This window comes from Prionailurus bengalensis, chromosome A2 (assembly GCF_016509475.1).
Source record: "Prionailurus bengalensis isolate Pbe53 chromosome A2, Fcat_Pben_1.1_paternal_pri, whole genome shotgun sequence".
NCBI classification, from domain to species: Eukaryota; Metazoa; Chordata; class Mammalia; order Carnivora; family Felidae; genus Prionailurus; species Prionailurus bengalensis.
Genome location: NC_057348.1, coordinates 37,093,753 through 37,382,110, shown reverse-complemented (window position 1 = coordinate 37,382,110; position 288,358 = coordinate 37,093,753). Strand labels below are relative to the sequence as shown.

General features: G+C 40.8%; 1 protein-coding gene and 1 long non-coding RNA gene across 7 annotated transcripts; both read right to left on the bottom strand.

Moving 5' to 3' along the window:
- Positions 1-179: 179 nt before the first annotated feature.
- On the bottom strand, positions 180-2,441 carry LOC122486406. Its single transcript, XR_006298145.1, has 3 exons — positions 2,015-2,441; positions 1,462-1,554; positions 180-682 (listed from the first exon to the last, which is right to left on the bottom strand). It is a non-coding gene; the product is annotated as an uncharacterized LOC122486406 (long non-coding RNA).
- A 52,809-nt stretch (positions 2,442-55,250) lies between these two features.
- On the bottom strand, positions 55,251-280,493 carry MITF (melanocyte inducing transcription factor). 6 transcript variants are annotated; one of them, XM_043587920.1, is made up of 10 exons: positions 280,195-280,493; positions 148,420-148,672; positions 89,681-89,908; positions 88,530-88,613; positions 86,225-86,320; positions 77,599-77,716; positions 74,574-74,630; positions 68,037-68,112; positions 64,540-64,687; positions 55,251-58,841 (listed from the first exon to the last, which is right to left on the bottom strand). In XM_043587920.1, the coding sequence occupies exons 1-10, from the start codon at positions 280,296-280,298 to the stop codon at positions 58,440-58,442; spliced, it is 1,566 nt and encodes a 521-aa protein (XP_043443855.1). In that variant the 5' UTR covers positions 280,299-280,493; the 3' UTR covers positions 55,251-58,439. The 6 variants fall into 6 exon arrangements, with proteins under 6 accessions (XP_043443855.1, XP_043443854.1, XP_043443857.1 ...); XM_043587919.1 differs by having other exon boundaries at positions 74,574-74,648; positions 280,195-280,468; XM_043587922.1 differs by lacking the exon at positions 280,195-280,493 and adding an exon at positions 160,601-161,187.
- Positions 280,494-288,358: the final 7,865 nt, after the last annotated feature.

Sequence of the window (288,358 nt, the reverse complement as noted above, 5' to 3'; positions counted from 1 at the left end):
AGATGGAACCATGGAAGAAGGGTCACAGGGACGTAACAAGGCTGGCTTTGACGACATGAGCCACGGGCTGTGGATAGTCTCTAGAAGCTGGAAAAGACGAGGAAACAATCTCCTAGGGCCTCCAGAATGGACACAGTCCTGCCAACATCTTGATTTTAACTCAGTGAGAATTCGAATGGTAAGATAATCAATTTACATGGTTTATTTGCTGTAATTTGTTACAACAGCAATAGGAAACCAATGCACACTGCAACCAAAAGAGAAAGCGTTCTCCTAGACTTCCAAAGGGTAGGAAAATTGATTTTTTTTTCAGTACTTCAAGGGTAAATATCAAATTTTATGCCTAAAAATTGGAAAGTACAAGAATGTAATGAATAATAAAATAAATATTAGTACTGGATACACTTGGTACCAGCTGCAAAAATATCTATCGCACGTATCACATTGCAAATCTTCCAAGATCAATATGCAACATTAGTGGATTAAAACATGCTCCCTCACTAGTTGGGGTAGATGGCCATTCCTTTTAACCAGTCAGCAGAACTCCAAACTGTTCACCAAAAAAGAGCTGCATCAATCACTTGATTTTCATTGTTTAACTTCAAATATTTTCATTGGTCACATTCACCTGTAAATTTGTTCTTTCATAAAAATGTGTTTTCCACTCTGATCATTTCATCCACTGGGAAGAGAAAGAAAAAAAGAAAGATTGGAGCTGTGCCAAAGGGAAAAAAAAATTAATTTTCTTGCAGCGGAGGATCTTGTTAAAATGAAACATCTTTCCCATGAAATGGATGCTAACACAACACAATGGAATACTAATAAAGTCCTTTCATAATATTTTTCCTAAAGATTACTTGCATTTTAAGAATTGCCTTTTATATCGCCCCCAAGTGATGCTTAAAAAGATAAATCGCTTCTGAACAAGAGTTACTTTTTCCTTGCATTTCTGGTTAACTTACACATGCTTTTGTGAAGTTATCTTGAGTCAAGGAAACTTCACAACAGAAAAGATCATTTATAGTTAAAAGGGATAATTTGTATGATTTAAAGAAAAGCTAATAAAGCCCCAGACTGTCCCAACATAGATAGCACAGGCGCACGGCAGGACCATATTTGTGCTTCACAACCTCGGGTGGGGGGGGGGGGAGTACTCATGTTTAATATTTCACAAACAAAATATTCATTTTATGTGCATTTAATACATGAAATCTTAAACCCAAGCTTTGAAAAATTCACTTCACGAGGAACAGTGAATGCATCATGCTTTTGGAACTTGTGCAGGGGTTCTATAAATTTTTAAGGAAATATGTATCTACTTTCCTCTCCCTCAAGAAAGAGGATGGTGGATAAAGAAAATGTTGATGGTGTCAGGGTACTTGGATTGTTGGTGAGCAGGTGTGAGCTGGTGAATGAGCCTCTGGTGAATTGAAAGCTTTTAAAAGAGATTGATTCTCTTACCTAATTATTTCAAACATGCTTTTAAAGGTATTAATTACTTGTGGAAAAGATTCTCCATTTGCCTCTAAATTGTTTCTTTGGGTGATTCTTTGCCTGAAAAAAAATGACTGGGGTAAAAGCGAGCATTCTGTCACCGTCATTTTAAATCATGTATTTAAACAATACATTGACATGTTACTTTACAATTATACAAACTATATTTACACGCAATTAGAACTATTCAAACATATTTAAAATTATATTAAATATTTACAATTACTTTCTATGTAAAATACATTCATATGTAAAATCATTACCTGCATTACATGTGATATATACGTAAAAACATTTGTATGCAGATAAAGGTGTGCAAATATACCTATATCCATATATAAATATATATAAATGCTAGATTGAGCACCTCTTAAAAGATCTTTTTTTTTTTTTTTTTAGTTTGTGTACGTGTGCGTGTATGTCACATAATTCTATGGAAACTTCTATTTAGTTCACCTTGCAGAATTGTGTAAAATATAATTACACACCAATCAGCACCTTTGCTACCTTCAATACCTACCCTCCATGTTACAAAGTTGTTTCTTCAATGACTTTTCAGTTTGATCTGCTGGAGGCATTTGAAACTGCATCAAAAAGGCATCTTTGGTTGGCCTGAAACATTTTAAATACATCAAATCTAGAATCGCAGGAGCAGACACCCCTGTAATCAAGTCATCGGAATATTACACACAATTCCATACTGCCTTGTGACTTAATTGTGGACTTTTAGCAGCCTGGGGCATTCAGGTTCACACGAGAAAAAATGTTTGCAACCCCTCAGGCACAGAATATTCTCACTGTGCAGAAGGAACAATTTCCAGTGACAAGAGCCCATTTTGCCAATTTGCTGTCCAGAACTCAGACTAATGAGTCACAGACAGCAGAATAAAGAAACTTAACACTCTTGGCATTAATGAGTAGGGTAAGGATTGGTCATTTTAAATGCTCCTCAGTAATGCCATAAAGTAACAAAATAACATTAAAAAAAAAAAAACCCACAGGCACCTTGGCGTTTGAGCAACGACTTTATTTTAACCCAGCATCTGCCAAAATTTGTAGGAATACCTTCCCTATGCCAAGAGTTCTCTATCTTTTTCCACATAAACATTTGAAATAAAGAAGAATACCTTTAAAAAGTAACCATATCAATTTTGTTCACTCCCATTAGACTTTTAAAAATACTACCACTATTCCCCGTCACCCGTCTAGTGTTTTAAAAGCTTTATCACTAATGTGAAATATATAGATAAGAGAAACACAGAAAGTAAAAAAATCATCAAAAATGCATCTTTGGTTCCCCCAAAATACATTTTAAGACACTGAATGAATATGTAATTGTTAAAACCAACACAGAGGACCGAAGCCTTTCTTTCGATGTTCCCAACAGGATAATAGAGTGTAACAGTTTATAAACACAAGCCAGGAATTAAAATTAAAAACTACCCCAGGTCAGAAATGAGACCACTTTATAATTAGAGGAAAAAACTACCAGTCCCCAGTGGAGATTAAGAAGGGGATGATTTCTGAAAATGTACATGAGAGGGACAAAAATAAACAACTTCCACAGTCTGGTGGCACAATTCTGTTCCCTTGTGATGGAAACACAAAAAGGAGTCTCTAACAAGCTCCAAAAATATGTGTGTGTGTATTTTAAGTAAAATGTAGCTTTCCAGACAACTACGTTTTTCTGCTGGAAATAATGAACTAACATAAAAATGATATAAGGATGTGTGTAAAAAGGACATTTAAGAGAAACAGGTTGAAGAGCTTCATAAATTTACCAAAGATTGAATTAAAGCTGGATGTGTAAGATGTAGTGATAAAACAATTGGGGGCTGTTCCTTCTTTAAGCAAGGATGGTTTGGGCTTTATCAGGAACCGGGCTTGCATAACTAATCAGTGGCATGACCAGCCCCGACTCTGAAACGGGAGTCCCAGGCAGTCCCTTGCATAGAGGCGCAAAACTCATTACGTTTGATATGCCTTGTTCTTGACCTAAATGCAATAGAAATTCTTCCTTGGGGTGCATGATATACATGAAAAAGTACAACTTCTTTTTAAAACGCCATTAGAATATTTTATTGTGTGTGGACATACACTCTTGTTACTCCTAAATGCTATTCTATTGAGTACAGTTTATATTCACTGGCAAAGCGAAATCTCCGGGGAAGCCAGAGAGGGAATGCAATTTCTAGTAATAACAGCTCACAACAGTGAATACTATCCACTTATCCCCACAATTTCCAGCTATTTTGGACTCCTTTCTGAATTAACCTTTCATATCAAAAGGAGCAATTCTGCACACTAGAGACTCTGGCACAATTTCATGCATAATTTATTCACTCAGTTCAACATTAAACGCACAGTCCTTGACTTTGTCAAGGTGGATTCTGTTGGCAGACTTCACAAGCAGCAAAACAGGAGAAAGGAGATCTACAGTTCAACCTCTTCACCTATTCTGTCTGGCGAGAGATGGTGGTGGGGGTGGAGGGAAGAGAAAAATAAGGCAGAGAGCTCTGTCATCTGTAGAATCCCTGGCAAGAACACAGTATTTTCACATCAGTAGCCTCTGAAAGGTTTTGTTTTGTTTTGTTTTGTTTTGTTTTTTTCTTTTTTTAAAGCCCAGAACAACTGAAATAAGCTTGAATTCTGTTTCACCAACCAAAGTCTGGGGCAATTTGTTACCTGACCAGCCCACCGCTCACAGGAAAACAATACTTGTGTCTCGCGTTGCTTAGTAGAGGCGGGTGGAAGAAATGAACTTGAAGCTGTTATTCAAACAAACCCGCACATTAGCTTGAGGTCATATTAGAAGGGCTCGTTTTAGAGACTTAAATAATGCAGACTTCCCAATGAGATCCCAAATCCCAGATATGCACTCCCAAATTGGCCTTCAAGAACAGAGACATGGGTTTTTTTCTCCTAAACTACCCATTTGAACCCTCCGAGGAGGGCTGTGTGTGTAACCAGTTGTAAAAACGGAACCCTGATGCACCAAGAAACTGTTCCTCTGCCTTCTCAGAGTCGGCTGAAGCTCGGAGTAGACAGGAAATCCATTTTCTCTCCTTTAAAGGCCACCTTCCTCAGAGCTATTCAGTCAGATACCTGAGTCCAACTACTGTTTAGGTTGAAACCCACAGATGGCTCTTCTTCAGTCTCATGGATTATAAACGATTCGGTTCCTCCTGTAACAGATGGGGTTTTTTTTCCCTGTTAATGATGACTATATAAATACTTAATATGTGCCAAAAACTTTAAGTTTTCACAATGATTACTGAATTAATTCCACTGATTCCATGAAACGTCACCATGAGATGGTTAGTCACATCACACGCCGCCGATGAAGAAACTGAGGCTCTGAGGTCTCAATGATTACGCAGACCCTTGCAGGCCTCGCTCTCCGTTGAAAGGCAAACCACGAAACGAACGCAATAATGAAATTTTAACGCTGAAACAGATTCAACGTGATTTCCCTAAACGCGCTAGACAATGGTCTCTAACTTATCACTTGCTCATTAAAATATTACCTGCCAGAAGGCAAGGCCCGCTTTCCAAACCTGTGAATAATATGAGGCCCAAGAGTGCACAATGAGACGCCTTTGGAAATACCACAAAATGCTAGAACTTTTCACACAGGACACCTTGGCAAAAGCCTTTAAATCTAAACTTTCTTAGCCGGCTTCCCCCACAGTCTAGTTAGAAGAAGCCCAAAGCGCATAAATTGGAGCCTTACCAAAACCGAGCCTCACTTTTATAATTTGCCTTTAAATTTACTGCAAGACCATGAAAATTAAATGCCTCAGATACCGTCGAAGTAGCTCACTGAGAGTTCAGCCGTTCTCCTCAGTAACCATTCAGCAGCCTTTTTATTGTCTCGAGGCTCTGGATTTGGACCAAATCCTTGAAATCTGTGAAAACTCAGAGATGAAGCAGGTTTTCAGTTTATGACTTTTTCAAGCCAAAGATTCCCATCTTAATGATAACATAACAAAATGACCTACCAAAATCGAGTTTACAAGTATCGCTTTCCTCTCGATTCCATTTCCTCGCCTCCCCAAGCCACTGTGCTCAGGAGGCAGTGGGAATACACAAGGCCCACTGGATGGGTCGGACTCAAGATGGCTGGAGTCCTTGACATGCCCACCCCTCACCTCCCTTGCTGCAATGTTCCCAATGGCCATGAGCATCACAACAGTGGCCTATAGCCTCAGGTCCCTTGGAGTAAGATCTCCTGCTTCCAGAGTGACGATCACGTCACAACACTTCTAGAATCCTATGTCTCGGAAGCTAAACACTATGTCAGGGCTCTACTTCCCGATACATGCTGGGAACCATGTCAGTTCCTTCACTTCCTGGCCCGGTGACCTTGGGCACACGTCTTCATTTTTCTGCACCTCAGTTTCCACGTTAGGAAATACGATGAATACTATCTCGGTTATGGAACTCTCGTGGCAATTTAAGGTGGTAACCTTTTTTAGTTGCTTAACTCACAGCCTGGCACAGAGGAGTGCAGTAGTCATAGGTAACATTCATTTGCTTTTCACCACAGCTTTCGGTTTAATCTTCATAACACAGAGGTTATCCGCCATATTTGTCAGACAGACGCAGGAGCCAAGCTCAGAAAGTCAGTCACATGGCTCAGAAGATAAGCCAAGAGTTGGCCTCGGGACATCTATCTCTCTTTGACATCAGATCGCAAGAAGCTTACAGGGCCATCCTGTGCTGCCCCGCTAATAAATGTTACTCAAAGGAGGTCCACAAGAGCAGACAGAGTATGGAGGAGAGATTTGGGAAGGGCCATAAACTTACCTCACAGCTAAATAAATTTGATTTGCTACTTATTCCTACATCATCGTCCAAGCACTCCATAAAAGGGCTGTCCAAACAGGTGCTCCAGCAGGGCCCCCTCGCCGGGGGGGGGGGGGCATCCAGCCACCAGCTGCTGCTTACACCTGTGACCTTTGCAGAAAACTTGCCTTTGGCAGACAGGAGCCGCTTCCTCTGAGACAGAGACCTGCAGGGGGTGGGTTAAGCAATATTCTCCAGGGAAGGAGAACACAGAGAACGTGTATGTAGAAATTTCGCGTAAGGAATTGGTCCACACGATCATGGAGGCCAGCAAGTCTAACTCTGCAGTGTGTCAGCAGCCTGTAAGCTAGGAAAGCTGGTGGCACAGTTTCAGTACGAAGGCCGGCAGGCGGAGACCCAAGAGAGACGATGGTGCAGATGAAGTCCACGGGCAATGTGCTGGAGGATTCCCTCTTGTTTGGGAGGCTGGATTTCTTTGTTGTATTCAAGCCTTCGACTGATTGTGCAAGGCCCACCCACATTATGAAGAGCCATCTGCTTTACTCAAAACTCACGCATTTAGATGTTAACCTCACCCAAAAACATTCACCAAGTGGACACAGAAAATTTACTCTCACTGGAGCTTGCCCCCAGCCTTCCCCATCCAGATGGCCAATGACTGATTAATATAGGATTCAAAGGGCTCAGGCAGAATGACTTTCTAGATCGGACTGAAGCTAGACTTCATATAAAATCGTATCCTCGCTTGAGACTTTCTCCTTCCCTATTCAGCTTCCGTCTCTCTCCCTCTCTTTCATCCTCTCTCTCTCTCTCCCCCACCCCCTCTCCTTCACTTTCTTTCTCTTTCTCCCTTTCTCTCTCTCCCTCTCTCTTTCTACCTTTCTTTCACTCTCTCTCTCTCTCTCCATAGCAAATAGATTAGTGTTTTAAATTTCTAAGTCATATTCTCTGACCTTCTTTCTCTTCTGTAAGAACCCCCGCATGGAATGGTAGGTTTACAGAGCCAAACGCCTTCATACAGCATTCAACTCCCTCCATGCCCTGCGCTCAACAACTTTGCTAAATTTACCTGACAGCCCATCCCTCCCCATCAAGGAGGTGTCTGAGTCCATTTGGGCTGCTATAACAAAAATAACAAAGATGGTGTGAGTTGAACGACACCGATTTCTCACATTTTGGGAGGTGGGGAAGACCGAGATCAAGGCACCAGCAGATTCAGGGTCGGTGAGAGCCCAATTTCTGGTTCATAGAGGCCATCCACTGGCTGCATTTCCCACAGATGAATGGGGCAAGGGAGCCATCCGGGGGCTCTTCTGGAAGGCTACTAGTCCCATTCATGAGGGATCTACCCTCGTGACCTATTCACCTCCCAAAGGCGCTGCTTCTTGATATAATCACACTGGGGACTAGGTTTCTACGCATGGAGGCATCGTCATCCACCTGGCCTGCCAAGCTGAAACACGGGGTGACAACTTTGGCTTCGGTCTCCTTCAGTCCTCCAGGTCACCACTGAGTCCACTGGGCCTGCCGCTTCCACATTTCTCCACATTCTCACGTCTTCCCCCTTCACACCGGAAGCCCCCTCATTCATCCTCTCTCAACTGGACTGTTAAAATCCTCCTAATTCCCTGTCTCCTGTCTCTCACCTCTGAACATAGCATCCAGGCCGAGCATGTTACCTGACCTCACTGACGAGAGAGTCCTTAATCCTTCTCATGCTAATAAGGCTTTTCTTGATTGACCCCAACAGACATCTATGACCTCTCTACCTTCCCAGATCCCTCAGCCCAGCATACTCCGACGTTCCCACTGCTCCCCACACATCCTATCATCTTACAGGCCTCCAAGGACCACTCCTGGTCCTGGGTAACTTTACAGCTGTAGTGCTGTCCACGTGGAAGGCACCTTGCCCCCTGCACCCACACACAACCTCAACTGACTCCTCCCCTCAACCGACTCCTCCCAGCTCAACTGCCACCTTCTGTCCTCCTTTGGGTTCTTCTAAAACAGAGCCTGAATCCAGCACTTGAGCACAGATGATTGGTTTGTGAAGAGATTGCCGGAAGCTGGATGTTCCCCCAGAAACAGAATGTTTCTCAGAATTGTTAGTTTAGTTTATTTATTTTTGAGAAAGAGAGAGAGCAAGGCAGGGACAGAGAGAGAGAAAGAGAGAAAGAGACAGAGGGAATCCCAAGCAGGCTCTGCACAGTCAGCGTGGAGCCTGATGCGAGGCTCGAACTCACCAACTATGAGATCATGAGCTGGGCCAAAGTCAGATGTCTAACCAACTGAGCCACCCAGGCGCCCCTTAGAATTGTTACTGTAAAAGTGGAGAGACAGAGCATTTACCTATTCGCTTTCATTCCCCCACCAGTGGGAGGTCGCCCTTGGGGGCATTAACTACCTGGGCAGTTCCCACCATACTTTCAAGCCCTGATGGATGAGTGAAAGCTCTCTGACAGAAAAGCTGAGAGGCCCCATTCACACCGCCAGTGGACCAGAACCAGTGCCTGTCTGGCAAGGAGTCAGAGGTAGGCAAAGAGGAGGTGATGAATGCCCCTCCCCCCAAAACACCTGCTACACATGCTTTGCAAAGCTTTCTCCTTCCCTTCCAAAGACAGTTCTTCCAAAGCCCTCTGCACTTAGACTTCCTACAGCACTTAGTCGACTGTGTTATGATTGTCTGCTTACTGCTCTCTCTCTTCCTCTCTCTCTCACTCTCTCTCTCTTTCTCTCTCCACCCTGAGCTCTGAAAGGACATGTGGGGCTAGTAAAGCAGTGGGTCTATACTTTTCCTCAAATGTCTATTAAAGGAATCAATCAACAAAGTTTTTCTGAAGCCACTCCGTGGTACTGAATGTCTAATTCCAAATATTTTGAACACAGGTAAAGAGGAAAACCAATTCCTTAATGTGAAGTTTCAGATCTGCAGCCCTTCCCTGTCAAATATACAACCACATACTTTAGACTCAGTCAAAAACGCTACAGTAAAGTCCTTTTCATCTTGTCCTTTGTAATTTTAAAAGTAATAAGTAACAAAGACAGAGGGAGCCAAACGCTCCAGGCTGAAGGAATGTAAAATGTATACATGTATATTTTTTAAAGTCAGTATTCAATACATCTTTATTGTATTTTCAAATTTTTTTTCTTACTGTAAACGTAATCAATAACAAGTTACCTTTAAAATAATTTAAGCAAGTGTCTATATATTTTTTTCTACTCCAACTTCATTCAGATTAATCTGAAGAATCTTTTTTCTGTACCCTTCTTTTCCTGTTTGCTTGATGGACCCTGACATAAATTCAATACGAATATGGGTGGTTGTTCAGAGGGGCAGCCTAGAAAAGTTAACTGGCTGATCACAATAACAGCCTCATCTTAATTGCAGGATTAGATGCACATCCTAATCCAAAACAATCGTGTTCCCAAATTTCTATCGATTTAAAATGGAATATTCCAGTGCCTTTGATTATTTTTCCATTTTATAAAACATACGGCTGGGAAGAAATGTGCAATACACAACTCCTCAACAATCCTGAAAGGTAAAGTAAACTATTGTGACTTTTGGTAGGGTTAGGCGTGCCATTCAACAGGTATTTATTGAGCACATAGCATGGGCTGGCATTGTGCTAATAGTTGTATTTATTATTAAGCACACAGAGCCAATGTGCCAGCTCAGACTCCAAAAGGTCACATTGTCTTGAGATGTTATCATCAGACTCTAGTGGAAAGCCAAGTTGACAGCATTTAACAAAGCTAACCAATATCCCACTAATTGTGCATACACCTAAAACAAGAATTTTTCTCCCTTCAAAGATGTTCACCGTCTGTTAAAGGTGGTAGTCCCGACAGTTTTAGCCAATGCCTATATTTAGATTTACATTTCAGCTGTTACCTACCCTTTTCTTTGTCCAGAAGTATTTTATCCCCTTCTGTGTATATATAATATGTTATATATTATGCATAAAATATATAAAATGTAATATATATAAAATACATATATGAATATATTTCATATATGAAATATATACTCTATATAAATATACATATGTGTATGCATAAAATATGCACAATAAATATAACCTATATAAAATATACATAAAATACAATTTATAACTTTAACAATTTTAAGTGTCCAATTCAGTGACATTAAGTGCATTTTCAATGTGTCTACTTTCTGTCTCTAAGAATTTGTCTATTCTAGGTAATTCATATAACAGGACTCCTATACTGTTTGTCCTTCAGTGTCTGGCTTATTTTACTTAGCATAATGTTTTCAAGATTTATCCACGTTCTAGCGTGCATCAGAATTCCATTCCCTTTTGAGGCTGAATAATATTCCTTTGTATCAGATGCTATATTTTGTTTATCTACTTCTCCATCGATGGACACTTGGGTTGATTCCACTTTTTGACTATAGGCACAAATAATGCTATGAACACTAGTGTGTAATTATCTGAGTTCCTGCCTTCCATTCCATTTGGAGCTAATTTCTTGTATGTGACTTAAGGTAAGTCCAACTTCATTCCTCTGTATGCAGATGCCAGAGTGTCCTCTCCTCTTGAATGGCCTTGCATCTTTGTTGAAAATCAGTTGGCAATATATGTCCTCTTACATATTTGAATTTAGTCCCAGTGGGTCATTTGTAAAAACTAAGCACTAGAGAGCAACAAAAATTCTATAAGTCTCACACTGTCTGCAAAGAGAAATGGTCTTTGACACTGCACAAAACATAAGATTTTTAGCATGGTATTTGCCAATGTCGCTTAGATCCCTTATTTTGAAAAATTCTGATATTAAAAATACTAAATTATTATTTAGCCCCACATCTAAATATGTCACACGACACACGAGATACAGAGGAGCATTGACTCCAGTTTTCACACCAAGGTGAGGGTCAGTTGCATTGCACCCACCTGCTTCAGTGTTCTCCAACCCATGAGGGCTCAGCAATAACTCCATTAGCAATGACTTTTAGGGCGACTGGGTGGCGCAATCAGTTAAGGGTCCGACTCTTGAGCTCAGTTCAGGTCATGATCTCATAGTTTGCGAGTTCAAGCTCCAAATTGGGCTCTGCGCTGATGGTGCAAAGCCTGCTTGGGATTCTCTCTCTCCCTCTCTCTGCCCCTCCCCCACTGTGCGTGCACGCTTTCTCTCTCTCTCTCTCTCTCTCTCTGTCACTCAAAATAAATAAATAAACTTAAAACAAAAATTAATGACTCTTAATGACATTGTCTTGAGATGTTCTCATCAGACTCTCTTGGAAAGCCAAGTTGACACCATTTACCATACTGGATAATTTCACTAATGAACAAAACATGTTCTACAATTCTCAGGCTACAAGATACAAATGGCGGTATCTTTCAAACTAATGGGTCCCCACTTCTGCGTTTAGCTGACTACTGCCCAGCTGAATTCAATCCATTATCAATTATTAGCTAAGGGACTCAGCAGACAGAACTAGCTTAAGATTAGGGCACACAATTCCCTGGATCCAGAAAAAGTAATGGAAACATCTCAGCTACCTCAAACTTCATCCTGAAGTTCCATCTTGTATTTCCCTTTGAAAACGTTACCAGGCAAAACAGAACAAAACGAAACAGAAAACCATAAAAATAGAAGTTTTTTTAAAACTCAAAGGAAATAATTGAGGTCATTCATGGACAGACCGTCTGTAAATGAAGAGATTATAAAGCCTATGGCTCAAACAGGTACACGAAAAGATGCTCAACATCACTAATCATCAGAGAAATGCAAATCAAAGCCAAAGATAACACCTTACACCTGTTAGAATGGCTATTGTCAAAAAGCCAAGAGATAACAAATGTTGGCAAGGATGTGGACAAAAGGGCTTGTGCACGGTTGGTGGGAATGTAAATTGGTACAGCTACTATGGAAAACAGTATAGAGGTTCCTCAAAAATTAAATATAGGACTACCGTATGATCCCACTTCTGAGTATGTATCTGAAAGAAATGAAATTACTTTCTCGAAGACAGATCCGTGTCCCCATGCTCCATGCAGCATGATTCACAACAGACAAGCCATGAAAACAACTTAAGTGATCACTGGCAGGTGAGTGGATAAAGAAAATGTGATGTCTATATGCACAGTGGAATAGTGTTCAGCCATAATAAAGAACATCCTGCTATTTGCGACAACGTGGATGGACCTTGAAAGCATTATGCTGAGTGAAATAAGTCAGCTAGAGAAAGACAAATACCATATGATCTCATTTATATGTAGTATCTGAAAAAGCTGAATCCATAGAAACAGAGAGTAGCAGGGTGGTTTCCTGGGGCTGGGGCAAATAGGAAGATGTTGGACAAAGAGTACAAACGTCCCGTTATAATATGACCAAGTGCTGGCAACATAATAACAACAGAATGACGAGAGCTAAAAACACTGTATTATATACATTAAACTTGCTACTAGAGTAGATTTAAGCTATCTTACCATACACACAAAAATAGTAATTATATCAGGTGGTGGAGACACTAACCCCATTGTGGTAATCATTTTGCCATATATACCTGTGTTAAATCGTCACACCGTACAGCTTAAATTTACACAAGATACCGTGTCAATTTTATCTCAGTAATGCTGGGGGCAGGGAGAGAAAGGGCTGGGGGAAGAAAGCAGCTGTTTAATAAAGAAAGCTCTTTAAGGGGCACCTGGGTGGCGCAGTCGGTTAAGCGTCCGACTTCAGCCAGGTCACGATCTCGCGGTCTGTGAGTTCGAGCCCCGTGTCGGGCTCTGGGCTGATGGCTCAGAGCCTGGAGCCTGTTTGCGATTCTGTGTCTCCCTCTCTCTCTGCCCCTCGCCCATTCATGCTCTGTCTCTCTCTGTCCCAAAAATAAAATAAAAACGTTGAAAAAAAAATTAAAAAAAAAAATGAAAGCTCTTTAAGAAAGCAGTGCTCTGTGATTTGCTTGGGGAAGAGACACCGGGAGGCCAAGTGTAAGTGGCAGGGGTAGAAGGCATGAAGAAAAAGACTTCATTGCTGCGTTACACAATTCTTTGCGTGACCCTTATAAGACAAACATCAAAGCACCTTATAATTTGTGACTTTAATGCATTAAGACTGAAATCATTTTTATTAAACATGTAAAGTGTGTAATTCATAAAATGTTTAAAAACGTAATAAGACATTTATGTTACATGTGCATTGCAAAACAAAACAAAAAGTGACCAGAGGTTGTGCCATTATCTTCCGCTGAAGTTTCTGAAACGTATCCCACAAGTCAGTGATATTGAACAATATCAACACCAACAAATACATGTTTACAAGCTGAGGAGCCTACTTAAAAGACTTGATCCTTAGTTTCCTTATTTGTAAAATGAGGTTATTAGTAATCACTTTAAGGGATCGCTGTAACAAACAAATGAGATAGTAATGCAGAATCAGTACAGTGGGCGGCAGATGGTCAGGACTCAACAAACGCAGTTCTATTCTGAATATATTAGTTATCTTTTCTTAGGAAAGTGGTGCGGTTCCCATATATCTATTTCTGGTTATCTTTGTAGAAAACGAAGCAAGATTATCACCCATCCGAACTAGTTGCTTGATATAATCTCTGAGGGTCACCTGGAGTATCATTCCTTCTTAGAGAAAGTTGATAAAGAACAAAGCTGAAGACATAGGAAGTTTCCAGTCTCTCAATCACTTAAGCTTCAGAGAGGAAAATCTCATTAAAACAATAAATAATTTGTTAAATTTTTTTAAAAAGTTCAAAAAACACTTGACTTGGTATGTACAGCCAAGCACGACACGTAGTAACTATTTTATCAGTAATTTTTTGCCTATATATTGGCAAAAACATCAAATAAAACTATAATGTCATCCCATTTCCCTCTTATTGGCACTCATACAAGATAAATATTCCATAGAGTGTGAACCAAAATTAAGCTCATTTAAAAAGATCATTACAATGGGATCCTTTCCTCACAATTAAGGGAGCTGGAGTAAATATGAATTCAAGGAAACAATTCAAGAAGTGAAAAACTATCAGGTAATTAACAGATTAAAAAAAGGGATTTTTTTCTTAAGTTTATCTATGTATTTTGAAAGAGAGTGTGTGTGCGCATGCCCGTGAGCCAGGGAGGGGCAGAGAGAGGGAGAGGGAGAGAATCCCAACCAGCCTCCACACTAAGAGCAGAGCCCAACCTGGGGCTGGATGTCACTGTGAGGTCAATCCATGACCTGAGCCGAAATCAGGAGTCAGATGCTTAACCAACTGAGCCACCCAGATGCCCCTCAAAAAATGATTTCTAATGTAATCCACAAGCAAACAGTAAACAGCAAGGATTTCAACCAAATGTTCTTATGAGGAGAAACTACCATCACTATTCCAATCACTACCTAGCTCAATACATAGCCGTTTTCATCAATAAATTAAGGTATAATTAGTAAAAATTTATTGCTGCCTTCTGGAAGCATGGGAAGTTTAGAGCCACTATTCTAGCCCTTAACTGAGAGGAGAGAATTTTGAAGGTACTTTAGACAAAGAAAAGATTCCACGTTGGTCTTCTCCATTGTTTACAGGCTAAGAATAAAGGCATTTTTTAAATCCCTGAAAATTGATATGACACCTAGCTAAAGAGAGTAGAGTTGACCCTTGGGTGTATGTTTAGATGGAAAAACAGATGGATTAAATGTATTATCTAATCTGGTAAATGTCAATAAATTGGGCAAAGAAGTAATTATTTTCAAATCCAGGCTATGACTTGATGCTTACACTCTCACCTTGTGATGTGGAAGGAGATGTAAGTTTCACTTGAAAGCCCATGAGCCTGCAATATAGTTTAATAGTTTAGATCACGGCATCAGGAGTCAGATGGTCCGAATGCCCGATCTCCTATGTCACCCTGAGCATATCACCTCGAGCCTAAATTGTTCATCTGTAAAATGGGCCTAAAACGTGTGCCTGCCTCAATTCAGTGGGACAGTGCACAGGAGCACTCAGAACAGGGGCCAGCAACGCCCCATCCATTTCCGTGATTATTGCTATTGTTATTATCAAGGGAGAAACTCTGTTGGGTGGATATTTGGACTTACACTTCTTTCCTTAGAAAAACATTAGACACATCTTATTTGGGATACACCCAAAGAACGGGAATGATACTATGTGGAGAGGCTTCTCCCCCAAGTATTAAGAAATAATTCAGTCACAGTTTCTGCTTTCTTTAGCACAACGAGAAAACACCACACTTACCAAAGGAATGGCTTCCACCCAAACATTCCATTGAATGTTTCATTTTGCTTCTCAATTTCTCGATTTTAGTGTTTGAGAACTAATGAATGACCACGCAATTTCGGAGTATGGATGTGACACAATTCTGTGGCACACACAGGAATTTGCCATCCACCCACAGACCTTTTGCCAAAACTAGAGTCTCCAGCCACAAATTCTGCCAGTGAGCCCATCCCTCTGGCTGCAATCATGAGAACAGTGTTCTTGGGAACATACCTCCTGCTCAAATAAAGAGCTCAGAGCACAAGGCAGAGGGCATCCGCAAAGAGAAATAATTTTGGATGAGAGATGTATAAAACTGAAAGAAAACCCCCCAAAACAAACAAAAAAACACCTTAACTCCCATGTGGGCCAGCATTAAACTGGTTTTCACGGAAAATGCCATTCCATTTACATTTTCCTTAATGCTGCCTAAGTGCTTATTGTGAAGGCACTGAAATACTGTCTATTTCACTATTGCCCCCAAGTGAAAATGGTTTTGAGATGTCTTCTGTATTCTTTGCTGGGGCCTGAAAAGAAATCACTACATTACCTTGCATTTGCTCTTAGAGTCATTAGCCTTAGACAGCACCATCATTTAAGAAATTTATCATCGCTGCTGTCCTTCACACAATGTATTAGTGCAATACATTATAAGAACACCTCACTCTGATGATGTATGACTCCAAAAATGGCAACATCTGGGGACAAATGAGTCTAAGAATAGATCTGGGGTAAGAGAATAAATGTATAGATCCACCTTGGTAATGTTACTCTGAAATAAACCAGTGTTTGCTATTTTCAACCAGTCCCTCTAACACTTATAACAATCTTTACAACTTCCCTGATTTAAAAAAAAGAGACAATTATTCATGACATTAAATTGATTTTTCGTGACAAAGAAGGAAGGTCTCTAAAATTAGTGGGTTGGTTCATTGAGGGATAACCTCGCAGGAGCTTGATGATAAATTTCAATCGTGGCTTTCAAGAAAACTCTAATTTAGTCCACCTCTCGCTCACTTAAATTTTTCACTAGATTCTCCAAAGGAGAGAGCAGATATTAACGTCTGGTGTCTTCAAGGGTATTAGAACCAAAATTGAGTCACAATTAATTAGTCTATACCAAATTCTAGTTTTCTACATGGCGGATGATACATTTTTTTCCAAAGCTTAGTTCCCCCATTTTCATTCTTCAAAGTCCAGAATACTGTCCTTTCCATTACTTTTGCTTAAATAGGACACGAATATTTTAACTAACTACTGAAATAAATCATTATGAACATTCAACCTCAAAGAAAATGATGGCAAATGAAAATGCCTCACTGGCCCAATTCATGCACACTACAGTAATCTGTAGAGCCACAAGGTCATTCTTAAAATGGGCAGGGAGTGCCTGCTTTTCAAACTCTCCAGCACAGTCCAAGAACCGGGCCTATTTTCCCATTTTAAGCACTTTGTCTCTAGGAGTCAGGGCCAAGTGATGCCACAGTCCAACCTGCGACCCTATCCCATCAGCCCATCATGTTTCCTCAGCTGGAGATGATCAATATTCCCCATGCTAAGAGAAGAAGAACAGATTCAGTGGATAAAATGCCAGGCATGAACCCTCCCACATGATGTCCAAATGGTGTATTTCCTATAACTGTGTTAACACGCCAATCAGCTTGGAATCTGAGTGTGGTGAACTCAGAAGACACCACCAGCTCCTTTTTTGCCATGCCCCACCAACATGAATCTCAAAAGAGACTTGGGGCTCTCGGGGCTCTCAGTCTGCTACAAGAGCATCATATTATCTGACCTTCACAAGCAAACTCTTTCCTCCCACAGGATGTTGTGGAGGAAGAAAAAACCCTAGTCTAGACCACTCATCGGTGGTGATCAGGGATGCTCCCACACTCTGTCATCGTGTCATCTCTGCCAGGGCATCTCTCTATGTGATTTGTGACAGATTTACTAAATCAGCAGGGAATCTTGATTTTGGTGGGGAAGAAACAGAGAGGTGGACAGAAATACAGATGGGTCAGAGAGACTGAGAAACAGAGAGGGAGACAGAAGGGAGGAAGGAATGAAAAAGAAGGGGATAAAAGAAATAAATTGCTGAGCTTCAAATTGTTTCATATTTAATGAGCTAACAACTATCTTAAATCAGAAATCCTATCCTCAGATGTTAAAAGAGAATATATTCAATGCCTGGAGAGCAGCACCGAATATCATCTTCCAGTGACATTATTTCCTTTCATGAAATAGAAAACCTTGGCAAAATAAAATATTTAATTAAGGAACATATCATTGTGTCATTGAATAATTTTCCAAAATTATTTCCTCCTTTTTCACTGTTAGGGAACTTTTGCTGCTTGCCGTTGCCATTATCCTAGCTTGCTCTCCTTCCTGCTTCTTGTTTTCTCTTCTAAGTTCTTTCTGAGAATAGGATTTCTGATTTACTGAGCAAATTAAATAAAAAAGCCACTGGAGGCTCAATATTAAGATACAACCATTGTGTTTATTCCAAGATACCTTTTCCCCCAGACTCTTTTAAGTAAGCGTGCCTCAAAACATTACCCCACTCAGCAATCCCCAAACATTATGGAGTTTGGCTGATTTCATTTAAAAATAACGTGTCCTCTGCACCTAAGTGGATTATTAGCCCATGGTGGTCTCTGTGGGAATCTCAAGTTGTCTTCTAGCCCCTCTACTCTTTTCACCAAGAATGGGACACGCTCAGGACCACAACAGAGTCAGGCTATCTCTCTCTCACCTCCTCTCACAACTGACTATACAGACCCAAGAAGTCAAATGTTCTGGAATTCTCTGCTTCTCTCGCTCCTTTTCCTCTGTATCCTTTTTTCTTTGACATCAATGTTAAGATACAAAATTTGTATAAGGTAGGAGGAAACAGATAATTTGATTTATGCTCTCATCTCTGGAAAACAAACCAGCCTTCGCTTGGCATCAACCTAAATGTCAGAAGTTTGGAGTAAAACGTGCAGCCAACAAAAGAGCATTCCAATGATTTCCTTCGCCTTTTCCCCAAGGGACCTTGTGGAGAATGACAGAACTCAGGACAAAGCAAAATTCAGCTGGGATGCAGTGGACCATATTGGTTGAGTGGTCCTCTGGCATCAGAAGCATTGCTGCTTTCTAGTTGTGCCTTTGTGCAAGCATCTGACTTTCTCCAAGTTCCATTTCATTTGATGGCATATGATAAGTTGTTGATAAATACCACTTAATTTTACTATGAGTCTTGGGATGCTTGTCTAACATCATCTCCTGGCTTCTATTTCAATTAGAAAGGATAGGTCTGCCTAATTCTTAATTTGAGGCAAATAGAAGGGGTGACTTACAAAAACAAACAGGCTAAGACATGAAAAATCACAGTAAACTATTGTTTTTTGCCATGGCATATCAAATGAAAACCAGGAAAACACGCAATGATTCCATTGATCATATACTCACATATACTCATTTAATATTAAACACAAGGATATATATGTATGTATGTATGTATGTCTGGCCTTGTGACAGTCACAGCAGGAACATAGAAGAGATATGGGACATTGTTCTTTGAGTCAAAGAGCTGCCAATCTAGCTGAGAAAACAAGATGGACATAGAATAGTGGGATTTGGACCCGTTAGTGATTGAGGCAGATCTGAGAGCAAGGGTTGGACCGCTATGGGTGATAATGGCTGGGAAGAGGCGAGGAAGGAGTGTGAACCAAAGGAAATTTAGATTGAGACAGGCAGATGGAAAAAGTGAGGATGCTCTGGGAGGAGGCCTCAATGTGAGTGGAGGGACAGAGACAGAGGAGAGCATGGCGAGAGATGGAAATGGAGAACCGACCTCGCTACAAAAGACAACAAAGAGATGGAGCTCAGTCTGTGAGGTGGACAACTGGGAGCCACTGACAGTTCCTGAGTCAAGAAGCATGAAGAGAGGGGGTGGCAAAGTCAGGGTGCAAATATTTACGTACTATGAAGACTGCCTCCCAGATGGAAATTGTCAACGGTAGTGCCTGTGAGGATGAAGAGCTAACCTACAAGACAGCCGTGACTGAGAGACATCCAGAAAAAGTCAGAAAAGATTATTGTAAGATTCCTAGCCTGGAGACTGGAAATTATCTGGCAGTTTTTGCTGTAATGAATAATGTTTTAGGGAGGCAACTTCAGGAGAGAGATTATGAAATTAGTTAAGGTTTTGCAATTCTGATGTCATAGCAAGATGTCCAAGAATCCAGGGTAATGTCATATTAAGAGGGGGTTTGGATTCAATCTCTCTAACCATTTTCATAATTCGGGGAGAGCCACCCACCTTTATCCTCACAAGAAACATCTCCCTTGCAATCTTTCCTCTGTCTCCAGAATAAAAATAAATGAAAATTATTTACAATGACAGAAGTGATTTCATTTGAAAATGATGGCAGCTACCATTTTATTGTGCACCAAACTGAGTCAGAATCACCAAGTTCTTCAATGATATTCTGGAGAAACAACCTGGGAAGACAAAGTGAAATGGTGTGATGTTTCAGTCCAAAGAGACCTCATCTGGTCAATTAGAATTGCCTTTGTAATTCATGACTCAAGCCAAACTACTACATAAATTTCGCAACGAGAAATGAAATTAGTCCCATAAGTGTTCCTAACTGAAAAACCAAAAGAACAATAACAACAACAACAACAACAACAAAACAACAGCAAAAAACCCCAAAGCAGTAACAAAACCAAAACAAACAAACAAACAAACAAAAAACACAACGACTATTAGAAATAATCACTCGTTGGGGCAACTGGGTGGTTCAGATGGTTAAGCATCCAACTTCAGCTCAGGTCATGATCTCATGGTTTGGGAGTTCGAGCCCCATGAGCTGCTGACAGCTCAGAGCCTAGAGCCTGCTTTGAATTCTGTGTCTCCCTCGCTCTCTGCTCCTCCCCCATTCACACCCTGCCTCTCTATCTCTCAAAAATAAACACTAAAAGAATTGAAAGAAAGAAAGAAGGAAAGAAAGAGGAAGGAAGGAAGGAAGGAAGGAGAAAGAAAGAAAGAAAGAAAGAGAAAGAAAGAAAGAAAGAGAAAAAAAAATCACTTGTCTCCCTTCTGTCCTGTCATATGATATAATTCCTTAATGAAATCAAATCATGTACCTTTGGGGTCCAGTGGGGAAGATAATGTCATTTGAATCCTCTGAGTCTCCGTACAGAATCAGTGTGTAGAAAAATCTCCACATATTCCAGCCTCGAATCAAGGACAAGAGATTACCGGAGAAACAAAATATTTAGGCTGGCAAAAACAAAAGGCCCTGCTTGTTAATATGTTGTCTTCCACAAGTCTACTTCTCAGCAGGTGACATGAGACTTTGTCACCTACCATGGTGGCTACACAGGTTTAGATCTCAAAGTCTTTCTTCTCCTTGATAAGGACTACTTCTTTAAAAGTGTTGACGAAGATTTCACAGGTCTCTTTGAAAATAATTATTGCAAAAGACATGGCTCCCAGGCTTTATCCACGCATAGCAATAAGCCTCAGCTGCGAGCAAGTTTTTTAAGTCAAGATTTTTGCTTCCAAAACACAGATTTGTATGAATGCATTTAAAAACCTTATTAATTGGAACAGGCTACAGGCCAATTACTCCAGTGGCTTGAAAACAATCCCGAAATAATAAAATATATAATAATGCTGACTTTTCCCCCTGTTAATATCACCACAATCTGAGAAATCCTTTGGGGCATTGCACTAAAATATGATTTGGATCCTTAATGACAATTAATTATGGAAAATCAAAGGGAGCTTTTGAAAAATAAAAAAATTATAATCAGGTATACTAGACATACATTTGGCATCATTTAGACAAGGTATGTTTTTCTTGACTGCTCTTTTAGCATGTTGCTATTTCTTTATTTTGCCACAGATGTTTTATTTTATAAATTGGTAAATCTCATAACTTCTATAGACTAAAATTTGTAAAGACAGGGTAAATGATTATAAAAACAGCAAAAAGCTAACCAGGCTGAAAGGCCAGATGCCAGCTGCTTTCTTGACAAGTAAACCCACCGAACAAAAAGAAAAGAAAAATCTAATACAAAAAATTAGGTACATTTTTAACTGAAAACAAAAACTCATTGTACTAATTATAATAGCAGGAAATGGGTTTTTGTAGCCTCTTACGTGTGTCAACTCTCCTCCTGTCCCCTCTTCCCTTCCTGGCCTTCCCACACAAACACAGCCCTACACACACACACACACACACAGACACACAGAGAAGTCTCTCCATGAACAGACAATGTGGTGAAAAAAGAAAGATTTCTCAAGCCATTTCCCATGCAACATAAAATTCTCACCTTTAGCTCCCTCCTGGAAGCTAGGGCATCGTGATCTCCAGACTACTCATCGTAATATACAAATATTACAATGAGGAGGGTAAAATTTTACTTGCTGTTACCACCTCTTTCAAAACGTGGTTCCTTCATTATCTCAACCTGTGGAACACAGAAATTGGCTTACACCTTCACAGTCTGAATCCTTCCTTTGGTAAGTAACACTGTATTTCTATAACAATACATGTTTCATAAAGTTGGGGAGATGATACGAAAATGTCTGTAAAGAGCGTAGTTTGCATCATGCCTCATGAACTGGAGAAGGTTCTCGATCAACAGTAACTGCTACTGCTATTATTATTATTATTTCTTATTATTACTACTCGGATTAGCCAATGAGGAAGGACTGAGAGAAATGTACAATGAAAGCAGTGAAAGACGGGCTGGCAGGTCCAGCCCTGCGGTAGTGGGGAAGTGAGATAAATACCAGTCTGTGACAATTTTGCCCATGCCCAGGCTTGGCTTGACTCATTTGCTCCTATGACACATGCCCCAGTTTGGGATTGCCATAACAAAATACTGTAGACAGGATGCCTTTTTTTAAATTATTTTTTTTAATGTTTATTTATTTTGGAGAGAGAGAGTGTGTGTGTGTGTGTGTGTAAGCTGGGGAGGGGCAGAGAGACAGGGAGACACAGAATCCGAAGCAGGCTCCAGGCTCTGAGCTGTCAGCACAGAGCCCGATGCGGGGCTCGAACCCATGAACTGTGAGATCATGGTCTAAGCTGAAGTCGGACGCTCAACTGACTGAGCCACCCAGGCGCCCTGACAGGATGGCTTGTAATAGAGATTTATTTCTCACAGTCCTGAGGCTGGGAAGTCCAAGATCAAGGTGCTGGAAGATCTGGTGAGACTGGTTCATAGACAGCCTTCTAACGGTGTCTTCAAATGGTAAAAGGGACAAGGGAGCTCTCTGGAGTATTTTGTGTAAGGGTACTACTCTCCTGAATGAGGGCTCTACCCTTATGACCAGAGTATGCCCCAAAGCATCCCCCTCCTAATATCATCACCTTAAGAGTTAAGTTTAAACTTGAATTTGGGGGGCGCCTGGGTGGCGTAGTCGGTTAAGCGTCCGACTTCAGCCAGGTCACGATCTCGCGGTCCGTGAGTTCGAGCCCCGCGTCGGGCTCTGGGCTGATGGCTCAGAGCCTGGAGCCTGTTTCCGATTCTGTGTCTCCCTCTCTCTCTGCCCCTCCCCCGTTCGTGCTCTGTCTCTCTCTGTCCCAAAAATAAATAAACGTTGAAAAAAAAATTTAAAAATAAATAAATAAATAAATAAACTTGAATTTGGGAGAAACATAAACATCATAGCAGTGGAGTTAGTACAAAGTCCAAATACAAGGCATTTGGATAATCTCAGCTCCATTGGCCAATTTACAGATGTTAAAGTTCTACTCTTTCATGTAGGATGCTATTGAATCATTCTGTTCCTACGGAATTTTTGCTTGTGTTTTAAATCTCTTAACTCTTGATTAGGAAAGAGAGTTGAGGGGACAGAAAAGAATTAAAAGAAAGGATTAAAATATAACTTTAGACCCAACCTTATTACGCCCAGCATTCGTTTCTCCAATATTCATCCAAGGATTTGCCTGATCGCACAATCAAATTCACGATCGGTACTCAGCTCAGTGCCCTGATGTAGTAAAAATGCCAGCTTTGGTCTGGTGGTAATGGACATGATGCACACGGTCCACCAAGTCTTTGGACACTTCTTGCCTATAACTGAGACACCAAGCAAGAATTTCCCGAGCTTCCAGTTCCTGGACTTCGGGGCAGCATTTCTTCACCAAGTGTTCCAAATTTGAAAAATTGGCATACAAGGTGTTAATCAGGGCGAGAAAGGTTAGTCAGAGGAATCCAGACAGGCTCCCTTATTACAAGACTTCTCAGAGCCTTAATGTGCTAATATGGAACATAAACTCTCCAGAGAGGCACTTCCTTAATCATCGCAACACTTTTTTTCACAGATCATTTCATGGGATTAGTGGTCTCCTAAACACTTGAGAAAATGCTCTGGCAAGTCCTAAGATGGTTTTCATCTTGATTTGCTTCTTTTGTCTTAACTTGGATAGATTCAGAAACTCAAGTCCATATTATCTGCTTAAGGGAAGAATTTAGAAACCCTGTAATCATTCCTAGTAATGTGGGTATGATGTTTAAGGACAGGGAGCTCTGGATCTTTAATGGAAGCATAAGTCCTTGAGAGATACGGAGATGGACAACTCACACAAAATCACACAGTTGACTTTTATGAAAATGTCTTTTCTTCAAATTTCCGTGTAAACCCTTGAGGATCAAGGCCAGAAGTTACACCGGGGATTAGAGGAAAGTCAGGGTGACTGATTCTGCTCCTGAACATACTTTCCATAAGTGGCACCTTTTCAGACTCACAGATGGGTACATCTTCCATGTGCTCACTCCATCTCTATCCCACAGAGCAGAGCCAGTGCATCTGGATTTGGCTGGAATGTGTGGACTCAGAGAAAGGGAGACTTTTTGCTTAGAGAGCAGACAAGCGTGTCAAAGCATAGAATACATTTTTGTCCCGAGGAATCAGGGAGCATGGTCTTCAGAAGCAAGCAAATTTCTCTGATGTCTCCTTATTGAAGATGAGGGTTGGTTATGCTTATAATCCCTTCTACCTTCTTCAGTTACCAGAATGTATTTATGTATTTTCTTTTTTCTTTCTTTCTTTCTTTCTTTCTTCCTTTCTTTCTTTCTTTTCTCTTTCTTTCTTTCTTTCCTTTTTTCTTTCTTTCTTTCTTCTTTCTAAAAATGTTTTTATTTTATTTTACTTATTTTGGGAGAGAGAAAGGGCACGTGTGCACAAGCCAGAGAGGGGCAGAGAAAGAGAGAGAGAGAGAGAGGGAGAATCCCAAGCAGGCTCTGTGCTATCAGTGAAGAGCCTGATGCAGGGCTTGATCCCACAAATTGTGAGATCATGACCTGAGCCGAAATCAAGAATTGGACGTTTAAACGATTAAGCCACCCAAGTGCTCCTATTTTCTCTTTAGACATGTCCATATCTTGGTGGAATATCAAGATAAGGGCCCAGACACTCTATCCTCATTGGAAACCAGGTTACTTTGGCCAATTAGATTTCCTCTGTCGTGTGGATAAAGTCCTGAAAAAAACAAACTTGGAAGATAGAAAAGTAAAGATTGCTGATGACAGGGGCACCTGGGGGGTGCAGTCGGTTAAGCGTCCAACTCTTAATCTTGGCTCAGGTCATGATCTCACAGTTTGTGAGTTTAAGCCCCGTATCTGGCTCTGTGCTGTTGGTGCAGAGCCTGCTTGGGATTCTGTGTCGCCTTCTCTCTCTGCGCCTCCCTTGTCTATACTCTCTCTCACACAATAAATAAATAAACTTAAAGAAAATTAAAAATAAAAAAGATTACTGATGACAGTTTAGAGCCCTTGAACCCAGCCGTACCTCTGAAATGTAGCCCTCCAAAGTTTCAAACTACAGTGGTAGTAGGCAGTAATGTTTTTTTCTGCTTAAGCTAGTTTGAGTCGGGGTTTCTAACACTTCGATAAGTGGTTAAATAATCCACTCCTATTCTTAAAAATTCATGCAAAATTTGCATTCTCCTTCATAATACATCCATGTTTGTTTTAAAAGAAAAATATGTTAAATTATTTACCTTTGAGTAAAGTTGACTTTCCAGGAAGATGTGCCATGTTTATATAGTGTCTTCTCACCCACCTAACGGTTCATTGCTGAGGACCCCAGTTTTGAGTTGCATGATTGTGGAATAAGAATGTAAGAGTGCCTTTCTTAGTCCTTTTAATCTTACTATCCTGAAAGTTGGGGAAGGGAAAGCTGAATAAAAGAAGATGAAGAAGAATTACAGCCTAGGGAGGCTTAAGGATAGACTCCTGGTCTGCTTTGTTTGGATTCCCACTGACCACAACATGTCTTGTTTACTGAGCACTTACTATGTGCCACATACTTTATATGTATGAACTTACTTCTTATAACAACATTTGAGGTGGTTACTATTATTATCTCTGGTTCATAGATGAAAAAAAAAATGGATCCACTTGGGTATAAAAACATGGTGCAAGATCACAAACCTAATGTGAGAGCCCGAATCAAAATCTAGACAAGTCACCATCACCATCATCACCTTTATCATCACATTTACCATGCTCCAGGCACTGCTCAAGGATTTTATATAAATAATTCATCAGGTGGATACTATTATCCTTTACTCAAAAATGGAGAGACCAAGTTTAACTTATTTGCCTACAGTATCACATTCTAGTTCAAAACCAGATGGTCTCGCACCAGAGTCCGCAAACTTGGCCAATCTACTGTCTTCTCTCCGTGGCCTTTTAAGGTAGATAAAAAAGAGCAGCCGTGCTTCCTTCCAAGGTAGAATAGGCCCCAGGACCTTTATGCTATCCCATCCACATAAGAAACCAGAGCTTCTAAAAACTAAAGAAATCCTAATTTTTCATCAAAAACTAAAGAAGCAGAAAGTCTGCCACACAAAACCCCACCTACATATATCACACTTAAAGCTTCACCTTCTAAACTGTAACCTGATACGGGTCTTCTGATTTGACTAAGGCACACCAACGTTCCTTCTTGTAGTTAGACAGGAAAGGGGCAAGTAGGTGTGTATTTCCTATCATTGCCGTGACACATTACCACAAGTTTAGGGGTGCAAAGAGGCACAAAGGTATCATCTTACGGTTCTGGAGATCCAACATTTAAAATGGGTGATGAGTAAGGCTGCATTCCTTCTGGAGACTCTAAGGGAGAATCTGTTTCCTTGCCTCTTCCACCTGCTACAGGCTGCTGCCTTCCTTGACTCACGGTCCCTTCATCCACCTGCAAAGCCAGCAGTGTCTATCTTCAAATCTCTCTCTGACTCTGACTCTCTGGCCTCTTTCCTTCACTTACAAGAATGCCTGAGATTACAATGGGCCCACCTGGATCATCCAGGGTACCATCCCAAGTGTCTTAATCGCATGTGCAACATCTCTTTCATCATCTATGCAAGGTGCAATATCCACAGGTTCCAAAGATTTGAGCATGGACATCTTTGAGAAGACATTATTTTGGCTCCCACAGAGGCAAAGGAGGTGTTAGCTTCCCCCAAGGTCAAGAGATGCTGCTTTCTGAAAATAATTTCAAGCTCCATGCTTTCAGTATGAAGTAGCCTCTCTCTGCTCCAGCTCATGATCTTGGGGTGAAACCACCAGGCCCTCCTATTGCCCAGAAGGGATGTCAGATGAAGGCATGGAGATAATTCACACAATTATCCCTGTCTCTTCTGGGCCAAAGGTCACATTGCCTTTTAACCCGGAGCACTGCCAATTGTGGTTACCAGGGGCGCAGTCCCCTACGGGAACTAATTTCATCTGCTACTTCCAGAATAAGTTTCCATAGATCCCTCTTAAATAATTGTGTTTTTAAATGTGATATGAATAATGATTATTTCCCTGTTTAGGTCTGAGATCAGTGTGCTGCTTTCCATGCTTCATAACGGCCAATGATTTATTTGTTTTATAGCTAGCTTTCTTGGATTCCCTCCCAGGTCATGTTTGAATGGGCGTTATCAGATTTGCCCAATCTTTGTTTTCTTTGCTATTAGAGAAATAGAACTGAAATACCCAGAGTTTTCTTTTCAGCCACTTCTTCACCAATGAACTTCACTTCTATAATAAATTAAAAAATTAAATCGATGGCCATTTCAGGCTCCATACAATTCTGAGATATCTTCACTCCCTTGAATTTCAGATTAAATGAAAGCAGGCATCAGCCAAAGTAGGCTTTCATTAAGATTACAAATTATATACATTTCGAATGAATAATAGAAAAAAAAACTCTTCCCAGGTACATATTGGGTTTAAATTTAACAATGTCAATGGCCAGATCTTAACTACAGGTACTTTCAAAGCTTTGGCCAAACCCTTAGGTATTCAGAGGAATAGCAAGGGAGAAGTGGATTGCACTGCATAAGGAAATGGGAAAGTTTTTGTTTTTTCTTTTTATCTCCTTAGAAAGCAGTCATAGACAGATGAAAGTAAAGGGGTTCCACAAAAACATTGCAAAAATAGGTAATGGGCCATATTTGGCCCATGGGCCACAGTGCGCTAACACCTACCCTATTGGTTCACACCGTTCAGCTCATTTTCATTCCTAGCATGTTTTCCATTTTTGCTTGAGCTAAGTTAAATTCTAGTTCCTAAATTAAGCCATATCTCAATAAAACAGGCTTCCTTTGTATTTTCTTGTATGCTTTTAGAAGCATTCATCTTAGGTATCTTCACCACACTGCCAAAGGATCTGAAGCACAAAAAAGGTTAAAAGCTCCCAAGTAACACCCCAAAGTGTAAGAGCCAGTGCTCTGTATTATCTAAGCCAGTTATTCCTGAGGGATTACGTATGATGAAATTGTAAGTAGGTTATTAAAAGGAAGTTGGGGAGGTTTGATAGAAACCATGAGATATGAGAATGACATCAACGTAAGTAGCCTTCATCCCTTGTTCTGTTGTCTGTTGAGAATACTGACAGACCATAGAACAGGCTGGGCCCCGGGATGATCCCAGCTGTATGTCCCAGGTACGGTTTTATTCCCTTTGAGAGACAGTATGGGAGCAGGAAACCGAATGGATTTTGTGAAGCACTGAGTCCAGGGTTTGAATCCCACTTCCGGCTCTCTGGAGGTGTAGGTCCTTGAGCTACGTGCTTCGTCTCTGCAGGTCTCAGTTTCCATCTTTGTCACTGTCAGAGGTCTCATAAGAGTAACAAAAGAGAGGACACAATGAAGAAAGGGCAGGCGCTCCATTGACATTCTCTTGCTGCTCCATTTGCTGTGGTTATTGGTTTCCTTTGGACGACTATTTGAAACAAGAGGCTGAAGCTTTCCACAAATGTGCGTGAGCGCAGCTGCTCCTTTAGCATTTCAGGTTTTTATTAAGCAAACTGATAAGACTTATATTCTGTAATTGGTACGTGTTCTTTTTTTGCCTAATGACACTAATCTGTTTTTATCTTTGTCATTTAACTGAGTTTTGTGATTAGCACAGGCAAGGTTTTAGGGATTTAAATCATTTGTTTGATGTTTTCGCTTTTAGGCATGTTTGATTATTTATTAAAATCGATAAAATCAGCTGTGTCAACTAGTTATTAAAACTATAATTCTTTTATTGGCTAATACCAGGAGGGCTGAAGCAAATGAAAAACTAAAACATTACATGAATTCTTGATTATAAAGCAAGCTTCTATAGGGGTGGCCTACATACTTTGCATTAACTGCAGCCTGTTTAGAACAAGTCTGTTCTATCTTTAGTCAATAAGGAAAGGACCAAGTGGGTAAGCATATGCGCGACTCATGTTCTAATTTATGCTTTAAAATAAATACAAGTTTGAAAGAAGCAATGTGTTCTGGTCTTCAGAAAAGAAATATGAAATACTTGCTAACAGAGAGTGGTGAATGGTATCCAAAGATGGCTTCCATTAATTCCTCCCTTCCCTGTACAAGCATGTGACTCCAATGATCAAGAGGTAGATTCAATTTCCCCTCCCCTGATTCTGGACCTGTACTATGATCTGCTTTGACCAATGATATATGGTAGAAATGATAGTCTGCCAGCTCGGTTCAAGGTCTTCAAGAGAGCTTTCAAGATCCTCACTTTCAATGTAGGAAACCAGATGTCAATCTCTAAAGAAGCTTAGGCCAGAATACGAAATGATGAGATGCACGGGGAGAGAGAAATGACATGTGGAACAACACAGAGCTGCAATGCTGGACAAGCAAGTAACATCTTCTTGCACATTCCAGCCGAGCCTACCCATATGGAACAGAATTGCTCAGATGAGCTCTACCAGAATTCCTGATGCAAATATTGTGAAAGATAATAAATCATAATTGTTTTAAGCCATTACGTTTGAGGGTACTCTGTTTTTCAAAAAAACACAACTTAAATAGAGGCAGGATAAATAAGGGACTGAACACAACTTTTCATGTAAGTCCTCAAAATAAAATACCTGGTTAAATGACTGAGCTTCTATTGACCTAGGATTATCTCTCTTCCCTTCAAAACGGTTTCTCAAGGATGAGTACCTCTTGTGAAACATTGCAGAGAAGAGAGAGATGCTCAAAGTGTCACACAGTTGTGGAAAAGTTGGTCCAGGACTTTACCATGTGAAATGACTGACTGTCAAAAATGGTTTAAAAGTCTTGGTGGCATTAATGATGTATTTATCTGTCTTAAGACTTAATTTATTAGCCAGAGGCAGCTTTTAGATTCCTGTGTCTTTGTGTGTGCAGGGACACACGAGCAAAATTAGCAGACAAGTTACCCAAAAATATATATTATACTACTTTAACCTCATTTATGTGAATAATTAGTTTCTCCTCATCTCCTGGAAAAAAAAAAGAGATGCTTTTAACTTTATAAAGAAATTAAATACCTAAGAGAAGAAAGAGAAAAGGTAGTAAATATATAAAATCTATGCAAATTAAAGCAGTATGATACCATTATCATTTGTCAAACTGGCAAATTAAAAAAATTAATTCCCAATGAAGGCAAAATAAAGACATTTTCATTCTAAAAGACTAAAAGAATTTGTCACCAGCAGATGCTCACTACAGAATATATTAAGCAGGGTCCTCTAAGTAGAAAAAAACATTATCCCAGATGAAAGAATAGAGATGCAGAAGAGTGAAAAGCAACAAAAATGGTAAATAGGTGAATATGCAAAAATGGATATTAAATATACAAAACAATAACTCTAATGTTTTATTTGCTTTTTTCATGTATAAAATTAAAGTGTACAATGTCATATTCATCAGCAGGGGATAAATTAGCATTAAAGTGACTAACGTTATATTCCTCAGATTATCCATAAACAAGTTAAAAATACTAATATTTGACTTTTGGTAAGTCAAGGATGGATGTAATAACCATATAAATAACAGACACATGTCAATAAAACTTTCAAACTCCTAGAGAAAAATATGAGACAATTAAGAACTCCTTAATTCAAGGGGGCACCTGGGTGACTTAGTCGGTTAAGTGTCTGCCTTTGGCTCAGGTCGTGATCTCATGGTTTGTGGGCTCAAGACCCATGTCAGGCTCTGTGCTGACAGCTCAGAGCCTGGAGCCTGCTTCTGATTCTGTGTCTCCTCTCTCTGTCTGACCCTCCACTACTCATGCCCTGTCTTTCTCTCTCTCTCTCAAAAATGAATAAATGTTAAAAAAAAGTTTTTTAAATAAAAAAAGAACTCTTTAATTCAAAATAATATTACCAGAAAATAAAGGAAAATAACAGGCTGAACAGATAGAATACATTCTGTAACATATCAATAATTATATTAAATATAAATGCACTAAATGCTGCATTGAAATGACAAAGACTATTTAACTAGGTTAAAAAACAAAACAAAACAAAACAAAATCCACTACAAGCTGTTTACAAGGAGTAAGTATAATGGATTAAAAGCAAAAGATTTTCAAGAGAAGAAAATTTTATGCTATATAAACTAACAAAAGGGAAGCTGTGAAATAACAAAAATAGATGTAAGCCAAAAATACTAGTAGAGTTGAAAAGGGAAAATATAAATAATCAATATGTAACTCACCAGGACAATACAACAATTCTAAATTTATATGCACTTAACAACTGAGCCTCAGACAATATGAAGCAAACAGTGATAGAATTATAAGAAGAAATAGACAAAACCATAATCATGGTAGGAAATTTTAATATACCTTTCTCTGTTACTAACAAATAAACAAAATCAGTAAGGGTGTAGATTTGAATAGCACAAATATCAAACCCCAATCCAAAGCAAGTACAAAGAACACTGCTCAAAAGTAGAGAAGATACTCTTCAACCACAAAAATGGAACCACAACTGAACATAAAGTGGTCCATGAAGCAAGACCTAGCAAACTGCAAAGCACTGAAACCATACAGAGTATGTTCACTTACCACTAGCAATTAAACTGGAAATCAAAAATATAAGTTAGGTAGAAATCCCATATACTTGGAATTCAAGAAATACAACGAATGGCCTCTACTTCTAGCAATGACGGCATTGATTGTTTATAATAATCCTTTTTAAAAAGACTTGCAAACGCTGGATAAAAAAATAATAACGATGAGCAGATGTAATTCTACCATTGTGGGTGAGAGAATTTTAAGTGATGTGGGGGGCATCTGGGTGGCTCAGTCAGTTAATCACCTGACTCTTGGTTTCAGCTCAGGTCATGATCTCAGGGTTCATGGATTCAAGCTCCACATCAAGCTCTGTGCTGACAGTGTGGACCCTGTCTGGGATTCTCTCTCTCTTTCCCCTGTCTCTGCCCTTTCTCAGCTCACATGCTCTCTCTTTCAAAATAAATAAATAAACTTAAAGGCAAATAAGTTGCCTTTTTTGTGCATTTATACTTATTTTCTCAGTTTTCTAAATTCAGAAGAATTAGTGACCATAAAGAGTTATTACAAATAAAGCATCATTAAAACTTTTTCATTATTTATATATTCAACCAATAGTTATAATAGGGCGATCATTCTCATGTGAAACCCTTCAATACTGTTTGATGGTACTAAAAATGTGTAAAAATATCCTTTGACCCAGCAGTTCCACTTCTAGAAGTTTATTCCCCAAAACATATTCATATAACTGTCCAAAGATGGATATTCAAGAATATATGGTGTGTGTAGAAGTATCTTCTGAAGTATTTGTTGACAGAATACTGGAAGCATCTTAAACATCCACTTGCAAGTGATGGTTCACGAAATTATGATACAGGAGTCCCCGCTTCTCAAAAGTTTGCTTGATGCCCCTTGGCTTTTACAGAAGACCTACATTAGTACTTGTTTTTGCAAACCACATGAAACCTGAAGAGGATTTGCACTTTTACTAGAAAACGCGAAAAGCGAAAATAGAGTTCGGTGTTGGTTTTGCAGGGAACTGTTACAGAGGCAGCAAACGATGAGCAGTGAGAGAGGTCCCGTCAAGCTCTTTTCCCAGGAACTACACTCAGCATCTCAGCCTCAAGCCGCCAGAGCTTTGAACTGTGTCAGCAACCATCTGTGCTTTATCTCCATTGATTTTGCTCATCTGTTGGCAAGATGTGTCCTAAGGTACCATAAAAGCCTAAGGAGTTATTTTGGGGGTCTGGGAACGCTCAACATTTTTCCATATAGATTAATGGTAATTGCCTCTTCACTTTACACCATTTCGGCCTACAAAAGGTTTCATGGAATGCGCTGCTGTCCAGATAGTGGGGGAAACCTGAACATCGACATAATGGAATGCCTTTCAGGAGCTAACGAAGAATGAGATAGGTCTAAGTATGCTGAAATACTGTATGTCTCCGATTAAATATCTTTGATTACAAGTAGCAGAAATCAATTCTGGAGTGGTCGAGCAAAAATGAAATGGATTGGAACAACATGAGTTAGCCCACAGAACGGCCAGGAGGCTGGAGGGCACAGGACGAATTAGTAGCTCCACACTACTCAACATCAAGTATCACTCCATCTTGTTGTCTGGATATTGCTGTTTCCATCCTGAGTCATTTGGGTTGAGATTCACTCTAAAGGGAGAGTGAGCCCAGGGCGCATATGTAACCCTTGGATACCAGAGGACAAGGGACGTGATTTTCATTTCCACAAGGAATAAGCAAAGTGAGAAAGAGGTGATTCTCCAAAATAAAATCAGGGTGCTATTTGGAAGGAAGAAGGAACGTTGTACAGAAAAAAGTTAAAAATGCCCTCCACACACTATTCCAGAAATAAAACAAAACCTAAAAGTGTATGTACAGTAAATCACCAGGTGTGTTTTTAAAAATGAGAGAAGACATATTACATATAGAGGGTATACAGAGAATACATATTATGTATATGTATTTGCACAGAAGTTATCTTAAAAAAAACATTAGAAAAAAACTTAACATCTGTATTTCCCATTAGGCCCTCCATTCCATGAGGGCAAGAACTGTGTGCATATTTCCAATGACAAACACACAGGAGGAGCGCCTGGGTGGCTCAGTCGGTTAAGTGTCCGACTTCGGCTCAGGTCATGATCTCACAGTTTGTGGGTTTGAGCTCCACGATGGGCTCTGTGCTGACAGCTCGGAGCCTGGAGCCTGCTTCAGGTTCTGTGTCTCCCTCTCTCTGCCCCTCCCCTGCTCACACCGTCTCTGTCTCATAAATAAACATAAAAAAAAATTTTTAATTAAAAAAAACACAGGACACTCATAATAAGTAGATGCAGAATGAATAAAAAAATGCAATTCTAAGGAATAAAGCAGGGAGAGAGGCTTACTGTTCATATATTATTATTATTATGGGGGGGAGGAGTTAAAAGCCTGTTTGCAACTAGGAAACGAGATAAAGGGACCTGCGAAATAAAACTATGTATGTATGTTTTTATTTGAAAATTCCTTACTCTAGGAAGTTTGGGAATTGGTGTTAGCAATGATCTGCCTGCCCTCCCCCGAACCACCTCATTGTGTACGTGCCCAGAGAGAGTCAAGCAGAAAGGTCTCATTGTCCAATGGAACGAACCAGCTTCGGCAGGGGAAGCTCCCCTCCCGCCCCCCCTCCCCCACCCTGCTCTGCACACACTGCAACTCAGCTACTCCAGGCCTCGGGAAATAATGACTGTGGAAAGATAAATAGTCAAGGGTGATTTGGTCATCACACTGGGGCTCCAGCTCTTTAGAAGTCTGCACTGATAGCAAAAACATTGCTGAGTGTCTAAATAATGTGAATGATATTAGTAGGGAGACCCTGGAAAGAGGAAAACAACAATAGCTTGATGACAGCAAGCTGACAATGGAACAGAATTTTGTGGGCTGAGATGATTGTAAAAGCAAACAATGGTGATATTGTCCTTCTGGTGTTATTGTGTAACGCTGTAATTTATGGATGAAGTGGAATTTCAAACAAAATAAACAGACTTGAATTTGTTAACTAATACAGTAAGCATAGAACATTCTGTTATGCGAGAAGAGAAATGGGAATGTTTTATATGCCCCTGCTATTTGCTAAACAGAAATATGTTTATATTTGGCATAAAGTCTTGCTTTCCATTGTTTTTGCTAGCTTTTTGAGAATATCCTTTCTCATTTAATGTTGAAAGCAGATATAAAATGTGGGTGAGAGAGGAATATTGTCAGTATATGACACTGCACAATTATGTTTATTTTCGGAAATTAAAAAGTAAAAGCGCATATATACCACCAGCCAGAGAAAAGTCTACTGGGCAAGTGGCAACTAATTTCCTCTTTTCTTTGAAAATGCAGTGCCTCTCTTACCACAGCTAGGGGACGGGATGGCAACAATAACAACAGCTGCTTTTCTGTCACAGGTAGTTTCTGGTGGCACGTAGAACAATTTGGTTTCCCCTTCCACTTCTAAAAGAGCATCCACTCCTCTCTCAAGTACAAAAATCAGCTTTATATCTCAGTAAGCATTGCTAATAAGCTATTTCTTACAATATCATTGATAATGATGTTATTATTTATGAAATTATTAGATTCTAAAATGATTATTCATGAAATTTAGCATACTGGACAGAGGGCAGATTATATATCTCTCAGTGCTGGGACTATCATCTGGCATATGGTAGGTAATCAGCAGATATTTGTTGAATGAGAAAATATTTGACTCTTCTCTGGGCGAGGTGTTGTTCTAAATTGGGGATACATCTGTCGAGGACAACACTAAGTCTGAGACAAAATTAACAAAGACTACTTATTCATAAACTTGCAAAAGAACCCATCGGCTGTCACTTCTCTTTCGGGCGAGATTCAAGGGTATTAGAATCTCTGCAGAGATTGAAAAAGGAAAAGCTAAGATAGCCTCTGATTGGTAAGGTGTCTGTGAAGGTGGGATTTTTGGAAGCCAGGATGACTCTCTACAGCTACGTGTGGCAGTCCTTGGTTGGCTGCAAAGAAGCAAGCTAGCCATTTGGGGACATTGTTGAACTGGATGCTAGGGACAGAGGGTTTTCTGTGGTCAGTCACTTACTGGAACATTGTGGTATTCAATGCGGTACATTTTTCATGGTCAAACTCTCCTGATGGTCCTTGATGAAAAAAAAGGTGCCTGCCACCTGGGTCCTGCCTACCCCCCAACCTCTCTTTTTTTCAAAAAACCCAAAAGACAAAAGACAGAAGAAAAAACAAACAAAAACAAACAAATTCTGTCTCTAAATTGGCAAAATCCTCCTAGAAAATGTAAAAGTAAAAAAAAAAAAAAAGAAGATTTTCTACTCAAAATAAAAATGCCACTATCGCCCCCAAATCCTAAATGCAATAAAAATAAAAGTGATATAGTTTCAACTGTTCATGAGAATCCATCAGATGTAAGTTGACTTGCGTTTTTATATTCAAACCCTATTTAATCATAGATGTGGTTTCAAGACAAAGTTCAATTATTTTATTGGAATTTAGGGACTATCAGTGAAAAATGAACTGACAAATCAAGAGCATGTTTTCTCTAGGTGTTATGTTTACTGAGCAAAAAAGCACCTTAAAAAAAAAAAGCTTCTAAACGTTGTTTGAAGTTAATTGCAAGGATTCACAACCTTTCTAATGGCTTTGTCTTTATTTATAAATTTATGAAACTGCCATCAGGGGGACAGTATTAGTGACCATGGGAAATTTTGAGAAATTAAATAGACCTTTGGCTTCATGCCCAGAAAAAAATGTCAGCCCTCTACAGAAAACCAGGCAAAAGATAAAAAAGATTCCATTATATCTATAACACAATCTTCTTATGGCTTTAGTACAAGTTTCTTCTCTGCTAACAGAAGTCCCTGCAGAAGGTTTAAACAATCTCAACAATTTCATTATGTGAGCGTAGCTAAATCCAATAATGTAAAAGGGTTTAGAGAGCCTTCCCATATGCTCAATTCCATACCCTTTCCTTCTAGGGGAAGTCAAAGAACTTGGCTCTCTGGAAACTGATTCTACTCCGATTGCCCGGAGCACAAATCTTGCTTTGTTGACATCAACGCAAGCTCTCCTGAGGACACACAAAGAAGAGAAGAAGCCATTAGAATTTCTCGTGACCCTGCTCGGAGCCAAATCCAGCTTCGCTTAAATGAAAGAAAATGCTTGTTACATGGCCCAAGAAGCTACTTTGTCCATTTGAAAATTAATTAGACCGTAGCTGGATGAACAACCGTAAGGCGCTTTCACAATGTTCTTAGATGGATGACCCTGGCGGAGTGCCCAATTTTAACAAGTTTACCCTAAAGCGAAAACATGGCCTTTTGGCTCAGCTAGTGCCTACAATTATAAAGCTTTCCTGAGTGGTAGCCAACCACTAGGCACCGCCCCAAAAGGAAAGGAGGCGAGCAAGAGAGTAGCTAAAACTTTTACGTGCACTTGTAATAGAAGTTGCTCCTGAAGGAAATTTTTTCTCTCAAGGAGTCAGTTTATCCACTGCACAGCTGAGCTTGGAGAAAACGTTAAAATCTTAGATCTGTCATAATCAAGGAGATTAAGACTCCCTGAGGGTAGAAATTCTGTTGCTCCTCGTAGTACTTTAAGTATAGGGGGACCACACAGATTAACTAGAAGCATGAGACACAGACGTACATGTAAATCTGCTTTTAGGTGTCAGGCTGAGAGTGCCCATGGCTGGCTATGGTTAACAGAGAAACTCTGGTGTGTAAGATTCTCAGCTCCTCCACTCACAGAGACCAATGGCTATTTTTTAAAAAATTTTTTTAACGTTTATTTATTTTTGAGGCAGAGAGAGACAGAGCATGAACAGGGGAGGGGCAGAGAGAGAGGGAGACACAGAATCGGAAGCAGGCTCCAGGCTCCGAGCCATCAGCCCAGAGCCTGACGCGGGGCTCGAACTCACGGACCGCGAGATCGTGACCTGGGTCGAAGTCGGACGCTTAACCGACTGAGCCACCCGGGCGCCCCAACCAATGGCTATTTTTAAAAGTAGTCTGGACATTGCTACAGTTAAGAAAGTCATGAATAAATATTAAGTATGACAATATAACTCATGTTAACTATCTGCAAGGTGCAGTTGAGACCAGAGGTAATGGGAGTTAGACCCATGGCGTGGAAAATAAAAGCCCAGAGACTAGCAAAAATAGAAAAATTTTGGAAAGCTTTCCCCAATCTGCAACTACTTTATCGATAAGAACAAGTCTCAAAAGTTTATTCTGTCCCCCTGAGAGCTGATCGGGTCAGGGACAGACATCTGACTCCAACAGAGCTGGTTCATTGGCTGATGCTGACCAGTTACATTGGGGTCTTTCAATCTCCTCTACACATGCTCTCTCTTTCTGCGGCAGACAATGGAGGGTCTTTAGGCATAAAGATGACTGAGACACCAGTCGGCCTATGAGGAGAAGAGTTCACGTATGGCGAGAAGGACAAAGACAAGAGGTCATATCAGCTTCAGTTTCTTAGTATGCAGGAAGACTGTATTAAAAAAAAAAAAGAAAAAGAATGGAGCAGACTATCATGCACCCTCAAGAATTCTTTCTTCTTGCTCACCTCCCACCATGAATTTATATAGTTTAAATGCAGAGATATCAGCAAGTAAATATACTCTTTTGGGTTTTCCTAATCTAGCTAATTGTTTTCAATCAGCTTTTCCTGTCCCCCTTAACTCCAGATCTTCTTCATCTCCTTGTATGTCCTTAAGAGTTGCCAATCATAGGGGCGCCTGGGTGGCGCAGTCGGTTAAGCGTCCGACTTCGACCCAGGTCACGATCTCGCGGTCCGTGAGTTCAAGCCCCGCGTCGGGCTCTGGGCTGATGGCTCAGAGCCTGGAGCCTGTTTCTGATTCTGTGTCTCCCTCTCTCTCTGCCCCTCCCCGTTCATGCTCTGTCTCTCTCTGTCCCAAAAATAAATAAACGTTGAAAAAAAAATGAAAAAAAAAAAAAGAGTTGCCAATCATCATCTCTCCCTACGCTCCCTCCAAAAGAAAGTAACAAGGTCTGGGCTCTGGAACATCTAACATGGTCAGAAATCTTTTGGTGGTGTGGTTGTAAATGGGTGTCGGAGAATGAGTGACTTTGGAAAAGAGGGACATTTAAATAGCCCTCCTCATGCTTACATGGAGAGAAAGACTTGTATTGATTTCCATAAATCTGATTCAAGAGGTGATTCCTTAAATTAAGTTACAGAAATCACATTGTTTCTTCCTGGGGAGCCATTTCTCCAGATGAAACATTTCCCAAGCTACAGTATAGAATTGGCCAGGTTAAGTTATCTGGAACCCTCAGGAGGTCAAGCCTGCTACCAACGAGGATAACTTCGTTTCCTGAGAGAGGCTGGCTATTGTGGATTGGCCAAGCTGTCGCTCTTTCCTTTCAGTGAAGCCTCCTTTGGTTAACCTTATGTAAGTCAGATTCTGGTCCCATGCTTTTGGCCAACAGTTTGAATGTTTTCACCCACCACCCGAACTAAAACTTTCACAGAACATTAGAACATCATCTGGCAAGTATCCGAAACATTAGATGGCATCAGATTCCTCTCTTCTGTATTTTCTCTTCCATCTAGAGGAGAAGCGACAGAAGGGATTGTTTTGTCAAAGTGGAATGAGCAACAAATGAACCATCAGGAGGCGGCAAGGAGACTCTCAGGCGGGTTACATGGTTTTTTCTTTTTAAATGTTTATTTATTTATTTTGAGAGAGAGAGAGACAGAGACAGAGACAGAGAATCCCAAGCAGGGTCTGCACTGTCAGCAGAGAGCCCAACGCAGGCCTTGATCCATGAACCACAAGATGATGACCTGAGCTGAAACCAAGAGTTGGACGCTTAACTGACTGAGGCACCCAATCACCCCTAAAGGTCTTATAATATACAGGAAAGATAAAGCAGAAAGTCTTATCTGACAAATATGCAAATAAAACTCATCACAGGCAACACTGAAATGTGGAATGTAACAACACAAATCGGTAATAATAATAATAATAACAATAATAGCAATTTGTATTTTCCATGATGCTTTACAGTTTTCAAAGAACTTTCAAATTCGTCCTCACAGGCAAATCTCACAACACGCTGCAAGGGAGAGAGTTTCGTGTTATCATGCCCAGATTGCAGGTGCAGGAAGTGATTCTCCAAGAAGTTAGGAAACTTTGGCAGAACAAAACAGAACTGTTAAGGGTAGACAGTACATAGACGTACAGACTTCAGTTGGAAGTTTGGTTCCTGCTTTTCATTAGCTGAATGGACTGGCTCAGGTTGTTTCATCTATGCTTCAGTTTGTTTATCTTTAAAATTGGACCCGTGTACAACCGCCGAGCACTGTTCTAAAAGCTACAGATACATTAAATAATTATTCTCCCAACGGCCCAAAAGATAGAACCCCCATTCTCCAGATAAGAAAATTCAGGCAAGTAGAGATTAATTAACTTGCTAAAGATGACACAGCTAGGAAGTGACAGAGGTGGGAATCAGGCTCAGGCAGTTCGTCTCCTGCCCGTCTCCTGCATCCTCTATACCTCTGTTGTTAGCTGAAGAGTAAACGGCATCACGAGACTGTGGTGTTTGGCATAGGGAGAGCTCAACACATGGTAAATCCTTATTGCCTTTAAAAAAGCTTTTCTTAATTATTGGCCGTCTTTCCTATGGAACCGAGGCTTTGCAAGAGGCATCGGTTTTGCCCACGATTATAGCCCTAACGTGTGGAATAGGGAGTGACGTAAAATAAGGACTCAGACGTTATTCACGAGCGAATGGGAGAGTGAATGAGTGAATGAATAAAGTTCATATTCAGAAGTCTTTTGGAGAGTTGAGGGAGGTGGGGGCCAGAACAGAGCAAGAGCTGTTCCCTCTGAACATACATCCTTCAAAACCGGTGCATCTCACAACCCTACAGAAATACCACTATATAAAAGTTAAGAGTCTGATAAAAAGGCATCTTTAGAAGGAGAGTGAGATACACAATTGAAACTTCAGAGGTCAGACCACGAGCCAGGGAGAAAGGTGGTAAAGGGCTGTTTTGGGTATGCACGCACTTGCTCACTCACCAATGCCTCCCTCCCCCCACGTTCAGCCTTGCATGCACCCTCACCCCACCCCTCTTTCCTTCAGTTTAGAATCTGGCTGCTTCCCTGCGCACACCTGACCAGGTTTGGGGCTGAATGGAACCCAAACCTCCAGACTCCTATCTGTTTTCTATCATCCTTTGTGACCTTAAATGTCCCCAGAAGGATTCCATAAATGGACTAGGATCCAAATGAAACAACTAGATTGAACTGAGGCAGAAAAGTAAGAGTGTCCTTTAAATGCCAATAGGCATTGCCTTTGGCATAACAAAGGAGTTAAAACATAATTAAGATCTGAAGGCTGATTACAGGAATGGGTATGATTATTTTTATTATTTTTCCTCTTTCTATCTTTGTGATAGCATGTGATCAACCTCTGCCATGCTCCGTTGCTTAGTAGCAGACAGTCAGAGTTTTAATTATATACTAAAATAAGCTAAAGAACAGAAAACTGCTTTATGTCTAATACGTATATATCAAGAAAGGCATGTGACAGCATCTAAATTGCTTTAGTGCCTGATAAAGAGTGCCTCCGGTAGGGTTGTCATCAAAAGATCACGAATGGAGTAGGAAAGTATTATTAATAAAGCTGCTACTCTATTTATATGTCCTCCATTGTTTGTGATTCCTTGTTAGAAGCGAGAAATGAATTTTTATCTACCACTAATTTCATCAGGGTTTTTTTTTTCCAAGTCAGAAGAAAAAAAAAAAAAAAACTTTTGTCAATTGCACTGCCAACCCTAGTCCTCCAAATAGAATTCTTTTCACTCCTCCAGATCTGCAATTCCCAAAATATTGTATCTCGCAATAAAAAATTAAAGAATTAGTTCATTCATTCTTTCCACATTCAACAAAGTTGTGTTCCAGCAGCAAACCCCAGAGGCATTCTCTGCCCTCAAAGAGATTAGCTGTTAAGGGGAGGGAAAGATCGTTAAGTAAGTAAAACAATGAAGGGATAATCACAGACGCTAACAGGGTTAAAAAGAAGTAGAGTATATTACTGGAAATCAGGTTTAGCTGCAAGTGACAGAAGACTCAAACTCATTTTGCTTAAACCAAGGCTGTGATTCAGCTACAGTGAGTGTTTTTGACACTGGCATCTATTCTGGTGGATCAGTACCTCTTCCCCCTGGTGGGTTCAGGTTAATATGCTGGACAAGTTACTATATATGTTAAACGATGATCACGGTTTCAAAAGTTAATTTCTCCTTTCACATTAGAGGAGTTCCTTCCAAAGGGGTAAGGCAGCTTCATGAATTCATCAGGGACCTAGATTTGTTCACCATCCTAAACACAGGGCTTCTACTGCGTGGTCCAGGAAGGCTGGCCTGAGTCCCAGTCATGGCGACTACATGAAGGACAAAGGCACGAAGAGGACCATACCTCGCCCACTTAAAGATGCTTTCGTCTCCTCATAGTCTCCTCGGAGTCTGCTGTATTCCATGGCTGCAAAAGAACCTGGAATGTGTAGCCTTCATTCTAGGTGGTCATTTGCCCACCTGGAAATTATGCAATAATTTATCACTAAGGAAAAAGGGAGAACAGATAGACAGGTACCAGACACGGCCACACGGGGTGACGTGATAGTGAGCGAGACAGAGGGGGCTGTGTTAAATAGGGTAGTCAAAGCCTTCTTAGGAGGTTAACAATTAAGTTGAAGACTGAAGGATACAAGTGAGCCTTACTTCAAATTTTTTTTTAAAGTGTTTTATTTTATTTATTTGAGAGAGTCAGAGACACTGGGAGTGGGGGAGGGGCAGAAAGCGGGAGAGACAGAATCCCACCCAAGCAGGCTCCACACTCAGCACAGAGGCTGACGCAGGGCTCGAACTCATGAAACTGCGAGATCATGACTTGAGCCAAAACCAAGAGTCAGATGCTCAACCAACTGACCCACTCAGGTGCCTGAGAATGCCTTATTTCAAAATATATTGACTGAAGTCATCTTCAGAATGACCTTGACCTTACTTTATAAGTAATATTATGCAACTATTACGTTTTCCTGGGCTGGATGATAGTCTCTTTTCTTCCATAATTCTTAGTGCTCCAAACTTCAAAGAATGTTACCTTGTGGGAATTTTTGAATTACTGAAACAGCCAACTATTCTCACACAGGAATTTTGAACCTGGTAGGAAGACAGTTGAGAACACATTCAGTACCAGAATACAGCACTATTCGATATATTTTTTGGGGTGTGTCTATTGTGGGAGGGAAGGTAGCCAAGCCAAATAAAGTAGGCATCTAGTATGTCTTAGCAACCACTGTGAGTGGTGTAAATAATGCTAGATTCAGACAAAACTACCTACAAATTAGAGTATTAAATCACAACTCACATTACAATAACATGATTTGGTTTCGTGTTCACTGGAATAGAACTGATCGTATGGAACTAATGCGATGTTTTGTGTGAATGTCACATTAGTTATGCATTTGTTACATGAGATCGTGGGCGCCAGAATGCAATTCATTGGAATAAACAGAAGAGCCTAGTGGCATTAAAGCCTAAAGCTATAAAGGGGAATTTGCCTTCATTAAGCCTTCTCATACTATAATTAAGGTGACATTACAGCCCGCGCATTTTCTTAATAAATATCTCACGCTGACATCAAACAAAAGAAGAAATCAGTAATACTATTTATTTCTGCAGATTTCGTGTGAACGAAGCTCATTCTAAAGTAAGCGGTTTTTGTCTAAATATATCATGCAATGACAACATGCCCTACCACAGAATAAAAAGATGGTGTGTGTGGATGCATGTGTGCATGTGTGTTTCAAGCCTTTCTCTGGACTCTGTTGACCAAACTACCGATGAAGGGAACTGCCGTGGGGACTATCATTATGTGTTTGGAGGAAGAAGTTCAGATCAGATCCCCCACATTTATATGTGGGGACATAAAACCTAGCGATGACATCAAAAAAATCATGTCTGTTCTAAAGCTGTTAGAAGGTAAGCTTCATTTTCAAGGGCCTTTCTACCTGTGCTAACTCCACTTAAAACAATGTTTGATATAGAGTAGTTGCTCAGAAAGGTTTAAATGAATGAATGGTAACTCTCATTCACCATTTCTGCTTAATCAACAGCTAAGTCCCTATCAATGTATTTGACAGAAATGCAATATATAATAAAACTCCAACAGAAATGAGAACTGATTATAAAAAAAAAAACCCTCAGTGCCATATAAAATTTTACTGCATACGTCCACCTCTCCCCAGAAACCTCAGTATGAGACAGTGAATATATATAGTGAGCATGGATTGCAGTACCCGTATCTAGGTGGGCAAAAATTTAAGAAAAAAAAATAGAACTTGTTTCATTTCTCTAAAACAAGATTTAATTTCTCATTTGAGCCTATCACCTCCTCTTAAGGAGGTAGAAGGCTCATCTTCGTCATGTGCAGGTCATCTGCTTCCTTTTCCCATGGGGTTTTGTCTAAGTTTCATGTGAGTCTGTAGAAAAGAGGCTCTGGGAGCACCCTGTCCTCCATGGCATTTTCTCTGGTCCTTGGCAATGGGCCCATGTGGGTTACTGGTGAGTCTTTTCTTATCCTCCTCTACAAGATCCTTCTATGATTGGTTGTTTCCTTCTTCAATTCCAGGTCTTCCTAGGGGGTGGTGTGCTAAGCGTCTAGGCCCCATCCTACCTCAGTGCTCCGGTCGTCATGTTTTCTTCTAGAGCACTGCTACCTCTCCAGGAACTCAACTGGGAAGAGCTTCATGCCTCCTCTGTTTTCAGATCCATAAAACTACTTGTGATTTTTGCCATCTCCCCAGGCTTCAACCAAAGAAGTAACACTGCACAGGGCCTGTCTTTCTGGTACCACTCCTATCTTTGTTCTCGTTATTCTCCCTCTGACCTTCTCTTCCCCACTAACCAGGGAGTCTTTGTATCCAAATATTTGTCCTATCCAGTGATCATCTTTTCTATTTTCCTATGAAGAGCCTCCTCTCTTTTCTATTTTCTGAAAATGCCTCCCTTTTCTGAGTCCAGAAGCACAGGATAGTTGAGCTTCAGCAAGTTGTGGACAGACCAAGGAGGAAATGGGAAAGTTGGGCTAGTATTATAAAAAATATTTTTCCACCCAATGAGTCTTCCATAGGCAGATGAGCTGAAGCAAAGAAAGGAGGAAGGAGGCAGGGCTGGGGAGTGGGCAGTGACAGGGAATTCTGTCCGGGCTGTGGAAGGAGCAAGTGAAGGTTGACAGAAGGATGCTCTAGAGTCCAAATCCTACAGGTTGGGATTAGTCAAGGGTACATAGCAACCAGGGAAGACTAGGGACACTCAGAGAACTTGGGTAAAAAGTTCCAAACAGAGCCATATTTATAGGATTTTTTTCCCCTTAATTTGAGAGAGAGAGAGCAAGTGGGAGGGGAGAGAGAGAGAGAGAGAGAGAGAGAGAGAGAGAATTATAAGCAGGTTCCACACTCAGCATGGAGCCCAACATGGGGCTAGATCCCACCACCCTGGAATCATGACCCGATACAAAGTCAAGAGTTGAATGCTCCACAGACTGAACCACCCAGGCGCCACTATAGGAAGAAAGGCTTTAAAAAAGAGAATAAGACTTCAGCTCCTCAACCCTTCTGCCTTCCAGAGCAGCGTCCATGTCCCTTCCCCTGGAATCAGAGAAAACTTATGATTGCTGCCATCGGCAGAGCAGAAGCAACATTTGTTGACTTTTGAGGCCAGGTCACACAAAGCCATGCAGTTTTAGTCTGGGTTTTTTGAAATACTTCCTCTTGGGGTGCTCCTTCTCAGAAACGACCCACCATGCTGGGGAAACCGAAGCCACATGGAAATGCCACGTGTGGGCACTTTGGTCAACGGTCCCAGCTGAGCCAAGTCTTTTGAGTCACACGGCCCAGGCGCCAGACTTGTGAGTGAAGAAGCTCCAAATGATTCTAGCCTTGGGCTACTGAGTCACTACCAGTCGCTGGAATCTTCCCAGCTGAGGCCCCAGTCATCACGAAGCAGAGAAAACACAAGCCATCTCAGCTATGTCCTGTCCAAATTCCTGACCTACAGAATCTGTGAGCATAACAAAATGCTTTTTGTTTTGCACCATAATTTTGTGGTTTTTTTTAATGAAGCAATAGATAAGTGCTACCATTGGGAACCAGAAAGAAGCAAAACACCAGAAAAGTAATGAGCTGGAGCTACCTATTGCTAGAACAGAAGGTCTGTCCAAGAAAAAACAAAGAAACTCAGCGTCCGTGGCACAGTAAGAGCTAACAATTACTGAATGTTAGTCTGTAACGCACTGACTCTTTGATATGTATTGATTCTGCTAGTCCCACACTGTGATATAAGGAATGTTATTTACTGACATTTTACACGTGAGGAAAAAGAGGTAAACAGATGTTAGAGATCTTGCCCCTCATTACAAGTCTGTCTCCAGCAACCATGTTCTTAAGCACATTATAAAGTCTGCTATGGGACAGAACTTGTGTGGGTTGTATAGAAAAATTTGCAAACCTAGAGAGAGTCCTATTAGCATTTTTGATAAAAGAAAACCAACTAGGGCACTGGATGGCTCAGTCAATTGAGGGTCTTACTTCAGCTCAGGTCATGATCTTACAGTTCATGAGTCTGAACCCCACATCGGGCTCTCTGCTGTCAGCAAAGACCCGCTTCAGATCCTCTGTCCCCCCTCTCTGTTTCTCCCTCTCTTGCACTCTGTCTCCAAAAACAACAACAACAACAAAAAAACCAACCACCAACTACCAGCCTTTTTCCTCAAGAAGCTCTGTTTAGGGGCGCCTGGGTGGCGCAGTCGGTTGAACGTCCGACTTCAGCCAGGTCACGATCTCGCGGTCCGTGAGTTCGAGCCCCGCATCAGGCTTTGGGCTGATGGCTCGGAGCCTGGACCCTGTTTCCGATTCTGTGTCTCCCTCTCTCTCTGCCCCTCCCCCGTTCATGCTCTGTCTCTCTCTGTCCCAAAAATAAATAAAAAAACGTTGAAAAAAATTAAAAAAAAAGAAGCTCTGTTTAAAAGATAACAAAAACAAAGTTTGACATCTCATACCATTTCAAGCACTATGACCAAATGCAGTTGGGGCTTCATATAGCCACTAGGTTATGTTGGCTAATAATGGAGTTTTTGTTTTTGCTTTACAGAGAAAAGACAACTCTTGCTCAAAAGAAAACACTGTTGTATAAGTGCAACCAGAGAGAAAATAACAATAGCCATCAGGTGTGACCACGTGTGAAAGTATGGGTATTTTCCATTTTCTCTCATTAGCCCTCACCCCAGCCCTCTGAGATGGACACTTTTACCCTCATCTAGATGAGGAAACAGAGCCTCAGAACACTAAAATTATTTTTCCAAGACATCATCACATTTACCACAGCCTTAAAAAAAGGAGGAGAAACGTGCCTTTACAGCCTTCTTTTCCTGCAGTAAATCAGAGCACAGACAACAGCATTGGTACTAGTTTCAATGCCTCTTGTATGATTTTCAGTTTTGTGCAGTGTGTGTGTGTGTGTGTGTGTGTGTGTGTGTGTAACACAATGTGCTCAGCAGGTTCTCATCTCCAACAGGATAGGATTAACGTTCAGCTGACAACCAAAGAAATATTCAAGGTTATCATCCAGACTTTTATAATAATTCCCGTAAACAGATAAAATGGGCCTGATGGTTTCACTAACTGAGGTAAGATACATTTTGCCAAATTTGTTTTGCTTCTCACTATTATAAAAGAGTAACTTCATCTCAGGAGCTTCGTTTTAGTAACACACCAAATCCTTAGGTAGCTTTGAAATTCTACTCAACGATTCTCATTCAAACTTTTGCAAAGGGAATTTAATTTGGTTTTGCTTAAGCAAGGAAAAAAAAAAAACAACTCAATGATTTAAATGACTTGAGTAGGAAGGCCAGCAGGAAAGGGTGAAAGTCCTAAAAATAATGTCATTGAAGCAAAGGATGAAGAAGAAGAGAAGGAAAAAGAGGAGGGAAAGTAAAAAGAGGAGAGAAAACATTTCTTCCTTTTAATTGTAGAGCGTATATAGTATACAGTATTTGCAAATACAACTATACAACAAAATCTCAGAATACATACTTTAAATAAGTTTGTTTCTTTTTCACACAACAGTCCAGAGATGAAAGGTCCAGGGCTGGCGGGGCAGGTTGGCCATAGTCATCTGGACATCTACTATTTCCTGGCCAGTAATGGAGGGCTGTTCACATCTTATCATCTGGCATTGAATGACCTGGTCCCATGGAGTTGCAAGGGAAGTTGAAAGAAAAGGAACCCAGCAATGCGGCTATGAGCTGAGCTAAAATCTAGAGCATTATATCACTGAAAGGAAAAAGAAAAAATAGGTATTGGGGGACTATTATCAGCTTATGCCACAGGGGTCGAGAAACTATGGTCCAACTCCGGCACCACCCTATTCTTGAATAGCTCAAGAGCTAACATGGCTTTTACAGATGAACACTTACAATCAGTTTGATGCTAGAGAACACTAACAATGAACCCCAATTTAAGCAAAATGTTATTACCTCCCTCCCAAAACTTCATTAGTCTCATGATTACAAGTGTGTTGCAAAAATTGTACTCAATTATTGTTATTATCCCTTGAAACTCATTAATGTAAATAAAACTTGTGGCAATTTATTTTCCCTCTTCTCATTTAAGTACCAACATAATATCCTTGATTTTTTTTCCTGTAGGTCCACAAAGCCTACGGTATTTACTACCTGGTTCTTCCCAGAAAGATTCACTGACCACTGTCATAGTCTGAGCTGGACTAATTTAGTGAAACTCTTGCCAAGGACAGAAAGAAGAATGGCTTATGAGGGGCAGAGCGAAACAGAACCCCAGGATCCCAAGCACTCTGGCCTGTGTTTCTAACCAGAGTAGCATTTATCTAAGCAAGTCACAAAGCCAGTAACTTCTGTTAGCTAAACCCCAGCAGGGAATAGGAGAGGAGGAGAAAAACTTCTCTTCACAGCCATAATCAAAGCAGGAAAGCCGATGTACAGCACCTAAGAAGAATGCCCAGATCTTCATACATGGCCCAAGACACAATTCTGTTAACTGTAAATAGCTTAACCAGATTATCAGTTCTCCCAAACCAATGGCAGAGCCACAGCAGTAAATTGGAAGGGGTTGGGGAGGAAACAAGACAGGGTAAGAGTACCATCTTTAGCACTGCTTTTTTTTAAAGTTTATTTATTTTTGGGGAGGGGGAGAGAAAGAGAAAGAGAGAGAGGAGTGGGGAGGGGTAGAGAGAGGGGGAGAGAGAATTCCAAGCAGGTTCCACACTGTCAGTGCAGAGCCCCATGTGGGGCCCGAACTCACAAACCACGAGATCATGACCTGAGCCAAAATCAAGAGTTGGACGCTCAATCACCTGAGCCACCCAGGTGCCCCGCTAGCACCTCTTTTTTTTTTTTTTTTTTTTTATTTTGGGGACAGAGAGAGACAGAGCATGAACGGGGGAGGGGCAGAGAGAGAGGGAGACACAGAATTGGAAACAGGCTCCAGGCTCTGAGCCATCAGCCCAGAGCCTGACGCGGGGCTCGAACTCACGGACCGCGAGATCGTGACCTGGCTGAAGTCGGACGCCCAACCGACTGCGCCACCCAGGTGCCCCCCGCTAGCACCTCTTAATACAGGGACCACAACCTCTGTTCCATCTCTGAAGCCCCCAAGGACACGAATGTCTTACAGCTCAATGAAATGATGATCTTCAAGATGACCTTGTGCCACCAAGCTCAGGTAAACTTATATTCTTTATATTCTGTTTCAAAAAGCAGGGACTAGTACACTTGAGAAAGTCTATCATCAAAATAGTGAAGAGGACATTTGGGCCAGTTAAAGTTACATTATTTAATTCATATGGAGCTTGGACTCTCCCAAGAACTCTCATGAAGAGGACGTGGTGACCACCCTTGTGACCAGCTATTTCTACAGTTTAGCAAACAGACTCTTTTAACCTAGTACTCTTTCCCAATCTTACTTATGTTTCATGCTACTTTTTAAAAAGACTACACCTTTACTGATAACATGGCGGCAAAAATTGCCAGTACTTTTCTACTGATTGCGAATCTGATGATTTTACATACAAGTGACAGGGAAGCAGCTCATTGGTTTAAGGAAAGGAGGACGAGGTAGAGGAAAAGGTGGAACAGGACGGGGAGGAAGAGAAGAAGAACAAATAGGCTATGAAGAAAATAAACAAGATGGTGTGTTAAGAAAATACAAATGAAGCTTCCTTTCTGAAAGGTGGTCAGTGCCCTCATCTCTGAAGAGGTAAAATTTAACCTGAACCCTAACTGATACAAAGTCAAATGTTGGAAAAGCAAGAAGTAGACACCCACAGACAGAAAGGACACCTGAACAAGGGCCAAAGGAGGAAATGGTGGCCTTCTCAGCTTTCAGCCTGTCTCTTTTCCCTGCAGACGGACAGAGTCCATCTGGCTCGATGGGTGGAAATATGATGAGGCATGACCTAGCAGTCTGTTCCATCTCCTGGCAGCAGTGATTGGTCCAGGAATAAGCACACTGGCTAAGGTGGGTTAAGGAGACTCTGGGAGGAGAGAGACACCTTTTCCATGCTAGTTGATAAAACTGCAAGGGCAAGTTTGGGGCTATCAGTCATTCTGCCATCTCCCAGAGAGAGCTTGCATGAGAATACAGCCAATAGAGAGCAGAGCAGGGGTGAGTAGGAGACAGCACACCATTCATGACACTGTCATTTGAATACCTGAGGTCACTGTTCTGAGTTTCATCCATGCAGGTTTTTTGTTACGTGACCAGTAAATCCCTCTTTTCAGTTTGAGCCAAATGAAAAGTTTGGTGCAAGTGAAAATACCCTGACAGCCGAGTGGGCTTTGGGAATGATGAAAGTAAGAGTTCTTGGGTATTTGGAGGAACTTGTGCTTTGTGAGTGCCCTCAACATCTTATGGAAGCACTGGGGTCCTAGGATGTCCACATGGTAGAGGACTGAGTAGGGACTGGAGGTGAGAGCTGGAGAATTATTTCTGAAACTCTAGCCACAAATGGAGAGGAGGGAGATACAACTAAAGGGATTCAACACCTTCTACCCCTCCCTTTCCACCATCCTGCCATTAAAGTAGAGGGAGGAAATGTCCCAAATTGATGCACCCAGGAGAAGCAAGAGACTGGAAAAGGTAGAGCTTGGGCAAAACTTTTGAGAGCTACAAGAATGAATGCTTGTGGTTTTGCCTGCCCAGAGTCTCCTCCCCATTTTAGGAGTAGCATCACCCCCTTGCAGTCTAGGCGAATCAACTCCACTCTCCTTTCCCTTGGTCCCTGGAGTTTAGGTGCCACCGAGGGAATCTAGTGGAGTGGACCATGTGATCCAGACCTAGCCAATTGGCATGTTCCATCTTCCTGCCGGGGTGATCTTACTCTCAACAGGACTGACCAGAACTGATACGGGGACTTGGCCATGGACACTGGGAAAGAGGTACTGGTTTTCGACTTGGGGTCGACTTGGGGGGGGGGGTTTAGACTTGGGGTCTAGATGAGAAGACTCACCTGCAGAGAGGAGTACAGAATCAAGAAAATGAAGGACAGGGCAATCGAATACCTTTGAGCCCTTAAATTCAGGTATATGTGAAGTTACATTTACCATTTCAACTGTGTGGTCCTATGAGCCAACTAATTCCTCTGTCCCACCGAAGCGAAGTTCCTCTGTTCACCATTTCTTTCCAGGCAAAGAGTGGGGCCTGAAAAAAAACATACTTTTAAAAAGGTGTTGAATGAAAGAAGTGTCTGATCTCATTTGTAAGGAACAGAAAGATGTGTTTTCCCTCAGACTTTGTAATCTAGGGTATTTCAATTCTTGAACAATCTTAAAACTATGATTTACCAAACACAGGATGATTGGTGTGGCTTGTGTGGGTTGGCCTACAACCCATTCACTGAACTTCTGAGATATAACCTAAATGTTAGGATTTGCCTGCATTGAAAAGAAATCACTGAGACGACTATGTAATTCTGAATACCGTACAGTTCTTCCTAACTCCCTTCCACCAAAAATCAATGAGCAGGACCCAGAGTTACAAACCAATTGAACAGTAGCCAAGATCTCCATCCTACTTTCCAAACATTGGGTATTTGTATTTAAATGGGTGGGAGACATGCAGTTTAAAGGACTACTTTTTACCAGTCATAGAAAAGGTATATCGAACGTGAGCATAAGAGAATTTACATTTCCATTGAAAATGAGATCATAGGTTACTTCTGAAATTCAGGAATGATAATATTTTAATGGCAATAATTTCCCTACCCGGAATTTTATACTTTGAGTGGAATTCCAAACCTAAGCTAATTTGCTGATTCAGGAGTAATTTCTTTTAGCGACAATCGTTTCTACTTGTAGAATAAGAAACAAATGTAAGCATACTTACCTTAGGGAATGAAAGAAATTATCTTTTATCAATTCTATATAATTTCCTGAAAAATTTCTGGAACTTCCCAAATTCTGTCCTTTGGAACCACCAGCAAATGTTTTACACACACACACACACACACACACACACACACACACACACACACTCACAAAATCCTGTGGTCAAATAAGATTGTGAAACATTAAATACTAACTAATCTCAATCCTGAAAACTCTCAGGACGTATTAGCATATTTGAGAATGTGACAAGTCTTTCAGTAGACATACCTGGTCAAATGTGTTGACTGCTGCATTCCCCAGCATTAACTTCTTCAAAATCAAATACAGCATTTTGCTTCTGACCCCAACCTCCAAGCCCCTGTTCCCCAAAGCAACTTTTGGAACAGCTTGTGGAACTAGTTCCATAAAGCAAAGTTTGGGAAACACTAGTTTAGTGGTTTCTATCTACACAGATTTTGCTGTCTGAATAATATGGAAGGCATTTTGAGTGACAATTGCACCCATTTGGATATAACTTCAACTGACTCCATAATTAGAAATTTAAAATGCAAATTTCTCAAAAGCAAACTGCCTTTACCATTTAGAAATGTTGCTGAGACTTACTTGGATTTGCGTATAGTTATATTACTTTCCAGTATATCTGGGATAGGTAATAGGCTCCAAAGACCTATAAATATTGAACACAAATAAGATTAGCCTTGTCTAAATTTTATGTATAAACAAAGGCTTGACAATTTTAATATGGCAAATGTACTTTTTTTTTTTTTTTTGGTACATGCCTCTTGGGAAAACTGGGAATGGAATGGAAGCTTCTTCATTTATATTCTGCACAAGATGTATATTAAGGATTCATGTTAGTATGGGTGAAGACACGAAGCCATTGCTATTGAGCCTCAGATGTGGCAGCAAAGAATTAAGAGATCATCACCATCTCTCTCTAAATATAATGAAAATCTAACTTTACAACACTCCTGTTAAACGAGCTTTCCTCATGCTACTTGGCTATGCATTAAATCTTGGCATACACAAAAAATAAAAACAGGGTAGTTCTAAAGGTTCATTTATGTTGGCTGGATTATGAAGATTAACTCCTCAGATGGTATTCCAAAGAAGTCATCAAATGTAAGTATAATTGAAAATAAAAACCTGAAAATCATTTAAATATTGATAGGAAAGTGAACAGATAGGATATAGGCAAGACACGGCTCTTCAGATACATAACATCAGTGTGTATCATAAAGGATTAAAAAGTTTAATCCTCTAGGGAATAGAATAGACATTTCAACTTCAGCAGAGCACATTTTCTGGGAATAATATAGTGTAATTATTCTCATGGCAGAGGTACACGTGCAGATTATACACATTTAATACCAATTAAATTTTAGGTCATTTGTGTTGATGATGTTTTTAAAAGGTGATAAATGGGGTTTATTATTCTCTAAAATATTCTAATCCAGGGTCTTAGATACAGTGAGGTCCTCTTCTCTAATGTACCCTGTGGCTTCTGTCACCTTGCCAGTTCCCACAAATATTAGCTCTGTGCCAACGTGCAGCGTTTTTCAAACAGCGCATGCCGCCGCCGATACCTACATTGACCTGAGGGAGTCCAGGGAGCGCGTCCCATTTTAATAATGAAGGTGATGACGACAACATAAAAGCAGTTACCATTTACTGAGCATTTACTACATGCTGCCAAGCAAAAATTCCACTCTGTTACTTTGAATGGACTTCACAAGACCCCCACGTGGTAGCTATTGTTATTGGCCAATGAACAGAAAGGAAATTGAGGCACTGAGGCGCTGAGTAGCTTGCTCAAAATCACAAGCTGGAAATGGGCAGAGAGACAAGAGTCAAATTCAGGACATTGAGCTGGCAGTCCACGGTCTGTCACTTCACAGATACGCTTCTTTGTTACGAGGGTTCGCTTAATGAAAACATTTAAGAAATGTGTAAGTCTGTGAATACGAAAGAAAGTCATACAGGTTGTAGGCAAATGTCTGATGATCAGGTAACAGTGCTCTAACACACAGTATGCTTTCTTTTCTTTTCCTTCGGCAGGGGGAAGCTAGAGATGAAGGATCCAAGAAGACATCCTGAGATACTGAGCTTCAACCTTCAACTTACCTGCTTTCGGCGGTGCCCAGAAAACCTCTTGTTCAGAGAGGAAATCTTCCTACTTTTACATGTTTTTAAGGCATCACACAATCACATTTCTATGGGAAATATAAATAATTCAAATAACTCTGAAAAAGAAAGGGTTTGATTATTGTATATTACAATTTAAGGGAAAAAAATCAAATTTAAGAAAAAGCTGACAATCAGATCAGAAGCATTACAGGAAGTTTCTTGCGCATTTTCTCCAGAGGTTAAACCAGAAAATGTTTTAGAGAGGGCAGAAGTTTAAGGTCTAGCTGGGGAATAAAGACATGTTTTGTCTGACACTTCCCAAGTCAAATCCAACATTTATCAAATGATTCCTAAGTGCTGTATTTAAAAAAAAATACAGCCAGGAGCTGGCAACCTGGGTATATTAAGCTTTCATTATTGTAAATTTGTATTTTAAAAACCCAGTATCTTTTTCGTAAATATGCAAGGGCTTCTCCGACAATTTCTCTTTTTGTAAAGCCACCTCTCACTAAAACATGTTAAATAAAACTCCTATATGTAAAATGAATTCTTGGCATCTGGGAGTTTAAAATCTCCCCCAAATTCAGAGGGGGAAAAAAAGCTGTATAATTATAGTTCATCTGAGTGCAAGTCATAATCAAAAAATGTTTAAAACCAAAAAGTAATATCTTAGAATGGCATTTAAAACCAAAAAAGTACTTACTGGCATTTTAAAATTTCTCATGCAATTTGTTATTCGTAAAATCAGAAGAAAGCGTGTGCTACCATTCCTGATAAGGCAAGCAATATTCAAGATTGTCAATTAACTAAAAAAACTGGCCACCACTATGTGAAAAACCAAATGCTTTAATGAGGCTATCAAGAACAACAGTTCAATTATTTCATCGGATACATTAATATCGATCCATAATATACAGTGCTATGGACCATACAGAAATTATTGCTGCATCCAACAGCAGGTGACTATATTATTAACATTACAGTACCAAGCGTCCGCAAGAGACAGTCATTTGTCATTTTTTCAAGACATAGGGTTTTTTTAATATACTGTTATCAACACCAACTTTTCCCCAGTGCATTTTTAAAAAATATTAATAAGTGCATTCCTTTGTGCTTTATTTTATATCTCTTAACTTCCTATGTATTTTATTTGTTCTTATTGCTTTATTATTTAAAAAACAACCAGAAAGAACTTTGTCATCCTATGTATGACCAGGTTGGTTGTAGGGTTTTTGGCAAAGTCAAAAGGTTTGGTGTTTCCGTTGCCTTACCCAGAGGCAGGTGGGCAAGTTTGGCATTTTGGTCCCTCCACATGGAGGCCCAACCCCGAGGCACCAGTCTGCTCTCGGGGATGGGGGGAGTGGTGTGGATCATTCTCTCGTCACAAACGGCGACCCCAAACCACCGCTTCTTGGCTTAACTAGTCCCTACAACAAATCCACACTTGATTTGGCAAAAAAGAAAGAAATAAAACCACCCCCGAGGCTGCAGCATTCTCCTGGGCTTACTCACCCGCCAATCCCAGAAATTGTCTCTTAAGAAGAGGGGGATGGGGAAGCAGGCAACAGTGAGCTCAGGAGTTGCGAAAGTCAGGACAGTGGTACAAGATGCCATGCTTCCTCTCAACAGAGCTTTCTATGAGGTCACTTGGCCCTGGTCACCTTCCCTGGGCCAGGGGCTACGCAACCTTGCACCATTTTTTAAGAACCCTCAAAATCAGCTAAAGAAAAGAAGCATCATACCATCGCGATCTTTGACTTCTTCACCCGGCTCCCCTCCCCCCATAGAGATATGAAGAGAAAACCAGACAATGCTATGATTGTATCAATGAACACTATGGTACAGTTAGCTGTTCATGCAAATCTGCATCACTATTCTAGGAAAAGAGCTATACAATTAAGGGGACTGAAAGAATGGGAATTAATTTTCCCTACCCCCTTAAGTAATAAAGCTATAAAACTGATAGCATCATCAATGTCTCCAAGGATTCTCGTTGCCCGACGTGCATGGGAACTATGCAGTCGATTATTTTCATGGAAGCCATCCATTCAAACACCTGACAATCACACCTTCGCTTTGAACCATCCAATACCCATCCACCAATTCAGAGTTGATATTTAAACTCGTTTTCTTTAAAAAAAAAAAAAAAAAAAAAAAACCCTCCTGAATAAGGTTTCCTGATGAAAGAGGTTGGCACTCTGTCACTAAAATATATTTAATATTAAAAATATCTGAAGGAAAATTGGAAGCTCTTATATTGTCTACATAGGCACCATGCTCCATGATCCTCTTGACTATAGATACCATCTTGAAACTGTCTCCTATATTACAGTTCAGTCAGTGCTAGTCCAAAAAAGACTACTGCTATATTTAAGGCACTTCATTCTGAATGGATATGCTTTATGCCCCTTGCTATTCAGTTGTAGGCTGCTACTGAGAAATTCCATTCAACAGCCTGGCTCTTAACACCGTATGTCAGCTGTATAAAACACGTAGGCCAGATAGATTACATGTAACACTATACTATTATTGCATAGGACTACATGGGATAATGCACTGAGACTAACTTACAACGTCGCTGCTTGTTAAAACACTGTTATCAAGTAACAGTAATTTGCCAACACAGTATTTCGCTCCTTCAAGAAAATTCAGCAAGTTTGCTGAAATGAACCCCAATTTAAGTGACTACAATGGGCGTATTAACGCTATGGTTATCAGTCTCCAAGAATATTGCTACTTTTATATCACTAAAAATAAATATGCAAGTTTATTCTCTCTAGAAAGCTGGTTTTCACCTATTAATACTACACCTTAAATGTGTGGAAAAAACAGTTCTGAGTGAGACTGTCATATACAAAATATTCGCAAAGCTCTCTTGAAACACAAGACCTTGCATAAAAGTTTTCTTTCACGTGTGTACAAAGGATGCGGAAAACCACGAGTGAGTTGTAAAAATATTGAAACCTTGCCATTTTAAGATGCATACTCTTACAAATTAATACAAACATATGGAAAAGAACGATGATAATAAAGAATCTGTACAAATCAAATGAACAGGAAAACATAATTTAAAAATAAAAATAGGAAAGCTGATTAGAAATGTGCCCAGTTTGGTTTTCTTATAAAAAGTGAAATTGAAGAGGGGAGGGGGAAAAACAAATAGGACAACTTTCAGGGCTCCTCAATATGTTCCTTTGAGAGGACATGCATTTCCTTTTCAAAATAAAATACAGGTTAGGGAAAACAGAATCACACTCATGGATGAGGGTAACTGTAATCAGAGCAGAGAGTGAAGGACAGCAAGATGAGACCCCATGTTTCAGATCCTTGGTCTCTAACCCTTCAATTTCACTTGCACCTAAGTATGGCAGAGCAGTTACATTTTCTAACCAGACAATCCTCACAAAATTGGTTGCACTTTTTTTTTCTTTTACAGAATATTGTATTGCCTTAAATAGTTCGCAGCAGAAAGACTAAATGGCGTTAGAACGGTACTGGATCTTTAAGGCAGTACCAATGAATCAATACATTTACAAATTAAAAAAAGGGTTAGTGTGGATTTCTTTTCTTCTTCTCTTTCCTCAATCTCTTTCTCTCTGGGTTTCTTTTATTTGGTTGGTTTACATTCTTTCGATTAAACTTGACACTTAATTTCCAAAGATGTCACAGGCATAAAAATCTCAAACCAAGTCTCCCCTGGATAAAAATGGACAGAAATTTCTCTGATGCAAAAATCCTCTTGCTCAGAAAGCTAGAGTCCGGGGTGAATTCAGTTCACAGATACTGCACACTTATCGTACAATACTTTGGAGGCATTTGTAGTTGTAAAATAGAATATACAAGTCCGTTTCACAAAATTCTAAAAATAAAATATATCCTGGGCTATTGATAAAGCATGAAAAAAAATTTTTTCATATTAAAGGAAAATTATCAAGAAAACCCCTTCAGGTAAATTATGAAACCTACGAATCAAGAAAGGAAGCAGTTTTGGACAGCGCAGAGCAGGGAGGGCCTGCTAACAAGCATGCTCGGTTTCTTCCATGCTCATGCTGCTCCTTCGGCTGCTGGCTTTGGAGGCTCCAGGAGACACCGACGAAAGGAGTGGGTCAGTTACGCCAACGGGAGAAAGAGTGTCATCCATCAGGATGTCTTCCAGTTTGGATCCCATTTTCGTGGGGACGCTATAGGCCTGGTTGCCTTCGGTCCCGGCTCCAAGGTTGTTGTTGAAGGTGATGGTGCCATCTGTGAGATCGAGTGTCGTCGTACAAGGGAGGTCTGCGTGGTGCTGAAGGAGGTCTTGGCTGCAGTTCTCAAGAGCGGGTTCTTGTTTGATGATCCGATTCACCAAATCTGGAGAGCAGAGGCCCGTGGATGGGATGAGCGAAAGTCCATGAGCTCGAGCCTGCATTTCAAGTTCCTAAAATAAAAGCAAACAATCAGATGCTTAAAAAGGGGGAGTATAAAGGATTTTAGGCAGTGAAACCACTGTATAGGATACTATAATGAGGCATACAGGTCATTCTGCATTTGCTCCAACTCATAGGATGTACAACACCGACAGTGAACGTTAGTGTAAAGGGGGACTTTGGGGGGCAGCGTTGTGCAGTATAGGTCCATCAGTGACAGTGAATGTACCACTCTGACGGGGGATGTGACAGCTCCAGAGGCTGTACATGTGGGAGAGCAAGAAGTACATGGGGAATCTCTTTGCCTTCTCAATTTTCCTGTGCACCTAAAACTTCTCTAGGGGCACCTGGGTGGCTCAGTTGGTTGGGTGTCCGACTTCAGCTCAGGTCATGACCGCACAGCTCATGGGTTCGAGCCCCACGTCGGGCTCTGTGCTGACAGCTCAGAGCCTGGAGCCTGTTTCGGATTCTATGTCTTCCTCTCTCTTTCTACCCTCCTCCACTCATGCTCTGTCTCTCTCTGTCTCAAAAATAAATAAACATTAAAAAAAATTAAAAAAAATATAAATAAAACTTCTCTAAAAAGTAAAGTATTAAAAAAGAATCAGACATTTAGAGGGAAAAAAAAACCCAATACATTATGAAAACAATTATTTTGTTCTTTTAAATTAAATGCTGGGGTGCCTGGGTGGCTTAGTCGGTTAAGCATCTGACTTCAGCTCAGGTCATGATCTCATGGTTCGTGGGTTGGAGCCCCATGTTGGGCTCTGTGCTGACAGCTCAGAGCTTGGAGCCTGCTTTGGATTCTATGTCTCCCTCTCTCTCTGCCCCTCCCCCGGTCACTCTATGTCTCTCAAAACTGAATAAATGTCAAAAAACATTAAATTAATAAATACTATTTCTTAAGAGTATAGGAACCACGGATCATATAAGGACATGATTTTTAGGTGGTATATGCATTTCATTATCTATTAATGATAGAGAGACTGAGATATCAATATTCATGAAGATAAATTTTTAAAAACATGAAAATAAAAATAAACATGAAAATAAAATTTCAAAATGTGAGATTAAAGGAAAACATTTGGTAAATAATACAGTTCTGGGGTCCCTCCACTGTGCACACACATCCAGGACACTAACACATTTTTAAATACCCAGGGAGGGGCGCCTGTGTGGCTCAGTCAGTTAAGTGTCTGACTTTGGCTAAGGACATGATCTTGTGGTCTGTGAGTTCGAGCCCTGCGTCGGGCTCTGTGCTGACAGCTCAGCTCCTGAAGCCTGCTTCTGATTCTCTGTGTGTGTCTCTCTCTGTCCCTCCCTTACTCTCTATCTCTCTCTTTCTCTATCTCTCTCTCTCTCTCAAAAATAAATAAACATTAAAAACATTTTTTTTTAATACCCAGGGAAATAGTGCACTACTCTGAGAACTACCAAATTCAAGACAGTTCACAGTTTCAGCATTAGGTGGCGCTACACTCTTTTCCATCACATCATAATCACTGCAAAGCCAAGTCTTCCACGGTTGCTGCGATAGAACAAAAAAGGAAGAATTGCTTGAAAATCAAGGAGTGAGACATGAGGGTGGCACTGTCCAATCGGATTCCAAGACCGAAGAAGCTGTGTGGTGGCCAATAGACACATGTATCCCATTAGTAGGTAATGTGGTTATTTAAAAATAAAATAAAAATGCTAGTGTTTTGCTTTCAGTTTATAGGTTTTATAATTTCCAATGGCTGCTAAGTTGGTAGGACCTAAATATTCAATGAGCTGTTTGGACCTAGCAAACAAATGGTCCATATTTCTTTGGTCTAGGACGCAGTGAAAAATTACCAAGGTACTAAGGGTACCATGAGCTGATAAAGTCTGGGTAGTAGTGACAAAAGTTCTACACAAGCAACTTAGGTTTGAGAAACATCACTTAATTCATCTTACCAAGGCCAAGGGAAGTTTTCGCTTGTTTTTTTTGTTGTTGTTTGTTTGTTTGTTTGTTTGCTGTTGTTCGTTTGTTTGTTTTTATCCCAAAAGAAAGTTCTTATAGGGAGGGTGAATAATCTCTTTCTACACTTTCTTCACATCCTTCCCATTATGGGATGAACTGAAAAACTCATAAGTTCAAGCGCTAACCCCAACCCCTCAGAATGTGACTTGGAGATACTGTTTTTGTTTTAATGTTTATTTATTTTTCAGAGAGTGAGAGAGAGAGAGAGAGAGAGAGAGAGAGAGAGAGAGAGAGAAGAGCAGGGGAGGGGAAGAGAGAGAGGGAGACAGAGGATCCAAAGTAGGCTCCACATGGTCAGCACAGAGCCCAATGTTGGGCTTGAACCCATGAACTGTGAGATCATGACCTGACCTGAAGTCGGATGCTTAACCAAGTGAGCCACCCCGGTGACCCTGGAGATGCTTTTTTTAAAGAGGTAATTAAATTAAATGAGGTCCTGTGGGTGGGTTCTAGTCCAACATCCAAAAGGACCAATGTCCTCCTAAGAAGAAGAGATTCGGACACAGAGACATACCCAGGGAAAACACAAGGAAAAGGCAGCCTCTAAGAGAAGTACAGAAAAACCAACTCTGCCCACATTCTGACCTTGGCTTTCTAGCCTCCAGAACCCTGAGAGGCTATGTTTCTTTGTGGTGTTTAAGCCGCCCTGCCTGTGGTATTTGTTATGGCAGCCTGAGCAGACTGACGCACTTCCTAAGTGTCACAGCCTCGCCTCCCCTGGTTCCTTACCTCAAAATGCCTCCCAAGAAAGCTCTTTCCATTCTTAGTGATTTTCCCTGGACCCTCTTAGGATGAACCCAACTGACTCTCAATGAGCATTCTACTTCTACATGCCGAGGCGATCCTTTCTAAGCTTGCCGTGTACCCGAACGTGATACTGACAGAAAATAAATCTGAAGCAAGTCACCTTGCCTCATGAAGGAGGGAAGAATAGCCTCCAACGTGGCCCGGCCATCCAATCTCTGCCCACGAGCCTCGAAACACATGTTCCTGAAAAGTCACGTTCAGTCTGTAGTCAAGATCATTCAATTTGCAAGATCGTTCTCTGGATGCATGACAAATAAGAGATGGGAGCCTGAGATGTCACCCAAGTATGTGCATGTTCCTGTGCACAATCTCCAGAAACACGAGTCTCTCCAGGCATCATTTTAAAGCCTTGGGCTCTTTAATAAAATTACAGTTCCAATGATACGAAGGCTTCAAGCTCTTTCTTCTGTGAAAATTTCTGCATGCATCACTTAGAGTAAAAATGAAAGGAAGCCCTTAGGCCCAAGCTGAAAACAAGCACTATTGTAAATCTACACCAACATGCTAATAAGAACAGCTCCCCACACATGAAGATCATCTTTAAAAAAAAAAAAAAAAAAACAGCTGGATTAAAAGAGGCAAACATCTTACTCTGATCTTTTGTTGTTTAATTAAAAATGTTTATCAGCTGATTAAAGCGTTACTTAGATTTCTAAATAATGTGATAAATCTCATCTGGAGACCTCAGGCTCACTGCATGGCGGTGCTTTCCTAATTAATAACGTTTTCCGTGATAGGCAAAAGTTCGAAAGGCTGCCTCACAGGGTCACTGGAAGAAACCCAAGACATCATCACTGTGGAATTTCCAATCCACACATTTCACAATATTCCATTCTACATGAAGAGACATGTTGGGAAGCTTAAAACAAAACCTAGCCTCTCTTTCAAAACAGTTCCTGTGTTTTAACCTTTCTAGAAGGAAATAACACATTAGGAGGAGCTGTTTTTATAAATGGGAATGTTAAGTTCAAGAGAAAAAGACGTATGGCTACAAACTGAAGAGATGGAACATGAAGCAAACAAAAACCAAAAAAAAAGATCATAAAAAAAGGTATCTTCAAATGACAAGCAATCTCTACTGCACTACGGACATTCTAAAATGCACCCCCTAGAGGAGAATCGTCTTCTGCCACCCCGACCCAGGGCTGAAATGAAAGAAGTGACATTCATGGAAATGTCAACAGTGCTGTGGGGCATTCAAAAGATCGGAGACTATTACTATAAATGAATTACTCTGTTAAAGCGGTTCAGTGTCCAGGATTAACACCACCAGCTGAAACACAACGCTGTCTGAAGGGTCAGGCTGTGCTTTGGTGTTCCACAAAAAGTTGCACTGGGCACCTGAAAAAATGGTAAAAGGCGGGTCCATCTACTCAAGAAGAATGTGTTCTGTTAATTGCTTCTTACTGGGGGCCTGCACGCAGAGTCAGCAGGTAAATGAGAATCACTCCTGCAAACTCCTTTGGTCATTGGCAGAGCCCGTTGTTCTTTCTCTTCTTCAAGACAGTTTCAGAGGAAGCTATGTTTATACTCAGCATGAGAGACCAAGGGCCTAAGAGAAGTACCAAGAGCTGATACTACAGAAAGACTGTCCCATCTCACACTTCACACTTGTACATACAGTCAATACACAGAATGACAGATGAATTCCACTCTTCATTAAAATTAGTATTTCTCCCTCTAAGAACGAATAGTGTAAGTTACAGACACATATAGTATAACTTCCCTATCTGTAACTATTTCTAAAATTTGTATCTTGAGGATAAGATCTTCTGGATGTCCTCAAGTTCCCTGCAAACATGGGCTTTGACCATAGACTACATATTCAACAACCATGCTCAGTTCTCATTATTTGAGGTAACTATTGCAGTAGACTGAATGCATCCCTCCCCTCCCGAAAACTCATTTGTTGACATCTAATCCCTAATGTGATATGTCTGGAGGTAGGGCTTTGGACTGTGATTAGGTCATGAGGGTGGAGTCCTCATGAATGGGATTTGTGCCCTTATAAAAGAGACACCAGAGAGTTTCCTCCCTCCACTGCCTGTTAGCACCCAGTGATACTACAGACTACAGCGGCCTATGAAACAGAAAGTGGGCTGTCATCAGACACCGAATCTACCTGCACCTTGATCTTGGACTCTGAGTCTCCAGAATTTTGAGAAATAACCTTTGCTGTGAAAGTCACCCAGTCTATAGTATTTTTGTTACAGCAGCCCAAACAGACTAAGACAGTCACGTTCTATGAAGTCACTCTGAACCCTGATTTAGTAGATACCAAATGATTATTCCCAGAGGAAATACGGGGTTAGGTTTCTGTGAGTGTCCATCCACAACATTTTCATCAACTGATCCATAATGCAACCTTATTTTAGGTTTAAAGAGACCTTATTTAATATATAACATTGATGCATTAACATCAAACTCACAGCCAACAGCGCTGCAAGTCACATATGAAGGAAACTTATCTCCATAAGACACAGCACGGCCTTCTCGTGCTTTGGACACCAGACAACTTCAGCACTACACTTGGGGGCCGTTTTAAGCAGCAAAATTCACCCATGAAACCCACAAAAATGTGAAAAAAGCATGGGACTAAGGACCACAAAAAGGATGCTTGTGTATAGTGTGAGCTGAAAGAAGACAGCAGGTCAATGCCTTGTTCAACCTTAACTCAAATCTGCCCCTCTGACCATATCCATCAATAACCATGAAGGCACCCCAAACGTGGATCTTGGAGTTACAGCAAATTTTTAACGAGTAGGCAAATTTGCAAATTGGGAATCCACGAATAACGACTACCTACTGTACGAGGATCATGTACGTCAAGTCCCCCATGGCTTGTTAGACAGCCTCCCCTCCCAACCTCCAAGTCGGTGGCACTTCATACGTGCCCGTACCTGTATCCTGAGCAACAGGTGCCGGTTGGCATGCTCCAGTTTCTTCTGTCGGGTTTCAAGTTCCTTTGCACGTTGCTGTTCTCGTTGCAACTTTCGAATATAGTCCACAGAGGCTTTCAAAATGGTTCCCTTGTTCCAGCGCATGTCTCTGTAACCAAGACAGAAGAGAGCAGCCTTTCTCAGGACTGGAGGCACACTGAGGATCCATGATGCAGTGCACTCCATCTCTAAAGGCCTGGTAACAACGGCAAGCTGATGACAGCTGTCATTCATCAAGTGCTTGCCATGTGCCAGATGCTGTCCACCCACTTCTTATACATGATCTTAACCCAAACAAGTGCCTTGAATGGGAGGGTCGTTGTGCACGTGTTGAAACAAGACACTCTTCACTCTTGCCCTTGGTCACAGAATTACTATCGGGTATAGCCAGGACTTAGATTTAGGTCTGTTGATTACAATAATCAGTATTCTTAAAAACTATATTAAATAGTTAAAGGTTTCTAGGACTACCAATGTTAACTCATTCAGACAGACAGAATAAGCTACAGTTAAAAAAAAAATTCCATGAGATCCTACTACTTGACTGTGTGAAGCATAAAAGATGTATCCTTGGATTTTCTCATGAATATTCATGGACAAGTTATCTAACCTCTCTCTGTGTCCCAGTTTCTACATCTATAAAATGGTGATACTACACACGTATGAGCAGCCTCACAGGTATGTTACTAGAATATAAGGAAGCTTGTTACCTGAAGGTGCTATGAAAAGTTTAGAATGCGATTCAAATGATGGAGCAGGCATTGTGGTAAGGGCTCAACATGAGAATTATCATGGCTACCTTTAAATACCTTTTACTATGGGGGTACATTTTAAGGTGTTTTACAGCTCATTTCATCGTAACTACCTCAATGGCTAGGCACTGATATTATCCCCATTTTATGGATTGGGTAAAAAAGGCACAGAGAGGTAAAGGGCCCAAGGTCATACAGCTAGGTCACACAGTAGAGCCAGAAAGCCTAGAGAATCTGGCTCCAGACTTCCATGCACTAAACCACAATATCGTTCTTCTTACATGGCTGAGGTCTTAGAACAAGCAGACTAGGTAGGAATATTCTGATCCAACCCCCCCACCCACCCCGCCTTTTTTTTTTTTTTAACAGACGAGGAAAATCAAGTACAAGAATTGAAGCATCTTCCCCAAGATCACATATCCAGTAAGGGACTGTTTTGGAATTCAAACCCGGGCAGCCTGAGCTTGGTGCCTTTCAGTTTTTAATCACTGTAGCTGTAATGCACTCATATATAAGGAAATTAAGAACACCATTAAAATGTAGGTAAAAGTGAGCTGAAAAATTTAGAGCACTCTCAGAAAAATAATTAAGAATGAAATTATAATTACATAAATGATATTTCTGTAGTACTTTAAATTAATCAGAGCTCTTTCACAGTGTTCATGATGATGATGACGAGGACAATGAAAAAAAAAAAAAAAAAACGACTTAATGTATGAAAACTCTCCTACCCCATAATCTATAGCTGCTCAAGGCAGACTGAAGTATCTGCTGGGATGTGTGAATGGAGAGCCATTAAAACAAGCCACCAAGTAATTGATCCTCATATGGATTAGATGAAGAACAAAACAGAAGTTCTCCCACGAGAGGCAGACTTATGGCCCCTGGAGAATTCCCTGAGGTTTATCCCTGGGGTCTGAGCACCAAAGATGGCTACCCAGGGAGGTGTGCTGAGATAGAGGGAGCACAGACTTGCTTAATATTCAGGGCTGAGGTCAAAGTAACCAACACTTGAGCAGCCAGAGAGGGATGTAACCATAATGAAAGATGCCTCAACTAGACCAGTAGGTTGAAAAACCCACGTTGAAACACGTGAGCAGAGACTCAGTTTTTAAGAAGTGACTATTTCAACCAATTATCTCAGGTTTTGCTTCCTTGTGACATCCAACGAATCAGGCTTTTAGGCTTAAAGGAAGGGTTTTCAAACTTTTTTTTTCTTGGGATGAGAGCAACCCTTTTTCCACACAGAACTGTATAAAGATTCCCAATATATAAGTCAGCGAAAGCAGATCTGCTATAGGGGAGGAAAGCGTGTGGGGCTAAGACCCTGGTTCACTAGATGGTGTCTCTGTAGCAGCCCCAGAGCCTGTTCCAGAAACCTGGTAGGGAAAAACTCCCATTAGAGATTATAGTCCATTTATCTTAAAACAATGCCTACAATTAAAGATCATTATCAGTTCAGATTATAAACACGTAAGTATTCTAATACAATAGAGAAAGAAGATATGCAAATAGAGGCTTTCACTGCAGCCCCATAATTTCATAATGTTGCTAAAGAGATTCACATGCTACAGTTTAAAAGAATATGCTAAAAAGTGAACGCTGATAAAGAACAGGAAAATGGGAATTCAATTTCAACTATCATGCAAGACTGACTATAGGAAATGAAGGTCGCAGCCCCTTAGTAGGATAAATTTGTGCGGCAGAACTGAGAATTTGAATGTTGTGAGTTTCAAAATGGCTTTTCCTTGAAACCTGGCAAAGCAAAATGTGGATGATGGAAATTGTGCTTGAACATTCATCAAAGCCACCTTACAATGGGCCATGATTTTATTTTATTTTGTCACAAATTCCCTGACAATAACGTGAATAGCAAATTTAATAAGGCTTGCATGAATAATGCTTGATTTCATCTTTACATTTTATTAGGTAGCTAAAAGGTTCTATTCAAAGGCTAATTTCAGACAACGCCACTGGGGGTCATTAAAACGTATATATCCTCCTGCCTCTTACATCAAACGGGTCACTCTCTAGTAGATAAAAATTGTGTACTTGTTGTCCTACTTGCTGACACAGTAGGAAAATTATCTTTACAACTGTTCTCCATCTGAAACGGGGAGGGGGGCGGTGCGGGTGGGAAGGTGGGCAGAGACTGGAAGCTGAAATCCAAATCTGCTGACCAGTACTTGAAAGAATTTTAAAAAATTATTTTTTTCTAGATCGGTAAAGCATATAAAGGGCATGCAAGTTAAAAAAAAATTTTTTTTGACCTTATGGCTGTTGAGTGTTAGACGTGGAGTCTCCTATACCAGCCCACAGATACTGTTGAGCTCTCCAGCAAATGGTCAACAGCTCTTGCTTGAACAGCTACTGAAATCTCTATCCTGCAACCATTAAAGAGAATTCTTCCAACAGCTTGGTGATCATTTGCCAAGGAGTCTCAGATTTCAGAAAGCCACCTCCTAGTATCCAAAGCTGAAGACCTTATGCCCAATAACCCTTTAATACAATTCAGTTCATTTCTCTCAAAATTTTAGTTTGGCCAGACTAACAAGGAAAGGGATAACTATACCAAACGTGGAACCAATGGTTCAGGGGGCTGCTTCCTGACTCTGGTTTTTAGAACTGTGCCCTTTCTGCAACATATGAATAAGCATTAAGGTCCCCAAAAATATACAATGCAGATTAACATGGAATTGTACTCACGGATCATTGGACTTGGGAATCAAAGTACCTAGTTCTTTAATGCGATCATTTATGTTAAATCGTCTTCTTCTTTCAACTTCAAGAAAAGAGGACAGGAAGGGACTGTCAGTAACAGCACCACATACACATGTAGCATATCTTGTTAAAGCCATGTATGCATTAGCCTGGCCAGCCCAAGGCTGTGTTTCCGGATCTGGGTTTCCAGATACTATCATGGTTTTGGGACTGAGGTTCAAGTGCTTCCAAACAAATGAGTTACCTTTGTACAGAACTTCATCATTTACAAGGTGATGAGACTGTAATTTCTCCTTTGATTCTATAACACCCTGACACTGGAGTTAAGTCTCCTCAATGATAAATGACAAAACTACTTTGGGGGATATTAGGGACTTGACAAGGGTACCCAGGAGCAAGCGAAAACAGCCTGAACTCAACCCTGACCATTCAGACTAGGGGCAACCAACATTTTCTACAGGGCCAGATAATGAGGACTTCAGGCTTTGAGGGCCAAACTGGCAAAACTGAGGATGTTATGTAGATACTTATGTAATGAAAGAGAAGATAAGTTCCTTTTGTTTATTGACAACGTTCAAAATGTGACAATATTAACTGGATATATATATATATATATATATATATATATATATATATATATATTTTTTTTTTTTTTTTTTTTTTTTTTTTTTTTTTTTTTTTTTTTTTTTTGCAATGCCAGTTGACTAACAAGAAGCGCTGGATGCCAGAAGTTGGATTTTATATAATTCTCACATATCACAAAACATTCCTCTTTTGATTTTTTTAACCATTTAGAAACATAAGAAACATTCTTAGGGGCGTCTGGGTGGCTCAGTCGGTTAAGCCGCCGACTTCGGCTCAGGTCATGATCTCGCAGTCTGTGAGTTCAAGCCCCGCGTCGGGCTCTGTGCTGACAGCTCAGAGCCTGGAGCCTGTTTCAGATTCTGTGTCTCCCTCTCTCTGACCCTCCCCCGTTCATGCTCTGTCTCTCTCTGTCTCAAAAATAAATAAACGTTAAAAAAAAAAATTAAAAAAAAAAAAAAAAAGAAACATTCTTAGCCTACCGGCCGTACAAAACTCCCTGCCCTAGGCCCAGTGTTGCCCAACAGATATACACAATGTGAGTTACTTCCGTAATTTAAAATTTTCTAAGTAATCACACTGAAGAAGTAAAAAGAAAGAGGAAAAATTAATTTGAATATCTTGTTAAACCCAATATACCCATACTTTCAACATGTAAGCCATATGAATTGTAACTAAATACTTAACATTATTTTCTTTGTACTAAATTTTTGAAATCCAGAGTTTATTTTATAATTTTTAAAAAAAAATTTTTTTTCAACGTTTATTTTTTTGGGGGGGGGGACAGAGAGAGACACAGCATGAACGGGGGAGGGGCAGAGAGAGAGGGAGACACAGAATCGGAAACAGGCTCCAGGCTCTGAGCCATCAGCCCAGAGCTTGACGCGGGACTCGAACTCACGGACCGCGAGATTGTGACCTGGCTGAAGTCGGACGCTTAACCGACTGCGCCACCCAGGCGCCCCTATAATTTTTAAAGGTTGTATTCATTTGGAGAGAGAGAGGGCATGAGCAAAGGGCAGAGAGAGAGGGGGAGAAAGACAATCCCAAGCAGGCTCTGCACTGCCAGCACAGAGCCCAGTGGGAGGCTCGAGCTCACAAACCGTGAGATCATGACCTGAGCCGAAATCAAGAGTCTGACGCTTAACTGACTGAGCCACTCAGGTGCCCCGAAATCCAGTGTGTATTTTATACTTACAGCACATCACAATTTGAACTATAGCGCATTTCAAGTGTTCAATAGGCAGATGCGTTGAGGGGATACAGTGCTGGGTAACACATCCTAGAAGTTAAGTTAAGCTTGTTTGACTACACCATGCATCCTAACAGCGTCCCTATTTTATCAATTCAGTTGCATGTGTAGCTAAATTATCATCTTCTTTCGGGAGGGTGAAACAGTAAAGCATATGGGTTAATAAATGTTTCTAACTTACCTACCCAGGCAAATAAATTCCAAATAACTTAAGGTCTAATAAATCAGATTAAAAAGTTAACATTTTACTTTAAACATAATATAACCTAATACACATTTATATTTGACCTACTAGTAGTCCATACGTTTAGGTACATGATATACGCTACTTTCCCAACACATCCTGTATTTTTTCTTAGCAGAGGGATCCCTTCTATGATTAAATCAGGCATTTAAAATACTGCCTTACCATTAAATTTTTATAAAACAGATACACTGATACTCACTGGTTCTAAAGAAGGAATTTTTGGACCTCTGATCTTGTAGCTAACCTCCTCCAAAACTAAAAGCATGACATGCTTTCTTACTTTTCCAAGCATGTAACAATCAGAAAAATTCAAACAGCACTGAAATGCATAACGTGAAGTAAAAGTTTCCTGTGATCCAGATACGACCACTGTTAAGTTTCTTACATATCCTTTGTGATGATTTTTATTCTCTAACCAAGCTGCCTGCCCAGGGCACAGTTCTTGGAACTCTTCTTCATCCATATTCACTTACTCGTGATCTCATCTCGTCTCATGGTTTTCTACGCCACACAAACACTGATGACTCCCACCGTTGTATTTCCAACTTAGATAGGTCCCTGAAACTCCAGACTCACATGTCCAACTACTAGTTGTTTCCACAGGGAGGTCTAATGGGCAGCCCCAAGAGTCCAAACACAAGCTCCTGTTCTTCCATGCTCAAATGACTCCACCCACAGCCTTTCCCACCTCATTTACTGTAACTCCATTCCTCTAGTTACTTAGGCGAAAACCTTGGAATCAGTTCTACACCTCTTTTCCTCTCACATCCCACATCGGATCCATCATCAAAGTCTGTTGGCTCTATATTCGAAAGATCTATAGAATCCGCCCACTTTCAACCTCCACTGTTACCTGAGAGAAGCGACCATCATCTCTTGCCTAAGGATTACTGCAATTCTCCTAACTACCATCTGTCACCCACACCCACTGCTTCCTACCCACTCTGGTCTATTTAGACCACAACAGCCAGAGGGATCCTGTTAAAACCTAAGGCAGAGCATCCAACCCCTTGCTGAAAACCCGCCAATCATTTCCCACCTCACTGAGACAAAAGCCAGGTCCTCAAGGATCTGGTGGGCTCCCATCCTTGTGACCTCATGCTCTGCTCCTCTCCCTCTCTGATCACATCTTCTGTCGTGACTTACCGCTGTCCCACCTCCCGTTAGCCCCACTGGCTTCCTGCAATTCCTCAACCAAACGAGATCCACTTCCCACTTTAGGACTTCATACTGCTGTTCACCCCGAGTGGAACACCCTTCCCCAAATATCTGTATGATTCTGCCCTCACCAACCTCAGGCAGTGCCTCAGATTTACCTATGAGCCTTCTCTGACCACCCTATTTAAAACTGAACCACCACCTCGCATGCCTATCCTGACATTCTATCCTGTTGCCTGTACTTTGTCGCCTCATAGAACCTTCAACCATCTGCATATTTCATTCATTTGCTTCTTATGTAATATATAATTTATGATAACATAACATAATAATTTAATATAACAACACTATAATATAAACAAAATGTTTTATATTAAATGTATATTATATGTTATGATATATATAAACAAATGAAATATGCAGATGATAGAAGGTTCTATGAGGAATACACACACACACACACACACACACACACAGTTAGTGTATTCTTTTTACATACTGAGATAATAATATGTATATTATCTGCCACTTAACTCTTCTCACTCAGTAATATATTGTGGCTATCCATGTAAATCAGGTAAAAAAGACCAACCCCATTCTTCTTAAGAGCCACTGAGTATCCTTTATAGGGATATACTGTAATTTATTTACAAACACTCCAGTGATGAATATTTAGACTATGTCTAATTTCTCCCTCTGTCAATGGTATAATGAATATTTTGGCCAGTGCTCACATATACATTTTACTCCTATCGTGGTTTTTGTTCTGTACTGAAAACACCACCTTAATGTATTTGTTTGCTCATCTATTGGGTCTACCCTTGAGTCAAATGGAAGCTCATAAGTGAGAAGCCTATCTGTCTAGTTCACTTCTGGAGAAAAATGCCTCAGACATAATGAGGGCTCAGTAAATAGTTATGAGTAAACAAATGAATGTATTATTTTGCACATTTTGGCAACTACTTTTACAAGGTAAGTTCTTTTTTTTTTTTTTTTTTTTAAATTTTTTTTTCAACGTTTATTTATTTTTGGGACAGAGAGAGACAGAGCATGAACGGGGGAGGGGCAGAGAGAGAGGGAGACACAGAATCGGAAACAGGCTCCAGGCTCTGAGCCATCAGCCCAGAGCCTGACGCGGGGCTCGAACTCACGGACTGTGAGATCGTGACCTGGCTGAAGTCGGACGCTTAACCGACTGCGCCACCCAGGCGCCCCTACAAGGTAAGTTCTTAGAAGAGGAAGAGCTATGTCAATGGACAATCTAACCTTGAGTACTCATTTCTTTTTTTTTTTTTAATGTTTATTTTTGAGAGAGAGGGTGAGAGAGCATGCACACAAGCAGGAGAGGGACAGAGAGAGGGGGGACAGAGGATCTAAAGTGTGCTCTGCACTGAGAGCAGAGCCTGACGCTGGGCTCGAACTCTGGAGCTGTGAGATCTTGACCTGAGCCAAAGTCGGATGCTTAACCAACTGAGCCACCCATGCACCCCTTGAGTATTCATTTATAATGGTTAGATGAGATTTTAAGATTTTTTTTTATAGACCTCAGAGTATGACCTAATCATGTTTATATTTTACTGACAACCCTAAACTTGAGAGTTCAGGTGCCTACATAAAGGTATTGTTTTTGACAAGATCCAACTTCGTTTTCCACAGGTCAGTTAGGTGGAGTTTTGGGTAACACCTGATGATCTTAATTCTAAGTTATATAGAAAGAACAAATGTCTTAGAGTACAATTACTTGGAAGCCAGAGGAGATCTTAGAAATATTACTCCCAATCTTTGGGTTAAAAGGAGCAGAGCTTCTCCCAGCTGAAATGGGAACTAGGAAGGACAGTATCTATTAAAAGAAAGAACCCATCCCCTCTGGGACCCAGCGATTCCTTTTCTCAGTACCTGACCTGGAGAAAGAAACTCCCCTGTACACAGACAGAGTGGCGCGTGTGCAAATGCTCACTGTGGCATTGCTTAGAACAGGGAAAAACTGGGGGCACCTGGGTGGCTCAGTCAGTTAAGCGTCCGACTTTGGCTCAGGTCATGATTTCACAGTTTGTGAGTTCAAGCTCCGTGTTGGGCTCTGTGCTGACAGCTCGGAGCCTGGAGCCTGTTTCTGATTCTGTGTCTCCCTCTCTCTCTGCCCCTTCTCCTCTCGTGCTCTGTCACTCTCTGTCTCTCAAAAATGAATAAACACTAAAAAAAAAAAGTACAGGGAAAAGCTGGAAGTAATTTCAACACTTAGCAGTAGGAGAATCACTCAATTTCATACAGCCATGCTATGGAATACTATACAACAGTTTTTTAAAAGGAGACAGACCTACACTAACAACTGCAAAGGTTCTTCAGGAAAGGCTGCTGAGTATAAAAAAGCAAACAGCAACAAATATGGATAACATGATATTGCTTATGTTAAAAGAGACACCAAAAAGCCCACTATTTATTCTCGGTGTGCATGTGCACGTGTGTGTATTCTTAAACACATGGGCAGAGACTGGCAAGATCAACAACAAACTGGACAAAAAAAAAAAAGAAAAACAAACCAACAATGATGACTTTTACGAATCAGAGGAGAATTATAGCTTTATCCTATCATTTTAAATTCGGGTCTAATTCTATCATTTTTACCACAACAAAGTGTCTATACATAACTTATTACATTCTTAAAACTGAATTCAGGAAGAAGAGGACAGGAGGCCAAAAGATGAAAAATTCTTTTTAACTGTGCAGCCTCTTTTACTTTTGTTTATGAAACAAAAACCTCAAGTTCTCATAGGAAAAAGCTTAAAGATTTGATCAAGAGTAAATTAAACGTGTTTTTACATGGCAGGAGACTTTTTTTTTTTTTAAGTCACAAGTAAAGTCAGATATTTGGGAGGGTACCTTACCCACTGACTCCCCTCCAGGTGTTTTTTTTTTTTCTTTCAAATCTCACTGGAGAAGGTGATCCCATCATCCCCTTTTGTTAATAAGTTCCAGTGTGAGCAACACTTATAATTGGGTAGTTGGGGATCAAGTCTCCCTCTCACCACACACACACACACACACACACACACACACACACACACACACCATTACTATAAACAAGTAAAGTAAATACTTTTCAGAATACTGGAGAAAATTCAATTTGATTGGAGATAAAATATGGGGAAAATATATGTTACTTTCTCTGAAAAACAATTTTTCTTCCATAAATTATATCTTCATAACAGCTATACGTATCAATTTCCTCCCCTGTAAGATTTCAAACAATTTATGTTCAAATATCATGAACATAAAACCAACTTACTCAAGTTGTGATTGTCCTTTTTTTGCCTCTCTTTGGCCAATGCTCTCGCTTCAGATTCTGTGGGAAAAATACACGCTGTGCACGTGAATGAAGTAATTAGAAATTGGAACGGTTCAAGGCACACAATGATGTCAACTACAAAACACCTCATTTTCTAAATATATAGAAGCTCATCCGACCAGATTCTAACAATCCAAAGAGGGTTTTTCAAATTATCATTCTTAAAAAGCTTGCATTTTTTCCAAAGCAATACTTACGAAATAAATGCAAAGACTTGGCTTCTACAAAATGGTAAAAGACCAGTAACAAAGATGTCTGACACACTACAAACATACAAGAGGAAAAATAAATAACCAGAGAACTAGGGAAATTTGCAGCTGATATTCTGTTATCAGGAGTGAAATTTTCTTTTCATGCAACAGAACTTTGAGGTTATTTCTTCGAGGCCTTTGTAACATTGACATAAAAAACTGGGTACAGAAGCTATCACATTGGCTCTCTAACTGACTGGTGGAAATGGACTCATTTTTTCAGAACTGGGAGCCAGGTTCCAACAGAACCTGCTGGAATGAAATTATGATCCTTAGGAGCAACTATTTTCCTAGTCTGGGTTTATGAAAACAAACAGAGGAATAGGGTACTAAAGCATTTGGAAGCAGCTCTATTGGAAAAGATGTATTTGCATAGCAACTCTTGTGAGTTCTCTGTGATGAGGGATTACTTTGCACCTTTCAGGACAGCAAACCAAAACAAGAGAGAAACAGTCCTTTGACTAATCCTGGGATTCTGGAACCTCTGTTATTTCCTTTTCAGAAGAGTTATCTGAAAGATTACACTACCTTAACTCAGAATCTTACCCCAAAATAGAAACCTTTTTAGCATAACTCATAGCCACTAAAGTATGTATGTATGTATGTATGTATGTATGTATGTATTATTATGTACAAATAAATAATTCAGAAGCTAAATTATTTCAACTGGGAAGTTCAATCCAAATGATTTTCTATTTGTTTCTCACATGAGCATTACAGACAGCTTTTATTCATACACCCTCCACTTCACTATCTTATTCTTTGTTTTCTCGCTTTATTTCTAGCCCCTCCCCCCCGCCTTTTTTTTTCAGTTTGCCAGCCACACACCATGGTTTTCTGCCTTCCAACTTCAACCCACTAACTGTGGACCAGCTTTGGCCAAGGCAATCCGGTGAACTTCTCTAACATCTGGTAGCTTCACCCACATCCTCCCCAAGGGGGTGGACTCTTGGCCTGGGGGGCGGGGGTGGGAGAGGTTCTTTCTCAAGCCTGGATACCCCCTGCAGCCTCAGGATCTTCTTTAGCATATCATCCTAAGTAGCTGCTAGCCTGTGTTTGGTTAACAATTCTATATTTTAAACCTCCACTGTTCAAATCACCATGTGGTCTCTGCTTCCTGACCAGAATCTAACACAGGTGGGAAAACCAAACTTAAGAAAGATAATTTTTTCCCTGTAGATCAGAACTGACTCCTAAGCTTTTGGCTACATCATACTCCTGCTCCAACTAGCAGTGTTCAGAACCCTAATTCCTGTCTATTTCTCCTTTTCCTGCCTGGAATGGTCATTTTCTACGATAGAAAGTGATTCTGGAAGTGTATACTTCATTATATCTGCTTACTTTCTTTAAAAAATCAACGTCTACCCCTTACCTATTTCTCTCATGCCCACCTGTTGCCTCTGTTGTTTTCTTTTGTTTTTGAAGAAGCAAACACATAATTCAAAACCCCACTTTGCACTTAAGTTGTAAGAATTCTGATCATGTCACGCTAACCACATTTTATCATTACTTAGTATAGATCTCGGCATTATTTTCTAAGAACTTCATGACACTGTTCCTTCCTGGTAGGGTTCCTACTTTTTTGTTGACTTCCAATGAGTTTTAATATTAATTAGTTTTATCCTTTATTTAAAAAAAATTTAATGTTTATTTATAGTAGAGAGAGACAGAGCACGAGTAGGTGAGGGGCAGAGAGAGAGAAAGAATACGAAGCAGGCTTCAGGTTCTGAGTTGTCAGCACACAGCTGATGTGGGGCCTGAAGTCACAAACCGCGAGATCATGACCAGAGCCAAAGTCGGACACTTAACGGACTAAGCCACCCAGGTGCCCCAATTAATTATCTCTTTTAAACCAAATCAATGTTTGTTTTTCCAAATGTCTTTCTCTTGCCACTATCTTCTGAAATATTTTTTTTTAAAAAGACACCCTTGAACAAATAGGAATTTTTCGCACCAAATATATTTTCCATATTTTCAGCGTGTTCACGTAACCCTGCAAGATGCAAGGACCAAACATGAAAAAGGGGGATAAGGTGAGGGCCATAAAATTCAGCATGATAGAATGCCAGTTCTAATGTCGTTTCGTCATGTTTTAATGGCCAAATGCTCTCCCTAAAGCGTTAAACAAAATGGTGAAATAGGTAATTTCACACTTGCCCCAGGAACAAACAATACCCATTGCTCGGTTTTATAATCTATTTTTTTACTCCATGTAATAAATCTTTTGCATGTGATTTAGCAAAAATAACAGGAGGCATCTGAAGATGTTAAGAAATTCATTCTTACCCTATCCTGACAACTGTGGGCTTGAATGTATGTCCAACAAAATATCTGCCCAGGGTTCTCAAACGCAAATGCTTCTAGGGGCTTAGCACAAACACCAGATGGGTTAGAGACATCTGATCATTAAAAATGTTGCCTAGTGCCCCCAGCCCAAAGGGGACAGCAGCCAAAGACACAATGAGGGGTGTCATGGAGTTCTAACAATGCCATGGAGTGACAGCAGCCCCAATTCCCAGTACCTCAAATACTGGAAATTTCCAAGTATAAATCTTCCACCTTAAAATATTGCTCAAAGTTTTCACCACCACATAGACCTAAAAAAAAGTATGTCCACGAATTGGCAAGAGTCTGGAGGTCACAATTTTGAGAACTGTGTTTGTCAGGAAATCAACAGAAAATCCCCAGTAAGAGGCACTGTTGCCAGGATTTACCTGTGAGCTCCCTTTTTATGTTGGGAAGGTTGGCTGGACAGGAGTTGCTGATGGTGAGGCCAGGGGGTGGCAGTCCTTGGTTGCCATAAAGATCAATCAGATTTCCAGAGACAGGTAACTAGAGAGAGAAAAACAGTGATAGAAACAAACTGTTGAAAAGCTCCTCATTCAGCTAGAACCCGTATCGATTCCGGACTTTACTTAAAAGAAACGGTAGGATGCAAAAAGTCATTTTTTTAAAACAGGAAAGCACGACATGTTTACTTTTTCACTCACTCAGAGACATGGTCACCTTAGCTCATTCCCTTTGAGAGAAGGAAGGACGCGGAATCTCCTACCCATAAGATGGCTATATTACCAGCTTATACGTACATTTTGAGCGTGCAGACAATGGATAATGTGGCAAACTCACTCTAGCACATCCAGGGGCATACGCTAAATGTTTAGTAAAGGTCGGCTATTACCGTAAAACAGGGTTCTGTGTGGCATGACTTTTTCACCAAAGCACGTTTTTCATCAAAGTCATTTTTTCCGTCCCTCTCCTTTTTATCTCTCTTCACTATAAAGAGCACTTTTGCAGTGGAAAAGCACTGAGAAGTGTTCTCTATTGGCAAAGAAATGGTTTCCTCATTGCTAAAGAAAAGCTATTTTCCTTGAGAGTGAAATCTTTCGCAAAGCCACAAGAGGGAGCCCACTGACTTTAATAAAAGAACAAAACATACACTTTAAAAAAAAAAAAAAAAAGGAAAGTATTTAGCCTTCTCAACGTAGCTTACGAGTGGTTTTTCTCCAGTTCTGAGTTGAATCATTGGAAGCAGTGAACTTATTTCTGCCCCCAGTGCTGCTTTTCCTGTACTGAGTTCACTGGAAGAGTCTGATGTGCCCGTTTTTGGGCACAAGACGGGCCCCGGACATTTCCTCTTCCCACCGGCTGAAATAAAGTTCTCAACTATCACTCTGGGGACACAGTTAAGTGACCTCACTTCTGCCACTGCAGTAACTCCCCATTCCCAGCTTAATTCAAACACTTCCTGTAAACTATTAACACCGTGTAAGAAATTGATCATTTAGCCCTTCCTGTCCTTGACTATACACTCTAAGTTTTACTCCACGTCTGAGAAAAGTGAATGTTTACTGACCAAGGGGCTCCAATAAAGATGACATTGAAGATTTCACCTTTCATTTTCTCCAGTGGCTACTAACATACAGATAAAAATATCTCACAAAATAAAGATAGAAATGTGTTTCCCTTCATCGGTAGCCTTCGACCATCTATCCACCATGGCTTCTAAGTATGTGCTCTATGAAATGAACCCCGAACTAAACCCCAAACGAAAGAGATGGGGGAGGCCTGTACTTTCTGGCAGGTAAACAAGGATCCAGCTCTAATATGACTGGGGCCTGAGGGCAGGGAGGACAGACAGATCAGCAGAACACCTCTCTCTCTTTTCCACTCAGTCTTTTGCTTCTTTTTGAAGGCAGGATGTATGTTATGTATATAAAATGTACTATATATATATCCCATTATACAGATTCATATAAACAGTGCGCTGTGATAACTTAAAATGTCCTTGAACCACAATTCAAGCCCCTCTAGCTAAGAACCTGATCAAAAGTGACTGTGATTATTAGCTGTCATTTTACTAAGTGGTTTTATTTGAAGTAGGTCACCTTCTTAGGGTCAGTCTCGCCTTGTGTGTGCTCAGTCGTACTCCTGTCCAACTTAAGACACCAGAAGGAAAGGGGTGCAAATCTCTCAGCACAGCACTGTAAAGAGTTAGAGCATCAAAGCTTCTAAAGCTGCTATGACATCTCATAACCCCTCTGGATTCCTCCTATCTTTCCGGAGTTTCAGATTTTTGAGGAACTACTGAGTACTAATAAACTAAGGATGTGGCTTTAAAAATTCAATGCAACAAGCTAAAAAAATATATTTCCATTCCTCTAGAAATATAAATCATATCTATTATATTTTCAAATGCAAACTGTAAGCAACACGTGCAATTGTGTCATTATGATGATTTGTTAGGGAAAATTAATAGACAAGACATACATAGAGAGCTTTAAAAAAAATCTTTAAGTCACCAAAGGATTTACAGTGAACAGATATCTGATTATAAGCTTTTCCAGGACAAGAACATATTTTCTAAACATATTCTAAAGGAAAATGTGTGTACATATACCAAATAAATGCAGACTCACATGGAAGGGAGGGAGAGAGACAGAGACAGACAGACATGGAGCAAAAGAAACAAAAATTGGGAACGAGACAGAGACAAAGACTCAGAGTAGGGGTGGAAACAGGAAGAGAGAGACACATGTGCATACAGGGAGAGAGGTGGACAGACAGATGGAGAGACATGCAGGATGTCGGTGGGGAGAAAGAGAGCAAGACTGGGGACCCCTGGAGAGAAATGGATTGGGGGGGGGAGCTGAAAACTCCAGAAAAGATTGCTGTGAATGGCAGGGAGTGACAGTGGGGCCCACCAAGAAGGGAGATGAATTAATATCTCTAGAACAAGACGCCTTATCGGGTACTCCACTGAGGTCAGACATCATTACTTCCAGTCCCCAGAACGGCTCATAAGTGTCCACCTACTTCTCTGCAAGATTTCCTGCTATAGCTGCTTTTCCAACACTTGCCGAACAGGAGCTGGCAGCATGTACCTTGCCAGAATATTTTGCTGGGGAGAGTTTTTTGTGTAGGGTCCTACTCTGGGCCAGGTACAGAACTAGAAAGGCACTCTGTGGATGTCATCTTAACGGCTTTTATGGCAGAAAAACCATGGGGCTAGCTATGTGTGAACAGAGCTTTGTGGTAGGAGGTTCATATACTATATTAATAACAGTATTGGGGGAGGGGTAGTGTCAACCTGCTGATAAACCAATTAGAAAGTGCAATTTTCAAGTCATCTCCAACTGGATCTAAGCAAATAAAAACCTAGTTGCTCACTAGCCAAGTATGGATGCTCAAATTTACGCATTAGTAGTGCAGCCATTCACAGGCGGGCTTAGGAGCCAGAGAACTAGCTTAAAACCTGCCTGTGTTACTGACCTGCTGTGTGATATTAACCTCTCTGAGGCATGGTGCCACCTCTGAAGAGTGGTGATCACATCACCCATCTCACAGGGTTGTGTAACAATTAGATGTAACAGGGGGTGAAACACTGTATTTAAGTGATCAGTACACTGCCAGGTTTGGTAACATTATGATTTTCTACAAAGTACTGTATTCCCAACCTGCTCTAAACTTGGATCAGTGACACCACATATGCCATGTTAATTACTATGTAGCCTGTCAACCACTGTACCAATTTTGCCAGGCTGCAGTGCAAATCTAAATATAGGAATCAAGGGAACTACAGGGCTGTATTAACGGCTCAGTGTTCAAATCGAGGCTTCTCCATTGGGGACCTCCTCCCCTTCTCCGAGGGGATCTGTCAACTTCTAGAGTGATTTTGGGGTGTGACAACTGGGGGGGGAGTGGAGGGTACCACTGGCATCTAATGGGTGGAGACTGGGGATGCTGCTAAAAACATCCTGCAATGAGCAGCACAGCCTCATAACAAAGAATTATCCATCTCAAATGTTAGTGGAGCTGAAGCTGAGAGACTCCGCCCCTAAATGGTGCCTTATGTTGTGTGTGTTAATGGCTGTCATTCGTTGAGACTACTAAGTGGAAGGTTGATTACACATCATTCTGGGGTGCCTGGTTGGTCAGTTAAGCATACAACTTCGGCTCAGGTCATGATCTTCCAGTTTGTGGGTTTGCACCCCACGTCAGGCTCTGTGCTGACAGCTGAGAGCCTGGAGCCTGCTTTGGATTCTGGGTGTTCCCCTCTCTCTGCCCCTCCCCCGCTCATGCTCTGTCTCTTTCTCTCAAAAATAAGTGACATTAAAAAAATTTTTTTAGGGGTGCCTGGGTGACTCAGTCGGTTAAGCATCCGACTTTGGCTCAGGTCATGATCTCACAGTCCGTGAGCTCAAGCCCTGCGTCAGGCTCTGTGCTGACAGCTCAGAGCCTGGAACCTGCTTCGGATTCTGTATCTCCCTCTCTCTCTGCCCCTCCCCTGGTCATGCTCTGTCTCTCTCTGTATCAGAAATAAATAAAACACTAAAAAAATTTTTTTTAAATAAATACAAAAATAAACATGGCTTTCTAATTACAAATTGGTCATGCATATTTAAGAAAGGATTCTGTGGTTCCCCTTCTGGGTTAGAAAAACTGCCCCATAAACATAGCCAACATTTATAATTAAGGCAAAATAATATCTTTGAAGCTAAGGAAGAGGAAGAGGCATCTTCTGTTAACATGGATATGTCGTGGGGCGCCTGGGGGGCTCAGTCGGTTACGCATCCGACTTCGGCTCAGGTCATGATCTCATGGCTCGTGAGTTGGAGCCCCGCATCGGGCTCTGTGCTGACAGCTCAGAGCCTGGAGCCTGCTTCGGATTCTGTGCCTCCCTCTCTCTCTGCCCCTCCCCCGCTCATGCTCTGTCTTTCTCCCTCTCTCTCAAAAATAAACATTAAAAAAATTAAACAAAAAAAATTTCACTTCCAGCATAGAAGTGTACAATGTCCAGATCGAAGCCACAGTCTGATAGGGACAAATAAAGAGGGGGTGAATGCCTATGGGTCTGTGCTCCAAACTTGGTCTGAATTGTGTTCTTCAATGTTCTGCTCCACCAAAATGAATATTTTTCCAAGTAAATGATCATTGTAAAATATTATTATTTTTTTCTTTCTGGATGTTCCCCTTCTCTGAATCTCAATTGAGCACTGTGAGCACAAGTAAACTGGGACTTTTATTCTTTGTTTGTAATGGTACAAGAGGGCCCTTGTGCTCTTAGAACAGTTATTTCTAGACTCCAATTCCCTTAGGATAGTTTCCTCTCTAAGTGTTCCTTCCACTTTACTTTTTTTTTCAAGAAGTTAACTTGAAATAAAGCATATCAAAGAATCAAATAAACGGAAAAGAAACGCCTAACATAAAGAACGTGAAGTTTAAACTCTACTGTCGGGGGAGAAATTAAAATGTGAGTGACGTGTGGTAGCTTTGTTGTTTCTTTTGACAACCCAAGCCCAAGTTTATCAAGAATAAGAACTAGGAACCAACATTTAGTAAGTGCGTATCAGAATCAAGACTCTTCTAAATGCTTTTTGTGGATTAGCTCTTGACATTTTCATATGAATTCTATTGTCTTAGATGCTCTTATTATTATTATTCCCATTTTCCACACAAAGAAAGTGAGTCAGAGAGGTCAAATAACTCACTCAAGAGTATGCACTCAATTCAGCTGTCTGGCTCATGATCTGAGTTCCTAATCTCTATATTATAGGGTCTCCACTAACAGCAAAATGCTGAACCACTTTGGTCATGGTCTGGTTCTGCTGGGGTTACCTTTAGACTTTTTCAGTGTGCAAATATAGAAAAGTAACGAATGCCTGGATAGGAAGCGACATCTGAGGGTGCTACAGGTGACTCCAGCCCTGGCTGGGAATTAATTAAATGCTGCCCAGGGCATCTTTCCCACCCAGGAGCTCCCCTGAGATTGCGCCTCTGCTCCCGAACTACCCTCTTCTATTCAAGGTCTGACGCAGTCTCCTCTTTCCAGGCTGGGAAGCTCTATGAGCAGAGGTAGGAAAGCTCACTCATCTTCATCCACAGCACTTCACTCAGGGCTGGTGACACAGTAGGTATTCAGTAAATGCTAATTCAATCATAAAGTTAGCTTAGGAGCAATCAGATAATCAAGAAATAAGGTTTCCATTCTAACGTAGAATGACTGAGGAGACATGGGTATTCAGTCTAAAGGAGAGAAGCAGGGGCGCCTGGGTGGCTTAGTTGGTTCAGTATCCAACTTCGGCCAGGTCATGATCTCTTGTGAGTTCGAGCCCCACGTTGGGCTCTGTGCTGACAGCTCAGAGCCTGGAGCCTGCTTCAGATTCTGTCTCCCTCTCTCTGCCCCTCCCCTGCTCATGCTGTCTCTCTCTCTCTCTCTCCCTCTCTAAGAATAAGCATTAAAAATAATAAAGGAGAGAAGCAAATGGGGGTCTTGGAAACTGTCTTCAAAAGGTTTGTCATGAGGGGGCACCTGGGTGGCTCAGTTGGTAAAGCTTCCAACTTCGGCTCATGTTTGTGGTTTTGAGCCCCGTGTCGGGCTCTGTGCTGACAGCTCAGAGCCTGAAGCCTGCTTCGGATTTTGTGTCTCCCTCTCTCTCTCCCCCTCCCCTGCTCAAACTCTGTCTCTTTCTCTCTCTCAAAAATAAACAAACATTAAAAAAAAAAACAGAATACATTAAAAAAGGAAGAAGAAGAAGGATTGTTCTGAGGACAAGTTCTCCATGAGGCAAACTGGGACCCATGTCTAGAATTCATACAGAAACTCATTGTAACATCTGAATTATAATTATTAAGTATGATGTTATTTTAAAATAGAACTAGACACATTATAGATGCTCAAGGAATATCACCTGAATAAAATACTATCAAAATTACTTGATAGTATAAAAAATTACTTCATAATTTCGATGTTGTTAAGTACAACTTGTTTCCAATGCTGAATGCTACACATACTTTATGAGATGACCATGTGAGGCAGGTACAATTATCAGTCTGATTTTACAGATGGATAAATGCAGGACTTCAGGAAGCTACGTAACACGCAAGATGACAGAGGAAATGGAAGGCTTTGGATAGGAACCCAGATATGAGCACAAATCCCCAACTCTTAACCATTGTGTTTTCCTGTTTGTCTTGTGAGCTAGTGCATATGCTTCTTTAGAGGCTTTCAAGAAGATGCATGACTGATTCTATGTGTGTATGCGGGGGAAACGGAAGATATATAAGGGAAGGCTAATGCACAGAGTACTCGGTTGGCTCAGATGACTTCAAAGGTCCTCATTATTGGAGAAAAAATTTTAAATGATTTATAAAAAAAAAATCATATTAAGTTTATAGTCTTCCTGAGTGCGCCCGGATACCACTCGACACCACTGGCAAAATGACCACCTTCATCAAGCAAAGTTCCTTTGGGCTGATTGGGCCATTGCTAATAATTGCAGCGAGGGCATTGAAAACATTGTAAACATACCCATGTTTCCGAGTATATTTATACATTCCACAGTGCAAGCTCTCCCAAGTGTTTTGCTCACATTCATCCCAGGATTTCGACTGCTGACAAGGGTAGCCCTCCTCACAAGAGGCACAAAGTTGGAAGCAGAAGGGTTCCGACTGATGCCAACTAAGCGCTCCAAGAGGGTGGGGAGACTGTGGCATGGAAACATCTGTCAAGATGGCAGAACATCCAGATCTTTCAAAAACGGGGAGGGGGGGGGTTGTGAGTTTAAATGGGGAGGAAGTTGACAAAGACTGAGGATCCTAGAAAAGACTTTGGGGCTTCAAGGGGGGTTGTCACCCTTCAGGACTTCAGGTAAGTGAACTGAAAGAAGTGAAACAAGATGGAAAAGAAAAGAAAATGCTACCTATAAAACTTGAGTGTACTACAGTAAACTATTTTGGTGTAAATAAGCAAGGGCTATCATATTCCCTGGCCATGGGGATTTATTTATAGGAACTTATGCTCTAAAAAGATTTTCTATTGTGGTAAAAATTCCTATAACATAAAATTTAGCATCTTACCCATTTTGAAGTGTACAGCCCAGGAACGCTAAGTCTATTCACATCATTGTGAAACAGATCTCGAGGACTTCTTCATCTTACAAATCCCAAACTCTGTACCCATCAGAGAAGAACTCCTCTCACATCCCTCTCTCCTATGGAAATTAGCCTTTCAAATATAGGTTATTCAAGAATATGATAGCCCCGTGGCATTGATCTCAGAGAAAACAGAATAAGATTGGACAAGGCATTCCAAAGCCAATTGAAGAGTCTTGTCTCTGACACACCCAAGCTATGGAAATCTGTGCAAGACCAGAGAACCTTTCCTAATCCTAAAAACAAGGGTAATGATACTACCCCAACTTGACTCACAGAATTACTGCAAGGACTAGAGTCACAGAATTAGTACAAGGACTAAATAAGACCTACAGTAAGGCTTTGGCTAAGTGGTAACATAAGCCACCACTCTAAGGAGTGAAAAAAAAAAAAACAATACAGGCAAGGCTCCAAATTATAGAGAGAAGAAAATTTAATAAACCACTGCTTTATTAACTAAAACTGAATAGATTTAGATGAAGAAAGGCAACTCAAATGTCAGTCTATCATCTGTGAATAGTAAGGTACCACCTTTTACTTTAAAAGGTGCATTCATTTGTCATGCCAAGGAGAATGCTACTGTAAATAGTATACTCCATAGTATTGCCCCTGGCAGCAGGCACTATGTTGGTCACTAGATGTCCGGGGGAAGCCTGTTGTCCTAGTGACAGTGGACTTGGACGCCAGGGAACGTGGAGCTTTATCATGGGGTTACTGATAAACCCACGAGAAATTCTTAATTTCTGATGTCAAAGTCACTGATTTGTGATCCTGAGACAATTCCTTGGTTTAGTATTAATAAGTTTCTCAATCAGCCACTTGCAGACATAATCTAAAAGCTCAGGAAAAAAGGAGAGAACACTGGCAATAACTCAAGATATTCTTTAAAAAAAAAAAAGTCATCAATACCGTATTTGCCATCTGCAAAGCAGGATCCATCAAGCCCAGGATTTCTTCATTATAACTTGATTCTAGGCTAATGATGTCATCAATTACATCATCCATCTGTAGGAATAAAAGGGCAATGGAAGAGACAAATATAAGCAAAAACTGTACAAAGCAACCCAAAGAGAGATCCATGATTCTCTTCTTACCCTCAACACTGAATGCTCTTCACTTAGATTTCTAAGTTACCATCCCTTCCTGCCAAACAGGAACATCACTGAAGGTCACTGACACTAACCGGTGATAAGGATGACATCGGTAACCAGTGCTTAGTGAGGGATTACTAGGTGCCAGGCACCGGGCTCAGGGCTTTGGACAGGTTCAATCATTTCCCCCTCACAGTAGCCCCATCAGGGTAGGGGCTGTGAGTATATCCATTCTCCAGGTGAGATGAAGGAGAAGCACCTTGCCCAATGAAGAAGAGTTCGAGCCACAACTTGAACCCATTCTCTCAAGCGCTATGCTCAACTGCCACTCCTAGATAGGAAAGCTGGACTGGGAAACCTCATCTTCAAAGACAGCTGCGATTTCCTTTTTTTCTCTAAGGACTATATCCCATAGCCTTTGTAGACCCTCCTTGAAGTAAGAAAACACAGGCGGTCACTCAGACCTTTGCTCTCCTACGGACTTGTGTGGGGGGTCACTGTGGCTCTCAGGCTACTGGCGAACGCTGCACCGATCTTTACAGTGACTTATATAAACTAAGCGTCTCCTTGTGCGGCTGCCAATGTGCACGGGGCTCCCCCAGGAGTACACTGGGACGGGGTTATCATTACAGTGGTGGAGCTGACAGTCCCTCTAGATCAATTTTATTCCTCAAGTACCAAAACATCAGTTATGATAATAAACAACAGTGATTACATGTGCCTTGCAGCAGTTGCAAAGACAAGGCTGTGAGAACATTTCGTTGTAAACACCTTATGTATTTGAGCTGGGTATGTGCCTGTGTGTCTGCGAGGATGCACTCAGGCTTGAATCTCAATAATGCTTCGCAAGTACACAGTGAGGTCTCAGAGCTCAGAGGAATGCTCTTCATGTCTTTTTGTCATTTCCAATGAAAGAGGACAGGCCCCAATGTCACAGGGCTTGTTGGAATCCTCATTCTCCCGCTTTCTGTAGTAAGGGCAACGCCCTCAATTTTTAAAGGCCTCAACAGGCCGATCTGGAAAATGGGGTTAATAATACTCCCTGTCTTATTGGATTCTTGTGAGATCTCAGCATAAAGCATAAAAAGTGACTCAGAGTGCCATGGATATAGTAAACACCCAAAAAAGTGAGAGTTATTAAGTGACCTCTGACAACGATAATTGCGGGTTGAACAACGTCCAGCACATCGTTTGTTTAGTTTCATTTCTAGATTGACCAGTTAGGTTTGTTTGCTTCTATGGGATGATTTTCTAATTGAGTCGAACAGTCAAATGGGCCAGGGGACTTATGCACAACCTCTCCTTGTAAATTTTTAGGGAAATAAAATTAGTGGGTTTTATTGATAGAATAAATATAATTTTTATTTTTAATAAAATAGAATAGATAGAATTTTTTAAATCGTTTCTTTTTCTGATTTAAAAAACACTAAAGCAAGTTAATAATTGGAAATACAGAAAAGTAAAGAATTTTTCATTGCTTATTCTTCTGTCTCATATATCTATACACACATTGTAAAATATATAAATATGTTAATAAATGTTTGTGGTGTTATTTATACATCCATCTATTAAACAGGATGTCACAGAAGAATCTCTAATACTTGCAAAAAATCCATGAAATATTATTACACTAATAAATTTCAAATGCATGTTTCATGAGAGTCCATTTTGTAAAACAATATATAGACCTTTCTCCCTCTCTCTCTCTCTCTCTCTCTCTCTCTCTCACACACACACACACACACACACACACACACAAACACGCATATCTTGGTTTTACTAATAGCCTATTGAAGTTGATATCCTATAAATTTGTAACACATTGATGATGGTACCTAAATGAGTACAGCATTTTACATTTTATGTCTCACAATTTATGGATTTCAAGCACTTTTTAATCACTTAAAGCAACTTAGGGAAAATGTATTTTAAGTTTAATTTCATTTAGTTATTTAATCATGCGCCACAATGAGGAAAATGGCCTTGCTCATAGCTTTCTCCATTTAAAAAAAAAATCAATGAGGGGAAAAAAACCCTGAAGTCATCAGGAAGGCGTGATGAGCCACAAATATAGATTCTCATTACAAAGTGTCACATCCTTGGGCTGCCGAGTCATTCAGTACCTGCATGCATGACGCTCGTGAATGTGTGTTCATAGTTGGGCATTCGCTTTCCGCCCTGTTTTGCTCTTCAAACTTATAAAATCCCTGTAAAAACACAAGCAAAATCAGCCCATGACTTGGATTTGCAAATGACTTTTCAATGACATGTTCACACGAGGCTGATGGCGCAGCAACAAGATGAACTAATAATTAGCTTTCAAACAAAGTAAAAGTGACCAAGAAATAAAATAGTGCACAAAGAACTTCCATCAAATCAGCCTGATAGATGACAAATATGGACAGAGAAAAATAAGACAGTTGGTTTCAGGGCCCAGGGGAAAAAAGACTGAGTCCCTCTAGAAACTAGAATACAGAAACTTCAGAAAAGTCACCTCTGAAATCACATGAACATTTCAGAGTACTGTAAAACTCCATTAAAATGAGGCTTGTCATCTCGTAATTTGGAAATAACAGGCATTGAATCACAACTCTCCTCTCAGGTATTTTTATGCTTCAAATTTTGATGCAACAATTAGCTTGAGGTGTGTTTTGAATCTTGTCTCCAATCCAGCCTTTACAAAAGCAGATTTCACGGCAGCGGCAATCTTATTATGAAACGGAATTTATCTAGCAATTAAACCTTTGCTTCTCTGTTAAATTCTCATGTGCTACATTATTCAAATCCATCCACGCACATTCTGTGCTTTTTTTTTTTTCCTCTTCAACTCAGGGAGAAATAAAAATACTATTCCAGGCATTCACAACAAGCGGAACTTCTAAACCGCCTGTCCCACACCTTTTCTATTTTTGTTTTTCCTTCTCCACCTTGCCTTCTCCTCTCTCTGCATTTTCACTGCTTTGTAAATGGAAAGGCATTGAAGAGAAGAGAGCGCTCAGCTAACGGAGCGGAAACAGGGTGGGAGAGAAAGTGTCCTCACCTCCACGTCCCACTCGGGAGCGGCCAGGTGTCCCGTCCTGAGCCATAACCCAATAACCCGGTGATGGTGAGAAAGAAGCCGGAGAGCGGCAGCCACGTAGCAGAAACTGGGACAAAGGCCAGCGCGTGTGGCCCCGCAGACAGACTAGAGAGTCCACAGTCAAGTGTGGGAATAATATCCAACAGACATTCATTTAGTGTAAGAAGACAGGAGAGGGGAGGAGACATGAATTACCTCTTTTTCACAGTTGGAGTTAAGTGTGAGCATAGCCATGGGGCTGTTGGGTGCGCTGCTCCCCGGCACTGGTGGCATGACATGATCGCCAGGCTGGTTTGGACATGGCAAGCTCAGGACTTGGTTGGCATGTTTATTTGCTAAAGTGGTAGAAAGGTACTGCTTTACCTGCTGCCTTTGGGCTTGCTGTATGTGGTACTTGGTGGGGTTTTCGAGGTGGGTCTGCACCTGAACATAGCCACGGAGGGAAGAGAAGACAGCGCCGTTATTCGTGAGTTTCGGTCGGCTCTTTTCTCAGGCACAAACATGAGACTGGCCAGTCCACCAACAGAATAAATTATTAAGCCCCTGTTTATGTACCAGGCACTGTGCTAATGGATTTTGATATTACTGAAGTTTAAAGTCTAACTCTCAGGATTTGGGGTAATACTTTGCCCTGTTTTATTTCCCTGCTAATTAGCTGCACATCTCTTGGAAACCTTGTGCCCTTCTGCTCATGTCCAAGAATTTAAAATTTGCAACCATCTGTAGGGCAAAACTTTGCCCAACACAACTGGAAGGGCTTACTGAGATCAAAACAATCCAGAAAAAGGAGCATAACAATTTATTTTACTTTCCTTGGCAAAGAGAACAGCTTTCTGTTTAAAAACAACAACAAAAACCTCCTTAAGAACCAGCTGTAAAACGGTTGTAGAAAATAAACAGAAACATTCTGATGATTAAATCAACTAGTTGTAGATTAATTCCTCCCACTTTCATTTGGACATGATTATTCAACATTTTAATTAAGATCTTGAACTCAACATTAAGCAGTTTCTTTCAAACACCTCTCACACTTACATGTATGTGTTTTTAAAGGCATGGCTATTAAGGCACCAGGATATTTTTTCTCCTTTCTTATAAACAATACAGGATTAAAAATGGCTTAAAGAAAAAATCAGTGATAGTCAATTTAAAGTTACTTTTTCCTTGATAAATACAATTTGATTTTATGAGCTCCGAACAGGAGCTGATGGAGAGAGCACAGCCAGGCACTAGGGGGGAAAAAAAACCCTACTAATATTTACTTTGTTCAAAACCACACTGAATTACTTCTTATAGTAACAAGCAGTAAATAGCATTAAACTAGCAGACTTGCACTTATAGGAAAGAGTACAATAAAATGAAAAGGTGAATTACTCTATTTATTGCACTTCATTTCAGACACTGAATATGAATAAGAGTAAAGCTCACCTGATAGTGATTATATTCTAGCATTTCCAGCATAACAACGCTTTAGGTGGCCCCAATCCAACGAGAAACGGTAGACTATTCACTCCCTCTACTTTCTGTAATGCCGATTCGAAGACTGACTGGCATAGAGAAGGCACTATAAACAAGGTATCCCGAGACACCACCGGAAACTTTATCACAGCAGCCCTGCTTATAATAACCTAAGCTAATTAGTTATGCGTGTAAAAAAAAAAAAAAAACCCATTCGCACAAGGGGCTTTTTTTTTTTCTTTTCTTTTCTTTCTTTTTTTTTTTTTTTTTTGGAAGCTCAACGAGCTTGGTCTTCAATATTTATATCAATTTTTCCCCCTGGCTTGACGTCATGCTTTTTTCATAAATATAAAAGAACCTTTTTAAGTGATGAGCTATCAAAGTCAAACTCACTGTCAGATCAAGGCCGATTCACTATTCATCTTTAGTTCCAGTAGTATTAATAGACAATGGTATTTCTCTTTCAGCAATAGGTTAAGAGCTGGATGCCCCCTTTGGAAAAGACACTGCCTAAAAGCTACTATTACACACGAGACTTTCTAATGGCCACATAACTCTCTAACTGGCAATTGCAGGAAGAGCGTCTCTGGAGGAGTCTCTGTGCTGCACTTTCAAGTTCAATGGCCTCATCCTATATCCTAGTCTCAGTGTGCATCTTATTCTTAGTTGCATGGATATGTAACTCTCCTACTGACTTTAAAATCAGGAAGAAGGGAAACTACCCTAAGCAGAACAGGAAAAACATACACACACACGGGGCTGGTTGTATATTTACGTGAAGAGTAAGAAATAAACGTCTCCCCAATTTCACCAAGGTGGGAAGCATGAAAGTGTTTAGCAAAACTCTTATTATAACTCTTAGGGATAGAGAAGAGTAAGAGTTATCATATACATGACCGATGTACTTATATCTTTACTCATTTATTTGCTCCATTATTTACTGTTATTATGTGCTAAACGCCGTGTGAGACACGGAATATACGTTGCGAACAAATAGATCTGACTGCCAGCTTCATGAAGCTTGTAGTCTGGGGTGAGACAAAAGAAGAAAAAGGCAAAGAAATAAATACCTAAAAATTGTGATACATGGTTAATATTAACTGCTGAAATGGGGAGATATTTAAAGCATAAAAATTTGAAATTCAGTAATGCTGTCCAAATGCCCAGGAAAATGGAAGTTCTTTACATTGACAATCTCAGAGAGTTTTCAAATGACTGATCTAACATGCACATAGAGGTTCACAGAGACATTTTAAGTTTATGAAAGGGTCCAGACACGATAATGATGAGGACAACAGACATTACTAAAATAAACATAAAATGAGGGCAGTGCGTGTAATGTGCTTATTTCACTATTACACTTAGACAAAGAAAGGGCTACACATTTAAAAATAAATGTTAATTCACTGGCAGATCCTTATTCTTTAATGAATTAGAATTTTATGCTTTAGTAAGAAAGGAAGCGACCTGCTCTCTATTCGGCATTGCCACTAAGCTCTTTCCTAATACCCAGGTTGAGGTGATCGGAGTTGAATGTACTCTGTCCCTTCACGGTCAGCGTCATTTTAGTTTCCAAATAAGTTGAAAACAGACTAGCTATACACACTATGCAGGAAGCAGAACATCTCCAGCTGTCTCCAAACACTGGAAACAGGTAACATAAATGAGGAACATGAGCTCTAGGGTTAATAGGGAGTAGTGAGGTCGGTCTGTGCCTAACTGGAACACACACGTCTCATCTAAAAGAAATGGCTGACATGAAACGTGGTTGACGGTGGCCACATGGGTATATCAATCCAGTCGAGATCTTCCAATTCTGAGATGTAGCTAGGCAATGTAAACTTCTTTTTGAAGTTAAATCTCCCAGGTTAAAAAACTGACACCCAGTTGTTTGACTTTCACACTGCATAAGACAAGTTAAACACATCTGTGGGCTGGACTCAGTCCAGAAGCCACTAGAATGTGGTCTCTGCCTCACACCACCCTTAAGGATAATCTTCCTATCTACATTCCCTGGGGGTGGCCTAGGTTCTGAGGACAAGTTACTGTTGAAATGCAGGCATTTCCTTGTGCTTCCCTGAGAGACAGCATGCCAAGCAGCACAGTTAAGAATTGGAAACCTGCATTCGAATTGTGGCTTTGCAACTTAACTGTTTAGATGACCCTCTGCAAGTCATGAACGTTTCCAGGCTCTCATCTCCCCACGTACTCAATAGGGATGATAACAGAGCCTGCATGATAGAGGTATTTCCGCCTTAAATGAACACACATGTCTGACGGGCTTAGCAACATAGCTGAAACATTGCAGTTCTCAAACGTTTTTTGTCTTAACACTGTTTCAAACCGTTCTAATCGGGAGTATTTATGTGAGTCCTAGATATCGGTGCTTACCATATTAGGAATTAAAGCAAAAAAATCTTAAAACGCAAGATGACACGCTGCCATACATTCCACTGGTCTTCAGAACAATGACATTTTAACACTCATGAAGCTTTTGTAAAACTCTTCTGTAAAATCGCAAGAGGGGCATGAAAAAAAAGGAAAATAATCTAGTATTATGAAGACAGTAGTTGTGACCTGGCAAAATCACTACAAGTGTCCTGGAGTCCCCCAAGGCTCTCTGATCAACTTTGAGACCTGCTGATCTAGAACACAGGTACCTGCTGATCTAGAACACAGGTTCACGAGTACCTGAACCCTCGAACCTTCTCACAGCAATATTATGAGGCTCTAAAGTCCTGTGACAATTTTAAAAGCCATATAAATAAAACCATCCTAAATCATAGCTCCTCAGACTTCCCTTTTGTTAATTTTTCAATAGCCAATCAAGCAAGCATACAAATGAAAACATATATGCAGCAGTAAACATCTGTATGACTGCCTGATAATTTTTGCACACTGGTGACCTTCAGACTAACCCTCCCCAAGTTAATGAATTTGGAGAGTCAAGTTAGGTATTGCTCAGCATGTGAAGCACAGAGCACAGAATAAAGCTAGAATACTTCATACTCTCTCAAAAGATACTCTTTTGTCGACATAAGGGATGTTTCATATAAATAAGGGGTGTTAGCTATCACTTTAAAGTGCAAAACTCCAAAGGCTTTGAAATTCTTCTTCCTTGTTACTGCTACACTCTTTTTGTGCTTCTTCTGTTCTTCCTTCAGATCCTGAATTGATACCAAGAGAGGTGGAATGGATCACCTTCTAACTGTCACACTTTTGCTGTGCCACTTCCTAGGTGACAATGACAGGTTATTTTCCACCAGTTTCATTTGAAAAAGATCGTGGAGCACATCAGCGTGAGATGGTACCTAGAGAAAACTACCATCTTGACCAACAAAAGAATTCACTGGAGGGAAAGAAGCAATTCCCACTGGTCTTCTATTCCCTCTACGATTCGTAAACCAGAATGTAAATAATCAAGTTGAGGGAAGATTCCTGCAATCCTTTTAGTTCATAATCTATTTTTTTTTCAACACGTGCAGATTCAACACACACTTTTTCAACACAAAGTGCAGATTTCTTATTTTATGTTTAGGGAGAAAATGTGCCCTGCTGCTTAGCGAGTTTAAGGAACAGTAAAGGGATTGTAACTCCATCAACTGCTATCCACTACTGCCTCCAAACCACCATTCTTTTATACTGGTTTTTCTTTTTTTTTTTTTTTTAATTTTTTTTTTTCAACGTTTTTTATTTATTTTTGGGACAGAGAGAGACAGAGCATGAACGGGGGAGGGGCAGAGAGAGAGGGAGACACAGAATCGGAAACAGGCTCCAGGCTCTGAGCCATCAGCCCAGAGCCCGACGCGGGGCTCGAACTCACGGACCGCGAGATCGTGACCTGGCTGAAGTCGGACGCTTAACCGACTGCGCCACCCAGGCGCCCCTATACTGGTTTTTCAAATGACAATTTATAGAGACGGTCAACTAAGCAGTCACCATCCCTGAAAAACATGGCAGAACTGACAAAGCTAGCTTTCTTAAATGACTTGGGAGAAGACTTGTCCAGGGTCACATTTGAAAGGCACACGGTTCTTTTCAGTCCCACAATTACACGAATTGTGCCGATTGTGCCACGGAAGAGGACTCAAGCCCAAAATTCACGTTCTCCAACACTCAGTCATCTATTCTGTACAGTCTGTACAAGGGGATTCTTCACAGAAAATAAACATGAGGATACGAATCCTGACCTAAGAGAGAAAAGAATCAGAATGAGATGCAAACAAGAAGCAAAAGCAAAGGCGGCTTCCGTAAAGGAGACAGACAAGGGACTAAGGCTGACGAGCCCAAGCCCCTTTCCCTAGCCCGGGAGTCTGCCCACCAGGCCAGCTGGGTCTGCTCCTTATTCTGGTCTGGCCTGTCAACTAAGAATACATTTTACATTTTTCCGTGGTTGGAAAAGAAGCAGAAGAAGAAGGTTTCATGATACATGAAAATGATATGAAATCCAAATTTCAGTGTCCATAAATAAAGTTTTCTTGGCACACAGCCATGCCCATTCATTTGCATATTGCCCATGGCTGCTTTCACACCGCAGTGGCAGAGAGGAGTAGTCACAACAGAGCCTGCCTGGCCCCCAAACCCTAAAATACCTACTCTCTGGATTTTTACGGAAAATGCCAACCTCTGCTCTGTTAAGAAAGTTTCATCTAACTGGAATTCAGCTTTTCTGATGAAATACAAGTTTTAAGAAGGAAAGAACGAGGGGAGTTTTGAAATATAGTACATGTATATACAATTTTGCGGTGGCTTCTCCAAATATCGTCTAAACTGGACAAGCAGCCGGGTAGGAACACCGGGTGCACTCAATGATTCCCCATTTTTTTTTAATTTTTTTTTCAACGTTTATTTATTTTTGGGACAGAGAGAGACAGAGCATGAACGGGGGAGGGGCAGAGAGAGAGGGAGACACAGAATCGGAAACAGGCTCCAGGCTCTGAGCCATCAGCCCAGAGCCCGACGCGGGGCTTGAACTCACAGACTGTGAGATCGTGACCTGGCTGAAGTCGGACGCTTAACCGACTGCGCCACCCAGGCGCCCCTGATTCCCCATTTTAAAGACAGACAGAAACTCTGAAAAGAAGGTTGTAAGACCTGCCAAGGCTGGACATTCAACCAAGGTCTTCCGCATTCTGTTGCCAGTGGCAAACCATACAAACACCCTTGGCTGTTGATGAATTTTAATCTAGGGCTTTAACTGAGCTAACAAGGGAAGATAAAACAATGTAAACCCACACGCACTCACACACTCTGTGTGTACACGCTCAAATATGTACGAATTTATATCCAGTTTCTCTGGCCTCTATACGTTCACACCACTTCCCATCACATCACTTTGCAGGATCTAGGCTTCTGAATTCAGAGAAATGAGTTAGAATTGTGTACAAAAGGTTGGGGTGCCTGGGTGGCTCAGTCGGTTAAGCGTCTAACTTGGGCTCAGGTCGTGATCTCACGGTTCGTGGATTCACGCCCCGCGTCGGGCTCTGTGCTGACAGCTCAGAGCCTGGAGCCTGCTTCAGATTCTGTGTCTCCCTCTCTCTCTGCCCTTCCCCGCTCACACTCTGTCTCTCTCCTTCAAAAATAAATACACATAAAAAAAAAGTTTTTAAAGAAATGTGTACAAAAGGAGAGGACAGCAAATCGATTTTTCTAAAATGTTGATGTTTTAATAGAATAAACTAGACCAACTTTACCAAAAATCCCTAACAGGTCTTCCTCCCTTAGCTGATGACCTATATAACAGTATGCTTATTATAAACCACAAGGTAGGCATGCTTTGGGGTTAGGACAAACAATATTTAGTAGCCCCAGGGGAAAAAATAGAGTATTTATAAGTAAACTCCTACTATATACATTGTTTTTTCTTCCCTCCCAGACTAAACTTGCCAAAGGTCTGAGTATAAAAAGAACATCAAGTTTTTATCTCAGCCAAATAGAAATATGAGATTTAAGACTGGTAGCCGACTGTCTGCAGAGTATTTATAATCCCAAAATAAAAACACAACTTTTAGAATCAAAGTCCTATGAGAGAAGCAGCAAAGCCCAATAAACCTAATCCATTACTCACCTTCATACAAAACTATGCATTTACAGGTCCTGTACTATAAAGACTGTATCAGCCATTATGCATGGATATGTCATACTAAATACCAAATTTTAAAATGCATGTTGAACAGAATTAACATTCATTCACTCAAAAATCTCTACCCTGTAACCAGACACTGTGCATTTTATATTCACTCCAAGCTGAGGCCATTTAAAAGTAAAACTAAGAAGTCACTTGGATAACCACATTAAATATTCTTGAAAGCCTCTTCATGCAGTCTTTATAAAAAAAAAATCAGGGCGCCTGGGTGGCTCAGTCGGTTGAGCGTCCGACTTCAGCTCAGGGTCACGATCTCACAGCTCGTGAGTTCAAGCCCCACGTTGGGCTCTGTGCTGACAGCTTGGATCCTGGAGCCTGCTTCCGATTCTGTCTCCTTCTCTCTCTGACCCTAACCCACTTGCATTCCGTCTCTGTCTCTCTCAAAAATAAACATTAAAAAAATTTTTTTTAAAGATTTAAAAAATAATAAGAAAAAAATAAATAAAAATCATGATGGCAACTGATTGAATACAGAAACAACTACAGAAGAAACCTTATGTTGATAGTTTTAACCTTTTATTTTGGGTCATTGCTGTCTGAGACTATACCCAGTTGCCTTTGTGCTGTATACAGAAAGAACTAAATATAGGTTTGAGTGCAAACCTTAACATGTACATAAATCACCTGGGATCTTGTTAAATGCAGTGTGACTCTGTAGGTCTGGGGTGGGACCCAAGATCCTGCATTTATAATAAGCTCCCAGAGGATGCCCACCCTACTGGTCCACGGACTATGCTACATACACCTGGAGTGCAAGGCTGTGATACGTGCTCACCTGGACTTCTGCTCCCAGGAAAGTTACATGTTCATGATTCATTCAATACATATTGCTTGAGTACCAACCAGATGCCAGACAACTGCCCTACTCTTACACAGGCTGTTCAGGGGAGGTTCTAGAGAGAAGGCGACAGTTAAGCACAGGCCTGAAGTTGGGGAGGAGACGAACCAGGCAGATTGGTGGGAAGAACATCCCAGCAAAGTGCAAAAGTCCTCAGGTATGAACAAGCCGGGCCTGCTCAAGGAACAGCAAGAGGCTCTTAATATACCTACTTCACTTGGCTTCTAATCTACCACACGCATCTGGTTTTCCTCTTACCTCTTTTCTTTTAAATGTTCATTTTTGAGAGAGAGAGAGAGAGAGAGAGAGAGAGAGAGAACATGCACAAGTGGGGGAGGAGCAGAGACATAGGGAGACAGAGGATCCCAAGTTGGCTGTGTGCTGAAAGCAGAGAGTGTGACGCAGGGCTCAACTCACAAACCCTGAGCCCAAGTCGGATGTTTAACTGAGCCACCCAGGCACCCCTCCTCTTACCTCTTTTAATATTTCTTTTTAGTCTCCTTGGCCGGCTCTGTCTTCTCCTAAGTATCAGGGTGTCTCAAAGCTCAGAGCTTGATTTTCTCTATGGAAAGGCACAGCCCTGGTGATCTACGTCAGTCTCCAGGTGTCCCTGAACTCCAGATTCACCTCCACCTGCCTACCCCACAGCCCCATCTGGAAGACTGCAGACATCTCAAACCTCCATGGTCATCATTCCCTCCAAACCAGCTCCTCCACAGTCTTCTCCACCTTAGTAGATGGCAACTCTATACTTCTAGAGTTGAAAACTCTATCCTTTAGGTTGAAACATAGGAAATTACCTTTTTTCCCCCTGTAGATCAAAAAAGTGGCCTTCATATGGTTCAATCTAATTGTTCATTCAAAAACCTTGGTCATCTTTGACCCTGTTCTTCACACCCTCTATCCAATCTATAAAGAAGTACTGGCTCCCAGGGCACCTGGGTGGCTCAGTCAGTTAAGCATGTGACTCTTGGTGTGGGCTCAGGTCCTGATCCCACAGTTCATGGGTTCAAGCCCCACATCAGGCTCTGCGCTGCCAGTGCAGAGCCTGCTTGGGATTCTCTCTGTGCCCCTACCCCACTCTATCATACACTCTCTTTCTCTCAAAATAAATAAATAAATAAATAAATAAATAAATAAACAAACAAACAACAACAACAACAACAAAAGCATTGGCTCCTTTCTCAGAATGTATCCAGAATTTAATTGATTTTCACCGTGTGTATTGTTACCATCTGATCCATGCCATCATCATTTCTCACTTGGAGTAGTGAGAGTCTCTTCTGGCTTCTGTCTATGCCCTCTTTTAGTCTATGTTGAAGACAGTGATTAGAGTGATCCTTGTAAAATATGTCAGATCATGTCACTACCCTGGGGGCGGGGGGAAACAACTCTGGAATGGCTCCCTATTTATCTCTTGAGGGGAAAAAAAAATGTTCTTAGAATGGCCTACAAGTCCCTAACCAGTGCCATTCATTGTACTTGTTAGAAATTCAGTCTTGGGTCCCACCCCACACCTAACGAGTGTGACTCCTTCAGTGGGGACCAGAAATCCATGTTTTAACAAGTTAACCAGGCAGATGCTTATGCACATCAAAGTCTGAAGATCCTGCCCACTCCACCCTGGAATCATGACGTGTCTGCTCTTGTCTCCCACAACCATCCTAAGGGTTTATTTAAATTCTCAGCCCATACCCTGCCAGTGCTCCTGACCCCCGTACCCAGCTCTACTTTGTGCAGAACATGGCCTGGCACACAGTAGGGATTCAACAAGTATCTGGTCAATCGGTGAATGAATAGAGCCCATGGACATTGGGGGGAAGAGGTGCTAAGGGCAATGAGTCAGATTGTGTAGGGCACCGTAGTGTCTGGAAACTAGGATTCTGACAGCCTCCAGAAATGTCCTGAGGAAATGGAGAAGTGACAAGTGCTGGCTCTTCCTAATTCAGAAAGCTCTGGAGGAACTATGTCTCCAGGCCAGCATGTGATTCAGAGTCTGCCTCCCTACTCTGAGAGATAAAGCTAAAGCTCCCTTTTCTGTCCAGCATCTTCCCCGAGACTGCCAATTCTTATAGCTCTCATCTATGAGGCCTGGGGTCCTGAGAATCTAGGAGAAATGGTCATGAGCCTGGATACCTGCCTCCATGTCTAAACTATAGACCCCACAATGAGTCACCATGAAAACAGAGGTCCCCAAACAGATGGCCCATGGGCACAGTCCACAGGTATGGCAAAACATTCTGTGCAGTCGGTTAATTAAAAGTTAGGAATTTTCAACAAAGTTTTGGATCTCTAGTTTCTCTGGATCAATCAGGAGATCTAGCGATGCTAAAGCACACGGGCCAGCACTGGACAGAGTTGAGTGGTAGCTTCCCTCTTGGGATGAGCTACGGGCTCTTCATTTGGCCACCATTCTACCACTCCTTGTACCCACACTGACGTGTGGCCTGCTCCACTCACTCATCTACCTGACTTCTGAGGGCACGTGAACTGTGAGCCCTTTAAACACTTCACATTCCTGGGCGTTGTTCCAAATCAGATGGAATGGGTGGCATACGTGTGCTTACAGAGCCACATTAAATGAACAATCTTAAATGATGTGGGAGAGAATAAAAAGTCAATTGGTATAACCTTAATACATAAAATAAAATGATGTAAACTTTTAAAAGGTACATGCACATCCATCCAGTAATTAAACAATCAAGCACTTTTCTATGGAAATTAACAGATATAAGCAAGATTTAAGATTAGGTACAATGGATGTAACATCCATCAGAGCATTAACCATCATGGGAATGGTCAAATTACTACCTTAAAGCCCAACAGTCTGTGACTGCTTTCGAGTTACAACAGTACTATGGCACAATTGAGCAACAGACCTTATATCCCCCAAAACCTAGAATATTTCATCTGTGGTCCTTTATAGGAAGTTTGCCAACCTTACATCTAGTAAAACAAACAAACCAACAAGTAAAAGAAAACAAAAATCTAATAGCAGGCAATGGATTAAATTAATTACAAGGCGGCCACCTACGTTCAGGGTTCCCCGACCTTGGCCCTGTTGACCCGAGGGCCAGACACTTCTCTGTTACAGGGCTGTCCTGTGCACTGTAGGACAATCAGCAGCATCCTTGGCCTCTACCCAATAGATGCCAGCAGCGCCTTCCCCGCAACACCTGTGGTGACAAGCAAATATGTCACCAGACTTTCCAGACATCCTCTGGGGGGCAAAACTGCCCCCAGTTGAGAACCACTGCACGCAGATGGATACAATGCAGTCATTAAAATCCCTGTTTTACAAACCTATTTAATTAGAGGGGACGTTCAGAATGGCAAAGCAACTTAGAAACGCTACATACACCGTGATCCTACACCGGCTTCAAAATATTACTTATACATCTGCAGAGGCAAAAAAAGACCAATTACTGATCATTCAGCAAACTTAACAATAACTTTTCTGAGGTGATGAAATTGGAGGGAACTTTTACTTTATTGGTTCCCCCCCACCCCCCATATTTTCTATATCATCTACATGACGCTAATTTTGTAATTAAAAAAAAAAACCTACAGATTCCACAGAAACTCAATTCTGTGGGTCTGGACAAATAAAGATATATTCAGGCAGAATCCCTCTCCTGAAAACTTTGCAAACAATAAATAAACCCACAGAGCTGTTATATAAGGAATGAAATCTGCCTCACTCCAATTTTTCCTTTAAATACTTGATCAGATTAAGAGGACCCCGTTATTTATGACAGTTTTAGTCCAACATTCAAGCCCAGACCGTTTGAGTTTGTATGATATTTGACATATTTTTATGGTTTTGTAAAGGGCTGCGATTACGTGGTTCATTGGTCCCCTAATAATAGCCCATTGTAAGGACCGTCCACTTCTCCCCCTCCCAATGGGAGTTGTGAGAGCAGCATTCCACGTGCTAGAACTTTTCCATCTGCCCCAGTTTAGCACTGCCTCAGAACTGCAGACGCCTTTTTGTTTTAGTATTTCCCCCCCAAAATGCCCCCATTGTTTGCAGTTTATCGGGTATTAGAGATCATTATGGCACAGGCAGCAAAACTCCTTTTCATAAGGGCCGGCGCTCCTAAGAAACTGGCAGTGGTCAAGTTTGTCAGAGATGAAAACATTGCCCTGGGCTTAAGCAAAAGGTCAGTCAGAAATGAGAGCCGAAGGCTGCCGGTTTGAAGGTCAAGTCCACACGGGCTGAAAACTGGCAAAAAGTTGCCGCCTCGTAATAACACAGACTTGAGGGTCCGTATCATGAGACTCGACGGGTCTCCCGGTTTTTGAGGAGCTGCATTGTCTCGGGTAATTCCTGAGACTTGTCGCCTAGATTATGGGATGATGAAAACCCGGGTTGGAACGAACAACCCCCCCGCAGGAGCTCTCTCGAGCATGCTGGGCCCTGTGCTGAGTGCTTTGCAGGCCCCCCCTTTACCAACTTCACTTAACCAGCAGGTACACAGGCACTGAGCGTATGGAGAGCAGCAACTACAGCTGGGCTCCTGGACCCACGAAAGAGCCTGTTTAAGTTGGGGGAGCACAGACAAACGGGAAGGAAACAAATCAACAAAGAAAGGATTTCATACAGTGACAAGGTGCAATGCAAACAATAAAACAAAGTTATTTTGGAGTTATTTGGAGCAAACAATAAAACAAAGTTTCCGCGGTGCCGACATTCCAGCTGAAGACGACTGAGGGATATGAAGAAGCCAGGGATGTGGAGAACCCAGCAAGCTGGGACCCCAGCAAGCTGGGAAGCAGCTTGGCAGATGGGAGAAACAAGAACGCCGGTAACAATAATCAGGGCGGTGCTGTGACCAGGCAGGCCGCTCAGCGTGTGAACTACGACAGCCCGCCGTGGCCAGGTGTATGAGGCCTTGTAGGCTCTGTAAGGAATGTGAGTTTTCTTCTCTGCTACTTAGAGGAATCCTTTCTTTGGAAGGTTCTAAGCAGAGAAGTGACATGATCTGACGAATGTTCGTAACACATCACTCTGGGGCTGATGTAGAGAGAAGCTAGGAACGGACACAGGGGAAACAGTTCAGATGCTCCTGTGGCCACGTTTATGAGAAATGATGATGCCTTGGCCTCAAATATTAAGATGCAGCTGCATGGGAGATACGTGTTACTGGATCTTTTCTTTGGTTTCTCCTGGGCTTACATCAAATTTAAGAACAGCAGGTCTATTAACGAACTAACAAAAGCAGAAAATATCTTGCACAATGCTCTGAAAAGTCTCACGCCAGCATCAAGAAGTTATTATCAACGATGCATACATCATAAAGCATCCCATATAGACTTGGGGCCCATAAGCTAAGTGTATGGCCAGCTGTCAGAGTACAGTGGAGAGAACTGATCTAGTACTGTTAATATTGAGCTGGGAAAAAAAAAATATTTAGCTGGAATTTCAGATAGACCTGAGTTAAAATCCTAGCCAAGTGGCTTAGATGCTCTGAATCTTAGTTTTCTATTTGCAAAGGTGGGATCATGGATACCCACCGGGTAGTTGCTAAGATTGATTAGTTTAAGTGACAAAATGCCCAAAAAATGCCTAGCACATAAGAAATCCTCAATAAATAAATAAATAAATAAATAAATAAATAAATAAATACTGTTCTCTATTATCGTTAGCCCTGGAATTTTTGCTTTCACATTCAAGTTGACCAGTGTTAGGTCATTTAGATGATACAGCTCAAAAAAAAAAAAAAAAAAAAAAAAAAAGTAAAGGACACCTTGAAGGAATAGAGAGGGCAGAGGACAGCGGGGCTGGAGAGGATGTTCGGCCTCCTCCAGGCATCCTTTTCTCTTCTCTTTAGCTAACTCAGGTATCACAGATACTATGGATAAAAGTGGGTAAAAAACAATCTTAGTGCCTGGGGGCACTTGCTGGCAGGGGGTGTCTTCTGGAAGGCTTTTGTGAAATTCTCTCTCCCACTTCCAAAGGAGCTAACCCAGGCACTGATTCTTAAACGGGGCTTCAGGGAACCTGGACACTCCTGAAAAGTGCATGCAAACCTTCTGAGGATGCATTTTTCCTAGGTCTCACAAAAGAAAACAGTTGAAGAAGAAATTCTGTCTAGGATTTACAAGTGACAGGGAGGTATGCACATGAAACAAGTTGAGCCCTGAGTTGTCACTGTTCAAGCTTGGTGATGAGGACTTGGGGGGCTCATTATATTATTCTCCCTGCTTTTATATGAGTTTGAAACAATCTATACACACTCACATACAGCATACATATTAATGTATTAGATATTTTCTTTATATTCATTTTTATCTTTCCTATAAGAAGGCAAGTCTGATGGCAACACATTTACTAAGCAAGCAGGTGGTTAATCCATTAACCTACCATAAGCATAAATGTCTGCTTTTTTGCTTGTTATTCTGGACTTACGCCTGAACTTGCTTCTCAAAGAACTGATTTTATGTTTTGTGAACCGATTATGGATTCGATATGGTCCACGTCATTCCTCTGTGGTGGTGTCAGCCTGACCAACTCGCAGAGACACATTTTATGCACAAAGTAATTTGGGTCCCATGGAGTGTTCTCACCAATCGAAGCAGGAATGTATATTTTAGCCATGAATGAAACATTTTTTATTTGTGCAGAGGGTATAAAAGTGAATTCATATTGACCTTTTCAGATCAAAAGCAGAACTACCTCTTTCAAACAAAATGGCCAATGATCTACATTTATGTCATATAAAAAAAATACACAAACAACTGAAGCTTAAGTTTATAAAGACTTTTTTTTTTAAGTGCGCTGTCAGCACAGAGCCTGATGTGGGGCTCGCTCACACGGACTGTGAGATCGTGACCTGAGCCAAAATCTAAGAGTCGGTCGCTTAACCAACTGAGCCACCCAGGCACCCCATAAATATATTTAGGAGGAGTTTTGTTTTTATCCACTAAAAACACTTGCAAAAAAAAAATGACTCATCACACTGTTCAAAGCAGACTCTCAGAGGGATTTTAAATATGCTATAAATACATACAAATTTATAAGAGTAAGACATGCTATTGCAAAACCAAAAAATGGGATAGTCCCATTTGGATTTTTGTGTGTGACAAAACCAATGGATAAAAGGAGTAAAGATGAAAAAGACAAAATACTTCTTTGGGGAAGAAAGGTGAGAATTCTAAGAGATGTAAGAAAATGGGAATATACTGGGATTTCTTATAATAAGGATAAAGAATTAAAAAGTGGAAATGAAGTAATTACTAGCACTTACTATGTGCCAGGTAGTTCTAAAAGTTTTCAATGGACGTGGTCATGTCATCTTCACTACAACCCTAAGAGGTAGGAGCTGCCATTACTCCCATTTAAGGGATGAGAAAACTGAGGCTTGCTCCCAGCCACTATATTAAACACTGCCATGTTATAAGTGATCTCTAGAATTTACATTTCAACATAGGATTTCTGGTTTTGATTCTGTACAGAGAGCCTCTATAATAATTCTTTTGTGTATTTGTTTTCTTTCACACTTTTGTTATGAACAAGCCTCTCATTAATATTTGATCTTCACCTGGGTGGACATGGATCATTTAAACCAAAGCTCTACTCAATCCCTAAGTGAACAGAAACAGGCACTCAGGCCAGCAGTGGGTCAAAGAAGACAGGACTTTACAACAGAGAAACTTACAGTGAACATTTGTTATGGGAAAAATGCCTCAGGACATTGGGTAATTTAAGAGTTGATGGCTTTTTCTTACTTTTTCTTTTCTCTTTTTTTTTGGTGGGGGAGGGGTTGGGGGGGTTGGTGGGCAAACAGAGTCTTCCAGATTCAAAAGGAATTTTGTTAACCAAAAGCATCTAAGTATCATGGGGTTTTTAAAGGAAAGATTAAACTATTGTATGATATAGTCATTCTTTTATGAGAAAGAAAATAGGCCACTGTGTTATGGAAATGCCAATTGCCATATACCTAATTATAAACCATTATCAAAATAGAGAAGAAGAGAAATGTGCAGATCACTCTTCTGTAAAAAGACCCAGTGCGCTATATAGTAAGGATAAAAACAAAAACAAAAAGCGATGGTTCAATCCGTCCCCAAAACTCTGTATATTACATGCAGTAGACAGAAAGAAAGCCCTCGATAGGAATGAAAATCCCTCATTCCTGTCCTCAAGGAGCTTACAGGTATAGGGTTAGGGTGAGTGTGTGAAAAAAGAAACCCACACATAAAACAGCAGTTCTCACCCAGGGGCGATTTTGCCCTGCACGGAACATTTTCTGGTTGTCACAGCTTGGGGGGGGAGATGGGGGGGGAGGGGGGGTTCTGGAGGGATGATGTTGCACATGGTACACAGCTCCGCACAAGAGAGAATTACCTGGCTCCCACATCCACAGTGAGAACATGTGGTGTCAATTGCCCACACCAAGCCTGCAGGGAGTAGTTTTAGAAAAAGGCAATGAAACCACTCAAGGCACACGAAGGGCACAGACACCCCACGAACCATTGATGGGCTTCCTCCTTGTATCTGGGCTTCACAGTTAGGCAAGGGGCACTTCACATCCTGTCTTGACACGCAAAGGACACCTTCTTAGTTAACTGGAAGGAGGAGGAAATGTCATCACAGTCAATAGTTTAATTCAAAACCCTTCATATCGACTTGACTTCTGGAAAGTAACGTGGGAAGGAAAAGTTATGCTGGTAAATGGAGAATGATCAATTCAACACAACAATAAACTGTGCCCTAAAGTTATACAGAACAAATGTGAACGATTCCAATTATTCAAAAGCACATTGGGAACCTGCTTTGGTGTTTCTGAACATGAACTCTGAGTGCACTGTCGATATCAGGGAGTGAGTGTCACTTACAAGTCCCCTCTGTCCAATAAAATACAGAACAAGTACTTGCAAATAAAGCCATTCACTAATGCTTAGTTTTGGAGTGCTTCACATCAATTCTCCTTCCCGTCCCAAAGTGTCAATAGCAAAACAAGCATAGTTCTTCATCTCTTCATTTTCTACCTTTTTTTTAAGACCGAGAGAGCATGCACACACGTGCACGAGCAGGGAAGAGGGGCAGAGGGAGCAAGAGGGATTCTTTTTTTTTAATTTTTTTTTCAACGTTTATTTATTTTTGGGACACAGAGAGACAGAGCATGAACGGGGGAGGGGCAGAGAGAGAGGGAGACACAGAATCGGAAAGAAGCTCCAGGCTCTGAGCCATCACCCCAGAGCCCGACGCAGGGCTCCAACTCACAGACCGCGAGATCGTGACCTGGCTGAAGTTGGACGCTTAACCAACTGCGCCACCCAGGCGCCCCGGGAGCAAGAGGGATTCTTAAGCAGGCTCCATGCTCTCAGCACGGAGCCCAACACAGGGCTTGAACCCGCAACTGTGAGATCATGACCTGAGCTGAAATCAAGAGTCAGACACTCAACTGACTAGGCCACCCATGTGCCCCTCATTTTCCACATCTGAAGAGAGGAAATATCTTTTTCTTTTTCTTTTTTTCCTATTTTGTGAGGAGCGGGTGGAGTTTTTTAAGTATTTTTATTTGAGTGTAGTTGACACACAATGTTACATCAGTTTCAGGTGTACAACACAGTGATCAGACAAGTCTATATGTTCTACTACCCTCGCTGCAAGTGTAGCTACCCTCTGTCATCATACAGCCCCTATGGTAATATCATTGATTATATTCCTGAGGCTGAGCCTTTTATACCTCTGACTCATTCACTGAAATACTTCAATCCTGTATCTCTCTCTACCCTTCACCCATTTTGCCCCTGTCCCCACTCCCTCCCTTCTCGCAACCACCAATTTGTTCTCTATTTAGACATCTGATTCTTTGGTTTGTTTATTCATCTGTTGTGTTTTTTAGATTCTACATATGGGCAAAACTGTACGATACCTGTCTTCCTCTCTCTGACTTATTTCACTTGGCATAATACCTTCTGGGTCCATCCATGTTGTCGCAATTGGCAAGATCTCATCCTTTTCCATGGCTGCGTATTATATTATACATCTTTTTCAATATATTTTAAGAACTTTGTACAGCCATTAATTTATCATTTTGCATATGATACAGACTTTATTTTCTTACTGCTATTCAAAGTATAAAGGGAAGCATAGCAGCATAGCAATCGTAACTGTTAAAGATGAAGAATGGAGGAGAAGGAGTCACACTGGATGGTTCTTCCCAATATCATATATATTAGAAATTTTCCATAGTAGTTATAAAAAAAAGAAAAGAGTATAAGTAGTTCTTAGACAACCACACATACACACACACAAATGTGGCCTTGTGTGTTTTCATAAAATAATCCTGATGACTTCAGTGACAAATTCTCTGCGGTCTTAAAGATTCTAGATCAACTTTTATTTTGCTATCTGCCTTCCCATCATTTATATTAAAAAAAGAAATCTACAAACTACGCAGAAAAACAACAAAAAAAACCCCTAAAACTGTAGAAATAGCACTAATTAAACAATACTCTTCCCACAAAGTTTCAGTGTCAAGTGATGTCTACAACAGACAAATTGGGCAGACCTAAATGACCTTAAAAGGATTCTTTCTTACAGCAAAATGACAAGTTTCAACTGCCAAACTGAAGCTTCTTTGTATTACATGTTTTATCTAATTAGCACTCTAGGAAATGCATTGCAGTGACCAAATGGGAGCGTTCCCTTCTCTTTCTGTTGGCCTTAAAATATGGAGTGATGATGCAGTTAGTTACACCTTTAATATAAAAGAGTATGTGTGTGCGAGAGAGAGTGTGCGTTCTCCAAATAATAGAAATGATTAAAGAAAAGAGTGTAATAAAAGGACTGATGATACAATATTTTTGGCTTCTTTTCCTTTAGACAGAGCATGATTCTTGACTTAACAATAAGCAATATTATTTTCCATGTTCAACATGGTCATTGGAGGGTATGAGAATGAGTTATAATACAATGTTCACTCTCTGTTTAGAGAAAAGTAATTAGGGAAGGAAATTAACTTCTAATGAGCATTTCTTCTATAGCAGGCATAATACTCAGGCCTTTAAATACATTAATCTCATTTGATGTGCACAAGAGAGGTTAAGTGCTCTCACTCGTCTGGTCTCCAGGTGAGGGAAACAAAAGCAGAGAGGTTAACTAACCAGTCCTATGTCACCTGCTTGCTCTCATATAGTGAATATCTAAACTTTAGTTTGTTGGGCTCCAAACCAACCAAAATATCCAGGGTGCATCAGAGCTTCACTACTCAGGAGTGATCAATGTCCTGCAACAAGTAATATGGCAAATACGCTTATTTAAAGACCACCAAAACTGCCACCATGAAAAGGAATGCACCAGAGAAAATTCACTGAGGGAATTTTATTAAATTTATTATCATTCTCAAGCCTAGGGACAGAACAAAAATGTTATGACTTTTCTTATTAAAAATGCAATGTATGTGGTTGAAAAAAATCTGAAGAATAAAGATGAGCAAAGGAAAGAAAAAGAAATCACAAATAATCTCATAGTGGGAGACAAATCCTGACAGCATTATGGTATTTATCTTTCTACCGGTCAAAGGAGAATTGTAATGTGGCCTCCAGGCAATGTTAGCAGAACTAGAGTGGAAGTTACCATGTTCAAAAAGTGGGATTTATACATATCTCTAAAACAGAAGACATACTTGCTAACCTACCCACTAAGATCCTGCAAGATTACACTTAATTCAACCTGTGAAAGTCGAGCTCAGATTTGGATTATTGATTTAAATTACATTTTACTCCGGACTCTAATTACATTTTGTAGGATCCCCATTCAAGAACACTTGGAGCTACAATTAGCCCTTTGCTAGGTACCAAGGGAGTAGAAACGGAATCATCATCGTGAGGAATACAAGGAATGTGCTATAAAGAGACACTTAATGCTGAAAAGTCCTGTGCTTCCCCCCAATCTTTCTACTTTTGCTAATCCAATGTCTTTTCTATATCATACCATAAATGCAACCACCCTCCCCCAAGAGAGCATTACAACCTAGACTGGGTTCAAGGGTTAACAATGGTAAGAAAGAAAAGAAAAGAAAAGAAAAGAAAAGAAAAGAAAAGAAAAGAAAAGAAAAGAAAAGAAAAGAAAAGAAAAGAAAAGAAAAGAAAAGAAAAGAAAAGAAAAGAAAAGAAAAGAAAAGAAAAGAAAAGAAAAGAAAAGAAAAGAAAAGAAAAGAAAAGAAAAGAAAAGAAAAGAAAAGAAAAGAAAAGAAAAGAAAAGAAAAGAAAAGAAAAGAAAAGAAAAGAAAAGAAAGAAAAGAAAAGAAAAGAAAAGAAAAGAAAAGAAAAGAAAAGAAAGAAAAGAAAAGAAAAGAAAAGAAAAGAAAAGAAAAAGAAAAAGAAAAAGAAAAAGAAAAAGAAAAAGAAAAAGAAAAAGAAAAAGAAAAAGAAAAGAAAAGAAAAGAAAAGAAAAGAAAAGAAAAGAAAAGAAAAAAAGAAGGGAAGGAAAGGAAAAGGAAAAGAAACAAAAAGAAACAAAAAAATGTATCAAATCAAATATCCTATTTCAAAGGCAAGAATAGTGAATAATATCTGAGAATTTTTCAGACATGAGTTCTCAAACTATATACCCTAACCTACTTGAAGGAAGCCCCTTGAGAGCAGAATAGACTTCCTTCTTGTTCTTGTACTCTAGTACTTAGCACAGTGTCTGACATGCATGAGACATGTAATAAACATATCCCAAATGAACAAACAGTGATAAAAGAAACTCACAAGAAAGAGCAAGTCTTCTAAAGATTGAAGATGGCAGTTTTGAAAGATTTACCAAGGAGGCTGGCTAATCAACTATGGTATCATTTTATGATAATACCGTTTAATTTGGCATTAAGGAGGGCACTTGTTGGGATAAGCACTGGGTGTTATGTGTAAGTGATGGGTCACTGGGTTCTACTCCTGAAACCAATACTACATTTTATGTTAACTGACTTGAATTTAAATAAATGAATTTAAAAAATAAAGCAAAATAATCCACTTGTACATACTGTAATTGACTCAGAACATTCACGAAATAAGGAGAGCATCATTGCAACATATGTGATCCTGATGAAACTGAAAGGTTTTACTTTAAACAATATTGAGAGGCAAGTGTTTATAGTCGCAAGACACAATAAGCCACAGCTTATTACCATGCACATCAAATTACTTAGTCTAGATACAGGATATTTATTATTAGGTCATGTATTTGTAATCCTAATATTAAATTTAAAAGCAGTGCTATTTAGTAAATGTTTGCTTAACAAACATAGCTTGCCTATGTCTGGCTGGCTCACTCAGAAGGACATGAGACTCTTGATCTCGGGGTTGTGAGTTCAAGCCCCACACTAGGTGTAGAGATTACTAAAACAAATACATAAACTTAAAAAAAAAGTTTTAAAAGTTCAAACAGCCTCAAATTTAACTCAATCAATTGTGAACCTATAAAATTTCACATCGACATACCTTATAAGATTTCTCTCTGGGTTCTTAATCCCCAACATCCAGATGACAGAACTTCAGCTATGAACACCTTTGCCAGTAGTTTTCATAATAAAAAAAAATGTATTGGCAACTTCCAACATTAGAAAAAATGGCAAAGTAGGTACATTCATTTGAATTACTATGTAATTATTAACAATGATATATATGGAGAATATGCAGCAATATAAAAACATGATATTGGGGCGCCTGGGTGGCGCAGTTGGTTAAGCGTCCGACTTCAGCCAGGTCACGATCTCACAGTCTGTGAGTTCAAGCCCCGCGTCGGGCTCTGGGCTGATGGCTCAGAGCCTGGAGCCTGTTTCCGATTCTGTCTCCCTCTCTCTCTGCCCCTCCCCCGTTCATGCTCTGTCTCTCTCTGTCCCAAAAATAAATAAACGTTGAAAAAATTTTAAAAACATGATATTAAAAATAAAATGCAGTAAAAGTATATAAGCTATGATCACAATGGCATAAAAACAAATTGGAAGGGCAGGAAAAGATTAAGAAAATTGTATTTTAATCTTTTTTGCATTTATTTATTTATTTATTTACTTACTTATTTATTAAGTTTTAATTTTAATTCCAGTTAATTAACATACAGTGTTATATTAGTTTCAAGAAAATTTTATTTTATTTTATTTTTATTTATTTTTGAGACAGAGAGAGACAGAGCATGAGCAGGGGAGGGGCAGAGAGAGGGGGAGCCACAGGATCCGAAACAGGCTCCAGGCTCTGAGCTGTAAGCACAGAGCCCAACGTGGGGCTCGAACTCATGGAGTGTGAGCTCATGACCTGAGCTGAAGTCAGACGCTTAACCGACTGAGCCACCGAGGCGCCCCAAGAAAATTTTATTTTAAAAGAGCTTTATGTGAGAACAATGGAATATGATGACATTTTCATCTCTTCTCATTTCCAAAGTTTGTGATATGACCATTACAATAACAATTTGCCTATTTTATTTTATTTTATTTTATTTTATTTTATTTTATTTTATTTTAGCCTGCAGTCCTGGTCTCTAATGAAGTGGGTAGGGTTAGGTCCTTCTCTTCTAACCTCCCTTGCGGCACAGCATGAACCCACAACTTAGGATCCACCAGTCAAATGTGCCTGCACTGGACTGAGGTGCTGGGAGAGAGGTAGCAGGCACAGCTGGGGATGGTCATGCTGTGAGAAGATGGGGCTCTTCGTGGAAGAGGAGGAATGCAGCAGCCTCCAGCAGTCGCCCCCCAGACCAATTCTGTGGTAGGGCTTGAGGTTCTGGTCCTGTCCACACAGCTCCAAGCCTGGTTCTCCCACCTACCTCTGCAGGCATCCCGATATCCTGTCTATACATTTCTTTTCTTTTACAATTAACCAAAGTTGCTTACTACTGCTAGCTATTAAAAACTCTGATATAAGATTTGATTTCTTTTATAAATACATATATATCAGTGTGTTATAAATATGTACTTATTATGAAATATTACACCCTTAAATATATATGAACATATGTATTTATATGTACAAATGTATTTCCATAGCTATAAAGGGGGAGTTATTCATTAATCTTCATGTATTAGGAACTTTTTATCCAAACAAGAACTATATGGTTGATTTTAGTTATGCCTGATTATGACTAATTTGTGTTTAAAGGAATACAAACTCTAGTTTAGAAAAGGAACCTGTGATATAAAAGAACTGCAAATGAATGGATTCTCTCAGATGTCTTCCCAATCGCAAGGAATGGAAAATAGCTGTTAACATTTCTCTCTGGGCTCTGTGTTACAATTAAATGTTAGTATGTGGAAGCAGATGGCATCTTTACTTAACTTTAGAGGAAAGGGTGACTGATTATGTTTAACATCCACATTTGTATCTACGTATTGCACAGCGACCTACAGTGACCCACAGGATATAGGCGTTGTTTGTTACATAAAGAAGCACACCTGTTTAGGGTGTTTACATTTCATTAGAACCTACTAAACTAGGATTCATAGCTCCTCCTTTGCTTAATACGATACATTACTTATACAAGATGTTTAATAAATATCTGTTCAAATACCAAATTGATGTGAACTATCCTGAAGTGCTCATTATCTTTGAAGGTTAAGTACCCCCAGGAGGAGTCAAGCTCAGGGTCCCTCATCTCAGTCTCCTATGTAACAACCAGCCAACCGTTACAACCCACTCCCATGCAGAGCAACCAGCCCCTAGCAATCACTTTCTTATCCCACCCTGTGCAATGATAACAATGACACAATGCTCTGTGGGGCAGGTGTCACTACTGCCACCTCACAGGTGGATGAAGCATCCCTCAAGAGGAAGGAACAAAATGCACAAAGACAGAAAATGACTACATGCTGGGAGTGTCAAGTTCACCCGCTAAAGAAGGTTCGATGCATGGCCCAAGTTAAATATCCTCTTCTGAAATGCAAAAGTGTCCTTTAAAAACAAAATTGTTGGGGCGCCTGGGTGGCTCAGTCGGTTAAGCCTCCGACTTCGGCTCAGGTCATGATCTCATGGTTCGTGAGTTCAAGCCCCATATCCGGCTCTGTGCTGACAGCTCAGAGCCTGGAGCCTGCTTCGGATTCTGTGCCTCCTTCTGTCTCTGTGCCTCCCCTGCTTGTACTCTTGTCTCTCTCTCTCTCTCTCAAAAATAAAGATTAAAAACAATTTTTAAACAAAATTGTTCAATTCTAGTAGCAAGTATTGATGAGTATGAAGTGTGTGTGTGTGTGTGTGTGTGTGTGTGTGTGTGTGTACCTGTCTGTCTAATAAAGGGACAGGAGACGAGGGCAACCACAACAAAAACAAATGAAGAAGGCCATGAAAAGAACTTCTCCCGAGAGTAAGCGTTTTATTAATTCACGTTTCAAAAAGAGAGAATTCCTGTTCTCATTTAAAGTGCCATAATCCACAGTGTCACAGTTAATAAAAAGCGCAATATCAAACCTATACTCCATTCGTGAAAGCCAGTTACAGCTTTATGTCGTCCTGAATGTGGGAAGGTTGAGTAGGCACCACCACCAAAACAATCCAAGGGCCTTCGTTTTATCATGCTATTAACACGTTTGTTAGAACGATATAAAATCACTGGCTTAGTTTACACGCTGATGACACCCGTGGAACTGCCTGGCTGTGCCCTCCTGTCCAATGAGCTGTGCTATTATTTATATCTAAAAAGAATGGACTGTATTATCGTAAACGAAATGCAGTCCATCACCACGCATGGTGATCAAGTCTCTCAAGGGCTGAAATCTGAGTCACCTTCATGCAAACTCAGCGATGCGCTATTGTCACTGCTCCATTACCTCAGCTTTTTCTTTGGAACTGTAGAAAAACCTTACAGTGCAGATGCAGAGCAAATGAGAGCTCTCAAGGAAGAACTGACCTCCTAAAGAAAAATAATGGCATACAGCATGACATGCAACACACAACATGCTTCCTTCACATATTTAGACAGGAATGTCATCCAGACTTTGGCAATATGACCAGGTTGTTAATTACACAATGATAAAACAAGCTCATTTTAAAAATCTTAAAACAGTAAAGACAAAAATCTAGAACAAAAACCCGCCCTATCTCATTCTTCTCTTTTATTTCTACTCTCTAAAAGTAATCAATTTTAAAATTACACACATTTTCTATAGTTCCAGGCTAATTCAAATAGAATTACATAAAAATATAGTCACATATATATAATATATGCATTTAAAACAAACACCTGGTTGTGTGATGCATATGTTTCTGCAGTTTGCCTTTCTAAAATAATATATTAGACAGTTTTCCACATCAACACACCTAGATCTGTCTCTCTTTCTTTTAAAGCAGCTACCTAGTATTCAACGCTATTAATATATTTTTTACCATTCCCAGATTTAAGGACATTCAGGTGGTTCCCAATTTTCACTATTATAAGCAAGGCAAAAGTGTATATTCTTGCATACATGAATATTTTACGCCATTAGATGCACTTCGGAAGGGGTGGAATCTTTAAGGTAGAAGTCAGCTGGACAAGGAGAATGCCTACTTTACACTTTGATAGATGCTACCCAATTCCCTGCAAAAAGCCTATTTCACTGATACTCCCACCAACAGAGGATCCGCGTGCCCATTTACCCAATCCTTCCCCAGCAGGGACTCCAAAAGGTTTGAGCAGCTTTCTAACAAACTTTGTGTGCACCTTAATGAATGAATGTCACATTTTCCTTAGGAAAAAGTTACGAAGTTTGACTTCGAAGAAATCACAGGGAAAGCTCCTGCCCCAAAGATAATTTCAGTATAAGGGAAAAACAGAAAAAAAAAAAAAAAAAAAAAAAAAAAAAAAAAAAAAAAACGACAACTTAAAAATATCCAAGACAGCACTCAGGGGAGCTCGCCAAGCACAAGAGCATGATACACTTCTGTGATAAATACTTCCGCGGTCTCTTGGTTGAGATGTTCCTCAATGCATTACTTTTTCTCCTTAAAGTGTTTAAAATTTTAAACAATTTTGGGGCGCCAGGGAGCCTCAGTCTAAGGTTCAGCATCTGACTCTTGATTTCGGCTCAGGTCACAATCTCATGGTTTGTGGGTTCGAGCCCCACAATGGGTTCTGTGCTGACAGGGCAGAGGCTGCGTGGGATTCTGTCTCCCTCTCTCTCTGCCCATTACAAAAGTAAATAAATCAATACATTCTAAAGTAAATAAATAAATAAATATATAATTTTTAAATGGCTTAAAAACTTATAAATTTTTGTCGAGACATAATTGACATAATATTATATTAGTTTCAGGTGTACAGCATGATTCAATAAATATATATATTGTGAAATGATCACTGCAATGGGTCTAGGTAACATCTATTACCGCAGACAGTTATAACTTTTTTTTTTTTACTTTTTAAATTTGTGCTGAATGATACGATAGCAATCCTCCTGGCCCCCCAGAACAAAAATAAATAAATTAATTAAATACTGCCTGTTGGCTTTAGATTAAATATTAGAAACAACAATAGGCCCCTCAGTTTCCCCTGCCCAGTCCCATTGCCTTCCCTCCCTCCCCAGGTGCAAAATCCCTTACCCAGGATTTGTTGTGTATCCATTCAGTTCAGGTCTTTATGCACTTATAAGACAGTACCTATAAAATATGTTAATTTATGTGATTTTTCTTTAAAAAAATACATGTTGACCATACATGTATGACTGAACCAATTTGCTTTTATCACTAAGTGCTACACTTCTGAGATCTATCCATGATCATACATATGCACCTAATTCATTTATTTTCTCCACTTTATAATGTTCTGTGTAATCCAATCTCTTACTGATAGACATTTAGGTTAACTGCAATTTGTTACAATCACACACACACACACACACACACACACACAAATACTGCAGGGAACATCCCTGTGCATGTCTCCTTTACAGTTTCTTTATAGGAATTGCTACAGAGTAGGTTCCATGCATTAAAAACTTCGTTAAATGTTGCCAAATTGTTCCCAAGGTATTTGTACAAACTGTGCCCCCGCTAGCAACATATGAGGGTTGTGATTTCTCTGTTCTGTCCAAACATGATATTATCAGACTTTCTAATTGTGGCCAATCTGATTGTATTTGAAAGATTATATGGTTATTGATTAATTTGCAGTTCTCAGATCATAAATCATGTTGAGCTCTTGTGAATTGTCTCTGTATATTCTTTGTCCTTCCTTCTACCCCACTCTTACTGATATTCAGGCGTTCTTTATATATTCTAGGTACTAATCCTGCACTTGTTATTTATGTTATCAACATTGTTTTCCTAATTATTGCTTACCCCAGCCTTATTAGGAAGAGATCTCCCATTGTCATTTGCTCCATTTGTACTGACTGCACTGTCATCAATCTCCCAAAGTGAAATTTAAAGAGTGTGAAAAAACAAACACTGCATTTAAATTATTTCCCCAAAATTATTTTTAATAATCCTATTAAGGAACTAATCTCAAAATATTATAATAAAGGTGTCACTCTATAAAATCTGGCTTAACATTGGAAAATCAGCTTTTTAAAAAAAACGCAAGCTTCTATGTGCAAATAGATTCACTATTTAAACACAATCACTCGCTACAATATTCAAATTTAAAAGATTAAAACCTTATATGATAACAAAGAATCACCTCTGTTGCAACTCAATTTGCCTTTCAAGTTAGAACTCACACAATCATAGCATCAATGTCCCAACTTTTATAATACCATCTCCTGACAGTGTTTTTAAAAACACAGTTTAGTACGGGCGCCTGGGTGGCTCAGACAGTTGAGCATCCGACTTGGGCTCAGGTCAGGATCTCATGGTTTGTGGGTTCAAGCTCCGCATCAGGCTCTATGCTGTCAGTTCAGAACCTGAAGCCTGCTTCGGATTGTGTGTCTCCCTCTCTCCCCGCCCCTCCCCCACTCACGCTCTGTCTCTGTCTCTCAAAAAATGAACAAACGTTAAAAAAAAAATAAAAACACAATTTACCAACTGGTAAAGAAACTGCCATATCCTATAACAATAAGCATTAAAGATAAATTTTCTAGGGATTTATTTCATGTTAAACATATTTTATTTACTTATTTTAATGTTTATTTATTTTTGAGAGACACAGAGTGAGCAGAGGAGGGGCAGACCAAGCGGAAGACACAGAATCAGAAGCAGGCTCCAGGCTACGAGCTGTCAGCACAGAGCCTGACGTGGGGCTCAAACCCACAACCTGTGAGATCAAGACCTGAGCCAAAGTCAGATGTTTAACTGACTGAGCCACTCAGGCACCCCTTTTAATTTTTTTTTTAATATTAAACATTTAAAACACAAATAATCTCAACTTAAAAGCAGAACTGATACTACAAAGGAACTAATTCTGATACAATCTTCAGAAATTGTGTTTGCTCAAGTACAAACAGATACTCTCAGAGTGCTCTTTATTCCTTTCTCCAAAAGAGAAAAATAAATCCTAAGTGGAATTACCAGATAAAAGGATATCAACAAAACACTGAAGCTCTTGGTGCATTTTGCCAAATTTCCACCCCTCAAATTATACCAATTTACATTATTACAGGCAGTGTATGGAGTGTCCATTTCCCCACATCTTCATAAAACATTGAACTGCAGTGTCATAAACCCACCACAGATATACAAATAATTTTGTATGCAAAAAAAGCTACTATTTCATTTTTATGTAATGCTATTTTACCTTTATGTAATATAAAATATAACATTATTGTTATTGTATAAACTTTTTAAGAATAATCATTGTGTTACATTTATTAAAGCGCAACTATTTTTTTCATCTTTCATCGTTGAATTTAAAAAAAAAATTCTACCACCCAGTCATTTTTTTTTTAAATGGGAAGGAAGTGATAAAGGGAATTGAGTCCATCTGGTAACTCATCCCAAATAAAGGAGTGACATAGGATTAAAAACAAAAGAGTTTTATTTTGTTTTGTTTTTAAAATTTCATCAGGTAAAGCAGAAAAATGGAAATCCTTCTTTACTATTCAACTGCATTGGAGACAGGGAGAAGACATAACTATGCCCAAGGAGAGTAATACTCCTAGAACGTTTTCTTGCTATTTAAAATGCTACAGGGGCGCCTGGGTGGCGCAGTCGGTTAAGCGCCCGACTTCAGCCAGGTCACGATCTCGCGGTCCGTGAGTTCGAGCCCCGCGTCAGGCTCTGGGCTGATGGCTCAGGGCCTGGAGCCTGTTTCCGATTCTGTGTCTCCCTCTCTCTCTGCCCCTCCCCCGTTCATGCTCTGTCTCTCTCTGTCCCAAAAATAATTAAACGTTGAAAAAAAAAAAATTAAAATGCTACAAAATTGAGTCATACCTCCAGAGTTAACGGGGTGGTCTAACCTACTGCTTTGACCACTTCTTAGTTATTTTTCCACCTCATGCATCCATCCTGGACACCAGAGCAAAACCAAAAGGCAAAGGGTGGGACAAGTGGAGTAAGACCTTATGCAAAAGAGTCTTAGAAGACAAAGACCTGGATATTTTGGGTTATTTCCCTCACTCTTGAAATAAAACCATTAAGATGATACATAGATCATTTCCTTCTTCCTTTTAAAAGTTGTTTTTAATATTTGTTTTTTAGGGGCGCCTGGGTGGCGCAGTCGGTTAAGCGTCCGACTTCAGCCAGGTCACGATCTCGCGGTCCGTGAGTTCGAGCCCCGCATCAGGCTCTGAGCTGATGGCTCAGAGCCTGGAGCCTGTTTCTGATTCTGTGTCTCCCTCTCTCTCTGCCCCTCCCCCGTTCATGTTCTGTCTCTCTCTGTCCCAAAAATAAATAAACGTTGAAAAAAAAATTAAAAAAAAAAATTTGTTTTTTAATGTTTGTTTTCAAGCTTCTCCTGAGTCAACTTTGAGAAATTCTCTTTGAGCCCAACAGAAACATTCTCTCTTGTGTTTATGCAAATGCTATTTATTCTAGAACAACAATTATGATATGTTTTTGGGGGGCTGCACTCATATATTTGAAAGGCACAGGGAGAGATGAGTGGTCTTGCAGAAAACTCAGTGCTAGATAGTACAGCCAATGATCTCAGCTAAAATAAAGCAGATGGTCTACAAAACTACACAGAGCATTCGAAACTGCCAGGGACAGACAGGTTGGGTCTCCTGTCTGAAATCAAGGGTAATTTCAATACAAGTTTTGTCACCATACAGACCATTAGCCCGGGATCAGAGAAGGACACTGCATCCAGCTCGTAGAATAATTCACCTGTATTATCTCAAAGTTGTTCATCATATGTCCCTTCCCAACAGAAAATAACCTTCATCAAAGAAGGACCTTTGTGTCTGTTTCTTTGTTTGTTTTGCTGCTGTATCCTCAGTATCTCTACGTGCCTGCTATACAGATATCAGATTTGTGGTGAGTTACTCAATAAATAAATGATGTATTTATTTATTCAAGCAGTTTGACCCACAGGGCCCTATCTCTAAATACCATGAGACTTTTTCATCCAGTAGTTCAAAAGAAAACATTTTGGACATAGAAAGCAAGAATTCCAGAGATCAATGGTCTATTTAAGTTGTATTTCAAGTTTTGAATCCCTTTCATTCTTTCAGTGCAAAGGGTATTACAGCACAGTAGTTCAGAACAAAAGATTATTTGGGGAAGCGAGGAAAGGATCAAATACAGGATCCATCATTTCTAATTGTGTGGCCTCTGATAAGTTCCTTAACCTCTGTCCAAGTCAAAGAGGCACCAACAGAAGCTACCTACACAGACAATCTAAGTACCAAATACAACAATTTGTGTGAAATACTTAGCACAGTGACCAGAATATATTAAGCAGCCAATGAATAAAAGCTGCTGCTTTTATTATGTACATGTGGTCAAAGAAGTAGAAAAGGAAGTGTGTTGATAGCCCCGATTATAAATCACCCCCAAAAGTCTATGGGTCGCCAGGCTCCATTTTAGACTCTCTCCACTGGGGCACCTTGTAGAACAAGCAAACAAAAACCCAACCACAACCCTCCTGGACGGATTCTGCAATCCACTTTAGAATCTACCAGAGTTGGAAGAGTCTTGTGACAAGCACTGTGAAGTTACTTTCTAAACGCTAAATAATTATATCATTAAATATTTTGCAAAATAACAGCAAAAACTAAAGAATACACGAATGGACTTGTACATAACTCATCTCTCAGCTTTTTGGGGATATTCTGAAATGTCTCAGAAAAATAAAAAACAACAAATTATCTTAAGAGAAAGACATCTAGTAGAATGCCAGATCATGATAATTTATTAACCAGAGTGATAAAGCAAAGTTTCAGTTTTACTTCTCTAAAAGCTGATGTCATACACACACTATTAACCATTATATTCTACTTAAAAAGTAACAACTGAAGAACAAACTGGAGGGCAGACACTACCTGACTTCAAAGCTTACTAGAACATTACAGTAACCAAGACAGTTTGTATCAGTGTCAAGGCAGACCAGTAGAAAAGACAAAATACAGAAATAGACCTATAGAGGGGTGACTAGGTGGCTCAATCAGTTAAGCATCTGATTCTTGATTCTGGCTAAGGTCATGATCTCATAGTTCGTTAGTTTGAGCCCCAAATCAGGCTCTGCACTGACAGCGTGGACCTGCTTGGGATTCTCTCTCTCACTCTCTCCCTCTCTTTCTCTGCCCTGCTGTCTGTCTGTCTCTCTCTCTCTCAAAATAAATAAATAAACATTAAAAAAAATAGACCTACACATATATGATCAACTGCTTTTTTGAAAAAAGTACAAAGGCAACACCATACAGAAAAATATAGTCTTTTCAACAAATGTTGAAACAATTGGATGTGTGTATGTATGTGTTACTCACCTTAACCCATATCTTACAACATATACACTGATTAACTCAAACTTAATCATAAAACTTCAAACTGTAAAACTTCTAGAAGAAAATCTCTATGATCCAGCCTTAGGCAGAGAGTTCTTAGAAATAACACCAAAAACATGATTAATAAAGGAATGGATTGATAAGTTGGGCTGTGTCAAATTAAAAACTTCTGTTCTTCAACAGACACTATTAACAATGAAAAGATAAACTAGAAACTGTGAGAAAATACTTGCCAAGCAGACATCTAAAATAGGACATCTCAGTCCAGAGCAAATAAAGAACCTTCACAATACAATTAAGACAAAGAACCCAAATAAGAAGTGAGCAAATGATCTGCGTAGCCATTTCACCAAAAGAAGATACACAGAGATAAAATTCTATACCAGAATATACCAGGTAACAAACAGATACATGAGAAGAAGCTCTACATCATCGGTCATTAAGGAGCTATGAATAAAAACCACAATGAGATAGCATTATACACCTATCAGTATACACACCTCTCAGATAATTAAAAAGACTGACCATACCAAGTGTTGGGGAAGACGTAAGGAAATGGAGCTTCCATGAACTGCTGGTTAGAATATAAAGTGGTACGACCATTTTGAAAAAAAAAAGATTGGCAGCTTCTTAAAAAATTAAATATGTGTCTACTGTATGGTCCAGCTGGTCCCATAGTGCTGGTCCCCCAAGTGTTGACCCAAGAGAAAAAAAAAAGAATGCATTCATACAGACACCTACACACAACTGTTTATAGCAGCTTTATTTATAATATTCCAAGACTGAAAAACATCCCAAATGCCAAGAAAACAGATAAATTTTTTAGGCCCTCATTTACGTCTTGCCTCTTTTCTCCACCACAGTATTCCCAATGCCTAGTACTCTGCCGGCATATAATCAGTACTAAATCAGAATTTGTGAGGTGAATAAAAACTCCAGAGAGGACAAAGAAGACAATAATTAAGAAACAATTACGAGTAGCACTGCTTTAAAACAATGACAAGCTGTCTCTAGAGTCTTAATTCAAAATTTGTAGTTAGTAATAAGGTTATAATACCAGCCATTAACATTTACTGAACACTTACTTTTTTGCATGTATAGGCAGTATTTTGTGTCTCCTACAATCTTACATCATTATTATTGACTTCTTGCCAATGGGAAAATAGAGGGTCTCAGAAGTTAAGTAATTTGGCTGCCAAGATCACACCCCTAGTATATGAAAGAAGCAGGATTAAAACCTGGGTGATCTGATTCCAGCACTTTTGATCAGACATTCCCAAAACATATCCCACACCAAGGCAGAGTTAAAAGCTACACTTCCAGAAGGAAGTTGAGTTTCTGAATTCCAGTTTCAGTGGATACTGCAAAGGACCACTAAATATCAACTCGTGGCAGCTCAACAACACCCCTCTGCTGACTACGGATTTTTAGAAAATTAAGAAAGAAGCCCCCAGTGATAAGGCTGCTGCTTGGCATAGTTAACAAAATGAGCTGCCTTTAGAAAAGATGACCACAGCCACCCCATCATCCAAGAGTTGGTCAGGCTCAGAAGCAGGTCTCAGGTCACAGAACAGAGCACAATCAATAGGCCAGCAGACAAATCACACCGATGACCTTGAACTCATTGATCCAATGTTCTAAAAAAGACTTTGCTTATCATCAGAAACCACTGGGGAATTTTTCCAAAAAAAATTTTTTTGAAAGATCACTTCCACATCCTAGACCTGAGCCCAGCTACCTTTATTTTTATTTTGTACTCTCCAGTATCCCAATGATTTGGTAGTTTGGGAATTATTCTCAACCACAAACTATACCCACATCCTAGGTAAAAAAAAAAAAAAACAAAAAACAAAAAACAAAAAACAAAATAAAACAAAACAACAACAAAAAAACCCAACTATTCTTATGATACACATTGAATTTTTTTCTCTATGGTTTCACAATAATTTAAATGCATAAAGTGTAGCCAAATTAAAAGGGAAATCTAGTTCCTAAACTCTTTGAATATTCAGAGACCATAGCTTATAAACTCCATAAACAAAAGTGGAAATAATGAAACATTTTAGAAAATATCATTGTTGCATTATTTTCATTATTATATCTTTTTGCAAAACAAAAGCAAAACAAACTAACTTATTTTAAAATACAAAACAAATGCATTTGGATTTTCTTTGTTTTTATCTTTAAATAAAAAATACATATTAAAGTGTTCCATCCAGAGGCAATTCTAATTAAATGTCATGGACTGCCAATAACCAAGTCAAAAAGCAAAATCTCTAAAGACAAAGAATTGAATGTGTTACCATCTCACTGTTCCAGAGGTTATGAGAGTAACTAAAGACTGCACAGCAATTAAAAGTAGTATTTTTGTCAGAAGATCAAACTAGCGTCATATATTTAAAAAAAAAAAAAAGCCTCAGGCTGGTTTTCAAAGGGGTCTATTCTATACCAGAATAACCTATGAGCTGTTTAACTCTTCATTTGGAGGAAAACATAAATCATCCATACAAGTCCACTGGACAGCTAGGTCACTCAAATATAAACATCAAGAGATGAAAAGTGAGTCGTGAATTCAAGCGTCATTCCACCGCATAAATACTTAGTAAGCCTATAGTATGTCTCAGTACTCTCTAGGTGCTGAGGCCCCAGCAATAAGGGAAGTAGACAAGACCCATGTTATCATGAAGCTAAAACCAAGCTTTAAGTGTAAATATATTAAGTATGGAATGGTTATGAATGTATATAATAAATAGAAAAAAAAGATGAAGCACAAGGATCCATCACTGGAGAAGCAAAAGAAAAAAATAAAGAAAGTAACAGCCACACAACATAAATACATTTATTTCTAGTAGATCTTATGATTCCAATGTCAAAGGTCTCAATTCCATTGAAGGTCCCCTCGCCATCTTTATTTTCACCAAACAGGAGGCAAACAATACAGAAGGAAGGTCCCCTTCTCTATTGCCAGTTGGAATGGGACCACCTCTCAATTTCTAGGGCAAAGCAAATCGAACTACTACCGTTTGCTCCCACCTTGACACACTGGACCAAGATTCCATCTGCCCTTATTATCCCTATGTACTCATGGAGTGGATAGCTACCAGTTTGCACCCGCAAGGTTGACATATTCTGGGTATAGATGGGTCAATGAACTGTCTCCACCATGTGAGCAATTAATGACATAGGGATGGGAAGCCGCACTCAGCATACAGCACATCTTGGAGGCTCCAAGTAATGCTGGATAGGTGAGGACATGTTCAAGGCCTATATTCAGAATTTACTATGATACTAATCAGTTTCTTCATCTGGTAACAATCTATGGGGAAGTGCGGAGGTACGCACAAGACAGGGCCAGTGGTCCTTCTCTCAAACTGACCGGGGGCCATGAGGAGAAAAAACAATTAAAAGTGATCACTCATGTCCATGGGCTCACACACTCTTCATTCTGAGTGTAGTCTGACAAAATCATCTTCAAGAAATACGAACTATGGTGGGTAGGAGAGGGACGGAGGGTGAGCAGAAGAGTAGCCAGTGGCAAAATGGCTCAAAACTTGGGTTCCTAAATTGAAAACAAATGTGCTCAGACCCATAAAATTTATCTGAACCTTGGCAAAACAGCAATGGCAAAAACTGTTATTAAAAAATAATTTTAGGGGCGCCTGGGTGGCTCAGTCGGTTAAACGTCCGACTTCAGCTCGGGTCATGATCTCACGGTTCATAGGTTCGAGCCCTGCATCGGGCTCTGTGCTGACAGCTCAGAGCCTGGAGCCTGCTTCGGATTCTGTGTCTCCCTCTCTCTCTGCCCCTCACCCGCTCACGCTCTGTCTCTGTCTCTCAAAAATAAATAAATGTTAAAAAAATTTTTAAATAAAAAGTAAAAAAATAATTTTTAAAAAAGAGCTGTAACACTTGCATTATTAATAACAAATTATTCACATTTAGGCTCTCAATGAAGCAAAGTACTAATTCTAACACACACAGAGGCAAAGACTTAGTTAACATATATGAAATTTGGAAACATCACAGCAGTTCGTATGACTGTTAATTTAATTAAAAAGCAATTCCTTTTATCTAGCTGGCCTAGGAGCATGCTGCTTGAAATTACAACCCAAACCCAAGTCACAGATAAATAAAAGTTACACTGCAGCAACTTTCATCCAAAGAGCTCAATATACTTCACACATATCTCATTCCATCCTCACACGTTTTTTTTTTTTCCTTTTTAATTGAAATAACTTTTCTGGGGAGGTTTTAAAAGGTGGGGGGACTTCTGGTGTTTACCATACTGTAAGCCCCCTTTTCCTGTGTATGATTTTTCCAGGCAAATTCTTCTAATTTTAATAGGTAATAAATCAGTACTTTCACAAAGTATTACCTTTTAAATAGACATTGTACATTCATTTTTTTTACTCTATCCATTGATCATATTTTCCTTTAGTGAGTGCTCCCCTACATCCTCTGTTTGCCTTCATTATGCTACTTTTGTCCCTGAACAAATGATCTAGTCAAATGTTCAAAATACAATTTCCTCTTAATATATTCACCCAAGCTGCTTCCTCCTTACTAAAGAAAGGGCTGGTGGTAGCGTCTGGGTGGCTCATACGGTTAAGAGTCTGACTCTCGATTTGGGCTCAGGTCATGATCTCACAGTTCATGGGTTCGAGCCCCGAGTCAGGCTCTGTGCTGACAGCTTGGAGCCTGGAGCCTGCTTGGGATTCTGTGTCTCCCTCTCTCTCTCTGCCCTTTCCTGCTCACCCTCTGTCTCTGTCTCTCAAAAATAAGTAAACGTTAAAAAACAAAAAAAAAAAAAAAGAAAGAAAGAAAGAAAGAAAGAAAGAAAGACAGACAGACAGACAAGAAAGGGCTGGCTGCAGGCTTCTAGCTCCCCTTTCCCCTCTTTTATCAGCTTTTGTCAACTTCAGCTGGAAAAGAAGGTCACTGGTTTGCCAAGTGTCAGCCTCCTGAGTCAATCAGGATGAGCATAGAGAACGAAGATGTGGGACGGGTTTGGTCAAATGGTGCCAGGAAGGATGAGAAGAAATTCAGGTAATTGTACCACACATATTTTTGCAAAACTAATTAAGAAGACATTGTTGAAAACAGAGGGAGAAAGGGTTTAGAAACAGAACACAGGCACAAACAAGGCAGGGAAGTACCACGATGTTTTAATTCCATGGAGAAAGGCTATCAATGATGCAAAAATTAACCAGTTACAAGAGGGCTGGTTGAGGTGAGCCTTGACTGGGTGCAGAGAAAAGGCCACCCACTCACCTACTGTGATCAGAAGTGTGGCAGAGAGAATCCTACTGAAGCTATCGTTTCTCCCTGGCCTGGCCATCCGGACCAACTTCTCTTAACATACTAAGATTTCTTGGGGCAAATCATGTAAGTGAGTTACTGTTCGCAGCTTTCTTGATTCATTAAATCTAAGAACAGGAGTGCGGACGTAAGGAGGTGCACGAACAGCTTTTTAAGAGAGAGGTCTCTAAAAACACTTGTCTGCTTTGCAGTCATGTCCCCACAGAAATCCGCCCAAGGTAACTTGAGCCAGTGACCCAGAAAATGATTCTTTTTAGAAGTCACCTGCACTTTGTCTTTTCCATAAAATTGGTTGATCCAGAAATTCTAATGACCTGGTAAAACAGTGTATAGAGTCAAGATGGATATCATTCTCCTCAAGAGTATCTTCTCCAAGTGATTTCAGGAGAAACTTTCACGCTGTTTGCAGGTTGGATGTGAGCTAGTGTTTCCCCTGAACAGCTCTGGAACACCCAGTCTCAGAGAAGGGAGTGACTTTCCCTGGAGAGGAGGATCCTTCTCGGGTTTGTCTGCTCACGTTGCTTCAGAAAGCCATAACAGCTTCACATTCTTGCGATAAATAGAAAGCTACACTTCCTAAAACTTAAAGTCGGTTAAGTCTGGTCATCCTGGTCAATCCCTTTCTATGGCTTCACACCACTCTTGGGATAACGCGAATCCTTAAGATGGTCTGTGTCCAAAGCCTTGGATACTCTGGCCCTTGCCCACCTTTTAGCCTTGTACTTCCTATACCATTCTCGCCCTCGCTCTTTGCACACAACCACCCTGATTTCACTTCTTCCTGTCTGCTGGAGCGGTCAAGCCCTCTGGCACAAAAGGCCTGGCCGCAAGCTTTTCTCTGCCCCCTGAAATGTTCCCTCACCACAGATGTCAGAGTTATCATCTATGCTTCCAGGATCACTGAGAGAATTCTTCCCTGCCCAGACTACTCTTTTTTCCTTTGCTACATACTCTCACAGAATCTTTTTTCTTCCCTTCAAAGCACTTCCTTCACTTTTTGGGTGGTGCTGGGAAGATCATTCAATGAAGTGTCCATTCCCCTTCATACCCTCCCCACAACAGTAAGCCCCAGGAGAACAAAGACCCTGTCTGGTTTTGCTTAACACTGGATCCCTAACACACAGATGCTCAATAACTACTTGCTGAGTAAGCGAACAAATATATACTTGGTTCCATTTCCTCTCTGCTTATTCATTTGACAGGTTGACAGGCTCTACCCTTCCCCTCCACTGCCCAAATGTACTCTTCCAAAGGTCACCGTGATCTCCCAATGGAACAACCCAATGCATACTTTTCAATCCTTGATTTCTTGGACATATACGCCCCATCAACAACTGACCAGCTATACTAGATTCTCCAGGTTTTGTTCCTCTCCAGTTTTTTGGATCTCTTCTTTTCTCCATATGCTGTCCTTCCCTCTAATGTTGAGCTCCAGAGCTCTCAAGACCCACATCTTCTCTTACAACACTCTCTCTGGTAAACCCATGCTCTCTCTGGGTTAAAATACTTTCTATACTACTGAGTCTCAAACTTGTAGCTCAAGTTCAGACTCGACTCTAGAAACAGACGGATTCCCGGATCCTGATCACAAGGGCCCTGCCTCTCTCTCCAGTCTCACCCCCCAGCATGGCTAGCCTTCTCTTTGTTGTTTGCCTGTTCTCACCTGCACAGGGCCTTTGCACATGGATCCACTTGATATACTCTTCCCATGTCCCTATGCCAAATTACAGTCAACTCACTCTTTAGACTGCAGGATGGGGGTATCTGAGAAAGTCTTCTCTGACTTTTCATACTGATCTTCCACCACAAGCTCGCATAGCACTGTGCCCCCCTCTTTTTCTGGCTGACCCTGCAACCATGCACTCACTTCCATGATCATCTGACGAACACTTGTCTCTTCTATTGGCGGTGAGCATCACAAGGACACGTTAAACCCCTCAAACCAAGAATACTGCCCTGCATGTTGGTGCCACTCGATACCCGTTTTATATAATAACTCCTGCTCAACAGCTTTATAAAAATTAGTCGACAATAAATGTAAATGGGCAGGCTGTAAATCAGGTAGTTTAACTTTGCTACTTTGCTCATTCATTCAATCATTCACACTCATTACTCATTAATCCACTTAGAGTTTACTTATAAGGCCTTACTGCATATTGGACACAGTGTCAAATGCTCTTGGTCAGAGGTTTCTCCAGTCTCAAAGACTGGAAGCCCAGGTCCAACACTGACTAGCCATGTGCTGAGACCAGAGGTCAGCGAACTTTCTCTATAAAGATCCCAAAAGTAATTATTTTCTGCTGTGTGAGCCATGAGTCCTCTGCTGCACTACTCATCCCTCCTCTGTAGTGTGAAAGTAGCCAGAGACCACATGAAAATGACTGAGCATGGCTGCATTCTAATAAAACCTTACAGAAATAAGCAGAAGGCAGAAAATCCTGCAGACATTGTTTCCCAACCCCTGGTATAGACCAATGTCTTCATCTCTACTATGCTCAGTTCTCTCCTCTGTAAAATGTATGGAGTGTTATGCTGCCTTCCTCCTCCTTTCTATCTAACAAGGTTCCATTTACGTTAACCCATAAGGGTTTGTTTTTTTTAATATTTATTTATTTTTGAGAAAGACACAGAGACAGAGAGAGTGTGAACAGGGGAGGGGCAGAGAGAGAGACAGAGACGTCGAATCCCAAGAAGGCTCTAGGCTCCAAGCTGTCAGCACAGAACCTGACATGGGGCTTGAACCCACAAACTGTGAGATCATGACCTGAGCCGAAGTCAGATGCTCAACTGAATGAGCCATCCAGGTGCCCCAGGTTTTTGTGGTTTTCTTTTAACTACTGTTTTTTTTTCCTCCTCCTCCCCCTCCTCCTCTTCTTCTTCCTCCTCCTCTTCCCCCTCCTCTTCCCCCTCCTCCTCCTCCTTTTCTTCTTCTTCTTCTTCTTCTTCTTCTTCTTCTTCTTCTTCTTCTTCTTCTTCTTTCTTAATTACTGCTTTCTAAGACTTCTGAGTTCAATGTTTTCATAATTTGTTCCCCAAATTATTTTGATAGGCTCCCCACCTCCCATCACATTCCTCTGAAACCAACCCCCACCTCCCTCAGCCCCCAAAGGCATCTTTCTGAACATCTCTCTTTTCAAACTTGAAAAATCAATGAACAAACCCACAGAAACAAACACAAACACATGCCGCCAGTGGCTACCCAATGCCTACGACATCAGATCCAAGCCGCGCAGGGTCACATACAGGCCCTTTATTACCCAGCCCCTGCTCACCTGTCCCGCTTCACCTCCATTAGGTGACTTCACGCTCAGTCCCTCCTTCTCCTGTCTTCCCCTTGACTGCTTCACACCAGGACCCAGAGCATGTGCTACTGACTTGCTCCTCTCCTCATGCCATGCTCCCCTTATCCCAGTCCTGCTGGTGTGGCCCGCCTTGTTCTCCAAGGTTCCACTCAACAGTAACCACCTCACCTTCGGGGGCTGAACCGCAGTCCCTCCGTGGGCTCATAGTACTTCGCCACCAGGCAGACCGACTGCCCGTGTTGCTGGAGAAGTGAAGGGTTCAGGGTTAGAAGGCTCTACTAGTCCTGGCTAATATTTACTGAGCGCTTTCCTAACTTGTTCTTCAGGACTCCACTCAAAGGCAACCACCTCATGACCGGTGCTACGTACTTTACATACATGAATTCATTAAATGACCACACCTCTGGAGTTGATTCAGGTGTTTCTGCTCAAGCTCCACCTGTACCGTCCTGAAAAAAATGCCACGTTCCGCGAAATCGCACACTATAAACAACAGGGCAGATAGGAAAAGAGAAGGTTAGGGGCCGACCTCGCCAAACCGCTGGACCTTTGTAACCAGAGCGTGAATAACAACAATCAGTAAACCCTAATTCAACACGAGCTGGTTAAATTTCTACTGGCAGTTGCAGCCAGCTTCACAGACAGTTTTAAGCTCTGGGATTCCCGCTTCCTCCCCTCACAAGGTGGAGTACAGACGGTGAGGTGGTTCTGATGGAGATCATTTCTTTCAAAACTACAACCTGATCCCGGATAGAGCCTTCTTTGTGACTGACCGCATTGCCGTAAAGAGAAATGTCTTAGTACCTGCTTCTTCTGCACACACCCCTCCAGACGGCGGAGCGTGGTGGAAAAGGCAAGCGGTTGTGGAAGCCCAAATTCCACTAACCCTGCGGGAGGGGCAGATGCTCCGTACATATTTGGCCTATTTTAAAGTCTTCCTCAATGGCGAAGGCTTTCTCTTTAAATATGATAAAGCCTGTCCTTGACGGCTTCAAACGTTTACATGTGTGGAAAACGAGTTCAAGAGGAATTCCATGCTACGCGAGCACGAGGGCCTCATTCGCCAGTAACACTGGAGGTGCTCACATTAAAGAAACGCACTGCAACAGGATGGAGACGGGGGTGGGAACTGATACTGTGCCCATTTTCCGGATAAGGAAACTAAGGTTCAGACTAGAGATTAGATCACCTGCCCAAGATTACTAATTATAGAGCTAGGGATCCTAGACAAGCCGTGTAATTCCAGATTTGTGCGTTTAAGGAAGAAGGAAGGAGGAGCTACGATTTCACTGAAAAAGGAAAGCCTTTGAGAAAACTTGCAAATACGCGCGCTCTCTCTCTCTCTCTCTCTCTCTCTCTCTCTCTCTCTCAAAAGAATTAAAGTCAGTATTTACAAGCCAAAGTAAAATGAATAAATCTAGAGAAAGGAATCATACGCTCCTGGTCTCACACTCACTGATAGATCGTAAACAAACATCCTGAGCCTCCACTCATTTTCTGCTTAGCGAAGAAGGGAAGAGAATAATAGCTATAGAACGTTCTGTGACCACAAATCACGTGAGAAATGAGTTTTCATGTTAGACACTCAGTAATCCTTAGAATTCACTACTTAAGATGGATTTTAAACAGTTTGTATACATGAACTCGTGGTAGCTTTGGCCCCACCCTCGCCATCTCATCCTATTATGCCCGTGCTCAGTCTCCACTTAGAAGGCTTCAGGAACATCTCAGAGATGCGGTTCACGACAGTCAGTAGGGACACTGTTGCTGTTATTATAGTAAGCACGACACATGTAGGCAAAACAACAGAATGTCTAAATACTAATACAAGAGGTTTTCCAACTCACTTTTTGCCACCCTCGAGGAGAAACTGGTCATTTACACTACAGTGGAACTGTGAGCCATATTGTACACTGAGATTCTCTGTCATGACAACTGTTCTGTGTATCTCATCTTTAAACAGACCCAATGTTTCCTTCAAGGGCTTTCAAAGTCCTTTGTCGTCTTCATCTTACCACGATTTAAATTCCAGGGATGTGTAGGTGGGCCCTTCTCATGGAAGAAAGAAGAGACAGTTCATTGAATGTCAGTTTTAGGAGGCAAATCTGAAACCAGCTAGTCAGATGGGGAGGCTGAGGCCCAGGAAGGCAACTTCCCCAAGGTCGTCCGACTTATGGATGGATACCATGTATGTTTGTTTGATTTCAGCGCTGTGGTATTGATTATAAACTAGCAAACACTGTAATATCAGTTGAAGACAATGGTGTTTGGTCTTATCTTAAGATAATAGATACCAAAGAAATAAGATAAATGGCTTAATGGCAAAAATAAAGGTCAGCTAGTAAGCTAGTGTCATGTATAGAACACTGCAGGTAACACATGTTTCTGAAAGACAAAAAAACAAAAAGGTAAGACTAAAATTTTATATAAATTACAGGAGATGGTGCTGGGACAGCAGGATGTTAGATAAGGAAAAAAAAAAAAGATATATCATGTAAGGAACAAGTCAGGTAACCCCAGAGCATGTGAATCAAAATACTTGGATATGAGAAAAAATAATTATGCAATATGATTAGTGATGAAAATTTCTGAACATAGACAGTGGTTTCCATCAGCTGACCGGCTTTATAAATTAGGCCCTGGAACTCGTGGATGAGATGCTGTGATTAAATGTATTTGGAATCTCTACTTACCTAAAAACAATAATGCCTCCAAAAGTAAAAAGTTCATAAAATTATATATGGTCACTTATATTTAACCAGAGTTCGAGAAGCAAAATTCTTAACTTCTCAGATTGTAAGTGAAAGGTTAATTTCACAATCAGGGAGCGTTTTGATGGCCTGACACCTATTAATGTTTTGGTTTTTTTTTTTAATTTAGCCCCAATTCATACCACTTTCCCACAATTTTTTATAAATAAAGATTTTATCTTTATGGTCAATCATGAAAACAACTTCTAAAAATTTTAAGTAATGCGTGTAAAGCAATTTGGAGTGGGGGGGCGGGGCAGGGAGTTAAAACCTGTGCCAAGCATCCCACTATCTTTCCTCTCTTAAAAAAAAAAAAAAAAAAAAAGTCACTCTTAAGGGAACCTTCAAAGTCAGATGATTTTTAGAAATAAAAATTCCTGGGGCACCTGCGTGGCTCAGTTAAGTGTCAGACTTCGGTTCAGGTCATGATCTCATGGTTCATGGGTTCGAGCCCTGCATCAGGCTCTCTGCTGACAGCTCAGAGCCAGGAGGCTGCTTTGGATTCTGTGTGTCCCTCTCTCCCTCCCCCTCCCTCACTTGTGCTCTCTCACTCTCTCAAAAGTAAATAACTATCAAAAAAAATTTTTTTTCAAGAATAAAAATTCCTTGCTGCTGAAATATAACTGAATAGTTACCAGTTAAAGAATATAGGCCTCTGGAGAAATTAATTCCAGATCATATATAGAATCAACGTTCCCCACCTTTTGCCAAAGCACTACCCTTTTAATCATTTCTCAAGCACCCATTATGTGGCTGAGTCACTGTGGACTTGGTGTGTGTCCCTAGTTGAAACGCTGACGACAGTGATCCGCATTAATAATAAGTACTATGCCAGGTACAGAGCTAAGTGCTTTGCAAGCATCATGTCACAATGGCTTCTCACAGTAACGCTAGGAACTAGGGACTTCTATTATCTTTGTCATGCAGACAAGGGAACTGTGCTTCAGAAAAGATCTGGACATTGCCAGTCTAACTCTGGGTCCCATGCCCTTCGGTGTATAGGGTGTGACCACAGAGCAGGCACAGCACAAAATCAAACACCCACCTTTGGGCAAGAGTTCTTTGAATGACCACTAATAGAAAAATGGTAACTCCACCACAAAGACAAAATTTCAGCGCAGAAATTAGCCAGGGGCATCTTAGGGCTATTTCTGATTTCCGCCTCTCAGTAGGAGAAGATAAGAATATAATCTCTATCTTCCAGTGGAAGAAAAGTACACTTGATGGCTCCTACGTGAGCCATGGCTCTTTGAAGGCTGGACTGAGGTCCACATGCTGGCTGTGCAAGTTAAGGACTCCAGCTTCAGAAAGAGTTGGTCTTTCCTGTGGAGCTTCCAAAAATGAACCTTTGTTTTACTCCAACCAGGGGGCAAGCTGGCCACATGCACTGGATATACTGCCTTCAGGCAGAACACAAATACTGAAAAAGAAAAAAGAAGGAAAAACACTTTCTGTTGATGTCAATGCCCTAGTGTAAAAGGCAAAGCCAAGACTACGGTCACGTCAGTAAAGACCTTTGATGTCACAGACTGACCATCAAGGGCCTGCTGCTTGTGAAATTATAGATGTTAGGGTCCCTCGGACTCTGAAAGGCCATTTTGTGTTACCATTTAACTAAATCCAATGTGGCAAAAGGAATGTAGTTTCGGAAAGCAGAATTTAAATAACACTTGATAGTTTAAAAAAAAAAGTTTCTTAAAAAGAAGTAGCTCTTAACCTTTCTTTCAGGTCAAATACCTTAAGGCCCTATTTGATGAGGAGTTGTATTTTACATTTTCATTAAGAAAATGTATAAAAAAGGGGATCCTGGGTAGCTCAGTCGGGTGAGCGGCAGACTTCGGCTCAGGTCATGATCTCATGGCTCATGGGTTCGAGCCCCGTGTTGGGCTCTGTACTGACAGCCTGGAGCCTGCTTTGGATTCTGTGTCTCCCTCTCTCTGCCCCTCCCCCCTCATATTCTCTCTCTCTCTCTCTCTCTCTCTCTCTCTCTCTCTCTTTCTCTCTCTCTCTCCATCTCCCTCTCTCTCTCAAAAATAAATAAATATTAAAAAAGAAAATGTATAAAAATAAGGGAAAGCAATGAAATCCATGGCTTTTGTATCAGTTTGCACTTTTTTCATGACAGCAGCATCAACATTTATTTGAGAGACAGATGTATGGCATATATGTAAGTGAGGTATAAATTTAGTTGATAATATTTGTGGACAATGGATTCACGGACTCCTGAGAGCTTCTTCAAAGGTACGGTGGTTTCTATAGTTTAAAGCAGGAACCAATATGTGATTTTAGAGTTTCTTATTTCTCATCTGCCCAGTATTTTACAGGATTAATCTATTTCCATCAACTTTGCACAAGTATACGCATATAATGGGATGTACCCACGTCCAGGAGACTCTTAAGAGCGGCTGGATATTCTGCAACCTCTAATGATCAACTTTACCTGAAAGCAACATCTACTTTGCTGGGCTTCCTCCTCCACTTTCTCCTCAAGCAAGTGCTTACCTACCGGCCCATGGCTGGAGATGTGCCACAGCTCTTCACATGTTTACCATAGGTCTAAGGAGCCCTACGGGAAAGAAACTTGCTTGGCTCCATTAGTACTGGCATTTCCCAATTTTCCTTATGTTTCTTACAAATTAACTTCCAGAATTCCACAGCAGTGATTTTCAAACATGAGCATGCATTAGAATCTTCCAGAGGGCTGGCTAAAATAGAGATCAATGGCCCTCCCCCCAGAGCTTCTGACTCAACAGGTTTGGGATTGACTCAAGGAATTTGTGTTTCTAAAAGAGCTCCCAGATAATGTAAGTGCTATAGGCCCCCCAACTGCACTTTGACAGCTGCTGAGTTACAGAATATTCTCCCAGAAACAGCATGTATGGTTAAGCCCTACACACATTAGCTTCATGTCAAACTGAATAAAAAAGTTTACATCAAGATTAAATATCCTTCTAGAATGTTCTTGCTTTCCCCCCTGTCTATGAGATATTTGGTGGTCCAAGTATCAATAAAAATGGGCAAAATTACCTAAACCTGAATTATAAATTCTATCAAGGTTATGCCAATTAACGAGTCAAAAAATTCTTGAGGTATATGATTTTAATATAAACCTGGAAACCTATTAGGAAAATTGAAATCAACTTTATAATGGCCTCTATGTTTATTAACTTACATTAAGATGATAATAAGTAATAAACATTGAGAAAATATAAAACTCCAAGCTAAGGAAATCATAAAATCTAACAACATAATGATTTTTCTTTCTGGAAATCATAGCATAGTTAATATTTTTGCTTTCTTGACTTTATTGCTGATTGTAATTAAACAAGAATGTTACTTTGTAGACTTTTAAAGTATAACATAAAGAACAAATTAAATCTCTCAAACACAGTTTAATTCCAATACAATCAACTCATTGCTTGCATTAGGAATAACAAGGTACCTAATAAAATATAAACTATCATTTTAGGTGAATTATTTCTGGCTTAATAGATGGTCAAAACTGGTAGCAAAACAGAAAACTTGAGTGCCCAATGAACAAGAAAAGGAAGAAAAATGGTTTCACTGAATTATCAGCTGTGCTGAAAATGCCTAAAAATATGCTGCAAATTAGCAGAGGAAAAAAATTGCCCTAGCAACATGAGCACAGACTTAAATAAATAAATAAATAAATGAGCAAATAAATAAATAAATAAATACACATATTTAAAAAAAACACCAAAAAAAAGTTTTCAATAACCTACACGTTAATTTAGCTACTAATGAATAAACAGTGCATTAGTTAATCCTGGGATTAACCCATCTCCTTTTCCTTCAATGTCTTTTTTTTTTTTTGCATCAAGAACAATGACAAAATGCTTATATATTCTCAGGGTTTGAGACATCTCGAACACACTGGACAGGCACGAGGTAAGTGTGACATGTAGAGATCTGAAAAGAAACTGGATCGAGAGTATGAACGAGACGTGTGACTAACAAGTCAAGAGCTGTTACCACAGTCAGGCCTGAATGGAAGGCTGTCGACAGAGACAGGTCCCTGCCACCTTAGGCAGGGGTATCCTTCACTGTGCTCTCCTGTGAGAGGCTGTTTTTGACAGGAAATATCAACCATACATGAGCCCAGCTAACCTGGGCTCCAAAGGGTTGTGAAAAGGAAAATAATGACTAATTTTTTTTTTATGTTCTCTTTGGTGAGGAGGGAGGCAGCAGGGAACCCAGTGTACCAGGCAGGTGTAATGAAGGCATAGAAAGATGTCAACGTGGAGATGACATTAATTAGTATACTTAGGTTATAAGTCCAGTAACTAGGAATCATTCTATCATTCATTATCAACAACAATAAAGCAGAATCGCTGACTGAGCACTTTCAATCTACCCAGCAGTGTGCTAAATGCTTTGGGTCTGGGCTAACACAGAGGTCACAGGCCACGTGTGGCTACCATTAGTGTTGGAAATGCAGGCAACGTGACTGAGGCAACGAATTTTGTCTTTTTACTTCATTTAAATCGAAAGTTAAAGACATATACTCAATTTAGTTACTAGAAACCTTTTAAATCTGTGTGAGACAACTGGAGTTATGAGTCACTTTTTCAACTCTAAACCTCAAAAAGCTAACACAGATCGAGTAGTTCTGGCGAAAATTTAATGTCGAACTGAGATACACTTGCAGATGTAAAATACACACTCGGTTTTGAAGACTTGGTATGAAAAATGAAAAGAATGAAAATATCTTGCTAATAATCTTTACATTGATGACATGTCGAAATGATAATACTGGGGACATACTGGAGGAAATAAAGTATATTATTCATCTCATTTTTCCCTGTTTCTTTTCACTGCTTTTAATGTGACTACCAGAAAACTTAGCTTCCCACATGTGGCTCCCTCTCTACCAGGCAGCATTGCTTTGGGTGAACGATCCCATTTGGTCCTCACAAAAACTCCGGAGCAGGCACTGTGACCTCCATTTCACAGATGAGAACACTAAGGCCCAGAGAAACCGGTGAACTTGCCCAAAGTCACCCAGTATATGTCCTGGAGTCAAGCTAATCCTGGCTTTTCAACGAGGAAGCGGATTGTGCTTGCATCCCAAAGCATAAAGAAGCACACCAGTGCATGAATGGAAATTTAGAATCCGAATAATAATATGCCTGGCTGTGCGGAAACCAAGACTATGAGGCCGAAGTCATCAGGTTCTGTACTTCTCATAAATTCAATCTTTTAAGACGAACCTGCCTGTCATAAATATCACCAAACACATAAGAGAGCAGGAGGAGCAAAGGCCATTACTACAGCCTGTCTGACCAGACGAAGGATTCAAATTAAATTCCATCAAACCACACTGAGCCGATACACTTTGACAAGCACCTCACATCCAAAACCTCCAAGAGCCTGGAATTTTTTTTCTAATTTGCTCCCCCTTTCTCTTCAGCGAGAGACAAAAGAAAACCCAGTAAAATGCTGAATGAGGTAAAAATAATAATAATAATAATAATAATAATAATAATAACAACAACACAACAGAGTTAAGAGGGGCCTGTAAATGGCCCTTCAGAATTTGTAAAAACGCAAAAACAAGAGGGCGCGTTTCCATCACTGCACAATATCGCTTTTGTTGAAAAGCCAAGTCTCAGGCTTGAAACGTGTTGGAAATAAATCAGCAGGCATTATTTTAAATCAACTGGTTTTATGAAATAAGCCAAGAGTTGAAAGAGGCAGGACTAATTACCAACATTCCTTGATGAATTACTTAGCGGCGTGTGCTAAGTCAATGTGCGCCTACGTCTTGATCCCCAATTTTATCCCATACTTATTTCCCAGGAGGTAAAAAGACCATGTGGCTAATTAAGGCACCGATCTCCACAGCCAGAAATACTCAAGGTAAGATTTCTTTCGAAAAAAAGAAAAGGTTCTTTGCCTGGTGCTTATTAATCTAATTTTTACTACCTCACTAGAAAAACAGAGCTAATCTTGTCACCTTTAGGCGGTCAGAACTACCATGCAGTGCTCAGAAAAAAATGTTACATATTTGTAATTTAGCCAATAAGAATTTCTTAAGCCCTTCCTAACCAGCAGGAATGTCTCTGGTTTGTCGCTTCTAATTAAGTCTCAACAAAATTTCTAGCTCCTAAATTTTAATTATACAAAACTCAGGGCCAACAGGGGAGATTACGACAAAGCCATGCCTGGTGGTAAGGGGGCAAAAACCTGAATTTTGCTTTTCATGTTGGGCCTCTTAACTACTTTCGAAAATTGTTCACGACAGGGTGATTCAAACCCTTTTCTTCATTTTTAAGTTTCAGGACCCGTCCACCTTGCTATCTTTCTGGCAGGCAAGGCCACGAGGGTTACATCATGTATGTAAGTCTAGTCAACTCACCTGGCAGAAGAACTGCGCCACTCAGAAAGTTGTGAGTGAAGACGACTCTGTCAAGACTCCTAAATAAAATGCACTGGAGACGCTCACTTTAATTACATTAAGAATGAATGCACACTCTCCTATAAAAAACGATAAAATAAGGCCTTTGACACCTCCACCTCCAATACTCCAATTGTGGTTCATCCCACTTGTGCGAAGTTATAAACGGACACGCAAAAACATCTTACTTTATAAACAAGGTCGGAAAGACCCGTGTATTGTCAGGAGTTAAGTTTTCCTTAAAGTGCAGGCTGATACTCAAAGAAGTCAACAAGAAGAGACATATTCAGGACAAGAGCTAATATTCTAGCGCTGATTGCAGCCATAACCTTGTGCACAGCCACCGTGCTGATTTACATCTTTTCAAACACAGATCCCACCCACTGATGTTAGTAGGGCAATGGTAAAATTAGATTGTGCTTACACATGTCCACAATCTCTGTTGTTCAAGGACGTATTTACAGAAGGTGGTCTTTCGAATCCAAGTCCTTCCTTTCATTGTTGGGAATAAGTAGGTAACATTTGTGAAGAAGACCTCTGACCTTTCTGTGCAGTAATAATATAAGATTTATTACAGCCGACATTATTCACTTAAAAGCAAAGGGAAAAAGAATCAGAACTGAAGCTTCAGTTTGAAGGGCTCAAATACAGCAAAAGCTAGAATACTGCAGGGGGTGGGGAGGGGAAGAAGAACTCTACATGCAACCATAATTTCAGGAAAAAAATTCCTAATTAAAGGATGTAAAGATGTGTGTGAGTCCATCAAAATGAGTACTTCAAAAACAATTTAGTGCCATTACTGCATTACTAAAAGATACATGACTATAAAGTATGTAAGTCGTGATAGCCTGAGCCAACAGGATCTTTAGAACACGAGTGATCCTGAGGTACAATTTTTGGATGTTGTCACAGCAACTTTCACTGCAGTGCTTTTTTGTTCAGTAATGACACTGTAACTAAACCATAAATTGCCCTTGTGGTCAGTGTGGCCAGGCAGTCTTTTTAATACAGGAAGAACACATCTAGATCTTTCATCTGGCATATCATGGAGACTGAGGGACCCACTCTAATTATTCAATATGGAGGGGCCCTTAAATCATTCCAAATGCTTAAGATCATGTATCCTTCCGATAAAACTCCTCTTTAGCTTCTCTCTGACTTCCCACTTGCCTCTAACATATTCTGTTATTAGTGATTCTTTAGAAATGTATGTCCTTGGGTTTTGTGGAAAACACAGAGGCAGCAGGGAATGTGGTTCCAAGGAGACACAGGGTAGGGTGTGGAGCCTAACTGCCTGACCACAGTGACAAAATCTCTCTCTGCCTCAGTTTCCTCGCCTGGAAGATGGTACTTATCCTACCTATCCCAGAGGATCACTAGAGGAATACATCAGATAAAGAAGATCAAGCATTTAGCCTATAATCCAATACAGCCAATGATCCATATCTGTAGAGTCACTGCCATTCCTCCTCCAAGTTGCTTTAGGCCATACCACATTTACACCAGTAATTCCTATTTATTTATGTATTTATTTAATTAATTATCTATGTATTTATTTACATTTATTTTCTTATTAGGTTAGTTCTACAATGTGAGGCTCAAACTCATGAACCCAAGATCAAGAGCTACATGCTCTGCTGACTGAGCCAACCAGGCACCCCTAACACCAGGAATTCTTATTAAAATTTTAAGCTACGGCCTGAAGCTCTCGCATAAACATCTGCAGGCCCTAGGCTACCATGGCACTTGAGAGAGGAACCCTGCCACTTCTTCCTCCAGAAGTTTCTTAGACCATTTACTCTCCCGCGAATGAAATCTGAGCCACGGAGTCCACCTGAGGGGGTTCGAATCCTGATTGTACCACTTGCCCCCTCGACTCTAGATGAACTGCTTATCCTTTGCCTCAGTTCCCATATCTCTGACATGGGGATGCTAATACTAACTGCCCAGTGCTGGACACGCCAACCATGTCTACTGATATTCTAGCACCTCTCCTAGGGAGACACAGCCTGGCTGGAATGTCGGAATTGAGAAGTGTTCTCTAAACAAAAAGAGGAGTTGAGAAAAGTGCTAAGTACTCTACAGGAATGTTTCTCAAGGTTTTTTTTTCATCATCACTCCCCTTGAGGAGTCTTTTTAGACATTTTCTCCCCAAACTGCCTCTTCTTAATCCCACGCCCATGAAATTTTAACAGGCACATAAACTGTTTATATACTAAGGCCCTTCAGAGGCCGAAACCACTCTGACGTCTACAACTTTGCACCCTCCAAGGACCAATCTCTGCCCCCCCCCCCGGGGGAAGGGGGGGATATCACCCTGGTTGAGGATGCATGCTCTACAGATCCCATCCCATTAAAAAGAAATTACCCTTCAGAGCCAAACAAAAAAAGATCCACTCTAGTTTTCGGTCCTTACTCCCAGGCCCCAGACCTTAATATTCTCTGTAAGATGTTACCCTGACCGCCACCAGAACTGAGTTATGAGAACCGCGTCGATGAACAGTGACACGTCTATCTGCGTGGCTTCTTTTCGCAGCAGAAAGCAAAGGAGCTGAGCAGCCACTCCCTCACATAAACCCCCAAGATGACTTTGGTGGTTGCAAAGTAGCCCAGTGACAAGGTGATAAAGATCCTTGTGCCTAAAGACAGAGTGTCCCTCCCAAACCTGCATGGTTCACGTGCCTACTGAGCACCCCTGGTCTATCTACTACCTAAGGAAATCAAATCACCCAGATTCTAGTGTACTCCTCGGCCACATAAAAATGGCCTTGTGGTCTCACAGGGAGAAATTATTTACATTTGGCGTTAACATTACCAGGTGAACAGGTGATCAGAGCTGATGTTTCAGTGTTTTCAGAAAAGCAGAATTAATTCATAGGCTCAGTTGTGTCAAGATTGAGTATTTTGTTTGAGATAGTTGCTCCCCATGGGCCTGCCCACTTAAGTGGACCAGGCCTAAAAATCTAAGCAAAAGTGACTCTCTTCAGTCAGCATTTCATTACTAGTTACGAGTCACTGAAAGCAGTGCAGACAGAAAACAATATCTAAAATTAATCAGTGTACATTTACAGAGATTCTTACACTACTTTAGCCTGTGTTAAGTTTGATTTCACCAACGTGAGACAAGTCTATGGAGCACCTGCCTATGCCAGCCCTGAGATTACTAAATCCTTACCCACGGAGGTTTGTAAGGCAGCATGGTGGGGAGGGGGGGTGGGGCAAATGGTCTGTCAATCAGTGCCCGTGGAAGCTAGTACACACACTTGCAACCCCAAAATGATCCAACTGCTTTCAAAACACAGAGTAAGAAGTCCCCACTCTGCTTAAGGGAGAACAGTTTGAAGCAATATTCTCAAAAGTAGAGAGAATCCGGAAGTAGAAACTTTATTTCTTTTGTTCTATATGTAAATGTGAACACAGAGAAAGATAGGGTATATGTCTACCTGATCAAAACTGCCTAATGTATTTCTTCAGACCTTGCTCCCACCGAAGGCAACTGTAGGGCTGGAAAGCAGCGAGGTTAAGAAGCCTGCACCCTAAACTGCTAATAGCACCTCCTTCCAGGGACCTTGAGGGAGGGAGGAAGGGAGGGGGAGGCAGGAGGGAGTTTCCTGTTGGATTTTTTTTCCCCGCTATTAAAATAGATTCCATGTTAACAGACATTGTCTGTAATTTTTAAAAATCAATAAAATGAGGGTTTTTTTTAATTTTTTTTTCAACATTTATTTATTTTTGGGACAGAGAGAGACAGAGCATGAACGGGGGAGGGGCAGAGAGAGAGGGAGACACAGAATCGGAAACAGGCTCCAGGCTCGGAGCCATCAGCCCAGAGCCTGACCCGGGGCTCAAACTCACGGACCGCGAGGTCGTGACCTGGCTGAAGTCGGACGCTTAACCGACTGCGCCACCCAGGCGCCCCAATAAAATGAGTTTTAAAGAGAAAAAAAAATCACCTAATGTGTGACACTGAACACATCAAAGTGATACAACCAGGAGACTCAAAGACCCTCTAGGGAAATGAGGTCTCCGGGAGGATGAAAAGCTCTTTGAATCTGGAATCTGTTTGTCCACCCCCCACCCCCGCCCCGCCCGAAGAAGGATGTGGCCTTCCAGACACAGAGTTTGATCCAAAAATGAAAGGACACCAACGTTTATAAATAGTTCTGAAACTAAGGCTCACGGAATGTGTAGGTCACACTGTCTAGTGGCAAAAATATGTGATGGACCACAGATGAACAAGAATAAATATGTGGTGGCCCACAGACTATGGTATTAGAAGAATTCTCAGACATCCTTTCTTCTGGGGTCAGCACCTCTAGTAAGAGACCCCCTAACTAAGGGGAACAAGGCAAGCATGCTGAACCTGTTCCTGCTTCCTGTGGCCACCATGATGCTAATAAGGTTCTGTATTCCCAGCTAAGAAATGAGGAACAAAATCTAAATGCACAGTGGATGGGCCCCCGGCGGGGGGGCTCAGTTGGTTAAGCAGGCAACTTCGGCTCAGGTCATGATCTCGCAGTTCGAGAATTCAAGCCCTGCGTCGGGCTCTCTGCTGACAGCTGGGGGCCTAGAACCTGCTTCAGATTCTTGTCTCCCTCTGTCTGCCCCTCCCTCGCTCGCTCGCTCTCTGTCTTTCTCTAAAAATAAACATTAAAAAGATTAAAAAAAAAAAAGACGTCTTAAATGCATAGCGGAGTGTGGAAATAGTCCCTTCTGCTGATCTATAACCCACCAGCCCACAGAACTCCACACAACCTTTCTCATGTTTCTGTATTCAAACCTTAAGAAGCAACACCTTGAAAACTCTACACCAGGTAGTTTTCAAGTTATGGACAAAGGCCAGCAATTCAGTCATCTACCCTTTCCCTCACTAGTGAAATCTCAGGGAATACTGGGTGTAGAGATAGGTGACAAGGAAGCGGGACTTCCATCCTGACTTGCTAGAGTATCTAAATGGGGTACTACATTATTATACAACCCAATAAATGCCAAAGTAAATTCAGTTTGCCACGTAACAGGCTCCGGCAAAATGTTTGTGCATTTCATGAACACAAGTGCCATTTCAAATTTTGTAGCAATCTGCCCAACTTCTTAGATTATCTGAGATCAAAAAAAGGAAAAAACAAAAATGTATAGTCTTGCAAACTACCTAATATATCCCAAAATTACAAAAAGACATTGTTTCTCTTTTAAATTCATACAGCCTTTCTCCCAAGTAGAACAGAACATTTCAATGTACCATCCAGTCCAGACAGAACACTTAACTATTAAACTGTTAAATCCAAGGTGAAAGAAAGGAAGGGATGGAGGAAGGAAGGGAAAGAGCTGGCAATTCTCTACAAAATTCTGAACAGAGAAATGTCCTCAAACTACAAACATGCTTTCAAGCTATGAGCTGTTAGAGCCCATGCTATGGAAGGGAACAAAGGAAGAAATTCTGATGAACTTGCCAGTCTAAGATCGGAGCAACCAGTCACTCCTATAATCAGTCAGCATTATGATTACACTTGCCTGGTAAATGTGCAGAAGGTAACACACTACCTGGTGTTGTGATGTTTCTTCAGCTATGAGACCTGAAATGTGTCCACAGGGTCTATCCCTGGTTCCTCTGCTTTTGTTTGAAAGAAGCTAGATCAAACGGCAAACCTAAGGTTTGCATGACCTCCCAAGTCTACAAGACCCACCTGTAGAAGAAAGGCTTCCATTAACGGTTCTTAGCGACTTTTTTCTTAATTCATAATTTGAAATATGAGATGTGTTCAGTACTATAAATAAAGCATTACGTACTCGAAGTAGGGGTTAACTTACGACAAAGAGGCATCCCTAAATTGCCAATGAGTTAGGTTGTTCTTAAGAAATCCAGATGATACATCTAATACTTTAATATAAGGCCATAAGACTAATCAGTCCATATCACCCAACAAGAAAATCAATAAGAAGAATAAAGCCATAAAGTAATGAAATAAAGAAACCAGAAGCTAATCCTGCAAAACTTTGTGGATTTACAGACTGAATGGTGAAAATGTGAGGAATAAGTCGTAATGCAAATGTCCAACCTCTAATCCGAATTCCAAAGACTGGACCTAAGTTTACAGGAAGCTGTCAACAATTTTTAAACATGCTTTATAAAAGCTCCATTCTCTAAGCCTAACTCTGCCAAAGAAAGGAATTAACCTGAAAACACGAAGTTAGCTTTTCAAAAGCATTCAACCCACTGATAGTAAAATGTCGGTAACGAGTCTGCATGTGTGATCTTCTATCAAGTTCTTGAAAACCAGTGGGAGATGGGGAAATTTAACCAGCATTCTCTAGCACATGCTAGTACCTCTGACTGCACACATCTACCTAAATGAGAGGTAGGTATGTTCTGCTTTAGCAATTTAAATCTTTAAAAATTAAATGAAGAAGTGACTCAGGCTACTGTATGAAAAAATATTTGTTCGACATCATCTGTATCATAATGCACTCAATTACTATACTAGTACTCATTCCTTGAAAATGTATATTCATAGAAAAATGATCCAAGATTAAGCAAATTAAGTTTTTACTAGCGACCATTTAAATGTACCAAATTATGCTTCCGATTTAAAAACCGTACAAGGGAAAAGAAAAAAAGATCACAGTCTCTCGCTTACCTTTCTATAGTAAATACTTCATAACAGTATTTTCATACATAAAAGTTCTGAAAATATGTAAACTCTTTTTAAGGACCAAGTTCTTTTTTTTTTTTTAATTTTTTTTTTCAACGTTTATTTATTTTTGGGACAGAGAGAGACAGAGCATGAGGACCAAGTTCTTAAAGATCTGAAGCCATCCCTTACATGCTACTCTCCTCTAAAATATTAATTTCTCAGGATGTCATTTTATAGGAAATTACGTGTTTTTATTTGGTGTTTTATCGAAGGGTACTACCATTTGTCTAAATAGCTATCAAACCAGTCTGCGTTGCTATGCCAACTATACTTTTTTTTTTTTATTTACATGACACACTTCACTACTTTATATACTGACGAAATCAAGAATAAACTATATTCGGCATGAAAGATAAATTTACCAATTGCTCCTTTGTAGATTAGTACTCCCGGTTCTAATAACGTCTGTGTGCTTTACTTTTGGACATTTTTCTGTAATAAGTAAATTGAAGGTTGTAGCTCAACTCACTGTTATCAGGACACAGCAACGTGTGAGGAAAAATGGGCATATTATTCAAACCATTCAGTCCAGATTTTCATGTTAAGCAATTCCAAAATAGCATTTTAAGGAATACAAACATTTAGGAATGATGTCCATTTTTAAGATGATGTGGAAATGGTATTTTAATGCATCTGCATGTGGGTGATTTCCACACCATCACATATAACTGCCTTAATAGAAGTAGTGATTGCAATTCATATACTTTAATACAATATGAAACATTACCTTTGAATTGGACATAAATCACCTACTAGCACAAATCCACGTCACCTCTTCTAAAATCTATCCTTCAGATTGAAAAGTAGACTATTACAGTGAATAAAATAGACATATTTCTCCACATTTTATTATCACTAATTCACAGAACTTTAAAAGGCACAGACAAAACAAATGTGATTCCTGTGAACACCAGACAATGTAGATCTTAAATTTATAAAAACTTAGCGATTACCAATTTTCACCCAAGCGGAACAGAGAGATGTAATATATAATCTATTTCTAAAAGAAAACCTGCCTTTATCGGGAGGTGGGGAGGATACAAAATATCCATTATTTGTGGCAATATCCAGAACTTCAATCACATCAGAGTAATGGTTTATGCTAAACTGTTTGGATCTCTTTTGCCCTCGCAAAATTCCTGTTTTTTCATGAAAGAGCTTCATTATCTCATCACTACGTTTTAAAGGGGTCTTTGCAAATAAAAAACAATGACTTTCAATTTGTTTTTAAAGAATCTTTTCGTACTTCCTGGTAAGAATCATATATTGCTTCCAGTTATAACACATCATCTCTCTATTTACTTTAATTGTAAACTTTAAATAGCGGGAGATGTTTTTCTCCTGAGCACATGAATGAATGCAAAGACCAACAATGAATCACCAGTGTGTAAAGTTCACATTGCTTAATGAACAGTAACACTTGGGATTCTTTACAATGAATCAATTAGGTGAATGGGTTAAAAAAATTTTCTTTTAAGTGAGGAAGTTCCCTCACTTTGCTTTTAGCTTTCCCTGCATCAGTCATATTTAAGAGTTGGAATGCTCATCTTTCAACAGGGAGGATGTCCCAGTGTGATGTGAAGGAACACATGTGTGAGATGGAATTCTATTCTCAGACTTGTTACAGTTTTCCCCAGTAATTAGGAAGCTATATGTCCCTGATAGAATGATGCTAACAAGCTCCTGCAGGTTCTACTCTAGCAAGAAATCAAAGGGGCCCCAAACAGACCACTTCAGTTAAAGGATTATGCATTTTGGTTATTAAAGTGAAGAAAGCTCTCCTACAGGTTTATCTCAGAAGGGACTTTCCCAAACGGTCAGATTCTATAGCCAGGATTACTTACTAAATAAAGAAGAAAATTAAAGAATGGCCGTGGAATGTTTGGAGGGAGGAAAAAAAAATACATAAGTTATTAGCAGAGATCCATTTCTGAAACTTTCCTAAAGAAAAATGGAAAGATAGCCTTGCAACAGGCACCTGTCCCCACTGGCTGTTTCTCATAGAACATCAACACTCTTCCCCCACATAGTGAGGGCTACTACTAAATCCCCGGTTACTTTCTGTCCTTCCTTTAAAATGCAAAGCCAGGTAGCATGAGTAGAGTTGGCCTTGACAGACAGCATGCAGAGGGGTCAAGAGGACCAAAAACACAGTCAGAGAAAGAAAACACCTAGGAAATGGAAAATGCTGCTCTCAAAGAGGGCTTGGCCCAACCAACAAGAGTGACACTTACGTACCTTGAGGACTTCCATCGGCACCTGGGTGGCAGAGGGAAGGGTGGTGGTGGGCACGCTGACGTTTATGGCCGGGGTCTGACTCACTGGCACTCTCTGTTGCATGAACTGGGCCGCCTGCAGCTTCTGCTGCTGCTCCCTGCGCTCCTGCTCCTGCATTTGCTCACGCATGAGTTGCTGGCGTAGCAAGATGCGTGATGTCATACTGGAGGAGCTTATCGGAGGCTTGGAGGCCCCAGGATGCTCCTCGGAACTGCTGTGGGAGAACCAAAAAGGGAAAGAAAAAAAAAAAAGGCACAACATTTAGTTTCTTAATGAGACCTTTCGTTTGCATTTTGGGGGGTATCCTAAATTGCGCCCAACTACGAAAATGATCCTGCGCGAAGATAAAATCAAGTTGCAGAAGGGTACTCCGCATAATTGAAAATCAAGAGGTGACAGGACTGAAGTCATTAGGAGTTGAATTAAAATAAGTCAGCTTGATTGCATCTAGGCATTTTTCTCATGCGGCTTAATTTTTTTTTTTTGAACATTTTATACCACATACTACTCATCACCACCAAATATAGCGCCGCCATATGAAGTGCCAAGAGGCACTGCGTCTTAATGGCACCCAGATTTCCACATGTAAAAATAAATTGCTTGATTTGCTTTTTCATAACTGAATCTCACCAAATACCTACTCCTACGCGCTATCTAAATTCCTTGAAGATGTCTAAGGTGTTTACTAACGGGGAATAATTTCAAGAATGGGTGAACTCTGTCATGGGGAAATTCTGCGAGGATATGGGAAGTAAAAACCATTGATGAAAGAAGCATTTGCACCAGAACGCTAACACCAGACTCGACTACAGGCTGCGGGGTGGGGGTGGGGGGTGGGGGGGAAGGGGACAGAGGACGAGCCTGTTTGACAACCCTATTCTCCATCTGGTTTTCTTTGTGCCGTCTTTTCTCCTGATTCATCTTGGCAAGCTCTCTCCTACATGTGTCTGCGAGTTCCCCATGCGGCCTACTTCTAATGGTTTTGGTGCTTGCTCTATCCAAAATTACAGAAAAAGCTTAAACACCAGTCCTATGTTAGGAAGAAAAGACTTCCTAATTTTCCTAAATATGGGTTGTGACTGCTTATCTTGCCAGCTCTATAGCATCAACAAGTTATTAAACCTCCCTCTGCCTTAGTTACCGTATCCGGAAAGGAGGGATAATAATAGTTTTTTACACACTTACTCATTTATCAAAGAGGGAGGTGTTTTTAAAACTTCTCTTACATCACTTACATTTTACGAGCCAACCTCTCAGGGATTTTGTGAGGATTAAATAATATAATACATAAAACAATACACATAAATTGTCTAGTATAATGAGTGCCATGTAGTGCTGCCTCAATAAAGCTTTGTCATGGCTATTATTATCAGCTAGAATTTTCGGTTGTTTATTTCCAGCAATATAGCATTCTTAAAAAAAAAAAAGTCTCTGCTTAGGGCTAACAGTACAAAACCTTAGTACCTGGAAACAGGAAAAAAAAGTGACATTTGAGAAAACAGTCACTCCCAAGGAAGTCCCTCTTCAAAAGAAGCATGAGTAGTTTTAGCTTCCTTCCTTGAGTGTAAATCCCAGTATTTTCTTTACCTTCCAACAAAAGGCAAAATAAAGCCTTCAAGCCATTGGCAGATCTTATGAACTCCTTAAAAGATAGGAGCCTTCAAACTCTGCACATGCTAACGGATGAAAAGATGTTTGTGCTTCTCCCTTGCACGGTTCCAGAAAGCTACGTAACAAAAACTACACTCACCACAGGAAATTAGTACAGGAAATCATAACAGGTTCATATAATGTAATACTATGCAGCCATTAAAAATGGTGAAGAAATAGATTTGTGACTGGAATAAAAACTACACAATATAACAAACTTACAGAAGGCAGCTACCAAAAAAGTATTCACAGTATGACCCAATTAAAAAAATATTCACTACCAGAGAAAGTGTACTGATCATTTTAGTCTGAGCCACTGCGGATATGTATTATTACAATCCTTTAAGAAAACCATACTGAGAAAAGCATGAGTAAAACAGTATTATCAAAAAGCTGTAATACTGTTCATAGAATAGGACTCAAAAATGACATCCATGGACAATTTTCCTAAGAACACAATTCAAAACGTGGAAAACCTGACATCACAAAGCTATTGACAAATTGCAAAATATTTCGAACCACCTAAAATTTGCCTGAATATGGGAGTGATTACTTTATCATTAAATTGTAAGGAGAGATACTGGTCAAAAGGCACCAACTTTGAGGAATAAGATCAAGTTCTAGGGATTCAATGTTCATCATGGCGGCTAGAGTTAATAATACCGTATTGTACACTTGGAATGTGGTGGAGGAGTAGATCTTAAGTATTCTCACGGCAAAAAACGAAAATAAATAGCAACGATGTGATGGATATGTTAATTAGCTTGACTGTAATCATTTCACAACGTGTACATATACCAAGTCATCATGTTATGCCCCTCAAATGTATGCAATTTTTGTCAATTATGCTTCAGTAAAGTTGGGGGAAAAATAAAGCCCTTTAAAATATTTAAGAGTAAAATAGGTTAAAAAACAAAATTATAATAGGTGAATATATATATATATATATCACATACTACTATTTTTTAAGAAACTGTACAACTACAGAGCAAAGTGAAAAATGTATATAACAAGAACAAAAGTAGGAAATAAAAGTGTATTTATGTTTTAGTCTAAAATAAGTAAAGTGTGTTTATGTACACAAATACACATGCTTAGCGGGGATTGTATAAATGTCATCTTAGCTGCCAGATGGAAAGTGGAATTATAGATAAACTTCTTTCGTTCTTTTTTTTAGTCCCCCCCCAAATTATAATAAAGCCGTAACAGTCTTTTCAATGGCAGAATACATGTCACTAATTTAAGAACAAGATGAACATGAACTAATCTGCAAACATGAAGGAATGACTTGAATAATCAAAGTCCCCCTTTGCCTGGAACAAAAGAGATGGGGTACATCGCAGACTGTATTTTGACAGTAGGAAGGGAAAGTGATGATGGTACCCAGGGCATTGGTTCTCTTGCATGTCTTGAGCATTCCAGAAAACTTAAACCCTTTTTCCTTCACAGTTTCCTACAGACGCACACAGATTGAACAACGTTAATATCCTGCTTATTATTTTAATATGATGCACTCAAGCACACAGAAAAAATACCTAGACGTTACCCAAAATAATATATTTAGCAGGTAAGGCTCTGGAAAAGTGCATAAAAAGCGAATGTATTTTCCCGCTTTTGAGTATGTGTTCAAAGCTCAAATGTAGTTTTTTGAACCAAGAAAAGAAGGGGGGAGTAGCTATTAAAAAATAAATAAATAAACGGTCTTACTATTCAAAGCCTGTCAGGTTAAAACATTCCCAGAGAGACTGATCCTTTTGATAAAAACAGGAGCAAACCTTTGTGCTGTAGCAAATGCAGCTGTGGAATAATCGCACTAATTAGCTGCTCAAGACAAGCCATTGGCTGTGATACTGGGGGAAAAATCCTTTCAATTAACAGTAAAGCATTCTTGAGACATCTTAAATTAAAATTACTAGTTATCAACCACGCTAAGACTCCAGACATTAAGCCCACAACAATATCATTTAAGGCATTTATAGAAATATCCTATCGGGGGAAAAAATGTATATTTATACAGTATACCCATATAAATAAACTGAAACTCCAATAAAGAAAAATGTAGCAGAGTTTGGCTAATTGAAATTATTTTAATAAATCTTCTCAAAAAAAATGCAAAAGGAAGACTGTAGTCACTTCACTGCACACACTCCCTGAGGGGTATTTCTACATTGTTAAAGATGACTCCCAGATCCTCAGCCTCTTAGAAGTAATTGAATCTGCAATCATCACCTTATAGACAAACAAAAATGAACATATCTACCCCTCAAAAGGCTAGCAGGACAAATGAGCATCATGTTTTAAACTCAAAGTCGAAGTTTATGTGAGAACAATACGTGTGGCTACAAAACCTTTTTTTTTTTCAAAAACTTATTTTTAAACCGAGGATCTGATGTTTAAGTCATTAGTGATAAGCATGGAGAGTCATCCAAATGAATTTAATTTTAAAAGCTAACTGAGCTCATCCAAGGCCCATGAAGCTCAATCTGCACTAGATAATCCTAATTCCGTGAGTCTGATTCCTTTTAATCAGATTATGGAAAGGTCATTTATTCAACAACTAGTCACTGAGTGCTTCCTCTGTGCCAGGTGCTGGGAATATCTGGTTCTAATCTCACAGCATCTAAAGCCACGGTCACAAAGTTCTTCTGAGATGCTCCAAAATTAAGTCAGCTATCCAGATTATCTGACTCTTAAAGAGTTCCACATGGGAAGGTGTTCTCTCTGTAAGAAATTACCCTTTTACAGCCAAATGAAGGAAAGGCAAACGCCTTTACGAGCATTTCCCCAAAGCACTGAAGCTAGACGCACAACTTCCCCGAGAGCTGTGAATTTCTCAATAGTGATTCAAGCAGGAAGGCCATCAACCGGACACAATTTCTAGTCATTGCTGAGCAGTCTGATCTTTAATGAGCCATTCAACCTCTCTGATCCTCTCCAAACCCCACCTCCTTAATGCCCGACAGTGACTGAGTGAGTTAAGTAAGGTAAATTCGGAAACACGGCAGCTGTAAGACGCCAGGCAGCCACACCTGTCACCAGAGTCCCCCCCCCCCCCCCCCCCGCCCTCCATGGGTGAATTTGTATTTTAACTTCAAAGCCTCCTCCTTCTCTGAGATGGTACAGGTATGTGGGCATGTGCTCCGAGTATCCTGTCTATTCCTAAATCCAAACAGTGAATTCCACTGCTCCCATCAACCACTTATATATATCAGAAATTCCATGAAATCCAGTCCCCTGCCATCCACACGACATCTGCCCAACCACCCCTCATCTTTGACAGTGATGCCAATATCCCTTTACAAGACCTTTTGAGTCAGTTTGGTTGCCCTCTCATGGTCACCCAAGGCAGGAAAGTGGTTGTCAGTTGAAACTTAGTCTCTGGGCTGAAGGAGCTAATACACTTTTTTCTTCATTTCTTCTCTTCAGTTCCTCAGGCCGAGGAACTGTTCCACCGAGAGGACTCGGTTCCACCGAGGACTCTCCACCGAGAGTCTAGTTCCACCACTTACTAACTTGTGACCGTGGCCAAGTTACTCAATCTCTTTGAGCTTCAGTTTTCCTTATTTATAAGGACTGCGTAATGCATCTGCCTATCAACATTGTCATGAGGATCAAAATCTGTAACAGATGTAAAAAAAAAAAAAAAAAGAAAAGAAAAACCCACAATGGCACAGAGTCCAGTAAACTGGAACAGAGTTCAAAAATTAGTAGTAAAAGAAATGCTAAACCATAAACATGCTTCTTCTTTTTTGGTGCCAGGAAGCAATTTTGTACAAGTCCACACGCAAGTTTGGACCACAGCAGATCTGTCGCTTAAGATTTAGGGAATCCCCATTTAATGCAGAGAATGTGACAAAGTTTTGCAGGAGTGGAGGGAGATTCTTAATCCTGCAATTCTCTCATGAAATATAAAGTAAAAAATCCTAGCATTTTTCTCCAGGGAAAATTAATCTTCATCATAATCATTAAGTCGATAGAGCTCAAAGCCTAGCATCAGCCTGCACTGGAGTATAATATAATTATGTCCAGAAAAGCACAAGGACTGAGGGTCAAATACACACTGGAGACACGGGAAGGCACAACACAGGTGAGAAAGCCATGTCATAGATAGGTTAAGCCACAGGAGTTTCCAAATTCAAGAGTGACTGCCACAAACTTAGCTGAGGACTGTGTCCCAGTCTCCCACCCTGGACATTCTGATTTCAGGTAAGGTGAAATAAGCTTGTCTGTAAAAATGTTGCAGCTGAATCCAATGCCTAGCCATGCTCAAGGAGTTCAGTAGGGACTGGAACTCACATCTCTGATTCTTCGACAAGAACACTGTCTTCCACATCTGAGGAAACTCACATTCCGTCCACATCTCCAGCAAGCCTTCCAAGAGCTCCGAAGAGTCTTTATTACACTGATTTCAACATGTGGAATGGAATGAAATGGGGACTAGAGGCTCTAAAACCAAACAAATGAAAAACATCTCTCCAGTAATGCCAATGGATCTTCATGGTTACAACACAACTACTTTATCATAAGAAAAAGGAACCAGCAGGCTGAATTTACAGAAACTTCCCCTCAAACCAGTTTGTTCTGTCAGCAAAAGGAAATTCTGAAGAATCTTCTACCAGTGCCTCCAAGTGCACAAATCACTGAAATGAGAGTTGGCAAATGGATCTATCTCTTCAAATGACAGTCTGTGTATCCAATATTTCCGGATGATCAGCCCTTCCATTATCTTCACCTTCCCATTCCTTCTTAAGTAATCACTTTGTAAATGTAAGGATGTCCTTTTCAACCGAGCACCAGTAAGAAAAGGCGTTGTTACTTGTACTGAAAACATCTAAGACTATATTTATATGGATTATAATCCACATAAATGTGAAAGTACCAGATTTCACAGCTCGGCTTCAAAAATGGAGATCTTCTGAACTTCCGTCATGATCAACTCTGGGTTTTAGTGGTCAAGAAAAAAAATGAAAGCCTGCCAAAATTTTTCTGGTAACGTTACCGGCTCAAACAGTACACACTACAGGTTTCTGGCACAGAGTAAAGAAAAAGGATTGCAAAGTACAGCTTGTCTTTCTCCTCTCCTTTTCTTCCCCAAATATTTGGACGTTTTCCAAGGGACAGGTTCTGCCAGGAGTGAGGAAGATCAGGGTGCCCTAAGTGGACGGTACTCCTGTCCTTTGAAGTTCTGTACCTTTCATTGTACCAAAGGAAGAAAACATTCTAAAAAGTAAGAACCGCACCAAACATAGAAGTTAAAATCTGAAATCTCTACTTCTCAACAACACCTAGAGTCCAATTCATTGGTAAAAACTGAAGACTCTCTGCATCTATTCCGGATTAATATTCTTTTTTTTTTTTTAGTTTATTTATTTATTTTGAGAGAGAAAGAGTGGAGGGGCGGAGAGGGAGGCAGAGAGAGAATCCCAAGCTTCACGTTCAGCACAGAGCCCAATGCGAGGCTCAGTCCCATGAACCATGAGATCATGGCGTGAGCCGAAATAAGGGGTCAGACACCTAACCAATTGAGCCACCCAGGAGCCCCGGGATTAATAATTTTAAACTGGTATCAGCAAGAATAATCTCAGCAACTGATTAGATCAAAATTAAAGAGAACCCTAATAAGACCCCCAGTCTATCAATATTCTTCAAAAGAGGATACAAAATATGGTATCTTGGGGCTCAGGAAGAAAAGATGAGTACATTTCTTTATAGGGGTGCCTGGATGGCTCAGTCAGTTAAGTGTTCGACTTTGGCTCAGGTCATGATCTCACAGTTCAGGGGTTCAAGTCCCGCATCATGCTCTGTGCTGACAGCTCAGAGCCTGCTTCAGAGTCCGTGTCTCCCTCTCTCTCTGCCCCTCCCCTACTCACAATCTCTCTCCGAAAAATAATAAACGTTAAAAAAAAAATTTTTTAAAGAACGTTTCTTTACATAAAAATTTTATCCTTCACTTTTATTTTCTCTTTTTGTACATGTTGTACAATGTAATACATATACCATTACAATATGGCACATGTAAATAATGTAATATAGTTATAATGTAAATAATGTGTTTAAAATATAAACATTATTGACATGTTTATAATTTATAAATAAAATAAAAATATGTTGCAAGCCCTTGCCTGAAAAAAAAATTCTTTAAATAGGAAGGATTACCAAAAATGTTTAAGAGACTTCAGTAATATATGACCAGTGTTCTTCCAGGCAATTTCGTCATCAGATTTTTTTTAAGTTGGTTATTTTCACCACTCGCAGAGTTTCTCACTTCAGTACACTCTGTAACTAAGGAGAATGTCAACTCTTACTAAACGATATTTTCAACCAGGGATACGAGGATGCCATTTCCTCATTTTATGACCACAAGTGTTCTCCATCTTCCACAGATGCCACTACGGGCTGGCATACTCTTAGCCCTCAATTCCCTACAGGAAAGTGCCTCTGAGAGCCAGGCCATCAAAAGGTTATAAAACCTATAAAGTTAAGATGCTGCACACTGAAGCTCTCTGTCTTTCATATCAAGCTCCCTTCCACTAGGCCACACTCTACAATTCTTGCTTACTCTGTCCAACTGTGGAATCCCATTCGCGCCTAGCTGCCATGTTTTAAAATGCTCTGAACGACTCATCCCCTGTAAGGTGCAAATAATTGAGATGGCATGACATGACACTCCACCTGCAGTATTTTAAAAGGAAGAACTTTCTTTATGCATGCCTAGGACATACCTTCCCAACATGGGAAGTCTGCAATACTGTGTGGAAATCCAGACCAAAGGACAAGTGATGGCCTCATGAGCAGCCCAGCATCTTGCCCCACTTCTTTGGTGATGCACCCTGATTTCATCTTGAAGGACCAGCTTCCTCACTTTCAGTTCATGAGGTCATAACGCTGCTGCTGACTCCAGGTATAGAAACACAACCCAGGATTGGCCAATCAGCATATCCATCACATGGGCCTGTGCTCCAAAGTGGTCCAGCAAGAGTCAGTCCTATGCTTTGGACTATAACTACTGGGGTAAAAGAACTCTCTTTATGCAAAGATTTGGAAAGATGGTGAGATTAAGTCTGGAAGTTCCTGGACCAACTGAAAAGAAAGCCAAACTAGTTGAAACAGTAATGTGGCCTGAAGGAAGAAAGGACAGAGAAGAAGGAAATGCAAAGAAGGAGCCAGCATTGGATGACGCTGAGCAAATGAATCGAATGATCTGTGAAGCCCTGAAAACCCTGAACATCGGATACTCGTTTGCAAAGACCAACCTCCATTTTTGATTAAGCCCAGTTTGATGTGCCCTGCAGTACCACAGCTGGTGTTTGTGACATTTAGGAAATATCAGTCATTCTGGAAAAAATAAAGTTTTGGCCTAAAATCTATAACTCAAACAATCCAATATCCATTTTCCTATTTTCTCCTCATTTTAGCTGGTACAGTGCCACTCACAACATTACCCAGCTTTCCAGGAACTTGGTTAGTTTAGCTTCACGTCTAAGTTCTGCCATCATGTCTCCTAGACTTTGGCTGTAATGGTTGGAGGTCCAGCAGTCACTCTGAACTGCAAAGATGAGGCCCAGACTTAAGAATGGAGCTGAGGGGCGCCTGGGTGGCTCAGTCGGTTAAGCGGCCGACTTCGGCTCAGGTCATGATCTCGCGGTCCATGAGTTCAAGCCCCGCGTCAGGCTCTGTGCTGACTGCTCAGAGCCTGGAGCCTGTTTCAGATTCTGTGTCTCCCTCTCTCTGACCCTCCCGCATTCATGCTCTGTCTCTCTCTGTCTCAAAAATAAATAAACGTTTAAAAAAAAAGATTAAAAAAAAAAAAAGAATGGAGCTGAAATGTGCATAGTCCTTCATGACCCAGTCTCCATGAGGACAGGATTTTTGTTTTATGTTTTATTCACATATAGATTCCCTAGCACCCAGAAGAATACTTGGCACACAGTAGGATCAAATAAATGCCTGTTTAGTGAATAAATGTGGTGGCACTATCCTAACAAATACTCCACCTCTTAAAATCAGATAATATTAGAATCTTAGTGTCAGAAGACCTTTTAGTCAAACCATTTGCTTGAATCATCCAGTGACAGAGAATATATCTTTCCCAAGAGCTCTGGACTCCTACTGCATTTCCTTAATTCTAAGCCAAACTTTCCTTCTACATTTTCAGATTTCTCAAGTCAGAACGGATCCTATAATTGATGTATATATTTTGTAGATCTCTTGCCCCAAATAGTTGCCTTATAATTATTATCAATAGTGAACTGGATACAAGGAAATACATTTGAAAGACAAATACTGTGGCACTAGACTAGGTATGGCCCCCCTCAAAAGCTCAAATGAGGAATGGCTGGAGTAATTCAGAAATCTGTGCGTTGCGGAAAAACACTCCGTAAAAAGGCAGAGGAGGAAATATCAATTCATTCAGTATCTTAAATGAAAATCCATAAAACATAACAGAAAAGAGCAGAAGTCCTGGAGCCAGCATACCTAAGGGTGAAAATGTGGCTCTATCATGTCTCAGTTACAGGACATGGGCAGGATTTTTCTCCTGCCCAAACCTCAATTTTCTCATCTGCAAAATGGAAGGAGAAAACAGTACCTTAGGTAGAGAGCAATTATGAGAATCAAATGTGTTAATATGGGTTAGAATGGTGGCCAGCACACCACGTGGGCCATAAGTACAAGTTACACTATTCTATGTTTTAATTCTTGATTTGGTATCCTCAGCATCTTCTTAAAATCTCAAAACTAGTAAAAACTGACAAGTTATTTTCTAGGAAGCCAAAACTCTTAGAATGTTGCCTTCTGCTATGGTGTTCTTTTGCTTTCCTAGAGGAAAATACAAAAGAAACAATTAATTCACAGCATGTGCCCTCCCTAAAAGAACAGGCACAAAGAAGTTAATAGGCAACAGCTCAGTGAACAGTTTTGTCAAAGATGTGTGCTAAGAATTTCATTCTGAGAGTTTAGAAGGGAAGCATGCTCCTATGGTGAGTATTTTCTTTAACCAGAAAAAGAAATTCAAAATCAATTAAGCAAAAGCAGTTGTACGAATTAATTTTGGTGTAAATTCAAGGGTGACATCATCACTGTCCTTAGGCTGCATCAGAATGGCATGTTTTATCCTTTCATGTCATCTGTTAATTTGCATTAAATTAATATTAAAAAAATTAGTAAGTTACAGAGTACATTCTTGTGGGGTATGAATCACAAAGAGCAGACATCATCTCCCTATTATCTGCTTTGCAAGGAAGAAATTTATAACATTTCTAGCATAATGACATTTTAAATACATAATTAATATACATAAACTTTGTCCATAAAATGCTCATTTTTTTCAAAGAAATAAGTCATTAAACTGTTTTTATGACCTACAGAATGAAAAATACAAGTGAAAGCAAACTCAATACAGCAAAAATCACGCAAAAAAAAAATTGAAATCATTTTAAAAGCTACTATAAGAAATTCTAAAGATGTACCTACTAAACACAATGAACTCTAACTGCACTTCAATTTGTGGGGATTCATTTTTTAAGAATCAAATTCTAAAAATAGTTCTGCTACATTTAGTATTTTTCCACTATTCTTGTCGTCTTTAAACACACCTTCACAAGCTGCTGAACATAATGCTTTTCTGACTTAATCACAACCTCTCTCATGACCCAGGAACGTTCAGTAAATAATTATTAAGCTCCAAAGGTGGCTTTTGCATAAGTTGATTTGCTTGAATGCCTATTCACTTAGGGACACAGCTTTTAGTATTGTTTTCAAATCTTATCAACTAACATTGAAAGTAAATGTTAAAGGGGGGTGGGGGGGGCGCTATCATCTACTTAGTCTTTCTCTTTTTTAGTATTTGTTTGAAACTGCCCATTTCAAATTTGTTCTACACTTACACGCCAGGCAGATGACTCTGATGTTTGGATGTTTTGTTTTCCTCTCAAAGAGAAAAAGAAATCAATATACAGAAATGCAAACGAGATGTTTATAAATGCAACTGCTACTGTTCCACAGTAAGGTTTAAAAAAAAAAAAAAGGAGAAAGCAAAAAATCCAAAGGGTTTGCAATAAGGCAATTTTGACAAATGCTACTGCTAGGGACACTCATTTTCCTGAAGAAAATCCTTTTTTATTCATGACGAAGCTGAGCTGCAACCTACCCCATAATCATAAATCAAGCTCTGTTCTCGGATTGTTCAAGCGGTCATTTTTTTTTTTTTTTTTGGCATTATTAATTGAAGACCGACATTCAATTTTAAACAAGACAAAGCTAATGGGCCAGCATTTCCACCCCCCCACCCACAAATTAGTTGTTATCCTTGTCCTGGCCGCATATTAGAGGCTACAGCTGAAGCTGATTAAAGCCACAGTAACAAAGTAACAGTTCCAGTATTTTTAACTCCCAATAAAACCTTCCCGTTCTCTAGCCTCCCCCTTAAAAAAAAAAAAAAAATCGCTCCTGTTAAGTGGTCCCGGGATTATTTCCAGAATAAAACTTCACTTACAGATATAAGCTTTCAAAGGAGCAAGGCATGAACATCTGAACTCTAAGCGCCTCCATCTTTTTTCCTTTAAGGTGCTCTTCAAGCCCTTGGCGAAGAGTGAAAGTCAAAGTTAGTTCTGGCACTGGCTGTGTCACTAGGGGTGGCTCCTGATAAGGCCCTGGAAACTCCAATCCAAACACAGCTCGTGCTAGAACGGTGCCTGGTGTCTGTCTTCAACAGCAGACCTGTTTAATCCAGTACCTACTGTACCTGCAGGACAAAAATGCTGCCTCACACTGCTGAAGGGGCGATGCAAGGACCCAGGCAGGCCAACACTTCACCCAGCAGCCAGGCGAGCACCTCAGGATGCTCTCTCTTAGCCTTCCAGATTGCAGGTACCGGCTGAGGTTTGCAGCGGCTGCGCGTTAGTTAGTGGAGAACTTGAAAGGGAGGTAATTTCACATCCCGGGGAATTTTTAACACTTAACGGAGTCTCAGAATTTAGGAGGGCTGTAGGATTGCTTGTGTCCCTTCTCAATTTGAGAGATCTCGGGCATTTTTGGAACTGGATCTGATAATCGCACATGCTCTCCTACTGGCAGGCTAGAGATCCAGACAGACTTCCTCACCCTCAGACCCCAAGCGGATGAGGGTTGTCCCTACCAAGTCCTGGTGGGAGCCAAACACAAGCTGCTTCTAATTGTGGACACCATCTTTTAGGACATACACATCTTCAGGCCATATATCTGTGTATTCTTAGACTGTCACCCAATTAATTCTGGAAGCATTGGTGTACAAGAAGAAATAAAAATAACAACACACGTTCTCAAAAGACGTTCTTAAAATTCCAACATGACAACATCAATATTACCAAATATTAATGGAAATCCTACAGACTCAGCACACCAGAGGGCTGGAGAGTTATGAAAATATGTATGTTTCTCTCCACACACCATTCAAAGGTCAGAACGAAGACATGTGACACCAGTTAGCTGTGTGCCCTGGGCAAGTTACTTCACCTCTCTGTGCCTAAGAGTTTATCTCCAAAGTAAATGATGGGAAAACAATGCATTCTCTACAAGCCATAATCAAGCGTGAATTCCATGATGTAATGAAATTATCTTTGTTTTCACCTCCCTTTAATAATAGGAAAGCTCTAGGGGCGCCTGGGTGGCGCAGTCGGTTAAGCATCCGACTTCAGCCAGGTCACGATCTCGCGGTCCGTGAGTTCGAGCCCCGCGTGGGGCTCTGGGCTGATGGCTCAGAGCCTGGAGCCTGTTTCCGATTCTGTGTCTCCGTCTCTCTCTGACCCTCCCCCGTTCATGCTCTGTCTCTCTCTGTCCCAAAAATAAATAAACGTTGAAAAAAAAAATTTTTTAAATAAAAATAAAAAATTTAAAAATTAAAAAAAAAACAGCTGTTATGGTTATGATGACGGTTAGGGCTGTTATCCTTGATTCACATTGACTGACCTAGAGAACCAAAGTAAAACGAACATAGCGAAAAAAAAAAAAAACCATAGAGAAAGTAGAAGATGAAGGAAAATAGAAAGGGTAGGAAATCACTGTATCTGGAACTTTAAGGGATAGCTAGATTATCTTTAAAAAGACTGAGCTGGACTCCCTCTTACTTCGGGCACTATTTGAAAGTGCATTAAGTTACAAGGTACCGGGTAAGTTTTAGAACTGAAACCCTGATTTATTACATGCTTACACACAGGGAAAATTTGTACCCTCCATGAGATCTCAAATGTTGACCATGAAACCAATGGTATCAATTCCAGCCATTCCATCAGGGACACAAAGTGGTGCCAAATGCTCCCCTGGCACGTTCAGCCAATGACATCGCCTGACCTTTCATCCCAGACAATCCACCACCCCCAAGAAGGCTGTCCATTGACTGTTTACATAAGTATTTAAATAAAATTACTTTTAAGGGGCATGTGTTCAACTATTCATGGTACTTTAGAAAGATCTATATTACACCAGTGTTCTTGGCCACAGCATTGAAATACCCACCAGCAAATGGAGTAAAGTTTGACTTAAATGTGTACATATGCTGCCATGTACAAAATTTATGAAATATTACATACATTTCCCCAATACTAAAATACCTATCTGCTTCACACACACACACACACCCCTGAATAAAAAAAGGGTCAGAGGTCTCGAATAAACGTTTTTCCAAAGAAGCCATGCAGATGGCCAACAGACACATGAGAAGAGGCTCAACATCACTCCTCATCAGGAAAATGCAAATCAGAACCACAAAGAGATACCACCTCACACATGTCAGAACGGCTAGTATAAAGAAGACAAGAAATGACAAGTATTGGCAAGGATGTGAAAAAAAACAGGAACTCTCAGGCACTGTTGGTGGGAATGTAAATTGGTACAGCCACTATGGAAAAGAGTATAAAGGTTCCTCAAAATATTAACAAGAGAACTGCTATATGATCCAGTAATTCCTCTTCTGGGTATCTACCAGAAGAAAACAAAACACCAATTCAAGATAGATGTCCCCCTACGTTTATTGCAGCATTATTTATAATAGCCAAGATATGAAACCCTAAGTGTCTAATGATAGATGAATGGATAAAGAAGAGGTGTATATACACACACAATGGAGTATTACTCAGCCATAAAGAAAAATGAAATCTTGCCACTTGTGACAATATGGATGGACCTGAAGGGTATTATGCTAAGTGCAATAAGCAGGAGAAAGACAAATACCATATAATTTCACTTACATATGGAATCTGGAAGACAAACGAACAAACAAACACAAAGAAACAGACTCATAAATACAAGAAAACAAACTGGTGGTTGCCAGAGGGGAGACGGGTGGGAGGATAGGCAAAAGAGTTGAAGAGATTAAACCTCCAGTTATAAAATAAATAAGGCATGGGTACAGAAAGTGAAGCAGAGGGAATACGGTCAGTAACACTGTAATAACTTTGTCCAGTGACAGTAAGTATGCTTATCATGGTGAGTGTTCTGCAATGTATTTGTCATTTCACTATGTTGTACACCTGAAACTAATATAATACTGTATGTCACCTACACTTCAATTACAAATTTAAAAATAAAATAAAATACCAGTCCTCAAGGTGTCACCCCATTATTCAACAAATGTCTCAGAGGAGCAGGAACCTTGTCTTTTTTGTTCACCATTGTATCCCTAGAACCTAGTGGAATATACTCGTCTGTGGTTGATGTTCAATAAATATCTTTAAAATGGGGGTCCGTGGCTGGCTCAGTCGGTTGAGCATCCCTCTCTTGATTTCAGCTTAGGTCATGATCCCAGGGCAATGGGATCAAACCCTGCGTTGGGCTCCGTGCTGAGATTCAATTCTGTGGCACCTACTTGAGATTCTCCCTCTCTCCCTCTACCCTTCTCTCCCACTCGCACTCTCTCTAAAACTAATTTTTTTTTAAAAGTTACTTTAAAAAAAATCTTTAAAATGCATTAATCTATAACATGAAAATAACTCTCTTGTGCACATCTGTATTATCCAGATGAGTATCCCAACTGCATATACATATGTTTATGCATATATATATACATATATATTATATACACATACACACACACACACACACACACACACACACAAACCCTAAATTTAAACACAAATGCAAGTGGAGAAAAAGGAAAAAGAATATTTAAAAAACACAAGACACCAAATGCAGAGTAAAAATATTACCTGTATTCCAGTGCATTTCAAATCTTAATTACTACTCCCTGCCCCAAATTTCAGCAAAAAAAACTAGAGTCATCAGAATTCTTACTGACCTTTACAAAGATGACCTTAACTAAAATGGAACTTAAAAGTATCAACCATCCAAGTGACAGTCAAATTTTCCTTTAGATGCTAAATTTGGGCCTTGGAATCTTTTTGGAAGGAAAAATCCAATCACCACTTTGAATGGGTGAGAGAAGAGATAAGAGGTTTTACTTGTTACCCTGTCCAAAACTCAGCGGAGGAAAAGTAGAACCCTTATCGCTGTCAGAATTCTTAACTTTACTTGGATATCAAATGTTTTATTGCTCCCACAGCACACCATTTTCTTCTGTCTTTTCTTTTGATAGTCATTGTTGTTTTTAGGAAACTCACACTTCTACTACTCACTGGCCTCAGACAGTTAAGAGCTGAGGGATCATTGTGTGCCCAGCATTATACTGATGCATGAACTACCCCCCACAGCCAATTTAGGAAGCATGTACCTTCTCTTCAAATGTTTCAGTATGATCCCAGCCAATAGTTCCTGAGCCTGTACTCCTATCACAAGCGCCTGGGGACTCTTCTCCCCCGCTATTCCCTCAACATCAACACAGGAGCATTTAATGTCAGGGATCTTTCCCGAAACAAATGACTGAATGAGACTCTAGCAGGTGAGTTTGGAATTCTGTGTGTTTAAAAAAAAAAAAACTCTCATAAAAGTCCAATGTGAAGTCAGGCCCAGGAACCACTAATATATAATATATTATAACATATATACGTATAATATATTCTATGTAAACTATCGAAGAGTGTCAAGAAAATACCCCAGAAGGTGAGCACCCTTTGTTTGTTGAATAGAGAAGTTTCTACTTGTAGAGCTTACTCCTTTAAAACATCCACTTGGAATTATGGACATACTTTGAACGAACGTTCAGTGAAAGCCTTATTATGAGGTAATTAAAGAGTACCGTGAGTGTGATGATGAAACTCAAAAATCTCTCAAGAGTAAAGAACACACGCCCCCTTCTCCCCACACATCATTATGCCCCATTCTGGGAAACGTCCGAGGCACTGAAAGGCCCCTGCAGTGCAAACATTGACTGGCCCAGCATGTGCGAGGTGTCTTCTCAGGGCCGTGTGCAAGACAGCAGTGAGGAAGCCAGGGACTCTGTTCTTCAGGGGTTCACACCACAGAAACCCAAACTCCCATACCCGTGCTGTCGTAGTACTGGGTTGAGGGGACGCATGCCAGGTGATCTCCTCGGCCTCCTCCAGAGACTTCCCCCCCACCCCCAGCTGGCTCCTCCTCACCTTCCAGAGGAGGGCTTTACAGGCGTGACATTTTTCCCTCAGAGAAGTCCCCCCCGCCACCCCCACCACCCCCCTCTCCAGATATGATCATTTTATTTGTCTAATTGTCTTCTGTCCTTGAAGGCAGGGTCCTTTGTATTTATTTTATTCTCAGTGCCTGGCACAGATTAAGTGTTCGATAAATATTTGCTAGCTGGATGGCTGGATGGGTGGAAAGAAGAATGGACAGACGAACAACATTAAAAAAGATCAGTAACAAAGGCCCCTCCACAGAACAATCTCACAGCATTTAATTAATTAGAAAGGGTGCGTCAACAGGCATGAATGGGAAGCACAATTATATACTATGTTTGGAAACTTTAAGTTGCTGAACACAATTGACCTTCATGAGTAAGTACTGAGATACAAAGTAACAAGAAAGGGGTCCAGCAGTTCTAATTTGAAGTCCTCACAGCCTGACTGAAGGCAATTTTTAATGACCACCTATCTGCAGAAATAACTGTTCAGTACCATTCAATCACGATGATCTCTTTCATCCTGTTTCTATTTTCTTCTACTACCAAGAACAGATCTCACTGTAAAAATGATGGTCCAGCATCTTCTGAAAGACGGCTCATTGTACCTGGCACACAAAGAAGCCTTTTAAGGTTGCAACAAGGAAAAGCAGACGGGACCAAGATGACCCCAGGTAAACTTGATTTAGGCTCACTCCGACATTATTAAAGAACCGTTTAAATGCTTATGCAAACATCTGGAACGAAAAATTAATTTTTTAAAGACCATTTAGAAAAACCTGTCCTGAGAATAAAAATATAATTGGCAAAGAGGCATCTCAAATGTTGTGTGAAGTCAGTTTTTAAGCAATTAACGAAGGGAGAGATACATGAAGTAACAGTTTGGCCTTTCATTGAATATAATAATCAATATAACAGATTAATTTTATATTGAGCTTTCTGAGATCCTCTTAGGGTTCACTTCAAACGAAACACTGGTTCTTGCACTAACTGAGATTCAGAGGCTGTTTCTTTGTTATTTGGGGTATTTTGCAATAAGCAGATCACAATCTACAATACAGGCCAAGTTCATGAGACAACAAGGAGCTGGAGAGACAAACACTGATGAGATTATGCCACTTTGATTGGCATTTCTTCAAACGAGAAATTTAGTAAAACTGCAATTTACTTTCCTTTATCTAAGGAAATAAACAGGAAAAGATAAGGCTGTCGTCATTGTGGGGGCCCAAAGTTATTTACGATGTGACTTCATGATAAATAAAATTTTCCACTTCAGGAGTTTAAAGCCATGGTATTTTTCTCTCACCATAGTGTTTAACGCCTAACTCATTTAAAAAGAAAAATGTGGACTTCTCTTTTATTGTAGTCACTTTTTGGAAATAATTAAAGACTGGAGAGCAAATGAGCCCATAGGATGTCTTTGCCATCCTCTTAAGGGTGTTGAGGACTGAAGCAGGAATGCGTTACCACGACCCCCATCATCCTCATCATCTAAGACTTCATATTCTTTCTTCTTCACAGCAAGAGTCAAGACATTAAACTATTTTAAAGCAACAGAATCTATTAGAAATGGCCTCCACAGACCACTGCAGCTGCTGAAGTGAAGGAATCTACCCTTCCCAACCTACCATCTCTGAAAGAGGTATCAGGGCACGAACAACTCGAAGAACCACCTAAATCCCTCATGGTCCAAAGAGGAGCTGGAAAAGGGCACGAAGGTAAGAAAGGGATGGATATTTCGTCAGCTAAACTTTCTCATCTACTCATGTAATTTTAGTACTTGGATTCCAAAACCTGAGTTGAAGGTAGAGATAGACTGTTTCTTGTACACAATCACGCTATGGTGGAAGGTGGTATGGAAGTCAAGAGTGAGGTACAAAAACTCCCAATCTCTACAAGATGTGGTAAGGACCCAGAAAAGTGGTTTCAATCAGTAGGCAGCAAACCTCTGAGAGGCCACTATTTTATGAATGAACGAGTAGCTGAGATGTCTCCCCTAGAGGTACAAACAGAACCACTTTTCAATCAGAGACAAAATAGTGTAGTGGTGCATGTAAAGTGCACACTCGCACACACACACACACACACACACACACACACACACACACACTGTGTTCATCTCATTATTTTACCTTGGGCAAGTCATTCAATTTCTGAGTCTCAAAATCTGCGTCTGTAAAATGGGGCATGAATATTACCTATTTGATGGATTAACGTGATAATTAAATGAAGTAATAAGGCAAATACTTAGCATAGTGCCTCAAAAAAAAAAAAAAAACGCACTCGGGTCACCTGGGTGGCTCAGTCAGTTTTGAGTGTCTGACTCTGGATTTTGGCTCAGGTCATGATTTCATTGTTCGTGAGATCAAGTCCCATGTCAGGCTCTGTACTGACAGCACGAAGCCTGCTTGGGATTCTCTCTCTCCCTTTCTCTCTCTGCCCCTCCCCCGAGTGCTCGCTCGCTCTCTCTTTCTCTTTCACTCTCTCTCTCTATATATATAGGTACTTGATTTCAAAATACTATAGGGAATAAAAAGTTAGCCTTGAGAGCCTCAACACCATGGCAAATAAAAGTTACCATTTGGAGGCAATAGTGAAGATACTTTTGAAAACTGGTATTTGAAGAGATTACACAGATCCTCAATATATATCAGGTCAGGAAAGGTCCAGAGGGATATTTGTGAATTATACATTCATAATAAAAAACCAAAAACTAAAAGTTGATAATCTGTAACTTGTGATAGTGGACAACTAACTATGCCTTTTTCAATGGCTGTTTTAGCTACAGGCAAAAAATTCTAGCCCAGGGAACCCTCTGCTCTGATGCACTATGTCATTTATGTTTTTAACTTGTATTTTTACTATATAAATATACCCAGAGGTCAAGCAGGAAATCATATATTTAAATAAGCAAAACTATACCAAACAACCTCTTTGTGTTCAATAGATCACCTTACGTTAAATTTGTGTTACTAGTCAAATTTCCCAAACTTCTAAAGCATCTCAGTACTGACTCTTATTCTAATGACATCCTGTTTCAGTTATGCTGAGCAAACAGGATTTAAAATGAGAAAAATAATATTTGCACATAAATCCTTCCTGTCTGTTGATTAAATCCAATCAATCATAATAAACTCAATACATATTAGCGTTCTGTACCTAATTTACACCCTAGGGAGTCTTGCCTATAATCAAAGTGTATATTTATGTGGATAGTAAAATGTTAAAATAACCAATATTTTAAATTAATGGCCTGTGTAATTTCAAGTAACACTGCCATAAACTAACAAAAAGGAAAAATTAAATCTTTGCTTTAAAATATTCAGCCATGTGTCCTTTAAAAAAGAGATAGTGCCAACAAAGCTACCTAACTTTAATATTTACTAAGTATTAATTACCTGCCAGGTATTACAGGCATAATGGCAAAGCAGATGCGGATAACAATAACCATTCTTATTCAGGCTTATCTGGCTTCTAATATCAAATAACTTTTTTTTTTCATTTTTAAGAGATGCAAACTAAATCATGAATAAAAAAAATAAGAAAAATCAAAATATTCTCATTCAAACTCACTCCTTCTAACAGTTAGGAACAAGCCCCAAGTAAAAAACAAGCACCTGGGACACTTTCTGTGGGCTGTTATTGTTAAACTAGGTCTCTCACAGAGCAGAACCAGGATGTGGCCAAGGATGCAGCCCCGTATACATGCCAGACTTAAAGCAGAGGACCCAGGCTCCAAAAATCTCCAATGAGCTGCCTGACTTACCTGCCAATATGGACCAATCAGGATGAGGCCTTTCCAACCAATCAGGAGGAGGCACCACTTTTTTCCCTTTACCTCCTCAATCTATTGGACCAGAGCGGCAACCTGAGAGGTGCATTCTCGGTATAAGGGGGCCTCTCCTCTCTCTTCAGGGAGGCCAACCTGACTACTCTTTTGGGTGCTGTAATTCCCTTCAGCTCCAGCTGTAGCTCCAATAAAGCCTTGACTTTTGGATCTGTTCTCATTTCTATCTTTGGGAGGCCCAGGAACTGGATTCTGGTAAAAAGTCACCAAACATTTTTTTGAGCACCTTCTTTGTCCCAGGCACTGTTGGATATCCTTGACATAAAACACTGATATCAGGGACTGTAGAGCCTGAAGAGAGAAATGTTTTGGAGTGCCTCTGAATGCTCAAATCACTTATTAAACACAGCTTGAAAATTGTGTGGCTTTGCCATCTTTAAGCACTATCCACAATGATATTCCCATTAACAAGGATGCTTGCTTTCTAATGCTGGATGGAAGATCAATATATTTTCATTTTCAAGTGTGCCAGACAGGAAATTTGAATTATTTGAAAAAAAATGACATCGTGTTTCTATCTCATTTTTAAAAAGGGCAGGGAGGAGAGAGGATAGAATTTATCATATTGTCACAATGATAACTATACCTTGTATTTGCATATCACACCTTATGTGTATTCCATCGCTTTTAATTTAAACAAAGACACTAAAGGACAGGGAGAGAGGTGAGCAGCCTGCCCAAAGTAAGGGTGTTAATAAGGTATAGATGTGGGGTTTGAAACTCCAGGGCCCACATGCCTTCCTTTATGCTTCTCTGTTCCAAGTTTACATGAGCTACCCAACAATCACAAAAGCAGACTAATTCTATAATTAGAAGCCTGCACTGCACTGGCCTTTTTAGTTGTCTCTGCCCCACCCCCCACACCAGATTCCGAATTCCATGAAGGCATAAAGCAGGTCTGTTAAGTTCACCTCCTCATTCTTAACCCGGCACCATTCCAGATCCAGAGATTGTGCCCCAAAACTAGTTGTCAATGAGCTAAATGATTAATTAATTGACCATGGTGATCTTTTGGACCACTTCTGACCATGATTTACCTGAAAAAAAAAAAAAGAAAAAAAAGGAATGAAGCCTGCTTCCCTGCATATTTATGCCAAGCATGAATTAAATGAATGGTATTCGCTAGAAGGAAGCATAAACACACAATTTTTGTCCTCAAGTAACTTAATCTAGTTGGAAAAGAGAGTGAGAAAATGTGAGATATCAGCACAATTTATACTTGTTAATGGAAGAAGAAGGAAGGAAGTGCTCAGAAAAGAATTAGTCAAAAAAAATTATTCCCCTTTTTAGGGGAAACAAGTCCTTTGGGAAACGAGGAGGAAAATTATGAAGTTCCTTTGGCAAAGATGGTAAACTTGAGCAGTTTGCCCAAGTGTGGGACACAAGATGATCTCAAATGGAGACACACAGACTCCACAATAAAGAACCACAGAATTACACAGTGAGAAAAGCCCTTTCAAATTTCTTTCATCCCAGGAAAAGTCTCTGTTTGATGCAAATATGTCTTCAAGCTCTCAACACTTGCCCTTTGTAAACCAAAAATGCTCAGACCTCAGGCTCAGACACTTTCAGACAATACACCTTTAAGAATCTAACAATTTTCTTTCAATTTTATTGCATTTATTTTATATGTACTTCCACTTGTGGTTGCCATTATATCATTTCCTTTGAAATACATTTTTAATTTTTTTAAGCCCCAGTAGTAAATGGGGGCAAAAGTCATGAAGCTAGCATGAGAATGGCTAAAATTTGGGGGACGCTGACTGAAAGAAGTGAAGAATGTGCCAGAATCTTTCAGAGGTAACAAGATCAAACACAACCTGGAAATAGGGACCTACTCTACTGCAGTGAAAAACTCAGACAGCTACAAAGAATTTTAGTGGGATAAAGAAAATCATGTAGGGTTCCGAAAGCACTGGAAGTGGGCCTAGCCCCAACTGCTCACCGAACAGTCGAAAATGAGCATGACTCTCAGATATGGTTCCATACAGGAAGAATGGGGACCTGGCCAAGTAGGACTGAGAATATCACAATGGAAGTGACACATCACGTGCCTGTAAACAAGACCTCCAGAAAGAAAAAAAAAGGGGGGGGGGACGTGGTGGGTATGGGGGGGGGGTAGTGGGCGGGGCAAGGCTGGGTTGGAACACAATGTCAGGCATGCTTGATGTTGATGCTTCAATATATAACGACTTCTCTCTCACTGTGAAGGTCACTTCTGCCTGTGTTACCTCCTAGGGCACAAATATAGCTTACAGTTCACTTTCGTTTTAATTCGGTTTTTTTCTAATTTCATAATGAGGTGCCAAGAGATTTCCAGTACAGATTTTCCCCCCTAGCTGTATAATACTTTCACACACTAGATGGAGCCAACTTTATAATGCTTTGGGATTCATGGACAGGTTTGTGTTGTACTTAAAAAAAAAAAAAAAAAAAAAATTTCAGGCACAGATTTATGGGAATGCTGTGTACCACCAAAATATATTTTCACTTAAATTTCTCTGATTTTAATTTTAAAGATCAAAGGCCCCATCATTTTACCAATCTGCATATTTTCCATAATGCCTAAGCCCGAATCAGTATCAAACTATCGATAATGCTATAAAATGTGTGTTTAAAATAAGGGCATCTTTCAGTTTATTGACACTTTTAACTTTGACTTATTAATATATATTTATTATTTTTTTTTCACGACAATCTCCAAATTACATGCTTTTTTGTTGGGAAGAAATGCAATAAGCATCTTATCAGGCCCGTAAAGACTCCCTCAAGGAGCAGAGGGATTCGGGCAAAGAGAGAGGCAGGTAGATATAAAGTAGACTTCTGGTTCATGGGAATATGGAAAATAGTCACCAGCACTTGGCAGAGGAAATGGCTGACCTCCAGGACCAGGGAAGATTTAGCACCAAAAGACAAGAACCTACCACTGTCCACAGTCACTAGCCTGGGGCTGGGAGGGGGCAGAATGGAAGTAAGGGAAGTTACATGATGGCTCTTTCCTGTCAGTCCTGGGAACTCAATGCCATTTCACTGAATCCTAACACTGGAGAGCAGTGGTTCTCAACTGGGGATGATTTTGTCCCCAGGGGGCACTTGACAAGGTCTGGAGATACTTTCAGCTGTTAACAAATAGGCAAGTGCGTGCTACTGGCATTAAGTAAGCAGGGCACAGGGATGCTGCTAAACATCAGATAAGAGACAGTAAAACTATAAGGAAAATCAAGAGAGAGATACCCGGGTGGCTCTGCTGGTTAAGGGTCTAACTTCAGCTCAGGTCATGATCCCACAGTTCACAAGATCTAGCCCCGTATCGGGCTCTCTGCTGTCAGCACAGAGCCCATTCGTATCCTCTGTCCACCCCCCCCCCCACCATCTTTCTGCCCCTCCCCTACTTGAGCATGCTGGCTCGCTCTCTCGCTCTCTCTCTCTCTCAAAAATAAACAAACAAAAAAAAGAAAGAAAGAAATCAAGAGAGGGATTGGCCTAAAATTCAAGGTACCAGTTAGCTTGGTGGGGGGTAAAGGGAAGGCTGTAATTCAAAGATGAGACTTCTAGAATGCTCTGTGCCTTTAGATATAATGGGTACATGTTTATTCATTTTATTGCTCTTTACCAAACCAATAGGTTTTAGACATATTAATGATTAGATGGAGTCAACAATTTGAAACAAAACATTAAAAAGTATGAAGTGTATGGGAAGTTAAGAAATAGAGACAGCAAATAGAGGTCCCTCACTAAGAAGGCTAATAGTGAATCTTGTCATAACTGGCTAACATACCACCAGGTCAGAGGTATCTTTTAGTCTTTACCCCCTTAACCCTCCACTGTCCAGCCACTTGCCACTTCTAACCCATCAGCCACCAAACTGCATCTCCTCTGCCCTCATGGTTATTCTGCCTTGATTCAGTTCTGGCCTGAACTGGTAAGTTATTCTCTCCACTCCCCTCCAAGTACCCTATACCAGCCTACTAGATAACGCTTCCTAAAGCGTGGCTTGCTATTTTTATGCAACTGTTTTAATAAAGCTAAAGTGTCATCAACACCGAATAAATGAAGTTCAATTTTCTAATGCAGGCAGGCAATCAAGGCCAACTTTACCTTTCTAGTCTCAACTACTGTAAGTATTCCAAGCAATATAAAATTTCCAAGCAAATAAAACATACTCATTCTCTAACCCTAGCTACATACTCTTGCTTGGGTTGTTCCTCTTGCCTAGACTACCCTTCATGCACCCATCATCCCTTTCTATGGAAAATCATATACATTCCTCAATAAAATGAAATAGAGATGCATTGCCAAATGTCGGTCAGGAAGGAAGCAAATGGAACATTCAGAAGAAGTGATGTATACATGCACACACACACACACACACACGCACACTAGAATATTACACAGCCATAAAAAGGATGAGATCATACCAAGTGCAGCAACATGGAAGCACCTAGAGGGTATTTTGCTAAGTGAAATAAATCAAGTGAGAAAAAAAATTACATATTTCACGCATATGTGGAATCTAAAAATGACAAATGAATAAACAAAAAGCAGAATCAAAAGTATAAGTATAGCAAAATGATGGTCTCTAGTGGGGCTGGGCATGGGGAGAGTATGCCAATGAGTGAAGAGGAGTGAGAGATACAGGATTTCAGGTATGGAATAGCTAAGTCACAGGAATAAAAGACAGCATACGGAATATAGTAACTGATACTCTGCTCGCGCTGTATGGTGACAGATGGTAGCTACACTTGTGGCAAGCACAGCATAACATAGACAAGCTGAAGCACTATGTCGTACAGCTGAAACTAACACAACATTGTGCGTCAAATGCAATCAAAACTTTTAAGAAGACAACTGAACATATGCCTACCTTATAACCTGATAATTCCACCTCTTACTGCATACCAACCAGAAACGTCTATGTGTGTTCACCAAAACCATATAGCAATAATGTGCATGGCAGCGCCTCTTGTAAGAACGCAGAACTGTAGGCAACCCAGATGACCATCAACAGAAGAGATAAACAGTGACGTAATTAGATAGGGGAATACTGCATGGGAATGAAGGGCTGCCACATACAAGAGAGAGGAATCTCACATACACAACGTTGAGGAAAAGAACACAGACGTGAGAGTACATACTGCGTGATTCCATTTGTATAAAGTTAAATAACACATAGACATTACTAATCAATGGTGTCAGAAGTCAGGATAGCGATTATGTTCCAGGGAAAACTTGCCTACCAGAAGGCACAAGAGTGCTACGATGGTCTCGTACACTGGGTGGAAAGTGATCAGGTGGTACACATAAGACGTGTAGACTTTTCAGTAGAAATGTTAGACTTCAATTAAAGGTTTATGGAAAAACATTTTCAAAATCTGCCCATTCAGTATTACTCCATCCATGATCCCAACTAGATGTATCTTCCTCCTCCATCTACATTTAATTCCCAAAAGGTCATTACGACCCTAAATTTACCTTACGGTTTTTTGTGCATGTCTATCGAAGTCCAATTGTTACGTCACTGAGCACCTAGGCAAGTATTCCTTTTATGATTTCCCATAAAGTACTGCATGATAGTAGCTCATCAGTGAATATTTATGAGATTAAATGACACATATTACCCCTTTCAAAGCAAGTCTACGTTCCTGACGGTTGGGTAAATGCCGGTGTTCCCTTTTCGAAATTATTTTATTTTTATACACTAACATTCCCCATTTGGGCGTCCAGTTCTGCCAGTTCTGAACTATACAGACTGCTGTAACCACCACCACAACCAAGATACAGAGCCGTTCTACCGCCTCAACCACAGCCCCGGGCTGCCCCTCTGGGAGTCAAAACAGTGCCCACTCCCACCTCCTAGAAACCCGCTTCCGTTCGTACAGTTTTGTCCTACATGTAACTAGAATCAAATACCTGGCCTTTGAGTCTAGTTCCTGCCCCATAGCAAGAACACTTGAGATCTCTGCTGTTGTCAGAGGCGTCAGCAGCTCCTTCCTGTTCACTGCTACTTAGACTCCATCCTATGGAGGAACCGTGGCTGGCTTATCCTCCCTCCAGGGAGACGACAATCGGGCTGGGTCCAGTTTGTGGTGATCGTGAAGAAAGCTGTGATCCACTTTGAAGATATTTTTTTTTAATGGATACTTAGAAGTCACTCACTCAAGGTCATGCAGTTACCAGTGACAAAAAGAAACATTATATGCTTTTTTTTTTTTTTAATGACTGGGAAAAGTAGGAGTCGACAATATTTTCCCCTGATGTCAATGAACCCACCTCACAATACATTTTCTGTGAGGAGATTTTTGAGCTCCCTTTTCTATATTTAGTGCACGTTAATGGGCCAGAGTTTGTAAGGATCCAACTAAAGCATTTTTCTAAAGGCAGCTTTTTGCCAATGTGACCTTATGGCTGTGCTATTAGAAATAATGTGTATGTCTTGATCTATGTACAGCTATTCATCAGTGCTATGTAAATAAGTGATGATGCCCTGCTGGCCTCTGTCTTTCATCTGACCTACTGGACTCACTTGCGATGCACAGAGGGGAGGCTAGTGACGGGCCCGGCACTCAAGGGCTCCAGGAACATGCGAGCAAATGGGCTACTGCAACGATTATGCACAGGGGTGGCTACAGTTGCACTTTTTTTCTGTTGATTTAAACACAAAAAGCATATGTCCAAATCCTCCGGGGCAGAGTGTCCACATCACAAAATTTCCATTAGCTGGCATTTCGAGGTGTCCGTCTGTGGAGCCTGAGCCACTGCATGACCAAGGTTGAGGCCAAAGGGAAAGGAAATGTCCAAGAACGACTTTCTGGTTGGTATCTGAACTGCACCTGACACCGTAGACAGAGGAAGTATGTTAGTTCTGAGCCTTTAAAACTCAAGACTGACATGATTAACTCTTTTTGTGGTATCTCCATGACGGTCACTAGAAGAATCGTGAAAACCTCATCCTTTCCCCTTTGCGAAAGCTCTTAAGTAATAATAATAATAATAATAATAATAATAATAGCAACGAATTATGGAAAGTGTGCTATGCACTCTTGTACTAAGTACATTGGTACCTGTACATTTCCAGGAAGCGCCTTGTTTTAATCCTCAATAAAAACCCTCTAACTTAAATTCTACTATGCTGGCCCTTTTACCAACAAGGAGAATGAGGCTCAGAGAGATTTTATGACTTGCTGAAGGGTTTGCAGACAAGGAATTTCAGTCAAGGCAGTCTGAATCTGATCGCATGTTCTGAACCCAGATGCTACACCACCCCATAGCCCAATCAGAAAATACATTCATTTAACCTGATACTCAAAACATATACTATCACACCCATCCAAGGAGATAAAAACAAATAAAATATGCTCCTCCCCTCTAGGTGGTCCTTACTTGGGGGGAGGGTGGAGAATCCTATAAACAATAATATCTTAACCTTTTTGATCAAATCCTTTCCTGAGACTCGTGTGATAACTACTGGCTCTCCAGAAAAAGTCCACACTGGCAGACCCACAAAACTCGCTAAATGCTTGGGCCATATCCTAGGAATCCCCAGAACACTTAAATAAGCTAACTATTAGCTGCAAGAGGTTTTGGGTGGTTAAGAAAGAAGGTGTTGGGTGAACTCAAAGGAGAAAGCCAAGGCACTGGAGTCCTGAAGACTGAGAGGAATCTACCAGACCAAGAAGGAAGGAAAGGGAACTTCTATGGAGAGGTACTTGCTTCAGAAAGCTGGCACCAGGAGAAAGATCTAACGACGAAAGAGGGGGGAAGCAGGGAAGTGAGGAGCAGGATGCATAAACAGTCCGGGCAAGTTTCCTCTTTCTAGAAAGAATGTGGTAAGGATAAGCTATGAGCCTAGGTTCTGAGGTCAGAAAAAACTAGGGTCAGAAGAAACCGGGTTCAAATCCAAGGTCATTCCTGTCATTCCTGTCTCATCAGTTGTGCACCCAGGGGGAAATTACTGCAACCCTCCAAGCTTCAGATTCCTTTTCTGTAAAACAGGGAGAAGAGCCCCAACATCATGGGCTGTTGTGAGATAGCCCATGGAAAAAAGCATGGCAGGCACTTGGCACAAAACCTGAGAGGGTATGGGCACTCAGCACAGTGCAGCCGCTATTGTAACAACCTCATCACCACCACCACCATCAGGACCATGGCCTGATGCTAACACAGCCCCGCAGAAGGAAAACTCTTTGATATGTGTTTGGGTCAGCCCGCTACATTCTTAGCTGCATGAGGGGCTGCAGGAGGATCTTTGCCCAAATAAAATCAGTGCCAAAAGCCAGCCCTCAAAATACTCTCCTTGTACACTTACACCTTATTATTCTTATTAATCACATAAAGACATGAGAGGTATGTTCTAGAAAAGGGAGTTAAAAACCAGATATTTTGAGAAATTATGAGAAATTATGGAATATCCGTGGTGGGCTTGTTTTGCATTTTTAACATCATCAGTGCCTGCTCTTTTCTTAAATGAGAATAGAGGTCATTATCAAGAGCTAAAGAGATGGTCCGTGCCGCTGTCGTTACTATCATGTCCATAACGAGAGTCAAGAGAACATACATTCTTGCAAAGCCCTTCTGTACCCAATTCTTCTGTGTCACTATCCCTGCCATGGCATTACTATGCAAAAAGAAGAAAATGGTGCAAATATTCTACCCAGTTCTTCTTAGTCGTTATGTGTCCAGTAATACTTTATTTTAAATTCTTCATGTGGTCTAGGAGCTAACATAAAAGTAATATGCTGGAACCCGTCCACAAGTGCTCGAGGAAATGTAGAGAATATTTTGTTGTGATTCCTCATGGTAATAGACAGAACATTCATGAAACCCTTGCTCTTAAAAATGTTCCATGGCCAGTCAATATTTGCCGGAGTGATAGTGCCATATAGTCAGCACTGGAAAAACAAAGTCATGAGAAACACAACCATTCTCATCTTCCCCAAAAAGCTGGCCAGGATATCTGCTTCCTTCGGCTATCTACGCTGACACCATCCACAAAAATCAAAATGTTCCCCTCACTTTAAAGCACACAAATGAAAGAAAAATGTAGAGATTCCAGGGATCTTTCCTGAGCCCAAGAGACTCTTAACAAATTGACCGAGCTTCCTCTCAGCTTTAAGTTTGTTCTCCTGCAAAAGCACAGTAGTAAATGAATTCATCCTATCAAAAACAGAAATAAGCAATAGAAAACCCAATTGTCCTAGAGCAAGCAGAAGAATGTTGTATTCACGAGTTGGGGGCAGAAGGGAAGAATTGAGGCCAACAAAAAGATAGTATTTCTAGCACATCATTAAACGTGAATGTGATGGAAAGAGCTGATAGGCTGTGAAGCTTGTGGAATGTGATTATGACAGTTAGAAAATTCTTATCAGAACCAAAAGAAGATTCATGTTAGGAAAGGGCTCCCAAATGCCTTTTAGAAAATCTGATAAATTCTCAAGAAACAAAATTTGGAGCATAGACAAGAAAACAAGAGAAGTATGATTGACAAAGTAGATCTTTCTTTCTCTCCATCTAAAACCTATCATATGTGAAAGAAAATTCTATCACAGTAAGCATCATTATTACTAATGCCACAAGCACCGTCCATCTAGCCTAAGTGCATTTTTCCATACTCCTGTTTCTTTTTTTTTAATTTTTTAATGTTTATTTTATTTTTGACAGAAAAAGAGAGAGCGCAAGTTGGGGAGGGGCAGAGAGAGAGGGAGACACAGAATCTGAAGTAGGCTCCAGACTCCAAGCTGTCAGCACAGAGCCCATCGTGGGGCTGGAATTCACAAACCATGAGATCATGACCTGAGCCAAAGTAGGACACATAAGTGACTGAACCACACAGACATCCCTGCATATTTGTATTTCTATAGTTGTTAGTGATACTTTCCTGTAAGCAACACCCTCTGGGGGTTAGGGACACAACCCCAGACTCAAACTACCTGACTTTGCCCTTTACTGGCTCTAAGCCTTCATTTCCCCATCTGCAAATGGGCTTAGTAAGTAAATGAGTTAAAGCAAACAAGACATTAACACATGACACCCTTGTAGTCTTTTTGATCTTCTCTAGTTCCAGTGTATCTTTCTTGGGAAGGAAATAGAGAGAGTGCACAGTATCTTTCCATTGTGACTCCCACACTGCTTATAAAAGAGTTGAAAATGTATGCTGGTTTTGATTTATTCACTCTTTAACAGATATTTATATTAAGCTTCTACTATGAGCCCACAGCTACTATGCTATAAGTTGGGAGATACCAATGAGCAACAGATACAACAACAAGGACATAGTCCCTGCCCTCAGTCTACCTTCCTGTGCAGGGGTACCAATGTTAAGTTGAATCTGGGGAACTGGCCCTCTACTGCGTAGGCTTATGCCTTCAAAAGGAAACCTTCAAGGACTCCCAGGTTCCTTTCCTGGGTCCTAAGAGTTCCCACTGGTACTTTGTAGACATGTCTTGCTAAGCATAGAGAATACAGACTCACTATTAAAGAAAAATTCCTTGTACACGTGTCTCCCGGCTGGTCATGTCATTATTCTAGGGGACTGTGATATATACCTAGCTAAGACCCTGCTTTTGAAATGCTTTATATGCTTTTAAAACCATTAATGTATCCATCTGTTAATTGAACATCTATTTACTGAACATGTGCCAAGAGCTGAAGACCAGATGTGACCTTGGGTAGCGACTAGAGAGAGAGGCATGGTCTTTCTCCAGTGGAGAATCTTAGCATCTTAGAGGTGAGTTCACAGACGCGGTCCAGACATAGACGTGATCCAGACGGCAAAAGCAACTGACCCTAACTCACACCGCCAGGGGAGGCAACACTGAAACAGAGGCTCTATCTAATGTCAAATCCAAGCATGTTCCCTTCTCAAGAATTCTGCTCTTGTTACTCCTACCTGCTCAGCCTACAGTGCTCTTCTTCACACAGCTGCATGGCTCGCTTGTCACTTAGTTAATTCACATCTCTGTTCAAGAGGAACCTCCGAGGCGAGGTCCAATCTATCAGCTTCATATGAAAGCGGCTTTATTCTCCTTCAGCTTTATTCCCAGCTTTATTCCCAGCTTTATTCTCCTTCACAGCACTTACCTCCGCTTACCAGAAAGTAAACTCCAGTAGGGCCCATATTTTTTGCCTGCTTTATTCACTGCTCTATCCCTAGCATAGGAACAGTACTGGGCACAGAGTCAGTGCTCCGTAAATACTGTTGCATGAATGCGTCCAGTGTCCTTTTTCCTACATCTCTATCTTTATGATACGCCTGCTGTGGCAGCTTACAACCCCGAGACTGGGGAGAAGAGAATCCAGTAAGAATCCAACTCATTAAACGTGAACGTTATGAAAAGAGCTGACAGACTGTGAAGCACATGGAACGCAACTATGACAGGTAGAAAATATGCTGACGTATGAGATACACTTAGCCAGCAAAATGAATTGGGGTGGTACACCAACAGGGCATTAATAATAACAGGTTACACATGGAAGAAATGCAGAGATTCAGAGCGATGGCATTCAGCCTTAGTGTCATGGAGAGAACAGAGATGGGAGGATGTGGTGAACGAGACACAAACGCATCCAGGGGCGAATGCTGGCTCATTCTTAGTGGGTCTTCAGATTTCTCAAAGGAAAATGGACACCTGAATTGTATGAAAAATAATGCTTCTACATTAATTCAGAGCTGTTATCAACACCACTTGGGCTACCCTCACATCTAACAGGAAGATTCAGACACCTATGGTCTTCTCTGGCCACTTCCCCAGGCGCCACGGCAGGGCCAACTGTAGGGCACTGAATGATGACTTCTCATGGTCTTTGCAGTTGGCAAGTAACCTCCAAGGAGGTTCATGGTACCCTAATCCTCCCTCTTTATAACTGAATGAACAGCTATTCTGACATCCTTGGCTTTTCAGTTCTTAATGCAAGATCATGGAAAGTCAACCAATCTTTGCTACAAAACAATGTCTCTCAGAGTTTCTGTGAAGTATTACAAACAGACAGCAAATACTTATAGAGATCCTAATGGTAGAATCATGTAGACACTAAAATAAGTCAGAGAAAGAACTGAAATAATTTTAATTTTTTTTAAGTGTTTATTTGTTTTTGAGAGAGACAGAGCACAAGCAGGAGAGGGCCAAAGAGAAAGGGAGACACAGGCTCTGAAGCGGGCTCCAGGCTCTGAGCTGTCCGCACAGAGCCCGATGTGGGGCTCGAACTCATGAACCGCAAGATCATGCCCTAAGCCGAAGTTGGATGCTTAACCGACTGAGCCACCCAGGTGTCCCAGCACTGAAATCATTTTAAACTCCTGTTGGACAAAAAGTTAAAAACAGGAGAGTAAATTCTTCCTTCTCTGATTATTTCACTTTTCATTTGTTTCTTCCCTAAAGGACTTAAAGGAGCTTATGTAAGAGCACACAGCATGAAGATGAAACAACAGAAAGTTAATGTGTGTGGATGAAGATAGTAAGATGAAGGAAAGAGAATTCAAGAAAAAAATAAAATGAACCTAATAAGGGGCGCCTGGGTGGCTCAGTCGGTTAAGCGTCCAACTTCAGCTCAGGTTATGATCTCGCAGTTTGTAGGTTCAAGACCCGCATCGGGCTCTGGGCTGAGAGCTCAGAGCCTGGAGCTTATTTCAGATTCTGTGTCTCTCTCTCTGTGCAGCCCCCCCTCACATACTGTCTCTTTCTCAGAAATAAATAAACATTAAAAAAAATAAAATGAACTTAATAAAATTAGTATATAAAATGCAAACAGAGTCTGCATGTTTTTTACAGGTGGGTCACAAACTGCTTTCTAACATGGGGACAGAGAGTCCAATGTCTATGGGGGCCAAGCAGTTAGAGTAAAGGTAGAAAAGCAACTGAAGAGTGCCTGTTTTATTTTAAGGAAAATGCCATAATATTACTGACTCCCATGGTTGCCATGGAGACATGTGAGCCCCATGTTACCAGATCTAATTTTTCAAGAAATGCCAGAAATTCAAACATGCTTGTGTGAAATCTTCCCATTTTCCAATGTTGGCAAACTAGTTTTTCTTTTGGTTAAAAAAAACATGTGTGAGTTAAAGAAAACATGCGTGTGACCATAAAGAGGAAGAAGACATGATCAGTTACATGACTAACTATATCCATAAACTAACCCAAAGCTGCAAAGAAGTACAGTCATCTGTGGTATTGAAACCAGAGAGACACTTCTCCCAAGAGTCCAGAGGCCTCTAGAACATCCACAAGATAAGCACCCCATACATTCAAGATTTATAGGCCTCTATCTTATAATGACCTTCAAAAGAGGCTAAGGGCATCATACTAAGTATAATTTAGTAGAACTAAGGCAGGGTAGACAGGTGGCAAATTCTGAGATACAGAGATTCCTGCTGGTCTGGTTTATTTCAAGTATTGATTTTACAGATTTCCCTTAACTAATTTTTAACCAATTACCCTTTTTGATCAATATAAAATTCTCATGCTTTTCTTTAATGTTATTTCACAAACCAAAGCAAAAGCCACCTTGGAAAATAATTTTTCAAACAACATTCTCTCCTTCCCCCACCGTTTTAGAGTATCCAAAGGGATGGATGAACCTCCATCCTTCAAACTATAATCCCTAAATCTTGGTTTTTCACACCAGCATCTTAAAAATTTTTTTGCATGTTTATTCCTTTTTGAGAGACAGAGACACAAAGTGTGAGGGTGGAGACAGACAGAAAGGGAGACACAGAATCCAAAACAGGCTCCACATTTTGGGCTGTTACCACAGAGCCCAACTTGAGGCTCGAACTCACAGACCACAAGATCATGACCTGAGCTGAAGTCAGACACTTAACCAACTGAGCCACCCAGGCACCCTTCACAGCAGGATTTGATTAAGTACTGAGTAGCACCATGTTCAAGATAGATTCCCTGACTAGGTCCCGGATGGAGGTATTCTATGGGGCCAATAAGTTCAAGGCCATTCACTTTAATGGACAGTCCATCTGGCAGTGGGGCTGAACTCCGTGAATGCTGAGGAATCTGGCACACTTCCAGTCACTGGCCAAGGAAGGATACACACATAGGACCAAACGTCTCAAAAGAGCATTGTTCTGTATCTGTTCCAGGTGACGAACAACAGGACAATCAAGTTCTATACCGCACAGCAATGCTTAATGGAATCCCTGGGGGGGGGGGTGGTTTGCTGATAGTGAGGGTGGATTCCAATCTGGGCTCTTGACATATGTAGGACTAGTGCAGCTTTATTTCATCTATCTCATGTCCATTCAGTTCTGCTATAATGCTTGTTTCTAAAATGCAAGTTTGTTCACAACTGATACATGGATTGCCATGTGAGAGACCAATTTGCACCTAACTCAAATGAATTTTGGTTTGCTATGCATTATGTTGTTTGCAAGGGCAGTGGGCAAACACAGAAAATGCACCCCGCTGAATCGAGTCATGTAGGAACACACAAAATGCACACACCTCAAACAACTGCCACCTATCACAGTTCACCATGCACATTATGTACACCAATCCACTTCTAGAGCTATAACTTTCCATCAATTTCAGATAAGCTTCCTTCCACCCTCTCACTGTAATTTACAAGCTACTGTCCTTCTAACACTCACTTCCACAAGCAAACAGCAGGTCTTTTCAAGGCAAACTACCAAGTTTATTGCTGTATTTATATATTGATTAACCATTTAACAAGTATAGCACTGTCTACTCTTTTAACTAGATTCCTATCTTTTCTTCTCTTAATATGTCAGTGATAAAGTTTTTCAGTATAGTACCTCTAACCCAATTTTTTCTAATAGACTCCATGGTATCTACTGCATGATTTTGCCTAGCCTGGTGATTTTTTTTAGAAATGCATATGTTGTGTTATAGCAGAAGTGACTCTCCTAGGACTCGACATAAAATAATTGGAAAGATGAATTTTGCTACAATGTAAGTTCTATTCAAAGCTACCATGCTCTGTACTCCTGACATCATTCACATCCTATTTGATGTGTATCCTTTTTATTATAAATTAATTAACATGGTATTTAACAAATAATTATGTGAAGCCTAATATGTTTTATGAAAGTAATAAGTCCCAAAGAATTTAGCTGCTCAGGTTAGAAAATTAAAAGAAAGGCAAAAAAGGCATAAAAATAAATACCATCCGCAATCTTAAAATCCAAACATTTTTATGTTTCATTTTTAGTCTTTTGTCTTTGCATATGTAATACGACCATCCCTGCTATGCATGTTACTTCATCTGACCTACTTATCTTAACTTGGCTTAAAAGTTGACCCGCCATTTCTAAGTCAAATATGCTTATTTTCCAGGCGGGGAGGGGGCATGGGGGAAGTGTTGACAAACTGACTCAATCATTTAACATTAATGAGCACACACTATCTGCTTAGCACTATGCTCTGTGACATACAAATTAGAATACTCAATAGACTGTACTTAACCACCAAGAAAATTTCTTTAACTTTCCAAATTTGGCATAATTACAACATTTCTTGCCCTTAAGATTAATCACTATTTTCATTCTAGTTCTAAGATTTGTTAAAAATATAAATTATATAAATAGCACATGTGGAAAAGAAAATGGACTTGTACTATTACTTTCCTGCAAATTACAGCTTCAAGGACCACATTCTGCCCTTTTATCTGTCACCTTTTCAAATATTGTACCACCAAAATTACCTATAGGAAACAAAGCTGCATTTGAATATTTCTAAGTAGTAAACACACACATTACAGTATCAAGAAGACTGCCTACTAATTTTCCCTCTTTATTTTTTCCAGCAGAGTTATTTTAAGATTTGATTTTTTTATGAATACAGATTTAGGATTTTAGTAAATTACATACAAGATACAGATTAAGATATACAGATATACACATGTGTATGTGTGTGGGATCAAATATATGTATATATTACATGGAAGATATAGACAGATATAAATATATGAACGTATTACATGGAAGATGGAGATACATTAAGTGCAAGACATAGTCACATATAGATATATACATAGATGCATATGTATCAATCAAAGATTGGGCTCAAATATAAATATTCTTTTTTTATTTTTTTAATGTTTTATTTTTGAGAGAGACAGAGAGACAGAGAGTGAGTGGGGGAGGGGCAGAGAGAGACACACACACACAGAATCCGAAGCAGGCTCCAGGCTCCACCCTGTCAGCAAAAATCCCGATACGGGGCTTGAACCCATGAACCGAGAGATCATGAACTGAGCTGAAGTCAGTCAGATGCTTAACCAACTGGACTACCCAGGTGCAATGAGCCACCCAGGTGACTCTCAAATATATATATTCTTAAATTTTCCTTCCTACTAAATGTGAAATATGTTTGCCATTCTATCTGTTTAAGCTGAATTCCCTAACTGGCAACAACAACTAGGAATAAAAAGCTATTTGGTATTTCATCCACTCTTGCCATTTGATGAGATGCTAAAAAAAAAACAAGATATAAGGGCAATAGGACAAAATCAAAAGAGGCTTGACAACCCATAATACATATAATAATCTTTTTGGAAATCATTGATAATTGATTTTACTCTACCCTTTACAGGGAAAGAAAAAAGAAAAAAAAAAAAAAAAGGTGCTTGTCTTAGTCATTGTGCAAGTTCCAAACCAGAAGAGAGGAAAAAACACTGGAAAAGGTCACTAGGTATCTTCAGGTACCAATCTCCACATTTCACTCTTCTCTCCCTCTCATTGAAAAAGACAATTGTTTCATTATTTTAAGAACTTCCAGAGGCTGGGGGGCAGTGGTGGTTAAGCCTTCAGTCCAAATCCCTCTCTGTGTATGCGACATGATGGATTAAGTGTCCAGCTCCCCATGGGCTCTAACTTTCCTCAAACCTCACAACTTCACCTTGTTTTACAAACTCCTGGGAAGGCTGGGTTTGAGAAGGGGTGAAAGTGAACCCCCTAACTTTCCCACCACCACAAATCTCGCAGCACAGCGCTCACATCCTTGCCTGGAGGGCTGAAAGCAAGGCCTGGGGGCAGTGTCTGAATCCACCATCAGTAAAGGAGACATCTCTTTGCAGCCTCAGATTTTATCTCAATTCTACTCCATGATATACTCTTGCTTTTATCAGCAGAGAAAAGTTCCTAAATAACCGACCAGTTGGATTACTGCAACCTTTGCTCCCCTTCTCCAAATATATACAAGAACTACCAATGCTCAAGAAAGAGGGCCCCCTCCCCCCATTAACCACCTCCAACTGCCAAGGGAGCCCTTGGCAGAGAGGCTTCAGACTGTCTGGGCTCCAGATATTTCTAGGTGACACACACAGCACTAAGGACATGGGTGCTTCAATTTTTAAAGCCTGTTTTATAGGCTCCTCATGTGAATGTTTTCACTTTTTAAAAAAAATCAACGGATATTCCCTTACCCAGTCTTTCCTGAGGTGGGACTCATCGACTGATTTAGAGCAAGATCAATGTTCTCTTTCAGGAGTACTGAACAGTAATGAAAAGAAATCTTGAGGTAAGGTCCCTTCTGAGCCCACAGAGATGTAAGCGCCATTCAGAGAAGGTATCAGCCACCGACATGGCCTGGCCTTCACATCACAGTGACCTTCGTCAGCCTGAGAGCTGGTGGGGAAGGGGGGAAGGGCAGTACCCCCAACCCATGGCTGGCGGAGGATGCAACTGGGCTCTTCCACACCCTCCAGCCCAGGATCCTCCGCACGCTCTTCCGTTTAGAGAGAGCTAGTCAGACCCCATTATTCATCAGAGTGTCCTAAGAAGATACAAGAAGATAAAGTCCTCGACTGTGCTAGATACCGGAAGGAAAAGAGCAGCCACAAAATGAAAACTGCCTTTTTTAGCTACGGTTAAACATTTTTTAAAAAATCACATGCTTTTGCTCCCCATACTATAGCTAATGAAAGGGGCATTTAATATCCAGTGGGAAAAGCAGGGGTTTTATAATTTCATCAGCAATTACTACAAAGCTCATTTGTAAGAGCTTGGCGAATCCTCATTTATTCCGACCTCGAGAACCAACATTCTTTGGGGTTAGAATCCAGGGACTTAATTCTAATCTTGAATGTTCTCCCCAGTCCCTTTAAGAGGAAAAAAAAAAAAATGAGCTTCACATCGACTGATGCATGACATTGTTCCAATCCAAAAAAAAAAAAAAAAAAAAGTGTGCAGGTTGAAATCATTATAACATGTCATAAAGCATCAGTAATGGCCACTCAGCAATAGCTAAACCATTTTTAAGGTCATAAACAAGCACATAAAGTGTGCTACACTAATTTATTGGAAACATCCTCTTTAAAAGAAAGGGTCACAAAGGGCTCGGGCTCAATCACATTGCTCTCCTCACGCCAGCCGCAGAACTTACATATGACCTTTGCAATTCCCCTTGCAAATTCTTTCAGCACTTGGGCATTCCACTTTCAAGCTTAGGGGGAGGTGAGGCAAAGCTATAAAAATCAGCAGCAGGAACACTGGAAAATGCTGGAATAAGATGAATGCCTTTCTCACAGAAGAAATGCAGGCACTATTAATTTACAGAATCCAGTGCAAAAAAAGGCAACTAGTCAGACCTCCTTCACCACTTATAGTTTAAACCCAGAAAAGCAAAATCAGACTTACCCTGGGAAGCCATCCTATAGGCTGACTCAGAAAAGCAGCCTGTTGACAAGCCAAAAACAGCTACAAACCAGTGCTCCAAAAACTCGCTGGGTTTAATCCTCTCATCCACCTACTAACCCCTGCTACTACGTATGCATCTGGCTTTTGTTAAAGAACTTCTGCAAACGTACAGTGGATGAGTAATCATTCAGACTTCGTAAAACATGCCAAACCCATCACTAATAACACTAGTTTCATTTACTCATCACATTTTTGAGTCCTTTATTTTATTTTTCTAAGCAAAATTAGTGTTTTTTTGCTGATGCAAATTTCCTGCCACTACAGCATGCATTTACTGTCCAAAAGGCAGCAGACTGCCTGGTGTGTACCTAATTTTCTGGGGGTCCTTGTCAGCAGTGGGTAATGTTGAAGTAATAAGTAAAGGCACAGACTGCTTGACAAAATATCTTTTAAAATTAATAGTACCAAAAAAAAATAATAATAATATCACCACTGCTTTCCCAAATAAATAAAACCTCCAGCCAATTCTTTCTTTTTTCATTGAAAAAGGCAATTGTTTTGCTATAAAAATTATTAGAAATACTGAAGAATAGGAAGGATAAATTGATCCCTCACTGTCTTTCCATCTAATCCCTGTTCTTAGAGGTAATCACTGGCCCAAAGCTTTTAATATGTCATTCCACAAATTTCTACTTACATACTATGCCTGTGTATTCACACACACACTTCAAAGAAACTCTTGGGGACTGGTAAGTCTTGGACACCAGAGTTTTCCAGATTTTATAAAGAGAACAATACACACACAGTATAATATCCCCAGTGGGATAGGGCAATAGCTCAAAATCAAGTGCATTAATATTTCTGCTGGAAACATATGAATATTAAACTGAGACAATAAAGATGATAAATAGCCTCATGTCATTTCAGGTCAGCTAATTCTGCCAAATGAAGTAAAATTTAAAAAAGAAAAAAAATGCTTCAATATTCAGAGATTTCTGGATTTCAGAATTGCGGATAAGGAAGTTCACGGGATTTCTCCCAGTTACCAAATTTTGAAGACTTTCCCTTTTATTCCAAATGTTTGTGATAGGAAATTTAGAAAAATATACATAAATTTAAAGTCACCTGTAAAATCCCACCACACAAAGAACTGAGTTTCATTTACTAATGTATCAACTGCCTCCAGGGAGCACAGACTAGGTCCTTCATTGGGCAGATTAAAAAATTCAGCCAAATGTAATTCCTGTTTTCATACCAGGTATAAAGTAATACCTGTTTTAAAAACTTAGAAGGCACTATGCTAACAAAGGTTGAAGCAGGTATTAGTTAGGTGGATGTGTATTATCTTTTAGGCTACTCAGCACCTTTTAAGACACTTCCTGGGTTTGGGGGAATTCCTCTTCTTATGAGTTCAGAGGGAGACAGAGACAACTTCGATGGTGAAAGCCAAGGGCTCACTTTCCCAGACTCCCTTGCAGCTAGGGTAAGACATGTGCCTTCCATTCCACCAATCAGACATACCTGGGCCACACTGTGCAGACCTGTGTTCTGACAAGGAAAGAAACAACTACATCTGGAAGGCATAGGGGTATAGGATTTGGCTGTATGGTTTAATGGTCTGCCTCAGTCAGGTCAATGTTGCAAGCTACAATGTGTGCACCCAGAGGTAGCTACATCAGTGTCGTTGTTCTATATAGTGTGCTGGGGCGTAGTTCCTCACTACTCAGCCTCAGGCTGCTTCACTGGCCTCCCAAGGGTCCCAGGCTCCTGAATATTCTGTGTAATAAACTCTTTCTACTTAAACTGAACCAAGCTTAGCTGTCTGTTGATACAGTGAAGAAATGTGCTACAAGGAGGAAATCTCTTAACAAGGCAAGGCAACATGATGTAGTGGAAAGAAAACAGAGCTAACTAAAAGCCAAAGATAGCAGCTTTCAAAACTGGACTCATATCCCCATCCTACACCAACTATCTCTCGGAGCATGGGCAAGCTTACTATTTTCTTTGAACATCAATTTCCCTATCTGTAAAATAATAATACCCACCTTGCAAAACTGTTCAGGAGAAACAAATGAGCTTTTTCATTTATTCACTCATTCATCCATTCAAACACTTCACTGACCTTAGACTATGTGCTATATACACTATGCTCAAATATCAGGTACTAGAGTGCTCAGATGTAGCAAATAAAACTACCAGACATCAAACTGAACTTGAGTTTCAAATAAACCACAAATAGTATCTAGTATAAACAAGTCCCACATCTGGGATATACTTATACTTTAAAATGTTCTATACTGGGGACATACTTACATTAAAATATTATATTCTGCTCTGAAATTCAAATTTTTCTGGTGCCCTCTATTTCACCTCTCCTATCGTTCACCTCAGTAAAGAGTTGCGCACCCAAGAGACAGAGTCCTTGTAGTCATGGACCCTCAGTCTGCTACCAGGGAGTGGGGGGGAGGAAACCAGACAAGTAACAAACAAGCCAACAACTACACAGTATAAATAGAGAAAAGAGTTACAGAGGTAATAATTTGACCAGTAAGATGGAAATAAAAAGGGAAGCATATTTAATTAGTAGGGTTGTTAAGGAAAGCCTTGTCTAGGAAGGTAACTCTGAAGGAAGGATCGTGCTGAAGACAATTAAACACTTGCTATTATAGTAGAACACCCTGCACAAGGCCTAGGACACAGCAGGTGCTCAATAAATGTTTATTTCGATCCCTGGGAGAACCAGGATTTTACCTCTCTCGCTCACCTGACACTGGCCCTGTACCTTCGGGGCTCAGGAAGATGACAAGAAGGGGTGAAAACTGACCACCAAAGTCCGCCCCCTTCAGAAGGTACGGAAGCCACCATTTCTCTACAACGTCTTGAGAGACCCCAAGCCACAGCTTCCAAGTCCAGTCCAGTCCAGTCCTCCTGAATGCCTGGCTCACAGAGACCACAACAGATAAGAAAATGATAGTTGTGTTTTCCAATCACTGTATTTTCACAGCATTTGCTAGGCAGCAATAGTAACCAAGTGTTGGCAAGAACGGGGAGCTTCCAGACCTCACAGACACTGCTGGTAAACTGTCGTGGGAGACTGTCCAGCAGTGCTTAAGAAATCTGAAAATAGATGTACCCCATGTACCACCCAGGCTTCCGCGGCCACTGGCACTGTTGCAGTTCTGACTGTTACCAATTCCTATGATATATCCTTCTCTCCCTTCTCTACTGGATTTACAACACCCCCCTCCACCAACTATGCACACAGTCCCCAGGTGAATCTTTCTAAAACCTGCCTTTCACCATGCCATTCTGCTGCTCAAAAAAAAAAAAAAAAAAAAAGGTTTAATATATATACTTAATAAACCTTTGCTGATGGATCGATTGTGAGATTCAAATCTGGGGAGTTTTACTAACCTGTTACTGAGGGGAAAAAAGAAAAAAGAAAAAAACAAACAACTCATGCATTCAGAGGCTTACAGGGCAGCTCCTTGAAATGCCCTCCAAAAAAATAAAACCTTTGCCAGAAATCATGACGGTTGTTGCATACATGGGTGGAAATATGTCTCAGGGGAACACGCAAGTTTCCTACTGCTATCTGCTCAAAGAGAATGTGGCACAAAAGGCTGAGTGCTGTATCATGGTGACAACCACCATGACACTGCACAGCACAGAGGGAGTTTCAGCCCTGAAAGGTCTTCCAAGGCTTGGCAAGGGAGCAAGCACGGAAGAAGAAGAGGCAGAGGAAGAGGTGGAGGTCGAGGTCAAAGAAGGGACGGGAAGAGAAAGGAAGACAACGCTTACTCTCCTCTACGGTCTTCTGCTAACGCCCCAATCTTTGATGACTCTCTGGAACGGTATCATTAGTGGTGGTAATAAAGGGTTGGGGAAAAGCATAACAACTCCGACAAGTGCCATTTACTCGGTGCCTGCACATGCCACGTATGATGCTGAGCCATGACATGCTTGTATCTTTATCAGCATTACTGCAACCAATATTTATGTCAAGTCCTGTCTAATCTACTTAACAAGCCTCATCTCATTTCACTCTCACAGCAACCTTGCAAGGTCATATATGTTATCACCCCCATTTTACAGATCAGGAAGCCAGGGGATAGAAAGGCCAGCTAACTTGCCTAAGGTACTGTCTATAAATGCTTAGAGAGTCTAGGGTCCAGTAAGATGACATAGACACCAAAACTAAGCAAGACAAAGATGGAATATTGGAAACTTGGAGAGAAAAGTAAAGAGATGCACTGAAAGCCAATTTACAGCAACATAAGAACTAAGATCCATGAAACCATAACCTATGGGAGGGAGTACACACAGAGCAACATGAGGAATCTCAGCTGAACTGGCCAAATTTAAGCTCCATGTGGTACACTCTGAAGGGGAGAGTCAGATCCCATATTCATTCATTTATTCATCAAATATTTAATGAACACCTACTATGTTTATTTCAGTCCTTGGGGGAGTCAGGACATCCACCTCTCTTGCTTACCCTACCCTACACTGGCCCTGTCCCTTTAGGGCGCAGAAAGATGACTGAGGGGTATAAACACACCACCAAAGCCTTCCTCCTTCAGAAGGTATGGAAGCCACCATCTTTCTACTATGTGCCAGAAACTGTTCAAGGTGCTAAGGATATAGCAGTGAGCAAAGAGGCAAAAATCCCTGTAGAGTGTCCAAGGACAACAAATTCAAGAAATAATTAAGCCACAAAATATGTTAAAGGAATACAAGTAAGGCAGAGCAAGAAGCATCAAAAGGACTAAGTCAGGGCCAGGAAAGAGATACAACTCTACATCCACCAGTCAGGGGAAGCCCAGAGGATGACATCTGCGCAAAGGTTTAAAGGAGGTGAGGAGATGAATTCTGTGCATGGTTGGAGATGATACATTCCAGATGGGACTGTGCCTGGCACACGGGAGCAGCAGTGAGGAGACCAGTCGAGCCATTGCAGAAAAGCTCAAGGGAGGAAACAAGAGGAGATGAAACCAGATTAAATAATAGGGGCCTAACTATAAATTGCATGGGAGGCCCCTGTTCGCCAATGATTCGTTAGCTTTGGGGGTCATAAATCACTTACAGAAGCTGATGAAAGTTGGGTGACTTACCCCAGAAAAGTACACATCTACAAAATGCTGTCCTAATTTCAGAGGTTCAGTGCCTCCCCAGTGCTACACTCTAGACTATCGGGATTGGAACACACTCCTGCAGAAGACCATAGTCCTTCCTGCTGAACCAAAGAAATGTACCCAATTGAACTCTACATTTAATGGCATCCCAAAAGGAGACAGCGATTCAGGACAGTGAACACCAAGTTCCTCCAGTCTCTGAGGCTTTATTTGTTCCACCGTCCTCACCAATATGGGGAAGCCATGCTCAAGCATCAGTGGCCCTAGGGGAAGCCACCTATATCTGTCACCTGGGGACTCTTACTTTGTCAACAATAGCATTCAGACACAAAACCACATCAACAGTGATCGTAATATCCAAGGAGAGGAAAGTATGCATCAGATGGGCATAAGTGGAATTGGATGACACTTGGGATCAATCAACCACCTCATAGTTCATGTGTGTATGCATATTTGTGCCTGTATATACATGCATATTTATGTTTTAATTCTTTTCATATAAGCTATGAGAGCAGGATTGTATACCTGTTTTGTTACTGCTGAACTCCCAATGCTTAGAACAGTACCCGCCACACTGTTCTAAGAGATGCTCAGTAAATAATGGTTGAATGAATAAATAAATCCAAAGAATACTTCTTTGCAAATCACTCCAGGAAACAAGAAGAGCAAAATGACACCATTAAATGAAAAGAACAGTTATGCTGGAAAGGTTAGGGAATACGACTATACTAGGGATTAGTAAAGTGACAACATAAGCCACACTATTCCACATCATATGGAATGTCACATGAAATATTAAAAATTATACCACATTTCTGCCACAGTAATGCTGGTTTCTCACCAATGCTTTCCAAATCAATCGTGTTACCAGTTTCGTTCTCTTCCCAAATCCATCATAGACCAATACTTTTGTAAAAAGTAAAATAAAAATGAATTCTTAGACAAATGGAAAGAAAAAAACAAAACACACACAAATATGCAAGCCCAAGTTTGTATCAGATTCAACAGACCTAAAATTACTCTGTTCAGTTGCTATAAACATCTCTAAACACTCTAAATTTCTGTTCTTATCTCACTGCAGACCAGCAACACAGCTCATGAACTAGTCCAACTCATGCGTCACACTTAGAATAGCATGAGTCTTAGATCACACATGCACGTGCACGCACACACACACACACACACACACACACACACACACACACTGGAAAGTCCAGTATTCAATGCAGATGAAAATATTTTTGCTCTCCATCTGATAATAAAAAAATTAAATTCTTCTACCTATTAAAATTCTGTCAAATACTTATTTTGACTTTCAAGTCTATCCATGATGCTCATAATATCAGACTCCAAAAATATGTTAATATATTGATTATGACTTCCTCCCAATCATCCCAAGATTTAAAAAGAGATACCAGGATCACAATGGTCATTTTATAATAGGTCCTACATTTAGGAAAATAATTTTTGTAGGATCGGTTTTAGGAACCTAAGTACCATGGTGACTTTCATCCATTTCCAAAATGTAATCTTTATATATTTATCTTCTTTATTTATATATCTGTACCTTTATAGAAACACATTTATTGTATAAACTAGTATGATGAGGTTTTAAAAATGCTAATAAAATGATGTTCACTTGAACCACAGTGTTTTCTAGGTTAGCTAACATTCTGTACTTGAAAATTATCCTATACAACCTAAATAAAATTTGATTAAATATAATTTACAAATTAAACTAATATACGACTTCCTAAGAAGAAAACAGGTTGCCCTTTTTTTCCCCATTAAAATAGCTCCAGGTTAATGAGGATGCTAGCTAATCTTCTTAAATTATCTTTCATCTAAAAAAGAAAACATAAGCTTTGAAACGATATAAACACAATCCTGAAAGCTCTAGTCATTCACAAAGCTTTCTTAAGTTGGAATGAGTTCATGATTTTCCTCAAAGGCCAACTAAACATCCATTCTGGAGAAAAGCATGCTTGAAGCCGTGCAAGCAGTCCATATGGACTGACTGACTAGTTAGCTAGTACTCATGCAAGTAATCCTAGTTTTAGGTCAACTATAAATAAAAACGAGACTATTTTTTAACGTTTTTATTTATTTTTGAGAGAGAGACAGAGTGCAAGCTGGAGAGGGGCAGAGAAAGAATGGGACACAGAATCCAAAGCGGGCTCCAGGCTCTGAGCTGTCGGCACAGAGCCTGACACGGGGCTCACACTTGTGAACCATGAGATCATGGGAGGTTGGATGTTCAACTGACTAAGCCACCCAGGCACCCCAAAATGAGGGTATTCTTGATTGTATTTATAACATGAATTTCCTAGAAGGAGAACTCAAGACCATGGCCTTCAAGCTTCATAGAGCTTCTATCACATCATCTGGCAGAAATAGTAAATATGTACTGAATCCAAGGATGAAAGTGAGATTCCTCATTTTTTATAGGCTGCTGAGGTCACTGATGCTCAGGCCGACTTTTGTAAGAAAGCTGAAAGTCACTGGGGAACCTGGGCCACTGACTTGCAGCCTACGTCTTCTGTACATCTTGGGCATTGCCTGGTTGCTGGCATAGAAGTACATAAACTAATGTGAAGGTCCCCCCCCCCACCCCTGGAAAAAAAAAAGAATAAAGCTGTTTAGTAAAGCTGACAATGGAAAAAAAAAATTGGGAGCTATATATCCCAGAAACCCTATCTACTAAAGCGATGAAATGTTGAAAACCTGACTCCGCTGCCCCTTCTTGCCACGTCCCTTCCTACTGACTGCTCCTTCCAGGAGGAAGGTATTTCCCTCCCACTGGTACCAGACTTGGCCACTGACGTGTTATGGCCAACGAGACGCGCATACAACTGCCATGTGCCACTTCCCAGGAGGAGGTTCTTCTACGAGCCAGCGTGTGATTCCACCATTTCCCTTTTCCTTCCGTTCGAGACAAATACGTTCCAAGTAGGTGCCGCTCTTTACGTCTTAGTTTGAGAAGGAAAGGGACACCGAGCACAGCCACTGCCAGGCTGAGATTGTTTTCTAAATCCCTAACATTTTGCAGTCCTTTGTCAATGCGGCAAAACTTGGCCGACACAAGGACTGACTGACACAAGGACCTTCTCCTGGTGTGTATCCAGGTCTGTAGTGTTTGTTGAAGACTTCATGGTAAAGCTGAGTTTTCAAGGGAACCAAGTGACAGTGGCAGGGCTGGAGAAGGACCACACCATCAACCGCAGGCGGCCTAGGTTAATTCGAAAAAGAGGCTGAAGAGGAGCCATAGAGGCATTAAGAGGCTGGTGTGAGGTGAGGAGGAGGTGAGCCAAGACCATGGCAACAAGGAAGGACACCGGCAAAATTATACGACATAGGGCTATTTGCTCAATTGTCTACCTCTATCCACAGGCCATGAATTCCAATAAGGGAGGACCCTGCTTAATGGAATGTTTTCAAAAGTGTAACACACAGTGATGGCACATGAAATGTTTTTGATGGTAAAGAACCACTCTCGAAATACTGCCACAAACTCAAGGATCTTGCATCTTGGGACGAGGCAAAGTAAAAGAAAGTGAGCTGATTAAATGCAAAATCAGAAAAAAACGTAAGTAAATAGCAGTATAATGGTGAACCTATATGGCAAAAACTGAGAAGATTTAGGGATGAGTGAAGTCTGGTAAAAATTCTGTTCTTCAATATCTGCCCCTATACCTGGATTATAACAGGCAGATAAAGAGTGGAATAGAGGAAGGGAGAGGGAAGAGAAAGAAGATTCAAACAAAGCCTGTGCACGCTCTGAAGAAAAAACAAGAGAGAGAGAAAAGAAAAAAGAAACACTATGTAAAAGCAATAGAATTCAAAGAATAAATTGCATGGGTGGTTTGCTATAATTTACAAAAGTTTAATTTAAAAAAATAATAGCGGGGTGCCTGGGTGAAACAGTCGGTTGAGCGTCCAACTTCAGCTCAGGTCATGATCTTGCGGTTTCTGAGTTCGAGCCCCGTGTCGGGCTCTGTGCTGACAGCTCGAACCCTGGAGCCTGATACGGATTCTGTGTCTCCTTCTCTCTCTGCCCCTCCCCAGCTTGTGTTCTGTCTCTCATAAATAAATAAATAAATAAATAAATAAATAAATAAATAAATAAATAAATAAATAAAATAAAATAAAATAAAATAAAATAAAATAAAATAAAAATAAAAAAAATAAAAAAGGAATAGCAACTTCCATTCTGTGAGTACTCATTTTATGTCAAGCGCTATGCAGATCATCCATCATTTTATCCATTTCTTTCCAAAATCCTGCAAGACTGGAGTTCATATGCCCATTACAAATGAGGAGACACGCTCCAGAAGGTAAAAAAACTTGGCCAAGATCACACACGATTAATAGTTTGTCCAATTCCAAGCTTGTGCCCTTAAGCTCATACCTGGCAGTCTTTTCATACCCAAACAATTAAAAAATAGTAACAACAATGACAAATGTTCATAGCTGCAGTATTTGTAAATGCCCCAAACTAGAAAATTCCCATCGACAGTAGAATGAATAAATAAATCCCAAAAGATTCATACAATTAAATACTATAGCACTGAAAACAATTGAACTACAACCAACCACAGCAACACGGATGAATTTCACAAACATAACCATGATTAATAAAGGCCAGGCACAGGTGAGTAGTTACTGTCTGACTATAGGATATTCCATTTCCAAAAAGTACAAAGCAGGCAAAATTAACCAATGCTGTTAAGAACCAGGATGGTAGCTACCCTTGGGAGAGTTAGCGACCAAAGGGCACAAGAAGGGAGTATCAGGGGTACAAGGTAACGTTCTATGAATTAGACTGCATGCTGTAAACAGAAGGCCAACTTATACAAAATTCATCATGCTATACACTTATAGTAAGCGCACTTTTCTCTACATATGTTACACTTCAATAAAGTGTTTTTTTATTTTTTAGGTAATGTTTTGTTTTGAGAGAGAGAGAGAGAGAGAGAGAGAGAGAGAGAGAGAGGAAAGCATGAGCAGGGGAGGGGTAGAAAGAGAGGGAGACACAGAATCTGAAGCAGGTTCCAGGCTCTGAGCTGTCAGCACAGAGCCAGCCCCGAGGCTGGAGCCCATGAAACTGTGAGAACATGACCCCAAGCTGAAGTCGAACACTCAACCAAATGAGCCACCCAGGAGCCCCAATAAAATATTTTTTTAATAAAAAAAAAATGATTCACATACTCAAGGCACTTTCTGGTTTGTCCTTTTCATGTATTTAGATTCAAATATTCTTTAGTAGAGTGCGTACTATATTTTCTCAAGCTTTATAAATCTTAAATAGGAAGAAACAATACATTAGAAATTTAAAAGGTGGGAGTCAGGGAAAAACAACTGACTAGGGATCAAAAACTCTGTCTTAGGGTACTCTTTTATTCCCTACTAGGTGCATACTCCAGAGCAAGGCATTCAGCCTCACCTGTGGTCAGTTTCCCCATTATAAAACTGAAGGGATCAGACCAGAAGATCTTCATGGCACCTCATTCTGGTCTTTTCTTTTTCTCTGAGTCCTACACTTGCCATTATCACATTGCTGCAGCATTCACACAGAAAAGGGGAACAAAAGAGCAACCGCTTGCAAGCTTATCACATGATTCTAGGGAAGAAGGAAACAAACTTGACATGTACCTCTATCTCATCAACACTGGATTATCGATGTAGATACTAAGCGCTGCAGACAATCCCCAGAAACAGAATTACCACTCACCAAATGGGTCCTATCAGCACCCTTGTTCATATATTCTTTTTTTTTTTATCTTAAAGTAACGACTTTTATTTTTTTTTAACATTTATTTATTTTGAGAAAGAGGGAGAGAAACAAAGAGAGAGGCTGAGAGGGAGAGAGAGAATGTCAAACAGGCTGCACACTGGAGCCCAATGCAGGGCTTCAACTCATGAACTGTAAGATCATGAACTGAGTCAAAACCAACAGTTGGGCACTTAACCAATTAAGCCACCCAGGCGCCCCTTTATGTATTTATTTTTCAAGTTTATTTATTTTGAGAGAGAGAGCTTCTTCAACAGTCTAAAGCTCCCACGAAAAACAGAATGGCCAATTTATGAGACAAAATCTTTCGTGGGTATTTTATTCTAGAACCAAGAGAACTACTAACCTCCTCCTGTACTACAGATAATTACAAATTTCCAGAATTTTGTAAGATGTGTTCATTTGATCAAAAGAATGCAGAGAAATACACAGTAGCCTACGCACTCTTATTTCATGCTCCTTTGTATAAATCCAATAGGCTCTCTTACCAACTTGTTTCTTGCATTGCAAGCACAGAACCTAACACTATGAGATGAGACCCTGTATTAGACAGAGTCCAAACAGGAGAGAGAAACGGCACAGTAATTTCAACAGAGAAAGTTTCATGGAGGGAATTATGAGTTATAACGAGAAATTAATAGGAACAGAACCTTTAAGAATATAAGATACAAGGAGCAGCCACACCTCTAGGGCTGAGCCTCAGTGCCGAAGGGACAGCCTTCCTCCCCAGGGCTGAGATCCAGGTTCCACTGTGCTCCGGGCAGGGCGGGAAATTCGCTGTGGTGTTGCATGTGTGGAACTCACTGGAATCCATCCTCCAGCGTGCCAGGGAAAGCCGTTCCCCACAGAGGTGGCTCGCCAGAGGCACACTGCTCCAAAACTGCCCAAGTAGGGAGGTCAGAGGAAGCTGCAGGCTACTAGAGGCAGCCCTGGACACCAGGGACTACAGGAGCCTGGCACTGGAGAAGCACCCTGCCATAGGGGCTGGGGGAAAGTAGAGGCACATGCAGTGCAGGAAACAAGCACTAGAGATGTCTCTCATGCCGCAGGAGCCAGGGGCTGGAAAAGCCAGCAAGGAAAACTCCTTCCTCCTACAATGTCTCTCCAGGACGCTCTCCGAACAGTGCTCCACATCATGCCAGCTGGCAAAGGAAGAACATTCACAGTCCATATCCATTGTCACAGAACAGACAATGGAGGATGACTCCGAACCTGAGAGACAATAAACTGACAACCAGCACAGACCCTACAGCAAGCAGTTACAGTAAGTTCTAACATCCCAATACCCCGCAGGCCTGCCACAGATGTTCACTTAATCCTGTGAGAACTACCCCAGCTACAGATGACACCACTGATAGACAGGGAGGAAAATTCTCGTGTCAATAGGCAAAAAACAAGTCTGACAGCACAGAGAATAGCACTACTTCTGGGTCAGGTGTGGGGTTTTGGTTTCCTGGGATACATCTCAATTGTCCCCTCCCCTGATTTGTACTAAGTCACTGTATAGACAGTCCTCAGCCTGGCACCGACGTTGATAATACCAGTATTCTAACAAAAGAGGACAGACTTTGAACAACAAATCGCTCACTGGGCCATAAATAATGTTGCTCATATTTTGACCTTTGCTTAGCCATTTACATGAATGTGGTCACTGTCTGTAACAAGATAATTTCAGGCCTGCGTATGTGTCAGCCATGGCCTTTCGTCCAAGCTCTGGTCATTCTGCAACCAAAAATGTAGGCTGGAGGGCATATTTTAAACCAGAGAAGAAATCACTCAACTACTCATATGTTCAGGATCATGGGGTTAACGATCAGGTAGAGTCACAAAGGATCCCAATAACAGGAAAGACCCAAGATGATGAGAATAAACATTTGCCAAAACTCACTTTGGCAAAGATCAAAGATGCAGGGCCGGGGCGGGGGAAGCTTAGGATTTCTAAAGTTCAAAACCCAACTGTATGCTGCATATAAGCAGCGAACCTGAGGTAGAAGGACACAAAAGAGCTGACTGAAAAACATAAGGATGGAAATAAAGAGAACTTGTGAGCACCCATCTAAAGGGTTCAAGAAGCCCAGGCTGAATAATTTCAGTTCGGGCCAAAGAGCGACTTTGGCAAAGAACTGAAACAGAAAATGAGGAAATCACAGGGAAAAGCAAATAAGTGTTTCTTCTGTTTGTGTGTGGGCGTGTGGGGGGTGAATTCAAAATCCGGGAAATAACTTAGTCACCACTTCACAGCACAGTCCACGGAAGGAATAACAGAGGACGAGACACACAAACTGCCTTTGGGATTTTTTTCTTTACCTCACACTCGGCTGCTTTGTCTCCCCCCAAATTCATTTTCTTATTTCCATTGGATCTGGTCAGGTTTGGTTTTTTGTTTCTTTTTTTTTTTTCCTTGACAGGAAGGTAAAGCTCTTTTCTTTAACTTTATTTCCCTAGTTATCTAGAACAATGCTAGGAACAGAACAAATACTCATGAAATTTTTGTCGGGTGAATTTTTAAAAAATCCAAGAAAGGAACTTTTTATTCAATTATATGCCTAATATCAAGTGTCACAACAGCAAGCACATTCTAAACCAAGGGTCAGCAACTATTTAGGTAAAGGGCCGGGTAATATTAGCTTTTGGCTTGGTGGGCCACATATGGGCTCTAGTGCATGTTTCTTGTCTTGTTTTGTTTAAGTGGTTGAAAGCAACTATTAATTATAAAACCATTTTTAGTTCTATGGCTATATATGGAACAGGTGGCAAGCGGGATGCCGATGATGATGGCTTACTAATTCCTACCGTACAGTATCATATACAAACTCAGAATGCACACACACATACACACACAATCAAGAAAAGCTGGCTTGTACTTTTGTCTTCATGGATAGATTTTTTTTTCTCCTATTCTAAGTGGGGAATTCAGGACCTAGAATTAGCTTCGATGATGACCTCCTTAGATTTTGTTTTAACTTTTTCCATCTATATCTAACTGGATGCTATTGAAGGAAAAAACTAAATGCAGGGTCCTGAAACAGGAAAATGCACAGTGAGCAGGTTACAGCACTGCCCCGGTGAAGGTGCCCTGAATCCAGGCTTCCACACGGTCTATGCCATCTCGCATTGTTTCCCGTACATCTTCCCAATTAGATTTTAAGTTTCAGTAGCCTCATTAGTTTTTCAGGCTTTATGACTCAAGCTTAGGGGTGGGGGAGAGGGCAGCGACTCACAAAACAAAGACTTCAATGTCTCCAGCAGCTGAGAAAATTCCAGCATTGTCAGGGTAGATACTATTTATAACCCGTGTAATGTGTATGCTCCTGAATGCATTTTCTACGGAGAATATCCGACTTACGCCTCTGAATTTCTGGCTTTAGCGATGGTGAAGAAGTCAAGCAACTAAGAGTCTGACGAATGAAGGGGGGGGGGGGGGAGAACTCCTTGCGATTGTTATTTTCTGACATCCGGCATCATGTGATAGAATTAAAAGGTTCCTGTTTTTGACTCACCTTTGACAAGACTCACTGCTATGAGTTTTGAGCCTAAGTTACTGGAAAAATATGGGGTCGGAAAATATCCTACAACTAGGCTGATAGAAAAAAAGTTGTGGAAAACTCCATTTGACTTTTTTCCAGAAAAACACATACACACACACACATACACAAGAATCAATGCCAAGCAATGTTATTGAAGGTATATATACGTGGCCTATAATTATACACATATTCTGTGGGTATGTTTACTCTTTTCTTTTTTACACAAGAGTGGGGTTCCCTAGGAAGGTACCTTGACATGATGCTGCCCACAGTGCAGGGGGCTGGGCAGCCCAGCACCGCAGCAAAACTCTGCAAGGACTGATTACAATGGACTCTGCAAGCTTTGCTCATTACCTCCATTCCACTCATGGATCCCAACCAAATTAATTTTCTCCTGTGCCAATTCTATCACATCCCCTGGGTTTACAAAGAAGTTTTACCAGGCCATCAGAACCCAAAAGGGACTGAACATTTTTGTTCTGGAAGAAACTTGAAATAGAGCTTAAAAATAAAACAATGAGAATGAATTTTTAGCTTTGCAACGCTCTTTGTTTCTTGAAATTTCTTTTAAAACTAAAAAAAAAAAAAAAAATCCTACTCTTGCTTTTATTGCTACATTTAACCTGCAAGTTACTTAGAAACTCCAAGGGTTTTATTCCAAATTTGACCTGACGTATTTCAGAATACACAATCACATCGAAGTGTAAGTTGGACAAAGTTTATCAGGACACCCCTGGTAAAGATACTCCCTCAAACAACAATGTCCAATAGGAATATAAAGTGAGCCACATATATAAGTTTAAATTTTCTCATAACTCTAAGAAAAACAAAACAGGTGAAGTCAATCCTATCTAATTTAACCTAAGGCACCCAACATACTGTCTCAACATTAACCACTAGTAAAAACCAGTATTTCACATTCTTTTTTTTTTATATATTAAACTTATGACATCTGATGTACATGTTACACTCACAGTGCCTCGCAATTTGGACCAGTCACATTTAAGTGCTCAATAGCCACGTGTGGCTGGTGCTACCATATTGGACGGCAACGCTCTAAAGGCTTCTTTTAAGCTTCTTTGAGTTTGCTCTTTCAACTCAGTTGCAATGACATGGCTATCATCAGAAGATATTCTGAGAAGTGTTTCAACTTCTTGGACAAGTTCACACTTGGGCTTCACTCTCTGGCATGTCCACACTTGGGGCCATCTGTTACAATGGAACAATGCCCACCCGAAAGAAGTTACCAGCTTCCAAAACCAGACATGCAACGACAGCAAGAAGATTCTCCTAGCTTAAGCAGTTTCAAATTCTGAACTTCTGAACTTCATTTTTCCCAGGTGCTGCATCTGGACATTTTAGCAGGGCTTAAATTAGTACCATTTTTGAGATACTGTCTTTGAAAGAGAAGGAAAAAAAAAAACCCCAAGGCTGAACCTTTTTTAGGATAGGCCTTTGAGGAAGAAGGTTACAGGAAACACAAGCTAACAGTGGAGGAGACAGTGCACCCTTTATATGGCATTTTTAAAAAAACAAATCGTGACTTAAAAAGTCTCTTCAGTATGAACCTTTATTCCTATCCTACCTGCAACTGAACAACTATACCTGCTTTTCTTAAGCCACTACAATGTTCTAATATATAAATGTTTATTTTTTTCTTCTTGAAGGTGAATCTTCTTATTGAAATTTCAACCTATTAATCAGATAGAATTAAGGAAAAGTGGAGCTGAGAACTGCTGCTTTTTATTTGAAATATTCATTCCCCTTTGATTTTTTTTGCATACCATGTGCTACTTGTAAGAAATGTTTTGATTAATTTATTTGAAGAAAATTAGCCTATTAATGGATTCTAACAGTGCTTCCTTTATGAGTAAATACTTTACTTCTCTGACTTTAAAATACCTCTGACCCCAAATCCTTCTATGTTTTATGAAAGTATTCATAAAAATATTCACAAATGTTTCATTTAAATCTAGCACTTTCTATTAAAAATGATGAAATAGCTAATGAGACTATGTTCAGTCAAAAGCCCAAACTGTACTTCATTCATGTATTCACTTGATACATATTTATTTACTGCTTAGGTTATACTAGACACTAGACAGGTGCTACAAAGGTACTTGGGAAACGGAGACAAATATAGTCTCTCCTTGGTGAAGCACCAAATCTAAACTGAAAATATGGCCAAGTAAATAATATCAGTAAGGATATGACATTAACATGGGGGAACTGTACAATGTAAGTGGATGAATGGATGGATAGACAGACAGACAGACAGGGATAGTGAAGCTAAAACTTAATGGATGTACAGCCCAGAAAATTGAGGGAAGTGGGAGGGAAAAATCAATTGCATATGCCAGAACACAAGCGAGGGAATGAACAAGAAACCCACAGGAAACGAAAGAAGAAAAAGAAAGTAAGTCAAAGATGGGTGAATGACAAAAAGAAAGAAGAGAGGGTGGTGGGAGGCAACAAGGGAGAAAGGGGGTGGGCTTCACAGGTGCCCGGCTTCTACTGTCGTTCTGCCTCACTCTCCTCTTACTACCATGGAGTGTCCCTGCTACAGGCAGGGGGTGGCCCTTCACCCCGGCCCCCTCCCCTTTTCTGTCCTCTCCTGCTGACTGCTCGTGCTCCAGGCCCGAAACTCATCCCCATCTCCCTGGGTTGGGTCTGACTTCTTTCCCCAGGGCCAAGCCTCAGAGGGTAGGAGGGAAGGACTTTCTCTGAGAAGGGACCCCCTGCTCAGTGTGTCAGGTCCTGTCCTGTGAGGGCTGCTGGAGTGGGGCCCTTCTGTCCCCTGCAGCCTGTGCCCTCCCATCTGCACCGTGCAACTGTGGGGCCTGTGGTCTGATGAGTGTGCATGCCCCCGCCCCCCGTGGTCAGCAGGCACTCCCGGCACCCACACGAAGGTGGGGGTTGGTCCCCAGCTTCTCTGCTTCTGAGCTGCCATTTCGTCCAGTGCCCTGAGTAGATGGAATGGAACACTGAAAAGAAAACGTCTTTCAAAAAGAAAAAATGGGGGGGTGGGGGGGGTAGAGTGGGTGGCTCAGTTGATTAAGCGTCCAACTTTGGCTCAGGTCATGATCTCACCTTTCGTGAGTTCTAGCCCCACATCGGGCTCTGTGCTAACAGCTCAGAGCCTGGAGCCTGCTTTGGATTCTGTTGTCTCCCTCTCTCTCTGCCCCTCCCCCACTCATGCGCGTGCACGCGCTCTGTCTCTCTCTCTCTCTCTCTCTCTCAAAAATGAATAAACATTAAAAAAAGGGTGGGGGGTGTGAGGACTTTGTCCCCTCAATGAGGAGCCATCCCATAATTTTAAGATTTGAAAGGCTCAGAGGAGGTCAAGATGAGGCATAGAACACAATCGGGCCCAGGAAAAAGTTCCTGCAGTCTGGATTCCTAAAACTCAAACTTGGGTAGATCGTGCACCAAGCTTCACAGCTACTGCAGATACATACACAGGAGGAAAAGTGTTCTTGACCTCTGGTTTAACTTTGTACTATGAAGTTGTCCCAGGGTAAAACAGAAAGCAGAATCTTTTCATCACATGCAAACGTCCCAAAAAGCCTTGATAAAACATGAACCAAGGTACTAACGCAAAAAGTTTTAGTTCCAACTTGAAGACTAACGTTATTATATTTCTTTTACTATATTTCTTCTTAATGTTACATACTTCTATTTATATGTATATGTACCTCGCATACAACGAATTAACAAACACTCACATAAGTACCATCCAGGCCTTAAGATGCTATTCTGAATATCTGATTCTATTGTTTTTTTCAGAAATAAAACATCGTGGATTCAATTTAAGACTTTCTTGCATTCTTGCTTGCTCTTTCTCCCATCCATTTCTCTCCTCACAAAGAAATTGCTTTCCTGAAGCTGATGTTTCTTTCCAAACCACGTTTTTCACGCACACATACACACACACTTTCATTAAGGCTACATGGTAAAGTTCTATATAAATTTTAAGTGCAACCTACCCTACCCATCATACTGCCATTTGTTTCTCTCAATATTTTTTTAAACATATTCATCAGGGGACACCTGAGTGGCTCAGTTGGTTAAGCAAGCCTCTGACTTTGGCTTAGGTCATGATTTCACAATTAGTGAGTTCGAGCCCCGCATCTGGCTCTGTGCTGACAGCACAGAGCCTAGAACCCATTTCGAACTCTGTGTCTCCCTCTCTCTCTCTGTCCCACCCCTGCTTGCACTGTCTCTATCTCTCAAAAATTAATAAACATTAAAAATAAATTTTAAAAATACATCAGGACTATGTGAGAGCCTAAGATAGTTTTTTTTATTAGTTTTCTTTATTTTTGAGAGGCAGAGAGAGACAGAGTGTGTGTGGGGGGGGGGGGAGGGAAAGAAAGAGAGAGGGAGACACAGAATCCGAAGCAGGCTCCAGGCTCTGAGCCATCAGCCCAGAGCCTGACGCGGGGCTCGAACTCACGGACCGTGAGATCGTGACCTGGCTGAAGTCGGATGCTCAACCAACTGCGCCACCCAGGCGCCCCTCAAGTTGATTTTTAAAGGCATTCTTTATCAAGGCTTTTGGGGACGTTTGTATGTGATAAAAACATTCTGCTTTCTGTTTTACCCTGGGACAACTTCATAGTACAAAGTTAAACTGTTCAGGAGTTGTGTATCCTTAAAGGCTATATGAGTAGTTTCAAAACAAAGATCAACTCTGCTGGCAATCATGCCTAGAAGTCATCAGTGAATTTTTGTGTACTTCTCTGACAGTTCTATAGGCAGAGAAAAGGAAAAATTGTCTATGGTCTCCTTTATCCTATCCCACTTTGGTGACAATTAACAACCATAGATTTGCAGCACCTTGACTTTCAAACATTAAGAATAGCATTTTGGTGGCAGGGTGGCGGGGGCTAGGTGGGTCTGTCGGTTAAGCATCCGACTTCGGCTCAGGTCATCTTGCAGTCTGTGGGTTCAAGTCCCGCATCAGGCTCTGTGCTGACAGCTCAGAGCCTCAAACCTGCTTCAGATTCTGTTTCCCTCTCTCTCTGCCCCTCCCCCACTCCATTCTGTCTCTCTCTCTGTCTCTCTCAAAAATAATAAATAAAAAAATTTAAAAATAAAACAAAAGAATAGCATTTTTTCCATGTAATATCCTCACTTAAGGTACAAATACAGCCAAATACTATCAAAGTAAATATCAGTAGCATCATCATCACTGTCACCATCATCATCATCAAAAATGAGCTCTAATATGTGACAGGAGCTATCCTAAGTGATTTACTTGGACTTTCACAAATAATGCTCATAAAACTCCATGAGGGGTTTTTACAGATGAAATAAGTAAGTCAGAGAGATGTTAACAAAATGCCAAAGATCAAGAGATGATAATGCCGGAATCTCATGGAACCACATATGTCTGATTCTCAAGCCCTGCTCTTAAACATTACATGAGAACTATGCTGGTGGGGGGGGGGGGGGGGAATTCCACCTCCAGCGATACAGAGTAACTGATACCAGATGATCTCTCCTACTGTAATTAACTAGAAAAAAATTAATTAGACAAAATATATGAAACCACAGTTTTTGGTCATTAAAGCAACAGGCATGTCATGACCGTGGTCTCTGAAGGAACAGAAACAAATGAAATAAGCATTATGACCAACCAAGCTTTCTGCCTAGAAGTACCTTCCAGAGTGTGAAGCAGAGAGGGGGTCACCTGAGCACAGCACGGCAATCTCAATGAGTTGCGAGGAAAAGCGCTGGAAAACAGGGAGAACGAGGAGGTTGGGATACAGAGGCCAGAGCGAGAGAAAAGAAGGGACGACGCCAAAAAAAAAAAAAGAGAGAGAGAAAGAGAGAGAGAGATCTAAAAATCTTCACAGGAGTCTCCTTGATTCCTAGGTAAATAGCAAGATGTATATGCAGAGGGTGAGGCTCTACAAGGCTGAAGAAAGAACAGGTGTCAGAGAAAGAATGGCCACCAACAAAAAGCACCTATTGGGAAGCTATTACGTCGAACAACTTTCAGAGCCCACAAAGGTCTGGGAGACATTCACAGTCCAACTCCTCACAGTGCGGAGACTTCGTTAAACACCTGCAGCATTCAACAGAGGCTCCAGAAAGTCCGTGACTTGGGAGTAAGGATAAATTAGTCATACAATAAAGCTACTCTGGTTTTAATCTCACAAAGATTAAAAACAACCTTTAAAAAAAAAAAATCAGGGGCGCCTGGATGGCTCAGTCAGGTGGGCGTCCGACTTCAGCGAGGTCATGATCCCACGGTTTGTGAGTTCGAGCCCTACATCAGGCTCCGTGCTGACAGTGTGGAGCCTGGAGCCTGTTTCGGAGTCTGTGTCTCCCTCACTTTCTGCCCTCCCCTGCTCATGCTCTGTCTCTATCTCTCTCAAGATTAAATAAACGTTAAAAAAAAAAAACTTTTTTTTTAAAAATCAAGTTGACTTGGGGTAAATTAACTGCCTGCCAGAACAAAACTCAACACACAACAAAATCCAGAGACACAACAGCATGACATTCACAACTACTGGCAATAAAATACTGCTAGACATGTGGGCAGTTGGGACTTAACTCAGCAGGCCTGGGTTGCTCAAACCCTGCACATTCCAAAGAAAAGTCTATCTTCAGGACTGGCCTTCATTGGCTCTGAGGAGATAACCTCTGAGCTCTTGGAATATTCTGCTTGATCAGAGTGTTTTGTATGCCTGAGGCCATGGGCCATGCTGTACTGGTGTACCAGAAAAATTTATCCTAGAAAAATTTTCCTAACAATGTGATTCAGGGTGAACATCTGTTTTTGCAGAATGTTACCTATTGATCCTGCAGTATTTTTGCATTTTGTTCACAACACCCATCATAAACAATGACAATAACAACAACCAAAAAACCCAAACAAAGGCACCCTCTGAAAACTACTGGTTGTCCCCTGAACTTAATTCTACAAACTTCAATCAGCTTGTCAGTAAGTTTTTTAAAAAGAACAGTACTGTATACTCCATTCATACTTGACTGGAAATAATAAACTTCACACCTTTTAAAGAAATCTTAAATATCAGCTAGGTAACTCCATAAAAGCTGCCGACAAAGAGACTTGTGTTTCAACGTCAGATCCACGAGCAGCATTTGATGAACTTCCTTTTCCACTAAAGTAATAGATAACAATTTGAAATGCAAGGAAAATGGCCTCGATCTTTCCAGCGGTAAAATCTGTCGAAATTCCTATACATTTGCCTCTTACATCAATTGAATGTGTTAAGTGGCTCTGAGCAAGGGAATGATATGGATGCCCAAGTATACTGGGAAATGTAACAGCACTTCCAAAAGAGAAAATGATTCCACTTGTTGTAAATAAATGCATAAATGACTGGAAAGATTTTGTACATGTTCTACTTGCTGACTGAGCCAATCTTCCTTTTTATTTTACCTTAACTGTCTTAGTTACCCAACAATGTCAATGAAAAGTTATCTTCCAGAATAATAGAGGAGGATGAGAAAATCTTGTCTGAGTCAGGCTTCGTGGTGTCCAAATGCTAAGCATGTTCACCGAGGGCCAATTTCCCTCAGTCCTGAACTCTTGACACCCTTACTACTCCAATTATAAGCCTTTCCCATTGTCTGCCCAACCCACTGAGTGGGAGACAACAAAATGATTTTACGATGTGCCAAGTGAGGACAAGAAGGAAACCAACCAACTATATCATTTGCATTCATGACCCAATTCCTGCTCTTCACTGAACCCAAAGAAAGAAAAATAATAACTTTAGCATGAACTCACAACACAAAAGAACCCTGTTATCCATATCTGCAGCAGAACCTCATGGAAAAAAATGAACTATACCTAAAAATGTATCTTTCAAAGAATCCAAGAAACAATTAGGCAGCAAATAATTAGAAGCTCCGAGAAGGAAATAATAACCGCTGGGAGGAAAATCACGCTACAGAAATTAAAAACGGACGGAAGTAGAGAAGTGTTCCGCTTAGGGTTAAATTCACACTTAAAAACTTGCTCCTTTAAGTCTATTTTATAACTCAGCTTCTGTTCTCTACTATCCCCGTCTCTGAGAGCAAACATCTCAAAACGCATTCTCCAAATACCTGTTGACAAGGCAGTCCCCTCGCTGAGGTGCCCCTTTACCTTTTCAAAGCATTTTGAAACGCTAACGGTATCTAATTGTTCACTACAGCATCCCTGGGAGACTGTACCGTTCCCATTTCAGACAAACCTGGGAGTGTCAAGCACCTTGGATAAGGTCACTGAGCTATTCTGGGACAGAGCTAAGACTATAACTTACTATCCTCATTCTTTCCACAACATTGCACGATTTTGCTTATTCTCCTTACCCCGTTTCTATTTTTATTATTGCCCCATTTGTTTCTCAAAAGTGTCTACCACCTTCATATCCTGCTCAAAGTACACAGGGTTGCAAAGGACAGAAACCCACTGAAGGGAGTACAAGGAAGGAAAAATATGAAGGAAATAGCAGATGACATGACAGCTGCCCAAGGACAAGAATTACATATGGCTGGGGCCCTGGAGATGAAGTCAAAGGCAAAGATCTCCTTGGTATCACTCTCAGGGATCATCTAGAGGCTCTCTTGTGAAATCTATGCCTCTCCTCATACATCTACTCTATGGAGTCTCCCTTTGTGCACTTGGCCTCAGTTCACCTACGGTCCAAAGTGAACATCAAGGTCCCCCATCCTTTCCTCATGCTTCTATGCTTCCCAGACTAAAACAACATTGCAGCTTTACTCAAACTCTCTCCAGAGTGAGTTAGCTGTCTGTTGGCCCCACGAGGGCTGGCAGGCTCTGGTTAGGTGCCTACCATTGGTTTGGTTAGCTACGGGGAAGGGAGAGAACAAGGCAGGAGGCCAGGAAACCATTCCGGTAACAGGTAAACTATACACTGGGGCATTAAACCATTAAACCAATACATTATAGCACAGCAAAATCCTAGCACTGCCAGGCACCCTCACTGCATTTAACCAAATCCCTCATTTTGAACAGGAGAATACTAAGGTCTGAATGCTAAAATGACTTACCTAAAGTAACAGGTGCACTGTGGCAAAGTCGACAGTCCACATATCCTGGTTTTCTGAGGCCACGGATTTTATTCTGGAACCCATCACTGAAATTTTTCAATCCATAGCTAGTGGTATAGTTCCTCTCTCATATCAAGCTATCATCTTGATATATAAATAGCAAATCCATGATTGCCCATAATGTGTAAATACTCATAAAATTTCCTACCTGTAAAGCAGTAACTCTCTACCACAGTCACCCATTAGAATCACCTTAGGAACGGTTTAAAAAATACCACTACTTGTGCCCCGCCCTAGACTAATTATGTCAGAATCGCTGAGGACAGCCTTCTGACACTGGTATTTTAGTTTAAACGCCCCCCATTTCATTCTAATGGGCAGTCAGAGTTAAAAATCGCTATTTCAAACCCTTAAAATTAATGTGCAAATCCACAGAAATTCTTCGGTGACCCTACTTTAATTCAAATTCAAAATAAAGTTCTCAAATAATTTAACACCTTTTGAACCGAAACTTTCAGAAAAATCTTCTATACTGACAGTTAGAGCTACCATTTATTGATCACCTATAATGTGTTTTACAAACATAAAGCAGAATATAAGCTCCATGAGGGCAAGACTTCGGTTTGTTTTTCTGTCATATTCCCAATGTCTATCTACCACGGTGCCTTGAACATGGTAGATGCTTAAGAAATATTTGTTGAATGAACAAATGAATGGTCTTACTTATCTCTCACAGTGGCCCCTGTCACTGATGCAGATTTTTGCAGCTGAGAAAGACTCTCATAAACTTGAAGTAACATATATGCTCCACTTACTATACACATAATGTTGAAACGACATGTCTTTTCAGGGACTTAACCAAAACTGATCTTTTGATCAAAGATCAAAAGTGTCCTGTTAAAAAAGTTATTCTGAATACTAGCTCAATTTTTTTAATTTCAAAAGCTGAGAATATTGCCATCAAAAAAATCTTTGGACTGTTCAAGTTCATAGTGAACGATAATCCAGGAACAGAGTTTAAACTCAAGTCATACATCTAACTCAGTGTATAAGGTTTTAAGAAATGAATGGAAAAATTAACTACATTTAATCTACAATATGACTCCATGCTTACTAAAGTAATGAGTTGGCAAGCAGGAGTCAAAGCCACCTGAATTACCCCTGAACACTGGCCTTGGTCCTTCTCAGTGTTAAATGCTGCAGCAAGGTATCAAAATCTGTTCTAAGCTTTTGAAAAATAATATCCAATTCTTCTGGCCAGCCAATGCCAGGCTCAGGATGAAGGACTAAAGATAGATGAGCCTGCTTAAAATATTCGGCTTAGAAAAAATAAAATGAACCTGAAAAAGGGAAGAGACGAAAAATTAAAAGAAAATTAGAATTTTTAACAACATCCTTCCTCACCTCCAGTCACACAAAAATGACTTCTGATGGAAATTGTATCTCTGTGTCCCAACGGGGGTAGACATTTCGCAACTTTCCAAGCTAAAAGACCTCCGCAAAAGAAGTGAAGAGGAACCTCTGCCTCTTACTTAATTGAAACAGTATTTTGGGAAGAACATTTAAGATACCATATTAAGAATCTGAGAATGCCATAAAACTGACATTTAATATCCAAGGAGTAAACAGAATTTTTCTTATGTTCACATAAATCTTGATGTTCTTAGCACAGCCTCTGAACTGAGTGCAGGAAGGCCCCAGAGACAGACCTGGTTTAACTGTCATTAAAAAAGTATGCACGCCATACCGGCGATAAAGGCAGAATGAATGAAAGAGGAATGCAGAGTCTAGGAGAAAGGCAGCCTACGATATTTCATCATTCGGCAAATATTTAAATACTAAGGTTAGTCTGATGCTATGCCATTTGCAAAAGCAAAAGTCTTATACCCACGGCATTATGTCCTACAAAGAAAGATATACTTAGTTCACTGGTGTTAATACACACTCACGTGACCCTGTGGGTTTTTATTTTTAATTCATAAGCTCTATTACATCACACTTCAAGATGAGCAACAGCCTTATAAAAGAACCATGTGATAAACCAGTTGGCCCAAAGTCTAAGATGCACCCTGATCGCAGATGAAGCATCTGGGAATCCTTCCCTTAACCCCTTCAATGCACCAGGGGATTATTTAGAAAATTACTGTCCTGGCCTCCTAAATGATACCTTAGTCACACTGCCCTACAGGCTAGTTGAGAAGAGATCAGGGTGAGAAATCAATGACACAGCAATGCTGGTTGGGATCATACTATAAGTTCAGTTCTTGCATAAGAATGTAAAAAACGATACACTCCCCCCACGCCCCACTCAACTCATTCTTTGTGCTCTTCTTCTGCCACACACTACATGGCAGGCACCCTGGTGATACTGAAGAGTTAAAATATCTCTGAGTTTCCAGGGGTGGGTGCAGAGTCCCACTTTTAAATACAAAGGGGCTTTGAAGACATTCTTTTCGTGTAGTGTCCCTGGCAGGCATTCACCAGACCCTGTGCTTTAACCTTATGCTAATACTTGCTTTAGCAATCACCTCTGTTATCCAAACGTAGCCCTCAGTATTTCAGGAGCAGATTTTTGTCTATCGCATGGAAAAGTGTTTATGGCACACTGTAATACAAACTTAAAAAGTCGGATGAACGATTACAGAAAAAGAAAGATATTTCTGCGTTTCAAACTTCTATCTCCAATCACTCAGGGACTATCTGAGAAGCCAGTGAAGCCAGCTCTACCTATCCTGTGGTTTCTGCTCAGTGCTTCCATTTTTAATTTACAAATCAGGCTGACCAGACACATACAAAACAATTTTAAACACCCTTCATTCCCCCATAACACTCTGTTACCAAGTCCTTTTGAGTCCTATTTGTTCCTAAATACCTCTGAAATCCATCCACTTGTTCCAATTCCATTGTTAGTTACCACCCTGGTTGAAGTCACCGCAGCTTGGACAACGACCCTCCCCAGATTTACCCCTGCCCCTAGTCCTGCTTCCCTCCAGCCATCCCCATTCAGTCTCTTCTTCATTCTGCAGCCCAGATGATCCTCTCAAAAACCAAATCGGACCGTGTGACCTGCCCACCTACCTATATAACCCCCCGCCCACTTTTTAAATTCAATAATGGCTTCCCATTTCAGTTAGGGTAAAAATCTCAATCCTGCCAGGGCAGTCAAGGTCCTGCATGGTATAGGCTCGACCAGGCTTACCAGCCTCATCCCACTCCGTGCTCTGCTTGAGGTCTATGCTTGAGTCACTCCAGTCTTCTCGTAGTGTCCTACACACCCATACTCCCTTCCGACCCCAAAGACTTTTGCGTATTGTTTTTCCTTCTTAAAGACTCTACCCCTACCTTCTTCCACATCCCAACACATAATTTACCTCCCTAAAGAGGTCTTCCTTAACCCCAAGACCAGGTCAAATTCCCTTATTATATGGTATTTTTTAATGTTTTTTTTACAGCCGTAAATTGGTATTTATTATCTGATTGTTGAATCAATCTCCATCTCTTCCACCAACTGCAGCTCCATGGGCCCACAGATCTTTGCCTCCTAAAGGTATTCAATTGCACTAAAACTTATACTGTTATCCTAGTTTTAGTTCACCACTGAATCCCCAGTAACCACTACTACAGGAACTCTCGAGTCAGTAGATAGTGACTGAATTATTAACGAGGATCAAGTCTAATTTTATATACATATATATTCATATTTTTTAAAAAACATCTACCAAGTAGCTTTCCAACATAAGAAACTGCTAAACAGAGAGAACCATCCAATACATACCCAACTCTTAAGTCTCTGGCATTCAGAATCGCTAAGTTGAGTTACTAAATATGCAATACTTTAGATCCGCTCAAGAGAAGCACCTTTGTGTCCATATTACGCCAAAATAGGTCACTGGAAGATTAGCTGCTTCGATGAGGTCAGTACCTCAAAGACCGTGTAAAGAACACTTTGACACAAACAAAGGTATCAAAGTGGTTTATCTAGCACAGAAGTTCAATAAAAAGTGTTCCTCCTTAATTACTGCACCTAGTAAAACAAAACAAAGGTGTTGCCTATATACGTTACTGAGACTCACCAAATTCAACCATATGTGTGAAAGAAATTAGATTACCTTTCCACTTATTAATTGGCTTTAATCAATATAAAAGGCCTTTGTTGAACAACTGCCTTAGAGCAGGGCAATGTAAAACTAGGCACAGTGCACATATTTGCTTTGGGCACTAGCCAGTCTCTGATCACTAATTCCATGAAAGCAATAATGGTTCGGGTGAACCATCTCCTAATTCAGTTCTGAATTTCCCATTAACCAGAATGAAGAAGTTAGAGACCCATAAACTGCCCAAGGCAATAAAATAACATCCAAGCGTTCCTCAGGTCTGAGGTATACTGTGGCATCCCTAACACAGCTCCATAAGAGTTATCATGTACCGCAGGAATTTTAGATAAAAGGGAAGTCAGGCAATAAGAGCACCAACCAACATGCTGGGGGGAAATCATGTACAAGAGAATCTGGCCCAGCCAGGATTACTTTCTTGGGGGGGGGGGGGGGGGCTCCAGCAAGAAAAGGCAGACCACTTTGTTTTCCTCCATGTTGAAAATTCTGAACAATCTATGTAGCCAAGATAATAATCTTCAACAGAGAACTAGACAGGGATGAGTGTGTAAAACCCTCTTCAAAAGGAAGCTGTGCATCAGAATTTCCTTGCATTACTCATTTTACTGGCTTGTGTTTTTTTCCTGTCTTAATTACACATGGAACCAATCTAACAATAATTGTGGTTTTGATTACAAGTCTATAGGCTCACAGAGTTTTAAGTAAAAGAGCTCCATCTTTAACCTATCAGAGTTTTGTTCCTTATACAAAGCTTCAGAGACAAGAGCCTAAGTTCTCAACATATGGGTTCAAGGATCCCATATAAAGGTCCATAAACCTTACTGTTACATGTACAAATTTATAATAGGCTACCTGTATTTTTCTAGGGAAAGAATTCTTAGCTTCAAATTATAAACTGGCTCTTGAGTTGAGCTTCTTTATTATTACATGAATTCCCCATTAAAAAAAAAAATCTCTCAGAATAGTAAAATGAATCCCTCAGCTTCAAAAAAAAGTATTGGGGCACCTGGGTGGCTCAGTCGGTTAAGCGGCCGACTTCGGCTCAGGTCATGATCTCGCAGTCCGTGAGTTCGAGCCCCTCGTTGGGCTCTGTGCTGACCGCTCAGAGCCTGGAGCCTGTTTCAGATTCTGTGTCTCCCTCTCTCTGACCCTCCCCCGTTCATGCTCTGTCTCTCTCTGTCTCAAAAATAAATAAATGTTAAAAAAAATTTTTTTTAATTTTAAAAAAGTACTGCAAACAGATAGCCAGCACCCAAAATTTGGTTCGCAAGATAGATTTTCACATAACTCTTACACACTAAATGGACTAAATTATAATAACTCCATATGTCTTTCCTCTGAAAACGCATTTCTTCACTCACCAAATATTATCTATTATAAATCGTGAATATTTTAGGTACTGAGTATAGTAAACAAAATTAACATTCTTCCTGCCCTTATAGCATGGAAGAGATGGCAATAAACAAACAAATAAGTAAATCATTAAAATACAGAATCACTAATATTCAGAATCACTATGAAAGAAACCAATAGGCAACTGTGATTAAGTATAACGTCAAGTCGTCAAGGAAGGCCCCACTCTCTTTCCCTTAACCCGAAGGAAAAAAAAAAAAAATCTTTAAATAATTGGAGCTAGAGAGACCACAAAGAGCTTCTTGTTTTTAGCTGAGAGCACCTTTAAAATATCAAGTAACAAAAAAAAAATTTTATTAAATTACAAATAAATAAGCAAATAAAATATCGAGTAACCATTAAAATTTTAAATAGTTGAACCATTGTTAAAATATCCATTACTTTAAAATTCTACCATCTAGCTAAGTAAGAACAAATGGGCAAGAAATGGAGAGGAGGTTAAGAAACATGTGGCAACAGATGAATTATTTTTCTAGTTTGAACTGGCTAGTTAAGAAAGCAAAATTGGAAATTATAAGGTCATAAAAAGCTGCAAGACAAAATGACCTCATCTTCTAGACTCAGTTTCTTGTTAGTTTAAATAGAACCTGCAGGAAAAGTCAGAGAACGATTCCTGTAACACCCGGCTCCACCATATATCCAGAAGATGACAAGCTTTATTTGAAAACAAGATGTAGAGTCATGAACGCTACATGTGTCCTAGAGATGTGTGAGCTCCGTGCACACCCTCATGTGGCTCCATTGTTCCAATGAGCAGAACCAAGTTGTTTCAGAGCTTTTCAAAATCAAGGGACAAAATCCCACGTGGCGAAGTCTCGGGACTGCACCAGGCTGGCCTTCCACACGAGAGCCAACACTGTACGTCTTTCCTGCACTCACAGCTCCCTCGCTGAAGACAGTCTCTGCCTCTTCAGGGCCCCTCTGAGGGCCTTCAGAGGCTCTTGAAAAGCAAAACAAAAAGCGGCTGAAGGTACGCACATTAGGGCCAAATAAAAACTCGTGTCCTCGTTGGTCACAAAAGTGACATTTTCAAACTATCAACTCTAGTTGCAATTAGGTACATGAGCTGTCCCAACTTCTAGCAACAAAAATAAACACAAGAATAATAACAAGTGCCAGTGTATATATTTGTTAAGAGATCTGACCATAAAAATTAGTAAGCGGTGGGCATGGAAGAATCATAGGGAAAAAAAGAAACAGGCAGTAAAGCACAGGAAAAGGGGAGGAAAAGCAGAATAGAAAGGAGCCCTTGACCCCAGACGTTGTGCAGAGGGTTCAAAGGAAATTAACTGTCGACAGGAGGAGAGGGGAGACAAACCAAACAGGCAAAAATTGATCAAGCAACAAAATATTATACCGTTCATCGTGACAAATGGTCATGCATTTGTAGAACTTCAGAAAGATTGTACAGTTGGCTGCCCCACAGTGAAAAAATTCAATTGCTCAGACAGTGCATGTTCATTTAAACTGTTTAAATGGTGCAGACTATGCAGGAATGACCAGAGAAACCGAGCTCTGTGGCACTGACTCAGTTCCTCCTTGCATATACCACAGGGTATGTCTGCCTCTCAGATTCTTTCTTCTCTTTAGTCAAGAACAGAAACACACATGCAGACACACACATGAAATATACGTATATTAGCCTAGCTCATCCATGATGGACATGCTTCTAAAAAAGGGACTTCCCAACACCAAGGAAACTATTCAACTCTTCCTCACTACGAGAAAATTTGTGGTTAATAAAAAAAATTTATTTTTTAAAACACAGTTCTTGTGTCACTGGAGTTCATATTAATAACAACAACGGTAGCAATTCTTGCTTCTTCACAGGAAAGAAGTCCACACTGCTGAGAATCAAGGCCTTTGATTTACCTTTTTGAGGTATGGGTGCACATACTTGCCTTCCATTAGTAAGGAAATTTCTATTCTAATAGACACACTGTAAAACATAGAATTGCTTTATTCCAATCCCATTCTCTGTTTTTTATAAGTCAAGCATTTACTTTTGTGAGGGAAATTAGGTATTTTATGATTTTGCCCACAAAACCCAGCAAAGTAGTTCATACTAAAATACTTATTAAAAGTAAACCACAGGGCTCAGTAAATATCCAAGGAAGAATCTTCCTTCCCCGAGTCTTAACCTCAATTCCAGAAGTCATCTGAAATCCAGACCAAACATCTCTTATTTCTGAAAAGATTTTTACTGGTAATGAGAATGATAAAACTGCAAATTCTTTTTGAGGACTATCTGAGGGTATCTGGAAAGATAAATGGAGGACAGATTTCCTTGAGTATACAGGGTCAGGACCTAACACAGTTCCTAGCAAGAAGATGCCAGGGCATCAATGTATTTGAGGTGTCAATGAAGAAACAAAGAGTAATGGGAGGGTTCCAACCAGACGACTTCATAAACTGGATTTTTGCACGCTGAATAATTTTTTTTCCTCTTATGCTACAATTCAGAAATATTCTCTCCCATTTTGGGGTGGGTGGATGTCTGGCTAGCAGAAGAGAAGTGGCATGAGAACAGAGACCATCAACTAGCACGGAGCTGATGCTAAGTGTTCAGAGAATTAATGATCAACACGTGAATCCATCCATGAACATCCAACCAATACAGGAATGAATGGTGAGGGAATAAATGAATGGCATTTCCCTCCAGTATCACCTTGGTTTCTCTGGACTTGGCGTGTCATCCTCCCCCAGAAGACATATCTGAGTCTCAAGCCATGAGATTATCTTAAAGGGACTTGCCAAAAACTTAATTTACTTGACTCCTTAGACTCTCATGAAGAAATGGAATGGTTTCAGGGGGAAAGTATAAACAGATGATTCAGAAAAGTTGGTTCAAATCCTATTCCTCTACCTAGAAGGTCCGTGATTCTTGGCGAGGGTGTCTCAACCTTGACATTACTGACATTTTAGGCCGGATTATTCTTTGTTAGTGGAGGCTGTACTGCGGGTGCAGAATGTTCAGCAGCATCCCTGGCCTCCAACTCACTAGGTGATGTTATCACAGTGTACCCTCGGCCCTGTCGGCTCAGAACCCCACGTGGGGCTAGAACCAAAAGTGTTGCTGCAGACATTACCAGATGTTTCCTGGGGCTCAAAATCATCCCCAGACGAGAGCCACTTCTGTAGGCAAATTTCTTGATTATTTAATCTCCATTTTCTCACATGAAAAATGAGTGTAAAACAGTCCTCAAGTAGCGCTGGAAATAATTCAATTATAAAATGACAGTAATTACAAACAATTCTGATGACAACAAGGCTAACATTAATTGGGTGATCATTATGTGTCAGGCTGCGAACAGAGGAGTTACCTACAGTGATCCCTCCAAGCCTCACAATGACCATATAGGCTGTGAACACTCAAGAGCTGTCACAGCCAAGATTCAGTTAGAAGCCATGAGACTCCAAGCCCCGTAGCTCTTACCCTCCATGCTCCTCCAGCATCGCTTGTCAGTCATAGGCCCTCAACAAATATTTGTCTCCTTCCAACATTTTTCTTAAGTTTCTGTTCCCCCAAACAAAAAGCTACATACAGAATTTTAGGAGGGGTTAAAACAGCTGAACTTCAATGGAAGCTGAGGAAAAAAAAATTTTTTTTTTTTTTAACACTAAACTACATCTAATGAATGTGAGGAAAAGGAATCTGTAATTGTTTCCGCTTCCTAATGCTGGGCCCTTGGCCATGATGTTTTATCCACGTAAAACAACAGAATAAAAAATGTGTAGAAAATCCTTTTCCACAGGTTTAAAGGCTCTTATAAGATTCACCTTCAAATGAATAATCATCATGGTAACAGCATATGAAGAATAAGAATTTAAAGTTAAAAAAAAAAAAGTTAAACAAGGGGGGGGGAGCAAACCATAGACAGACATAAATTTTTATTACGCAAACTTCTTTTTCGACTTTTTTTCCCTATAATGATAGGTTTCTATAATTTATACATGAGAATATTTGCTTGAGGCTTATTTTGGTGAAATAAATCCTAATTTGTAGGCCATAACTGCCATTTTCCGGTTCACTGACTTTCTCCAGGCATGTCCTTCCCAATCATAAAGCACTATTTCAAACACTGTTCAAGATTCCCTCAGTCCTAGAAAAGGCCCATTTCTAAACCCAGGTCTAAAAAAATAGCAAGAACAAAATTGTTTGTTTCAAAGTTTATTTACTTATTTTAAAAGACAGTGAGAGTGTGAGAGAGCGAGCAAGGGCATGCAGGGGGTTGGGGGGGGGGGGCGGTGGTGCAGAAGAGAGGGACAAAGAATCCCAAGCAGGCAGGTTCTGCGCTGTCAGCTCAGAACCCAACACAGGGCTAGAACCCAAGAACCGTGAGATGATGACCTGAGCCAAAACCAAGAATCAGATGCTTAACCCACTGAACCACCTAGGCACCCCTAAGTGAAAAGAAGTAGGGGAGAGGGACCAATCACGGCCCACCAGAAACCATCATTGAAAGAGTCAGACACAACGACCACTCCACACACATCATTACAACAGTAATCAAAACAGTGAAAGGAACAAACGTTGCAAGAATATTGGGAAAACTGGAACTGGAACCAGTACACAGCTGGTGGAGATGTAAAATGGCACTGCTGTCGTCAAAATCAATCTCCAAGTTCCTCAAAAGGTGAACACAGTTTCCACAGGACCCAGCAACTCCACTCCAAGGTACACGCTCAAGAAGACCGAAAACATGTTCACACAAAAGCCTGTCCCAGAATATTCACAGCAGCATTATTCATAATAGCCAAAGAGCAGAAGCAACTCAAAGGTCCATCAACTGAGGCCTGGATAAGCAAATTTAGCATATCCCTACAATGGAACATTCCTTGGCCATATCAAGGAATGAAGCAATGACCCAGGCTACAGCAAGACGGAAACTGGAAAATACTACACTCAAAGAAGCCAGACATAAAAGGCCACGTGTTGCATGATGCCATTTATAAGAAATATCCAGTAAGCCGGGCGCCTGGGTGGCTCAGTCGGTTAAGCATCCGACTTCGGCTCAGGTCATGATCTCGCAGTCCGTTCTGTGAGTTGGAGCCCCGTGTCGGGCTCTGTGCTGACAGCTGGGAGCCTGGAGCCTGCTTTGGATTCTGTGTCCCCACCGCTCTCTGCCCCTCCCCCACCCGTGCTCTGTCTCACTCTGTCTCTCAAAAATAAATAAATGTTTAAAATAAAAAAGAAAAAGAAACATGCAGTAAGCGAATTCATCAAGACAGAAAGTAGATCAGGGTTTGCCAGGGGATAGGGGGAGAAGGAAGTTGGGACTAAGTGCTAATTATTTCAGGCCTTCTTTTCTGAGGGATGGCGACACTCTAGAATTAGATAGTGGTGATGGCTGCACAGGAAACCACTGACATGAATACTTTAAAATGTTGAATTTTGTGTTACGGGAATTATATCTTCATGTAACATAACGGCCAAAGGAAAGGTCAGAGATGATCAAAGAAAAGCACTAAACTTAACAGATGTAGAGTTGTTTCCTCACGCTCTGCAATCACTCAGCACCTGACAGTGGTCTCTTCCCTGAAAAGTCTCCCTGTCCACTTAAGTGACAGAGACACTGGAGATGAGAAGTAAATGGTAAGGCTCTGAACAATGAGAAATGGTAAGGAGAGTGTGGTAAGGGTATTTAAGTCCATTCCGTTGTAGGGAACATAAATAAATTTATGATTAGTGTTCTGTATTTTTGGAAGAATAAGTAATAAGACAGTGAAAGAAACTAATACACGGCGGGGGGGGGGGGGGGGGGTCCTAGGAAAGCAGAACACAATTAAAGGTTTCACCGCTATTGTTTCTTTGCTCATTTTTGGTAGATAAGCCTGTCTGTGTAAATGAATAGACAGGGCATCCTAGGGCATGAAAGTAAGTATTGTAAAACAGACTTAAAAAAAATAATAAAGGTGACAAATGTGTAAACCAGAAAAATAAGAGCTACAGCAGAGGAAATAAATGCACGATTTTCTATCAAGTCACTTCTCAGTTATTTCCCCTTTCCAATACTCCGCCACTCTTTCCTGCTAAGCTATTTCCTTCCTCCCCACATTCCTTCATTTCCAGGTTTTCCCTCCTGCATAAACACATCGCTCTTCCGCCACAGTGGGCCAGACCTTTAGCTAATCTGCTTCTTGGGATGCATTCTCCCAGGGATGAACCTCACACCCCACAACCTCCTTGCTTCCCTCAAACGCTGCCCACATATTTTCTATTACCGGGTCAGTCATTCATCCACTTATTCACCCCCTGCCCCAGCAAACGAGTGTGGTAAGGAACTATAGGAAGATACAATGGTAATCCAAAGCTGACATTATCTCTGCTCCATCAGAACCTACAGTCTAGGGTGGGACAGAGAGTTCATTAAATGAGCACACAAAAAGTGTAAAATGACACTTGATTTAAACAACTAAGTACAAGGCAAAGGTTAAGGACAAGGACCTGCGAGGATACTTAATAAAGGAGCGGGCAAGGGATGTGAAGAGCTGGAGGGGGAAAGAGGTCAGGCCTATTCCAAGGAGAAAAAGCAGCACATGCAAAGGCCCCCATGCAGAGAATTAGCAAAAAGCATTTGAAGAAATAAATGAAGTCCATAACCATAGGGAAGCAATGTTGGGAGAAGGACTGGGGACAGTCGGGGTGGGGTGGCGGGGGAGGTGATAGACAAAGGCCTAATTATGCAGGCTCTTTTTACCAACAGAGGGACAAGGGTTAGAAAACTACTGCAACAATACAGGGAGAGAGGATAGTAGCTGGGCTATGGAAATGGTAACAAACCTTTTACCATCTGGATATACAGTTAAGCAATAATAAAAATGATAACAGCAATCATAATAACAGGCCACAGGTGTCATTTGCTGAATGTTTATTTCATGTCCAGATCCATGCTGTGTATTTTAAATATATTATCATTTTTCCTCACAACTCTCAACGGTAAATATTGTGATTCCCAGTTTGCAATCAAGGAAACTGAGACCCAGAGGAAGGTAAGTGACTTAAATCACCTGGCCCAGACCCCAGGCTATTTATTGGTATGTGATACGCAAGGAACTGAATGAAGTCTATCTGCCCAGCTTCCACTGACACAACATAGTTTCCTTATCATAAAAGGAATAAAAATATCAACCACTGTAGGGCCAGGAACTATGCTGTGAGGCTTAAAATCAGTTAGGTTTTCAATCCTCCCAACAATGGTGCCCCATGGACAGCAGCATCCCCACTGTACAGACAGGGAAACTGAGGCAGGACCAAGTCACTTGAGGGTAACATAAATGTTGTCACAGAGCCATAGAACAGGGAATTGCACGCTTTCACGACAATAAAGTTCTGGAGGGTTTTTCCTTCTCCATTAGGATGGCAATTAATTAAAAACTAAAACTCCGAGGCAGCACTTGATTGGGTTAAAGCCGTCTGTAAAACCTAAAGTGAGGCTGCTTCTGAAATCAACATTCCTGTTTTCATTGTAATCTCTGGCCCACAGCCCTGGGAGTCCCAGATTTGTATCACTATATGTGTCACCTCACCACTGACAGCGCCTACAGACAAAGATAATCGCGGTTATAGATGAAAAACATGGGAGTCTTTCCACCAAATCGGGCAGAAGAAGAAATGACTCTGACAATCAAGTCATCTCTGGGGAATCACATGATTTTCACCAAATGTGTAGTGAAAGTATCAACATTTCAAAATCAACACCGAAAACAAACATCGCTTACCACCAAAGAAGAATTTAGACTATGAGAAGTCAGAAAAACAGAAAAGAGTGAAAGAGACTCCCTGAATTCCTAATTACTCCATCATAATCTGCCCTCTCCCAAAACTCTAACGCTGCGGTAGGATATTTATTTATTTATTTACTTACTTACTTATCTCACACTGAGTCCAACAAAACAGAAAATCCCTTCTGTTTGGTCAAAGAGAATCTTTTCTTTTTCCTATCATCTGTTCACTCCCAAAAATATTTAATGAATGATCTCTAGTATAATAATAGATACTGTAATAAATGTTCATTTATATGACTTGCAGATATTGCCAGCCAGCCAACCAACACCTCTGTGAATACATACAAAGTGAGAACGACGGTTAAAAAAAAAAAAAAAAAGCTACTTAGAGAGATTGGTATTTCATGTTTCCCTGAATTACCTTAACCTTCAGCTACTGTGACAGGTGTAATCCAGTTTTCTATTCACATGTGGCATTACACTGGTTTGGTGAAAGCCAAATAATTAGAGGTATACCTTTTGGACTAAAGTACAGTGCAAATTACAGCACGGTGCTATAAAAATATAATTTGTAAACTTAGAGCAGAAAGCTCTCCCTTTGCTAATGCATTTAGCTTATATTAGAGTCAGAAAACCTACAGTAAAAATCCCCTATTAAATGGGTACGGTTTCTGCAACCTTTATCATTTAAATAAGGTCTTGGTGCATCTGCTTAAACAATGTAACCCCTAGGCATCATTTGTTTGTGGCATTTGCCCAAGTATTTTGAAATGTTTACTTTATTGCCAAGGCAACAGATGAGGAATAAGTAACAAGTCAGTCCCGCCCAGTTTTGTTTCACAACTATCCTAAAGAGATGCTGCTTGTCAGCCTCTCAAACCACGTCGAATCCAAAAGGCATTAAAGGTTTTACTACCTGGAAAACTATTTCAAAAGATTCCTCATAAGCACTGAAAGAAAAGTTCCCGCCGGACTAGATCCTCTTTTTCCACCAAGAAGGATAATTGCCATATTTCTCAAAGGAATAACAAGGAAACACAAATCCTCAAAAATTGACAAGAGAAAATTAAAATTTTATTTCCTAACAAAAGATTTTACAATGAAAAACCGATTTCTAAACGATGAAAGAAAATTATCTTTTTAAACCAAAGGTGATCTTTTTCTCATACGAACAGTGATTACATAACTTTCTGTATTTTTTTTTTTTTTTAGTGGAAGTGTTTTTTACCAGACGTTCTTAAAAAGAAAGCAAAGAACAAATACTGGTTGATTACATTTACATGAAGTTCAAAAACAGGTAAAACTAAGAGTGATAAGTCAGACAAGTGGGGGTTCTTTTGGAGGGTGGTTACTGGCAGAGAAGGGTACCTGAGAACCTTCTACAGTGCTGGAAACTAATTCTTTTTTTTATGTGAATTTATTAATTTTGAGAGAATGAGACAGTATGCAGGGGAGGGGCAGAGAAAGAGGGAGACAGAATCCCAAGCAGGCTTCACTGTCAGCACAGAGCCTGATGTGGGACTCAAACTCAAGAACTGTGAGATCATGACCCGGGCCGAAACCAAGAATTGGATGCTTAATGGCCTGAGCCACCCAGGCACCCCTGAAAACTGTTGAATTCTTGATCTTGGTAGCAGCTACATGGGTATGGGGGGTGTGGGGGGTAATAAATAAATAAGTCACAAACACAAAGCAGCTTAGATAACATTCCATTTCTTAAATGCGTGTAAATTGTAATGTTTGCCTATTACCTTAACAATAAAGCTATCAGGGCTAAAAAGCGAACCAAACAGGACAACTGAGTCCCAACCATCTAAGCTCTCAGTTAAAGCCAAAGAAGGAATATGCAGATGGCTTATTCCCCAGCCCACAGACATATGAGTAATCTTTATAGTCACCTATCTTAAGGCATTAAGTCAAACCCACACAAGGCCGTCCAACTTTCTGTAATAAACAAACAAACAAACAACGCTTTGATCAGGGGTCACATTTCTGATTAAGGGCTTGATGCCCAGTTTTGTTCAGATATGATAACACATACCCTATTAATTAAGCATACCATGCAAAAATTGTCATTTGCAAAATGTAAAACTACTTAAATCATTACACAATGCATCTCTTTCCAGAAAAAAGTCATCCCAGAAAGTAGAGAGCCCCACAATGATACTCCCAAGTGGGGCTATTTCGCCCACGGCCGGAAGCTGGGGAGATCCAAGCTGCGGAGATTCCGTAGAAAAGAGATAAGGAGTGGTAGCAGGTGACTGGCTCCTGAGTGCCACTGCTTCCTACACACTGGAAATGTCCGGAGGGCCATGGGCAGGTCTACACAGACCACATGAAGGGCCTGAACCCCAGTCAGATAAAACCATGTACAACTCAATTCGCAATCCCAACTCCTTCCTACGGTTCTCTAATTTGAACAGGTATTGCCCAAACACAGACAAATAATAAACTGTTCGATGAATACAGCATCGCTTATAAGCGAGGACCCTGTTAAATACATTATACATTATACATTATAGCAATGGTTCTCAACCAGGGGGATTTTGCCAGGAACACTGGCAGTGTCTAGAAAAACTTTGGGTCATTACAACTTTGATGTGGGGACTGGCATATTACCAGAATCTAGTGGTAACACTCACTGTTAAATATCCTACAGCCTCCAGGACAGCCCCCACAACACGAACCATCTGGCCCCAAATGATAATAGTGCCTAGGCTGAAAAGCCCTACAGAAACCAGTATGCAAAGACTACAAGAGGCAAATTAGCAAATTTAAAGACTTAAGCTCATAAAGCCAGATCAAAACATAAATAAATAAAAGCAAAGTGAAAAAATAAGCCCACTAACTTTCCTCTTCAATTAATGGCTTTTTCAAAAACATGAAAAATAAGCAGCACTATTTGCTTTGGGGGGGAGGGGGAAAGGGAATCTGTAAACAATGTGAATCAATGAATAGGGAGGGGATTACGTGAATAAATTATGATAACATCATACCATGACATCTTCTGTAGCCATTAAAAATAATGGTTTTTAGCTAAATGTACTGATTTGGCGAGACACCCATGAAACAGTGTCAGGAAAATAAATAAAGTTACAGAACACTGTAGACAGCATGAGTCTCCTTTTGTAAAAAGTTGAATAAATTTGTATATTTAGATGTATACAATGTAAAATATATACATATTATATAAATTATATTTATAAATTTATAAATATAAAATAATAAATATAATATGCATATATAAATAAATAAAATATAAAATATATAAACATAAGATATATATAGATATATAGATATATAGATATATAGATATATAGATATATATCTCTTGCATGAGCAAGAGAAGGATTGTTAATACAAACCAAACTGTTAATAATGATGTCTTTAGAAGGGCAGGATTAAAGATGGGGAGAAGGAAAATTAACAAGTTTTTCTTCAGATGTTATTATTCTTTTGGAATTACAAAAGCCATATCAAGGCCACTGGGCTCAGGGAAGCAGAGATGGAGCACGTAAAGGAAAGAGAAGAGCGGGGAAAGGGAAAGTGAGCATCACTAGGGCAGCCGATAGGGAAACCTGAATCTGCTGTTCCTGTTTTTACCAGTGAGTGTTGCTGTTGACCGATGTAATGGCTACAAGCAGTGAAATAAAAATGGGGAAAGCAACTCCAAACATCTGTCCCTTTGTTCACTATCGGGCCCCTGCAACCAGCAATGCAGTTTCGTTCCACTGGCTTGTTTGGTCTGGTTTCTCGGAGCCACTGTCCATCTTCAAAAATTCTGTACCGCCTAGTGATGGAATCAACCATGGTCCTATCTCTTCTCAAAAAGAGACACCGACTGTGCTAGATGGCAGCCTCACTTCTGGCAAGCATAGATAAGGATTCAGCACATCAGTCTCCTTTGAGGTGCAACTCAGGGCACAGGCACTTAATTATCCAAGTCTCATTACCAGAGAGTTCTTTGAATACCTCTATTCTACCAGTACTCAAAACTAAGGGCTCCTTTACTGCTGGTCACTACTATTCAAAGCATCAAACGATATCATAGGTCAAGTTCTACTGCACAAATGAAACAGACCCAGCATGAGCCACAGAGGCATTTCTAATAACGCCTCACTCACACATACCTACGTGCACGTATGAATGTCAAGCAATGTGCAACCTTGAAAAATGTACAACTGACACTTTTCCAGTGTTCTGTTCCCACTTGCAATGGACATCACTAGCCCCATCTTGAAAGCCAACATAATAAGATTTAAAAATACAAGATGGGGAGCCCTGGGTGGCTCAGGTTAACATCCAAATCCTGATTTTGGCTCAGGTAGTGATCTCACAGTTTGTGGGTTTAAACCTTGCATCGGGACAGTGCAGAGCCTACTTGGGATTCTCTCTCTCTTCTCCTTCTGCCCCTCCCTCCACCTATCTGATAAATAAATAAACATTAAAAAAATAAAAATAAAAGATACAAGATGAAAAGTTGGACCAGTGTGAACTTCTTATATTTTGCACAAGTAACCATTCTTAAGTTCCCATGACAAGTAGGCCCTGGGTCTCTGTATTTCTTTCTACTCACGGATAGCACATAAAGAATCAGAAAACGTGATTTGTTTTTGCTTGCAGAAACGATTTATTACTATACTATTAATCCGGTACTAGTAAAATGAACCAAGGAACAAGTATTTATCTTCTCCAAGTTATGACATTCAAAGAACCACCACACTGTTAAGAAGAAAAACAACTTGGAAAACTCCTGAGCGGTCGCTGAGCTTTCTTTCAACCCCAGAGTTGAATCACAGTTGCGGCAGGATTTCACAATCCCCCCAGGGTCTGTGAAGACACTGGCGCCAATCACAGCATTTCCCCTGATTAGCAAACTGGCTTCAGACCCATCAAAAACTTTCACATTTGAAATTTAACACATCTATATTTAGAACATGAGTTGTAGGGCAACATTTGCTGCAAGCAAAACAGCAAAGGAAACACACACACACACACACACACACACACACACACACACACACACACACACTGCGGCTGTATTTGTTCCTATGGAAAGACAGATCCTAACTCCCCCGACCTAAATACAGAATATGCTACTTTAGAACTGAGGCCCCCTAAGTATAGTTAGTGTAGCACCAGGAGAGCATCTACAGTGCATTATTATGAGAGGCACCTAGCATTAAGGAGTTTAGTGTGTTAGGGGCGCCTAGGTGGCTCAGTCAGTTGAGCGACCGACTTCAGCTCAGGTCATGATCTCAGGGTTTGTGAGTTCGAGCCCCTCATCGGGCTCTGTGCTGACACCTCGGGCCCTGGAGCCTGCTTCGGATTCTGTGTCTCCCTCTCTCTCTGCCCCTCCCCTGCTCATGCTCTGTCTCAGCAATAAATAAACATTAAAAAAAAAAAGGAGTTTAGTATGTTAAACCTACAAATACCATGACCAGGAAGTTAGTATACATCTGACGACTTGAGTCTGCTATAAGAAATTACAGAACAAGTGAAAGGTAGTCTGAATTTCCTGCCTAGTCTTAAAAGAGGTTGGACTACTCCTCAGCTCCAACCACTTGGTGATTAGACAGACATGTGGTTCCAGACTTTCCAGATTTTCCAGTCTTCCAAGAGAAGTTATTTTTATGTGAAATTTCTTAATTTTTTAAAATGTTGACCACTAATTCATATTTTGTCAAGGACAGATTTACTGCTCCATCCGAATGTGTCTGCGGGCCAAACTCAGTCTGTAGGCCTGGGGTTTGCAACTTTGAGTAAAATGTTCACATAACTCAATTAAGCAGTTAAATTAGCAGCAGGAGACAAATGCAATTTTTTTTTAAATTCTCGTTAAAACAAAACACACACACACACACACACACACACACACACACAAAATTTACCACCTTTTAAGTGTACGGCCCAGTCTCCAAAACATTATCATCTTGCAAAACAGAAACAACACCCATTTCAAAAATCCCCTTTTCCCCTTCCCCAAACCCCTAGCAACAACCCTTCTACTTTCTGTTTCGATACATTTTACGACTCTAGGTACTTCGCATTAAGTGAAATCATACCGTATTTGTCTTTTTGTGACTGGCTTATTTCACATACTCTAATGTCCTCCAGGTTCATCCAGGTTGGAGCATTTAACAGATTCCCTTCCTTTTTAAGGCTCAATAATAGTCCAGAGACATTTGGGACGCTTTCACCTCTTGGCTATTGTAAATACCGCTGTTAAGAACAAACATATAAAAATATCTCTTTGATACCCTGCTTTCAATTCGTTTGGATATATGCCCAGCAGGAATTGCTGGGTCACATGCTAGTTCTTTTTTTAATTTTTTGAGGAACCACCACAAGTTTTCCACGGTGTGGGCACTATCTTACAATCCCTCTAACAGCACACATGCTTCCAGCTTCTCCACCTCTGTGTCAACACTTGACGCTTTCTGTTATTTTAATAAAAGCCATCCTAATAAGTGTGAGGTTTTTCCTCATTTGCGGTCTTCACTTGCATTTCCCTTATGATTTGTGATGTTGAGCATCTGCTCATATCCCTGTTTGTCATTTGTCTGCTTCAGAGAAAGGTCCTTTGCCCATTTTTAAATTGGGTTATTTGACTTTCTGTTGTTATGTTACAGGACTTCTTTAGATATTCTCATATTGACCCCTTATCAGGTATATGATCTCCAAGTATTTTCTACCCTTCCATAGGTCACACCTCTTCGTTCTGCTGATTATGTCCCTTGAGGCACAGAAGTTTTCTGAAGTTTGATGTAGTCTCACATTTAGATCACTCCCTTTTGTTGCCTGTGTTTCAGTTTTCCCATTGAAGAAATCATCGCTAAGTCCAAAGTCATGAAACTTTTCCCTGATGTGTTCCCTTGGGAATTTTACAGTTTGGGCTCTTATGTTTAGATCACGAATCCATTTTGAGTTATTTTTTTTTACAGTGTAATATAAGGGTACAATTTCATTTTTTTGCAGGTGAATATCCCATTCTCCCAACACCACTGGTTAAAGAGACTGTCCTTTCCCCATTCTGTGGTCTTGGCACCCCTATTAAAGAGCATTTGGCCATACACAGGTGCATTTATTTCTGAGCTCTACTCTATTCCATTGGCCTCTTTGTGTGTCTTTATGTCAATACCACACTGTTTTGATTACTGTGGCTTTGCAATATGCTTTCAAATCAGGAAATGTAAGCCCTCCGACCTTGTTCTTCTTTTTCAATATTCTTTTGGCTACTGGGGCAGATGCAAATTTTTCATGAAAGATTCCTGGCTCCAGTTTTTCCAAGGCTCACGCCGGTAAAAGCTCTCTTCCAATCCTCTATCACTACTAACATATAGACGTGTCTAACTTCAGAAGGACTTAAAGACATAACTTCCTAGGAATTCCAAACTTAACAAAAGATGCAGCATACTGGAAGTACCCTGCCTTTGCTGGTGGAAGAAACAGTGGTTAAGAGCACAAGCCCCAGAGGCAAAGAGATCTGTGTTTTGGCTCCACCATTTCCTGTCCCAGTGGCCTTGGCCATATTATTTAATCTCGGTTTCTCCATGTGTAAAATGGAAGTAAGGACAGCACCTCTTTCCCAGGGCTGCTGCGATAAACAAATAGAACGAGTCAAATAAGGTACTTAGTATAGTACTTTCCTGGCACACAGTGAGCACTCCATCCACTTCTGGCTACTAGCAGCCTTCCTGGAATTTAGGACTCTCGGTATTAAATGTTCTATTTTTATCAGTGGTGTAATTTTTATAGAATAAAACATAAAGTCAGGCACCTACAAGACCCAGGTGGAAACATATCTTTTACTTATTAAAAGCAAAAAGTTCAATGTCAGAAGCAAGGAGATCAATAGAAAGAAACAAACAAAGTTAGGGTAATCTATACTACCTTAAGGAACCCTCAGATTCATTTGTCCAAAAGGTATTTGGCACAGAGAACCACTGGGCAGATACAGACTCAAACGTAATGCTTTACAAATCAATACTAAACAAGACTTTTCAACAATCTCAGTTTAGTCTGGTGTAGCCTGTACTACTAAGAATGTGAAACTAAAAGTTAAATCTCAAGGCGCCTAGGTGGCTCAGTCGGTTAAGCATCTGACTTCGGCTCAGGTCATGATCTTATAGTTCGTGAGTTCCAGCCTGGCATCGGGCTCTGTACTGACAAGCTCAGACCCTGGAGCCTGCTTGGGATTCTGTGTCTCCCCCTCTCTTTCTGCTCCTCTCCAGCTCATGCTGTCTCTCAAAAACAAATAAACGTTTTTAAAAAAATGTTTTATTTTTATTTTTTTTTATGAAATTTATTGACAAATTGGTTTCCATACAACACCCAGTGCTCATCCCAAAAGGTGCCCTCCTCAATACCCATCACCCACCCTCTCCTCCCTCCCACCCCCCATCAACCCTCAGTTTGTTCTCAGTTTTTAACAGTCTCTTATGCTTTGGCTCTCTCCCATTCTAACCTCTTAAAAAAATATATTTTAAATAAATAAATAAATAAATAAATAAATAAATAAATAAATAAAAGTTAAATCTCAATCTAGGTACCTCTCAAAGGCACCATTCATTAACAGGGCAGTTTCACAAGTAACTGTTAAAGTGAGTGTCTAACAGAAAACTATCAGATAAATTGTGTCCTGTGTCCCAACTGTTTATATCTACACCCATTCCTTACTTTGGAAAGTACCCTGATTTTCCTACAGGATCCATAGCTCCTTCAGCAAAGTTCACTTCACTGTGGTTGACGAATGGGAACACGACTTAATTATGGCCAATAAGAAAGGTCTGATCTTCTTCCTTGCTATTCTGAAACAGCGTCCAGAAGTATGTCTCTCTTTCTTTCTCTCATTTGCGTTTTCTTTCTCTCTCTCTCTCTCTCTCTCTCTCTCTCTCTCTCTCTCTCTCTCTCCTTCTCTGGATATGGAGAATAAGCAGGCCCAAGAGTACATGGTAGTCTCCTGACATGAAGTAGAACAAACAATTCACTAAAGGTGACATCACACCATAAAGGCAGAATGGACTGGATCAGAAACCAGACCCATGATAGTAATGCTAGGCCTCTTGGTCAAACCAACCCTGAAGTTCAACTCTGAAAGGACCTGGACTCTTCACCTAAATGAACCAATAAATTATTTTTTTTAAACATTTATTCATTTTTGAGAGACAGAGAGTGACAGAGAGTGAGTGGGGGAGGGACAGAGAGAGAAAGAGGGAGACACAGAATTCGAAGCAGTCTCCAGGTTCCGAGCTGTGAGCACAGAGCCCGACACAGGGCTTGAACCCATGGGCCGCGAGATCATGACCTGAGCCAAAGTAGGATGCCCAACCAACTGAACCGCCCAAGACCCCCTAATAAATCTTTTTTACTTGAGTTGCATTTAATGCCATTTACAAACTACATGAATTTTTACCTATACAAACTGTGATCAAACTCTAATGCTAAAACACACTTTGAAAAATATATGCCCAGTCATGTATTTGGGTCTCTGGCCTCAAATATTTGGACTTCAAAAGGATAAGACCATACAAACCCATAAGACTGGCTCTCACAGTCTTATGGGAAACTGAGTATTAATGTTACTCAATTGACTGTCCCCCATCATCTCAATGCCACCCTTAAGAACTTGAAGATTTAACTCATGAGAGCTGTAAACATTTTCCAGGTATATTTCCTTTCCCCTCCTCTGAGTAATCTAAGGCTAATTACTCTGTCATACTAGAATATACATTCATTTTTCAATGTTAACCAAAATGAAAGAACTGTGGAGATCTGATATGACATTATGAAGACCTTGGACATCAACAACTTCTTTCTTCTAAGGAGCCCAAAGAGCTTTATGCTCATTTACTGTCAACATTCCTATAAAAGAGATAGAAACAGGTATTCATGTGCCTGGGGGCAGAAAGATAAAGCTCTGATGAAGGTCACCAAGCACCAGGTAGTTACAGAAAGAAGCCAGGCTCTCAGGGAGTCCCTACTCTATCTTGAAAATAAATCACGTCCCAAACATGTGTTTGAGGGGTCAGAATACAGTGATTGTCTTTTTTGGGATTTCAAAGTACACACTGGCAGATATTCTCCTTTCAATTCTCTTCCCTCTCCAAAAAACAGGCAGGAGAATTGTGTCATCAAGTAAATCTGAGAGACACCAGGCACAGATACACCAGTTTGTTGATTACCACACATTTCAGAACCTTTAATATGCTGATACACATTAAGATACTGGAGAAGGTTAAGTGAGTAAATGCAAATACATGTAAGAACACAGAAAAGGCCTGACGCATACATATGTGCTCAGCAGGTGTCACCAGAAGAGGCAATAGTAGACAGAAGTCCAGTATCTAGAACCAAACAGCCCTGGTTAGTATCCCAGCTCTACCACACAAAAACAGAATGACCTTTCTTCATCCATGACATGGGGATTAAAATACAGTTGACCCTGGACAACTTGGGTTTGGACTAGTCTGGTTCACTTACACATGGATTTTTTTACAGTACAGTACTGTAAACGTACTTTCTCTTCTTTATGATTTTCTGAATAATGCTTTCTTTCCTCCAGCTTACTTTATTGTCAGAATTCAGCATGTAATGCAGATAACACAAAAAATATGTGTTAGTCCATTGTTTACATTATTGGTAAGGCTTCCATTAAATGGGAGGCTATTAGTAGTTAGGTTCTGGGGGAGTCAAAAGTTACACGTGGATTTTCATGTGTGCAAGGGGTGGGCGCCCCTTACCCCTGTGACATTCAAGGGTCAACGGCAACACCTACTTTACAGGACTGGTGCATATAAAGTGTTTAAAGGGCACACAGAGAGCAGTAAGTGTTAGCTGCTGTGGGTACTAATGTTGTTGTTCTTGTTCCCCAAATGGATGTTAGAGTGTATAGTTCCTCAAATTTACTTAATCACAGAATCTTTTGCTTTCGTTTTGTTTTTCATAAAACTGCCTTTGTCATTAATAATTATCTAGCTGATCTTTTTTTTTAAGTAGTTGCTTTTCAATGTGTTTTGTTTTTTGTTTTTTGAGAGAGGGAGAGAAAGAGACAGAGAGAGAAGGAGAGAAAGAGAGACAGACAGAGAGCAACCAGGGCAGGGGCAGAGAGACAGAGAATCCCAAGCTGGCTCTGCACTGTCAGTGCCTAGCCCGATGGGGGACTTGAACTCACGAACCATGAGATCATGACCTGAGCTGAAATCAAGAGTTGGATGCTTAACTTACTAAGCCACCCAGGCGCCCCTTTGGCTAACTTTTCAAGTCTAGTTTTCTTTTTAATTTTTTCATTGTTTACTTACTCTTTGAGAGAGAGAGAGAGAGAGAGAGAGAGAGATAAAGAGCACACACAAGCAGGGGAGGGGCAGAGAGAAGGAGACACAGAATCTCAAGCAGGCTCCAGGCCCTGAGCAGTCAGCACAGAGCTGATGAGGCGCTCAAACTCATGAACACAAGATCATGACCTGAGCCAAAGTCGGACGCTTAACCGACTGAGCCACTACCCAAGCGCCCCTCAAGTCTAGTTCTTAAATTCTATTTACTATCCCCCCTTCTTCTCTCTGAAAGGAGAAATCACCCCAGATGTGTCCACCTGCCTATCTCCTCTCTTACCGAACACCCCCCAACCTTTCACCCCATAAGATTCCTTTTTTCCTTGACTATTCAGTAAATGGACATGGTTCCAGGAAGAAGGTCATGCTCAATTTCCCAAGGTTAAACTTTCTCAAGTCATATTGCCTCTCACTTAAAACCTGAACTCACTGAAAAACAAGAAGAGAGTATCTCCAGGTCCTTGGATTACTAAATCAAAATTACCAAGTCAACACTGATGATGATGTGATTTAAGAGGAGGTAGAGGGAAGCCAATAACAACGTGCAGTTCAGTAAAAGAGAGTATAGTGCTGTTGTGAAAGGCATGAGTTTGGGCATCCAAAAGATCAGGGTTCAAGTCCCACTCCTACTCCTTGCTAGTCCTGTGACTTTGAGATGCTTATCTGTAACGTGGAGGTAAGAGATGGAACTCGGCTAATGGGATTGTTGCTGATGTAAATGAGATAATGCATGTGAGGCACTTAGCAGAGTGCCTAGCACGTTGGAAGCATCAATAAATGCTAGACTGGCTACTGCTATTAAAATGCCACCACTGCTGTTGTTATTTCAGGACACAACTGCCCCAGCACGCCATGACTCACTGCTCCACTCAGCTTGCCCTGCCTCAGCCCTCATGAGGAATGTTTGAGCCCCTCACAGGATAACCCGAATTATATTCAGCACCATGACCGTCAGCCCAGCTCTGCAGCCAAGAGTTCTCTGCCAGTACAAAGCTTTCATGGAAGAGACACAGCAGGAACATAATAGATTTGTACCATTAAAAAAAAAAAAAAATCCAACCGCAGCACTTTGACAAAGATCACAGGCTCTCACTTGTATTAACCAGTCTGAACAAACAAGAGCCAAAGAGCTGCCAGAGCCCACAATCCAGGCCAATCTTTCCAGATTGGGATACAGAACCCTTGAGATTTATCTGGGGGTCTCCGATAGAAAAACGTACCTCGGATCTGCCACTTGAGAAAAAAGTCACCACAGCAGTTTGTTAACTTTACAACACTTAAGTTATGATTGTCCTACATTATGAAGTCTTCAGGAAAGACCTGCCTCTGAAATCATCATCTAGATTAATACACCTTTAGTATCCATTCAAATCACCTGAAAAATTCCTAACTTCTAGTAATCCAACTAGTTATATACTATGGATTAAAGGAGAGACTGATTTGCTAATTCAGCTTCTCAACAAAGGAACTTCTCTAATATGAGGGAAGGAGGGGAGGAAATTCACTTGTCTGGAATACTTTTACTTAAAAACTTCATATTTTAAAAAATCCACTAAAACAACTATTTCCAATACTTAGCAATCTTAAACTCCTTAACACTAAACAGTAGGAATCATTATGACCTATTCCAAGATCCAAAAAAATCCTTCAAAATGACTTCTCAAAGAATTCTGATGCCCTTCTCTCACCCCCAAAAAGTAACTTTATAATCTTTAGAAATGTCTATAATAAACTCTGGGATTTATAAAAAGGAGGAATCACAAATTACTGAAAAGCATTGATTCTAACACCCACTAGGAAAGAAAGCCATGGTTCATCCTGAGAAAAGAACAAACAGCATGTTGTTCCTTCCTGGAGATCTGCTATAGAGAATAGTGGGTATTTAAAAAAAAAAAAAAAAACAAAACTCTTCCCCAATGGATCCTTTTATACAGATCACAAAGGAAAAGATGGAATTTTGATATTGCTAAAATTAACAAAAGCCTTTCATGAACAGTAAAAAAACATAAACAGTTAGAATAACTCTTAAAATAGTTTTCTTTAATGTATTTAAAGGAAGGGGAAGAGGAGAAGAGATAGGCAAGAGGAAAGTAAACCAAAAAAAGATAAAATTAACTTGAACCTATATTCTCATGCTGATACATTTAAGACCTTTGGTTCTCAAACGTGGTGTGGCAAGGAATCAGAGAGGGGCTGAGCAAAATACAGTGCTCCCAAAACCCTCAAATCAGTAGGACTAGAGTCCCAGGAATTCGTATTTTGATTCATTCCCAGATGATTTTGACACATGTGACCTTCAAACTATGTTTAGTGAAACACTGCTTTTAGACACAGAAAAATATATATATATTCTGGGTAATTTAAAACATTTTTCATCAAAATGATGCAGGTAAGTATAATCAAGGGTCCCATAGCTCCTGGTAAATACTTTAGTTAGAATAAGAAAGTCCTCAGTCAATATCTGGAGTGCCGAAAGCAATATATCCCGACCTGGCATTTTAACAAAGGTGATATACATATACACACAGATACATGTATGTACATGCATGCATCTGTGTGTCTATGTACGCATCTACATGTATATGTATATACTGGGCTAAGTCTACTGTAGTCAAGTAAAGCACCTGGTCTTTCTTTTCTACTTGCTCAACATAGACTGGTAGTCAAAAATAATCTGAAGTTTAGGAAAGATGACTCTATCATATTGTTTGCAATTTTAATACTGTACAGATGGGAAAGTGAGACAAGCATCCAAGCAAACCAAATTTCCGGTATCTGAACTTCCCCATAATTCGTCAGAGATTACCCAGGTCTCTGCTTCCAAACCAGCATTGTTCTCGCACCTGGAAAAGAGCCTGTCTTTTCATATGCATAAGTTTAATTGACAGTCACTCTGATAGAGAAAGAGAATTCTAGTGCTGGCGCGAGGGAAGGCGGGGTGGGGGGGGGGGGGTGGGGAACAGAGCATAAAGATATTTATCAAGGGAATGGTCTTCTCCTCTCACCACAGAGCACATTATACCAAAAGCAGTATAAATTAGATGAGACTAATTTTCCTTATCACTAGTAGGAAATTCTCTGGTGATGCGTAAGGCTCTATTCTCATCTCTGTCAAGGAAACGAGTTAATTTTAATGTTCTCTTAAGGATCTGTAAAACACAGAGCTCGAATATAATCCCACTCACCATTTGCCATTTGTAATTTCAATTAACTCAGATTGCATATTCCTAGATTGACTTAAGTAGATACCAATAAAACCAACAGAAGGCCCGGTGGTTACTTTGAAAAGAGTTAAGAATCCTGAGAGACATAAATGTGGATGGAGAATATTTAATCAAGGAATGATCTAGAAAGAAAGAAAACAGACCTCTAAGACCCCTGTCAGACCCCTGACAGACCAGGATTTGAATGGTGAAGTGTCATATGTAAGCATTCCTCTAAAAGTATAGTGCACACCCCACGCAATGGTGCTTGGGTTTGGAAATCAGACAGAAGTGGGATCAAATCACAGCTTGTCACGTAATTACCTACGTGACTAGGGGCAAGTCACACAACCACCCTTAATCTCAGTGTCCTTGTCTATTAAATAGAAGAATAACAGTAACTATCTAATAGAGTTGTTGTGAAGATAAAATTAGATAATGCAGGCAGAGTTCTTAGCACATAATAAGCATTCAATAAATGTTAGCTTATTATTACTCTATTATGAGGGTCAGGTGTGTGGGTGTGAGGGTAATTTGACCTTGGCATCCACTGATTGACAGGGAAGATAAAAAAACAAAAAACAAAAAACAAAACAAAACAAAAAAACTTCAAGAGATTATGATGCTACAAATCAGGAGCCCAAACAGGTAAATCAAAGTGGCTCATGTATTATAAAAATTCAGCTGCACAAACACCTCTCTAAATGGTCATATTAGGGGGCACCGGGGCAGCTCAGTAGGTTAAGTGTCCAACTTGGGCTCAGGTCATGACCTCGCAGTTCATGGGTTCAAGCCCCACACAGGACTCTGTGCTGGCGGATGCAGAGCCTGCTTGGGATTCTCTTTCCCTCTCCCTCTTTCTCTGCCCCTTCCCACACACTATCTCTCTCTCCCTCAAAAATAATTAATTAATTAATTAAAACTATTTAAAAACTGGTTATAGGAGACTGAGATTCTTACAGGGCATGGCCACTTTGGTTGTGCATGGTACCATGCGAGGGGCTGCCATTCCCAGACCATTGTCAGAACACGCTCCTGCTACAGGTTGAGTTATGTGCCCTCAAGATTCATATGATCAAGTCCCGACCACCAATACCTCAGAATGTGACCTTATTTGGAAACCAGGTTATTGCAGATCTAATTTGTTAAGATGAAGTCCTACTGGAATAGCGTGAGCCCCAAATGAGTATGACTGATGTCCTTATAAAATGGGGATATCTGGACACAGACACCCACTCAAAGAGAAGCCATGTGAGGACTTGGAGTTACGTTACCACATGCTAAGAACCATTCAAACACAGGAAACAGGCCTAGAACGTATCTCTCCCTAGCATTCACAGAGGGAGCATGTCCCTGCTGACCCCTTGATCCTGGCCTCGCACCTCCAGAACCAGGAGATGATAAATGCAATGCGACAGCCCTGTCTACAATCTACCAGCTACCTTCCAGAGATGTTGACCCCCATATCCCTAACACAATGAACTGTGCTAGTGTCTGTCCCAAACGAACATACGTGCCCACTGGTGAGACAGGCGATCTATTCGGCATCCTTCAGAAACAGAGCTCGGTGCACAGAGAGAAAGTACATGCAGGCGACAACCTGTCAAACACTAAACAACAGGTGCTGTCCCTACTGCACTGGCACCACTGGAATTCTGGAAGACTGAACAGCAGGAAGCTCTAATACCTGCCTAATACCTGCCAAGACCAGTTGCTGTGGCCAGAAGGTATACTGTCTGCTTGGAAGAGAGGACTGTTTAAACACAAAGCTTCTACCTTTTCTGATTTGTCTAAGCAGTGTTTCAGAAATGTTTGGGGGTGTCAAAATCAACTGAGAATTTCATCAGAGCCAAAAACCCTCTATTGGAAAAATATACTTTACCCCAACATTTGCCCACAGGTTCAAGAGTCTAAGCAGGGCCAGCCAGAGGGGCAGTCACTTATGTAATTGCACAGGGCTTGGGTTTGGTTAAATACCCTGCTGCTACTGTGTTGAAATTATTAATTTTTAAATAAGGGGTCCCACATTTCCATTTTGTACTGGGCCCCACAAATTATGTAGCTGGTTCTAGGTTTTAGGAATATAAAAGCACCAGGATAGTGGACCTTTGAGCTGTACCTATTCGGAGCGAGGAAAGATTTACAATTCTTCAACAGAGTTTATTTGAGAGCCCCTTTTCTGAAGGGCTACATTAGGGATGATTAGGGATGAAACATTAACAAGCTGGTCACATATGTGAAAAACACACCCTCATCAAAACCAGAATAGATCTGTGTAGTCACTTAATCGTATCATTTTTTAAAGGCTGGAATCCAAATTACTACAAATGATTTATGCATTCAAAGAAAGTCATTATATCAAAAACCAAATGTCTCTGTAATCACAATCACCATTAAAAAAAAAAAAAAAACCTAAAAATTATGTTTGCTCCAAAAACTTCAGGGTGACATGAGCTAGCAAACAGAAGAATTTACCCTGTCTTCCCAACTTATCCTAATACACAACGTCACCACCATCTGGCCATCTTGACTTTAGCTGCAGGTAGTTTCCAATGATGGCTGTCAGTCAATTGAACCACGCTGCCCAGTGTTCATATCCTTTTGTAGTTCCCTCCCACAGTGAATGTAGGCTGGCCCCTGACTTGTGTAACCAAGAGAATGTGGCAAGGGTGATGCTTTGGCAATTCTGGACCTAGCCATAAGGAGACTGGTAGCTTCCACTTACTTTCTCTTGGAACGTTCACTGTGGAGAGAAGCGTGAGGCACCAGGCAAGGAATTCAGTGACCCTACTAGAGAGATTGCATAGAGAGGCCACAAGAGACCCTGAAATTATATGAGGAAAAGAAAGTTTCATTTGTCTCAGGGCCCAAGGCAAATCTCCAGATTTCTCCAGCCCTGGTCACCACCTAACTACGACTATAGGAAAGATCCCAAGCAAGACCAGCAGAAAAACTGCCCAGTTGAGCCCAGTTAACCTTCAAAACTGTGAAAGATAATAAAATCATTATTGTTTTGAGCCGCTTAGTTTGGGTCATTTGTTACACAAGAGTAGGTAATTGAAATAAGCTCTAAACATTCCACTGAGAAAACAGAGGGTAGGAACAGGGCATCCACGAGGTAAATTCAGCCCACAAATGAGTGCTAGTTAGCACTGGTTTGTTTATTTTTTTTTTTTTATATTAGGTAACACTTAAAATTGGAAGACGTCAGATAAAAATCTAGATTTCTGGTTTCTGAGAAATCAGAATAGCAGCACACTGGACCTCCAGACCATCACGGTAATAACCAGCAGCAGCAGGAGAGAATAGTTGTTGCCCCTCTACTAAGGGTTCATGGTCTTGTTGGGTCTGAGTTTCTGCCTGGCTTAGTCTCTGTTAGATCATCTCTTCACCCCTACTGTCCTTAGCAGAGTGACTGGCACACTAGTTGGTCCACACCTGATTGAGCAATTGCACTAAGTATCAACTGGTCTTATTGTCGATCCCACGTGATTGCCAAATCCTATTGTTCCTACCTCAGTTATCCCCTCCTTTCCAATCCTATCACCACTGCCTTCATGCCCTCTCTTAGATCACTGCAAGAACCTCCTAAGGTTCTCTCCTAAGGGTCTCCTAGCCCCCATGCTGTACCTCCAATCCATTCCAATCCATCCCCATAGGACCACCCACTTCAAACACAGATCAGGTATATCATGGACTCCCCCCAAAAGCCTTCAGTAGGTTTCCTGGTTGTGATACTGTACTAGATGTTACCAGTGGGGAAAAATGGGCAGGCACACGGGCTCTCTCAAGATAATTTCTTAAAATCATGTGTTTTGGGAATCTACAATTATCTCAAAATAAAAAGTTTAATTTTTAAATCTATGAATATGTTCAATGTACATATATTCTTGGACCCATATATTTCACTTCTTTCAAAATTAAATGTGTATGACATTTTTAAACGTCTTTGGTTGCTCCCCATCACCTACAGATCAAAGTCCAAATTCGTTCAAACAGACTTTCAAGGCTTTCCTCATTTTGTCCTTTATTGAAAACAATAAATCTCTGGAATCCTCAAATGCATCCTGCATGCTGTGTGCATTTGTCCAGCCTAGGGCCATCCTCCATTATCTTGTAAACCCTCTGCATTCTCCAACATGGAGTTTAAATTCCCTCTGCCACAAAGTCTTTTTAAAGTCTCCCAGAAGAAATTAATCTCTCCCTACCCTAGCCCCCTGTGTTTTGCTTGCACCCACAGTGCGCCCAGCCATCCGTGTATCTGAGCCATTTCTGCATACATATATGGTAGGGACTCTAACACTATCTCCTGCCGTCATTGCAATCCATAGAATAAACCAATTCGGAGAGGTAAAATGATATTCCCAATATCACACAGCAAAGCAGCACACTTGAGAAGCCTCTTTCCAAAACTCTCTGCTTTTCTGCTATACCTCAAAAACTGGAAAATAATTTCTCCTCTGTTAGCTAAAACAGTCACTAACAGAATTCTGCATATATTGGGTGGGAAGACTTGCTTGAATTAAAAGAGTATTAGACAAATATTTGCATCTTATGACCCCTGAATAACGTTACCTTCAAAAAAAGTGAACAGACATTTCCCCTCTCTGCTTATAAACGTGGCATAATTGTATCCTTCACAGACACAAAAGTCATAGTGAAGCGTATGACATTTACCATCATGCAATCCCTGCTTTCACTTGCACATCAGTAAGTGAATGTCAGATGGAATTGTTCTCATTTGCTTTAAATCCAAAGAGGTCCCCTGAGAGATTAGGGATAAGGAAACTTTGGAATAAATTTGAGAAAAATGTCTTTTTGGAGGCTGAGAATTTTATAGTCAAACAAGACACAAGGTATGTTTAATATATTTTAAAGACAGTTCTGAGTTCTATGTGTTTGAAGGTAACTAACAACTACATAGAACTTGGTAGTTTACATGCTAATGAGAAATTACAGCTTGGGGCCAAGGGCAGAGTTGAGAGAAAAGTACCTGTGGATGGTCCTCCACTCCTTACCAGAAACCTGGGTGAGGCAAACTCGGCAGCTATTTGCAGATCTAAGTTCCACTTCCTTTGTTTCCTACTAATAGAACCAGAACTTGCTCAGGGAGGTAATGTGCCATGTAACACAGTTCCAGCCTTTGAGATGCAAGGAGGCATCTGCAGGGCGGGTGGAGCGGTTCTGGGAAAGCCTGTGTTTTTCCCTCGGTAGAGCTGCTATTCCTCCTCACCTTCCCCTTTTCTTAAAGCAGATGTGGCTCCTGCAGGGGTAGCAGCCATTTTGCAAACACAGAGTGAAATACACTAGGAAAACGCCAAGACAAATCACTGTGGATGGTTCTGACACCAGGGAGCCACTAAAAGAACGGCAGTGGTCACAGACATCTGGCTTCTTAAATGGGAGATAAATGAATCCCTAGTTGGTTCAACAAATGTTAATTGGCTATTGAGTTTCAGGCATGAACATGTAAACCTGATTGAACGCCATTCTTCCTTCCTCGCTCTCTTCCCATTTAAGTCACCCAGGCCTGTGCTTCTTCATCCCCCAGCATCTACTATTTCTACCCCCTTCTCTCCAATTCTCCAACCACCAGGCAAGTCCCAGCTAGCACCATCCCCTGACTGAACTGCTTGCTCTTCATTGGTCTTCTTTGTCACCACCCTTTGTAATCCATTCTCTGTGGCACTGCCACGATGATCTTTCAAAAACATAAATAGAATCCCATAGTTCTCACTTAAAATTTTTCCATGCCTCCCTATTAACCTGTGAATAAAGCCCATCCTCCTAATTATGGATTAAAAAGTCATTCTATGGCCCCATGACACTGAACTTGAATTAATTTCTTCTCCAGGTTTCAGCCTTCAAACCATTCCCATACTCTTGGCATTGTTTGCACATGTCCCAAGGACACTCTACCGTGCACTTTTGGCTGAACCACTTTACCCATCCTTCCTGAACATATAATCTAGGAATTTTATCAACACTTCCACATTTTGACTTAAAAGTATCTAACTACCTAGGCTTAGTACAACCATTTGCACTTCTTTGTACATCCAACTGCCCAGTGCAAGCTTCTACCTTCCATTAAAACACAGGGGACTTTGGGGCCAAATGCTAGTCAAAGGCCTGCTTTTCTCAAAAGCCACTTATAGCTCCGTATTACAATCACTGTTTTTCCTTCCCTACCTTATATAAAAAAAAAAAAAAAAAGGAAGTTGAACTTAAAGATATATTGCAAAACAGCACAAAAGTTCAAATACAGATACCATAGAAATAGTGACCTAAATGACTACAATGGAAAATGTTACCAACACTGGAATCAGTGTTTATCCATTTCTGGTGACGTGTGGTTATTATGATGATGCATGGTTATCAGTCATGAGTGAGCTTCAACATTAGAAAGTGTCAAAACTTTATGAACACAATCCCAGTGAAGATATGAAATACATACAAACTTGATTTGAACATGGTTTATGTACTAGCTTTTTATTTCTTTATTTTGGCAATTTTAGTTCCTAGTATTTCCTATGAGTCATTTTCCATGAATATAAAACTGCCCACCTAACACTGACCCTGACTAACTTCGATCTTCTGTGACCTATAAAAGCATAAATGCATAACTGTAAGAATTCTACTATTTTCAATTTCCTGAAATAACTCCATTTATATAAATACACCAACAGTAACAACAACCTCAACGTTATTTCCTACATATGAAACATGTTGATCTCCATGGAATACAATACATCTTAGAATACAAGTTCTACATAAGCCAGAGACATGCTAGCAATAGAATTAAAAATAATAGAAACAGGGGAGCCTGGGTGGCTTAAGCGGCCAACTTTGGGTCAGGTCATGATCTTGCGTTTCGTGGGTTCGAGCCCCAGCGTCGGGCTCTGTGCTGACAGCTCAGAGCCTGGAGCCTGCTTCAGATTCTGTGTCTCCCTCTCTCTCTGCCCCTCTCCCATTCATGCTCTGTCTCTCTCACTCTCAAAAATAATAAACTATTAAAAAAATTTTTAAATAATAGTGGAAACATAATAGTAGAAACATACAATAGTAGAAATATAATAGTAGTAACAATTATAAGAAAAGTTTTCGCTGTGGTTATTTATTGAGTATTTTCCATGTTCCAATCCCTATGCTAAGCACTTTACATATGCATTATTTCATTGATTTCTTGGCACTACAACTAGCATCATCCTCAAATGACAAAAAGAGGAAACCAAGTTGTCAAAGACGTTGACAACTCCGTGCTGGTACATCTGGTACATAATGGAACCTGACTTATGACCCTACATCATCTACCCATAGGACAAGCCTTCTTAATCACAACCACAAACATGTACATAGCACTTAGCATGTACCAGGGGTTGACAAATAGCTTTCATAACAACCCTATGTAGCAGGTATTATTACTATACTCATTTTACATATGAGGAAATTCAAACATGCAAAGGTCAAGTTACTAGGTCAAGATGACCCAGCCAATAAGCTGCAGATCCAGGATTCAAACACAGGCCAGGATCTCCAGAGTCTGTGCCCTTAACTACCACCCTATTCACTGCACTATCCTCCAAGGAATAATTGAATCTAGGGCATTTATAATGAGCTGAGCATTGTGACACTTTCCATATATTATCTCATGAAATTCTCTGACAACTCTGAGGTAGGTGATATTTTTATTTCCACTCTACACATGGAGGTTCCAGGGCTCAGAGAAGTTAATTTGGTTTTCCAGGGTCACTTAACCAACAAGTGGCACAATGGGAAATATAAAGTAAGCAATGTTTGGGTTTCACTCCCCACCTCCCCAAGTTTTTTCCTGAGGCATGTATGTCTGGGAAACAGTATGCATCAGATTTTCCACCTCTTTAAAACTGTTCAGTTCATGTAATTTAGGGTGTGACTATTCATAGATACCTTTGAGCTAATCTTATGGGAGCCAGTGTAACCACAACGCACACTGCAGAACAATGCATGCTTTCTCTATAAATTAAACATGCCAACCAGCCTTGGGAAAAGCCCATCTTTGTGATATGAACACTTAAGACAGTTTAGTTTTAGAAATAAAGAAAGCCCACTGCTGCTGTTGTGTTTCTTTTCCACACACAGTAGAAAAGTTTGCTCTTCCTTCTAGAGAAAGTACTACTCAGTTTTCTACTCCTACCGTCTTAAAAGTTCCATTATGTGAGCCAACATAATTCCCTCCAGAAAAGCATTATGAATCCTATTAAGAAAAAGCAAAAGTTTCTCTATTCATTTGCAATAAATTGGATGGAGGAGGATGTAAACAGAACTAAAGCTCATTTCTGGAAACAGAATTAAGGGATAAAAATGCAACTACAGCAAAATAAACTGATAAATCACAGCCCAACATGTCAAGCCTACACCAGTTACAGAGTGTTGATTTGTGAGTGTCGCTGAGTTTTGGTTTTTGCAGAGACAACTTTAATAAAATTCTGCAAGGCCACAGAGTTATGCTGGAGACAAAAATCACATCTTCAGCATCTTCAATAAAATGCAAAGTCAATAACAGTTGTTACCCTTCGCCAGGATAGACATAGACACTTAATATGACTAGACAAGACAAAATGCAAAATTTGCCTTTTAATCATTTTATTCCTTCACTTATGGACTCACTTGACAAATATTTATACAGTGCCTATCTGCGCCAGCCCTGGGCTAACCTCTGGGAATACAACAATGAGTCAAATCACTGTGCTCCCTGGCCTCATGAAGTTGGGAGGCAGATACCGAACACACAGATAAAAACAGGATAATTACGGAAATAATTAAGTATGTAAGTAAGTGGTATGAAGGAAAAGATCAGGAAACCATAAAGGAACAGCACCGCTAATGCAGGTGAGGGGGCAAGGAAGTGGGTCAAGAGGCAACCTTTAAGTTGAGACTGAAAGATGGGGAAGAGAGGAGAGTGATAGAAAAGTATTCCAGATGGCAGGAGGAAAGTGTGAAAAGGCCCGAGGTAGAAAAAAAAAATAAAGGAAGCAGTGTGACATCAGAGTCAAGAGTTCTTGGCTCTGTTTCCAGCTTAGGTGCCAAAGGGCTGGCCTCGTCCATCTGAGAGTCTGGGTGCTCACAACCATGGTAGCTTGTCCTCAGCATCAAGGCCTCCACTGCCCCAGCAGATGTCAGGAGACAGCTGAAGGGCCAGTGTGGGCGAGCAGCAGCCCTCTTATCTCCTGGGGAGTTCTTCCCAAAATCATCAACCTGGAAACTTACAACATTTCATAGCTGCCCAAGATGAAGCCAGTTAATAGAACATGAGGCATAGATTGTCAGTGGGAGACATGACCGGGGGTCCGTCTGAGTCCTGGCAGAATGCACACTGAAGACCTGAAGGCAAGGCAAGGCTAGGGTAGTATTTTTCCACGGGGGAGATAAGTGAACTGACCAGCCGTTGCCTACCAGAAGCACCAGTCTATAAAGGCATTAAACTCTCACAGGAAGTGGAAGAAATATTCTGTTAGAAGGCAGAGACTTGAGATGCCCAAATTCTTGAGGAACAAAAGATGGTCCCTAAACTGCCTTAGAGACAGCTAATTGCACAACCTTGATGCGCTCAACGGCGAGATGCAAGTTTGGGGCAGAGCTAAACTGCTCAAAGCTGCAGAAGAGAAGCTACTGGGTCCCTAGCACCTCCCATGCTACATGGCACTAGGTCTAACTGGATGATGTAATACCAATGTGAAGGTGCATCTGAATATTAGTCTATGTGGGACTCCCACAGGCATTCAGCTGGCCATGTTTCCTGCCCGATTTTTGCCATTAAGACTGCTTTGTGGAGCACTCCCTTAACCAGGATGGTCTCCTCTTGCTCAACTTCCTGAGGGGCAGAAGCTGTGTTTTGTTTATCACTCTATCTCAATTGAAAGCTCACTGTAACACTCAATAAATTATCTCTATCTTCTGTAACAATAATAATAATAATAATAATAATAATAGTATTGAGCCTATATGATAAAACTTTTAATCTGGGTTTACCCCTACCACTTAACTGGCAAGCAATCTTTAACATCAATATATAAAATTACTTCATGGTTACATGGTTTTCAGTGTGAAATGTTTATGGAAAATTTCAAGATATAAAGTAAAGGGCAGTAAGACATGTCACCATTTGAGGTCCAGCTGTGCATACTCAAAGAGAAATGTAATAAGCCACAAACACAAAATGCTCACACACACGGAGATGAAGGTGGGGATCAATAAATGCAGAGACAGTATCACAATCTGCAAGGTCAATAAAAACTCTCTAGTCCACCAGCTCTGCTCTATAAGGAGGAAAAACAATGGAAGCTCAGAATGCTGAGCAAATCTGTCCGTGTGTGATGACAAAACCACGACTTAAAAGGATCTCCAAATTCTCAGACAACTGTGTTCCTCACCATACTGAGGGGCCACCTGAACTAATCAGGTCATGTTACTCCTCCAGCTGGAAATCTGCAATGGCGCCCCATTCTCAGCGAGTAAAAGGGCAGTCTTTACAAACCCCTGTAGTGCCTGCCTCCATTTGGATCCCTTTCCTACCACTCTTCCCTTTGCTCAGCCTGTCCCAGCCACTGTGGCCCTCATGCTGGTCCGGAATTGGGCACACCCTATCCAGGGCCTACGTACTTATGCTTCCCTCTGTCTGCTAGGCTTCTCCTCCAAATGCTGGCATGACCCACTCTCTAACCCCCTCAAGACCTTTCTTCAAATGTCATTTTCTCAGGAAGGCTTTCCTTGACCACTCAGTTTTAAACTGCCCATCACCCTAAGCCCACCCAAGTTTTATCTCCTGTATAGGACTTATCACCCTTTACCATATTATACATTATACTCTTTATGTATGTATTTATTTCTACAGCCCTCCCTTCCCCCACATATAAGCTCCATGAGTAAGAGGATTTTCAAAAGTTGGGTTCATTGCCCTACTCCTCAAATTGAGATGGGTGCCTGGCATATGGCATAACCTCAGTAAATATTAGCTGAATAACTGGTTATGTGGATTTATGGATGGAGTTCAAAAGGGCCCAAATCCAGAGAATTCAAGAGCTGTGAAATGTCTGATAGTGTCTGGCAGCCCCTGGGAAGCAGCCTGTGGCCTGGGCGTCATCTACCATCACTATGCGCCCACTCTAGAACTGGCATTCACTGATACCTTGTGTGAAAGTTGGTAAACTAAGAAACGCAGCGATATAAAGACTTGTCAAAGCAGTCCCTTTGAGGCTGCATGACTCTGGGTTGAAGAGTGAACTAGCCAACCAATTTTTTTTTTTTAATCAGAAACAAGATGCTCTTACATGTACAGATACGGAAATCTCTTCTGAATTGCTTCCCCATGGCCTTCAGCTTAAGAGGAGAAAGGGGTGATTTGCTTAGATTGGACATCCCAAAGAGACCAGATTTCAAAAACTTTCTGGCATGAGCCAACATTTGCTATTAAGCCTGAATGGCTGGCACAGCTAAACCTCCATGCATCATTCTAAATATAAAACACCAAGCTTCAATTATAACTTAATGACAGATATATCAAGGAAGATATTAAGAGAGGCCGAAAATAAGGTGGTAGGAACCAAGGGTAGATACTAAAACTACAAAATATTTGGCCCAGCCATCAAGGAAAAAAAAAAATAATAAAAACATTCAGACAGACTCAAACTGACATAAGCAGTTCATGCTTTTTCATGGTTAAGAACCCCGTAAAGGTTTACATCCAGGCTTTATCTCACTCCACCAGTACCTAAAATAGCATAATATCCACAAAGCACTACCTGTCAGAACTTGAAAGACACTGGCTAATCCTAATTTACAAAAATAAAATACCAGGGATCACTAAATGCCTTGCTAATTTCCAGCCTAATTCAGAGCCTTACAGCCCAACACACATAGTGACTGAAGACTGGAGTCTTCCATTCCAAAGCCTGAGCAGTCTGTCTCAGGCACTGGGCACACTGCCAACCCACTGCTCTTCAGGACATGCCTTATTATCCCTTGACAACATGGACACCCTATCATAGTTTAATTCATTCACTGGAGAAGCTGGGTGATCTGAACAAATTCCGAATGCTGGGACCATTTTCAAATGGGATTCGTTTCACATGTAATCATTTCAAACAAACAAACAAACAAACAAACAAACAAAACCAAAAGTACTAGGAAAGAACTGTTAGAAAATAATTTAATATTTACTACAATGGTAATTCTTACTTTCTAGGATTCCAAATGTCCATAGGTAAATCTATTGGCAACAGCTCTTCTCTTTAATCTACTATGGCTGAAGCAGGTATGTGTGTTGCCCACCATTTACAGAAACCTCCCCATTTGGTAATGGCACACTGCTGGAGAATCACTGGGGACCATTCGAAACCATTAAGGCTATTAACTCTGACTTGGGCCAAGTCTAATAAACAAGTGTCATCCCAACAGGAAATGAGTTCAGCTGGCCTTCAGAGTCATTTAAGCAAATGCCCAAAGTCAGACTGCCTTGTAAGACATCCTTGCTTTGTTTTTGCCCAATTTAAATGAAAGATCACTGGAAATGGGCATTTCAGGGGGAAAAAAATGTTCATTCCACTTAAAAATACTTAAAGAGAGTGACTTTCAGTTGGTTTTAAGTGACCAACTGACACAATGTCTAAACTTGCTCAAATCTCTCTGGCCACTACATACATAGCAACAACAGGTCCATGATAAATATTTAAGAAACCAACATGGAACAAATCCAGCTCCACCTACAGAAAGTCAAGTTTCTGATCTGGAAATTCTAGACCAGAAACAGTGACACAGGAGAGAAGAGGTCACAGCCAGTTGTCGTGCTGGATATATTTTTGCTGAGTCTAAATAATATACATTTCAAAATGTGTCCACCTCTAGGTCTTTGTTAATGCTAAGCCTACAGCTCAAACAATTTATTTCCCAAAAGAAATCATTCCCATCTTTGAAAAGTTCTCTCAAATATGACCCTCTAGGAAAGTCATTCCTAATACATTATGTTCCTATTCTACTTATTCTTCAGAATTAATCACTTCCTACCTTCAACCATCTGCGACTTGGCTTTACTTGCCTTGGATCCTGACCTTATGTATTCTGTCTTTTATCATAATTGTTTCTGGCCTTGCTGCTCCATTTAACACTACGGTTTTTGAAGGTTTGAAGGCTGAAGCTAACCTTAAATTCCTCTCTACCCCTATGCAGTTGCTTTCTGCCCACTATACACTCTGTCAATACTGGTTGAAATGAAACGATCTCAGTCTCGGATTTAATTCTCTCAAAGTCTCCAAACAGTCTAATAGCTTAAGGACCAAACCTACCAAAAAATTAACTTTGACTGTAAGTAAAATAAAATTATTCTAAGTTATTAACCTAACCACTTGGTATGTTTATTTTCTTACCTGGAAAACCAGGCCAGCCATAGGAAATGACCCTCCCTACATCGGCGACTCAAACAGTAATGAGGTAATTTCCTTCAAAGATGATTACGTTTTCAGGATTCTCTGGAATGCATACCTACCCATTAATGTGTCATTAATAGTAATTCCCTCTGGGTAGAACCAACACTAGAACATTTCAGAATTTTCAAGCAACTTCGTACTATATACACTCAGGTGTCAACATAATCTCAGTTTGATAGTCCCATTGCTTACATAAATCAGGAGACAGATTTACTAGAGATACTAGGGAATATGACATCAAATCTGTGTCACTATTTCCAAGCTCATGTTCCAAAGGTGTCATTCACTGTGCTTGTATAAGCATCCATATACATCTATCTGCATAAAAAAATAGATGAGAACATGAAGGGATAAGTTTTGCCCCCAAACTAGGGTTGCCAGATCTAGCAAATAAAAACATAGGATGCCCTGTAGCATTTGAAGTTAGATAAACAAAGACCAGTTTTCAGAACAAGTATCCCATGAAATATCTGGGGCATATTTATACTAAAAAAATTACTCTTTGTCTATGTGAAATTCAAATTTACCTGCACATCCAGAATTTAATCTGCCAACCCTACTCCAAACCTTAACATTGTATTGTGTCTTCAATTTTAAAACAGAAAAAAGGAAAGCACATGTGCAGCTTGTGAAGCCTTAATTTTCAAAAAGAATATAAGTCATCAAATAGCCTTACAGAATATTTTAGGAAGCTCAATGTAAGAAAAATAACTGAGGGCTAACCATGTACCAAGTACTATATACCATTCCCTTTGCGTGCATTATCTCATTTAATTCTAACCACATCCTTGTGAGGTGGGAATTATCATCATCACCATCATCATCATCATCATCATCATCATCACATTACTACTACTACTTCACCTGTAAAGAAAGCAAAATACTTGGAGCACCAGGGTGGCTCAGTCAATTGAGCATCGACTCTTGATTTCAGCTGAGGTCATGATCCCAGGGTCATGGGGTCAAATTCCACATTGGAATTTGAGATTCTCATATTCTCTCTCTCTCTCTCTCTCTCTCTCTCTCTCTCTCTCTCTCTCTCCGCACCCCCCCCCCAATCTCTCAGTGCTCTTGTCGCCCCTTCCTCTCTAAAATAAAAAAATTTTTTAACTAAGGCAAAAGACAAAGAGAATTGCCCAATGTCATGGAACAGGAGAGCAGAGATTCAAACAGGGGCAGGTTTAACAATAGGGCTTACAAGCTTAACCATGACCTCAATATACAGGTGAAGAAAAAGAGAGTCTTAGTGATTTACCCAATTCAGACAGCTGCTCATCGGTGCAGCTAGAATTCAAGCCTAGGACAGTCTGACTCCAGAGTTTTAGCATCTACAGTTTACCACCTGTACAAGCCAGGAAAAATGCAAAAGGAGCATTTCCCACATAAACCAGCTGCAATTACCATTGTAATGCTCTGTCTTCAAAGAACACTGTTTGAGCCTCAAACGGCTTCCTAGGAATTTTTATCAGATCCACTCAGCTAAACTTTGACTCCTCAGAATCAAGAGGTTATCCAGGGTTGCATGGGGAATGTAGAGATTTCTATTTGGGGGAAGAACTTCTTATTGCTGCCATTTCTGTACCAAAGCATCTCTTTAAAATAAGTCACTTATCTAATGTCAAACAGTCTTGCTTGCTGCCCTAAAGCAAATTCTTGCTCCTGCACATGAATCCCAAACATTGGAAGCAACCTGGAACACAGATGTGAAACCCAATTCAAAGCAGCCATTAAAACCAGCAAGGACCACAACAGCCAAGATGCTTCTTCTTGGATCTGGAACTCAACAGCCAGGATTATTCCACATAAAACAGGAGAGTTAGAAAATGTCAGAAGATATCCGGAACCTGGCACTTTACCTGGAGCAGACTTACCTTTAGGAAGTCTCGTATGTCTTATTCTAGGTGCTTGTTTACCTCTGGAGTAAAGACAGATGTCTTTAACCAGGGGTGTGTGTGTGTGTGTGTGTGTGTGTGTGTGTGTGTGTGTGTGTGTAAGCATGTGCCATACAAGGCGTATAAAATATAATGCTTATTTAACTTTATCCTCAAAACCCACTATAGGGATGAGAGAGCATGTCAGAGTATCAGTTAGCTGAAGGAAAAGAGGGGTGGGTCTGTTCACAGGATGGACACTTAGAATTCTTCTCATGTAACTTATAAAGAATATACAGTAATCTGTCATTGTCTGTTTACTTGACCATGTCTCCCGTTAGAATATAGGCTCCCTGAGGGGAGGGACCATTATGTTTTCCAGGTATGTGGTACAGAATAAGAATCCAACTATGTTTTATGAATAAATGAATGAGCGCTCACTTTTGTCACTAATAAGCAGTGTGCACACAGTCTTACTTTTGCCTTCATGCCCTTAAAATCTGTGCCCACAGTTTGCATCCTCTCACAATCACAATCGCTCTAAGGGCTGAACAGTGTGTATGTGCATCATCATTTTCACAGAGACTGTTAGGCTGGAACTATCCTAACTGGCCTCCATGACACCAGATCTGGCCATCCTCCAAACCTTTCTTCATTTGGCAGCCAGAGTGCTACTCCTCTGCTTCCACCCAACCATGCTCTCTGATGCTCTAGTCATGCTCAAAAGCTTACACTGCCCCAAAGGCACCATACTGGACTATACGTCTGCATCTCCCATCTACCTGGAAAGCCCTCTTCTCATCTGGTTGGCAGTCAAATTTTGATAATGAAGTCAAACTTCATTTCTCCTGTAAGACTTTACTCTTCCCTCCTCCCCTCTCAGGAAGTGATCCCTGTATCCCCAAAGATACAATTACGAACCCAGGATAATACTCATGTCGCTGTAAGTTGTAAAACAGAGCCCATGCCTTATGGGCTGGCCATCTTACCACTAGCATAAAGTCTAGCATGTAGTAGGTGTTCAACAATCATTTCCTAGATGGCTAAGTGAAGTTTAGAGAGTAAAAGTGAAAACCTTTGTTAATTTGATCAATTCTAGATATCTCACTCCACTGGAGACATAGGGTCTCTACCCATTCATTAAGTCTATCTTTATCTGCTAAATCTCCCAAAAAAAATTATTGAAAGGAGAGACAATGTTGTATGCTATTGTTATTGCATTGTTTGAGCGAACACATGCTAACCAAGAAACTTCATAGAATATTCCCTACCTGTAAGTGGGCTTGAGGTATCAAAAAGAAAATGACCCCAAATCAAGGGACCTCAGAGAGAAGGTACTTCCGAGATAACAAGTACGTTTCCCCTCTAGTATCCATGATGAGTTGTGAAAGCCTCACACACTGAATTCAGAAGGGCCTAAGGCTCCTCCCAGGTTCATCGGACAGAGCAAGGCGATCATCTACCATGGTGTAGCTGGGGGAAGGGGCCGCAGAGGAACACACAGCCACCCTGATCTAGTCCTTATCCGTCACTATACAGAAGAGGAGACAGAGTTCCCATAAGTGGTTAGCTCAGGGTCACAGGATTAGTTAGTGGCACAACTGACCCTGAATCCAGGCCTCCCAAAACATTCATTCATTAAGCATGTATTCAGTAACTATTAGGTACTGCATGGTGCCATTTGTTGGAATAAAATGAACAAAAATATTCACGGTCATCAACCTAGTAAACTGTACCATATATTTGGCGCCTCATCCATAGATCCTCTTACTACCTCATGATATGTTTCCAATTCCCACCTCCCCTCGACTATTAAACTCCCATTTTCTTAGATGTAGTCATCTAAATAGATATAAAAACTCTTTTTAAAAAAATAATTCATTCCCAACAATTAAATCAATTCATAACTATTCTATCCTTCCTGACCTTTATTCTCTTTATCCAAGCTTTCTGAAACTCATATTTAACCAAAAGCTCTGTGGTGATATTTGAAATATTTTGCAGATAGCTATACCATTCTCATCTCAATTCAAAGAATTTAACATCACAATGTTGGAAGCAAGTGTTGGCTAAGAAAATACAGATCTTACAGTGCACGTTTTCCAGAGGCTGAACACTCATAACTTATACTCAGGAACTCAAACCTGTGCTTAACAGTTCTTATAGTAAGGAAATTCTGTATTTATTCCTAATCCAAACCTCACCACTAAAAGTTCAACTAGATTCACTCAATCCTCAAAGGCAACAGAAAAGCACATGTCATCTTTTTCCATCCTCCATCAAATAGTATGGAACGTGTGATTTGTGTCCTATAATTCTTCTATTTAATCTCATTTTCTTTTTTAAAAATTAGAAAAAATTAATTAGTAGGAAAAATTCACCAGAAAGAGACTCCTCTGAAACCTTAAATAATTTAATCAAAAAAATTTTTTTCGGGGCGCCTGGGTGGCGCAGTCGGTTAAGCGTCCGACTTCAGCCAGGTCACAATCTCGCGGTCCGTGAGTTCGAGCCCGGCGTCAGGCTCTGGGCTGATGGCTCGGAGCCTGGAGCCTGTTTCCAATTCTGTGTCTCCCTCTCTCTCTGCCCCTCCCCCGTTCATGCTCTGTCTCTCTCTGTCCCAAAAAAATAAACGTTGAAAACAAAATTTTTTTTTTTAATTTTTTTCAAAGAAAGTGACCCAAAATGGAAATATTTAAGTACCTAGAATTTTCACTACAGAGTTGCCATTTTGACTCTGAAGTAAACATAATTTTTCAAATTCACGTTGTTTTGCAAAATCCCAAGTTACCAACTAGCACTTATTTCCATGAAGTAAAAAGACACATTCTGGTCTTATTCTAAACAGGACACCAGAAAACAAAACTAATACTGTGAACAAACAAATCTTAGCTAAAACTCATTGAAATAATCCAAATGGTTTCCATTCCAGGGAAAATAGTAAGTCAGCAGTTTGCATACGGCTGCCTTTTCCAAATACACAAAATAAGCAAAAACACCACCAGAGGAAAGTGCAAATGCTGAACCCTTTCTATTTCTGTTTCCACGGGACTGCAATTCGATCAATACCACAGCCATGCAGTGCTCAGCCACCATTTATACACACTTCCAGGTGGCCTCTGATATTCTGCCCTGAAGTCCAGAGAATTCCCAGGACAAGGTTTAGGGAGCCATCACTCACACCACAAACCGGGAACCAGAAAGCCTGGGTTCCGGGCTCCAACTCCTAGAACAAGGGCTAGAAGGTCAGAAAAATAAATGTTTGAGAGTGTCGAGCAAACAGAACTCTCGCAAAGAACATAGAAGATTCGAAACAAGAAAACAATGGGGAAAGAAGTCGGCGTTCCTTGAGAAACAAAAGGCTGTGGAAAAACATAACAAATGAATCACAACTCTCCACCTAATACCAGTAACTGTCTGGAGCTGGCAAAAGACTGTTGAGTAAAAATATTCTATATAAGGAAACTTACTTAAGGGAAGTATTCAAAACCCTTCACCCGGGATAGAAGACAACCGAGCATGCAAGGTCATGAGTGGGGAGAGTCTGTCGGGGTTATTAAAGGGCATATGCAAGTAGCATCCGTAACTCGAGATGATTTTTGAAAAACAAGATTTAACAGAAAAAAAGGAAAATGAAAATTGCTGTTCTGACTTGAGGACAGAGAACTTACTTCCAAATCCCCATCCTCCGACAGGACTTGAAAGGACAATAATTAGTCAAGAAGGGAGCAAAATGAGGAAGTGGTATTCTTTTACAATTTCTGTTAATCCCCACCAGCTGTAATTTAAGAAATTCGGTGACATCAGCATTTATATATAATCCAGCAAGAACGACAGAACTACAACTGCAGAATCATATGAGAGGGGAAAAGAAACTTGGGGGCGACTGGAAAACACATTTGAAAATGTGGAAAATTAATTCACTTTGCAGTGAATCACTTCAACAGCTTCAAACTCCAACACTGCCAAAAATAACAACAAAAAAAAAAAAAGTGGAAAAGGAAGCTTAGGCACTCCAAACCTAATCCAATGATCCAGTGGAACGTCTGAAAAAAAGGTTCACTCAAACAAGCGAACTGAACATTTCTAAAAACAAACAGCAAGTGATCTAGCCATTGATGAACGATAAGAAACCAAGACTCGATATTCTATCAAGCGCGCCACTCTCTTTTTTAAAAATCTCCTATAAAACAACCTGTGAACTGAGTTACCTTCGTTAGCACTTGCATTACCTTCTTGAAGGCAGGCAGGGGGTCAATTCCACGCTCTCCTTTTCCCAGGTAGAGAAAATAGCTCTTGGGGAAACCACCATAGTATTTTCAAGGTGTCCCATCTGAGTTCACAGGCAGACCAGGAGTAGGTCTGAATTCCCAACATAAATGCCAAGCATTAGCTTTTACTGAGGTCAGAGTCAAAGGGAGAAGAAAACCACCCCGAACTTGACCTACGAAACAACCTACAGAAGAGAGGTGAAAACACTCACCAGGGCCTCCGCGGCCCTTTGGCTGAACATTGAGTCCGCTGAACCGTCTCAGAAAGGAGATTACTACAAAGAAGATGTGATTGCAACTGCTCTGCCACACGCTTACATGCACCTTCTCTCAACACTAGTAAGGCTAAATTAGAGATAGAGTGATAATTAATAGGATCCTTGGCAGCAGGAGCCAGCTTCTTTAGTAAACCAGTAATTGCTGCCTACTTAAAATGACAGGGGATTGAGCCAGGAAGGAGGGAGGTGCTAAATGATGGGAATCATAAAAGGTAAAACAGACTTTACATCAACAGGTTCCTTGGCTCCCATTCAACACTACCTTCTTAACTATAGATTCAGTTAATAAGCATAGCAATTACATTCAAAATCCTACACGGGAGGACCAGAGATCAATAATCCTTCCAAAAATATCGCCACGAATGCAAGGAAACCTCGTGAAAATAGATCTCCCCTCCACGCACTCCACATACTCCCCAACCACAAAAATGGCCTCACTGCCTAACATGATCACGAAAATAATTATCCATTGGTAAAAGGTATCATACTAGGAAAAAACTGTTTCCTGCGTTTTTTGTTTTTTTTGTTTTGTTTTTTTTAATTTGGACATTGTTTGATAACATCCAGTCTTGTTGAGAAGTTTTTATTAGCAGCCATAGACAGAGTTTAGGCCTTCTACTCCGATATTAATTACCTTGTTTATAGCCTCTCTAGGAAAGAAAAGGTATTTAGCTCAGAAGTTATCTACTGGAATGACTGAAGACTGCCGGCAAGGTAAAGGAGAGTTAGCGCACAGTGTCACTGGTTTAAACCTCCCCAAGGCACAAGAGAGCACATCAACCTGTTAAATGGATTGTCACTCATCTAGGCAATATTCCATCAGAGAAGACCGGTACCTACTACACACTCCCCAGCAAGAAGCAAACCAGGGCACCTCTAACATCTCTAGATGCCCAGAGACCTGGAGAGATGAGGACTCAATCTTCTGCCTCAGGGAGATGTCTACAGAGATAAACCAGGACAGCAGGTACATAGTTTCACAATGACTAATGCTGACCAAAACTCTCCATAAAATCAACTCCACGGGTAAAGAAACACCTTGTTTGCTCAGGAAGGCCCTGGCTCTCAGATGGTGCTGCAAGGGATGCCCTGATGGCTTTCTAAAAAAAAGAAGACATCATTACAAAGCTAAGGGCTTTCCAGCAAGAGGCCTCCCAGGAGTACCTATGGTAACTATCTCATGGTCATCGCCAACATTTCTTGGGGTAGTTAGTTAAAGGTGCATGTGAAGAAGTAAATCGAGAGCAAAAGCATTGGAAAATCTGATGGCCTGCCTTTTTCTCAGTATTTTAAAGAATCAAGTGCTTTTTTCCTATTGTCGATCTTTCTCCTCTCCCACTAATATGGAGTAAGAACGTTTTTATGTTCATTCTGTGAATCTCTAGCCCATCACTGATGGAACCCACTAAATATATAGTTCACCAGTAAAGTCACCAACTAGTATTTTTATAACTCCTTCCTCTCTATTAGATCATTATATCTTTTTATTGAAAATATTTAACTCAATACTTTGCGATGACTAATGCTCTTAACACCCACATGTCAAGGCAGAAGTTATGTTCATTACACAACATTATGATGTTTCAAGACCTTTGGCATTCAAAGATAAACAGTCCAGAATGGAATAAACTAGCTACAACTTTATGAAGACACACAGGAAAAGCAATTAACCAGTCAAGTTGAGGAGGGAGGGAGAGATAAGGAGAGAAAGATAAGTGAAAAACATCAAGATGTTAGGAGCTCTATGTTCAGTGGCAGGCCTTAAGGATGGGTATGTAGACAAGACTTCTTGATGTCATCAGCAAGGAAAATCTGAAGATCTGGAATGAGGAATGAGGAACACCTACAACTTACATACCATATCCTTGTGAATAATTAAGCGTCCACCATCCCACCTTTTGCTACCTTTCTTGGAGTCCTCACAGCCTCACACCTTTCTTTCTTTAGAAACAGCTTTGAAAACAAAGGCCTATCTTTAATAGATAGACCTATTTATCTTGGATACAGATGTCCAACCACACCCAGAGTCTGTCTTTGCTTCATCAGAAACCTAGTCCTCTTGCTATTCCAAAATCAACACGACTTGTCACCCCAGATCACTTCCTACCCTGCCTCCCTCTCTGCACCCCAATATATGCAGTAACTACTGCAGTATGGCAGTTAGAGAGGGTGAGCTTTGAAGTCAGACAGTCCTCAGTTTAAGTCTTGCTTCCACCCTTATTTGAATGGCTTCAGGCAAGTGACTGAAATGAAGACGGCCAAGCTTAGTTTGTTCATCTATAAAATGGGATCCTACCTACCTCATATTAGAATTAAATTATAGGAGGCATTTCAAATGTTTCACACAGTGTCTGGTAGATAGGAGGTGTCTTAATATGTTTTTAATTCAACTAGGTCTGAATTATTCATTCCTTCTCTTTCAGCATCTTGACTTTTCTAACACAGGAAAAATCTGGGGAAAAAAATGTACACAGGTACCTTCCTGATCCCAGGACTTAGTTAGACACACACATGCACACATGTGCACACACATACAAACTAAACAAGCTATTATTTAAAAAAAAATTTTTTTAACGTTTATTTATTTTTGAGACAGAGAAAGACAGAGCATGAACAGGGCAGGGGCAGAGAGAGAGGGAGACACAGAATCTGAAACAGGGTCCAGGCTCTGAGCTGTCAGCACAGAGCCCGACACGGGGCTCGAACTCACAGACCATGAGATCATGACCTGAGCCGAAGTTGGATGCTTAACTGACCGAGCCACCCAGGCGCCCCAAGCTATTATTTTTATACTACACATAAGTACAGTAGGAAGATGCACAAGGTGGGTGACATATGAAAGGTAAAACTTTAATCCCAGCGAGTTTGTTTCCTCAAAGCATAAGAGATTAAAGAACCACTACAAGACACACACTGTAGTAAGGGCTTCAGAAATGGTAGGTGCTGGTGTTACTATCATTGGTGTTTGGGTTTCTTTGCTGTTGTTAAATTTGGTGATCTGTCTCCTAGGCAACCTGAAACTACTGGACCCACTGAAAACAATTCTTTTCTTCTCTCCTTTCTTAAAAGAATTTCAAGCACTCCCAACAAGTGCTCAGGTAATGTTTGTAACAATAACCATGCTGATCCTTATAATATGCTAATTTGCAATACGAGAAGTCAAAATCATCACCATCGTCTTCTAGGCCATGAGTAAGATGAGCCCAGTTTCTTCAGAAACTGCCTACACCAGAATTTCTATGTCATCAACAGTGGCCCCTGTAATATCTCTGGGCTCTTTTTCCAGGTCCTCACTCTCACACTCCACTTCCTAAAGAATGGTAGAAATATATCTAAATGAAAAGTAACATATCTGAACAATCCCACTCAACTTTAAAAATTTGGAAGTAATGGGCCATTTTTATTGGCAAAAAAAACATAAAAAGTGAAGATGTGGTGCTTAGAAAAGCTTCATTAATGAGGTTTCATGTAGAACCTGCAACGAGGTTGGAGGAAAACAGTGTTTGAAAATGTTTTCCCAAATGGGCATGTTTTAAGTTCTTCAGAGAAAGAACTGCTAGAGAAAGATTCAAGAAAACAATTTTTAATACTGTCAACCCTCATTGTGCATGGATTCGCTATTTGCAAATTCACCTACTTGCTTAAAGACCAGCACTGAAGTGTTATCTAGTGTTACTCTACATAAGAAGGCTGTGATGTGGCTTACCCAGAAAATACATGTGTTGGATAAGGTTCAATAAAGTGTGAATTACAGCGGTGTTAGCCTTGAGTTCAATATTCATGAATCAATAATACATGTTAAATAAAGTGTCTTTAAACAGAAACACACATAAAACAACATTATGGATCAATCAGGTGACAAAAATGTAACCAGAGGCTCCTAGGAACCCAACTGTGCCCTTCCTCTAGGAGCAATGGCTCAGTGCTCCCTAAATGAATGGCTTTGTAAAACCTAACTGTCACAGATAACAAGGACAGACTGTATATTTATTTCATCTCTGAGCACCCATAGTAGCAACAACACTCATGGCCACTACTAGCATAATCAGGTGTTTACATACACCGGGTGTGTTACACATTACCTTCTATAATCTTCACAGCTCTGCTAAGAAGGAATATGACCACTCCCATATTTTAAGGGAGAAAAATAAGCCTCAGAAAACTTAAGGGCCCACAGCTAATAAGAAAAAAAGTCAAAATAACTTCTTGCACAGTTTCCTTAAAGAGCTTAACCGACTTTCCAAGAGCTACTGACCCCTTCTTGCACACCAGAAACACCTCATCATTTTGGTCACTTTTATTCAGCAATTATTTATTGAGCTCTTGCTATCCTGGATTCTGGAGATGTTCAGTGAACAAATTCCCCATTGTCACTGGGCCTCTTTCAAGTGAGAACTGACAGACAATAAAGTACCTACTTGTAGGCAGAAGATGCTTGATTTCTTAAAATACTCATTATCTGGGGCGCCTGGGTGGCTCAGTCGGTTAAGCGTCCGGCTTCAGCTCAGGTCATAATCTCACGGTTCGTGGGTTAGAGCCCTGTGTCGGGCCCTGTGCTGACAGCTCAGAGCCTGGATCCTTCTTCTGATTCTGTGTGTGTCTCTCTCCCTCTGCCCCTCCCCTGCTCGCGCTCTGTCTCTCTCTCTCAAAAACAAAAACATTTTTAAAAAATAAAATAAAATGAAATACTCATTATCTTTTAAATAAGAGCTTCAAGTGAAGTGACAGCTGAAGGCTCTCTTCAGCGAATATCTGTTTAAAATACATTTCTTTCAGAGGGTAACTGATGTGACCACCAAGTGGTCTCTTTTCCCGCTCCCAGAAAGAGTACACCCCTAGCCCTTGATGGCTTGATCTGGGTTGCATACCATCCCTCAGTGGCCACTCATTTGCCAAAGACGACAAAGGTATATGCTCAACATTATCCCCTGACTCCACAGTGGGCTCAACAAATACTTACTGAATATCATTTTACCTCAGAGGGCAAGGAACATTGGCCCAAAGATCCTGCCAATCATTCCCAAACCATGACTCTGAGAAAGTAAGAGTAAAGTGTCAGATCTCTTAACATCCACCTATTTAGATGCCCAAGAATTAAATCGACTCTGAAAACTTCCAAAACTGCCTTGTCCATGGCCAATGGTTGGCTCTTCCCCTAGTTATGGGTGTGCTAACTCTCAACTCTACCCTACGCACCTGATTCATACTGCCCTCCCACAAAAATGCAGAGCTCAGAAGCCCTCAGACTGTGCACATCTGACAATCCTCAGACTTCATTCTCCCCTGTGTTCGTTACTTCTCACAGCACACTGGCTCTACTCAAAAGCATCTCCCTCTATGGACTTTTGCTTCCGTGTGTGCATGTGGCTCTCTCTGTGTGTGTGTGTGTGTGTGTGTGTGTGTGTGTGTGTGTGTGTTTCAATCACAGGGAAAGAGGAAAACTGTCATTTTTGCTGTTTCTTTATAAGACTCAGGACGGGAATTGTTTAACCAAGAGTGAAGTTTTGATTAGTCATGGTAATACCAGAGAAAAGATGCAAACACTCTGAAAAACACTGCCTTGAGAATCCAGTATGTACCGGTATGACTGTGTGCACGGATTCTTCCAAAACATGTCTCCCATTAATTGGTAATCAAATTAGTTCCATTCCTCTGCACACAACAGCTGATAGCTGGGGGAAGTGGTCTGGCAGATTCCTGGGAGAAACATGAGTGCTAGTACAGGTCTGAAAACTTGCTGCATATATCCCCAATATCTGTAAATTGACTATATGGCTGGGGGTTTTAAGCTATGGAGAATCCAATAATTTATTTACTTAACAGTGACAACACAATGGTAGAGTCAAAGCCCCTGCCCAGATTAACCACTTCTTTGATTCGTATGTAAACCCCTAAATTCTAATGGCAATGACCAGCAATAGCACATGGGAGCTTGGCAAGCCGAGACAGACATAATGGTGGCACGGCAGGAATGGTAGGGCAATCGGGCACCGACAGAGAGCCAGCATCTACTGCCCCTTTCCTATAGAGAGTCCTCGTTACCTCACTGAATCTTCACAGAGATCTGATGAGGCAAGTGACCTCATTATCCATGTAACACATCAAAGCCGTAACAATGAAGGCAACCACTTATGTTTGCAGTATCAGGTGAATGTTTTTCCTGAGACAGATGGTCACTATTGGGGCTAACCCCCCTTTCTGCTTTCTGGTGACCAGTTTGGCCCTAGGTTTGAGGGGGAAACTTTCTGAGGCTCAAGAAAAGCAAGCTATCTTATGGTGATCGTTCCACAAAGTATACACACAGCAAAAAATCAAGCTGCACACCTTAAATATATATAATTCTTATTTATCAACTATACCTTAATAAAGGGGGAAAAAACTAAAAGACAGTTAAGCTATCATATTGATGTGGGTACAACATTTAAGTTTTATCACAGGATCCGTTTAACCAGTAGATGGAAACCCACTTGGTTGAATGAAATGGCTCATACAAATGGCTCATACAAATGAGCAAATGAATGAAATGCTCAAACCTTAGCAATCAAGTTTCCCGAAAGTTCAGAATGAATGGTAAAAAGCAAGCATAAATTAAACAGTGTCTCTAAAAATAAATAAATAAATAAATAAATAAATAAATAAATAAATAAAACTTAGGGTCTAGTCTCAAAAATAGCTATACATGGCAACAAGGAGGGAAAAATCTTAAAACAATAAAAGATAACAAAGATTTTGAGGTTCAAGAACACAGGGCATTGTGGCTTATATCGGATAAAGACAACTATATACAGAGGCTGCCAAGTTAAATGTGAAAAGATGAAGCAGGCACTCACTAGAGGCAAAGATGAAACATGACAGTTAGGAATGACAGATACCGTGTCTCAAGCGCCATAGAGACCAGCTGTTATACTGTTCAATGTTGTGACACCTCAATTAGTGCATCTTATTATTTATTCTTCCACCTAGCTACAGTCTGTAATTATGATGAAAGGAAACATGTTGATAAAGGCAAAGATTGTTCTGGCCACAAAAGTAACGCCTTACTTATAAACAGCAGGCACCATCTGAAAAACGCCCTGCTAGGCGCCCCACGCTTCACCACTACTTGATCTGCATCAACTCTCAAAGATTCTGATGCTGATTGTCCAGTTTACGAATCATTTAGGGCTCCCCCTTCGCTTCTTTGGACCCTCTTCTTTTCCTGCCTACTAAAATGTCATTTCAAGTCAAAACCTTTATTGACGCATGGATGCAAAGGGAACCAAAATGTGGGAACCAGGTATTAAGCAGCAAGAGCCAGGCTTTGGGCCCAGCACTGTACCCACCTATTTCTTTTTAATTCACACAATTACCCTATAGCCTAGATCATATTATCATCCATGAGCCCCATTTAGCCCCCTATTGAAACAGAAGCTACAAGCAAAACTTGCCCAACTATAAAAAAGCTAATAGATCATCATATTGGAATTTAAGTTAAAAATCTGTCTTATTCTGGAAGTTAAACCCAGAACTTCAGACTTTTTAGATGGGTTTGGGCTTTTAACCAGTTCACAAAAAGAGGTGAGGGTCTTTTCTCTGGAGAAGATCAGCATGTAGGAAAGAAAAGAAAAGAAAAGAAAAGAAAAGAAAAGAAAAGAAAAGAAAAGAAAAGAAAAGAAAAGAAAAGAGAAAAAAGAGAAAAGAAAAGAAAAGAAAAGAAAAGAGAAAAAAGAGAAAAGAAAAGAAAAGAAAAGAAAAGAAAAGAAAAGAAAAGAAAAAGGAAGGAAGGAAGGAAGGAAGGAAGCAATCAAGCAAAAGAAAAATGCTTGGGTCTAAATACATAAGGGTAGGTTGAGTTTCCTGCTAAAGTAAGGAGTCTGGAAATTTTCTATAGGCTCTATTTGTCTGACAACCTTGGCCTTGCCCTTCCCTGTTACAGTCTATACCTCTCCATCAGAGAAGTGAACAGCCAGGTGAGATTCAGAACAAGGGGAACAACTCTACGAAGTCACAACACCCCCACTGTGACAAGACAGAGGCTGGCGGGTCCCAGCCATTCTGTCCCTCTGTTTTGGAAGCTCCTACGCTCTGCAAACTGTCTGGAATTCATTAAGATGGGAAAACAGGCTGAAAGCCGTATTTCAAATTTTATTCAGCAGAAGTTTTGTGAAAAACAATTTGGTCATGTGGGCATGCTCAAAATCATCATCACCCTGTTTCTCAACCGTATCTTTTCAGTCAAGTGACTGCAGCACGATTCAAGCTTCACACTCTGAGTCTAGATTACAACCCTCTTTTGAGATGTGGGCCAGGGCTCCTGATGGCAGTAAAGCTGGGTTAACTTCAAGCCACACAAAGATCACATTTAGAAAACCAAGAATCCTACCTGTTTTCACTAATGTAGACCTGAAAGCTAACTTCCTAGAAGGCAAAGTTTTTGGTTTTTGGTTTTTAATCAGTGAGGAATTACTGTCAAGGATCACCTCTAGCCTGATCATAACAAGCAGCACCCCATTTTTTTACTCAATGTATTCTAACCCAGGAAGTATTTCATTCCAAAACAGAAAGAGGGGACTAACTCAATATGGAGACAAAGGATTTATGGTGAAAGCACTGGGGTAGTGTTTCTCAAACATGAGGAAGTATCACCAACTGTGAGGGACTTGCTCAGACAAGTGGGTCCCACCACTGATGTCTGATTCAACAGGTCTGCAGTGGAATCTGAGAATTTGCATTCCTAACAAGCCTGAGGGTCACATTTTGAAAACTGCTGCACTCAGGTGGTAGTGGTGGTGGATGTCTTGCTTTGTGGGGAGGTGGGGTGGTGATTTTGCTCAATAAATGTGGAATAGGAAGCAGTGCAGAAAGGTGGGATTCAGACAGTGCATAAGCTGGAACAGTCTCCATGGAGGTGGCAGAAGTTCCAAACTAAATATATTTACTTAGAAAAGGAACTTATTGGTTAAATACCCAATTAATTGGAGAAGACTCCAAGGAGAGGCCTAACTTGGTCCAGAGGTGAAAACACTCCTACCAGGATCATGGCAATGATAGCTAGCCATCCACCAAAATTGTATGCTCCTTTCTAGCACAGAGGTGTCGCTGTCCAGCTGGGGTCTGTTTTTCCCAGCTCCCACCCCTGTAACCAGAAAAAGACGTGAGTCTGGTCCTTGCCAATAGAATTTGAGCAAAAGCGATGCTTGTCATTTGTGGACCTTAGTTATGCCTTCTCTTCTTTTCCTTTCTACCACCAGACATAAAAGACTCCAGGGCCCTAGGCAACGGGAAAACCAGAAGATGGAAGGAGACTGAGTAGTTGGTTTGCCATGTGGAGGAAAGCTGCCTGTCAAGCTGCCCATTTGAGTGGGAGAGGGGGCAGAGGGAAAGACAGAATCTTTTTTTTTTTCAATGTTTTATTTATTTTTGAGAGAGAGAGCAGGTGCATGAGCAGGGGAAGGGGAGACAGAGAGAGAGAGAGGGAGACACAGAATCCAAAGCAGACTCCAGGCTCCAGCATCGGCACAGAACCTGATGCGGGGCCTGAACCCATGAACTGTGAGATCGTGACCTGAGCCAAAGTCTGACATTTAACGGACTGAGCCACCCAGGTGCCCCGAGAGAGAGAGAGACTCTTAAGCGAGCTCTACACCCAGTGCAGAGCCCAATGTGGGGCTTGATCCCATGACCCTCGGATCATGACCTGAGCCAAAATCAAGAGCCAGATGCTCCACCGACTGATCCACCCAGGTGTCACAAAGTTAACCTAATTTAAAAACTTGTTTTTTCTCTGTCTACAAGGTATGGTTTCATTCTAAACCTCGACATCTTCCCAAATTCAAGATCAATGAAAATAAAGGGAGAATCTCTTTCTGTTAGCACCCTAGCAAAACCCTGGGATTCATTTTCACTAGTCAACATGTACCTCCCCAAAACCAGTCTCCCTGAAAAAGAAACGTGGCCGGGCCTGTGGCAAATCCTCCACTCTCGGAGCCAGAAAACTGAAGTATGGGCTGAGCATGTGGGAAGGGATTGTTGCAAGAATTTGGAAAGGAGATTAAGGGCAGGCAGAAGAAGTGTCCCCTAGGGGAAACACGTAAAGAAAGGGAAGTTGGCTGCCAGTGAGAAGTGATTAGAAAGATGTCATGTATATGAACCCAAGTGTGAGAAAGAGGGGTCCACTGGACCAGCAGAAATGACTGACTCCAGTCAGTACCACTGACTCCAAAAACAAACCCCAATTAATTGTCCTTGCCATTCAGCCTCCCACTGTTAAATTGTGCCTGTCAGTGATTATGATGCTATGACCAAGCAAGAGCCATCAAACCTTCTTGTTCGTTTCTGAATCAACAAAGATTTAAAGCTACCATACATAATCAGTGTCATTAAAGCTGCGTTCCATTATCCCATCATTTAGCACGTACACACACAGCATTTACTTAGATAAAACATTATTAGTGTTTATCTACCCAAAGATGAGTGGACAAATGACTTTGCTAAATGATGCAAGGTATGGTTCCAAAAAGTCTGCACACACCAATCGTCCAATACACAAGCCAGTGCCAATCTCTCAAGTGACTCTCCAGGCATGCTTCCTTGCAGCAAATGGACAAGCTATTATTTGGAATGTCACCAGGAATCGCACTAGTTGCTTATATTTTTAGAGGCTGTTTTACTAAGCTACCGCAAGCTCTTCCTTCAAAAATAAATAAAGGGAATTTTCAAGAACGCCTGGCTGGTGTCATCCTCTTCTCTTGAAAGTAAATGACCCTACCTGGCCAATACTATTTTCATGTTTATTCATAGCTATTCTCTGCCAAAAACATTATAAATTAGTTGCAAAGGGTTCTACTGGCCAAGGTGCCAATGTTCTAAATTTAGATGGGGCTGTTATGCAGGCTCAGTAATACAATAAAGCAAAGCTAACCCTGAAATAGTACCTTTCCATCTTTTATTGAAAAACTTCAAATGCTGAAAAATAAAGCAAAACTGTACCCAGTTCTTTTGATGGAGAAGGGATTGTTACAATATCTGTGTGTCTGTTCACAGACTCAATTTTAGAGTACTACCTCCAGCTGCTTGGGACAGATGCATGCAAGACGAACAGCATGGCCATATCTCATTGAGGTCCTCTGGTAGGCTCTGTGAGGACTGTGCTAGGTTCCAAGTTAATCAGGAAAATCATCTTTCCTTTTCTTTCCACCAACGTTCAAATCTCCAGTTAGAAAAATAAAAGGTATGTTCTGAAAAACATACTTCTTGAAACCAGTTAGTACCTAGGAACATTTTATAATAAAGGTACTGAAGTCAACATAGCAGTCCTATCTGTCAGCCCATAATTTCATATATAATGTCAGCCATCAGGATAAATGAATCCTCCCTGCTTCAAACCTTCTTCTCACTGACGCAAGTTAAGCCTCCTAGAGAGAAAACGTGTTCTACAAAAACAAGTTACGCATGCCCAACAGCGGCGACCACCACTTTTCCCATTCTGCCCTTGATCACATAGGAAAACAGACAAATGCATGTGAATGATTCAGCAAGTTATCCCACCGTGGGGAAGGGGTGGGGGTGGAGAGGGTGAAGGCTACACATGCCTTCCTGAAGTTGCTCAACAACCCACAATTTTCTTATAGAAGAACAGGATTCTACTCCACAGACTTGTAAGTCGTTGCATTTGGATTTAAAATATTTGTTCTCACATGACCCAGGAGTTTTCCTTTTAAAAGTCACCACTCCATGGGTACTTGAATCAAAGAACGCAGCTACTGGAATTCAAAAGCTTTGAAGATTTTCGTTTTAAGTTGCTGAATTAAAAACACACGCTATTGCCTGTAGATGTCAACACTGACCAAAGCTGTGAGGTGCTGTGTGGGAGGAGAGGCTCCTTTCACCTCAGTGTGGACAGGAAGCATGATCTAGGGGTCAAAACACAGGACTGCGAGTCAGGAGTTCCAGAAGAGTTGGTTGTGGTGCGCGTGTGTATTTTCTTAAATGAATCTTAAGCTCTGCGTTTTTCTCCAAGAGCCCTTGGACTTGTCCTATATACCAAATATTACTTCAAAACCCAGCCAGAAACTATTCCTACGTGAAAGCATGGTCAAACATGAATAATCTCAATGTGACAACAGTGAGAAGAGCAAGGGGACGACTCAAGTAAGACGATCCCGGAGGGAAAAAAAAGGATAATAAAAAGAACAAGACCCATCTCCACTTTCAGTCTGAGGGTAGGTTTATAGAGACAACCATAAATCTCTGACTCACTCAACATTAGGAAAACACTTAAAACCAAGTTATAAACAGTTGCAGGGAAGATTAACGTCTGTATTTTTCTCCACTATTCAATTTATGACCTTAAACCCGTCCAATGCATCTCCCTGAGCACCTATAAGGTAAAGCCTAATGTTAGATGCTTTACAAGCGATACTTTTTATCTTCACAGCAGCCTTATAAGGTAGTTATTGCCCCATTTTACAAAAGAAGGAACTGAGATTCAAAGAAATTGGGCAACTGGTCCAAAGTCATACAGCTAGGGAGGGGAAGCACCAAGATTTGCACACTTATTTCAGGCATTCAAGCCTTGCCTCAAAATCACCTCCTCCACGAGGTGATTCCTGATATCAGACCCATTCTAAAAAGCCCCTGTGTTTCCTAATCACACTGTATCAATTACTCCCTCTTCAGCAACAAAAATTATATTGTGCATTTATTTGGCACATCATTAACTGTGTTCGCATCTCCAACATGGATGCACCATGGTAGTGGGAACCTTGCCTATCTGGTTCTACCTTTGATCCCCTCTGGCCAGCACAGAGCCTGACATACCAGAGGCGCTTAATAAATAACTGCTGTGAGAAGAGAGAGAAAGGAGGGAGAGAAGGGAAAAAGGAAAAAAAACACAAATAAATCCAGGTCCTTCTGACCCAAAGCTCTACTGCCCCTGCTAAAAGTGACCGAGGGATGTTTTCGATGCACCTTGGGGAGGATACCAGGGCCCTCATGATTCTGAGGTACCATTTACTTACTTCCCTATGGGTTTTTCTCTCACCTTTACTCCACTCCTCCCCTGGCTCAACTTCCAACTCAGGTGGAAAACAGCCAATGGGTTACCATCTGCAACAGGGCTTGAGAACCCTGGGAATTTAGGCACTTGAAGACAAAAACCTCACGGTTCTGAATCTCAAGACAGATGTCTCGTGTGGACACCACAAAGGCGTACTCTATTCTCTGTGGCATGCATAGAGGGCCACAGGAGGCAATGATGTAGCAAAGAATTAAGGGAGCCACATTTAAGAAGCAACCTAGAGAAATGAGGAGCCCAGGCCTCTCCCCAAATCCTGAAGAACAGAGAGCGCAGGCAGGGGGGAAGGAACTGGAAAAGAGACCCAGACCTGCTTACACGGCTCCCTGCCCTCAGCCTCCATCTGCCTCCATCAAGACTCAGACTGCATGACTCCCTCTTGCCCTACCTCGAGTACACAATGTTCACTTGACTCACAAAAACCTCCGTATAAACTGCAAACTTGACTTTACAATATCAAAAGCCTGTAGTAACAGCATTTAATATCTTTGACCCACCTTCTTGATTATTTTCTCCAAATTATGTGTATTTGGAGAGCAGTCAAACATATTTTTACAATTTACTTTGATGAGATGGACATAACAGCAAAGTACATTTTATATTTAAAACACACAAACACACATACACATACACACACACACACACACACACACACACACACAAAACAAGTGAAATTCTTGCTTATTGTCCTTGAAAAATGACAAAAAAAAATAGCCGAGTAGGTTTTTTTTTTCCTATTATTTATCCTAATACTGCCAGTTCTGAAACAAAGCAGTTGGAGGGAGAAATTTAGTAACTTTGATTTGTCCCAAGATACATTTTTTTACACTGAGGTCCTATTCCTGACAGTAAGCACATGTGACCTGTTCTAAAAAAAGGATATTTTCCACTTCTTGCACAACTGGAGCAGATATAAACATCAGCCTGTGCAAACTGCACCGCAGAACTCAAAGGGAATTAAACACACACACACACACACACACACACACACACGCTTAAATAAATGCTATAAATAGGACTCAGGAAAGGGAAATCTCCAATAACACACAGAACCAACACTTAGAATCCACTTTAATCAAATTTTCCATCTAATCATACCACAAAACTAATTTGCATAAGAAGAGTTGAACATCTGCCAGCATGAGGCACCTCGATCTTGCCTCTTTTGCTTCGGAGATTGCCTCTTAGTTATTGTTATGAGGAAGGAAAAAATTACCGTGGTAAAGTAGAAAAGAAGGAGTTTTATTACCGATGTGTGCTAGGCACTCTGTAAAGCACTTTTACAGATTCTATTTCCAGTTCAAAACTTCTACCAATAGGGGTGCCTCAGTCAGTTAAGCATCCGACTTGGGCTCAGGTCCTGATCTCATGGTTCGTGAGTTCAAGACCGCTTCGGGCTCTGCCCTGACAGCTCAGGGCCTGGAGACTGCTTCGGATTCTGTGTCTCCCTCTCTCTCTGCCCCTCCTCTGCTCGCACCTCTCAGGAATAAATAAACGTTAAATTTTTTTTTTAAAAATTAAAACTTCTACCAATAGTATGTTGGCCCCATTTTACAGGTAAGGAAATTGAGGCTACTCGAAGCTAAGTGTCTCAAACACACACGTCACAGTTAAGTGACAGAGCCCTGGGCACAGCACTTCAGGACGGCCCCCTCTGAACCTGTTCACGTGCATCCGGTCTCTAACACCACCAGGAGCTCCCAGACCGTGAGGAAGGTCTGAGAGTCTGCTTAAACATTTAAAAGGCAACCAAAACCCCCAGAAGTCTATTTTAGGATATGTCCTCCAGGGTGTCTAACATCTTATTTAATGTTATAGAGAAATATGCTTGAGTATTACTTGAACTTCCAGGCCAAACTCATAGAGCCCTGCTCGTTCACAAAACTGGCCTCCTATTTCCCGTCCTCTAGGAAATGGCCACTGTTGATGCCCACCTTCCCACGAGGTCACACTCTGTCTTGCATGGTTAGCTGGATCCATGTGTTCTTTCCTTCACCCACTGAGACTTTTTTTTTAAGTTAAGTTTGTTTATTTATTTGGAGAGAGAGAACAAGCCAGGGAAGGGCAGAGAGAGAGGGAGACAGAGGATCCGACGCAGGCCTGGTGCTGACAGCAGTGAGCCGGATGCAGGGCTCAAACTCATGAACTGTGAGATCATCACCTGAGCTGAAGCCAGACACGTAACGGATGGAGCCCCCCAGGTGCTCCACCCACTGAGAGTTCTGGAAAAGATGCAGAATGATGTTCCTCTCCATTTCTGCTGTCGTGCACAGTGCCTTTTACACGGAGGTACAGGCTAGTGGACAAGAGCCTGGGGCTAGAACCAGATGGCCTCAGGTTAAACCTGGGCCCATCTACTTGTTATGCCTCGGTTTCTTCCTCTGGAAAATAAGAATAATAAAAGCACAGACACCCAGGGTGGATGTGAAAACTAACTGAATTAACACAAGTAAAATATTCAGACTCGGTCCTGGCAGGTAGTAAGCACAGCATTAAGAATTACCCGTTTTAAAAATATAATTAAGATCATTAATGTTGTTACTTATCATTATCATCTCTCACAGGTGTGCAAATATTAAGTTCACACACATAAAAACACGTAGAATAGGCACTGACACGTGATGTATGCTCAATAGATGTTAGCTACGTTTACTGGTATTAATTTACACAAGCAGTTTGCACAGGGCTCAACAGACACATGTTGAATATGAAGTTTTCTGTAGGTACTGAAGCCACAATTGCTTTTTTTTTTTTTAACCGGCATAAATTTTTATGGGTTGGATCAAAAATATAAAATGTAAAAAAAAAAAAAAAAAAAAAATCTAAACATTAGGTGGCAGTAGTATTCATTAGGAGATCGGTTGTTGTTCACGAACAACCCTGGCCTTAAGATAGAAAGCCAAGGACAACCACATGCAAATGCTTCATGGAATGTCAGGACTCACTGTTAAGTAATAAAGAAATAACACCAAGAACACCACTTGCTAACATTTTACTGAACCCTTACTATGGGCCAGGCACCAGGCTAATACTCTTCCACAGTCAACGTGACAGTGAATGTTCCTAAGACCCTTAGGACACAGGCCGCCATTTGTCAGATGAGGAAACTAAAGTTAGTTAGACCCAGCCTGCCTAAGGTCTCAGCTAGCTGGGGACAGTGATGCCAGAATAATGCTGGCAATTCCCTGCAGACTGGACTGGCAGAAAAATCAAGAAAACTCTCAGAAACCAGTAAAAGATTGACAGCTGTGTTTTGCCAAGAATGGATTATCATTTCATAAAAGAAAGGGTAGTTCTACTACGAAGACAGGAGAGAAACTCTCAGAATAAATCCAAGAAATGGCAGTGGCCTTATCCCGAAACACGTGTACGTGCACGTGTGACACAACAGTTGTTGTCTTTCTCATTCACCACAAACCTGTGAAAACTTCACACATGTCTCCAGGAATCAGCTTTCGGAAACCACCACTGTATCCTGTCCTGCCATAATAAACCCAAGACTTGCCCTCATTCCCATTTCTAATTTGCAGGAAGTTAAACAACAGTTATCTGAAACATAACTAAAATTCTGACAGAAGAAACTGGAACTAGATTAGGCCAAGTTTGAAGTCTGTCCAGGAAAAGGGCATTAGCAAGTACAAAGCCACAGAATTGTGCACCCAGTCAATCGAATAAGAGGACCATAAACCTGACAGAGGCTAACATGTTTTAAAATGCTGTTTTCAGGGGCGCCTGGGTGGCTCAGTCAGTTAAGCGTCCGACTTCAGCTCAGGTCACGATCTCGTGGTCCGTGAGTTCGAGCCCCGTGTCGGGCTCTGGGCTGATGGCTCAGAGCCTGGAGCCTGCTTCCGATTCTGTGTCTCCCTCTCTCTCTGCCCCTCCCCTGTTCATGCTCTGTCTCTCTCTGTCTCAAAAATAAATAAACTTAAAAAAAAAATTTTTTTTAATAAAATAAAATGCTGTTTTCAGGTCCCAAAGACCTAGAGAGAGTGCCTACACTGATAGGAGCTCATTTAACAGCTCCACATTTGTTTCCCTGATGTGACTGCATCAGCGTGTGAATTCTGGGTTCACCCTTGAAATTCGGCACATATCCCCTGCCGCCCACCATTCAGAGCTCATTCCCAGGAGAACACACAGAGGCTTCAAAAATCTTGCTGGGGGAACCACACTGCAAACAATTCTTCATTAGAACCTTTCCTCATCGTGTGTCTTCCTCCACTGCAGATTTGCCAGTGACTATGACCAAAAGGAGGGTCACGTGATCTAATTCCAGCAGCCTCACACTCCTAAAGGCCAGGAGGTCTCGGTTAGGAATGAAAACGTGTCTTTCCTCATGAAACACCTGCACATCCGAGCTCAGCCCAAATGAAGAATATATAATCTCCACTTTGGAGAGACCCTGATGGATACCTACTTTAAAAGGCCGCCAGGTTGAAGGCAAAATCAGAACCAAGCACCCCGTCCTGGGTGGACTCCTAAGGGAGAAAGCAACACCTGTTCAAACAACAAATCATTCCCGTGCCAGGCAATGTTCAAGGCTAATTGTTCTAAGCAGGCGTGACTGTACCCTTCAGGGACATTTGGCAGTGTCTAGAGACGTTTCTGGATGTCACAATTGGGAGTAGGGCGCTAGTGGCCTCTAGTAGACGGAGGCCAGGGGTGCTGGTCAACATCCTGCAATGGCCGGGACAGTGCCCACAACAAAGGGTAATCCAGCATGAAATGTCAATTGCACTGAGGTTGAGAAACTCTGCTCTAGACTCTAGGGACACAACAGTAAACAAGGAACAGACAGAAATCTCTGCTCCCTTGAAGCTGGCAGTCTAGCGTGGAGGAACCTATTATAAACATAGTAGAAATGAGAGTCGGTTATAATAGAAGTACAATGGAAAAAATAGTACAGGGCAAGGAAGATGAGAGTCTGGAGGGATAGTGACTGTACCTAGTGAGGTCAAGGTAGGCCTGCTAGGAATATTAAAAGACCTGAAGTTGGTGAGGTGGTGAGCCCTGTGGCTCTCTGGGCAAAGGATGGTCCAGGCAGAGGCGCCAGCCAAATACAACATACAAAGGCCTTACGGTGGAGGAGCCCGGAGTGTTCCGGGACAGCAAGGAAGCTGACAGGGAACTTGACCATACAGGCTGCCTTTTGCCGTTTAAAGGATCTCGAGTGTTACTGAAACTAGGAGCCACTGGAGAGTTTTAAGCAGAGAACGACATGATGTGGCACGTTTTAAGCCACAGTTTCTCAGCCTCAGCGGTGACAGTTTAGGGCCAGATAATTCTCTGTTGCTACCTTGTCCATTACAGAAAGTTTAGCAGCATCTCAGGGCTCTATGTACTAAAGATCAGTACCAACACCCTTCCATTCTGACAACCAAAAATCTCTCCAGACATTGTCAAATGACCCCTGGGGAGGGCAGCGATATCTATCCTGCCTGAGAACCAATTTTAACAGGAACATTGTGGCTGTCACATAGAAAATCCACCAGAAGGGGTAACAGTAGAAAGCAAGAGGCTACCGCAATAACCCTGGCACGGGCTGGTGAGGACTTGGACCAAAGTGGTGGCAGGGGACCTGCCGAGAGGTGGGCAGATTCTGAACATATTTTCAACTCCAAGAGACGATCTAGGGAGTATACTGAGAGACGAAATGGCTACAGCAGTCTTGACCTTTCAAATTCTACTTTTTCCAACCAAGACTTACAAGAAGGGAGATACCCTGGCAAAGACTTCAGACAAAAAGCCATGAGGAGGCCCCCAACAACATGTAGCCCTTTTAAAGTCACACAACAGATGCCGATGACAATAAGTTAGACAACTGTGGAAAACAGTATAGGGAAATTTTGCCAACCCCATATATTTATTCACAGATTTTATTTAACTGGTTTATTTCAAAGAGCATGTGTCTGCTCCACAGACAAGTTTTACAACAACTTTTTTAATTTAGCATTCCTCTCCATACCGGTTCTGTCCCGCACCTGTTTCTAGCTTCAACGTGTGAAGCCATTGCTTCCCACGTAGCCACATTTTTCCTTACACATGCTAGCTAGCTACCGAGGACGCTCACCCTTGCAAGTAATTTTTTGCCGACTCTGAAAAAGAACAGGCCCAAATCCTTCAACATGAGTTTCATGGCACTCATTTGGGTTTTTCCAGATGGTATTTTCCTCACTCTCTCAAACTCATTTAATGTTATGTATCAGCTCCCATCAAAAATGTTCCAAACAGTCCGGTTAATTCATTTCTTTCAGGACTACAGACACACACTCAAACACTCACTCCCTCATTCTGGCCATGTAAGCATTTGCTTATAGAAGCAAAAGCAGAGACTGCTCAGTAAAACACTGGTCCCTTCAGCCGAATGCACATAAAGCCCCAATGAGCATAACCAACAATACCCTTCACACAATATTACTCAAAACCCCCACCCCCAACACACACAATCTCCTCTCACACACAAAACAGCCATTATGAAGAGAAACCATCAACTAAAGGCTGCTTGTAGGCATCTAACTGCATTTCCTTCCAATCACTGTGAAGCGACTGCAAAGAGGCTGCTTCAGCAACCCCGGGAAGTGGATACGCAGTTCCCAGGTTTTCTTCCCCAACTTGGACTCAGAGTCCTGACGCAGCCCCGAAGGAAACAAACCTGGCTCTGCCTGCGGCTAGAGCAAACAGGAGCCCCGTGCACCCCAGAAGCAAAGACTGGACTATGTACTACTTCACCCCCCGGCCAGTTGTCCTTCTCTTCATTCACCCTGATTACTGAACCCTCCTCCCCCTCTGCCAGCCAGGTCCGTTCACCCTGACTTTACCCACGTGAGGGGCAGGCAGGAAGGTTTGAGGTGGGTGTGCAGAAGCACTGCTTAACCCTCCAGCTATAGCTTCACCTTATTTCAGAACTGAGAGGGGTGGACATAAACCCTTCTCTACTATCACAACCTCCAATGACCATGTCCCTCTTCGTAAACACGGGAAATGTCTGGAGCGGCCCCGGACAGAGAAAGAAAGATACCCAACCCGTTCCGACAGAACGGAGTGGGAACGGAGGTAGCATAAGAAATGGGCACTAGAGGTGGTGGGGCGCCAGACCAGCGGGTGTCTTCACTTCTCTCCAAAAAGTTTTTGAACTCCCCTGCAAATTAAACGCGTGTCGCTGCCAAGCAGGGGCCCTGCCAAGCAGGTCTGTCCCAATACCCTCCAGTTACGAGGCTTTTTTTTTTCCCCTCCAGGGAAGGCCTGGATTTGAATGGGACTCTATTGCCCAGGGAGTTGTTTAATCTGAACGAGGTGACACGCCCACCAGCTGCCCCCGACCCGCCCGCGCCGCCGTGCCCCGGTGGGCAAGGTGAGAGGCGGGGCTCCGGGAAACATCACCTGGAGGCGGCCAGGGGCGGACTTTCCCAGAGGAGCCCGACTCCGAGGAGGCGACACAAACGAATTAATTGCTTCCATCAACGCCGCGTTTCAATCCACCCCAAGCACTCCCTCTCCGAGTACTCAGCCCGCCGGGATCTTCAGAAAAGAGGTTCACTAGAAACTCTTTTTTTCTCCTTCCCACCGGGACAGCGTCCGGTTCCCGCGCTCCTCCTCCCCCACCTGCTCGCCCGGTCGCTCCCCTGCCCCCACCCGGTCTCAGCGGCCAGTATGCCGTGCCCAGGGACCCCTCACCTGGGCCGGCGGTGGTAGGCTGCCTGGGACGCCCCCGCAGCGCACTTGAACTGAGCCCCCGGAGGCGCACAGCCCGGGCGGACGCGGCCCCCCAACTGCGGGGGCAGTTCGCCCTCTGCCCCCGGGCAAGGACACGGGGTCCTTGTCCCAGAGCCCGGACGACCGGCTTTCCTCGCCCCACGGTGTGGGGCACGGGGCCCCCAGCCGCGCTCCGCGCCTCCCTCCAGCTGTCACCACTCACCTGCTCTTCAGAGGTTGACTTTTGAGTTCGTAATAGGTTTTGGGCTCTTCGTGAAACTCCTCCCCGACTTCGAAATCCGGCACGATCCCCGATTCCGACTGCATGGCTCCCGCTTCCCGTCCTTCCACTGCTCAAAAGTGAGAACAGAGCCTGGGACGGAGGGAAGGTGGCGGGGCCTGGGTCCCCCGAGCGGTGTGCCCCCGCGCAGTGCCCAGCTCAGCCCGCTTGCCCGCGCGCGGCCACCCGCCCCGGCGCGGCGAGTTTACACTCGCACCCGGGAGGGAGGGGCGGGCGGCCGCGCGCAGCCTGGGATCTGTAGTTCGGTCCGGACGGGGCGTTCCCGGCTTTCCAGGGGAGCCGCTCCCGTGAAAACTACAACTCCCAGAAGGCCAGGCGGGGGCAGAGGCAACGTGGTGGACACCGCTATTGCAACTCCTGTTTGGATTCATTGTCAATGTCAGCAGCTCCTCTCCCTCCTCTCTCCTCTCTTGCTTCAAGGATACGGACGTGGCTATTTAATATTAATAAGAATGGCCTCAGCCTTGCTCTCCTACCGTCAGCCCTACTCCCTGTGCAGATATTTGCGAGGCCACGCCAAATCCTTTAAAAGAAAAAAATTTTTTTTTAATCGTGAAGGGTTTGGGCACTAGAAAGTTTTTGCCTTCAAGCCTGCCTTAAAATAAAAGGACCTAACTATCTATCAGCCTGTATGCTTTTCAGCGCCGCGGTGACATATTACCTTGTCCTCGGATTGGAATAGAGTGGAGGAATTTGCCTTCACTTTATAATTAAAACATTATCGTAAAAATTATTCTTGTGCGTTCCTTTTCTGTAACTCAGTCTGAGCTTTTACAATACTATCCATCCAGCTGAGTGGCTCTGCTCCCTTTATCCAATTAGCCACTTTTAATCTAAAGCAGCACTTGAAAGGTCCGGTTAATTTAAAAGGCACCAAGTTAACAAAACAGAGTCGTCACTGTCTGCTTTTAATTTCTCACTTGTCTGGGAGTTCAAACAAGATTGTCCTAACAATTCAGGAGTGAACTTGGGGGTGCGTAAACTGTATGAGTGTCATCCTCCCGCCTGAGCTTCCCATCACTCATTTAGGTAACAGAATGAAAAGCTCAGTTATGGCTCATGTTTACTTCCAGACCTTCCCTCTGATTACTTCCAGTAGAATGTGTTCTTTCTTCTAAAAAATGTCTTAAGGCATCAGGGAGGCAGTAGAGAGTTAGAGGGTGGTATTTAAAGTTATGAGACTCAGAGGCGAAATCCTGAAATCCTGTCTAAAGCACTGTGTAATCTTGGGCACGTCATTGATTCCTAGAAGCCTCAATTTCTTCATCTGTAAGAGAGGAGATTAGCAAACCTGTTTTAGAAGATGTTGCAAGGTCAAATGCAAAGGAAGGTGATTTGTAGTCTTTAAAAATGATGCTTCCTGGTCATTCTTTTATTTTTCTTTAAGGTAAATATCTTAAAAATAAATAATATCTTAAACATATTCCGTTCAGACTAACATTTCATCTGTGAGTTTTCCTTCCAGAAGTATTAAACTAAATGATCATACTAGGATAAAATTCTAAGAAGTTTGGATTAATGATTGGGCATCTCCCAGAATTCCATTGACCCCTTAAAGGCTATCAAGAAGTTCAGGTTAGAACTGCACTGTGTAACGTCTTTAGAACTGAAATGTAACAGCCCATTATGGCACTCATATCAAATAGTGACCTACTAGACCAAAGGGACCAAACATGAAGGGGAAAAAAACTATCAAGAAAACTAAGGGCCCTGAACTTACCACCAGACAAGTGCACCTTCCAGAGCGATCTGTAGGCTACAGAGCTCTGAGCAGAGGTTGCCCTGAGGCACATACAGCTGCTATTTTTCCCCTGCACCTTTTCTTTTGGTCTCATCCTACTCTGAGTTGGGGAAAACTCCTCTTCCCTCACATGTGACACATTTGTCATTTAGAGCGCCATCTACCACCCAGTGAGAGTGGGTATGTGATTTAATCCTGACCAATGAATGACCCCTTTCCCTTAGCCACAGTGATTCCTTTAGGGATGGACACAGGACAGTAACATGATTAAAAGTTCTCCTTTGAACCTTTCTACAGGGCAACAGGGAAAGACTGTTTTGTGGAAGCTTGGTGTTCAAAGATAGACAACCTAAAGCTAATTACTTATGGCCACATTGGAAAGCTGACCAAAAATGACACAGTGAGATAAGATCAACAATCAGAGAAGCAGATATCCTTAGAATTTCCAGAGATATGAATCCAAACTCTTTTCTTTTTGCTGAAACTATTATGCTTTAGCTTTTTGTCAGTTGCAACCAAAAGACCTTTGAGTAATCACCCTAAACGCTTTTCACTCCTTTAAATAGATGGCCCATCTCGAGGGATGGCCATACCATTAATCCACATGATAAAAAGTTGGCCCCCTGGTAGATGACCCTGTAATCCCTCTTTATGAATGAATTAAACCCTAGGAGTAGATACCTTTTCTTTAAAAAGGTGATGAAAGTCAATATCTTCATACATTTCAACCAGAGATTGGGTCTCTTCAGAGTACAAGAGCGAAAGAAGTACAGAAGATTATTATTGTCACACTTACCTACATTTATGTAGTATTTTACTCTTGCTCATGCTTGTCACACGCACCTCTCATTTAAGCTTATAAAAATCCAACAGCAAGGATAAATGTGAAAGGGTCCTCACTCGAAGACACATTGTACATGCGCTGGTCATAAACAGAGCATAGTGTTAAGTAACCAGACTACAAGAATGTATTTGACTTCCTCTCTGCCCTCAAGAGACTCATAGTCCAGGAGTTGAGTCAAGGCTTGTAACCCAGTGAGAAACCACACAGAAGGCAGCAAGTACTAAGCAGTTGATAGTTGATATATGATTTGGACTTTCATATCCATTTATCTCAACAACTATTTATGGAGCACCTACTCTGTGTCAGCCACATTATGTGCTAGATGTGGAGAAAAATAGCAGTTCTGAGCCATACATGATCTCTGCACTCAGGACCTAGTCCTTGCCTTTTTAAGAATAGAAGTGAAAATGCTTTGATAGATAAATAGATAGGTAAGTGCTACATGTGTCTGAGAAAGGAGCCACCACCGAGGGCAGAGGTGGAGATAAAGTGAAGAATTCTTGGAGGAGATGTGACTAAGCTAGATATTAAAAATAAATAAAGTGAAGAAAAATAAAGAAGAGAAAAATATAGGACATAAAACATGAAAACTGAATCTAATCAAGCCCCTAGATCTAACCACCAATTTAGGGAGGAAAAGGAGAGAGAGGAACATGTGAGGTTGCACTCAGACAAACCAAGAAATTGAGAAATTCTACAAGACATTGGGAAATACTTCAAAAAATAAATAGCATGAAATAAAGAGGAAGGAGGAACTGCTATAGATTTTTAAAGAAATAAGAGACATACATAAGATCTATGTGAATTATATTTAATTTTGAAAACAAATTGGGAAAACAGACATATCATATCACCCACATACATTGTGTACATATTATGTGGAGTCTGATTGAACAAACCAATTGTCAAAATTCATTTTGGAGAACACTAGAAGTGTAGGAACATGGACTGGAATTGGATGATATTAAAAAATTATTGTTGGGGTGCCTGGGTGGCTCAGTCGGTTGGGTGTCCGACTTCAGCTCAGGTCATGATCTCACAGGTCGTGAGTTTGAGCCCCGCGTCAGGCTCTATGCTGACAGCTCAGAGCCTGAAGCCTCCTTCGGATTCTGTGTCTCCCTCTTTCTCTGCCCCTCGCTGGCTGGTGCTCTGTCTCTCTGTCTTTCCTTTCTCTCTCTCTCTCTCTCTCTCTCTCTCTCTCTCTCTCTCTCCTTCTCTCAAAAACAAATAAACATAAAAAAGATTTTCTTAATTATTGTTAACTTTATTAGGTGTGATAGTGACATCGTGCTTATCTTATTTTCGAAGTTCCTATCTGATAGTCAGACATACATATAAGGTATTTATGGGTGAGATGATATCATGTCTGGAATTGCCATAAAATACTCCATACAATACTATCCCCCCATTAAGTGGGAAAAGGAGAGCGGAAATGTGAATAAGATGGTAAAACTGGGTAATGTGATTTGGAAGTTTACTATACCACTCTCTGTACCTTTGCGTACATTTTAACATCTCCATGTTAAAAAATAAACAGAAAAACGGGGCGCCTGGGTGGCTTGGTTGGTTAAGCGTCCAACTTCGGCTCAGGTCATGATCTCACGGTCCGTGGGTTCGAGCCCCGCGTCAGGCTCTGTGCTGACAGCTCAGAGCCTGGAGCCTGTTTCAGATTCTGTGTCTCCCTCTCTCTCTTCCCCTCCCCTGTTCATGCTCTGTCTCTCTCTGTCTCAAAACTAAATTAAAAAAATAAAAATAAAAATAAACAAAAAAAAAGGGAACTGTCAGAATTATTTTTTAAATGGTATACCATTGCTGATAAAGTTAGATTTAAAAAACATGTTGTTGAAAAGGAGAAACGGAACATGAGGAAGATGTGGAAGCAAAGCTGCTCAAGGTATGTTTGGAGGAAACATCCAAGAGCAACAGGAGATGGTTGATTTCAGCAGAAAGCAATTCACTGAAAGTAGACTGAGTAGCCCCAGACCTTCTGGAAGGGCTGCAGGACCTGGCACAGAAGTTGTGCAACCAGGAACAACTCCAAAATCTGTGCCATAGAACTGGGCTAGTGAAGCCACCACCACCGATAACACTGTGTCATGAAACATCACAGCTTGTGCCTTTGACACTGAACATGGCACACTGTAGAGATGCTGCCTCTGGGAACTGGATATAGCCACAACTGCCCATCACCAGAAAGGATTAGGCTGAGTCCCAGCTGCTTCACCTAGGTGTTATCCTGTCCAAGGTCAAGGCTTGATGCAATTGGCAGACCTAGATTTTGTGCCCAAACTCTGACCTCTGACTGCAAGGATGCTAGCTACCCAAAGCCATTCCCTACCCTGTTTCTCTCTCACTACTTTAGAGACTTAAGGTAAAAACAACAACAACAATAACAACAACAACAAACAAACAAAGAAAACCCACCATTTTGCAGTCTCCCTAGGAGCAAAAAATTCAGTTATGTAGACAGAAACACATAAAGCTACCCCCCTTTTCTACTTGTGTTTCTCTTATTTGAAGCATATTTTAATAAGCACAGGATTGAACACTAATGAGGCTGTCAATTTACATAATTTTTGTTTATTTTTTAGAGAGACAGAGAGAGAGAGAGAGAGAGAGCACGGGAGAGAGGCAGAGAGACCGAGAGAGAGAATCTTAAGCAGACTCCAGGCTCAGTGTGGAGCTGACGCTCCATCCCACGAGGTTGGGATGATGACCTGAGCCAAAATCAAGAGTCAGACGCTCAATCAACTGAACCACTCAGGCTCAGTTACTTCAAAAGAAGAACCCAGTTCAATTACTTCAAAAAGAAGGCAAAAAAGGCCCAGAACAATATAAATGACAGAAAAATGCTAAGGAAAAGGATAATAGAGGAGAAGAGAATGAGGCATTCAACAGGAAAGTCTTCACCACTACCCTTCCAGTATATGTCCTTCCTACATCTGCCAAGGCAGTAGACTATGTGCCCAGACATGGGCATGCTCTGAGAAAAACAATCTAAGCTATACAAAGCTCAGATGTGAAACATACCAAGAGGGAAGATAATTAATTTTCAAGGCATAAAACTGCTTCATGGCTTTGCAGGGTTAATGTTTGGATAGTGGATTTCTTTGAGAATCTGAAAGCTGTACTCTTTCTTACCAGAAAAGAGAGCATGCTCAAATACCATTGCAACTTCAGAGGTGCCACAGACAACCTTGTGGTCATTTATTGCTCCTCAGGAGTCTCTGGATCCTGGTCTTCTAAATATATTGTTTTTATGAGTACTGTCTACCATGGTTTTCCAGAGCCACTGGACAGGGGCCCAGGGAGAGGGAAGGGTGATATGCTGTGTAGACCAGGAGAGGAAAGTGGTGTGCTCTTCTCAAAGGGTTGTCTATGATCCATGTCCATCAGAATCGCTTGAGGTGCCATTACAATGCAGATATCCAAGCCCAGCAGCAGAACGACTAAATCAGGATATTGAAGGGGTAGAGATTGAGAACCTACATTTTTACCAAGTTTCTCTGCACTGTAAGTGTGGAGCCCAGGGTGGGAGGCAGGGATAGGTGGAGTGTGCTCCAGGCGGGGCTCAAACTCATAACCATTAGATCACGATCTGAGCTGAAATCAAGAACCAGTCACATAACCAACTGAGCAACCCACATGCCCCAGGAAAAGTTGGGATTTCTAGTCAAGAAGCAGAACATAGGTGGGGTAGACATAGAAGGTGGTGGGTGGGTATTAAAGGAGTAGCATAATTCTTTTATACATATATATATATATATATATATATATATATATATATATATACATATATATATGTAAATTATTGTCTAATTGGTTTCCGTACAACACCCAGTGCTCATCCCAAGAGGTGCCCTCCTCAATGCCCATCACCCACTTTCCCCTCTCCCCCACCCCCCATCAACCCTCAGTTTGTTCTCAGTATTTAAGAGTCTCTTATGGTTAGGCATAGCATAATTCTTTGCTAAACTGACCTAACAGGATTCTTCCTGAGGCAGGCAAGGGGAGGGATGGGAGATAAGGAAGGTGATCAGATATGGAGGATGGGGATGATGACCAAACCATCTTGACAGGATTGTTGCTAAAATTGGTCAATGTAAATGCAAGCCCAAAAGTCAAGGCCTATTTGAGAAGAAGATTCAGATGAGGGTGGCTAAAATTTGATCGAGGAGAGACTCAAACCAAAAAAGTGCCTTTTGTAGCTAATAGACCCTAAAGACAAGCCAATGGCACCAAGTAGCTCTCACCTCACAAATACAACAGCAATGGTGGAAGAGTGATTTGACCCTGGTATGAACTTGGTGACTCCAAACCCAATACAGAACAATCAATAAAGGTCATGCTGTACATTCTCGTTCCAAGGTATCTGAAGTCACAGGAATTAGAGTAAGCAGTACAATACAAAATGTTCCAAAAGATGGAATACATACTCCAGAAAGGGTATTCCTGCTTTTTTTGTCTTCCTCTAAACAGCTACCAAAGTAGCCAAATGTTACTGCCTTCTATGTAAAATATTTTAAAGTTATCTTCTAATTTTTTTTAATGTTTATTTATTTTTGAGACAAAGAGAGAGAGAGAGAGCATGAGCGGGGAAGGGTCAGAGAGACAGGGAGACACAGAATCTGAAACAGGTTCTAGGGTCTGAGCTGTCAACACAGAGCCCGACGTGGGGCTCAAACTCACGGACCGCGAGATCATGACCTGAGCTGAAGTCAGACGCTTAACCGACTGACCCACCCATGTGCCCCTAAAGTTATCTTCTTATTGGATAAATAAAAACATTTATTATTTAAAACTTACAAAATGCAGATAAATAAAAGAAAAACATTTTTGAATACCCATAATACCACTCTCCAGCGATACCCATACCTAAGTATATGTCACTCAATATTCAATATATTCATTATATAGACATATATGTATGTACAGTCTCAGTAAATATTCGAAAGGTAATACTGAATATACCACTTCTTGGTCACACCTTTCCTTTTCATGTATCATGAATAGCTTTCCTTGTCTACAACCTCATTTTAATGTTTCTAAAATACATTTGCCATTTTCTAAATTTATTACATTTATTTTTCTAATGTCTGCAGTGTTGAACCTTTTGACTATTTTCAATTGTTTACTATTAGAGATAAAGAGCATTTCACTTCTTTCTCAGTAGCTAAACCTTTACTCCCATTCACACCAATTGCCTGGAGATTGAATTGCTACACCAAAAAGCACAGGTTTTTGAACTTTTGCCAAGAGAGATCTTTCTAGAACACAAACCTCATCTTGTCTTTTCCCTATTTTAAGCCATTTTAGGATCCCCACTGCTACAGATATGTAGACCAGGCTCTTTAATATTAGATACCCAGCTCTCCAGGCCCTGGATTCTCCCACGCCCTTTTCCTCCTCTCAGATCACTCTCTAACTTCCATATTAAGTAGCTTCACCGACCCCAAACTGTTTGGAGCTCCTGGAATAGGTCAGACTGTTTCTCTGTCCAG

Coding starts and splice junctions, on each gene's coding strand:
- MITF (XM_043587919.1), bottom strand. CDS start 280,298: ATGCAGTCGGAATCGGGGATCGTGCCGGATTTCGAAGTCGGGGAGGAG. Junction 77,717..86,224: donor CTTTGCAGATGGCAAATACG/GTATTGATGACT, acceptor TTCTCTCTCTAG/TTACCTGTCTCTGGAAATCT. Junction 64,688..68,036: donor ATTCCCAAGTCCAATGATCC/GTGAGTACAATT, acceptor TCTTGGTTACAG/AGACATGCGCTGGAACAAGG.